A 288,358-nucleotide genomic window follows, 5' to 3' on the forward strand; every position below is an offset into this window, starting at 1 on the left:
TTTTGTATGAGTGTATTGGTCGAGGCTGTATATGTGCATTCATGTTTGTGCATGGATGTGTGTGCGTGTGATTGGCAGTGTGTTTATGTTCATATATGTATGGATGTATTTGTCTGCTTTGGTATGAGTCTGTTGGTCCCTCTTTACGAATGATGGCCGTCAACCCAGGCATAAGGGAGCGACCAATTCTAACACGTGGTCGCTAACCCTGCACAAAATAAGGCGCAATCTGTACAGGATATCAGTCACTGATATGGTGTGTGTCGTGGGATTTATGAAGTGATCTGTCTTGGCATGTTCGGGACATCCAAGGCATTATTATAGCCATGGCAAACGGGGCCCTTGTCATAAAGTGGACATCCTAGGATTTATGGCGAGCATCTGTCCTTGCTCATAGGGTGTACTTTGAGGTATGTGATTTATGTGGCTATATATGCGAACTGCGTGTGACTGCTTGACTGCACTGATTGGACCCCTTGAATGTTACTCAGATAATGTGAAAACTATCTGTCATTTGTACAGAACGTATCTGAAGTCATCACGGCACTCATTGGCCATACAGGAAACTAAGGGCCTCATTTACAAGAAATTAACGCAGCGTGGTGCTGACAGCCATTTATGCTGCGCTGCCCTGCGTCAATTCCGAAGCACAGGGACGCATCACATCAACAACAATATGACGGATCGTTCTGCTCTCCACTGCGCTGGCGCACAATTTGCTGCCATGCACCGACGCAGGCACCCTTGCATCTTAGTGCAAGGGTGCCTGCGTTGAGGGGAATGATTGTTTATGTGCAGGAAGGGACACCTCTTGTGATTGTTTATGTGAAGGAGGGTGTCCCTTCCTGCACATGAACAATCTGAAATGGTGTTTTGGAACTTCTATGACTGCTGTTTAATGCAACACACATAGAAGTAGAAAAACGTAATTTTTTTAATGATTATTTATGGGCAGGAAAGAACACCCTCCTGCACATAAACAATCACAAGAGGTGATTTCCTCTTTCTATGTGTGCTGCAGAATGCAGCACTCATAGAAAGAGGAAAAAACATGAGGAGAAATGAAAACATTTCTCCTCATTGGGCCTCCCTACGTCTCCCGTAGCATTCAGACGCATTCCCAGGTTTTGATTTCTCATAAATCTGGAAAAATGCCAAGTTCCATGGGTGTTGTGTGGGAACACCCACAGCAACACCCATGGAATGCCCCCTTCACGCGAAGTTCTGCGTGTAAAAGGGCCGTATTCACAAGGACAGGAAAAGCCATGCAGGGTGGCTTTTCGAGTCCTTATAAATATGGGGCAACAACATGCGCCACCGGTGCGTCACAAAAAGTGATGTACCAGCGGCTCAAGGGGCTTGTAAATAAGCCCCTCAGGCTTTAGCTCATGGACTAGAAAAAGCAGTGAGAGATGGTCTGCTACATTTTCTAGGGGGATTATAAAACTCCACCCTAATTCAACTTCATTGATTCTCAGCAGACTTCCTACTAGAGGGAGCAGCTTGGAAGGAAACCAGTCCAGTGCAAGAGCCTGGAGCCAGGCTAGAGTAAGAGACTGGAGGTCTCAGACCGCATAAGCAGCACTGGGAGTGTTTCCATTAGATCACAAATGACCAGAGCCCAGACATAATCTGGAACTGAGTAAACACGCTTACTTATCAATGTAAGATACTCTGAAGTTATTCCCCTGATGCAAGGGCAAAGGAATGTCAGGAGCCTGAACTAATAGGGATGAAACCATTCTATGATGAGCCATTAACATTGCAGGAAAGGGGAAGTGGCTGCAGAAGCAGCACATTTTCAGGACAAGGAGCATCAGGAATGCCCAGGCTTACTTGCCATTATTGCTTTAGCTAATACAGAGCACCCTAAGTCAGAAGCCACCATCAGAAAGAGATGAATGTTCTCCAAACACCTTGCCTACAAATTTCATCTGTGATCCTCTCATCAAACAAATACATCAACATCAATGAAATCTGACCTTCTTGCTTTTTCCAAAAACCTCTGTATTTCTAAATAATTCAGAATTAAAATGTTGTCAAAGATCAGCAGTTTTTTCTAATTACCTACAGTTTTTGTACATATATGCTAAAAATATGTTTCAAAATTCATGAGTATACAACCTATTGATAACACAAAATATAAACAAATAACTTCTCAATGTTTGTTCCAGCAGTTGTTTTTTGATCTCAGCTCAATTAATACATTCACACACACGCCTGTGAATCCTTGTGTAAGACACAGCTCATTGTTGCATTTTTACCATACTCGCCGCAGAAACAACGGGTCAATCTGAAAAATGTCAGCAGTGCGTTTCATCTATATTAGATCACTTTCTATGTCTTTCTCAGGACTAAAAGAGCAGTCGTTTCATTTTATATCAATTTTTTATCAAAGTTCATTATTAATGAGGAGGCATAGAACCAATGACAATAGAAGGGAACACAATAATCACTGGAGGTCAAAAATAGAAGAGTCAAGGCATTATTCAGGTTATCTATTTTCTAAAGCAATTTAACATTCAAGAATTTAAAATGACTTTGCACAAGTTTCTTATCTAGCACTATAACTCACAGAAAGTTAAGCCACTGAGGCCATTGGTAAATATTAATATTCTTTTTTAAGGTAATTTTACATGGTAACTTGAGACAGTCCATATTACAATCTGGAAAGTCATTATATTCTTCTACCACCAGCAATTGGAAGGCTGATTACTTACTTGCTTGTTGGGGTCATCAGACTGTTCATAATATATGATTAAGATAGTGACACGGGAAAACAAATGGGCAATGAAAACAAAGAAAATATTTTTCCATATAATTTGCAGCTAGATGGTAGTACCATAATATCTAGTTTTGACCCATGCAAGTCATCATTATCTAATTATGGATGCTGGACTAAAGAAAACATTATGAAGGCCCTATCCCACTGCCTGATCTCTAAAGATGTCCTGTTGTGGATCAACAGTCAGAGGGAGTAAAGTCTGAAGGCACCTTAGTCCAAGGCCTACGAAAGCAAACACAAAGAATGTCAACTTGGAAGCATCTGGGAATTGGCGACGGTATATAGTGCTTTGAAAGTTGCCCACCCATTAAAGGTGGTTCACTCTTGGCATCCTGGGCCCAAATTCACTCAAATTTAGGAAAGCTAGAGAATCCATCTGATGCGAGGCAAGACAGAGGGCCAGCAGATCAGAGATACCTTCCCCTCACTTTACAATGTACAGACCACATATAAAGGCGCCCTCATAGTGAACTCGATGCTGAGACAGATGACCTATGGTAAAAAAAACACAGAAAAACATAGTAATCACTAAGGTTTGCAAATTCTCTTAGAATGGATCTTGAGGAACAAAGGTGCAGCATAGTTCATTTGGCGGTGGGACCGCGAGTGATTTTACATCACGATATTTGTGTGGCAACCAGGATGAAGATAGATCAGTGGTGCATTCAGAGGACTCTTGGTTGCATCATGATTGGTATTGGGACAAGAACATTCCTCTCTTTCTGGCCCTAAATCATTAATCAGTAAGTCAACAATTGGCAATGAAGATCATCATGGACACCACAACTTAGGAACAGAAAAGCTAACAGTGTGTTTACATTGAGGCAAACATCTGGATATGAATTCGCTGTAATGAAACTGTGGCATGAAGTGATGTGCACAATCCACACGAGGCAAATGAGGCGGTCTAGCACTATGAGCATAGCTGAGTTACTCCTGGGGCCGTATTATGGAAAGTGCCTTGTGGGAGCAACGGGCATGTGCACCCACTTTGGGGGCCCTGGGGCACTTTGGATAACAAAGGGCCGCAGACGCTTGTAATACAGATGATGCTGGCGCACATTTAGCACCAGCGCTATCACCAGAGGGTGTGCCCTCATTTGCATGGGGGTATGGCGTGGCCCCATGCAAATGAGGGAATCTCTTTGCCTCTGTGCCTGCTCTGTATTATAGACATGGGTGCACAGACAAAGAAGCTGTCATGAAGCGCACTGACAGTGCGCCCCTTGATGTCAGCCCTCTGGAGTGGAGAAAAGGGTCCTATGGACCCCCCAGACATCCCCTTGCATGCAAGTACAGGCACTTAATGCAGTGACCTGCAAAGAGATCTCTCTCCTCTGAAAAGTGCAAGCGTTTTGCCGCCTACACAGCAAAACACAGAGTGGCTGTTTCAAAGTCGCTCTGTTTTTCACTTGAATGCACTGCCCCCCAGGGCAGCCACAAAGTCATGCTGCATTCATAGTAATAGGGTGCACTTTCCCTGTTTGCGACCCGCCCACCTGTTCTGAGGTGCGCTGTGGCACAAACAGGGAAAGTGCGCACTATGTGCAATAGGCACCCCCGCCCCTTTTTCATTCTGAATTCTCAATCAGTGGTTGTATGTACTGAGTGCCAGTGACGGTAGTTGAGCTCCTATGTTTCCCATCTCACTTGTGTTTTTTCGTTGCTTAAATATTTTTAAGACACAGCCCCATGTTCTGACTCCCTCATGCTTATACCTGAGACACTTCAGCTATCTTAATGAGTGAAGCATTTTCATATGTCACTGACTATTCTACATCTGTTGTGTCCTGTGAACATTGATTTTGATGTGAATTATAATAAAATCTTTGAAAACGTTGATAGTGGTCCAGTGCTCAGGATACACCCCTGCCTTGGAACATTATTCCCTTCCACACAAAAAAACACATGTGTTCACATCGCAATAAGCCAGAAGAGCAAAAGCGGAACTGAGAAGGTGAACTTTGAATGGCATTTGGCTGGGAAGTTAAGGTATTTTCTCTCCAACATAAATCGAAAAACAACATTGCTGGGTAATTATTCGAGAAGAATATAAATTAACTGTTCAGCCTTTTAAGTGGAGATATCCGGCTCATTCCATCAACTAGATTATGATCTAAAAACTACAGATGTTTTGTGAAACTTTGGAAAGTAATTTTAAAAGAAACCAGAATGAAAATCTGGCAGAAATGTGCGCCAGATCGAGAACAAAGACAGTAAGAAGCTAATTTAAACCTACAATTATGTATTCATGGCGCCACCTGCTTCCTGTGGAGTACAAAGTGATCAGTTGGATGCTACATAAAGTAATGCAACTTTTAAATGATTTTTATTTTTTTAAATTTTATTTAGAAAGTTTTATATAGCACGAACAAGACCACAATTTGGTGTCAGAGCGCTGGACAACATAACAATAGCATTGAATATACTTAAAATTTGTAAGATATAAGATGTAAGATATAGAATCACAGGGTGGAGCCCGAACACTAAACAAAGGGAAAAACATATAGCAAGCATAAATGATACAAAGAGTCATAGTGTAATAACACCAACAATGAAAACAAAGTAGTACGGATAGTCGCATCAGATAGGAAGGAGATTATTCAGTAGTCTCATTCTTACTTCTTTTTTTAAAAGAGTGAATGAAGGGATGGTCCTGGTCTCCAAAGGAACAGAATTCCAACTTTTTTGGGCAATTCCAGAGAAAGTTCTATTATAAGTTTTCTTTTTGTAAAATTTTGGGGTTTCAGTAGTAGGGAGCTTGTACTATAAGAACATCGGTTCCTTCTAGATAGAACCAGTTTCTGAGCCAGGTAGCGGGGAGTGTTGTGGTGGATGGGTTTGACGTCATGCAGGCTATTTTTAGGTTGATTTTTGATTCATAAGGTAGCCAGTTCAGAGGGCCGCGATGATGTGATAATTTTTCTTTGTGCCTGTGATGAGCCATTCAGCCGCATTGAGGGTAGTCCTCAACAGTGCTAGTTTTATTTTCGGTAGGCCAACAATGCATTCCCAAAGTCAAGGATGGAAATCACGGGTGCCTGAATTGCCATTCTCAGATCTGCATTGGGCAGGAAGAGCTTACGTTTTCTTAAAGCGTGAAGATGGTAATTGACCCCTCTGGTTGTGGCACTGATGTGATTCAGCATGGAGAGGTTGTTGTCCAGTGTTATTCCTTGGAATTTTGCTGAATCAACAATATGCGGGGTACAGTTCAAAGTGGTGAGCAGTGGCAACCAGTCTTTTATATTTAAGGTGGGGTTGAGTGGAAAGAATATTAGCAATTCGGTTTTGAGAGCATTACGTTTGAGGTGGTTGGGAGTTAGCCAGTGTTGAGTTTTAATCAAGATGGTATTGAGGGTGCCGATATCATCAGGGGAGGCAATCTTCATGTTCAGTTGCATATCATCAGCGTACATATGGTAGGAGATGTTAAAGAGTTTGCGGATTTCGGTCAGGGCTTCCATGTAAAGATTGAACAGGGTGGGGGAAAGTAAAGAACCTTGGGGAATGCCGATAGTGACTGGCATCTGATCAGATAAGTCATGATTGATTAGGACTCATTAAGATCTGTTTTGTAGGAATGAACAGAACCATTTTAAGACAGTACCAGAAAGACCCACCCTATGTTCTGAGAGATTCAGGAAATATTCATGTTTGACTATGTGAAACGTTGCTGACAGGTCAAGAAGCATTAAAAGAAAGGATTCATTATGATTGAGTAAGCGTAAAGCATTGTTGACAATGTGGACCATGGCAGTTTCAGTACTGTGACCTGGCCTGAAACGAGATTGGCAGTGGTCGAGGAGTTGGTGCTGGGCATTGTAATTGCAGAGTTGCTCATGAACACGTTTATCCAGGAGTTTTGCTAAGGTTGGGTAGCTCGAAATAGGGTAGAAACGTTGGGATCATGGGGGCAGGCTTGGAAGCTAACGATGGAGGATGCGTGGGTAGAGAGCTCCGCGCCAGCCGTGCAGCTTATCATGACTACCGAGGTGTTCACCTGGGCCCAGGGGCGCGCTGCTGTGTGTCCGATCGAGTGGGAGTAGCTAGGACCCTGTAGGAGCTGCCGGGAGGGCCGGAAACGGAGAACAGACGAGCACAGGGCTGCGGGTGCAGAGGCCGCGGTCTGAGATGCTACCGATGAGGGGACGGGGGTGCGGAACTGCCATCGGAGGCGGGGGTACTCCTGAGCAGTAGTTCCCAGACAATGGAGCAGCCCTGACGGTTCGTGTCTCTGCCGGGGGCTGCTGATGCGCGGTGGCATGCCCGAAGTGCATCACCTCGAAGAGAACATCAGTGGAGCAGCGAGGCCCTGAACTACTGCTACGGCCACGGCAAACAGAGGTGAGCGGTGTCAACGCCTGAGATGCCCGCTCACTAGAAGGGAGAGACAGAGGCCGGATTTCCCCCCCCCAGGTATTGCGCAGCTAGGGGTGTGGAGCGGGGGCTTCGAGTGAATGGCAGGGGCAGGGAGTGGCCCCTGGACATGAGAGGTGAGCTGAAGTTTTCTCTGTCGGCTGCAGGAGGTGGCATGCCCGGTTGGAATGCAGCCGTGAGTGCACCCTGTTGGCAGCGGAGTGCAGCCTGAGGAGCGGCAGCGGCGGCCTGATGAATGGGGTGCGGCCGTGAGACGTGGCGGCGCTGTGCTGGCTAGGCTGCTGTGTGCTGCACTTCATTTGGGCCTGAGGTCTGGATCTGTGAGTGCCTGGCGGCAGCGGGGACCTCCTGCAGCGGTTGGCAACCCATGGAACTGTGAGGCTACGGCAGCTTGGGCCCGGCTGGACACTTGGTGTGAGCTGAGCAACGTTTTGATGGCCCGGGGCGAGAGAGGCACCTACCTCGGTGCTGGTTAGCGCACACACTGTTGGAGCTGTGGGAGAGGCGCGCTCCGCCCCCTGCAGATTCATAACGGGGCTGGGAGTGCAGCGCTGATCAACCTTTGGACTGGAGTGCAGTGCCTGGCTGTTTCCCCAGTTCATGGAATAGGTGTGGTGTCGCTGTGGGGGTGCTGCAGTGCAGTGTGACCCCTATTGTCCTTGCCCCCTGCTTGTGATGACTTGTTGGGAGACCTGGTCCTGAGGCCTTCTCCTAAGTGCCATGTGGACAGGGTAAGGGACTACACAACGAGAGCGGTGGGCCAAGAGTCCCGGGAGATGCTCTCACCGGTGCTGGGTGCTGGGTGCTGCAGTGCATTGTAGGGTGCCAAGACATGTCAAGCCCGTCACAGGAACTTTGTATCTCTGCACTGGAGTGGTAGTTGGTTCACATCCTGGCGGCTGCCCCCCGACCGCCTAGATAAGGGCACACCAGAGCCTCCATTGGGCAGTTTGCCCCGCTAACGATGGGGAAACCCAGGGGAAAGCAGAAGGGGCCTCCCCCAGACCATAAAGATGCGACAACTGAACTGGCACACAAAGAGCTGGAAGGTGAGCCCTCGAGGTCCCTGTACAACAGCAGCCGGCCAAAATTCTATTGGCCATTGCAGATACCAAGGCAACGCTGCACCGAGACATCAGCACTGTGGCAGTGGGTCTGGGTCTGCTGAGGACTGAGCATGCAAAGTTGACCGACAGGGTTAAACAGACCGAATCCTCCCTGACAGTCTTTACCCCTGCACACCAGTCCTTGTCTAAACAGATGGGGTAATTGTCCAGCCGAGTGGCTGTTCTGGAAAGGAGGGCCGAGGACGCAGAGAGATGGAACCGAAGGAACAATGTGAGAGTCCTTGGTTTGCCGGAAGGAGTGGAGGGTAACGATATGATCCAGTACCTGGAGGGATGGCTCTGTGAGGTGGATGCACCTGAGGGCCTGTCACAGTTCTACACCCTGTAAAGGGCGCACCGCGTCCCGGCCAGGCCGCCGGCCCCGGGGAGACTCCTGCACCCAGTGGTGACCAGACTGCTCCACTTCAAGGACAGAGATGCGCTACTGCAGAAAGCGTGCACGGAGGGCCCATACATGGTTGAAAATAGCAAAGTGCTCTTGTTCCCCGACTACACATTGGAGGTTCTTGAGATCAAAAGAGCCCTGCACGATGAAGGGATCCAATACTTCTTGATGTTCCCGGCCCTACTGCGGATAGTGCTAGACGGAAAGACGCACTTTTATGAGGACCCTGCGGCCGCTTGGGAATGGTTGGAAGCCTATAAAACGGAGGGCCGGCCTGGGGTACTCTCGAAGGTGGCCCAGCCTGCAGCCAGAGAGCCCAGGAAGTGGTTGAGGAGACGTCAGCGGCGGGGGAGCTCGAAGAAACCGAGCCCATCACGGACTGCAAAGCAAAGAGCAGAGGCAGTACAGGCGGTGGTGGTCATGATGCAGGGCCGGAGGTCGTCGTTGGATGGCGGCACAGGTTAAACAAGGGGACGGATGAATCGGACTCTGATGCATCCCGCAGTGACAGTGTTCAGCTACCGGTTGTGACTCCGAGCACAGCTGATGATATTATCTAAACTGTGGGCCGTTATTTCAGGTTTTCATTTGGCTTCTTCTACATCATTCTCCTCCCTTGTGCTGCCGCTCCCCCCCCCCTCCTCAATGGTTTGGGATGTGATGCCTGCTTTCATTGCCAGGGGTCTTGGAGAGGGTGGTGAAAATGGTCAGATGCGCTCCTGGGTATGGGCTGGACAGGCCTCTCAAGGCTGGCGCACCCTGGGTGTTTACTGGTGCGTTTGTTGGATGCCCGTGGCGACAGCCACACTCCCCTTAGGTCCTAGCTCTGCAGCTTTGGGCCTTCTGTTTAGGTCCTTGCGCTAGTGGCTTTGAGCCTAACTAACTACTGCAGTTCAGTATAATGCAGTTCTTCTGCAGGTTTGGGCACCTGACCATTGTCAGTCCGCTCGTGGGTTTGGGAGTTGTTTTGTTGGGTTTGTTGTTACACACCAGGAGGTTCACGACACCTTTAGAGGTTGGTGCTCTGGGGGCGGGGGGTACGGAGAGGGGGGATTGTACTGAGAGATGGCCATTAATATTAGCCCGGCTGAGGAGTTTAAACTCCTGACCTGGAACATTAGGGATGGGATCTCCGGCCAAACGCTACAGTATCCTGAATTACATACGACGTCGGGGAGCCCACGTGGTACTGCTGCAGGAGAGCCATCTCACGGTGGTGGAAGTGACTAGGCTGTGACGTAGATGGTGAGGCAGTTATTTGCAACTACTTATTCAGCTTTTGCAAGGGGGGTGCTGGAGTGGGTCAGGCCTGGGGTTCCCTTCCAGGTCTCCTGGAAAATCATACACACAGAAGGGAGATTTGTTGTGGTCAGAGGCAAGTTGAAAGGCAGGGAAATAACGTTGGGAAGGGTTACTACGCCGACTCGTGATCAGATTTCCTTCTTTGAGCGTCTCTCTGGCACGTTGGAAGAGTGGCACAGGATGACTCTGGGGGCGATTTTAATTGTGTATGTGACTTCGGATGGGACAGCTCTACTCCCCCATTAAGGGGTACAATAGCCACTGTGGCTAAGGGACTCAAGAACTGGATTAGGGGGTGGGAATTGATAGATGTTTGGAGACTGCACAAAACGCAAAAAAGAGAATATTCTTATTACTCCTCCCTGTATGACTTACATAAGAGACTAGATATGTTCTTCTTTTCCGACAGGCTGGCACTGATATTCTCTAAGGCTGAATACCTAGGCAGATCCCTTTCGGATCACGGTCCCTTGCTAATATGATTCGCCCCTACCACTGAGAGGGCCCCAATCCCTTTATGGCGCCTAGATCCCGCCCTGTTGGAAGATGAAAGCTTTAAACAACGCCTCTTTGAAGCCATGGCCTCCTATTTTGTGGAAAATCATGGTACCGCTAGCTCCCATTTGATAGAATGGGATGCCTTTAAAGTGGTAATCCAAGAACAATTCTTAGGGCAGGTAGTGGGGGCTAGACGGGATATTGTACGGGAATTTGAATCCCTGGAAGCTCAGATTCTGGCCTTAGATTGAGAGATGTGGGGTGGGTCTGTAGTGCAGGGTCGACTGGCAGAAGTGAGGAGCATCTGTAACTCCACATGGGACAGGCTACGGACACTAGACTTCCGAACATACCAAGAGCAGCCACATGTAGAAGGGAGCAGAGCTGGGAGGTTACTGGCCTGGTTGATCAGACCAGAAAGCAGGGGAGCTCCAATTCCCAGTATCCGTGATATGGATGGGCATGTACCATGCTCCTCACGGGACATCAATTATTCAAGAGTACTACGAGAAACTCTATGGGACGACGGGAGAATTAGTGGGAGAAGTCATACTGGACTATTTAGAAGAGTTAGGTTTGCGGGGATTAGACCGAGACTCTCGAGACTCACTGGCACTGCCGGTAAAGGCTGGGGAAATTAGAGCAGCCATCAAGGAAATGGCGCGGGGGAAAACGCCTGGGCCTGATGGCCTCCCGGACGAATTTGACTCCTTTGTGGATATATTGGCCCCGAGGTTAGAACAGGTCTATGTGACTGCACTAACAGAGAAGCGACTACCAGAATAGATTAGGGAAGCAATGGTGATTCCCTTGCCTAAGACAAAGAAGGATTTAGCATAGGTAACGGAATTTCGGGCACCCTGTCTATGTTAAACATTGATTTTAAAATCCTAAAGTAAGGCATTAGCAACTAGGCTTCTGCCACTGATGCAGAGACTGGTCCATACAGACCAAAGCGGTTTTATCCCCTCACGCTTCACATCCAATAATTTGAGACGGTTATATCATGTTCTGTTTCATAATGACCTGGGAGACTCTCCCGAAGCTGTGGTAGTAGCGGTAGACCTGGAAAAGGCCTTTGATTCCCTGAGATGGGACTTTTTACTAGCGTCATGGGGAAAATGCAGATGGGGGATGGCTGGTCACAATGGGTCCGCCTCCTGTATGCGAGTCCTAGAGCTCGGGTGCGCACGGGCACTGCGGTCTCTATCCCATATTCTATATACAGAGGAACCCGTCAGGGGTGTCCTCTGTCACCATTGCTCTTTGCTCTTGCTATGGAGCCACTAGCGGAGCGATTTAGGCAGGATAGTGAGAGACTAGGGGTGGTTCTTGATGGGACTCACCATATAATATCTTTATACGCAGACGACATACTGATCTATCTGCGGAATGGATCTCACGGGATCCCGATTGTGTTGCGGATTTTGAAGGAATTTGCTACGCTCTTGGGACTACGTATAAACAAAGCGAAAACTTATGTGTTCCCATTGAGCCCTGCCCTTGACAGACCGCTGGATTTCCCACTAGACCTAGAGTGAATATCGACCTCCTTCAGGTACCTAGGAATACAGATTTACCATCGTCAGGTGGACCTACTTGAGGGGAACCTTGGAGGTGCCCTGAGAGCATTGCGGGCAAATGTTTTCTTTTTGCGTTCTCTCTAATTGCCGGTAATGGCTTGGGTGGCACTGTCCAAGATGGTGGTGCTACCGTGACTGTTATACTTTTTCGTCAGTTTGCCTGTAGTGATCCCTAAGAGTTGGTTTAAAATCCTGGACACTTTATTGAGGGATTTGGTGTGGGATGGTGGACGTAATAGAGTATGCCTGCAAACACTGCAACTTCCACTTACGGGGGGAGGATTGGGTGCTCCTGATTTTGAAGCCTACTACGTGGCAGCACAGCTCCAGTGGCTGGCCAGGTGGCTTACTGGGAGAGGGCTTGACACATTATCGCTGCTGGCTAGTACTGTACAAGTGGCTTGTCTCCCTAGAATGGTTAACCATCACCAGAAGCTCAAACACATGGGGACTTTACTCTCAGTGGCAGGAACGTGCTGGGATAGATGCACGGCAAGATCCAAAGACAGGCCGTTTTATGTGCCAAATATTCCTCTTATGGGACTCCCGCAGGTAGGGATGGGTCCCCCTCTTACGCAACGGCAGTTGCAGTAAGAGAGCTGTTAAAAACTGTTTTAGAAATGATACACTTGCTATGGATATGAAACTGTATTGAATGTGTTAATGTTAATCTTTTTCCAAATGCCAATAAACCAGATATTTAAAAAAAAAAAAAGAATTGGGATCAGAGAGGTCTAAATTAGGCTTTTTAAAATAGTTGCGACTTGACCACTTTTTAGACAGTCAGGCATGAAGGCTTGCGTAAGAGATGGCATTGATAATTCTGGGCCACAAGGATATCAGGAGGTGTGAAGTTTCCTTGAGGAATTTGGAGGGAAGAGGGTCGTTGGAGTGGTTGGAGAGTTTAGTGGAAGTCAATAGTTTTGAGATGTTAGAGTCATCAAATGTCTGAAAGATGGACCACAAGGCATTGTTTTTAGGTTTAAAGAAAAGGTTGCAAGGACAAACTTTCTGCAAGATGGAGGTGCACTGTGGCGGGGTTTCAGTCGGTAAGCAATTCACAGCAATGCGGATATCATTGTCAATTGACTTGATATGTTGCTTTTATTTCCACTTGGAAGCCAAAAACCCTCACTGCGTTTAATTTTTCAAAAGCATAGTAAAAAGTGACTATGCCAGTCGATGATCCTATGTACAGTATACTGACCTTTCTGGCTCACCTGGTGGTTCTGTGAACTCTCAATTGTCTAAGTAAAAGTTATGTATCACTCTCTGCCCTTCCTATGCTCAGAAAGTAAGCACATATTGTGCCACAACCATCGCAACGGGATGCATTTGAAATAATCGGATGGAAACCTTCAATCATTGCTGAGTGTGTCTGAATCCTGAGAAAAGGTCATCAGTTCATGTGCACGGAAGGCCTTGAATACTTGAATGTAAGCTCACAAAGAGAAGTTACCAATATGCACTGATCATTTGAGTATCTCCTTGTGTTGATTAGCAAAAATTCCCACCCTCCCCCATTGGTGATACCATCATAGTATCTATGCGTTAAATGCAAAAATTCTCCCTTCCTCTCGCTCCCATCTTAGTAGCTCACTGCATTGATTGGCGAGCATTCTCCTGCTCCCCAGATAGGAATGTCATCATAGGGTGGATTGGCACAGAGGGACATGCGTCACAAACTGCTTCCCAATAAACAAGAGTCCTTGGAAATGTAATCCCAGTTGGGGTGAGAGCCCAGTGAGTTATTCTGGGAGTTAACTGTAAAGTACTTGTCTGTTGACTTAGCATTTGCTTTGTTAACATAGGTTATAATTTTTGAAATCATAGAAGTACAGTATCAGTCATTGTTAGACCTGCTACCATGGGCGTGAGTCTCCCTTCCATTTTTTCTGATTTGCCTCCCCTGTTTTTGATATGTTTTGCTGGTTTAGATGCTTTGGGCACTGTGCCACTGCTATTCAGGGCACAGTGAAAGTGCTCCCTATGTTAAATTGATGTATTCATTAGTGACTCCATGATTAGGTTATTTGATTTACTTGTCAGACCCTAGTACAGTGCACCATGTGTGACCAGGGCTTGTAAATCAAATGCTGCTGGTGGGCTTGCAGCACTGGTTGTGCCACCCACAGAAGCAGCTTGTAAAGTGTGTCTCAAGTCTGCCATTGCAGAGCCTATGTGCAGTCTGGTACTGCCATGCTGACTGACCAAGTGCACCCACTTGCCAGTCCCTAAACCTTCCCTTATCTTCATATCAGACACCCCTATGGTAGGCCCTAGGGCAGGGTGCATTGTAAATAGCCATTTTCGTTTTTCATTATTGCAAGGCTACCTGTTCCACATAGGCCAGAATGGGCAGTTTGATTATTACATCTTATAATCCTAACTGACTCAGGGAACATGGTAGAAATCCGAATTTAGTATGCCTGAACTCAGAATGATAAAATACATCTTTTAGTGAAGTTGGTTTTAACATTATGGTGCCGATTCCGATCCTGGAGAAACCGGGTACGAACCGTCGGACGGAGCATTTTCTCCGTCCGACTCGTACCCGGCCAAAAAACATTACAAAAATGTAAGTACGATTCGCTTGGAAACACTATTTCCGTACGAATCGTACAAAACACCGACTGACGAAAATATACATACAAATGTGATCCGGGAAAGCGCCGACGTGACGTCGGGGCGCATTCAGGCTGCGTTTCACGAACCAGGAAGTACGATCCGCACCGACGTCACCCCGCACGGATTATATTCTCCGGCTGCCAAAAACTGCTGGGAAATCAGGACTAATATTAGATAAGGGTCAAACCCAATATACCCTTGAGGCCTTGGGCAAATAAATGCGAGAAGGTAAATGTGCCAACAAGGGATTTTGTTTTAGAGTGATCTATTATTTATAAATTTCAAAGATTTGAATCAATAAACATGTTAAGATGAAATAACACCACTGTGAAATCAATCCAATGATCTGAACATCATAAACATATAATGACAACAGCGCACACGGGGGTTCTTTTTTGTGATTTAAACACAATAATTTTTATAGTTTTATCTAAAGTAAAAAGAGTACAAAAGAGACATAAATTAGAGCAATATATCATGAAAACAGGGGACGGGATTAAGTCCTCATTTCATCTGAATAAACACATCTATTCCTGATTAGTTTGAGCAGAGATAAAACTCTTTTTGAGCATATAATCTACTGTACATAACAGATAAACTGGAATTAGATGGTAAAGTCGACGTTTCGGTCTTGGGTGGTGTCAATCCGTCAGACCATCTTCAGGACAATAATTGCATAAAAGAAGACTCCTAAACAAACATAATGCAAATAGTTACATAAATGTAAACATTATTGCGCTAACAAATTAATGTACAAAGTCTAAAACTCAAACTTCAACCCGTGTGCGAGAGATAAAGTTGTCGAAATTGTTTATCAAAAAAGAATCTAAGCTATATCAATCATCTAATGTTGAAAAAAAGCTATTTACCAGTCAATCATTTCGAAGAATTGCTTTCTATAGAAACACATAATTTTTTGTAAATGACCATGCTTACTTAGAGGTCTCAATAGCGTTCTCACGTAACTTTGATTAAAATCGTGAAGATATTTACACTGCAAATGAAAAACCAAAGTTCAGTATTCAATCAAAAAGTTGTAATGTTGTGTCAAAGAGATAGTGAATCATTTCATACCATGAAGAACTTGGCATCAGCAACTGCCAATTCGTACTAATGCGGGAGTCAATCCTGCCATAGTTTTATTGCTGTGTAATAGAAATAAGTCGTAGTATATTATGTAGTCATTCACCTGTATGTCTTCTGTATCATTTTGACTTCGTTTATAAATTACAATTGCAGTAATAGTGATATGAGTCTTTTTAGGAACCAAATTATCTGCTGAGCCATTGATAATATATGTAGTTATTGAAAATAAATTAAATTAGTTGTAAAGCATAAATGAATTTTGATCGTCATATATGCAGCCCAAAGAGGTAGATGCTGCAGTTTGAGAGTGAATGCATAACTAGTCTGCATCCCAACAGAACATTGGTAAACGTATCACAAATTAATAGACAATCACAGAGAGAGTTTTACCGCGTTGATCATTATTTGAAAAACCCTAGATTTAGATAAACATGACATGACTACACTAAAGGGTCATACAGATACAATGGTTTGAGCGCGTAGTACTAACAGAGCGCGTCGCTGACTAGTCTATGGACAGTGAATAGATTATATACGACTTACTTTTCTGACGTTAGTCTTCAGAATACAGATGTGGTCCGCCTGAATCGAGACAGCCTAGTTTTGCACTACGCTGTCATGTGCTTTTAAAGAGTGACTGTGGTTGCAATTCAACACAGCTGAGAGCTAAAGAGATAGACAAAGTATCAGCGTTAAACTGGGGCGGCCATCTTAAGCAATCCTGTATAAACTCGACAACTATATTGTCGCTACAGTGTGCCGTTTGTTCTAACAATAAGTTTTGATCGTCACACATGCAGCGCAAACAAGTAAATGCTGTAATTTGATAATGGATGCATAACTGATTTGTATCCCAATAAAACATTGATAAAGGTGTCTGAAAAAATACACAATCGCAGAGAGAGTTTTCCGCGTTGATTGTTGTTTAAAAGACCCAAAATTTAGATGGATATGACGTGACTTGTTATATAAAATAAATTGAAGGGTCATACAAATACACCGTTTTGAGTGTGCAATATTAACAAAACGCGTCGCTGATTAGCCTGTGGGCAGTGCATAGGTTATGGACGACTTACTATTCTGACGTTAGTCTTCAGAAAACAGATGGGGGTCCGCCTGAATCGAGACAGCCTAATTTTGCACTACGCTGTCATGTGCTTTTAAAGGCTGGCTGTGGCAGCAATTCGACACAGCATAGAGCTAAAGAAATAGACAAGGTATCAGTGTCAAACAGCGGCGGCCATCTTAAAGGATCCTGTGTACATATGGTAACTGTATTGTCACTATGGTGTGCCGTTTGTTATAACAATTCCGGCTATCCAAGTGAGTTAGCTAATAATCGTACATTAGCTACAGAATAAAATTGTCAGAAGCTGACCAATGTTATAATCCGGTACAGCTCAGACCCAAGACGCAGTAAGAGTCTCAGTGTTAGACTACGGCAGCCATTTTGAAGTGTCAAAAAACACCAGAAAATTGTATTATTACTGCATGGTTATTTGTAATGCGTCCCAACTATTGAGACAATTCCTGAGATTGTGACTGGATGGACAATGGTTGTGTGCCACTGTGAGAAACAGTAGGTTGTGTTGTTGTATCATCTTCCCTGTCTCCAACACCAAATCTCATTTGGATTCATGTCTGAAGCAGAGACATTGTCTTACTCAGATGAATATGTCCTAAAGATAGCTGCAGGCCCCTCTCTGTTAGGAGCAAAAGGTTCGGTAGTGTCCCTACCCTATGAATCTGATTTAAATCATCTAGAGAGACTTAAAAAGAAGTTGGTTCGAACTGAACTGCATGCTAAATTTCTAACTGACTACCTGAATGCTAACATCATACCAGGCGGACTACAAATTAGAAACATCCCAATCATCTTCGTCGATGACGAAGACTTTAAGATCGGGTTCAGTTTCGCATCCAACAAATGCTCCCGTACATGGATGGTACTCAGCATAGAGACAGCCATCAAACACATTAAACAACTAACAAAGGAGATTGAAAATCTAGAGAGCAAAATTAATGCTGATTCCAATATAGTCAATGCAAAAGCATTGTTGGATAAAATTGCATTGACAATAAAAGATTTTGAGGAATTTAACTCTCACAAAAAAACAGATAATTTGCATAAAGATATTCGAAGATACAGTAAAGAGAGAACCTATCCCTATCTACAGAAAGATTTTTACCAACAACAAAATCACAATTCAAGACCTGATTTCCCTAAAAAAGTGACATTTTCAGACACAAATTCAGATACTGACAGTGATCAGGCATCTGAAAAGAATTATCGCCAAGTTTTTGATCAACAGCCTTCAACATCGCGGCAGTCTTTTTTAGGACAGGATCGGAGAGGATCCGGCCAAACGCGGAGGCAACGAGGCGCAAGGAGGGGTTGGTCTCGCAACCACTACACACCGGGTTATCGACAAACCCGGAACCAGTATTACGAATGGTAAAATCTAATGAGACCATTCCCATTTTCAATCTATCAAAACACAACCTTTCTGAAGCCGAGACATCGGTGCTCTCTGCAGGGTTGTCTTTTGTGCCGACCAATAGAAACGACTTGTTCCAAACGAAATTGGAATTATACAAGTTCTTTCGTTCGGTTAGACTTAAAAAAAATTTTTTTGCAAATAAAATCACTGCATATGATTCCGATATTACAGGTTTACATCAGCCTTCGACCTTTTTTCCGGCTAATACAATGATAGCTAAAGAAGTTATCACTTTTGAGAATGCTATCCTCACAGAGATAGACAACCTCTTCCAAAAATCTACACACATAAGATTCAATCTCACACATGAGGAACAACAGGCTCTAAGAAATCTTCAATCTCTATCAGAAACAATCATTAAACCAGCCGATAAAGGCGGTGGTATTGTACTTTGGGATTTGACATCTTACAATGCTGAAATGAATAGACAGCTCTCTGTATCGACACACTACAAGAAGTTAAATCAGAATCCTACTCCACGTATAGAGAAATCCATCAGTGAGCTCAGCAAGCAGGGTTTTGATGGCGGTTGGCTCAGCGCTAAAGAAGCATCTTTTCTAATCAACAAATCTCCCACAGTACCGGTGATATATATTTTACCCAAGGTACATAAGAATGCTGAGACACCCCCCGGGAGACCAATAGTCTCCGGTTGTAATTCCATCTTGAAACCACTGGCTCAATATGCAGATTTTTTCATTCGGCCCTTTGCCACAGAAACATCTACCTATATTAGAGACACAACAGCGGTCATCAATGTGGTTGATAACTATGCATTCGATCCATTGACACAACTTCTAGTCTCTATGGATATAGAGAGTTTATACACTAACATCCCACAAATAGAAGTTTTGGAGATCATTGAGCACTTACTTGAAGATAGACCCAGACCACATGTGGTACCAACGGATTTCATTGTGGAATGCATAAGGATATCCTTATGCGAAAACTTTTTCCTTTTTGAGAAAACTTTTTTTCAACAACTTAAGGGAGTTGCAATGGGTGCTGTTTACGCACCGGATATAGCTAACATCTATGTATCCAACTTTGAGAAAAAACATGTCCAAAACTCCACTAATCCGTACAAAACGAACATCTCATGTTGGCTACGGTATATAGATGACGTGTTTTTTATTTGGAGAGGCACCGTAGAACTATTGCTTGAGTTCCATACCTGGATTAATTCCCAAAACCCTAATTTGCAATTCACCATTGATTACAATAATCAACAGATGAATTTCCTCGACATCTCGATCAGAGTAGACACAGATAATACACTCTATACCACACTTTTCACGAAACCAACAGCCCGTAACACTCTTTTGAAATATGAAAGCCACCACCCTCAGTCACTCAAGGATGGCTTACCTTTTGGTCAATTTCTCCGTCTTCGGAGAAATTGTTCCAGGAGAGAGGATTATTTTCTGGAGGCCAAAAAGCTCAAAGAGAAATTACATCAACGTGGCTATCCGAACAAACTACTGAAAAAATCACTAAAGAGGGCATGGTACAACGACCGAAACGCTTTGCTTGAAGTGAAAGCCAAAAATAACGAACCTGAACTCGTTTGTGTCACCACATTTGGCACGGCTACTAACAGAATTAAGAAAATTGTAAAGAAACATTGGTCACTTCTGTCCGCACTACCTGAGTTCATTAAGGAACCATTGTTTGCATTTAAGAGAGGCACGAACCTCAAAGATCGACTTGTACATGCTTACAATATGGCAGACCAAAATGTGGTTAATGACATGCGTCAACTAGCACCAGTAATTGGGCACTATAAATGTGGCAAGTGTGCAGCATGCCCCACTACAAGAACCACTAAATCTTTTGAATTCCTTGGTGAGAATTATACGGCCAAATCCTTCTCAAATTGCAATACCAGTAATGTGGTCTATTGTATACAATGTCCCTGCAATCTAAAGTATATAGGGAAGACCACACAAATGGTAAAAAAACGGATCCTGCAACACCAATCCAGAATCAGATGTAAAGTAGAGACTGCACCACTAGTGGAGCACTATATAAAATCGAAACATACTGAGAAAGAAATGCTCTGGTGGGTCATCGAAGTTGTCAAGCCCACGATACGACAGACCAACGTTGAGCATATACTGACACTGAGGGAGAACCGTTGGATTTGTCGTACCGACAACATTAAAAAAGGTCTGAACTCAGCCACTGAGTGGCATTCTCTGGCTTGTATCAGCCGTTGATATCCGATTATCACTTGAACTACATGGTGGATACTTTAATTAACAGTAGTAATCCATTTTTGTTTCTCTAGCAGTAAGGTCTCTGGTCCAGGTTCGTACGGACCTATTTAGTTTCGAACACGGCTGTTTAATTTCGCATTCTATAGACTCGTGTTACTGTAATGCATATTAAGTTAGCTATATTCAGTGTATCACGTGTTTGAAGTAGATACTATTAATGTAGCTTTCCCTTCTCATATACATTGTCTATGATTTAACATCTAAATGTTAGCGCTATATAACCACCATTGGCCTGATTTTTGATTAACGAAGAATTTCTGTGAAATGTTGACATCAATGTAGAATGGATATTATATCAAACAACTACGCGTTTGTTAAATATGCCGCGAGAAATAGAATGGATATAGGCAGGATACTTTTGTCTATGTTTAAGAAACTTCGTGCAGTACCTACTGTTATAAATACACGGTTGATTTGTCTGATATGTATTTTTGATAAATGTTAAACACATATTCAAATTTTTTGTACACACTTATTACCTTTTTGACACTTTTTGGTCATGTAAATATATCTCATATGGACAGTCAGTACTTAGCCATATAACGATTTTAAATATCATCAACAGCCCTTTTCTCACAGTGGCACACAACCATTGTCCATCCAGTCACAATCTCAGGAATTGTCTCAATAGTTGGGACGCATTACAAATAACCATGCAGTAATAATACAATTTTCTGGTGTTTTTTGACACTTCAAAATGGCTGCCGTAGTCTAACACTGAGACTCTTACTGCGTCTTGGGTCTGAGCTGTACCGGATTATAACATTGGTCAGCTTCTGACAATTTTATTCTGTAGCTAATGTACGATTATTAGCTAACTCACTTGGATAGCCGGAATTGTTATAACAAACGGCACACCATAGTGACAATACAGTTACCATATGTACACAGGATCCTTTAAGATGGCCGCCGCTGTTTGACACTGATACCTTGTCTATTTCTTTAGCTCTCAGCTGTGTCGAATTGCTGCCACAGCCAGCCTTTAAAAGCACATGACAGCGTAGTGCAAAATTAGGCTGTCTCGATTCAGGCGGACCCCCATCTGTTTTCTGAAGACTAACGTCAGAATAGTAAGTCGTCCATAACCTATGCACTGCCCACAGGCTAATCAGCGACGCGTTTTGTTAATATTGCACACTCAAAACGGTGTATTTGTATGACCCTTCAATTTATTTTATATAACAAGTCACGTCATATCCATCTAAATTTTGGGTCTTTTAAACAACAATCAACGCGGAAAACTCTCTCTGCGATTGTGTATTTTTTCAGACACCTTTATCAATGTTTTATTGGGATACAAATCAGTTATGCATCCATTATCAAATTACAGCATTTACTTGTTTGCGCTGCATGTGTGACGATCAAAACTTATTGTTAGAACAAACGGCACACTGTAGCGACAATATAGTTGTCGAGTTTATACAGGATTGCTTAAGATGGCCGCCCCAGTTTAACGCTGATACTTTGTCTATCTCTTTAGCTCTCAGCTGTGTTGAATTGCAACCACAGTCACTCTTTAAAAGCACATGACAGCGTAGTGCAAAACTAGGCTGTCTCGATTCAGGCGGACCACATCTGTATTCTGAAGACTAACGTCAGAAAAGTAAGTCGTATATAATCTATTCACTGTCCATAGACTAGTCAGCGACGCGCTCTGTTAGTACTACGCGCTCAAACCATTGTATCTGTATGACCCTTTAGTGTAGTCATGTCATGTTTATCTAAATCTAGGGTTTTTCAAATAATGATCAACGCGGTAAAACTCTCTCTGTGATTGTCTATTAATTTGTGATACGTTTACCAATGTTCTGTTGGGATGCAGACTAGTTATGCATTCACTCTCAAACTGCAGCATCTACCTCTTTGGGCTGCATATATGACGATCAAAATTCATTTATGCTTTACAACTAATTTAATTTATTTTCAATAACTACATATATTATCAATGGCTCAGCAGATAATTTGGTTCCTAAAAAGACTCATATCACTATTACTGCGATTGTAATTTATAAACGAAGTCAAAATGATACAGAAGACATACAGGTGAATGACTACATAATATACTACGACTTATTTCTATTACACAGCAATAAAACTACGGCAGGATTGACTCCCGCATTAGTACGAATTGGCAGTTGCTGATGCCAAGTTCTTCATGGTATGAAATGATTCACTATCTCTTTGACACAACATTACAACTTTTTGATTGAATACTGAACTTTGGTTTTTCATTTGCAGTGTAAATATCTTCACGATTTTAATCAAAGTTACGTGAGAACGCTATTGAGACCTCTAAGTAAGCATGGTCATTTACAAAAAATTATGTGTTTCTATAGAAAGCAATTCTTCGAAATGATTGACTGGTAAATAGCTTTTTGTAACGCCCTGAACGTCTCAGGATCGTTTAACAGACACGACAATGAGGACGCAACCACTAGTGAAGGGTTAGTTGTTTTAATGAAGGCAAATATAATACAAAGAATAAACAAGTTATAGTCACTGGAATCCTCCAGGCTAAGTACGTTACCAGCCCACAGCACGGATGGTCCTAACCGTCCTCTGCATATACGCCGGTCCCGGCGTATGCCAACAGAGGGCAGAAATGAAATGGCCGACAATGCCAATCGGTAGGCTGTGAGGGGCACGAAGAGTGTTGGGGAGAATCGAGGAGTCAGGGAAACACCCAGCCGGGGTCTCTACCTGAAGGGAGCAGCCGCTCAACCTCTTCCTCAGACTGCACCGGGACGCGGAGTCACCTCCTGGTGATGCGTCACCGATACCCCAATCACAAGCACGAAGACTGAACCGAGAGCAGCCGCTCGATCGATCCTGTGGACTTCCGAGTCTGTAACGCGGCAAACACCTCCTGGTGTGCGTTACAGCTGGCAGTCCCTGTGTCTCTGGTCGGGCTGGGAGTTACGACTCCAACCAGCAAAAGCGCCACTGCGCTTGGACTCAGCCGAGTCAAAAAGCGAAGCTCAATGGTTGACCGGTAGAGCTTCCGGGTCCTTCACAGGTGACGATGGGGCAAGACACGGCCCAGGGAGTAACGACTCGACCTACCTCCGTTCTTGCCTTACTGGAGCACCACTCCGGAACACTGCTCTTCACGAAGCAGGTACGTCGGTGTGAACACAATATCCGACAGCGTTGTACCTCCCGGTTCCTCCCTTTATAGGGCGTGTTTTCCTTGAGTTATGTAACAGCTCTCCTGTTTACATAAGGGCGTGTTTCCTTGAGTTATGTAACAGCTCTCCTGTTTACATAAGGGCGTGTTTCCCTTGAGTTATGTAACAGCTCTCCTGTTTACATAAGGGCGTGTTTCCCTTGAGTTATGTAACAGCTCTCCTGTTTACATAAGGGCGTGTTTTCCTTGAGTTATGTAACAGCTCTCCTGTTTACATAAGGGCGTGTTTCCCTTGTATGACAGGAATTCTTGACACTTTTTTTCAACATTAGATGATTGATATAGCTTAGATTCTTTTTTGATAAACAATTTCGACAACTTTATCTCTCGCACACGGGTTGAAGTTTGAGTTTTAGACTTTGTACATTAATTTGTTAGCGCAATAATGTTTACATTTATGTAACTATTTGCATTATGTTTGTTTAGGAGTCTTCTTTTATGCAATTATTGTCCTGAAGATGGTCTGACGGATTGACACCACCCAACACCGAAACGTCGACTTTACCATCTAATTCCAGTTTATCTGTTATGTACAGTAGATTATATGCTCAAAAAGAGTTTTATCTCTGCTCAAACTAATCAGGAATAGATGTGTTTATTCAGATGAAATGAGGACTTAATCCCGTCCCCTGTTTTCATGATATATTGCTCTAATTTATGTCTCTTTTGTACTCTTTTTACTTTGGATAAAACTATAAAAATTATTGTGTTTAAATCACAGAAAAGAACCCCCGTGTGCGTTGTTGTCATTATATGTTTATGATGTTCAGATCATTGGATTGATTTCACAGTGGTGTTATTTCATCTTAACATGTTTATTGATTCAAATCTTTGAAATTTATAAATAATAGATCACTCTAAAACAAAATCCCTTGTCGGGAAATCAGGACGACGCGCACAAGGAGCACCTGTACGCGACGGACAGCCATGGACCCGAACCTATGTGTCATCCCAGCCCTCATAGCAGTCCACCTGCTCTATAGGAACCGACGCAGACGCCGCAGAAGGTCAGAACAACACCTAGGGGCAAAGGGGGGGGGGGGGCAGGGGCAGGACACATAGCCCCCACCCAAGTCCCAAATCAGACATGCCCTGGACATACCTGACCTGCAGGACCTGGTCACCTCGAGGGGGCGTGTCCAGCAACGCAAGCGTCCGCCACAACGGAAGTGGATGTTGACGCGAACCGGCAACACAACAATTCCGGTACGTACCGTACCCACGCCTTAAGAGCGTGGGTACGGGTCGTATCACGCCCACCCCTACGTCACCCCAACAATGGCGGTACGGCCCGTACCCACGTTCTCAAGGCCTGGGTACGGGCCGTACCAGCATTGTTGGGGTGATGTAGGGGTACGAGTGGTACGACCCGTACCCACGCTCTGAAGGCCTGGGTACGGTGCGTACCCCTACGGCACCCCATTGGGGGTCCGCACCGTACCCAGGCCTTAAGAGTGTGGGTACGGGTCGTACCACGCGTACCCCTACCTCACTCCAACAATTGCGGTACGGCCCGTACCCACGCTCTTCCGGCCTGGGTACGGTGCGGACCCCCAATGGGGTGCCGTAGGGGTACGCACCGTACCCAGGCCTGAAGAGCGTGGGTATGGGCCGTACCGTCATTGTTGGAGTGATGTAGGGGTACGCGTGGTACGACCCGTACACACGCTCTTAAGGCCTGGGTACGATGCGGACCCCTACGGCACCCCAATAATGGTGGTACGCACCGTACCCACGTTCCAAAGGCATGGGTACGGGCCGTACCCAGGCCTGCAGAGCGTGGGTACGGGAATGTACGGAGCGTACCCCCACCCGTGTATGAATGGAGCGTACCCACACCCCACCAGTGTATGTACGGAGCGTACCCCCACCCGTGTATGAATGGAGCGTACCCACACCCCACCAATGTATGTACGGAGCGTACCCCCACCGTGTATGAATGGAGCGTACCCACACCCCACCAATGTATGTACGGAGCGTACCCCCACCCGTGTATGAATGGAGCATACCCACACCCCACCCGTGCATGTACGGAGCGTACCCCCACCCGTGTATGTCCCGAGCGTACATGGCCAGACATAGGAGGGGTGGGTGCAGAGACCTCCCAGCAGTGCCCAGACACAGGAGGGGTGGGTGCAGAGTCCTCCCAGCAGTGCCCAGACACAGGAGGGGTGGGTGCCTATCACTCCCAGCAGTGCCCAGACATAGGAGGGGTGGGCGCAGAGTCCTCCCAGCAGTGCCCAGACACAGAAGAGGTGGGTGCAGAGTCCTCCCAGCAGTGCCCATACATAGGAGGGGTGGGCGCAGAGTCCTCCCAGCAGTGGCCAGACACAGGAGGGGTGGGTGCAGAGTCCTCCCAGCAGTGCCCAGACATAGGAGGGGTGGGCGCAGAGTCCTCCCACCAGTGCCCAGACATAGGAGGGGTGGGCGCAGAGTCCTCCCAGCAGTGCCCAGACATAGGAGGGGTGGGCGCAGAGTCCTCCCAGCAGTGCCCAGACACAGGAGGGGTGGGTGCAGAGTCCTCCCAGCAGTGCCCAGACATAGGAGGGGTGGGCGCAGAGTCCTCCCAGCAGTGCCCAGACATAGGAGGGGTGGGTGCAGAGTCCTCCCAGCAGTGCCCAGACACAGGAGGGGTGGGTGCAGAGTCCTCCCAGCAGTGCCCAGACATAGGAGGGGTGGGCGCAGAGTCCTTCCAGCAGTGCCCAGACACAGGAGGGGTGGGTGCAGAGTCCTCCCAGCAGTGCCCAGACATAGGAGGGGTGGGCGCAGAGTCCTCCCAGCAGTGCCCAGACACAGGAGGGGTGGGTGCAAAGTCCTCCCAGCAGTGCCCAGACACAGGAGGGGTGGGTGCAGAGTCCTCCCAGCAGTGCCCAGACATAGGAGGGGTGGGCGCAGAGTCCTCCCAGCAGTGCCCAGACACAGGAGGGGTGGGTGCAGAGTCCTCCCAGCAGTGCCCAGACACAGGAGGGGTGGGTGCAGAGTCCTCCCAGCAGTGCCCAGACATAGGAGGGGTGGGTGCCTATCACCCCCAGCAGTGCCCAGACATATGAGGGGTCGGTGCCTATCACTCCCAGTAGTGCCCAGACACAGGAGGGGTGGGTGCCTATCACTCCCAGCAGTGCCCAGACACAGGATGGGTGGGTGCAGAGTCCTCCCAGCAGTGCCCAGACATAGGAGGGGTGGGTGCCTATCACTGCCAGCAGTGCCCAGACACAGGAGGGGTGGGTGCAGAGTCCTCCCAGCAGTGCCCAGACATAGGGGTGGTGGGTGCCTATCACTCCCAGCAGTGCCCAGACACAGGAGGGGTGGGTGCAGAGTCCTCCCAGCAGTTCCCAGACATAGGAGGGGTGGGCGCAGAGTCCTCCCAGCAGTGCCCAGACACAGGAGGGGTGGGTGCAGAGTCCTCCCAGCAGTGCCCAGACATAGGAGGGGTGGGTGCCGAGTCCTCCCAGCAGTGCCCATGGAAAGAAAAGGGTGGAGTACCCACAGATACAATGGCCACAAATGTCAGTCGGGTGCCCAAAGACCCTGCAGAACACGTAACACATGTGTGCGAGTACACACATGCATAGTGTGTAAAAGGGAACATGTCCACATGAAGTAATGTCAATAAACTCCATACACAAGTACAGTGACCACCAAGGATGCCACTAATGATGCAGGTGGAGACATTGCCCAGCATGCATGGCCAAAGTTGAACGGATCCGTCACACACCAAGGAAATGTAGACACAGCTCAGCACAACATTATGGAAACACCCTGCAGGGAAGATGTCAGGGTCCACAGAGGGAGGAACACACCTTGGGACAATGTCACCATACAGTAAGAACACACATGAGCAAAGATTATTTGCAGAGCCCTTGTGATGGCACACAGATACCAGGGTCCACCCCATGAGCAGCACACCACAACATTTCCCAGACACCTAACACATTATCACCACCCTAAATCATGGAGCAGCACCACCAACAGCAATACCAGAGAAGCAGTAGTGTACAAAGGAAAAAAAAACATTGCTTTTTTCCGCATGAAAAAAATAAAATTGTCAATAAAAGTGCAATATGTACAAGGCCCATAGGGCAGTCCATAGTCCAATTCCTGGTGGGGGACACATAGGGACGCGTGTCCCCTAGCTTGCCTGCACAGTTCATACCTCCTTTGCTTCCACAGGAGGGGGGGCATCATGTGGGGGGGAAGGACCAGGCACCGAAGGGACAGGAGGGGCAAGGGCAGGTATTGTGGGTGCAGAGACGGAGGACTCCACCACAGGGGGTGGGGCAGCGCCAAAGGTGGTGGTGAGAATGGCGCTGCAAACGGTTGCAAGGTCCCCCAGCGTCTCCCCTGCACCCGAAGGAACCACAGGCCCCAAGGAGGGGGGGGGTCGGAGGGATGGGTCGCAGCGCTACTGGGGGAGGGTGTGGACAGGGGGGGGACTCAACTACCCTGACCGGGGACTCCTTTGACCGCTTGCGGGGTGGTGTCACTTTGGGGCTCAGGGACAGAGCGGCCATGAAGGAATCTTTGTTGGAATCATGGCAAGGAGAGCTGAGGGGAGTGGATTCGGAGGGAGTGGGTTGTGAGGAATGTGGACTCCCACTGTGGCTGCGTGTCTTCCGTTTGCCCCCCGACCCAGTGGGTGTGCCTACTTCACCCTGTGTGTGCGTGAGAGGTGTGCGCTTGGCCTTCCCTGATGGTGTGGTGCCTGTGTCTGGTGGGGTGCGTGCATGGGGACGTCTGGGTGTGCGTGGGACAGGCATGGGAGTGGGAAGTGTGGATGGTGCAGGGGTGGGGGGGGGACGCAGCGCTGCAGGAGATCCACTGCTGCAGTCAGTGTCGAGTCTATGGACCTCAGCAACTGGCGTTGGTCAGACTGCGCAGCTGAGATGCCCTCCATGTATGCCTCCATCTGGGTGAGCAATCGGGTGTGGCCATGGAGGACATTAAGCATCGCAGTCTGACCAACCTGCAACTGGCGCAGGATGTCCACAGACTCGGCATTCACGGCAGCAGTGGAGACAGGGGCAGGGGGTGCGGTGCCTGGCAAGAAGGAGACACGTGGTGACCTAGCACGGCGGGAAGGGACCCGAGCAAGTGGGAGGCCGGTGATGGTAACGGAGGGGGCGGGTTGAGATGGAGTGCTGCTTTCAGCTGTGGGAGCTGCCTCCGCCCCCTCTGGGAGCTCAGCCTCGGACCCGTCAGCGTCATAGTCAGTGGTGGGACTGGACAGGTCCTCCGCCTCACTCCGCTCGGCCTCCGTGCCACTCGATGCGCCAGACAAGACAGCACTGCTGGCACTGGTGCTCGCTCCCTCCTCACGGTCCGTGCCCGTGTCTCCCTCGGAGTCCCCCGACGATGCTGTGGGCAAGGTGAAGAGACAGGAAATAATCAGACACCTGTATACATATGTCACATGAGTCAAATCTACATAGGTCACAGTGCATAGCCTGAAAAGCAACATGAGTAACATCTACAATACAAGGTACATATGTAGGCCCTGCACTACACAGTTGGTTGACCCACCATGCCACTTTGAAACAATGGAGAGCATGACACAACAGCAAATTACTTGATATTAAATTGGACAGAGGAGCCAGGCTCTGGGGACAATCATGCACAGCATCTGCACCACACAGCGTTGCCAAAAAAGGGATGAGCAGGAACCATGTATATTGACTTTTTGCACATGCTGCAAAGCTAATATATTAAACCATGCCCAACATGACTGGGTCACTGCACCTTGAGTGTATGTGCAGACAAACATCACACACAGGCCAGACCTAGCAAGGAGACTCCATATTTTGACATGTAGGCCATGCCCGCACAAACCACCCCCTACCTGAGACAATGTGATTGAGACAGAGGAAGTACTCTATTGGCGTCTTTTCTGGCAGAGAGATCCCAGTCTGTCATACTGGGCCAGTTTGAATCCGCAGAGCTATCACTGCCATGTGGGGTACCTCAAGGTTCATCCCTCAGTCCGACGCTATTTAACATATATGTGTCGGACCTCGCAAACACCATCAAAGCGCATGGGATGAACCTTACCTCATATGCAGATGATACACAGCTGATACTGGCTATCAGAAATGATGGGGAAGCAGTGGCGCAGCGTTTCAGAACAGGTATGCTGGCCATAGGTAACTGGATGTCAGCAAACAGTTTGAAACTTAATTCTGATAAAACCGAGGTGGTCACCTTTGGCCACCTCAATCCTAGCTGGTCCCCAACCTGGTGGCCTTCTTCCTTCGGAGCGGTACCTAAGCCGGTCACGAAGGTGAGAAATTTAGGAGTCATCTTCGATGACAATCTAAATTTCATGGCCCATGCCAATCAAACGGCCTCTACGGCATTCCATAAATTACGGCTGGTTAGGAAGATTCTCCCTTTCCTTCCAAAAAACGTGGGAAAAACATTGATCAGCGCCTTGGTTTTGTCAGCATTGGATTACTGCAATGGCTTGTTTGGGAATGCGCAAGTCAGGATTATCAAGAAAATGCAGACAATCCAAAATGCAGCAGCCAGACTCCTTCTTGATATTCCTAAATTCGCGCCAGTGGCTGAGACCTTGAGGACTCTCCACTGGCTTCCTGTTAGGAACAGAATAAAATTCAAAACTTTATGCATTGTCTACAAGGCACTGCACCTTCAAGCGCCTCAATTCCTGTGTGAACATCTGGTTCCATATGTCCCCACTCGAACACTACGATCAGCAAAACTACATGACCTTGTAGTGCCACGGACCAGGCTAGTCAACTGGGGAGACAGGCGCTTCCTAGTAGTCGCCCCAAGACTATGGAATACACTCCCGCAAACCATAAGATCTTGCTCAAACTTAATGTCCTTTAGGAAAAAATTGAAGACCTGGTTATTTAACCTCTAACTACTTATAAGATCACCGGGAGAGTAATAACAGTACAGCGCCGAGACGCCTGTGGGCATTTGTTCGCGCTTAATAAATGATAAAAATAAATAAATAAATAAATACTTACACCTCTTACTCTGGGATGAAAACACATGGCCTGCACTAAATCCTGATTGTACACAAACTACCCCTGGTGCGCCTGTCCACATATATCATTGACAATCAACCATCATCAGATTGTCGTACCAATACACACAGGCACTGCCCACTGTGAGTATGCACAAGCAAAATTGGGTCACACTGTACAGTGGACACATGTAGCACAGTTTATGTAAATACAGATGAGGCCAGGGTACAATGCCACAGAGCCCAACCTATGCCGAAGACACAGAGAATGTCCACATAGTTGGATGACACACATGATACCTAGGGAAAGGTTTCCCAGGGCACGGTAGTGGCCACACTCCTCCATGGTCCTGGATGGATATGACTGCAACTGAAGCAACCGTCCCTGCACTATGCATTACTCCCACTCATGCACATCATGTCAGAGGGCACAACATTGGACATGCATGCTGTAAGGCAGTACATTTTTAAGACACACTGCTATGTCGGGACTCACCATCAGTGCCAACTGACATGGACCCCACAATGACTGAACTGGCCAGGGCACAGGCAAGGTCCCAAAACCTGTTACACACCACCCCCACACATGATGCTGCAAGCATTGGGCACTTGGATTAACTTCCAGCCTAGATAACCTTGTGCAAGAGTGACTACACACAGACCAAGGAACACATGGCAAGGAGGGGAAGGGAGGGAGAACAGCACCGGTTTACTTAGGGGAACAGGTTATGCACTGCACATTTAAACCTTGGCAGTGCATCCATGCAACAGCGCACTTCCAAAAGCTGGTGAAACACAACAAACACACATGTACCTACCCCCTTCCTGCTGCTGCTTCTCCCGTAAGCGCCTATCCAAGTCGGGGAAGACCACCGCCAGCACACGCTTATGGATGTGGGTCAGACGCCGGCGCCCACGGTTCTTGTGGCTCTCAGGTGAGTCCCCCAGCAGGACCCGTGCGATCCTCCTCGTCCAGCACCGGATATCCTGCCAGCGTTTCCTCACCTGGGCTAGGCGCCGCTTCCGACCCTCCGTCTTCCTCACGGCACTGACGGCTTGCTTCAATATCTCCCCCTTGGCATGGACGCCTACCTGTGAGGATGCAAAAGTGAGAATACTTTAATACACCTGAGCAATGACACAGAGACACACATATTAATAATTTGTCTTGTATGAACAGGCCATGGTATGCAGGCAACTCATTGCACCTTTGTCATAGGGACATTATCCTCTGGGGAAGGCCAAATGCACTACGTGGCATTGAAAGTACACAGGTGGCATGAGGGGTGCCACACAATCAATGATCCTGGATCACACTGTGCATCACAAGCTACACCAGGATTATGTACAGCACCTCAAAGCAGTCACATGCCCCAGCCCACTGACGCAACCTCAGCAGAGTACACAGACACACACAGGCACAGGACAATCACCTGCCATTGCCAACTGCGGGTACACACCTCACTCTGCCCATGTGCCACTAGACTGGGGGGTGTCACAGGTGTGGGGCTGGCTCAGCACGGCAGTCACACAGCACTGCTCCCTGCTCACATCAGATGGGTAGGGTATATCCATCCCTCATGCAGCTGGTGTGCAACACTCCCCATATGCACTCACCCACATGACAGGGGACTTACACACACACACCAATGTCCAGGGGACCAACACATCATTTGGACACTCACAGCACAGGTACACTAAACAAACACACATCTATGGGTACTGTCACCTGTCACACTGGGGGGACCACAGAATCACATCAGGACTGTAGAAACAACATTCCCAGGAGGAGTAGCCAGGCGGAATGTGGCATGCACCATGCATTGATTGTCACAGTAAGCACTATGCAAGTGAGGAGTGCACACAGGAACTACAGCATGCTCTGCATGGGAGACATGAGGCCTTCCCCACCCTGGGACCCACTGTAAACAACATTGCATGTCTGTCACACATGGACACAATGCCAGAAGTCACAGTCACAAAAAAGGGGCACAGTCTAAGCTAGTGGAGTCTGCACTCACCTGCTCCCCTGGTCGTCCATACAGCATGGTGTACTGTGGGAGGATCACATCCACCAACGCCATATTCTCCTCCATGGTGAATGGCTGGGCCCTCTCCACAGACCTGGACATGGTGCCAGAGGAATCACAAGCAGCAGCAGTGTTGTGGAATGAAAGGATGTGCAGGCAAGTGCTCTCTCATGGGACCTGGCTGCCTTATATCTGCCTTGCTGGCCTGTTTCATTTACAGGAGTACAGAGTGAATGGTCAGTCACATTAGCATCCTACGTTTCCTCCAATCCCTTTAAACCTACCCCAGTGAGTGGCTTTGCATGGTTTAAAAATTGAGCATGATGTCAAGTCAACAACCACTTTGCAACAAAGTATATTGTTTCCAACCGACTTCTGCTGGCCACCTGATGCAAAAATTCAAACTTTAAACTCGGTCTCCATGACAACCAGCATGCATTTAGGCCCTTATACTTGTCCCTCATGTGTCCCCTATGTTATTTCAATATTTACACACAGGTACGGTGCGTTCCATGGCCCTAGGGCACCCCAAATGCAGTGAAACGGACCGTACAGGCGTGTGTACGGTCCCTATCACTATGGGAGTGCTGGCGTATGCGTACGCCATAGTAATACGGACCGTACACACGCGTGTACGGTCCGTCTTACTATGGCGTACGCATACGCCAGCACCCCCATAGTGATGGGGACCGTACACACGCGTGTACGGTCCGTCTTACTATGGCGTACGCATACGCGAGCACTCCCATAGTGATAGGGACCATACACACGCCTGTACGGTCCGTATTACTATGGCGTACGCATATGCGAGCACTCCCATAGTGATAGGGACCGTACACACGCCTGTACGGTCCGTATTACTATGGCGTACGCATACGCCAGCACTCCCATTGTGATAGGGACCCTACACACGCCCTCAGAGCGTATGTACGGTGCGTTTCACACCTGACAGTGGTGACAGGCGGCACACAGACAGGAATAGAGCTGTCATACTTGGCCAAGGCTGGACATCAAGGCATTGTCTGTGCAGTACTACATGTGTCGGGCACAGGTGTGTCAGGCTGTGATGTGGCACATTACTCCTGAGGTGTGAAACAAATAAATGTATGATGAGCTGTGTACACATGTCATGTGTGATGGTGCACTATGTGCCACACATCCCCTTCACTCATTTGACATATGTGCATGTAGTACAGACTTGTTGAGCCATGCGTCACTGGCATGGCACAGTCACCGACACCCGCAACTGTACCCTGATGCCAGGTACACGGAATATTACACCTGAGATGTGAATGCCCGCGTTGCACGCTGTAACTATGTCATGTGTGTATCATGTGTTCCCATAGGTTTGCTGTAGGTGTTTGGTCAAATGCATCGGCAGTTGCTGCAACCAACATGTGTCTGTGTGTAGATGGGCATGGCACACTGTTACGCACACCAGCCCACATGTGTAATCCGACGTAAGGTGTGTATGTATGCATCGACACGGAGTTTCAAAACAAAGACATATCTGCATACTCTCAATGTATGTGTGATCAGTCTAGACATGTACTCCTTCATGGCAAGGTGTGTGGTCTGTCCTTTTTCTATGACATGTGACCTGTGCCTCTAGTGTTCCGCAACCTGTCTGTATGATTAACATACTTATTCTGCATATATGCGGATGTCTGGCACTCCTGTGATGCGTCTGCCTGTTCACTCACATAGGCCCACAGCTAGTTTCATGCCATGTCATGTTGAGCTTGAGAATCCACGTTTGTGGCTGCCTCTTGGTAGGAGTGTCACATGCCTGGCATACGTGTCCAGGATATGTTGCACAGACCTGACTCTGTATGTAGCATATGTGTATTGCCTGTTGACCATGTGTTCAGTACATTGACATTGGTGGTGTACTGTCCTCACTCTTCGTTGTCCCTTCAAATTTACTGCAGGGCTCCGCCTCTCCCCCGACCAATGCCAGACTTGGCTGCCCTGAGGGAACGTGACTGTATACGGCGCTACCGCTTCAGCCAACCGTTGATTGAGGACTTGACCGCCCGGCTGGAAGCACACCTCCAACCGCTACACAGGTTTCCTACTGCACTGACACCCAAGATGAAGGTGATGGCAGCCCTACATTTCTTTGCCACGGGTACCTTTCAATATACCATTGCTCATGTTGGTGGCATGCCCCAAACCATGTTCAGCCGTGTTCTGCATGATATTTTAGAGGCCATGTTGGATCACCTGGATGAGTTCATTAAATTCCCAAATCCTGAGCAGTTGACAGGTGTCAAGCGTGAGTTCTATGCCCTGGGAGGGATGCCCCATGTCATTGGGTCCATAGATGGAACACATGTGGCTTTGGTACCACCACAGGCACAGGAGGTAGCGTATAGGAACCGCAAGCATTACCACTCCATTAATGCCCTTGTGGTGTGTCTTGCCAACATGGTGATATCACATGACTGTGCTCGTTTTCCAGGATCAGCACACGATGCCTACATCATGAGGCGCAGCAGGGTGCCTGAAATGATGCTGCAGCTGCGCAACGAACGAGCATGTATTGTTGGTGGGTATACTCTGGCAGTCCTGTATTTAGCGTCATCTTCCTGTCTTACTGCTTCTCCTGACCCACTTTTGTCCATGATGTTTCCATATAGGGGACGCTGGCTATCCCAACATGCCATGGCTGATCACGCCTCTCCGCAACCCCAGCACGGCTGCCGAGCACTGCTACAACAACGCCCATGGGCAGACCAGGCGAGTGATAGAGAGGACGTTTGGCCTCCTGAAGAGCCGATTCCGTTGCCTCCACAAAACCGGCGGCGCACTCCCATATGCACCGGTGAAGGTCTGCAAGATCTTCCTCGTGTGCTGCATGCTGCACAACATGGCAGTGGAGAAAGGTGGGCCACTCATCCTAGATCCGGATGAGCAGGACCATCCACCCGTGGAGGATGAAGGGCTTGGTGACGAGGCAAGTGATGTGGAGGAGGAGGAGGCGGTGGAGGACATCCGTAGTCGGCTCATACGCGACTTCTTTGCTTAGTGGTGAGTTCCAGTGTCTGAGTGTGCACGCATTGGGCTGTGTGTGGCATGTGTTGCAATGTGTGTGTCCACCTGCATGTCTGCCAAGTGAGTCAGAGGTGTGTTTGGATGTGTCACTCGAGTGATGGTGCAATAGAAGAATGTTTTTCCAGAGTCATCATTGTCACCTAGCATGTTGACAACCTTATACGTGTCGAGTACATGCACATGCATGCGGATGTGCTTCTTTTGGCTGACTCCTTGTGTGTCTCTCATCCACAGGTACTTGCGCATGCTGTCTGCTGGTGGCATTGTTGTGCTCCTGCTATTCCTCATGAACACAGCGACATGTGCTGAATCAGCGTTACATGCACGAACAAGTTTGAAAATCTCCTTAGGGTAAGGGATGCAGCACGGCTTTTTGGGTGTGGTATTTGTTTGGAATGTGTGTGCACTGCTCCTGTTCATGTTTTGTTACTTTGCATACATGTAGAATCACCATGGGGCACATGACATGGAGCTGAATTCACCTGAATTGATGGTCAGACTTGGTGACAGTCATCTGTAATCGGATACTGGATTGTGATGAAGCCATCAATGTGTGTAACACTGCCCTCAGAAACATACGGGTTGCACCGGGTTGACATGGTGTGTGAATTCCCCATTAGAGGCTCAATGGTGTATAGCAGCCTCTCCGTGAGCAGCAGGGGGTGTTGAGCTGTAACCCGTCACTTGTGTGCCAGTTCTATGGATTTCCAGCATCTGTGGTGCAAAGGGGGGTGCCAGTGTCGGTCCCACATGTTCATCCACATGACCTGTGTATGTGTTGACAGAGTTGCATTAGCATTCCGACACACATGACTAATAAAGGTGTCCCTCTGCCTCCAAGGTGCCTCATCTCTGTCAATGGTGGTCTGTTGCCACTGTGCATGCGGCATGTCTGGCATAGTCATCAGAGATAGTGCATATGAGTCTATGTGTAGAGTAGCAAGATGCAAGATGTGTGTCAGGGATTAGAATCTGTATTGTGCATGATGTCCATGGCTGTGTAGGTATTGTGGCATGTCAGTCTCCACGACGGCAACTGTGCTGCATGTGCATCCATTGTGTGTGTGTGTGCCATGTTGAACCAGACATTCCTTCCTTGACATACACCTTTTGCATAGTTCCTTCCTGAGATCCTTGTCTTTGTGTGCAACTTGTGGCATTGTTTTCTTGACATGGCGCATGCTGCTGCAGACCCTGCAGCAAGGGCACCCAGTGTCCACCCAAACAAGCTGGTGTTCATCATGGATTGCTTGCTGACATGTACTATGCTGATCAGCAGCATCTGTGCCTCATGCTGCAGCACACTCTGCATTATGCACAAGATCCCCAGTTCCATCCACCTCAAGGCAAGAGAGACCATCCCCCAGGTCAACTCCAACATCCGTGTCTAATACTACCATGCACTCTACGGACATGTGCGTTACAACTCCCATGATACTTGTCCACATCCAGGGTGCATCTGCACAGCTCTGCTTCTACATCCGGCAACCAAGCCACATCAACGTCCAACAGAGATGGGGGGAATGGATCACTGCCAGCTGCAGGATGACCTTCTCAATCCACGCACACACTCAGGATGCAGCCCACAACCACAACACAACCTTGTGGCACTGTGATCCAACACCCCATTGTGCCATCTCCATGCATCCAACCTTGGCCGGCCCACCATTCTCCACATCCACCTGACTCAAGCATGCAGGACATGGTTCTGCCACATGTCTACACATACCTGGGAGTAGCACCCCAGGACACTCCACATGATTCCTGACCTCTGCGCATGACTGTTGCTCTTCTAAATAGGTCTGTAGGCATAGTTGTGCGGGCACCCCCTCAGCTGGTTGGGCCCATCACGGGTGAGTATGGTGCTCCATGTCTGTATTGGATGATACATTGTGACCCATGTGTGTCCTGTGCCAAAACTCAGACCCCAGGGTATGGATGGTTGGAGTTACTTCTGAAATCAGGCATGGTTTGACTTTACAACACACACATGTAGTGGAATAATGCAAAATGACGGCATCATCTCGTGATTGTGATGATTTTTATTTGTGGTGGGGTACGTGTTTGGGGGGGATGACAAGAGGTGCTTGGCGGGAGTGTAGAATCCAAAGTTCACAGGGGGAGTTGGTATCCTTGCCATTGGAAGTCATCAGAGTCTATGCCACAGTCTTTGTCAACATTGGTCAGAGAGTGACCAGCAAGTCCATGTGCCAGAGAATGTCATGTGATGATGTGCTGCTGTTGGGCCAGAGGGCCAGGTGCCAGGCCAGGTAACCTGGGAGATGGTGATGTTCCGCTGACTCTCACGATCTTTTGCGTGGATGACCCACCTTCCTGCGGGGACCTTCAGAAGCAGGCCGTGACGATGCTTGTGATGCTCCGTCGGATGAATCCTCCTCCTCCTGATCCCTCCCTGTGGGTGGTGATGTTCTTCGCCTGGTGGCACAGGGAGGGTTGCCCATGTTTTCGGCAATCCGACGGAGTACACGGGTCATGTCCGTTTGCACCGCCACGAGCTCAGCCTGTCTTGCCTCCATCCGTCCTTGGTGTCGCTGTTGACAGGCATGTTGCTCGGCCTGCAGGGTCTTCATCTCCTTGAGGGTCCCCTTGATGTCTGTGAGGGTGGACGCAATCTGGACCATGCCCCTGGTGTCACGCCGGTATGTGTCCAGGATGTTGCTGACGTGTGACATTACCGGTTCCTGAGCCAACTGGTCAGGTTCGCGCCTCCGCCGTCCTCCACTCCCACCACCCCTGCCCACTTGCGCCTGGCCTGCCGTTGTGGGCACATCGGGTCTCCGGGACCCCTGAGGGATGGCATTTGCGGTGTCGCCTGCCTCCTCCTGGGTGCCCGGAGAACCTTGTCCCTCCTGGACAGACTGGCTGTGTTATTGTGTGCGGGCAGGGCTCCTGGGTGTCTCCTGGGATGTGGCAGGAATGGGGGTGGTGGTTGGCACAGTTGTACCTGACGCAGGTGCTGCAGGTTGTTGGACACCAGAGGGGCCAGGTTGGTCTGGGTCATCCACGGAGTGGTGAGAGTCGTCGCTGCCGGTGGGGTCATCTTCACGCAGAGCCTGGTCCTGTGAGTCTTCCCCCCCAGTGTTGGGGGGAGATCGACGACGTTGACCTGTGTGTGAGAGAGACAATGTTAATTGTGTTACATGCGACATCCATGTTTCATTCATTTTTGAGTTGGCACAGTTCCTCTGGGTGGTTGGATTTGGCTTGCATTCCTCTCACAGTGCACTTGTGCATGGGTATGTCCCTTGGCCACAGCTTTCGACACTTTACCTATGTGTGACACAATCTCAGTTGATGCATCTTTTTGGAACGCAGTCAGCAGTGTAGTGAGCGGGCGTAGCAAGCCATGCAGAGTCGCCTTACGTGTTGCACTGTACGTGGCCAAATGGTGTTTTTTCCATGCTATTTGAGAATGCAGGTAGGTAACTTAAGCATTTGTGACAGGTTCTGACAAACACAGTGGGTGGGTATACTGGGTGTAAGGTTAGGTTTGTGCCTGCAGCACGGATGTACTCGTGCACAGATTGACACATGGCCCAGTGTTTATCAAAGGTTAAAGGGGGGGGTTCACGCACTGCCAAACCTTGTCTACATGCACACAGTCCACCTGCTGACGAGCGGACATGGCCACACCACCCAAGGGTGATTTGGTCTCCCTCTGTCTCCCTTTCTCCCTCCCTCTGTCAGCCTCCTCCCTCTGTCCATCTCCCACTGTCTCCCTTTCTCCCTTCCTCTGTCAGCCTCCTCTCTCTGTCCGTCTCCCTCTGTCTCCCTCTCTCCCTCCCTCTGTCAGCCTCCTCCTACTTTTAGAAAGTAGGTATTTTCTTGCTTAACTGTCCAAGCCTGCCTCTGCTAGGTTGTGTATCGTGTGTCTGGTTCTGTGAGTGACAGGGGCTGGGGGATTCCAGAGGGTGAGTCAGCACAGGGCTGAATAGAAAGATCTGCATGTAGATGGGTGGGAGGAGTTGCACCTGGGACCTGAATAGGGATGTGCCTTCCCTCCACAATGCTGGCTCCACCTCCTGTGGTGTGTCTGATGTCTCTGCCCTGCACTCTGAAAGTAAAGAAGGAGTCTTGTAAACAAAGTGCTCCAGCACTGACCAGAACTGGTTTGGACTAGGCAAAAGCCTCTCTGCCTTCAGAGAACAAAGAGAAAAGTAGTATAAATATGGGGACCCAGACCCCAAGACTTTAGATCACTTCTGGAACAACAACAAGAAACCTCTGCCAAGGAGAAGAGCCAAAGGAAGCTGTAGGAGTTGGAATGCCCCCCCTGCCAGTGTGCTCTGTGTTGTTGGGTTGGCCTGCAGTGGTTTCTTCATTGCCAAGGAGAGGAGAAGGAACTTTTACAGAACTTTCATCATCTTGCAAAATATTTCTCCAAGGGCTTGAACTTGTGCTTGCCTCCTGCTGAAGTCTCAGGGACAACATACTTCACCACCAGCTCCCCTCTGAATTTCCTTGCTGGGAATTCTATCTGCAGAAGCCTGCGTGTCGCTGGGAGCTGGAAGCGCGACGCAACGAGAAGAAGCGTGTCGCCGCTGCAGCTGTAGTCATCGCATCGCCGGAGAAGCGTGCCGCCGCCGCATCTCCCAGAAGCGTGCCTTTGTCGCAGCTGTCTGCTGTCGCATCACCGGAGAAGCGTGTCGCAACCATGAGGGTCGCCGTCGCTTCATCGGAGAAGCGTGTCGCAGGACCTGTTGCGGCTCCCAAGTACAGAGTCGCCGGAAGGCTGCCAGGGCGTGCCGCATCGTCTCAACATCGTCACATCAAGGGCGCCATCTTATCGCAGCGCACCGGATTGTCGCATCGCATCGAGGCGCCATCTTGCCGCATCGCAACCGGGCTGCAGCGCGAGAATCTACGCATCACCTCCTCTCTGGTAAGGATCAAGACGCATCGCCTACTCTGCGCAAGCATTGAGGCGCGACGCATCGTCTCCCCCGAAGCAAGGAACCGATGCATCTCCAACGCTCCGAGCCTTTTGTTTATTTTGCGTTACTCATCCAACAACTTGAACTAAGCTAATTCTGCCATCTTGAAGTCAATTTTGAGTACAGTATTGTGGATTTTTGTCGTTTGTGGTCTTGTGTTAAGTCTATCTAAAGAATACTTATGTTTATAAAACCTTTGTGGTGTCCATCTGTATTTTTTTGCTGTATTACTGTATGTGTTCACACATGCTTAACACACTACCTCTGAGATAAGCCTGTCTGCCCGTGCCAAGCTACCAAGGGGGTGAGCAGGGGTTATCCAGCAGTGTAATCCTCTTTCCCTGACTTAGAAGCAAGGGTCCCTATTTGGTCAAAGGTACCTACCTCTGCCAACTAGAGACCCCCAGTTCTAACAGTCATTCATAGTTCAAAATGGCCGTAGAAAAGGTTGCAACACAAAATGTATAGTTGCGGAATGGACGTTCTCAGTAAGAGCACAGTTGAAAATATTGAAAACCGTTTGGCAGGCGGCTGGGATGGGAGTGTCCCCTGCATGGTATAAGGGCGTGTCCTCCTGCCCTGAGTGTCTGACTGTAAGTATCTGGTATCCTCACTTTGGATATTTGGTCTTGGTGTTATGTTAATCTAGGGTGTGTACAGAGCCCGAGGCTTGTCCCTTATAAGAGTAGGTACTGGACTTGTCCCATAACCTGCAGCGGCGTATCAGACATGCTCTCTTTTGGTGAGAGTTGGCTACTGTCCCTGTAATGGGTTTAGTACAGAGTGGACAGGTACACAGCTTCTCTAGCAAGAGATCCAGACTTCAGGTTATGACCTGTCACCTTTGGGGACTGGCTGTCAATCAGATTCTAGCCCTGGTTGCACAACAGTACTCCGAGTACTCTGCAGAGACCTCCCCTGTTATACGCAACCGGCAGAAAGGAGATGTGCATCCACTTTCTGAAACAGTAGAACCAGTTTAGGGTGGTTTTCCTTTTAAGTGTCCGTTCCCGACAGTTCTTCAGACATACATTTGTGTAGAGTGATGCAACTTACAGCAGAGTCATCTCCATCCTGGAGCATACACAAAAGAGGCAAAATAAAGTGTGAGGTTTCTACACCTGGCTATTATCAGCTCGACTGAAGGAGGAAGAAGAAAAATACAAAATGACAGTCCTCACCTAAAGGCTACCTCATCTTTCACAACAGAGTCTGGCTGTTCCCATTCCAACCACTCACCTCTACCATCCACTGAATAACAGTGTTCATAAAGGCTCATCAATATCTCCTTGCTTTCAAAAAGGCCTCAAGACCATCCAATAGAACCCTGTCTCTTATCTCCTCACTTCAGTGTCTAGGTCTCCTAATGTGAACAATACACTGCCACTGTCTGGAGGCACAGCCCTCTGTTCCATTTTGTGCAAGGCTAAGCCAGGGGGTCCCATCTGCCTCCATTAGTCGTGCTTGCTCACTCACCATCCATGCGCCAAGCAGGGAACACACATCCATACACTTATCACACACTTAGGATGTTAATGCTAAGCACTGAGTAAGTGCATAGAAGCGGAACTCTATACAAGTGGGCCAATAGGCCTACACTCCAGTGACTCCGATAAAAAGGGCTGGTCATACTATTAGTTCTCCTAAAACACTACCTGCTGCCATCATCTCTCAATGTATTGAAGGCATGGCAGGGGCAGAAGCTCACTGTCGTCAAATTAGGGCATGCTTCATGCACCCCTCCAGGCGGCAGGGAAAGCCCAGGACATATTCATGTCAGGGACAGACCTAGGGCTCTGCGTACACACTAGATTAGTGTAACACGATATGACTCGGGGAAGTTAAACACACTCATATTCCATGCAAGGTACATCCCTCACCCAACACAGAATCTTTTTTTTTAAACACATTTTATTGATTTTATACAATGTGGCACCTTGAGGAAGCGCCGCAGCTTTTGATACAGTGGTACATAACTCTCGTAATTCTTACATTCCAAGTTGCGGCATCATTTTTTAACATTTAGCATGAGAGTACGAATGATAACCCGTTTTGGGTGTTTACATTTCCAGGATCTAGCAGTTGATCCGCTAGGTCAGCCGCAAATTGCCCAATAAAATCAAACATAACGTTCCTTAATTACCCACCCCCCCCTCCCAATAATCTAGCTCACCTCCCAATAATCTAGCTCACCCCAAAAAGGAAGAATTCGGACCTGAGGTTCTATTTTGATCATCTATACATCATATGGGGGTCACTAGGGTAATGACTTCAGTCAGGCAGACCGGCTCAGCGTCGGGTACGGATGGGCGCGGAAGCCTAATAGTGTCACGTGCTGAGGAGATGGAGTGTTGTGTGCTATACATGGTGTGGCGTATGGGAATCGATGGCCTTAAAAATCTCCAGCATCTCGTCCCATTCCATGGAGATAGTTGTTTTGGGCAACCCGCAGTATTCCTCCCATCTAAGGACTGAGCTTTCTGCTCCACCCCATCGGACCATCTCTCCGTGCCAAGTGGGTACACTTGGGGGGAGGCTGATTTCCACTTCATTGTAATGGAGCGTTTTGCTACGAGGAGGGCCATATCAGTTGCACTTTCTGTGACTTAGGGCGCCAAAATATTCCCAACAAGCAGCGCTCTGCTATGTCCCAGTTGGGGGTTCCTGTTATATCCTATGATTTGTGTGACTAGGGACCAGAACCCACTGAGGCGTGGCCATGTCCATAACATATCCAGGAGGTCCTCGTCCTCAGCCTGGCATCTAGGACAACAGACACGTGCATCGGGGTACATGCAATTGAGGCGATTTGGGGTGAGGTAGGCCCTGTGGAGTATCATATATTGTATGCGCTTGAATTTGGCGTTACGGGACACCTTCTTGGGTTACCCTAGGAGAGAGGACCAGTCCTTATCCGTTAAGTTCTTTCCAAGATCTCTAGACCACTTTTCCCTAAGAGTTGTACGGGAGGTCCCTGCAAGGGCCTGGCTACCTCTGTACAGCCAACTAATGAGGTGTCGTCCCTCACCCATCAGGTACACAGCATGTGTTATCTCATGTCATGAGTAGGGGGCTCTTCACCGCTTGGCGACCAGTGCTTCTTTACATATTGGGTTATGGCTGCGTGTAGCATGAAGAGAGAGCGCGGGACACCTTGTTCCCGAGCGAAGTTCTCGTGGTCCATCAGGGCGACATCAGCAAACAGCACCCCCACTGTGGAGACCCTTTCTCGTGACCAACAGAGTCTACTCCGGCTAGTGACCAGCCCCGTTGTGATAGGAATACCAAGTAAGGGAATGTTAGAGGCATAGGGGAGACATTGCCTTGTGTATTGCAGGGCCTTTTTCCAATAAGAAAGTGCTATTCGCAACAACAGGGGAGAGTCAGGGGGTATCCTGCTCTGCGGTAATAGCAGGGTGTGCAGGGTGCCCCGGCGCAGGGATTGCAGCTTGTAGCCAACTTCATGCAAATTACGGGCTGCGAGCCAGTACGATATTCATTGTAGCTGACTTGCAAAGCAGCGGAAATCCGGCACCCCTAGGCCAACTCCATCTGTTAATATATTATTTCTCAGTTGCCAGAAACGTGACTTTAAGGAAACCATTGAAGTCAACAGAGTATTCCTGGATTCTGTTGTGTGCTACAATGATGTCTTACACTTTTTCCGTGAGAAGATCCTTCCAGCAGCTGATTAGAGAGGTTACGCTAAAAGTAACAAGTTTCTGTCACATGCTAGCGCTCGATAGACCTGTATAGAGGGTATGTTATATAAGCTGTTTAAGTTTGCATTCATTTTAGTATTACACGCTCCAACTGGCCGTTTTGGGTATGAGTTTGGGTCGGTTGAAATGACAATTGTTGCTTGATTATTTGCTGCGCTATTTGCTATTTTTACATTAAATGCATGTGATGCCTTTGGCTTCCCAACCTGTTGTGTTTTATTTTCAGAAACATACGAAACATTCCAATAGTTCGTGGTTTGGTTCAATTCCCAGGAGCATTTTTCTCAAATGCAGCAAATCATGGATGTGTCATGTGTCTACAAAAAACTTGTGTACTGTGGAAATCTGAAATAATTTCTGTTAGCATAAGCTGAAGCCATCTTGGTTGTGGCATTCATTTTGTTAGCTATGTCATTCTTCCGTCTTAACTGTTGCTTGCCCTTCTATTCTGCTTGAGTCATCAGCTTTAGTTAACTCCTTCTGTACTGAGCCTAAGCAATGTAAGTGCTCAGAAAAGGCCCGTAGCTGCTGAAATGCACCTGGTTAAAGATGTAACTGTCAACTGTTTTCTACTGTTGTAAGCAGTTCTGATCTCCCTCCCACTTTGCTGACTAAGTGATTACCCATCTGCCAATGTCTGGCTGTAACTATTCCTGTATAGGCTTGTACCTTCTATTTGTAACTACATGCTTACTCTGCAACAAACTCTGGGGCAGATTTATGACATCTGGCGCATCTCTGCTAATCAGCAGAGATGCGCCAGAAGAGTTGCGACGCATCTGCCCACCCGTGCGCCACCATTGATGCGCCGCATTTACAATGCGGTGCACTGTGGCACTCGGATGGGCAGATGCGTGACGCATCTCCTGTCGAAAAGGCGGCGCATTGCTGGAGTTGCGTCGCAAGCGCGATGCAGCTCCAGCAAGGCTCGGGGGTGCCCTATCCCTTACATGCTGCGTCAATCCTTACGCCTGCTTCAAGCAGGCGCAGGGTTTTGACGCAGCATGGCCTTAAAAGTAACTGAGTGAAATCTTGTAGATTTCACTCAGCCACTTTTCGGAGGCGTTCCTGCGCCGGAATGCCCCCCCCTGCTCCAGAACGCCTACATGTGGCGCAGGGCTTTACAACGTGACGCATCTGCCAGATGCCTCACGTTGTAAATACCCCGCAGCATGGCGCAGGATTTGCGCCGTCGCTGCGTCACAAAAGTGACGCAACGGCGGCATAAATGAGGCGCAGGGGGCTCATAAATCTGCCCCTCTGTATGTAAGCACCATGGTCTGTGTATTCAATGTACTACCTCAGGCAGCACTTGAGAGTGCTGTGTGGACATAGTCCCACTGATGAGTGATTAATAAACTTGTTATTTGGATTCCAGGTTCAGTGCCAATCTCTATTTTGATGGTCTACGGACCCGTGGACAGAGATGGGTGACCCCTGCACCGGTGTGCTCACTAAAAGGCACATTTCCACAGTTGGCTCTCGACACGGGGTCCTCATCGGAGACGCGGCTGTCCGAAGGAGTGGTCTTGACGGAAGAGTGGAATATTACTGAGGAGACGTCCTGCATGAGGAGACCCTTGTCTTTACAGCCAAAGTGACTTTTCAGGATTTTTCGATTTGACCCTCCGGGTGATGGCCGGTCCTGACTGATGTATCCTTTGGCGTAATTTTTGCAGTGACCATTAGGTCCACCAAGAGATTGGCAGTTGGAAGTTTGAGACTCTTGTTTGGTAAGGTCGCTGAAGCAGCACTCTTGATATGCTTGGCTAAGATTCTGGTTTTATTTGTTTGATTTATTTTTTGCAAAAGATAAAGGCAGGTAATGTGGAGATTTTTCTCTACTTTTGAATATTTTGGAGCAGTAATATTTTACAAAGATTTGGTAGCATGCCTGTTCCCAGCACACTCCGCAGGCTGTGTTGCTGTCTTGATGGTACCAAAAAGGATTTAGAAAGAAGTCAGACGGCTCCCCCAGAGGGGACACCTAATAGACATATGTATGTCAAATATGGTATTTCTTCCATAATGTATAGTACACTGTGGAACAAATATAGGAAAAAGGATCCTGATCTACGATGGCCAGTGAATGGGTCACTTGACTTTAAAAAGATTCAATATGTAGAGCAGTGTTTGTTTAAAAGAAAAAGTTGACAAGATATGTTTGATTGTGTACGAATGTGGAAGAAAGAAGTGCAAGAGAGAGTGAGGAAAGAAGGAGCTATAGCAGAAAAAGAACAGAGAAAAACGATATATCAAAAAGCGTTGGAATTAAAAAATAAAGAGATGAAGGCAATAAAAGAAAAAGAGGAAAGGGAGCGTCGTTTAGAGGTAACTGGCCAGTACCCTATTAGGCGACCCATTTATCCCATACTTAATAAACCTCAGGATGATTCCGTCTTGTTAGTTCGACCTCCACCCCCGTATAAGTTTCCCTCTGCCCCTGAGGATGATCTTTCTGAAGAAGAACATTTTTCTTCAGATGATAAAGACATAGATAAGCAAGATGGGTGGCAGACTCGCTCTACTGTGACTACTGATGAAAAGGCCACTATCAGATCTACTGCTCGCAAAGAAGCTCATGGGACTACTTCTGCTCCAGACCTTAAAGCGAAGGTTCAGCAGTGGAAGGATTTAGAGCAGTTACATTTTGCAGAGAAGTTCACCTGGGAGGTAATACTTGGTTTTAGAAACGTTTCTAAAAACTTAGAGCCTACTGATATCAATTCTGATTATAAACAATTAAGTGATGGAAATTTCCTTTTTTCAAATATACCTGATTTAATTAGGCGAGTAGTTAAATTAAGACATGATACACTAAGTTTAAAAGCGGAGCAAAAATCAGCTGGTACAGTTAAAACTGCATAAACAGTTCAGACCCCAGTGCAAAAAGAAGAAGTTTTGGGGGCAGACAATGACCCTAGTGATACTGTGGTTTCTGTAAAACCGATGCGTGAAGCTGCGCCCCTGTATGTTCCTCCGAAGGGTGCGGGAACAAGTGCTGATAAAGATTCAGATGATGCAAAGGGATATTTTGTCTATGATTGGGTCTATACTCCCTGGAGTAGAGCAGACGTTATGGCTCTTAAAGCTGCTTTGCCCGATCCGCGGAAAAATCCGTCCGCTTTCTATGAAGAAGTGGAAGGCGCCACTAGCTCCTGCACTATGACCTTGCCAGATATTGATATGTTTTTTGGACTTATTTTGTCCCCTGATATGTGGAGAACAATTTGGAAAATAGATGATAATTCAGCATATGGTGATACTTGGGTACATTTAGAAGCAATAGATGCGGCCAGGGAACCTGCGCAGAAACCACAACAGGAGATATTAGATCTTCCCAAAGATATTGTGACTAAGTTAAAAACTCTCATACCCCTAAGAAAATAGACTGGACAACGTTAGCGTCTTGTAAACAAAAAGCGGATGAGTCAGTTTGTGATTTCTTTACACGATTTGAAGAGACATTCCATGACTTTAATGGGCAGTCATTGACAGATGACACAGGTAAGCATCTGTTCATCGACAAATTTGTCGCTAACATTTTGCCAGAAATAGCTAGTCGCCTAAACGCCAGCGAAAGTTCGTGGACTACGTCTTCCCCGTCTCCCTTTTGACTATGGCCCAGTATTATGAGCGTCAGAAATTGGAAGCAAAAGGTAAAGAGAATAAGAAGGTTAAGGATTTAAATACGAAAGTTATGTTGGCTCAAGTATATGGTCCACCATTCAGAGGTGGTAGTAGAGGCGGATGTGCAGTATATACCCCAGGTGTACCCCCTTTCTCTAGATCAACTTTGTCTTCTGATCAGTGTTCTTATTGTAAAGAGATTGGACATTGGCGTTCTGAGTGCCCCCTTTTGCGAGATCAGCAGTATCAATGGGGCAGAGGAAGTATGAGAGGACACCCAGGGAATTCAGGACAAAGGGGAGGAATAGGAAATCGTACCAGATTTGAGGCAGTTGAACACGGACCAAATTATTCTAATACCTTTGATAGACGAAATCAATATCAAATGTCTGATTATTCGGCTGATGGTCTTGGGGATTCTGATTATGCATAGGAATGCCTAGGATGGGGTAAGGAACCGGTTGAGGTCCCAGTAGATCAGAAAGGTCCTTATGTTGATGCAAATGTCTTGGGCTCTACTGATCGGTTTCTGGTTGGTACAGGAGCTACTCGTAGTGCTCTGTCTAAAAAATTGGTTCCTAGGGCTCCCCTGTCTGGCGCAATGATAACATCGATAGGATTCAATGGGACACCTACATCTAGCCCACTGTCACAGCCACTTGCATTTAGTCTTGATAAATTCACTGCAGCATGTCCATTTTTGCTTTCCTCTAACACGGCAGATAACATTGTGGGTATCGATATGCTCAAATATTTCCACGCTACAATACGTTGTTCACCAGAAAGTGTGCGTGTTATCCTAAATAATAACTATCCAACGGTTGAGAGGTCTTGTCTCATTAAAGAAGATATTGCTCTGGCATCGTTACCTAGTACTTTATGGGCTACATCAGATACCGATGTGGGACAAATGGCTATTCCACCAGTGCATATTCAAGTAAAGGAAGGTGCTTCATTGCCTCGATTACCCCAATATAAAATATCTCGGGAAGGCGAAGAAGCACTGACGCACATTGTTCAGGATTTGATCATGGTGTGGGTTGTGGAAGAAGTCCCTTATAACATTTGTAATAGTCCTATCCTTCCTATTTTGAAAAGAGACACTGATACTAAAATTTACAGATTCATTATTGATTTGCGAGAAGTTAACAAAATTGTGGTGCCCCAAAATCCGGTAGTGTCTGACATCACAACACTTCTTACTATGGTTTCTCCTACTTTCACTACATTTAGTGTAATAGATTTGAAAAATGCATTTTTTTCAATACCTATTCACCCTGACAGCCAATATTTGTTCGGCTTCACTTTGAATAATAGATTATACAGGTTCTGTAGAGCTCCACAAGAGTATACAGAGAGTCCTAGCATTTATAGTCAGGCATTGAAAAGGCAGCTTGATTCTTTTCCTGTGCCGAAAGGGGTGTCTCTTATTCAATATGTCAACGACATCTTTCTGGCTGCCGATACCCCTGAACAGTGCAAAGAAGGGACACTGTCATTATTATCATTCCTTGCCTCTCATCATCACAAAGTCTCTCAGAAGAAATTGCAATTTTGTAGACAGCAGGTTACCTATTTAGGTCACCTCCTGTCTAAGGAGGGACGTGCACTCACACCAGACCGCATTCAGACCATTTTAGATACTCCTGTGCCCCGTACTCAGAAGGATGTTCATGCATTGATTGTCCTTACTTCCTTCCGTAGGCAGTGGATCCCTAGCTTTTCATATATTATTAAACCCTTGTCGGCGCTTTTGACTAAAGACACTCTGATGCCTCTGCCATGGACTACTAAATGCCAGAATGCTTTCCAACAGCTACGTCAAGCTCTTTGTTCTGCACCAGTATTAGGCACTCCAGACTACACTAAGACTTTCACACTCTATTTACACGAGAGGGAAAGTTGTGCCCTCTCGGTTTTAACACAGATACACAGTGATAAACTACGTCCTTGTGCATATTTTTCGGCTGTCCTTGATCCAGGTGCTCGCGCGCTGCCTGGTTGTTTCCGAACGGTAGCAGCAGTAGCTGTGTCCTTACGTCAGAGTGAGGGAATAGTCTTGTCACATAGATTGTTTGTGTTAGTACCTCATTCGGTTGGTGCCTTATTAAAACAAACTAAAACACAGCATCTGACTAGTGCCCGCTTGACAGGATATGAATTGACACTTTTGGCCCCTCATATCACGTTGAAAAGATATTTGACTTTGAATCCTGCTACATTTTTGCCACTTCCAGCTACCCAGTCTCAGTCACAAGAGCTACATGACTGTATATCCCTTACTGAAGAACACACAAAGGGTCGTGTTGACCTACAAGGTACACCTCTTTCTAGTATTGATGGGGAATTGTGGGTTGATGGGTCCTGTTTGAAGTTGCCTGATGGCACGACTTCTGCTGCTTATGCAATTACAACACTTCAGACAGTAGTTGAGACAGCTCGTATCCCACAGAAGTCAGCTCAAGCAGCTGAGTTGAGAGCACTGACAAGAGCTTGTGAACTTAGTACAGATTTGCTTGTTAACATTTACACTGATAGCCAATACGTCTTCGGCGTCGCACATAACTTCGGGCAGCTTTGGAAAGAAAGAGGCTTTCTCACTTCACATGGGACACAAAAAGTGCATGGGGAATTAGTACATAATCTCCTTACTGCCTTGACCTATCCTAAGAAAGTGGCAATTGTTAACTGTAGCGCACACAAGAAAGTGACCGATAAAATAGGAGCAGGCAATGCCTTTGCCGATTACACAGCTTGGGAGACCGCAATGCAGCGAAGTACCACATCTATGTATGTAGTTAAATCACAGGCTGAACGTTGACATGATGCCAGGCAAGAGGTGCTGGACATGCAACAATCTGCCTCTGTTGATGGATTAGACCAATGGTCCAAGGAGGGAGCATTGGATGATGAGGGCTGTTGGAGGAATAAAGAAATGACAAAATGGAAGTTACAAACAGCCTATTTACTCCCTATGATTCACATGGCACATGGGCCGGCACTTGTTGGAGCATCCTCAGTAGCAAAGCAACTTATGCAAGTTTGGGATCATCCAGATATTGTTGGTACGGCTAAGAAAATAGTCCAGTCCTGTCTGATCTGTCTCCAGTATAATCCTGGAAAGGGAACACGAACTCCAACAGGAGGGTTTGCAATACCTACTGCACCTTTTGAGGTCTGTCAAATGGTCTACATCCAGTTTGAGTGTTGAAATAACCTAAAGTATGTTCTATTAGTGGTTTGTGCCTTTAGTGAATGGGTGGAGGCATATGCTACAAAAGATAATACAGCTCTTACTACAGCTAAGGTGCTCCTAAAGGAGTTTTTTCCCCGATTTGGCATTTGTCGAGTTTTGTGGAGTGACAACGGACCCCATTTCATTGGGCAAGTTGTTGAGTATCTCATGAAAGGGTTGGGAATTAAGCAGAAGTTTCATTCTGCTTTTCACACACAATCAGCAGGACTAGTAGAATGTTACAACTCAACCCTCCAATTGAGGTTGGTCAAAATACAGGCTTCCACATCTTTGAAATGGCCTGATGCACTGCCACTAGCATTGCTATCTATTAGATCAATACCATATACACGATCTGGACTCACACTGTATGAGGTGGTTTTTGGAAGGCAAATGAATATTTGGGGGATTCCTAAGCGACGCCCTATACATGATGTATACTATGTATTGATGAATGACTATTTGTCTCAGTTGACTGACAGTTTGTCTTCTATTTATCAACAGGTTCGGGAGACTCTTCCAGACAGGTGGCAAGATGAGGGCCACTGCTTGCGCCCTGGTGACTATGTGGTGATTAACCCCTTCCATGCTCATGACGGAACGGTTCCGTCATGAGCCACGGTTGAGCTGTGCTCATGACGGAACCGTTCCGTCATGAGCCCGCCCGCGCTCGAACCCTTCAGCACCGCGGCGGAATTCGCCCAGCGCTGAAGGGGTTAAGTCCTTCCAGAGGACCAGCTCCCTAGCACCGAGGTGGCGAGGCCCCGAACAAGTGCTGCTGGCTACCAGGACTGCAGTTCGAGTGACGAACCGGAAAAACTGGGTCCATGCGAAACACTATTGAAAAGTGTTGCAAGACCTATTGAGCCCAGCTGCGTTGGCAGATCACTGTGATATCCTGTTCACCGAAAAAGGACAAGCTGTGTCGCCTGAAGGATCTGAGGAAGTCTTACCGGACCACACGATTCCTGGTGCATCCCAATATTAGCTGCGACCCAGGAAAAAAGACACTTTGTTGCTGAAAAAGACTGTTTGAGCCACTGTCCTGGATGGTTAAAGACTGACTTCAAAGGAGGGTAGCCTTTTAGTGACTATTCGTCTCAATGTTAGTGAAGAAACCAACGCCTGCCCAGAATCTTAGGGCACCATCTGTTTTGTTGTTTGTCGACGAAATGAATATGCCTGAGGAGAAGAAACCGACTGCTGCAAGAATTTGTAGCAAAAGAACAATGATTGTTACTGGACTCACTTTGACTGTCGTTATTGTTGCTATAATAACATGGATTGTAGAGGAAGTAGCTCCTGTCCGAAATCTACTACTCCTGTCCCTATGGAACAACATTATTTTACTCTTCCTTATCATGAGCAAAAACACAGAATGTCCTACCTTTGTTCCCTTTGTGTTTTTACTTGTACCTCGTGTATACCGACTAAACGAAATGTTAAGAATGTGAATGCCCGACTAGCAAGTGATCAAGAAATTAATGAAATGATGCAGATCGATATAAACGATATTTTTCGTATTCCCTCAAAAGCATAAGAAAATGTCTTCAGCATAAGCTAAAAGGGTCGTGTGTGGAAATCTGAAATAATTTCTGTTAGCATAAGCTGAAGTCATCTTGGTTGTGGCATTCATTTTGTTAGCTATGTAATTCTTCCGTCTTCACTATTGCTTGCCCTTCTATTCTGCTTGAGTCATCAGCTTTAGTTAACTCCTTCTGCACTGAGCCTAAGCAATGTAAGTGCTCAGAAAAGGCCTGTAGCTGCTGAAATGCACCTGGTTAAAGATGTAACTGTCAACTGTTTTCTACTGTTGTAAGCAGTTCTGATCTTCCCACTTTGCTGACTAAGTGATTACCCATCTGCCCATGTCTGGCTGTAACTATTCCTGTGTAGGCGTGTACCTACTATTTGTAACTACATGCTTACTCTGCAACAAACTCTGTATATAAGCACCATGGTCTGTGCATTCAATGTACTACCTCAGGCAGCACTTGAGAGTGCTGTGTGGACGTAGTCCCACTCATGAGTGATTAATGAACTTGTTATTTGAATTCCAGCTTCAGTGCCAATCTCTATTTTGTTGGTCTATGGACCCGTGGACAGAGATGGCTGACCCCTGCGCCGGTGTGCTCATTAAAAGGCACATTTCCACAGTACAGCTTCAGAACTGCTTCAGTGGTTGAATGTGTTGAGGATACCTCATTTCCTAATGCCCTGAAAGCAGTTCATGTGTGTAGGAAAGTACCCCTTTTGTCTTGTCACCCCCCACTTTTTCCTCCAAATGCTCATGGTGATGACTCTGATAGTGCACTGGAATCTGCTGCCCAGAGCCCAGTGCCAGTGCTCTCTCCCAAAACTGATATGTTTGACTTGGTAATCCCAAATTGTTGAGAACTTTTCCCCCTTATAAGTCCCTAGTATATGGTACCAGAGGTACACAGGGAATAGTTGTTAAAGGGGCCCTCAAGGATTCAACTACGTTTTGTGCCACCCTAGGTGGCCCAAACAAACTACTGACAGCAGACCTGCCAATGCAGACTGCAGGAGCAGTGCAAACTACTCGAAGTTGATTGTGCGCTCACCATGTGAAGCACAGTCAAAAACACTATCTTTATGTGCGCTCACCATGTGAAGCACAGTCAAAGACACTATCTTTAATATATGTCAGGCACCTCTAAGGTAGGCCTCCTCAGCTCACGAGGCAGGGTGCAATATATTAAAGCTGAGGACATATAGGTGCAAGCCTATATGTTCCTATAGTGGTGTTCCCCTTTGGAAACTACTATAAGTGTCAGCATTCCATGGGATAACATTGGCCGGCACCCATGGCATTCTCGACGTTGGCAGGCCCATTATGGTACGGCTGAAATATGTAATGTTTGGTATCAAACAGCGTGCTTTCTCACCCCTGACATGAATCCCGTGCCCTGGGTGATGTGGCATGCACCCAGGTTGCTACCTCAGAGGGTGCCCAGCTGGTTGCCCCAGCTTCTCTGTGTTCTGGCTGGCCAGCCAGCGTTTCCCGTGCCTGCTGCCACCAACACAAGATTCTGACCACTTGCCAGGCAGGGTGATCTCTTCCAGGAGTCAGGAACAAAGGTTTGGACAGGAGGGAGGTCACACCTCCCTCCTCCCAAGCGGGCTAGTGAAGTGGCACATCAAGGCGGTGAGCTTCAAAGGCTGAACTGCCTCTGATATGCATCAGGGCTGACTCCCAGTAGAAGAAATATCCCTCTTCCTGTCCCAGGCACGTCTGCACCACGGCAGGCTGGAAATTAGCTTTGCAGGGAGGTATACACCCCCAGAAGGCTAGCCAGTGCTTAATTTGGGCCGGTGCTTTCCGGTGCTTAGCACCGGCACCTATTTAACAGGGCCGGGGCTACAGCATTGTTCTCACTCGTGCGATGGGCCCAGTAATTATTAAAAATAAATGTACCAACCTTTACTGCTTCGGTTAGGATGCATGTCTGCCTGGTATGTCTAAATGATGGCCCACCCAGGTCCAGGCATGATGACTGCATCACGTTATTTATGTCAGTAGTGCACGCCTGCCTGAGTATGTCACTCCCATTGGTTTATTATGGTTGAGGGCGGGGCGGACGGGCTGATAGGTGCCGTGACCTGGGATCGAGGCAGGCTGCGTCCTGGAAAGTTTAGGTCTGTAACATTTATTTATTTATTTAATTGTATTTAATTTATTTAAACATCACATGATTACACTGCACGTTTTATTTATTTATTGTGTACGCTGTACGGCACACGCCACCGTGTTGTCTTCAGAGTGGGCAGGGCGGGTGTGAGACTAGATTGTGTCATGCACCGTCAGTGTAAACTGCATGTGCATCGTGCCACGCGTGGTGAGATAGGCCACCCTGCCAGAGATTGTTTTTATCTGGGTGTTGCCGTCCTTTGTAACGGCCCGGTACACCTAGTTGGCAAGATTGTTCATGCCTGCTGCAGGGTTGAATGCAAGGGAGGGGGAGGATCGCTTGATGACGTCACAGTCACTCTGTGAATCTCGAGTTCACATCGCTTGCAGCACAGCGCCCTTCTCCACTAACGCTGCAATCTATGCTAGAACTGGTCAAGCTTTTATCAGATTTTCTTTTCTGCGGCTAATGCCCTTCAGGTGGCAACAGTGCAGCTTAAAGGCAATGGGTACAAGAATCTAGTTATTGCTATCAATCAACCCAGGCGTACTTGAAAATGAAGATAAATTCTCAAAAATTAAGGTACGACGAGAATGTTACTTCTTCCAACAACATATAATACTCATTGTGAAAATGTTTACCACTTGCATACTTTTGAACAAGGTTCCGAACGTCAGAATTCTTTCCTCTATTTAATCTGTATGTGGCCACGACCTACCACTGATATGTAAAAGACAGCACATATTATTTATTTTCTATGACTGGTGCATTTTAATGCCAAAGTTGTTTTCATTTATGACGTTAAAAGGTGACAAAACTCTGTGTGTATATTATATCCCTAAACATTTCAGTTGTCAATTTAATCTGTTTGACAGACGTGCATTCTAGTGCGGTTCCATGGTTGCAAGGAGCAGCTGTTTTTTGATGTCCAGGTTTCCTAAATGATAAAAGTCAGATAACCTCTTTATTTAAGGTTTTGTGGCGGGTGTTATAAAGACTTGGGGGTAGGTAGCAAGTTGCAGTTTCAGCCAGTACTAGCTTTGCAATCAACATGCCTTTTTATATTGTTATTTTTTTTTAAACACATGTGTATTACACAAAACTACAGGGCCAGGCACAGTGATGTAAAGTGATGTTGTGTACAAAGCCAGGAGTGATTGAATATGTCAGACAAAACATCGAGCCTCCTAGCTGCGTTCAAATTGACATTCCCACTACTTATACAAATGATGGGAGAAGGCTTTGGTTTTAGTAAGGGCAGATCAGAGACATCTTAAGGATTTTGGGGGCCAACGGCCGAACTTATTTTGTGGGCTCCTGTTCGGAACAGGTTTGAAGTTCTGTTCTTTTATGCCCTCCTCGGCCAGGTCACTGACAGGGCACAGGCCTACTCTCCAAATTATAAATGTGTTTTCATCTATTATTCAGGAATAGTGAGGTGTGTTTGCAATATTTTAATTGCCGCAGCTGACTAATATTATTGTAAATAATTTCAGTGACCCTTTCCTGTTTTGAATATGTGAGGTCTTGTTTCGATCATGCATGGTGTGTATGATCAAAGTCCCACAGGGCCGAGGACCGCGTGATTAATCCCTCTGGTAAAGGTCTTGTGGTAAGACACACACGTGGTAAAAGCTGACAAATGCCAGAGTGGTATAGCTCCCAGTGGAAGGATTAAGTTCTGTTTGTGTGGTAAAGTGCCTGACGTGTGGCAAATGTCTGTGTGGTAAAGTAAGTCACTAGGTTAAGATGATCCTGCGTTGTGATTGTGTGTTAAACGGCAGAGTACTGTGTATTAAAACATTTTTGTGTGATGCATGGTTCCTTCCATGTGGTAAATGTTCATGTGGATAAAAGGTCCCCCTTATGTTATAGGGTCCACTTGGTAAAAGTGTGTTTCGAGCGTAGTGTTACTTACTGTCCATCAGACAGACTGGTGTCAAAGCACTACATCTGGCTCCAGGCACTGGGAACCACTCTTTCTGTGCCGTGGTATTTCATCTGGCTTTTAGCAGTCCCAGTTGAGGATGTGAGTGGAGCCGATAAAGTAAGTGGGTGGAGCTAATGGAGATAGTGAGTGGAGCCTGGTGAAGTGGGTGTGGCCTCCTAAAACATTTTAGCACCTGGACTTAATATTTAACAAATTAAGCACTGAGGCTAGCCACACCTCCAGGGTGAACAGCCTGGTCTGTACACCACAATTTAATTTCTGCCATCTGTATGAATGACAGAATAGAGGGCTATGGGTCGAAAAGGTGTCCTACACCCCCGGATGTGGTAACCCCAGGAGCGGATTGGCAGCAGGGACTAACTGCCAATTGGCTACTAGCACCCACGCCCCTATGTCCCCTAAATCTAGGATTTAAGGGACTCCTCTGACACCAGAATCTCAAATCGTAACAACGTGTATAAAGGAAGGAGCTAGAGGATACCTGAGTCACTGACCACAGGATTTTGCTCACAGAACCAAAGCAAAAGAGGGATATTGTGTCCCTGTGGCATCAGACTTGGAACTGAGTGAACGAGCCTCGTCCTTGGCTAAAACTTGACACTCCCTGAAAGAGAGACCCCTGTGGAAGCCAGAAGCACCCTTAGACTCCCGTGGACTAGTGGCACTAGTCCTCTGCAAACAGCAGGTAAAAATACTCACTTGATCCAAAGAATCACTGGCCATAGGGCCCTTCCATGGGAGCACCCAAATTCAATTGATTCAGAGCATTGTGGGAGTTGTAGTCTTGCCTGTCACGATGTTTCAGGCTGCTACCTCACTCCTGGGACCCAGTGAAGTGCTGGTACCTTTTCGCTATGATTACTGCTGCCAAGGCTTGTTGATCGCCAATCCGGCAACTAACCCCCAAACGCGAAGCTGCATCTACCTGGAACACCGTGCAACCTTCATCCGTCATCAGCAGCTGTTTACCTGTTGTCTTTTTGCAATCTGTTTCTTGTAGCATCGTCTAAGTGGTAAAACCAGCATCCCTGCGGCACCTGTTCAGCGCCAGGAACAGCCAGGACAAATCTGCACCCGGACTCTACGAGCTAGGAAAAATGTATCTGACTGTCATGGCCTGGTCATGGGGCCCACATGACTTTTGCCCTTTAGGGATTCCACATAACTCGACCTGCAAGTGACCGATTGTCACAAGTGTTTTTTTTTCCATTGACAGCAATGTTATATTTTCTAAGTATTATTTTGCACTGATATTAATACTGCTTCTAAAATCCATAAATCTGGTTATATGTATGCTATTCTGTTTGTGTTGGGGTCTAAATTAAGTTAAAAATACATTTTATTTTCATATTGTGCAATTACAATAAAAATGGTTTCCTCTTTCTTATGTTACACCATTCTAATGGTAGCTCGCACATACATTTCACTGCTGTTTTTTGTTTTGCTCTCTTCATAGGTTTACGTACCTGGTAATTTAGTGTAAATTGAATGGAAATTTTGGAAAATTCCACTTAACACATTGCAAACACATAATCAATATTTTAGGTCGCAAACCCTGGCAATGTATTCATCACTTACAAGCAGTTAATGGTATAAGCCATTAAGGGGCATTTTTACTAATGTTTCATACAACACAGGGAAGCAAGGAAAGTTGCTGCGGTGCATTGGGTGAAGCTGAGAGGGCAGAAGTGTGCGGTGTATATCTACTAAGATATGGCACTCTTCTTCCTCCTAGCTCCTGCGCACTGTGTGCTGCCTAGCGCCAGCACAGACACCCTTGTGCCATATTGCAAGGGTGTCTGCTTTATGGGCAAAATTGGTATTGTGCAGGAAGGAACAACTTCCTGCACAAAAACAATTTAAAGAGGAAGTAACAAGGAGGACATTCTGGGAGGAATACTGATTTGATGCACTCCCAGGTTTACAAACATTTAAAAAACTGGAATTGCACGGGAACGCCTGCTTGAAATGTAACAACAAGCCACTGTGTTGCATTACATTTCTTTACAAAGTCACACAAGGTAGAGCACGGTAGCACAAATAGCCGCTTGACTGGCTTACTGACAGAAGGACAATGCAAAGGCTTAGTAAATCTGGGCCTGAGCACATATCTACAAAGATCAGAGATCTCAGCAATTTTGGAATGTTTTTATACATTTTGCAGTAAGCCTAATAATTTCCATCCGCGAAGAAGACGAATAAACAGGGACAGATAACAGGAGCGGTTAGAATTAATTAGTGAGGTAATGGTTTACACTAATAACAAGGAAGAGTGCAGCCTTGTTTCTAAACATAATAAGTGTAATCAATGCAGAGTCGTGGACCCTGTTAGCAGCTTCTCGAGACCAGACCAGGAAATGGTTTCTTCATGAAAAGTGCTCTCAGACTGCTGCCAAAAAACATGTCTGGTTCTGGAGGCGCTGGGCCAGAACAGGTTAAACGCTCCAGTTTGGACATTTTTGCAAGGGTCTTGATATGACATTAGTACTGGGTGATTAGCATAAAATGCCGTATTCTAACTGATTATTGTAATGGTAATGTCACAACGAAATTTATTACATGACCTGGAATTGTATAGAACCAGTGCGAAATCATCCAATTACATGATTTGGCCAAGAATCTGCAATGCAGACGGAATGAACTATTCCCCTTTCTTCTCCTAGAAACCGTTGAGCCAGCAAAACTTAAGTTCCTTTTCTATAAACTGAGCTGATCCTCCCTCCAGGTGAATAAAGAAATTGCTACGTTGTTTACTAAAAAGATTGCAAGATAAGTCACCATGTGCCCGATGGATCAATATTGGGAATCTCTCCCAATCACTAGTAGGAAATCGCTATTCCTAATGTATGAAACTTCTAGAGTTTTATTTAGAGATTTCTAGTGGGTTGCAAGCTGACTTAGCTCATGAATATTAATGCGGTAGGTTGCAATTTGCGACTCTATAGGAATCACTAAAATCACAGCCTGCTGGTCTAAGCAGACCACCATGTCTATGTGATTGCTTTTAAATAAAGCTATCATTTTTTTTTATTGCAGCCCTGTTTTCCTTAAAGGAAAATGGATGCATTTAAAAATGAAAAATGACACATTTTCTTTTAATTTTTTAAGAGTAGGCAGGATTCCCTGCGACCACTGGCTTCTCTTAGCAAGCGTTTTTACGAACATTCACAAAGGGGAAGGGGTCCTTTTGCGAATGGGTTACCACCTGTCCATTATCCCAGATATTCTGACGAGCCCATGCAATATACCCTCCTCCACAACTGTATATCACTGTTCCTAAATTGTTATAAAATGTCTTCAGTGTAGAATTCAGTCTTTATTAACCAGCACTGAATGACTAACATGTGATCATATCTGATAATATTGATCTATGTAGCAATTCAAATAAGAGGTCGACAGGTTTCCACACCCCTGCTGTAGACCATACTCTGGGACCTTCTTCGGGGCATGTGAACACATTTTTTAAAATAAGGTTATTCAGTGCAGATTAATAAATTGACAGTCTGCAGGTGCTAACTTGTAGGTGCAGATGAGAATATCCCATGGGGATAGGTTGGATACCTGTCAAAGATCCCAAACAAGAGGATTTGCTTTTTCCCCTGTGTGGCAAAAAGGAACACACCAAGCTGTTACTGGCTGTGCATTATCCAATGACTGCAAAGCAAACGCAGCCTTAGAGTGCAATCAAATGTGACCTGCAATGCAATGTAAATGCTGGACTGCAATACATTGCAAAACCTTATGTCTTACTCTGCCCCCACTCCAGGATCAGTCAGTCGCCCTCTCATTAACAGTCAGTCAGAAGAGGTGCCTGACACTGTGCTATACTGTTGGAAAGGGTCAATCAAAGCAGCAGAATATGCCACACTCTCTCTTAATCTCTCGTATTTCCAGCTCATTCCTCCAATTTATACCCTACAGTTATCTTTCTAAATATGCGGTCTTGTTTCAGAGGTGGCCCGATTTTGTTTTCTCAAATAAAGACTGTGCAGCTTACTTTATCTTTTCCTTATCACTTTTGTTGTTCATAATTGCTGGGCCTGCTCACCTGTCAAGCTGGATCCTCACTGTGAAAGCAGTGGTAGCAGTGGCGGTGATGGCAGGACGTCCACGGGCAGATGTCGACAGTATCTGACCTACGTGCATGTGCACAGCATTCACCAAGGGCCCCCCCCAACAGGTTTCAAAATGTTGCAGTTGTAGTGGGTGAGCCAGCCTGTGACTAGGTGTACAGCACTACTGTAATTGCAGCCATGACATGTTAGTGGTTGTGAGAAATGTGGTTACTGGTTGGGGGTGGTGAAGCCCTTACTCAAGCAGCAACCACCATCATTGTCAGGTGGAGGCACAAGCAAATCTCAATTTAGCCTGTGCACAACCCTCTGGTAGCTTGGCACAGAGCAGTCAGGCTTAACTTAGAAGCAATGTGTAAACTATTTAGTACATAAAACAAGGTGAAAATGACAGAATCCAAACAGTAGAACCAGAGAAATGCAATTTTACAGACTTCAGAGAAAATAGCACCAAATGGGACAAAGCACCATATGTGGATATCTGGTCGCCCCAGACTGGGACAAAATCACAAGTTTAAGCTGACCGCAATGGAGCGTGGAGTACTGAAAGTCCTGGTTGCAGATCGTTGAGATGTCCCCTGTTTTAGGATGCACCGAGCAGCCAGGGTGAGGCGTCAGTTCAGAGGAGCTGTGATGTGCTGTGTCATCATCGAGGATCCTTTTGATGAGGACTTGCAATCCAAAGTTCAGTGTCGAGGATGAGTCATGCAGTTGGGGCAATGTGTCAGTTCAGAAGAGCTGCGAGACTACGATGCAAGAACCTGCTTCACAGTCGAAGCTGCCGTTGAGGAGAGATTTGCGATGTAAGGACCTGCGTTGGTAAAACTTTTCACAGCAGCGGTCTCGGTGCGGGCTGCAACGTGAATGCAGATTCCTTCCGCTGGGAGAAACCTTGCAGCAGAGGCAATGTGTGGGTTCTGCTCGGGTTGCACTGCACAGCAGCGGAGATGTGTTGGTTCTGCTGGATCCACAGATGGGCTGGAAGAGCACCTTCAAGATCACTTTGAAGTATACAGGGCTGGCTTGATACCACATGGCAGGTGCTGGGTTCAAGGTTGTTGAGCCCTCCTGTCCCTGAGGCTGTAGTCAGGAGGCCAGCCAACTAGCCTTTGGAGGCACTCTGGAGTCCTTGGTTCAACAGATGCAGGTCCAGTCCTTCTCACCTAGGCAAGACGGCAGCATGCAACAGGTCGGCACAGTGGAATTTCTTTCAGCAGCCCAGCAGACCTTATACATTGGCAGAGATCCACAGGTCCAGATGTGTACTGAAGAGTTGGTGTCTGAGGTCCAATATTTATACCTGGGCCTTCCATTGAAGTTAGGGAAACTTCTAGTGGTTTTCCTTTGAAGTCCTCAGTCATCCTGCCTTCCCTGTCCTGGCTCCAGACTAACTACATGGGGTATGCAGCCCTTTGTGTGGAGGCAGGGCACTGCCTATTCAAGTGTAAGTAGGGCTGCGCCCTACTCCCCCTCCCACCCTGCCACTGGTGGCCCATCCAGACACACCTAAGCTCTCCATTGTGTGTGTCTGTCTAGAAGGAATACACAAAGCTCAGCTTTAGCTACACCCAGTCATGTGACCCAGAGACAGGCTGCAGGCACTAAATGGCTGTGGCAAGAAATGCCAACTTTCTAAATGGGGCATTTTCAAAATTGTACTCTAAAATCTGCCAATTCCACCATGTTTAGAGTAGAGGGCACAAGCACTCTAGGACTGGTTAGCTGTGGTAAAGTGTGCAGAGTCCTAAAGCTAGCAAAAATAAAGTCAGCAAAACAGGAGGAGGGAAGACAAAAGGTTAGTGGGAAAATCACGCGAAGGATGACAAGTCTAACAGTGTTGCCTTGTCTGGTAATTCTGGTGGCCAATACATGTAGGTATAGGGGCTCACAAGGGAAAAAGGGGAGTTGGGGTGGGCCACCAACATACATCGCACCAACACCCCCCTCCTCACACACGGGCTTCTGCCACTGCAACTGCATTGTATTTGTTCTGTATGAGGGACTCCTGTACTGCCTACGCTGCACTTGACCTTTCCTGTTTCCTGTGTTATTCCATTATTGGGCGATGGGAACAGATGGGAATTCTGACACCAAAACACGTTATAACATCATAGTTTAGAATCGTATAAACAGCACCACTATAATCAAGTGACAAGTAAGAGTCTGATTCCAAATCAGGCAGAACACAATTTGCATATACTATCATGCATTAATTTCTCACCACGTGATTATTATTGGTTAGGTTTTTCCACACCTGGATTAACTGGGTGTGGAAGAACCTGACCTGATTTCTGCAGTCGGAAAGATCACAAGACATTTGCTGAAGCAGCACCCAAGTTTCATGCCACTTATTTTTCTAATACGGTGATTCCCTCTGCTAGAAAAAGTCCCTCTTCCCTCCTCTATGTCCCCTATCTCTGTCCATGCACCAGTGCCCACATACATGTACCAGCTTCTCAAAGCTTTGAGCAGGTGGTAAATGTGTGCAGAATAAATACTACGATACGGGATTCTGTGTGTTTTAACCTGGAAAAATCAGACCCATACAGTACTTCCCCATTCCATGGGGTTCTACTCGTACTTGCACGGTACTGGGGCCATTTTATGTATTTGAATGGCATTTCTATAGCACTATACAGGGTCAAATGCAACCATCAAGTCAACAAATGATAGGAGAGGAAGCTGGTTTACGGGCAGTCAATGTGTTGTGATGTAATGTTCTTTAAAGAGGTGACTCTTCAACTCTTTCGTTAACTGGAGCAGTGTTGGGGTGCTTCTCCTGATGGATATGGGAATGTTCTTCCAGATCTTGAGAGCATAGATGGAGTTGACCTGTTCTCTTGTTTTTTTCTTTTTTACACTTCCTAGTCTGTAGTTGGATGGTGTCGTGACTACGGGTGTGTCGATAACCACCACAGATGGCGAGTTCTTTGAAAGATAAGTGGGGTTGCTTGTGTGATGGAATTGTAAATGATGAAGCTGGTATTGAAGATGGTGTGGGATGCCACGGGGTAGTCAGAGGAGTTCCATCATGGTAGGGGCGATATGACCATATTTCTTCAGGACCTGCTTGCTTTTGTTTCTTTTTTACATTTCTTAGTCTGCAGTTAGATTGTGCTCTGGCTGCAGATGTGCTAAGTACCACCAAAGATATTGCTCTTGTCTGAAAGTTTTAGTCATAATGGCTTCGTAAATGATGCAGCTAGTTTTTAAGATGGGGGGGGGGGGGCTGACAAGAGGTGCCAATAGAGTTCCATTAGGATAGGGGTGATGTGGTCATATTTTTTCAGGTCCTGGATTGGACGTGCTGTGGCACGTGGAGTGTAAAGGGGTGTCATCAGTATGGAGTCCCGAAGGCTATGAAGCGAGGCATTACCACCATCCAAATGCAAGAGTATGAGGGATTGAATAGCAGTTCTGAAGATACTTTCTGGAAGAAGCTGTTCCAAGGCAGCGCAAATAGCTCCTTGATTGGCTTTTTAAATCTACTGAAGCCTTTGCACTGTTCTAGTGCCGTCGTGCCCAAAGCGAGGACAACGCAACGGCTCAGTAAATCTGCCCCTAAGTGCCTAACTAATAAGATCTGAAAACTCAGAAATTTTGTAATGCTTTTACACAAAGTACAGTAAGTTTAAACATTTTCATCAGCGAGGAAAGAGAACAAAAAGGGACTGATAACAGGACTCGTTAGAACTAATTAGCGAGGAAATGGTTTACACTAGTAACAAAGAACAGTGCAGCCAGATTGTGCTCTGAGAACCACCAGAGATACTTATCTTGTCTGAAAGATAAGCAGGGACGCTTGTCATGATGGCTTTGTAAATGATGCCGCTGATTTCAAAGACGGGGGGCTATAAAGAGGAGCCAATGGAGTTCCATTAGGATGGGGGTGATGTGATTGTATTTTTTCAGGGCCTGGATTAAACGTCCTGTGGCATGTGGAGTGGAGTGTAAATGGGTGTCAGTGTGGAGTCTGGAACGCTATGAAGCAAAACATTATTTAACTTCTTTAGAAGAGAGAGCTACAGTCCTTGTATTTTTTTGGCAATGTGTTCCTTGGGGGTGAGTTTGGTGTCCAGGGTGAATCCAAGTGGTATTGCATTTGGGGAAAGTTGGTGTTCAAAGCTTCATTGAAATCATGTCAACAGGTGTACTGTTTATTGTTTATTAATCTTGGATAATAGCATGAATTCTGTCCTGGCTGGGTTAAGCTTCAGAGAGGTGCTGGACATTGAAGTCTGGATGATGTACAGGCAATGTTTGATACGCTGGATCTCTAACGCAGAGAGGCTTTCAAATAGCCTGGTGTATCATCGGGATATTGGTGAACCTTGATGCTGTTCTCAGGGAGTGGAGCACCAAGCAGCTCACTGTAGAGGCTGAAGATGACAGGACATAGTATGGAACCCTGGTGGACTCTGCCGGTGATAGGGAGCTTTGGGGACTGGAGGTGCCCATGTTAACAACTGGATTCAGTTGGACAGGTAGGAGAGGAACCAGTGAAGAACAATGCCGGAGCATCCCATTTGAGACTCCAGGGTGCCTGTAAGGGTGGGATGGTTGACTGTGTCAAAGGCAGCCGAGAGCTCCACCAATATCTGGCAAAAAGGAAGAATCATCTTTGGTCAGGAAGGCATCATCTATGATTTTCCTAAAATTTACATAATTACAGAAATTATACAAATTTCACACACCTCTAATTAAAATGCAAAACAGTGGCAAAAATAATACAAGGCAATTGCTGTTTCAAAGGACCAGAGCTTTCGATGCATTTGAAGCTCAAATCTATATTCTAGATTGTCATGTTCATACACCTTTTCTCTGTAAAAACGAATGAATAAGTGACTGAGAATGAAACTAACTGATATTCACTAATGAGCAGGTGCCGAGATGATCTCATTAGAAAGAATGTGGGAAGGCCTTAGCAAACTGACACCAAGGCACAGACAGGAGCTGAACCATCTGTTTGCTAAAATTCTCACTTTGTTGAGCAAATCCTCAGAACAAGGCTAGGTTTACTACACATTGCAGAAAATGTGCAATTGTACAACATGGGATACAATGGCTATGATGCATTAGAAATGTGTGTAATTTAGCACGAGTGCTAGGGTTTTAGTGGTGTTTAAGCTAGTAGAAAAGCGAGATAGCAATTGAATAATAAATACAACAGTACATGTTAAGTCACACACACGAGGTCAACCAAATAATACCCCAGGAAACTGAGTATATATAAATCACAATATAAAATGATTCCTGAAGGAGTAATTTCAAAACAAAATTACTTAGTTCTGTGATTGGTAATAGATATATCAGATCACTGTTCCAAATGAATGTACACAAATGTCTGTGTAATATGATTGGTGTCAAATCTATCCAATGTCAATTTCCAATAAAAGTACACAATACAAAATATATAATATAGTAGGTGTACTCTGTCATAGACAGGTGCGACAAGAACTCAATTTTATTTAAACAATAAAATTTGTTGGTTCAAATACATAAGCACCCCTCGCTGCCATGTAGTCGCACACGTTCAGGTCAATTAAATGGTGACTAAAGCCAGCAAGGGAGACCTCTCAACAGATCACAGGAGTCCTTTTATACTCTGGGTATCTTCTGGTACAATGTAAATTTGTAGTTTATTTAGAAGAAGTTGTAGTGGCAAGAACATCGACGTTTTGGTCTCCTGGTGTCTAACAAGTATGTGAGACCAATCAGGACAAAGCGTCTAAATAAACACCAATTATAGACCCGTGAGTAAAACCAGGAATTAGTCTACAAACTAAGGGGCATATTAACAACGGCCAGCGATAATTATCGCTGACCGTGCTTAGTGATAATTATATAATCGCAGGCTATCTCTGGTATTTATCGCCCTGGTAGCGCGTTATTAACCGCGTTACTCCAGGGCGATAATTCCAGAGATAGCGAGGTTATCGCCCTTTTGCAGGGAACATCGCTGGTTTTCCAGCGATGTTCCCTGCAGAAGGGTGATAACCTTGCTGATACGACACACAGGGTTGTATCAGCATAATCCACCCCCTATGTTAGGGATGGCTATGTCAGGATTTTAGCCGACGTTAGGTTTTGGCGAAAACTGACGTTTTTGCCAAAATCTAATGTGTGCTAAAATCATATGGGCTGCCTTGTAAATATTGCAATGTAAACATCAGCGATATTTGCAAGCTAGTCCATCAGGGGTATGCCCAGTAACGCCCACTTTGCATCTCATTGGAGATGCAAAGTGAGGCGTTGGGAAAAAGGGTGCTAACATGCGATTATGCATGTTAGCACCCTGTTGTAAATAGGGCTCTGGTTTTATCTCCGCTTTTTTGGCTTTCGGAGATAAAGCCCTTGTAAATATGCCCTTCAATGTACAAAATCTGCTCGAGAAACACTAAATGATTGAATGAAGGTCCCAATCTGATCAGACATATCTGTTAACAATCACAGAACTAAGGGCTTTATTTAGATCTCAGCGGATGGGATACTCTGTCACAAACACTGTATTACGATCCACATAGGATATAACGGGATCGAAATATGGCGGCCCGGATATCCGTCACGTTTGTGACGGAGGATTCCCCTCCGCCAAGATCTAAATCAGGCCCTAAGTAATTTTTGTGAAATGACTTCATGCTTAATACACACTTGAGCTTTGGGATTTTCACAATACATATAAGAGCATTAAAGCACATACATAAGTACATCTACATTTTTCATTACCTTTTGTACTATAGTTGTAGAACTTTGCACGGAGACAGGAGTGCGTGTCTGCATGTGTAATTGTGTGTGTTGTAGTGCATGTGTACTGTTGAATTGTATTGCCACAGTAGAACTTTCTAGGGCAAAATGCCATTAAGGGAGCAGTGGTACGTCTGCTACTTTTCTGTTCGCTGTGCCACCAACAAAAATTTTGAATGCATGGATGATTGAATGGGCTAATGAGTAAATAGATCGATGGTTGCATGAATGGATGTGTACAAGGCCTGTTGAGCTAAGTGCATGGTTTCCTGACTGTGTGAATGAATTGGTAAGTGACTGAGTTATTGATCAATCCAGGAATTTAGTCAGTCACACATTCATCCATCCATTCACTCCCTGATCCATCAGCTAAGCCTTTTTTTTAGTTTCATCCACGCATCCACCACACCAACACGATGATCATTAATGAAGCGCATCACTTATAAAAAAAAAAGGCCAGACCTATCAGCTTTGCCATTGATTGTTTACATACACTTCCTGCAGATGGGTGCTTTGCCCTAGTAGCAACAGTTGCTAGTATGTCTGCCACTTACACATTGACCTATGTGGGTACATAATGGCAGCTTTTTCATTTTTTTATTTGTTTATCCAGCAAAATTAAAACGTCATGTGCTTATCTCTGCACACACGAGTACATGTTTGCTCTGCACCATGGTGAGCCATGTTTAATTGAAAGATCCAGGCGTCCAAGGCGCTTTGATGTTTATTAGTAATAAACATTTCAGACTAAATACAATACAACACTTTTTGGTTGACACATAGAATAATAGCAGGGGTAGGAATTATCACTTTAATTTCCGGTTTTAATTGGTTCATGTGTCTGATTTGCCTGCTGTAGTGGCCATTTGTCAATGTCTCTCTTTATTTCGGACCATTAAACCCCCAACCATTTCACACATTTCTCATTTTTCCCTTCGCTGGGTGTAACAAATGGCATCTTAGGGATATTGCAGTGATCTTCAGCAATTTATGAACCTCTTTTTCTGAAGAAACACCTCATGAAAACCTTTCAATCATTGTACACGCATTTATGAGGGAGATGGGCAGATATAAATCCTGCTTTAATGTGCAATTTGAGTGCATGGCCCTATAGGCTGTGAAATGAGATTGTTGTCATCTTCATATGAATAGTGCAACTGCTCTGGGAAAAGACTTCACAGGTCTGATCTTGCACATTGTGTCTGCTGTCTGGAGTTTGACCCTGTATGGTTTTTGTGACTTGAAATATTTGTTGTCTGTGGGTGCATCTGAGTTGACTCGAAACCTTCAGAACATTTGAGAGGACGCCTTGGCGCAGGGTGAATGTGTCTGAGCACTCTATGCGGTCACTAGGCATTTGGGGCTGTCCTTATGTACATGGTGGGGGGCCTGTGTATTTGACACAATGCCTGGGCATATGATGACTGTGCTTATTTATGCATTTAAGACTATACCCACACATACAGTGACTGCACCATGTATGCCTTCTGTGGATCATAGTAGCATTACTGTGCTCTGAAAGCAGCACCCTAGTTACTACAGTAGTAACCACTAAACTAGTATGTGCTGAATTGTTTGCAAATCCTGTCCTTCTTGCAGTTTTTTTTTTACTTCAGACTGTCCTTTTTTGTGTCGCTATTATTAAATGACAATGCCACTAAAGTCATAAGTCAAGCATGTCACTTCCTGTCATGATGTAATAAGCGAAAGGGCATGTGATGTCACTTCCACTACCCCAGACCATTTGGTGAATTGACAACATTAATTTGTAAATCATTTTCTAAACATTTTGGGGGCAAAGGTGGTTAGTGTAGTTTGTTGGATTTATGGGAAAAGAAATGAAATGACAGCATATAACTTACTAACCACTACCTAAAATAAATAATACAAAAAAGGAAAAATAGTCCATTTATTTTTGGGTGATTTATCATCTTTGCATTGTAGGTGCTGTGCTCATGTTGGTGAGTGGAAGAGATGAGGGGAAGTTTGTTGTTGAAGTTGTCTTTGAAATGGACCCCGATTCTTGCTTTGATGACAAAAATACAGAGCTGCCAAAAACCTTGGAAGAGGACCAGGGAGAGCCCCTGGAAATGTGGCCTGATCCCAACTCTTGAATGAACGTCCATTTGTGGCTGAGTTACAGATATGACAAGATGTGAAATTCATCTCTTGACTGACCTATATATTTACTTGAGATACGTCAATGTGTTCCCTGGCACACATGTGCTAGCATTACACAACCAGGCTTCACAGAGGCACTTGCACAAAACGAGCCAGTCTCTTTTTATTGGAAGGTCCTGGGAGGCCCTGGAGAAAATCCAAGCTCATCAATCTTTTTTACCACTTGTAGAACATATATGCTTTTATGCGAGGAAAGTCTCTGTTATTGCCATTGTCAAAACATAAGTGCGGCAACAATCTCACAGGAGCATATCTGGAAAACAACTTTGTACTCATTATTTAATCGCCCAATAACTACTACTGAGAAAACTGAGAATCCGCCTCTTTTGTAAGGGGTCTATTTATTATTAATATTATTATTAATATATCATTATCTGCAAGGAACACCAGGAGCATTTACCAGACCAGAGTGTCGCCTTTGTTTCATGGTATGATTAGTTCAAATATTTCTCACTGATAGGAATCCTTCTCTGTAAAAGTAGGTGCCTGGTTTGTGTTTTTACTGCACAAGGCTCTGCCACCCATACTCTATATACATCGCCTGTTGTGATTTGGTAAAGCTCCTAAGCATAACATTTCTCAGGTCAGATTTCAGAGTGTATTTGGTATTGAAGCGCTATTTCCAGCTGCAGATAGGTTGAAGTGTGCATGTGTACATGGGTTCCCTCTGCTGGGAATGCATCTCTGCCTTTGAGTCAGCTGGTAACAGTCAGAGGCGTGATCCTTCCCTCTGTGGACCCTGGAACCATTGCAGATGTTGCACTCATGAGTAGGGAGTGATTAAAAGATCTCTTCTATTTGCCAATCTCTTCTCTGCTGGTTTGCCATTGCACTCTTTCCTTCTGTACTTAAGCAGGCCATATCTCTTAAAAAGCCCAAAACAAATCCTTCGGCAATGAAGAACTCTGTTTCTTTGCTTAGCTTGCTATCCACAATTATTGAAAATTATTATAAATCACAAACAGTTCTTTCACTGTTTGGAAAGATTCAATCGTCTTGATTCTCCTGAATGAGACTTCAGACAAGCTCACATGCTGCAGAGACGAGCCCCTGCCCGGCCTAGATGACATTAGGTGGCATTAGATTGGCATTGGGGCATTGGGTGGCAGCATTATCACACGAATCACGCTAGACCTCTGCACAGCTCCTGATGCTGCCAACCCTCCATCAATGGTCAGGAAGCATCACAAAGTGGGAATATGTCTCCTCGGCGTTGCACTTCATCACAATCATTGTGAAAGGACACACTGAAGCTGCCTCTCATCCCCCCCCCCCATTGATCACATTCCACTCCTCTTACACACAGAGTTCCGCAGGTGTCCTCCAGCTGCCCCACACTTTGTAAAGCTTATGTTGTGACTCTTTCTGCTTTGGTCAGGAACTTTGAGCTGTAAGTCTGCCCTTCTGCCCTTCAAATGCTCACTAGAAGGCGTGCGTCCAATGCCTTCAGCGCCATTACATTTGAAAGGAGCCTCCTTGAGGTAGCAGAGGGGATCCCGGCTGCAAACCCTCTCAGACTCTATTCAGACAAACTCAAAGCTCTGGTGTTTGGTGCCCTCCTCCATCATTTAGGACTTCAGCAGCATGCTAGCCTAGTCACGTAGGTTCTTTCGCCGTGTCTGGCTATTCAGCCCATAATCTGGGCATTATATTTGACTCTCCTTTGTCTCTCACCCCATACATCAATCCACTCATCCCTCCTACCTCTTGCAGTAGGAGTGAGCAGCCCACAGGCTCTGGACTTCATGGATGATTTGCTATCTTTCAGAGGCGGCTCCTTCGCTAAGGCGGAGAAGCATCGCCCCACTGCTTTTTAGCAGTGTAAGGAAAAATAAAATGATAACCGAAAGTTATCAATTTGTATTTTACTGTTTGTGGACAAGTCAGTGCAGGGTGAGCGGGGCTGCTCTGTTGACAGAGCATATGGAAGGGAGAAGTGGTTTTCACTCCCTAAGTGGAGTAGTTTTCACTCCCTAAGTTTTCACTCCCTAAGTGCACATGAATGTTTGACCGGCCCTCTCGGGCTGGCCAAACATTCATGCGCACTTTCCCAATTCTCCACACAGGCTGGATTACAGCCTGCGTACAGAACATGCCCAGGCCCCTATTCCCTGGCTACACGCCGAACCTCGGCGCTCAGACCAATCACGACGCTGCATTGCAGCGTTGTGTTTTTTTGGCTCAGGAAAGCCTCAGCCTGGGTGCTTCCTTTTGCTCCCGCCGATGCGATGAGGAGGACCTAGTGAGGATGACACGGCGAACAGGTGATATAAATTTTATTTTTTATTTACCTCCCCCGCCACCCCTGATCCACGCCGGCCACCACTGCTATCTCTACTATGAAGAGGCCAAGCTGGCATTGAAGAGCACACAGACGTGCAATGGAGACCGCCAAATCGTTGAGCCTTTGGAGTAGAAACCTTTCCCTATCGCCTCAAAGAGTCCTGAAACTGACACTGTTTGCAAGGGACCAATATCAAAACTTTGGCTTATGATATGGATTTGAATTGCTACTCATGATAGAGCAGTTCATTTCATGGTCTACAATCTGATTATACTGAGATTTAATTTAGATAGGAGCCTTTGGGCCATTTGCTTTAAATATCTATAGGCTGCCACCTCTTTTTGTGCTGTGGAAGACCAGTTTCCTAGGATGTTGTGGGTCGAAACATAGACTTTAGGCATACTTTAGTTTCTCTTGCTCACACGTGAACTTTATACAACATATCCTGAAATTATATAGAGCCAGGGGGGATAAAAGCAAATAAATGTGACCAATGTATATATTTTTCTGTGCACTTGTCAGTGTCTCACTTATCATTTGCACTGCATCCTCACTTGGAGATCCTCTATACAACTTTCATTGTTGGTTTATACATTTGTTTTGCTCATAATACAACTTTTGGAAATGTTCTCTGTGCTGTTCATTTGTTGTAATAAAAGGGATTTTGTCTGCAATTACATGACTCCACAAACAATGTATGTAACTGAATGAATCTGAGTGAACAGTTTGTGGTATTATACATTCAATTACCCTGGCTCCTACGAAAGCTGTGTTGCCCCTGGTCTATTTACTACAGTGCCAACCATGACATTATGTCCCTCCTGACTCATTTATATTTATGTACAATAATTATTTCATGTTGATGATATAAAGACTTTGTTCTTCTTGACTGTATCGAGTCCAGCCCTAATGCAGCATCACTACATATTTTCACCCACATGGTTGCCTTCCCAAATGAATCAGTGGTCATTGTGAAAAAAAAGTAAACTGTATAAACGTAATCAAATCAATATATTATAGACTTGGGGCATATTCTCAAGGATTTATTGCCGAGTTATCGGCATGTTATCGCAGCCAAAGTGGTGATGAATATATCGCACCACTCACAAGCCGGGGCCACTAACTCTGTGCAGCTCAAGTCATGGATCCTGTCTGACTGAACATGGATGGCCTCTGAGTCGATGGTCTGGGGGTCATCAATGCCATGTGTCTGTGACCCTGCGCCAACCTCTGCCTCCGGCCTCAACTGTGATCCACCACGGCTCACACATCAAATCAAGTCCTGACCTGCCCGGACGTCGCATCACAGCAGGATGCACACGCCACCACCGCCCGGACCAACTCCACACAACAGGTGCCAGAGTCGGAGGTGTGTTACTGCCAGGCTATCAGAGGCTCACACCTGTCGTGGGTGCCATCATCAGCTTGATACTCTGCTCAGCTCTTCAGGTGCCACTAACTCAGTGCACCACAACTCATGGACCATTCTGGTTGCATATTGGGTGCACACTGTACTTTCTCCGGCTACCGCCATGATGCTTCACAGTTGTTTCTGTTATGCTGGTGTTTTCTGTTTCTGCTTTAATTGTGATCACTGTTCAAGTTGTTGCCAGCACTAACGACTCCATGAGGGCTGGCTTACACTCACCCCACACATCCAGCACAGGCGTTACTGTACATGTGACCCTGGCAATAAAGGTGTCAAGTGCACGTGCCCGTAGCCAGTTCCACAAACTATCTGAGTGTGTCCGTGTGCTCATGATGTATGTATTAGGGCCCCGTGCCCTCCACCATTACATTGTGCCATGTACAGCAGACGCAGCCATGCCACCGCAGGCAGCGGGTGAGACCTTGCACATGTAGCTTTGTTGTCCCCCACTCAATACGTAAGAGGAGTGAACTGGGCCGGCGTACACCAGTCCAACGTGGGGGTGTGGATGATTATCCCGTGGCTCTGGGTGTGGTTCAGTACTGTAAATGTACATAGGCATGTGTCACTGTCGCAGTGTGGGTCTCTGTTGTGGTGTGTAGGTGGTCCCTGATGAGACTTTGACACTCACGTATGTGATCTAGTTCGGCTTCCATGAGGTAGAACCCCACCCACACCTGTTCGGCCACCCCCTTCTGGCAGTCTGACACCTGGCCTTGGATTGCGATGTGTGCTTCGGTGGGCTGCTGGGAGCCAGCCGTAGTGGGGTGTGTGTCCAGCTGTGTGGTCTGTGCAGGGGGTGGGGTATATCCTGGATGCAGCTGGGCTGCCCAGCTCCTGGAGGTCGATTGCCTAAGATGTCCGTGTACTGTTGTAGGCCGTCGGTGTCGGAAGTGTGGTGGTCCTCTTCAGCATCACTGTTGAGTTGTCTGGTCTGCTCTGCTGGAGGTGTTATTTGTCCCTCTGCAATGTGATGGGGAGATGCCTGTTGACATTGTGTTGGCATACATGTTGACGCATTGTTCAAGTTTACATACAGACTGCATGACAATGTACATTGTGACTGATTAGGAGGAGCGGACATTTTGACTACATGATGTAGGTGAGGTTGTACACGTACATTGTCATCTCACAGTTTCCTGCTATGTCAGATGTGATTGGCCATTTTCTACGCACAAGCGGACCCAGTTGTGTCCCCTGTTCTGCAGTGTAAGCGTTGCACTGTGTACCACATTGTCGTTCATGTGGATGTGCTGTCACTGGTATGTGTGTGTGCTGCATTGTGGGAGAGTCGCCCCTGCAGCTGTGATTAACTGCCCCTTGTCCCTTGGAGGCGGGGTGCCTTTCACATTTGTGCTTTTAAGGTGCTGTGATGTTGGTAACTTGGGTCATTTGTGCTCTTGGACGGTTTTTGTACTCTTGTGCATTGTTTGTCTGGAGATGTATTGTTGACGTCAGTGGTTGTTTGTGCACATGAATGTGTCAGAGTGTGACCTGCTCCTTTACGGATGTGGTCCACACTCAGCCACCTCAGTCCCATGGTGTGCACAATGTAATGGTGATTGTACTCCAGCCATGCTGCTCATCATGTAGTGTCACTTGCATTGTCAGTGTGGCTCACAGATACGCATCTCGGCTGTTTCCAAGTTGTTGGAGTGGCGCACCACCAAGGTGTAAACAAAGTTGTTTTGAGAATGAGTCGCAAAGTTTTATAGTTGGTAATCAAATAGTGTCTTTAATTGGAAAATGTTTGATTTTTTAGGTGATTGTCAGCCAACGCGTTTCGTTCAAATTACGGACAAATGGTATCCGATCCGTTGAATGACCAACAAGGAATGACGGACGTTAAGCTGAATTCCCTTAGTGTCGTATAAATACCTTTAAAGTGGTCACCTAGTCATTGTCATTTAGGTGCCACCCAGCTTACTACCGCCCAACTGGTTAAACGCACAATTAATTATTATTTTTGGGAGGAGGGAGGGGCCTTAAACACGAAATTGCCAATTAATACCTGAGCCTGCAGACTATCCACCGTACGCTTTACTCACAACATCAACAATTGAAGAGCTGCTTCTTTTTGGAAACGAAATATGAAGATCAAGGATGCCAAGAAACCATACCTACGAGCCCTTATCAAGGAGGCCCGGACTGGCAAGCAACACGCAACATTGCGCACAAGACAACACTCTCGCATGCCCTGAAGAAGTTCATCTTTGAACGAAACGCGTTGGCTGACAATCACCTAAAAAATAAAACATTTTCCAATTAAAGACACTATTTGATTACCAACTATAAAACTTTGCGACTCATTGTCAAAACAACTTTGTTTACACCTTGGTGGTGTGCCACTCCAACAACTTGGATTCAGTATTTCTCTGCTCAGCAGTTAGCACCAAACAACGGCAGGTGCTGGAAGTGGCTAACGCACACCTTCTCCATACGAATTACGGACCTTCACACTAAGGGTACACACCAGGATAGTGCGGTCTCTGTGTCCGCCGTTGTCTGCAACCACACACCAACGCATCTTGACTGTGTTTCGCACGGGTAAATTTGTGTGTTGTGGAATTGGTGATGTGTGAGGTGGGACCCCTTTGGGCACAAGGTGGATGGGGGGCCTACTTGCAGTTTGTCTGTGTGCTGGAGTGCGACATGGGGATCAGGGACATGACCCAGGGTCATTGTGGGTGTGCGTTGTGCTACACGTCGTTGTGCATGTGTGCCAGTGTGCCCGCCACCCCCATCCCCCAGTCCCTGTTCGTGACTCACCTTGTTGATGTTGTGTCAGGTCATGTCGAGAAGTGTCCGGACTCCCGACTCCTTGCACCGTCTCCACACTGATGACTGTGGCCTCCATTTGCTCCAGCTCCTCCTGTGGTGTAGGACTCCCACCTCCATTTTCCGTTGCTGGCGTCCTGTTGGCAGCGGGTTTCTGCTTGGTTTGGCTTTTCACATCCTGCCAGCGCTTCTTTGACTCCTCGACACTCCGACTGCATTCACAATGGAATGGCATTTTTCCGTCTGTGTTGCCAATGACAGGGTGGAGGTAACGGACAGTTGTTGTTAGTGTTCTGTCACCTCCCTGACGGAGATCCGGTTGTCATGCAGACTGAACCACGTCTTCTTCTTCCTCTTCTCCTTGGCCTTGCCGACCCCGAGGTTCCTTGCTGGTTGTCTGTGGGGCTTGTGGGGTGTCGCGTTGACCTGGGCACTCTGTACGGGTGCATCCATGTTGCTACCCAGTTTATTTTTTTTGGTATGTTTTTCTTGTTCTGCTTTTATGGTACATTTTCCCGCATGACGTGTGGGAATTGCAGGCCTTTCGCTGGTTATCTCTGATTTTTGTATCGCAATTGGCCTCTTTGCAAATTTTCTCACGTTCGTGTTTCGCATTTTTGCGGCGTCGTGTCGATTTTAACGCGGTCATTTGACGCGTTATCGTGGGACTATTGCATGGTGCCGCTGGGTTGAGAATACTACGTTAACTCAGCATTGTTTTCCTGCGATAGACTGTGATATGCAAAGTTCCTTTAGGCTAAATTTCCGATGATTATCAAACATTCTTCAGAATATGCCCCTTTCTTGCTTAAATGAGTGCTGTCATTCCTGCCCTTGCCTATAAATAAGAGGTAAAAAAACAGTCTTCTACATTCATGTTTCAGGCAACTTTTCATTGTATGTTTGAGATAGTCCAAAATATAATGTATAGAACTCATTACAAGTGCAAGTTATGAATAAAATCTCACAAGGCTTTTTATCTGCACAGTGATAAAGCATAAAGGGTGTGTTTCACAAAGGTAAGCTCACACTTTTGTGTAAGTTTATGATTGTTTGGTATTCACAAAGAGATTTATGAGTAGTATCTTTATGAGCGCGGAGTTTCAGCACATAAAAAGATAGTTCTATCTTTTTACATAAATATACTACTTGTAAATCCCTTTGTGAATACCAAACAATCATAAACTTATGCAAAAGTGTAAGTTTACCTTTGTAAATCAGGTCCTACGTTTTTTAAATTAATTAGAATCTCTTCCAAATGTATATTTCTTTGGCACTAATTCTCTCCAGCAATTTCAAAATGCAACATTAAAATACACAAATACTCATTCAGAGTGAATTTATTCTGATTTATGATAAGGTTGGACTGGCCATACCAGGGCCTTTCCCCGGGAGGCTGGAAGGGTGGGGACCACTTTTGTTACTAGGGGCCAGTTTTGTATTAGTGCAACAGTTTTAAAAGCACTGCAGAGTTCCTTGTATATCCAACAGTTTTCAGGCACCAATAAAAGTTCCAAGATAACACTGGTGGTTAATGTACCTGCTGATTGGAGTTTTGTGTAAAGGCAGATTTGAGTCATCTAAGGTAGCGTAGAGGGCTAATATGCCTGCCACAAAGAGAGTGTTCTATTCAGATCACATAACAGTATTTTATGTGCATAGCTCAGTGGGTTACTGCTTTTGTCACAGCGACCCCTTTGTTACTGAGTAGTTCATAAGTTACAATCATAATCAAGGTTAGAAATGTATGTTTTTTTAGTCTATCATTATCCTAATTTTACTAAAAATGGTTTGTTTGGGTAGAAATACATTATTCTTAGTAAAGTCAACCCTACCCACTGTGTTATGTTCTGAATCCTGACTTTGTGCTTCCCTGGACCAAGCACTCCTACAATATGCCTACCAGTGTGGATGGCATGTGAGTCCTATAACTTGTAGTCCCCTTTGTCTTATGTAACATTTTCTATACTGTGATTTACACACATATATAATTCATTTAAAATGCTCCAACACTACAGGGGTTTGAGAGGTATTAAAAAACAAATGAAGTACTTGTGATAGAGGGGCTATGGAGAGCTGAGAGGCACTCTTGGTGATAGTGAGGGAATCATTGAAGAGCCCAAACAAAGATTGTCATATTCTGGTGCACTGTAAGGTCATCATTTACTATGCTTTAAAAACTAATACAATTGAATATATAATGAAAAGTGTGTTGTAAAATGCAAAATGTTTGCCATTTTTTAACAAATTGTCTTGGGAGGGAAAACCCCGCTACCCCCGTTGCAGTAGTCAGGCTCGCTCGCTACGCCAGTCGCTATTCTCCTAATGGGGGCTGGTCTGACAGAATTTGCCTGGGCCGCTTTGGGTTACCTGGTTATATATATATATATATATATATATATATATATATATATATATATATATATATATATCCACATCAATGGGGTCAGAACGCCAGATCACACAGCAGCGGGTGCAGGCTACGGGCCGGACCCAGGGCCAAAATTCAATTTTGCACAAAGTTTAGTCGCACACATCAATCCTTCGTTTTAGATGTTTATTCAAAACAGAGCCAGTCTGTCAACCGACGCGTTTCGGCTTTGCAGCCTTTGTCACGGTAGGGAAACATTACTTTCATCATCTGTTTTATAATCATACTCATTAAGAGACAACCCCATTGCCTTCTGGGAATTGTAGTTTTTCAATGTTCCAATGACAGTTACAACCATATTATCGTTATTTTGAACTATCTACATTTTTACTTTATGGCATTTGCTAATATATTCAAACTGATTAGTGTCTATTTTATCACTTGGAGAGTTCAATTCTTTGTATAGTACATTTTTCATACAGTTACGTCATTGTCTCTCACTTGTGACCTCTATTTGTTGGATTAGTATCCCGTCGCTTGCTGCCATATATGGGGATAATTTCTTGTACTGATTTTTAGTTCTTTTTCAGTCTTTCATTATCTCTGTTTCAGCTTTACAAATGAATGTACATCTCTTCGTCATTATTCAATCCTCTCGGAGTCTTTGTACGTAGCCGTATTATGTATTTTGACTCCAACTGGCGCAGTTTCTTTTTTCTATCTCCTGCTCTTAAATTTGATGGTATAGTATCCAGTCCGAAATATTCCATCTTCCTCCAATCACTGTTTTGACATTTATTAAGATGTTTTGCTGTTGCATAGTTGATATCTTTGTTCTTCACTGCTCTAATATGTTCTAATATCCTTTTCTTAAGCATGCATGTGGTGCTTCCAATGTATTTTTTGCCGCATGCACATTGGATTACATATACAACGTATTGTGTTGTGCAGGTAATTCTTTGTTTTATTATTATTTTTCTGCCTTCAGGATCATAGATCTCTTTTTTGTTTTTGGCAATTTTGCATGCTTTGCAATTTGAACATCTTTTGAACCCCATTTGTTGCTGTGTTAACCATGTTTCTTTTGCCGGTGTTGTGAAATGGCTTCGCACAATTTGATCTTTGATTGAACTTGCTTTTCTGTAGGTGACTTTAGGTTTCATCCCGATTAATTTTCCAATATCATTGTCTTGTATCAGTAGATGCCAATATTTTTGAACAATTCTAGTAATTTTCGTACTTTCCTTGCTATATGTCAGGATGAGTCTTGGTGCTTTTCCATTTTGTTCACTCCTTGAATCATTATTTTCTCCTTCGTGTGTCTCCTCTGTTGTTCTCGTTTGTTGGTTTTCATCTGTCTTGGACATCAAAATTTCATCATGTGTTCTTAATTCCACTTTCTCTTTGGCTTTATTTAAAATTCTCGGTCTGTATCCTCGCTTTTTTAGTCTCTCAGCACTTGCTTGTATTTCAGTGGTTGCATCAGATTCTTTTGAGCAATTTCTTTTGATCCTCACAAATTCCCCATAGGGGATGCTGTTGATAAGAGGTTGGGGATGGAAGCTTTTGGCATGTAATATGCTATTTGTAGCCGTTGTTTTCCTGTGTAAGGTAGTTTGTATTTTTCCCTCATCTATATACACAGTGGTATCTAGGAAGTTGATCCTGGTCTTGCTCATTGTACATGTAAAGGATAATCCAATTTGGTTTTCATTCAGTGTATTAAAATACTGTTTAAATTCCTCTTTCTTTCCATCCCAGATAATAAATAAATCATCTATAAATCGTACCCATAGTACTATTTTTTCTAATGATAGCAAACATTACTTGGAACCCAAATTTCATCATGGCCACTATTGATGTTGTATCATTATATACTTCTATCCAGCACAACATAGGATTACAAGCATGTGCCTATTTCTTAAAACAAAGGAAAATCACAGAACTCCAACATTCAGCCATGCTATTAACAATGATTAAAACATGTCTCAGCAATAATATATTTCTATTTGACAACGAACTATATCAACAACTCTGTGGTACTGCTATGGCATTTCCTTTTCCCCAAATTTTGCCAACCTTACGATGGGATGGTGGGAGAAGGAAATAGCCTGGGGCCCTGATAATCATCTATCATTAGAAAAAATAGTCCATCCCCAACCTCTTATCAACAGCATCCCCTATGGGGAATTTGTGAGGATCAAAAGAAATTGCTCAAAAGAATCTGATGCAACCACTGAAATACAAGCAAGTGCTGAGAGACTAAAAAAGCGAGGATACAGACCGAGAATTTTAAATAAAGCCAAAGAGAAAGTGGAATTAAGAACACATGATGAAATTTTGATGTCCAAGACAGATGAAAACCAACAAACGAGAACAACAGAGGAGACACACGAAGGAGAAAATAATGATTCAAGGAGTGAACAAAATGGAAAAGCACCAAGACTCATCCTGACATATAGCAAGGAAAGTACGAAAATTACTAGAATTGTTCAAAAATATTGGCATCTACTGATACAAGACAATGATATTGGAAAATTAATCGGGATGAAACCTAAAGTCACCTACAGAAAAGCAAGTTCAATCAAAGATCAAATTGTGCGAAGCCATTTCACAACACCGGCAAAAGAAACATGGTTAACACAGCAACAAATGGGGTTCAAAAGATGTTCAAATTGCAAAGCATGCAAAATTGCCAAAAACAAAAAAGAGATCTATGATCCTGAAGGCAGAAAAATAATAATAAAACAAAGAATTACCTGCACAACACAATACGTTGTATATGTAATCCAATGTGCATGCGGCAAAAAATACATTGGAAGCACCACATGCATGCTTAAGAAAAGGATATTAGAACATATTAGAGCAGTGAAGAACAAAGATATCAACTATGCAACAGCAAAACATCTTAATAAATGTCAAAACAGTGATTGGAGGAAGATGGAATATTTCGGACTGGATACTATACCATCAAATTTAAGAGCAGGAGATAGAAAAAAGAAACTGCGCCAGTTGGAGTCAAAATACATAATACGGCTACGTACAAAGACTCCGAGAGGATTGAATAATGACGAAGAGATGTACATTCATTTGTAAAGCTGAAACAGAGATAATGAAAGACTGAAAAAGAACTAAAAATCAGTACAAGAAATTATCCCCATATATGGCAGCAAGCGACGGGATACTAATCCAACAAATAGAGGTCACAAGTGAGAGACAATGACGTAACTGTATGAAAAATGTACTATACAAAGAATTGAACTCTCCAAGTGATAAAATAGACACTAGTCAGTTTGAATATATTAGCAAATGCCATAAAGTAAAAATGTAGATAGTTCAAAATAACGATAATATGGTTGTAACTGTCATTGGAACATTGAAAAACTACAATTCCCAGAAGGCAATGGGGTTGTCTCTTAATGAGTATGATTATAAAACAGATGATGAAAGTAATGTTTCCCTACCGTGACAAAGGCTGCAAAGCCGAAACGCGTCGGTTGACAGACTGGCTCTGTTTTGAATAAACATCTAAAACGAAGGATTGATGTGTGCGACTAAACTTTGAAAAAAAAAAAAAAATATATATATATATATATATATATATATATATATATATATATATATATATATATATATATATATATATATATATATATATATATATATATATATATATATATATATATATATATATATATATATATATATATATATATATATATATATATATATAATTCCTCCAGGCTTAGGTAACTGCCACCGCACTCCTGAACAGAGGGTGCATCGTCGAGGCGGACCACCCAGGCTCGGTCCGTAATAAATTTCGAAAGTTCCTCGTACCACAAGGATGACGACGCCGTGTTCTGGTCAAAAAACTTTATTACAATCGGCTGGTAGGACGCGTTTCGCCTGACTAGCAGGCTTGTTCACCAACGACTTGCCCGTTTCTTTAGCCATTTTAAATAAAGTGTTCACATCGTGTCACATGACTAAGACTACTAACAGAGTGTATTGGAGGAAAGACTCGTAGTTTTTCATCATGGCATACATGCACTCAATGTTACGATCGTCACATAAAATTGAATATCAGTTTAGGTAAACAAATAAATGCTTGCTCCTTAATACATTTCAATACATAATTAGGAAAGCATAATATCATTATTTATGAAAAAGTATATCTTCTAAAACTCATTAGAATAGAAGAAGTCTTTTGGAATTAAGCCCCAGTGGGCCGTTAATTCAGTGCATATTTTAAGAACAAATTGCAGGTGAATTTCATCCTCTTTATACACCCCCAGTGGGGCTAATACTACAGTGTAGTCCCAAATACATTCATGGTTCATCTTAAAAATGTGAAATTGTGATTGTGTATCTAATGTGTAACAAATATATAAACAAAAAATAAAAATTCCTTTCTTTAAAAAAGATACAGTTAAAAACCGGGGCAGAGAGATTGCCTGTTAAATGCTTGGTTCTCTTCTCCAGCGCTGACACAAAATTTAGTTATAAGTGTGTGACTAAATCTTCCTCAATATTCAGTCCTCCAGGGGACCGTGTATTGAGCTCTAAGATGTAGCAGGACTCAAGTTTACGCAACTTTTTTTCTCTATTGCCTCCTCGTTGGTTTGGAGGAATACAGTCTAACACAAAGTAAAATAAACCTTGAGTACTCTTGTTGTGATATGCTGCAAAATGTCGCGCAACAGGGTAGGAATTGTCCCCATTCCGAATTGCTCTGAGATGTTGTAGCACTCTTTTGTGGACTGGATGGATCGTGCTGCCAACGTACCTCAAGCCACAAGGGCATTGAAGGACGTAGACAGCAAAATCTGTCTTACACGTAAGATGTCCTTTGATTTTTTTCATCCGTTTTGATAGTCCTAATGTGTAAACCTGTGTATTCTTCCCAAAACTACAAGCTTTACATTTGGTGCATTTAGTAAACCCATCTCTGGGTTTGAGCCAATTCGTGGACTGTTTTTTGGGACGCTTCAAAACATTGCTCACCAGCATTTGTCTGAAGGACCGAGCCCTTCTAAATGTTATTGCTGGTCTCCTCTGAGTTAGTTTACTGAGGATCGGATCGCTTCTAATCAAATGCCAATGTTTGGTGAGAATGCTTCTGATTTGGCCATGCTTGCGATTATAAGTTGTGATCATTCTAGGTTGATTCTTTTCTGAGTTAGATGTTTTACTTTTACTGGGTCTAAAAAGGATATCTTCCCTCGAAGATTCCCTTGCCTTTTTAGTTGCTGTTTGTAGATTAACTTTAGTATATCCTCTGGCTCGAAATCTCGAGCTGAGTTTGGTTAGCTCTTTCTCTAATACTGCTTCTTCACTACAATTACGCATCGTTCTTAGGCATTCTCCGTATGGGATGCTTTTAATCAGATTCTAAGGATGGAAACTTTCTGCATGCAGGAGGGTGTTCCCTGCAGTGGGCTTTCTGTATAGTTTTGTCTGGAGTTTGGAATTGTTAACATAGATGGAGAGGTCTAGAAAATCTACTGATGAATTGCTGATGGTACTGGTGAACTTAAGATTTAAATTGTTCACCTGTAGTTTTTTAATAAAATTTATTGCTGACTCCTCCGTTCCTTTCCAAACTACAAACAGGTCGTCGATAAATCGACTCCAGTGTAGTACATTTTCCTCCCATTCAGTGTGGTGTGCGACCTGGACCACCTGCTCCTCCCACCAGCCCATATGCAAATTAGCATAACTGGGGGCGAAGCAGGTGCCCATCGCTGTCCCGCAGATTTGGTGGAAAAGCTCATCATTGAAAAGAAAATAATTGCTTTTCAAGCAGGTAGACACCATGCTCAATAGCATCTGGGTGTGGGCCCAAAGTTTAATCGGACGGTTACTCAATAAATGTTTTATGGCGTTCAGGCCATCCTCATGTTTAATGCTGGTGTATAATGTAGTTTCATCAATCGTCAACAACAAATAGTCATCTTCCCAAGGCAGATCGTAAATTTTTTCAGAAAATCTCCTGTGTCCTGAATATAGGATGGTAAAGTTTTTACTATAGGGCATAAGAATGAATCTACAAATTTTGATGTGTTCTCAAAAGCTCCCCCTATTGCGGAAATGATGGGGCGCCCTGGGGGATTATCTAGGCTTTTGTGCACCTTAGGAATCAGATAAAAGACGGGGATAATCGGTTTGTCTATTTTCAGAAACATGCGTTCCTCTGAGGTTAATAAACCTTGGTTATGCCAGTCTTGAAGTTGTTCATTAAACTTAGAGAAACTCAATTGCATCAAAGAATCAGCAACTCTTACATAGTTGCTGCAATTATTAAGTTGTTTGTATGCCTCATTCAGATATCTAGTTCTATCCCACAGGACCACATTCCCTCCTTTATCAGCATTTCTCACAATACAGTTACCATCTGAGGTCAAGTTAGTGACTAACGCCGAGTACTCTTTTTCATGCTGTGAATAGACTTTATGTTTCACACTCGTACATTTCTCCAAATTCTTAAGATCGTTAATCACTAGTTCATTGAAAATGTCAATAGAGTCTTTGGCAGTCATGGGTATAAATTTGGATGGTGGTCTGAAGCTGGTAGGTTCATTTGCAGTGATTTCAACCTCTTGTTCTCTGGCAGTTACTAGTGCTTGACTCATAGAGATCCCAGAGGTTTCTTCTTGATCATGAAGGCTGATGGTCTCATCCTCATTAGTCATTGCAGTACAACAATCACCATCATTATCCATGCCCCGTAGACCCAGCATGAGATCCATATCTGCAACAGAAAGACTGCCTGGATGATCTAAGACAACAGGACCACTGCTCTCTTCTCGTGGTTTAAGTGCCTTCTTTTGTGCAAATAGTTTTTTCAATTTTAGAGTCCTAACAAATTTAAATACATCTACTCTAGTTGTTACGTAGTTAAAATCTGCTGGTGGACAATAGGACAGTCCTAGTTTAAGTAATTTGGTCTCCTTCTCAGTTAGTGTGATATCCGTGAGATTTATGATTGTACTTTCCTCTTCTTCAGGTAAAGTTTCAGTTATTGTTTCTTTTTCAAGTTTACGGGATTGATATTTCTTTGTCCCCTTCCGCCTCTGTTGCCTCTGCCTTTTCCTCTTTGTGTGCCTTCGTAGTTGACAAAAGGTCTCGGGCGGAGATTGAATCTCCTTTCTTGTTCTAAAAAACCAAATTCTTCTAGAACTGAAGGTGCATTCGATTCTCCTTGTCTGCTTTGGCCTTCTTCCAAATCGGTGTCAACTTCGGAGCTTTGTAGGCTACTCAATTCTAACTGATCTACTGTCGTACTGGGTCCTTTATAGTTCAATCGCTGTTTTCTAACACTCTCGAATTTCTTAGCAAAAGTGTAGATCTGGCCCCTTTCGTAGTCGTTTTTATCTCTCAAGAATTTTTGAGCCTTTCTTTCTTTTATAGTTGTTTCCAATTTTTTCAGGCGTTCAGACAGCTCAGTCATGAATTTATCGATTGGTTCTCTGTTGGTTTCTTTCTCCAGCATGTCAGAGATTTGAGAGATTTCTTCCATTATCTTTTGTCGATCTATTTCGGCATATTTAATGAGGATCCCCATCATCCTCCGTGAGGCCTCTTGATTATTATCTGCCCACTCTATGAGCATATTGGGATTGGGGTCCTCATACGTGGGGGCCACCAAAATGCGAAGCCCTCTCGGAATCCTTTTTACTTCCAGATATCATTGGAGGGACTTGGCCTCCCACCATTTAGACAGCTCACTACGTTTGAGTTTCTCCAGGCGTCTGAGGCGGGTTGTAACAAGTCCCTCCAACGATATCTGGAAGTAAAAAGGATTCCGAGAGGGCTTCGCATTTTGGTTAGTGCAGGCAACTATAACTCACGCGACCGCAATCCTCTGCTGATGACGTCAGATATTACATCACTGTATTTAGACACCTATTTACCCATGTCTTCTTCCATTAATCTTTAGCTATACATATATTACAAATATTTATTTTTTAGAAAGACACATATGTAATCAGTGATGTACTATCTGACGTCATCAGCAGAGGATTGCGGTCGCGTGAGTTATAGTTGCCTGCACTAACTATAACGGGGGAATTTCATTGGTTTTTCACAAGTGAAATGTCCAGCTAACTATAACATGTGTGATACCTATGGTTTTTTAAGTGAATTTGCAAGGTTTTTTAAATGCTAATTCGTAACTATAACGTGTGTGAAACCTATGGTTTTTTCAGTGAATATATATATATATATATATATATATATATATATATATATATATATGGAACAAACTTCTCTCTCGCTTCACCCTTGATCCTGGGGTTCGTCGCAATAAAGGAAAGCACGGCACCACAGAGAACACTCAATTAGTGTTTATTCAGCAAATGGACATCAGTAACACGCACAAAAGGACGGTCGACGCGTTTCGGCACTCAGCCTTCAACTGGACCATAGAGTCCTAATGTCCAGAGTGTCTTTTTTAAAGAAAACATTTTTTTAAAAAAAAGAAAAAAAGAGTAGAAAGTGAAAACATACTGGACATGAGTTGCATCGTCGATCAAGGTATGTTATTTAAAAGTAAATAAAGTTTTTAGATCACAAAGAACCACAATAGTTCATCCACCATGGTGATTGCTGTGAATTTGAATGGTATTATAAAGTTATTATAATTAAAGAAAAAAGGGATTTTGTAGAAATTGAAACAAATCACAATCACGGTAAAGTACCTTTAGGCTCTAGAGGAGTCAATTGGAATTAGACAATTTTAAATAAAGAAGTCCTGTTGACAATTCACGAAGTAAGTGATCAGAATTTTTGACCACGCACTGATAATTTTCTATAAAGAGTTTGCATAAAGTATGTGATGTCAGTGGACAAGGTTAATTATTTGTCAAAAATTCAAAATGTTACCAACCTAAAATAATTTAAAGACAATTTCAACTATGGCAATGTAAAGTTCATATGTAAATCACAGCAGCAATCAAAGGAGGAATAAATGATGAGAGGTATTGTGAAGACAGGCGACGATTTGCAATATTATTGATCAACAGTGGGAATTATATACAAGTGCAAAAGAAGGAACAGGGAGGAGTCCATCATAAATAATCAATTCAAGGTATTTCGGAGGTGCACATGCAGTTCAGCATCCAAATTATGTCCTAATGGGTTTTCTGTACCCATTAGTAATATCATTCTCGACTCTGCTCTTCTTAGCTCAAGAATGCGGTTTCCACCCCTTTCTTTCTGTTTGACAATTTTGATGCCAGAGTACTTAAGTTGATTACTGTCACTTGAGTGGAAATCAGAGAAATGTTTGGCCATGGGACATGTAAAGTCCTTATTCTTGATTGCACGTAGATGTTGTAGGATGCGGAGTTTAAGTTTATTAATTGTGCTACCAATGTAGTATTTTTGACATGGACATTCCAACCTGTAAATTACATATTTTGATTCACAAGTAATGTGATCTTGAATCTTTTCGTGATGGCCATTCTGTAGTTGGTAAGAAGTAATGTTTTTACCCTGTTCACACGCCTTGCATTTTGAACATTTCCAGAATCCCGGTGTGGTTAACCAAGACGTGGTGGCTTGTGGTTTGATTTCAAAATGGCTGTGAGTGAGAATATCTCCCAGAGAAGCAGTTTTGCGGTAAGTGATTCTTGGTCCGGCAGGGAGAATTTTTTTGAGGGTGTCATCAAGCAGCAGTACATCCCAATATTTGGATATGGTTTTTTGGAATTCTTTACTTTGGTTGTTGAAATCAATTATGAGTCTAGTTATGGAAGCAGTGTCCTCTTTATTTCGGCCTACTTGGAGTAATTCATCTCTGTTTTTGTCTTTAACTCGGTTAATTGCAGTTAGGATTACATCCATAGGATAGCCTCTTTGTAGAAAACGTTGACTCATCTCGACTATTTGTGTGCTGAAATCTGAGACTTCTGAGCAATTTCTTCTGGCTCTTAACATCTCCCCATAGGGGATATATATATATATCCACCACAATCTTCTCACACAAGAAGACGCCGACAACCAAATTGGAGGAAAAGGGTGCTTTAATTCTTGCATGGAGTATGCAGCAGTTGCAATATGCAACTGCTGCATACTCCATGCAAGAATTAAAGCACCCTTTTCCTCCAGTTTGGTTGTCGGCGTCTTCTTGTGTGAGAAGATTGTGCTGGATTTAAAGTGGGTTCTTCGTGCCCCTTACGCCGACCCGCCCTGCCAGGGTCTGGGGCTTCCTGTCACGAAGATTTACGGACTGGATATATATATATATTATTATTATTTTTTTGATTTTTTTTTTTGATTTATTAATAACTTTGGTGCCTTTTGATGAATCTTCACAAAATGTTCCCAAAAATTGTGATCAAAGCTTAAGGAAAAGCTGAAAAGCGTAAGGAGTTATGGCAAGTGACTAAAGCTAAAGATGTTACAACAAACAAATGATGGACGGAATGCTGACAATGCAGACATTCTCCCCCAGTCAAGAGATCTGGGTTAAATCCATCGTTCTTTTGCCCACTACGCCACCCCAGTTTAGACATGGCCATATGCAAATCAGTCTTGACCCTGTGCCTCATGGGAACAGTCCAGCCCGAACTGCCAAGCCATGTCTTCCCTGGACCGGAATCAAGCATCCTAGGACAGGTTTCTGGCTATCAGCTGTCATCAGCCAGGATAGCTTGACTCCAGTGGCGTAGTGAGCACGGGTCCCACGTCTCGGAATACCCATCCCACTTAAGGCGAAAAGCGTTACAACAAACAAATGATGGACGGAATGCTGACAATGCAGACATTCTCCCCCAGTCAAGAGATCTGGGTTAAATCCATCGTTCTTTTGCCCACTACGACACCCCAGTTTAGACATGGCCATATGCAAATCAGTCTTGACCCTGTGCCTCATGGGAACAGTCCAGCCCGAACTGCCAAGCCATGTCTTCCCTGGACCGGAATCAAGCATCCTAGGACCGGTTTCTGGCTATCAGCCGTCATCAGCCAGGATAGCTTGACTCCAGTGGCGTAGTGAGCACGGGTCCCACGTCTGGGAATACCCATCCCACTTAGGGCGAAAAGCGTTACAACAAACAAATGATGGACGGAATGCTGACCATGCAGACATTCTCCCCCAGTCAAGAGATCTGGGTTAAATCCATCGTTCTTTTGCCCACTACGCCATCCCAGTTTAGACATGGCCATATGCAAATCAGTCTTGACCCTGTGCCTCTTGGGAACAGTCCAGCCCGAACTGCCAAGCCATGTCTTCCCTGGACCAGAATCAAGCATCCTAGGACCGGTTTCTGGCTATCAGCCGTCATCAGCCAGGATAGCTTGACTCCAGTGGCGTAGTGAGCACGGGTGCCACGTCTGGGAATATCCATCCCACTTCGTTACAACAAACAAATGATGGACGGAATGCTGACAATGCAGACATTCTCCCCCAGTCAAGAGATCTGGGTTAAATCCATTGTTCTTTTGCCCACTACGCCACCCCAGTTTAGACATGGCCATATGCAAATCAGTCTTGACCCTGTGCCTCATGGGAACAGTCCAGCCCGAACTGCTAAGCCATGTCTTCCCTGGACCGGAATCAAGCATCCTAGGACCGGTTTCTGGCTATCAGCCGTCATCAGCCAGGATAGCTTGACTCCAGTGGCGTAGTGAGCACGGTTCCCACGTCTGGGAATACCCATCCCACTTAGGGCGAAAAGCGTTACAACAAACAAATGATGGACGGAATGCTGACAATGCAGACATTCTCCCCCAGTCAAGAGATCTGGGTTAAATCCATCGTTCTTTTGCCCACTACTCCACCCCAGTTTAGACATGGCCATATGCAAATCAGTCTTGACCCTGTGCCTCATGGGAACAATCCAGCCCGAACTGCCAAGCCATGTCTTCCCTGGACCGGAATCAAGCATCCTAGGACCGGTTTCTGGCTATCAGCCGTCATCAGCCAGGATAGCTTGACTCCAGTGGCGTAGTGAGCACGGGTCCCACGTCTGGGAATACCCATCCCACTTAGGGCGAAAAGCGTTACAACAAACAAATGATGGACGGAATGCTGACAATGCAGACATTCTCCCCCAGTCAAGAGATCTGGGTTAAATCCATCGTTCTTTTGCCCACTACTCCACCCCAGTTTAGACATGGCCATATGCAAATCAGTCTTGACCCTGTGCCTCATGGGAACAGTCCAGCCCGAACTGCCAAGCCATGTCTTCCCTGGACCGGAATCAAGCATCCTAGGACCGGTTTCTGGCTATCAGCCGTCATCAGCCAGGATAGCTTGATTCCAGTGGCGTAGTGAGCACGGGTCCCACATCTGGGAATACCCATCCCACTTAGGGCGAAAAGCGTTACAACAAACAAATGATGGACGGAATGCTGACAATGCAGACATTCTCCCCCAGTCAAGAGATCTGGGTTAAATCCATCGTTCTTTTGCCCACTACGCCACCCCAGTTTAGACATGGCCATATGCAAATCAGTCTTGACCCTGTGCCTCATGGGAACAGTCCAGCCCGAACTGCCAAGCCATGTCTTCCCTGGACCGGAATCGAGCATCCTAGGACCGGTTTCTGGCTATCAGCCGTCATCAGCCAGGATAGCTTGACTCCAGTGGCGTAGTGAGCACGGGTCCCACGTCTGGGAATACCCATCCCACTTAGGGCGAAAAGCGTTACAACAAACAAATGATGGACGGAATGCTGACAATGCAGACATTCTCCCCCAGTCAAGAGATCTGGGTTAAATCCATCGTTCTTTTGCCCACTACTCCACCCCAGTTTAGACATGGCCATATGCAAATCAGTCTTGACCCTGTGCCTCATGGAAACAATCCAGCCCGAACTGCCAAGCCATGTCTTCCCTGGACCGGAATCAAGCATCCTAGGACCGGTTTCTGGCTATCAGCCGTCATCAGCCAGGATAGCTTGACTCCAGTGGCGTAGTGAGCACGGGTCCAACGTCTGGGAATACCCATCCCACTTAGGGCGAAAAGCGTTACAACAAACAAATGATGGACGGAATGCTGACAATGCAGACATTCTCCCCCAGTCAAGAGATCTGGGTTAAATCCATCGTTCTTTTGCCCACTACTCCACCCCAGTTTAGACATGGCCATATGCAAATCAGTCTTGACCCTGTGCCTCATGGGAACAGTCCAGCCCGAACTGCCAAGCCATGTCTTCCCTGGACTGGAATCAAGCATCCTAGGACCGGTTTCTGGCTATCAGCCGTCATCAGCCAGGATAGCTTGACTCCAGTGGCGTAGTGAGCACGGGTCCCACGTCTGGGAATACCCATCCCACTTAGGGCGAAAAGCGTTACAACAAACAAATGATGGACGGAATGCTGACAAAGCAGACATTCTCCCCCAGTCAAGAGATCTGGGTTAAATCCATCGTTCTTTTGCCCACTACGCCATCCCAGTTTAGACATGGCCATATGCAAATCAGTCTTGACCCTGTGCCTCATGGGAACAGTCCAGCCCGAACTGCCAAGCCATGTCTTCCCTGGACCAGAATGAAGCATCCTAGGACCGGTTTCTGGCTATCAGCCGTCATCAGCCAGGATAGCTTGACTCCAGTGGCGTAGTGAGCACGGGTCCCACGTCTGGGAATATCCATCCCACTTCGTTACAACAAACAAATGATGGACGGAATGCTGACAATGCAGACATTCTCCCCCAGTCAAGAGATCTGGGTTAAATCCATTGTTCTTTTGCCCACTACGCCACTCCAGTTTAGACATGGCCATATGCAAATCAGTCTTGACCCTGTGCCTCATGGGAACAGTCCAGCCCGAACTGCTAAGCCATGTCTTCCCTGGACCGGAATCAAGCATCCTAGGACCGGTTTCTGGCTATCAGCCGTCATCAGCCAGGATAGCTTGACTCCAGTGGCGTAGTGAGCACGGGTCCCACGTCTGGGAATACCCATCCCACTTAGGGCGAAAAGCGTTACAACAAACAAATGATGGACGGAATACTGACAATGCAGACATTCTCCCCCAGTCAAGAGATCTGGGTTAAATCCATCGTTCTTTTGCCCACTACTCCACCCCAGTTTAGACATGGCCATATGCAAATCAGTCTTGACCCTGTGCCTCATGGGAACAATGCAGCCCGAACTGCCAAGCCATGTCTTCCCTGGACCGGAATCAAGCATCCTAGGACCGGTTTCTGGCTATCAGCCGTCATCAGCCAGGATAGCTTGACTCCAGTGGCGTAGTGAGCACGGGTCCCACGTCTGGGAATACCCATCCCACTTAGGGCGAAAAGCGTTACAACAAACAAATGATGGACGGAATGCTGACAATGCAGACATTCTCCCCCAGTCAAGAGATCTGGGTTAAATCCATCGTTCTTTTGCCCACTACTCCACCCCAGTTTAGACATGGCCATATGCAAATCAGTCTTGACCCTGTGCCTCATGGGAACAGTCCAGCCCGAACTGCCAAGCCATGTCTTCCCTGGACCGGAATCAAGCATCCTAGGACCGGTTTCTGGCTATCAGCCGTCATCAGCCAGGAAAGCTTGACTCCAGTGGCGTAGTGAGCACGGGCCCCACGTCTGGGAATACCCATCCCACTTAGGGCGAAAAGCGTTACAACAAACAAATGATGGACGGAATGCTGACAATGCAGACATTCTCCCCCAGTCAAGAGATCTGGGTTAAATCCATCGTTCATTTGCCCACTACGCCACCCCAGTTTAGACATGGCCATATGCAAATCAGTCTTGACCCTGTGCCTCATGGGAACAGTCCAGCCCGAACTGCCAAGCCATGTCTTCCCTGGACCGGAATCAAGCATCCTAGGACCGGTTTCTGGCTATCAGCCGTCATCAGCCAGGATAGCTTGACTCCAGTGGCGTAGTGAGCACGGGTCCCACGTCTGGGAATACCCATCCCACTTAGGGCGAAAAGCGTTACAACAAACAAATGATGGACGGAATGCTGACAATGCAGACATTCTCCCCCAGTCAAGAGATCTGGGTTAAATCCATCGTTCTTTTGCCCACTACGCCATCCCAGTTTAGACATGGCCATATGCAAATCAGTCTTGACCCTGTGCCTCATGGGAACAGTCCAGCCCGAACTGCCAAGCCATGTCTTCCCTGGACCAGAATCAAGCATCCTAGGACCGGTTTCTGGCTATCAGCCGTCATCAGCCAGGATAGCTTGACTCCAGTGGCGTAGTGAGCACGGGTCCCATGTCTGGGAATACCCATCCCACTTCGTTACAACAAACATATGATGGACGGAATGCTGACAATGCAGACATTCTCCCCCAGTCAAGAGATCTGGGTTAAATCCATTGTTCTTTTGCCCACTACGCCACCCCAGTTTAGACATGGCCATATGCAAATCAGTCTTGACCCTGTGCCTCATGGGAACAGTCCAGCCCGAACTGCCAAGCCATGTCTTCCCTGGACCGGAATCAAGCATCCTAGGACCGGTTTCTGGCTATCAGCCGTCATCAGCCAGGATAGCTTGACTCCAGTGGCGTAGTGAGCACGGGTCCCACGTCTGGGAATACCCATCACACTTAGGGCGAAAAGCGTTACAACAAACAAATGATGGACGGAATGCTGACAATGCAGACATTCTCCCCCAGTCAAGAGATCTGGGTTAAATCCATCGTTATTTTGCCCACTACTCCACCCCAGTTTAGACATGGCCATATGCAAATCAGTCTTGACCCTGTGCCTCATGGGAACAATCCAGCCCGAACTGCCAAGCCATGTCTTCCCTGGACCGGAATCAAGCATCCTAGGACCGGTTTCTGGCTATCAGCCGTCATCAGCCAGGATAGCTTGACTCCAGTGGCGTAGTGAGCACGGGTCCCACGTCTGGTAATACCCATCCCACTTAGGGCGAAAAGCGTTACAACAAACAAATGATGGACGGAATGCTGACAATGCAGACATTCTCCCCCAGTCAAGAGATCTGGGTTAAATCCATCGTTCATTTGCCCACTACGCCACCCCAGTTTAGACATGGCCATATGCAAATCAGTCTTGACCCTGTGCCTCATGGGAACAGTCCAGCCCGAACTGCCAAGCCATGTCTTCCCTGGACCGGAATCAAGCATCCTAGGACCGGTTTCTGGCTATCAGCCGTCATCAGCCAGGATAGCTTGACTCCAGTGGCGTAGTGAGCACGGGTCCCACGTCTGGGAATACCCATCCCACTTCGTTACAACAAACAAATGATGGACGGAATGCTGACAATGCAGACATTCTCCCCCAGTCAAGAGATCTGGGTTAAATCCATCGTTCTTTTGCCCACTACTCCACCCCAGTTTAGACATGGCCATATGCAAATCAGTCTTGACCCTGTGCCTCATGGGAACAGTCCAGCCCGAACTGCCAAGCCATGTCTTCCCTGGATCGGAATCAAGCATCCAGCTAAAGATGGGCTGTCAGTTTGTTTCCAGAGTTATAGATAAAGTGTTTGAAATCTTTTGTACACTGGAGTCATTGTATTTCTGTGAGGAAATACGTTTGGATAAATAACAGGATTCTTCGTTCCTGTTCGACGGAGCCTCTCTGCATCGGCACGGGGCTCTACAAACGAGGAAATTGTGTCTGGTTTTTTGGAAGGAGCCTGCCCCGCATGCCCCCTTTTACAAAACAAAACGGGAACTGTGCCCAGGAGAAATTGTAACAGGAGGCCGGCAAGGGTTGCCTGTGGAATATATTCTGCTGGTTGGTGTTCAAGGAATTAAAGCACACACTCGGAGTCTGAAAATGCACGAGGCAAGTTCATTGCACGGTTTTATTTTGCATGTTTTCCTACAGCATTAATAACATTAGGAAATGCAGTGCTTCAAACATCTAATAATTTAACAAGTACGCAGTTTATTGAAATCTCTCTTTAAAAGTTCAAAAATGCGCTCATCAAACACGAACACAGTAATTGGTAGGCTGCAACCAATCAGGTAGTCTTACCTATGCTAGAAAAGCATGTGATATTTTGCGTAAGTTTGAAGCTTACCTTCCTGTGATCAAGGCTTAAGGAAAAGCTGAAACGTGTAAGGAGTTATGGCAAGGGACTAAAGATGGACTGCCAGCCTGTCTCCAGAGTTTGAAATAAAGTGTTTGAAATCTTTTGTACACTGGAGTCGCGCACACACACACACACACACACACACACACACACACACACATATATTTGATTTATTAATAACGTTGGTGCCTTTTGATGAATCTTCACAAAATGTTCCCAAAAATTGGCCTACTTAGTTTAGTTCTGCATGGAAAGTTTTGGGGTGATCTATCAAGCAAGGGCCAAGAAAAAGTGTGGGCGGGGCAAAAATGTGTATTTCCCATGCAATTTTCCATAGTGATTTTAGACACGACTACAGCCCGAACTGCTGAACAGATTGACACTAAATTTGGCAGAAAGCGAGCCCAGGGTCCAGAAAGAGCCCTTTTCTAATTTGGTGTATATCTGTTCAGTAGTTTTGCAGTTTTTAAAGAACAAATATTAATGTATTTCAAGGGCCGCAAATCCTCTGAGGAGAACTGATTGGCTGCCAACACTTCAATTAGGAAGTTTTGGCAGCCAACTTGGGACTCAAACTCATCCAAGTCTCAAGAAAAAAAAAAACATAAGGGGGCAGGGTAGGAATACCATGACGCCTTTGGTCTGGTGGTGCGGCCCCAAAGGGACCCCGCCAGGGGCCAAAAGCATTTTCTTGTTCAATTTTTCCACAAATGCAAGGTGCGAATCTGCAGCAAAATAACAAATTAAAATGCAGACTACCGCACTTGTGTTCTATATGCCCCTGGGTGTGCCAGCTCCTGGGGTGGAGTTTATATCATAAAGGGCGTCGGGTGTGGTTGCCCTCCTGGGTCATATTCAGCCCCAGGGGCCACCGTCTTCCCAATGTCAGGCTGATTTATAGAAGGGGGTGGGGCAGAGTGACCCCCTTCCCGGTTCTTTTTCGGCCCCGGGGACCACCACCTTCCCGGGGCAGGCCAACCGGTAAAAGGGCGAGGGGGGACGTGCCCACCTCCTCGAGTCCTTAGTGGCCCTGGGGACCTCATCCACCAGGGCCAGGCTTATCTATGCCCATGGGTGCCCACCACTGGGACATAGAGGTTTCCCTGCCTGCACTATTGCGGGCAGGGAAACCTCTGTTTGCTTGCGCTTGGCAGGAGCAATTTAAAGCTCCCACCAAGCGAGAGCAAACAGTTACTACTCTCCCAGTGGGTGGGAGCAGGCAAAATGCTCCCGCCCAATTGGCACATACTTTTCATCTGTTTCCCTGCCCACTGAAAACATATGAAAAAATTGCTCCCGCACATAGGGAGCTGAATTTTTTTGCTGCTCCCTGCGTTTAGTGGTAATTCTGATTTCTACTGGAGGTGGGGAACTGGCTGGGGCAAGAGGGGCAGCAGGGGCATTTGGGCTCCCCCACGCCCCCCACTATAGAGGCAGTGGTTGCCCTGGGTGGGCTCCAGGGTACCCACCATTGACTGACTGGGCCCTGGGATCCCCAGGGTCAAAATTGGCTGGGGAGGGGGCCGCACACGGCCCCTCCCCTTCACTAATTTCAGCCCAGCCTTGGGGGATGGGTTCCATGGGGGCTAAAATCGGCCTGGGGAGGGGGTCCACATGGCCCCTTCCCATTTAGATGCTGGCCAGGCCCTGGGAGTTCAGGTCCCTAGAGCTCAAATTTGGCCCGGGGTGGGGGTCTGCATGCCCAGTCCCCTTAAGAATAAAGCCGGGCCCCTGGAGATGGGGTCTCCGGGGCCAACATTGGCCTGGGGAAGGGGGCAGTGTGCCCTCTTCTCTCTTTTAAATATAGAATGGGTGCCTGCGTGGGCTTCGGAGATGGGGTACGTGGGGAAAATATTGGCTCGGGGAGGGGGGTTGCATGCCCCGACTTTATAATAAGGCCAGGCCCTGTGAGAAGGGGTCTCCATGGCCAAAATCGTCCAGGGCAGGGGGCTGCATGCCCTCCTCCCTCACAATTTAAGTGATGGGCCCGGCGGATGGGGTCCCTGGGGCCAAATATGGCCTGGGGGGGACAACACATACCCCATTCCCCTGTAAAAAGGTGGCAGGCCATTGGGTCCCCTGAGCCGAACCAGGCCTGGGGATGGGGGCCACGCCGCCCCCCTCCCTTTGAAAACCTTAATGAATGTGAATGCATCACTGATCCATTGGAGCAAATCTAATCTGGGGTGATTTTCTTTTTTGTCATCTCCTGGTGAGAGCAGAGTGCATGTACTCCCTTTTAATTACCCTGAGTATGCAAATGTCCAAAATAATCTGCAGGGTCCGCTCGTATCCCGCCCTGTTTTCCTTAGTAGTATGCAAAGGTCTATGCAAAGGTCTTCCAGCCTTTTCCCACATTGATAGACAGCTTACCAAAGGGCCCACGAGCGTGTTTCCCGTCGATTTTGTTGATGCTTTCTTTATGCAGAGGAATATGAGGACATCACCACTAAACAAACAAACACTTACTTCATATAGATAAGAGGAAGTACGACTGTTTGGTGGAGATTCACCCCTTTGTATTCTCGTTCTCTTCTGCTGATGAGGATTCATGTTATCACAGATTTGTGGATGAAGACGCTACAGGAACAATCACATTGCCTAAATTACATGCACACAAGGTCACTGGAGGCATTACCTCATGGTCCTTTACGCAGCTGTAGTGTAGAATATTCACTAGACATTTACCCAACAAGGTAGCACTAACTAATTAACCAGTAGAAAGTACTCCAGTTGGATAGACATTTTCAGCAAAAATGAGGCTCCATTCTGGCCCTGATGCTCATTTCATAAAATTTGAACCTCAATGGGAAGCACTTACAATATAAGCATAAGCAGGTGCCCCAGTTGTAGCGCCCCTCCAGTAAACCACAAAACGATCCTAACTTCTTGGGCTTTGCAAAGGAAAAGCAAGTGTGTTTTCTCTCGTTTTCCACGTTGAAAAATAATTTGAAATCCTTAATGGAGGTGACTGCATCAATGATCTATTAGAGCGCATTCTGATCTGTAGTGACTGTGATGATTGGTTTCTTTCTTGTTGTCTCCTGGTGAGAGCAGAATACATTGTCCATCCATAGCACCACTCGCACACCCACTCACAGACACACACACAGGCCCTCACAGACCCACACAGGCACTCACACACCCACTCACACAGGCACTCAAAGATCCACTCACAGACCCACACAGGCAGTCACAGGCTCACTCACAGACCCACACAGGCACTCACACACCCACACATGCACTCACACACCCACTCATAGACCCACAGACACAGTCACACACCTACTCACACACTCACTCACAGACCCATGCAGCCACTCACACCCAGTCCCTAACCCAAGCAGATACTCACACACCCACTCAGAGCCCCATACAGCCACACACACATCCACTCAGACACATACAGCTACTTAAAACACCCACTCACCAACCCATACACTCACACACTCACTCACACACCCACAAAAACACTCACAAACTCACTCATAGACCAATACAGCCACTCACACACCCACTCACTGACCTATACAGCCACTCATACACCCACTCTTAAAGGTGACAGGTTACAGTTGTGAAATAAACTTTTTGTGGAAATTCACTGAAAAAAACAAAGATTACAGGGATGTTATAGTTAGGAAATAGAATTAAACAAATACCTTAGAAATACACTGAAACAACCAAAGGTTATAGGGAAGTTATAGTTAGGGAATAATTTTTTTTTAAATGTAGAATTCACTACGAAAACCAAAGGTTACAGAGACATTATAGTTTGGCTCAGATTTCACTCGTACAAAACCATACAAATTCAGCAGTTATAGTTTCCTGAGGTAACTATAACTTACTCCCCTGCAATACACTGCTTATGACCTCACATATTACATCACTCTCTTTTTAACTATAACGTCCCTGTAACCTTTGTTTTTTCAGTGAAAATATATATATCCACACACAAAAGGTTACCCTTAAGGAAGAGCCTCCAAGTAGGTCATAATCGCACTTTCTTTACTTGGGATACTGCTGTGCATTTAAACAGGAACTTGCTTTAAAATACATAACAACCTCTGCCAGATGTGTTTCGAGTGTCCTCTTAATCATTGGCATGCGGTGTAGCAATGAGTTCCGGCAAGTGTGCTACTCATTATATCTCCTGAACCACCCCCAGTGGGCGTGGCCGCCTCTGCAGCCTTCTGGTTCATGTAGTAGCACCGCAGTATTACTCTTGTGAGTTTTGCCCAGAGTCAAGCGTTGAAATGGTGAAATCCCCAGTGGGTAAAAGCAAAAGTTTCTTTCAAACACACTGCCTCGTTCATGTGTCCCAATAGGCGCCTACTTCCCGCATCACGGTAACCGCAAGTCCGAGGTCACCGCAGGTCCGCCACAACAGAGGGGCTCCTTCTGCGACTGGGTCAGCCGCAATTTATCCACACACAAAAGGTTACCCTTAAGGAAGAGCCTCCAAGTAGGTCATAATCGCACTTTCTTTACTTGGGATACTGCCGTGCATTTAAACAGAACTTGCTTTAAAATACATAAAAACCTCTGCCAGACGCGTTTCGAGTGTCCTCTTAATCATTGGCATGCGGTGTAGCAATGAGTTCCGGCAAGTGTGTTACTCATTATATTTCCTGAATATATAATTTGTTTATTTTAATGGCGTGAAGCCAAAACGCATCTGTCTGGTGCAGTGGTCGTGTGGACAATAAAAGTCTGAAGGAGTTATATCCCCAGTGTGCGCCTCAATTTGTGATTGAGACGAGGTCATTGTTTGGGAATATATATATGTGGAGAAATCCCCTTCTCACGCCGCTGCGCTGCAAGGATACCACACACTCCAGGTTAGTCCAAAAGATTCTTAATTTAAATAAACACAGGCAAAAGTCTTCAGCACTTTTACATAATGTGTACTCATCAGTAATAGGAAAAAAGACTTCATTAGTCCAACATACAAAAATGTTTCTTCCCTAAAAATAAATTAACATGGTATCTCCCCAAGAAAAAATAGAATAAATTGAAAAAACAAATTAAAATTAGATAAAAATACAAAATAAGGAACATTACAATACTATGCAAGTGCATATAATCACTGTTGATACAGTCTCTCTCAAGGGTGCCCATACCAGAGTCCAGAAAAAGAGAATGACGGCCAAGTGACCTACGAGAACACACGGGGGCTTTAGCTGGTGATGGGGAAAGGAACTGGATGTGAGATGTCAAGTGACCAGAGTAGACACACCAGTGGTAGAGAAAAAGAGATCTACACAGAGTCCCAATAGAGACAAACAAGACAGGGGGATGATTCAGTGCCAGAGTGGCAGTGGTAGCCTGTGGAAGGTGTAAGGTCATCTACCCCTGTAATAGCTCAGACAAAGTAGGGTTGCATGTGTCATATGGACTCCCGGCTCCTTATATGCAAGTGAAAAACTCCAGTGTCACAGAGCCCCCAACCCCCTGGATATGAGAGAAGTGTGAGGATATGCAGCAGGAAGATCAAGAAAATACTGGGGGAAAAGACTGATATCACCACTGGGTGTGCTACCCCAAATGTACATATAGCTCCTCATCCTGGTTGAGGCCTCCCGGGTGTGTGCTGTTGAGACTGATTATGTATCGGTATTCCAGTCTTCTGAGGGCCCGTTCCCTGTCACCACCTCTGGTCTTGGCCGGAACCCTCTGTCCATTCCAAAAAAGCTAATTTTGAGATTCTGAGCATCAGTAGAGCCATGCAAGATGTTGCAGTGCCTTGCCATGGGATATGTTGTGTCATTATTACGAATGGCCCTGAGATGCTCCAGGACTTGTTTCTTCACTGGAAAGATCGTGCTCCCCACATATCTCATACCACAGACACATGTTAACACATAAACAACAAAACCACTGTTACAGTTAATGAACGGCTTAATCTTGTGTTGTTTGCCATTGGGCAAGGGAACAGACTTGACGTTGGTACTGAGGGTGCACGCCTTACACTTGCCAAATTTATGGTACCCGGGAAGGTCCCTCAACCAAGTATTGCTTTGCAGCTGGCCTGGTTCAATCATGGTATGCACCAGCATGTCTTTCAGTGAGTTGCTTCTGCGGTATGTGATTTGTGGGCTTGGGCTAACCAGTTTGCCTATGGCAGGGTCTAATTTGACCAAATGCCAGTGTTTCCTGACTATTGCTTGAACCTCGGTACAGCTCGAGTTGTATGTAGTTATAAGCCTGATCTCGGGATGGATGTTCATATTTGGTTTGGGTTTAAGCAAAGTCCCTCTCTCCACTCCGCTGACCTTGCGTTTGGCATCCTCCAAAACCTTACGTGTGTAACCCCTCTGCAGGAATTTTCCAACCATCCTCCCTTCCTCTAGTTTGTAGGCTTCTAATGTACTGCAGTTTCTCCTAGCTCTAAGGAGTTCCCCATAGGGAATGCTGCATTTGAGTTTAGGTGGGTGGTGGCTTCTGGCATGCAGGATACTGTTGCTAGCTGTCTCCTTTCTGTGAAGACTAGTCTGTATAGTCCCCCCTTAAGCACTTCAACCCCAACATCCAGGAAACCAATCCTGTTGTTGCTGGTTTTGCTTGTAAATTTGAGGTTCAAGTCATTGACAGATATGATATCCAGGAACTCGTCTAAGATGAGTTGGGGGCCATCCCAAATGAGAAAAATATAATCAATGTATCTGGTCCAAGTCCACTACAGAGGACGAGACACCACGGGTCTCAACGAGAAGCATGACCAATGCAACAAATGCCCAACCGTTTACCAGCAAGAGATGAATCTAGTAGTGAATCTGACTGATCACCAACTAACACCGACGCAGGAACGAGCCCTAGAAAGAGGGTTAGGATTTGTACCCACAAACCGGATAGATAAATTCAGAACATGTGCTGAGATGAAGGAATTCATCCGTAAACTGAAACTGAAAGCCTTCTTTAAAGACAAAGCGAGACCCGAGAGAGATAACCAGGATATCGGTCTCTGGTTAAAATCAACCTTTGTCCCCCCAGATTCCGCTCTACCTGTGGAACAACTAGCATTTGAAAAGGCTGTAATGAGGGAAATGCAAGATCTTTCTGTGTCAGAAAACACTACCTTCCAGAACACCTCAAACGAAGAGAGAGAAGCGATACGCCAACTATCCCTAAACAGACACATCATCATCAAACTGGCTGACAAAGGCGGAGCCATCGTGATACAGACGACTACCGCCTATGACGATGAATGCAGAAAAGTTCTTGATGACTCCAGGAATTGCGAGATTATCCGAGACGACCCCACTGAATCCATCCGGGTCCTTATAGCTACCATGGTTGAAGAGGCTTCGGCCCACAACTGGATATCAAAGAAGGAGGCGGAATTCCTTACAAAGAAATCTCCAAGAGTCCCATACTTCTACACAATACTCAAGATTCATAAAAATCTAGGACAACCACCAGGGCGCCCTATTGTGTCAGGGATAGATTCCACTTTGGAACCTTTGTCCAAATTTGCGGATGCATTTTTCCGCCCAATGGTCCAATCGACAGAAACCTATTTAAAGGACACCAAGGCAGTGCTCCAATTACTCCAAAACATAGAGTTTGACCCTGAAAAGCACATCTTAATAGGACTCGATGCAGAGAGCCTATATACGAGCCTCCCTCACGACGAAACATTAACTATAATTGAGGAGGTTCTGTTCTCCACCGAATGGGAATACCAGACACCACGAAATGTGGTGATGGAGTGCGTTTCTTTGGCACTCACCAAGAACTACTTCATGTATGAAGACACATACTACCTACAGAAACACGGGACCTGCATGGGGAGCACTTTTGCCCCCAGTCTAGCTGGTCTCTACGTGCACCACCTTGAGTCCAAAATAATCCTGAATCCCACGAACCCATTCCACCACATCGTGGAAACGGTATATAGACGGCATACTAGTGATTTGGGAAGGGGACACCCCCTCCACTGAAGCCTTCATGACATGGCTGAACGGTCGGAACAATTTTCTGAAATTTACGAGTACCATTTCCTGCACCAATCTGGTCTTTCTAGATCTAAACATTTGTCCTGATGAAAGTACTCTAAAAACTACGACACACTTCAAGCCAACAGCTAAGAACGGTCTGCTTATGTAAAATTGCTTTCATCCACGCCATCTGAGGGAGAATCTTCCTTACGGACAATTCCTTCGCCTTCGGAGGAACTGTACCGAGTTACATCACTACAGAAGCCAAGCAGCAGATTTAAAAACCAAACTCCTGCAACAGAACTATCCCAAAGGCGTCATTGACAAGGCCATGAAAAGAGCACGGAATAACAACCGAGAATTATTGCTGGAGGATAAAGTGACGATCGAACAACATGAGCGACCCATCTGTGTAACCACTTTCAACACACACTCAAACCAGATCACCAAGGTGGTGAACAAACACTGGAGACTCCTCAACAGTTGCCAATTAAATGTTCCCAAACCAATTTCGCCCATAAGAGAGGTAGAAATTTAAAAGACATGCTGGTTAACACCAGACCAAAGAAACTGCCACCCACCATACCTAGGGACCAACTTTTACCCCCGGTTCAGGGCCACCATCCTTGTGGCAGTTGCAGCACGTGCCACTTAACCTGCAAAAGCAGATTTTTGAAATTCGGAAATGGCAATGAATGGGAACAAAGAGGATTCACTAACTGCAATAGCAAGAATACCATCTACATGATCACTTGCCCGTGCAACCTTGAATACATTGGAATGACCTCAAGACCTGTCAAGATCCGTATCGGGGAGCATAAGAGCAACATTCACTGCAAAATAAAGAACAACAAAGATGGCTACCCACTACCTAACCAACAATCATGGAACTAATGACCTAAAGTGGACTGTCATTGAGCAACTGAATAGTGAAGCTGGCCTTTTTGAGATAGAACAAAGATGGGTATTCCGTTTAGGTACACACGTCGAAGGGCTCAACGACGATATACCTTGGAACCAGTTCTCTTGAACCACCTGTATCAGGGAGCAATGTACACTATGGAATCTGGTACTCCAATGTTTTTGGTGGCACACCATGTACCGGATATTCTTAAAACATTTTTTAAGTATTTCTGGCTCTCCATGCATATTTTCCATTCCAACACCTCTCACATACCCTGGCATTTTTACCAGGTTTCCAACCCTACCGCGCAGAGCCAACTGCCAGAACTATTAATACCTTGATATTAGCTACAACCTCCCCCTTTTTTTCTTTTATACCTTACTACTGTACCCGCACTGTGTTATGGCACGCCGATAAACTACTCCCATACACTGGCGATAACACCAGGTTACGCTGCCAAGCATTACCATCATCTTGAACCGACAATCTTGGTACTAGCAAGTATACTCTGATATTTACCCCTACCGTTCGATTATTTTTAAGAGTCCTTTAACACGATGTGGCTCTCAACATATAACCCTCTCACCTAATCAATCAGCTCGATGTGGTCTCACTACCCTCTTCAATATCATGCCAATCCAGCATTACCCCCCCTTTTTTTGCCAAATGATTTTTGGGCCATTCCCCATATTTAATGCCTTTATTTCCCTTTATCGTTAGTTTGATATTTACATTCGATAAAGATTAGCGCTCCAGCCTTTTACCTGGTGCACACGTCATTACGTGTGCTCCCCTTCCGGGCACACAGCGCTCAACGCGTCAGCCCTTCACCTGCCTCACGCGTATTGACGCGTACTCTACTTCCGGTAGATCCAGCAACCGGAACCTCTTTGAAACACTCTACGGGTTAGCATTCCAGCTTCCTAACCCAGTCACTGACACAGGTGCTTTCAATTTGAGTCTCCCGCCAGAGCAGGAATACCAATTAGCTACTATATTTAAACCCCCCGCCCACCGAGCTCCATTGTCCAGCGGAGCCGCGGGAAGGCTAGACACAGCGGGGCAGTGACCCAGGAGCAGTGAGTACGGCATAGCCGGGGACCCTCTTTGGCATGTAGTTAGTTAAGTAGAACGCCAAAGTGTCCCTTTCTGGTAGTAATACCTCTGCATATAACCTTTTTTCTCTTGGTTGCGAAGACAGGCACCCCGTTACAGGCTCATGGGGCAGTTTAACTCTCAAATCGAGTAGGTCGTTTTTCTCCACCACAATGCGTTTTCCATTCAGGAACCACCCCCCCATTTTTTAAGGCATTACAGAACCCTACTATTTGGATCGCTAGAACTGATCCCTTGATATAGTGTGTGTGCTTTATGTTTTATGTGCGTAAGTCCTTGTCTGTCTCTTTTTCTTCCTACTATTTCAGCGGGACACGCCACCATCCAACTGCACTATGATTAATAATAAGGAAATACATGGCCACTCATCCCACTTCCTTGTTGCAGGTATATTATACATTCACCATGGCTGGCTATTCTGTATGTCGCGCATTATGATACATGTACCTCCTTTCTTTATTTCAGATGAACTGATTCACGATACCTAATCAGGTATCTTACACGTGCATTGGGAATCGACATGCACTGAAATTCTTGTGACTATTAGTGTAATTCTGCAATCCACATAATCTCGTGAGTGTAGATAGGGATCACACTAGTACTGACGAAGAAGCTTGGGGAGCTTCGAAACATGTTGACACACCTAGGAGGCACAGCTCATTGAGGCATATTTACCTCCGCCCCCCATTTTTATTAATACCAGCTCACAGGTATGTTAAAGATTTTTTAAAACCGACGAGCCAGGTATTTTTTAACCTCACCCACCCATCCACTCCTGACCCTCGCACTCACTCCCCTACAAAACACATAGTCGTTTTCAAAACCAAAAGGTGCTCCCACGTAATCGTAGGTTGTAGCACGCCCCGTCCCGTAGAGGGGCGGGAGGACCCCTATGATGAAGCATGACACCAAGGGCCCTTTTGGTGTGTGAGGGGTATTTTAACAACACTGTGTTTTTTTTTCCCACCATTGTAGGAAACACACATTACCCGGGAGGACGTGAAGATATTCTTTTTGAACCTGTTCTGAGGGTGGATCTTTATGGTTTGTAAAGTACTTGTCCAAGTCCTCAGACCAGACACATTCGATTCCCACCGCCCCATGAACATGCAGGTGTAGCTTGGTGCGAAGCAACTGCCCATGGCAGTCCCAGCGAGTTGCATATACCATTGCTTACCAAACAGAAAATAGTTATTTTCCAGGCAAAAATGGAGCATCTCGAACAGAATGTTAGTGTGGTCATATGTGGCTATGGGTCTGTCCCTAAAGAAATGTTTGCAAGAGTGAATTCCCAGATCATGCTGGATGCAAGTATATAGTGAGACCACAGCCAGAGTACAAAAGATGTAGTCAGATTGCCATGGTATGCCAGAGACCTTGGATATACAGTCCATACTGTCCCAGCAATAGAAGGGTAAGCTGCAGACATAAGCGAATAGGAAATGGTCTAGATAAATTGAGGCATTCTCCAAGAGACTATCATTGGCTGAGATGATTGGCCTACCTGGTGGATTGGTACTATGCTTATGGACTTTGGGCAGCATCTAAAAACAGGGACTAACAGGTTTCTTTACTGTTAAAACAAATGTTCCTCTTGATTTAAAAGCCCCATGGTTGGAGATCGGTGGGGGCTTGAGTCGCCCCATGGCTACGTTCCACACGAGTTACGAGAGTTGTGGTACTGTGGGCAAGCGGAGGAGTCTGGTGGGCCTTTCTATGACATTAGTGGGAGGGGGGTGAGACGGAGGAGAGTATACCCCCACTTTTCTTCATTTAGTCTAAAGTTAGTGGGCGACAGGCACTCTGCATAGTTGTATCTTGGGCAGTTCAGAGCCCAGAGTGCAGGGGAGCAGGGAGGGGGGTAGTTGGGAGGGAGTTAAGTGTTGTTTTAGGGTGGTTTTCTTTGGGAATCAGCAAGGCATCACAATCCGGAGACTCAGATACATATGTGCTACGTGAATGTCTATCAAGCTGCAATGTGACAAAGGGTTCAAGCTTATGAGCTGGAATGTTAATGGGCTGGGGGACAAAGTCAAGAGGACCGTGGTGCTGCAATATATTAAGAGCCACTCCCCTGACGTTATACTCCTACAGGAGACGCCTCAGGTGGGGAATTCCTGTAAAGCTCTTAACAGGTGAGGATATTACCTGGCGGCACACTCTGGCTTCACCTCGGGGTCGAGAGGGACAGGAATTCTACTGAAAAACTCCTTTCCCCTCTCAATCAATGCTACGTGGGTAGATGCCGGGGGGAGGTACGTTGGAGTGTCGGGCCGATGGGAGGGGAGACTGCTGACCCTCATGTCAGTCTATGTACCGCCAGCCCTCCAGGACTTAGCTTTTAAGGACTTGGGCTCCATTCTGGTGACAATCCCGGAGGGACTCTTGATAGTGGGTGGTGATTTGAATGCGGTAGTTGATGGGACACGCGATAGAAACCCACCACGACAGCTTCGCCCTTCCAACAGTTGGTTGCCAGACTTTTTGGGGGCCTTGGGGTTGCGGGATGCACGGCGTTCACACCACCCAGATACCTCATAATACACCTTCCACTCGGGGGCCCACAATACCCAATCCAGAATAGACTACATATTGCTTCCCCCGGACCAAGTGCAACACGTGAAAGACGTCAAACACATGGCGAGGGGCATATCAGACCACTCCCCGTTATGGATGCGGGTGGCGGTGGGTCATCATAGGGTTGGGAGGGTGGCCCCCATCAGTCCCTGGCACCTTCGTAATCCGGTGGTGCACAAAGCAGTCCATGCTTCCATGGAACACTACTTTTTGGAAATGAGGGATCGGTGCGCTCACATCAAACTTTATGGGAAGCCTTTAAGACGGTGGTGAGGGGCCAGGCCCTCTCGCAGATAGCGGGGGTTAAAAAAGAAAAGGTCAAGGAGGAAGAGGCGTTAGAGCACGATATCCTCCGTCTCGAAAGGGAGATGGCAGAACAGCCCCACCCTGATACCCTACATAACTTACACCTGAAGCAAGACAACTACAAGGCCCTTGTGACGGACAGGGCCAAGGAACTTGGTAGGGAGACACTGGGTAGAATCTACGACCAAGGGGATAAGGCGGGGAAGCTAATCGCATGGCTGGACAAGCAACAGCTAGCAAGTAGATTGGTGCCGGAACTGTTAGACGAAGGCGAGAACACAATCACAGACCCCCAAGACATCGCGAACACATTTTCCCGGCACTTCCAGCAGGTCTATGCCTCCCGCAACCCCTATACGACGCAAGAGTCTACCGACCTTCTCAGGGATATAACGCTGCCCAAGCTTTCAGACTCGGAATTTGCGTATCTGGAGGGGGCCCTTACGCCAGACGAGGTGGCTTTGGCTATCAGGGGTCTCAGCCCTGGGAAGGCGTCGGGACCCAACCGCCTACCGATAGAACTATATAAACTAGGGACCGACATCCTCGCCCCTCACATGTGCAATATGTTCAAGGAGAGTCGGGAGATCGGGGAACTACCCCGTGATCAAAGAATCGCGACTTTAGTGGTGATTCACAAAGAGGGGAAAAGTCGTACCAAATGCACCTCATACAGACCGATCTCCCTACTGAATGCCGAACCCAAAATCCTGGCCAAAGTACTTGCTAATAGGCTAATTAAGGTCATTAATAACCTCGTACACCCGGATCAATCCGGCTTTATGCCCCAGCGGAATACGGCGCTAAACCTGCGTAGACTGCACGGAGTGATAGGGAGGTCCCACACAATCCAGGAAGAGGCGGTCCTGGTGTCCCTTGACGCTTCCATGGCATTTGACCGTCTGGAATGGCAATACCTATTCGCGGTCTTAGGAAAAATGGGTTTTGGGCCCCAGTTCATCCGATGGGTGCGCCTCCTCTACTCAAAGCCGCTAGCCCAGATAGTAGTTAATAACAAAAAGTCAGAGGTGTTTGAGTTGGGCAGGGGTACGAGGCAGGGGTGTCCGCTCTCCCCTCTCCTGTTCGTCTTGGCCCTGGAGCCTCTGGCATCATGGATAAGGAGGGACCCCATGATCCGTGGTCTTAAGTGGGCCTGGGCGGCAAATTCCGTTCCGCTCGCGGAATTTGCGGAATTTCGGTAATTTCGCGTTCCGCGGAGAACGCGAAATTGCCCAAAACTCTGCTTTCCGCGACTTCGCGAAATTTTTTCTTGTTCGCGTTCTCAAAATGCGTGTTCGCGAGATATTTCTCCCCGAGCACGCAAACAGCAACTGTGAACAGGAAAAAAGCATCGCGAACAAGCAATTCCACGTGTTCGCGGAATTTCTGCATGTTCGCGGAGATTTTTTACCGTTTCGCGGAGATTTGCGTAACGCGGTTACGCAAATTCCGCCCACCCCTAGTCTTAAGTGTGCCGAGTCGTGGGAGGACCGCATCTCTTTATATGCGGACGACATACTGCTGTTCCTGGCCGCTCCAAAGACCTCGCTAACAGCAGTGTTGGATATCTTCGCCATCTTTGGTAGATACTCGGGATACACCATAAATTGGCCCAAGTCAGTGTTATATGTCCTTCGAGGCCCCCTCAGAGGCCTCCCTGTGGGCTGCCCGATACAGACCACCACACAGGGCTTCAGATACCTTGGCATCTATATAACCACTAACCAGGCGGACCGGTTCGCCCGTAATCTACTGCCCCCTTTGCAGCGACTGAAAAGAGATTCGGAGCGCTGGATGGGTCTCCCACTTTCGCTACTGGGTAGGGCCTCCGTGTTCACAATGATGTCCCTGCCCAGGTTCCTCTACGTCCTGCACAACTCGTTGGACCCAGTCCCCGCTAGCTATTTCAGAGAGATTGAAACCCTACAACGCCGCCTCCTATGGAACGGTAAACCGCGGATTGCCCTGCCCAAACTGAACCTCTCCTGGTATGACGGGGGGATAGCCCTCCCGGACCTTAAAAAATATTACTGGGCAGCACACTTGGCCGCCATCAACCACGGTATCTATAGACAAGCTGGGGATCCGGGATATGCTATGGACCGGTGGCTCCTGCCAGGCGGGAACTACGACCGAGCGCTCTACTCAACCGCTGGGGACCGCCACTTAACCGGGCCAACCAAACTATCGGTACAGGTCTGGAGGGCGGCCACCAGGAGTACGGGATGGGATCGCAAGATAACCCGGGCGACGCCAATATGGGCCTCAGAGCAACTCGGATGTCTCTGGTCCACTAAGGGCTTTGATAAATGGGATCTTATAGGCATCTCAAAAGTGGGCGATCTTTGGGTGAAGGGAGAGGTTAAGTCATTTCCCACCTTACAGCAAGAGTACGAGCTTGCCTCTACGGAACTCTTTCGATACCTGCAGGTCCGTCATGCCCTATACACCTGTCTCCCAAAGGGGGAGACACCCCCGGAGGCAGCCCCCCTCGAAGACAGACTCCTGGATGGCTATCTTCCGTCTAAGACCATCTCGCTCACATATAAAAAATTAGTTAATCATTCCGTAGACCCCGTCATGAAGCTGTGAGAGAAGTGGGAAGGGGATGGTATAATCCTAGACGAGGAAGATTGGGTGGCAGCCGTGTCTTCACCGCGGGTGGTGACCATGGCAGCGAAATTGAGACTGGTGCAACTTAAAATTCTGCATCGGGTCTATATCACGGGGCCCGGGATGGTGCGAATGGGCAGAGCGACAGATGGAGGGTGTAGGAGGGGCTGTGGCCACGTCGGCACCTTTCTACACATACTGTGGGAGTGCCCCTTGATCCAGAAGTACTGGAAGAAAATCCACGCGGTTATGGGAGAGGTGCTGCATCGGGTTCTCCCGTTGGAAGCAAAGAGATGTTTATTGAATGTGTGGGAACCCACTGATCTTCACAACACCCAGATGACCTGGGTTACACTGGGGCTGATGATCGCAAAACGTAACATAGCCCAGAAATGGGGGGCGACACTGACCCCTGCGGTGAGTGCCTGGAAGAAAGACATGGACTGGTGCATGTTTCGGGAAAAGTATGTTTATGTGGCCAGGGGGTGCCCCAAGAAATGGATCCATATGTGGAATGAATGGAATGAATACAGAGGGACTATATGCAGCCCACCACTTTTGCCGGCTCAATTGGACCCTACATTGTAACTGCGTTAATCACTTGTGACCTATTGTGCATGCGTGGTACTGATAATTGTTTCATGCTCATACAAGACACCTGATTGAATCGTCTTCTTGCCTTGTAATTGTGATTCCTACCCTCAATAAAAAGAATTAAAAAAAAAAAAAAAAGCCCCATGGTGTGCCATTTGGACAGCATGTCATGAAAACAATCAGTAGTGGCAACATATTGCCCAACATTAGTCTTAGTGTAGCTGGTGGAAGTGTCAGGCTGTCTCTTGGCTTCAGACATGTACTTCTTGATGTCCCACAGCACAACATTACCCCCTTTGTCTGAAGACTTAATCACAAAGGAACTTGCTTGTTTCAGGGATGTCAGTGCTGCTTGTTGGCCTTTAGGTAAATTCATGGCAGCACGATTCGTGCTACTCACTCCCAATTTGCAAATGTCATGTACCACAGCCTCGTGCAAGGAGTTAATGTTGTCATGTGTGGTGTTGGGATTAAATCTTGATTTCAGTTTAAAATCACTACGACTTCTCTTGTCAGTCTCCAGATCCAGGAGTTTCAACAGTTCCCTCTCAGAGGTCCAATCCCTGTTGCCTAATTCCAACTCCCTAAGGGAAGCTAAACCCGCAATATCTCCTATGGACAGGAGATTGGACGGCATGTTGGGTATGGTAAGGTTATACCCCGTCATGGAAACCTCTAGTACACCCCTGGACCCTTTCAAAGTATGGACGTTGAGTAGTTTTTGTTTCCTGGCAAACAAAAACATGTCTATGCGGGTGCCGGAGTAGTCAAAGTCATTGGTAGGGCAAAAGGAGAGAATTGATTCCAATAGTTATTGTTCATCATAAGTAAGGGTATCGGAAGATAGATTGATAACCATAAAAATTGCCTCACCCATCATTTGTTTCTCTTGCTCTGCCCGACTCCTTTCCAACACGGCTTCTCTGCTTCCTTTTCCTCCTCTGCCCCTCCTTGCTTTCCTTTTACGCTGTTTCCTTTTTCTTCTTTGTCTTTTGGTGGTTTTCGTCTTGGCCCGTGGTTCTGTAGTAAAAAACGTTGGGGCATATCAACAACAACCGGCGATAATTATCTCTGAGCGCACTCAGCGCTAGGATAATTATCGCCGGCTAGCGTGAATTTTTATCGCTGAGATAGCGTGCTATTAGCAACGCTTACCTCAATAGCGATAAAAATCCTCACGCTAACAGGCTAACGTGAGATTATCGCTGGAAACCCAGCGATAATCTCACGTTACCTTGTTGATAGGGACAGGCAAACTTAGCCATGATATCCTCCTTCCATAGGATATCATGGCTAAGTCAGGAAAATACCAGACGTAAAAAAGCAGCGTTAACCGCGGTTAGCGCTGCTTTTTTTGTCTCTAACAGGGTTAGCGACATTCTTGATAATAGGAGAAATGTCGCTTAGCGACATTTCTCCTATTATTTTACTCTGGAACGCCCCCTTTGCATCTCATTAGAGATGCAAGGGGAAGCGTAGTGAAAAAGGGTGCTAACATGCAAATTTGCATGTTAGCACCCTGTTGTTGATAGGGTGCTAGTTTTATCTCTTCTTTTTTGGCTTTTAAAGCCAAAAAAGCAGAGATAAAGCCCTTGTTGATATGCCCCTAGGAGACTTCAAAGTTGAGACTTCCTGAAATCCTGAGCAGTTAAGAGCACATAGTACTCATTGATATTCAGCTCATTATTCTTACTCATGGAGTTTTGGGAGCTAGTGTCAAGGTTTGTTTGGGAGGGTATCACAGGGCAGCAAAGTTGCAACAGAGCACAGAAGCCTAAAACTAGAAACAGTACAAACCTGGCTCAGTGGCATGAACCCTGACTGCTTTGAACCCTAGCTTTCACTGAATGCCTAGTCACTTGGATGCATCTTGGACACGCACCTCATTCTCAAGGAATAAATTGCTAAAAAACACATATAGACAACTTGGTACCAGCTCTATCTTCTACAGAAAGTGATACTGTTTCTTCCAGAAAGCAACCTTAAAACTGCTGTTCAAGCCCTCGTGCTCTCACATCTGAATGGTGGTAGCGCCATGCTCCGTGGAATCCCAGACTCAACAATGGCACCACTTGAGGGCATTTTATCTGCTGCAGCACATTCGATCCAGGACCTGAAGAAATATATGCCTCTGAATATACGGAACACACATGCTTAAATCTAACATGGCAGGGCTATCCTTTAAATTGCAAAGATCCAAACTATCAGATGGGATGACTATGCTATGGGTTACATAGATGTGAGGGAAGAGCTGTTCATCAGATTGCATGGATGAAAGATGCTGAAGCCACAGAAATACACCTGCGGATAAGCAGATATTAGGGCCGGATGTACTAACCTATGTTGCCATCACAAATGCTTTAATTCGCAAAATAGGAGTGTTTACAGCTACAAAATAGTTTTTTCCTTTGCATGAAATCCATTTTAGGCGTCAGTAAACTTTTCTGACTCCTGAAATGAGTTATGAATAGTGACAGATGTGCAATCTGGGTGAGGCATGTTGTGGGCATCTCTTCTAGATTGCAAAATGGGTGCCATATGTATCAATGGGTTTTTACTTGAATTCAAATTTGGGGTAATAACATAATCGCAAAAGGGAAGAAGTAACTGTCCCCCTTGGTGAATTACAGAAGACATTTCATGGGGAGTAGGCAGTGGTCCAGAGGCCAACAGCTACCTCACACAAACCTTTTTCTTTAATTATTTAAAAACTGCCTGGTTTCTTTACAGAAAAGAGGGATGCTTTAAAAAAAATCTATATTAAAAAGCAATCACAGACATGGTAGTCTGCTGACCCTTGAGGTCACAATCTCTGTGATTGCCACCAATTAAAGTGAGTCACAATTTATGACTTACCCTATGAATAATAATGAGGTAGGTCGCACTACAATCCACTCCAATTCGGAATTTTTGGGAGAAACCCCTTAGTACATAGATCAGTTGAAAAAAATCAATATTGGTGGCAGTATAACTGATTTCAGATTGCAACCACTTTTGCAACCAATATTATAATACATCTGACCCTAACAGCCTTAGTAGCTTTCAGACAGCAGAGCTATCCTGAGGTTACACTGGTCTTACAGCCTCAGCTCTAGGACAGGTGAATTATCCCAGATACTAGAAGCTTACATTTCGAATGAGCTATTACTCAGGTTGCACAAATCTTTACAGGCTGAGAAGGAGACACTGCCCCTCAAGATCTACAATTAGACAATTAGAAGGGGTTTCAGCCGGCAGAAGTATTTCTTAGAGTACACAGGGCTTACAGCCCCAGTCTGGTATCAGCCAGCAGAGCTATCCATCAGAATGCACAGGGCTTACAGCCACAGCCAGCTCTTAGACAGCACGGCTGCCCTATGATTTGATTTATGATTTTATATAGCGCTTGAATGCCCTGAGGTGTCTTGGCGCTGCTGCCGTTTTAATCAGAGAGGAGAAGATGAAGCAGAGATCTGATTGATTTATTGATTGAAAAGCTAGGTCTTTATTGATTTCCGAAATGATAGGAAATCTGGGCATTTCCTTAGGTTAGTGGGAATGGTTTTCCATAGCTTAATGGTCCTCAGGACAAAACTCCTTCTCCCCTTCCCCAATGTGGCATGTTTGACCTTTGGTAATACTAAGAGCTTTGCATCTGAGAATCTAAGCGTCCTCTGAGGGGTATACCAGACAAATGTATTGCAAAAGTAGTGAGCTCCAATATTGTGCAGTGCCTTAAATGCAACACAGAGTGCCTTGAAATCCACTCTTCTTGCTTCTGGGAGCCAATGTCATTTGATCATGACCTGTGATGCTGACTGATATTTTTGAATTCCTGCAAGAAGCAAGCTGGAGGCATTCTGCAGCATCTGGGGTTTTAAAAGGGATTTTTTCTGGATGCAGATAAAAAGGGCATTCCATAATCTAGTTTAGATAAGACTAATGTGGTGACTACCGTTTCATGAAGGTTCAGAGGGATTTAGGGACAGGTACACTTTGAATGCTTTGGATACACTTTGGATACACATATCTAACTAGCAGCAGTGTCTCGCCAGCAGTGGTATCCCTCACTGTACATGGCGCTTAAAGCCCAAACCAGCTCTCAAACAGCAGAGTTATCCCTCAGAATATGCAGAGAGAGTCTACTGTTTCATAATGACCTAAAACAGGTGTGTTACCCCAAGGCTAACAACCACAGCCAGATCTCAGACAGCAGTGCTATCCCTCAAGACACAGATCTAACCAACTCCAGTGGGCCTCAGTCGGCAGAACTATCCCCCAAGGCTAACAACCACAGCCAGATCTCAGACAGCAGTGCTATCCCTCAGGATACAGATCTAACCAACTCCAGTGGGTCTCAGTCGGCAGAACTATCCCCCAAGGCTAACATCCACAGCCAGATCTCAGACAGCAGTGCTATCCCTCAAGACACAGATCTAACCAACTCCAGTGGGTCTCAGTCGGTAGAACTATCCCTCAAGGCTAACAACCACAGCCAGATCTCAGACAGCAGTGCTATCCCTCAGGAGACAGAAATCTAACCAGCGCTAGTGGGTCTCAGTCGGCAGAACTATCCCCCAAGGCTAACATCCACAGCCAGATCTCAGACAGCAGTGCTATCCCTCAAGACACAGATCTAACCATCTCCAGTGGGTCTCAGTCGGCAGAACTATCCCCCAAGGCTAACATCCACAGCCAGAGCTCAGACAGCAGTGCTATCCCTCAGGAGACAGAAATCTAACCAGCGCTAGTGAGTCTCCCCCATCACAAGTGTTGTTCAATACACAGGACTTCCAGCCGGAGGCACTTTTCACACAGCAGGGCTATCCCACAGATACACAGCTTTGAACAGCACTAGTCGGTCTCTGCTGTCCCTCAGAGTTCACAGAAATCACAACCTCAGCCAGGACTCAATCAACAATCTGAGAAAGTAGCGATGCCTGTCAGCATGTATTGTTGGAACCTTGTTGCAACACTTTTGCATTAACTATCTAAGCTCTGGTTGTAAAACTAAAACACATTTAGATCTTACTTTTTGGGGCCCAGTTATTGCTTTCTGCAAATATAGATAAATATATATTTTTAGATGATGGAGTTTAAAAAAAAAAGAAAAGTACGTTTGTCCTATAGAAATGGCACATAAAATAGCCCAGTATCGTTTCTAAAATGCATCTTATATGGCACGTCAGGAATGAAAACGGAAAAGAAAAACAAAGAAAAAAACTTGACAAGACTCTGAAAGACAAAACAGCTTAGAGTCTGCACATGTTATGAGATGAGGCAAAGGATTTCCTGTCACAAACAATGGGCCGGATTCACCAAAAGCAGGAAAGTACAACTGGAGATCTCCGCTTCCACATGAATGTGTTTTTCCTGCCTTTTGAATTCACCAGCATTGCCAGGATTATGGGGCACACTTACCAACAAATCACGCAGCACAGCACAGCACAGCAAGCCACCTTGCTGCACTGCATGAGAGAGAAGGGACAGGAATGCGCCCTACTTAACAATATAGGACTGATTCCTGCCTTTTGAATTCACCAGCATTGCCAGGATTATGGGGCACACTTACCGACAAATCACGCAGCACAGCACAGCACAGCAAGACACCTTGAAGCACTGCATGAGAGAGATGGGACAGGAATGCGCCGTACTTAACAATATATGACTGATTCCTGCCTTTTGAATTCACCAGCATTGCCAGGATTAAGGGGCACACTTACCAACAAATCATGCAGCACAGCACAGCACGGCAAGCCAACTTGCTGCACTGCATGAGAGAGAAGGGACGGGAATGCGCCGTACTTAACAATATAGGACTGATTCCTGCCTTTTGAATTCGCCAGCATTGCCAGGATTATGGGGCACACTTACCAACAAATCACGCAGCACAGCACAGCAAGCCACCTTGCTGCACTGCATGAGAGAGAAGGGACAGGAATGCGCCATACTTAACAATATAGGACTGATTCCTGCCTTTTGAATTCACCAGCATTGCCAGGATTATGGGGCACACTTACCGACAAATCACGCAGCACAGCACAGCACAGCAAGACACCTTGAAGCACTGCATGAGAGAGATGGGACAGGAATGCGCCGTACTTAACAATATATGACTGATTCCTGCCTTTTGAATTCACCAGCATTGCCAGGATTATGGGGCACACTTACCGACAAATCACGCAGCACAGCACAGCACAGCAAGACACCTTGAAGCACTGCATGAGAGAGAAGGGACAAGAATGCGCCGTACTTAACAATATATGACTGATTCCTGCCTTTTGAATTCACCAGCATTGCCAGGATTTTGGGGCACACTTACCAACAAATCATGCAGCACAGCACAGCACGGCAAGCCAACTTGCTGCACTGCATGAGAGAGAAGGGACGGGAATGCGCCGTACTTAACAATATATGACTGATTCCTGCCTCTTCCTTGCACTAGCGCATAATGTGCTGCCTTGCGCTAACGCAGGCACCCGTGCACCATGGTGCAAGGGTGCCTGCTTTTTAATCCGGGTTGTTTTTGCGCGGGAGAGGCACATTCTGGCACAAAAACAATCCTCTGGGGGCATTTTCCTCTTCTTTGTGTGCTGTAGACTGCAGCACACACAGAAAGAGGAAATAACAATGAGAAATAAAGATATTTCTCCTTGGTACGCCTCACCTGCGGAGACGTAGCATTTTGACGCATTCCCAGGTCTACCAGTGAAAGTAAATCTGGGAATTCGCCACAATCCATGGGTGGATGGAACACGCACGCTCCACCCATGGAACGCCTCCTTGGGGCAGAGTTACTCAAAGCAGCGATTTGCGCTGCGTTGTGTTATTCTAGATTCATCAGGTAATGCAGGGCCACTCAAGGGGGCCTTGGTGGCCTGATAAATCTGACTTAGTTGTTGCGTCGCCCTTGCGCCCTCTTGCGTGGCGCAAGGGTGGTGCAACAGCAATGATAAGTATGCCCCTATGTCTGGAAAGCTGCACCGGGAGCAGGTTTCCATGTCTAATGCTGGGAAGGTCATGCGACCAATGCAGCAGGATTCTGTTCCGACGCTTCAGAGTTCTCCATAGTGGAGAAGTCCACTCTGGGGGGCGAGGAGACCTTGTGCAAATGCACTTTTGTGTTTTTACTCTGTCGGGAAAGCCAATCTCCTGTGTGCCCAGCACACCTGGATGGGGATCCATTCCCTGTCTCAGCATGCAAGGGGATTCACACCAATGTCTGCTGGAGCATATTTCTGATCCTTTTCAGAATTATGGAAGTATGGTTACATAAGATCTTTCAAATGTTCAAGTCCTATAAAGCTACAAGTGCTCTATCCTCATTAAAAATTCCAGTCTTTTTATGCTCCTAGACGTGCTCTCCAGGAAGGTAAACAATATACCTGCCTAGTTTTATGTCCACGCTTTCATTTAATGTGAATTATATGTTTTCCAATCGACCCATAGTTCATTTTGCAGGTTCATTATTGCTACCTACACACATGCCCAAGGTCACATTTACAAGCCTGGGGGTAATATTACTTGCAAGATGAGTACACTTAATATATAGAAAAATATTTTTGTTCTACAATATGTTACTCATTTAGTGTTTGTTCTCATGGCTATTTAAACAGTGTATTTTATAAGTTAATAGACTATGTTGTTTACTCAAGATAACGCATGAGAAAAGAGCACCTAAGATATAACTGCTATCCTTCATTCAATATTTACTATTCGTCATAATAGTAAAGGTCTCGTCACTTGTAAATCTGAATATGGCATATTGTAATGGATGTCTCATTTTTTATTTGTGAAACTACTAGAAATCATTTATTTGCAAAGTAACATATGCTGTAGGGCTCAATCTTTGAATCAATTATTTTTTGTACGCAATAGTTGTACTGTGACCCCTAGAATAACATCAGTATTTTGATTTTTCTCTAGATTTCTTCTTACACAAGAGAACATCTCCTTGAGTGAGCTTCTACTGGGGTTTTAGCAAAGCTAACTTAACCTATGAGAGTCTGGTTCACTGTGACCCTTCTGGACAGCATGCAGTATTCATCAGAACAATTCAAAAGTTTACACTACCCCCCAATCAAGGAGGACAGAGTCACATTGAAGATCCTCACCCTTACTTACAATTGACTTACTTTACTCTGAACAAATGTATGTCTCCAAATGAGATGCAAAAATAAGGGCACCGGGACAAATCTCTGTGCTGGCTCCCCACATTTTAAGCAGTCTGCCCATCCACATATGTCATGCCCAATCTCTGATCACTGTTTAAGATACACCTCTTCTAACCTTGTATCTTGCTTCCCCCACACCCCTTCCATATCTATATTATTCCCTACACTCCTACATTACACGTGTGTTATTCCTGTCTGTAATTAGTAATATTCTAGTTGCTATGTATCATGTTAAACATTTTACCAACAACATGAATGCTGTTACTCTGTCCACAGGTAGTCTAAACCTGGTGGCCTACACATGTAGGGCAACTGTGCAATTGTGGCAGAAAAGGATAGATTCATAGAGTAGTGGGCTAGGGTGTAGATAGACCAATATGAAAACCATTGGACAGTCTTCCCTATCACAGACACTGTTAGAAATGGGGGTCTCAAGTTGGCAATGGTTTGCACCTTGTCCAAGTAGGGGCCCTGCCTCCTAGTCAGGGTAAGGGAGTTACACTCCTAAAATAACCCCTGCTCACCCCCTTGGTAGCTTGGCACGAGCAGTCAGGCTTATCTTAGAGGCAGTGTGTAAAGCATTTGCACATAACCAACAGTAATACAGTGTAAGCACTACAAAAAGACACCATAACAGTTCAGAAAAATATCCAATATTTTGATATACTTAAGACAAGACCAAAAAAGATAAAACTCCACATTACTGTCCTTAGAAATCTTCAGTTATCAAAATAAACTTGAAAAATAGTTCCTTGAAGGCGATAGCTCAGTCTGAGGCTATCATGTGAACAACAAATCCAAACAGTTCTGGCTGATTGCGGCATCACTGGCGAGCTACGGTGTCGGGAAGACCCGCAAAACAGTACCTTTAGAAATGTAGGGCGTCAGCGACCTCTCGTTGAGCTCTGAAAGCACGGTTCTACCGGCATCAGTTCTGGAGGTCGTACATCACTTTTGAGTTTCTTCACCTCAAAAGGCCCAGTCCACTTTTTGTATTTTTTACGAAGTTTTATATAGCGAGAACTTGACCCAAAGGTATCGGGTAACAGAGCACTCTACATAGCACCAGTTGCGTTACATGAGGACACATTCATTTTTTTTTGTTTGTTAGGCACTTATCCTGCAAGGCACAAGGTTCCACTGGGGCAATGACCCACACTGTTTGCCCAGGTTGAAATTCGACCAGAGTAGCATTCTGGTCATACCACTTTTTAATTTCTTCCTGACTTGCTTACAGGTTCGCCTGAGCGAGTTTCCTGAAGTGGGCAGTTTGATTTCTGAAGGCCAGCATGTAACACATCCTGGGGAGTTTTCTTGGGAGCTGCCTCCCAGCCTTCCTTCACCAAACTCAGAGGTCTTCTCACAGGGTGACCATACAGGAGCTCAAAGGGACTGAACCCAGGAGACTTCTGAGGCTCCTCCCTGTATGCAAAGAGAAGGCATGGCAAGAGGACGTCCCACTTACGCCTCATGGGTTTGGTTAGACCCTTAATCATGCCCTTTTAGGTTTGGTTGAATCTCTCCACCAAACCGTTACCTTGTGGGTGGTAAGGAGTGGTGAACTTATAGGTTACACCACAGTCCTTCCATAGGGATGTCATATACTTCAATATGAAATTGGTCTCACAGTCAGAAACCACCTCTCTGGGGAAAACCCACGCGGTAAAAGATCCCATTAACGCCCGGCCCACTACTGATGCCGTTTCCTGAGAGGGATTGCTTCTGGGTGCAGGGTGGCGCGGTCCACCAAGACCAGGATTTACCTGTTGCCCATGGCTGTCTTGAGATCCAGTGCCCCATCATGTCCATCCCTACCCTTTCAAAAGGGGTTCCAACAACTGGAAAAAAGGTTGGAGAGGAGCTTTAACCTTCCTCCCACTCTTACCACTTGCCTGGCAAGTTTGCCAAGTCCTGCAATGTCCATCTGACTGCCTTCGCATTTGGGGCCAGAAGAAGTGGGTGACAAGCCTGTCAAAGGTCTTGTCCCGCCCCAAATGTCCTGCCGAAGGCACGTCGTGAGCCAGACCTAGGAGGAAGGTCCTGAAGTGCTGGGGTACCACCAGGACACGGGCTGACCCAGGCTCAGGGACCTTCGGCTCACTATGTAGACCATTCTCCCAGCAAATCCAATGTGATCCAGACTGATCACCAGCTCCCTGCAGAAGTCTTCCCTGGTGGGACCACCTTCGTGCTGCCAATGGGTCAGCTCGGAGATGTTCCCCAGTTCAGCTTCCTGCTCCCCTGTAGGTACTGGGGTGTCCCCCTCAAGATCAGCCGCCTCCCGGTCCATGGGAACTTTAGGGGCCGATTTCCCAAGCCCCATGCCCTTTCTCTTGGCAGGGATCTGGGCCACTGTTTCAGGCTCCAGGTCCTTATGATCACCCTTTCTGGCCACCACTGACCGAGTGGACATGCATGCCCACTCTGGCAACCCAAGCATCTCCAAGTGAGACCTGAGCTCAACATCCTTCCACAAGGACTTCTCCAGGTCGTTACCTAGCAGATAATCTACAGGCATGGTAGGGCTCACAACCACCCTCAAGGGACCTGAGACCCCCCCCATTCAACGGGAATCTGCGCCACCATACACTGGCGCTCCGAGTTGTCTACAGTAACTACTTGGTGGAATGCCCCGGGTACCACCTGCTCCTCAGAGACCTGGTGACACTAGACTGAGGTCACACTGGCTCCAGTATCTCTGAGAGCCTCTACCCTTTTCCCATTGATGGTCACCCAGGTGCTGTATTTCTTTGTGTTAGGGGGCACCTGGTTTCCTGGGACCATCTCACTGTCCCCTAGTAAGATAAGGGTAATTTCTGAGGGATCCCCACCCTCCTGTGGGCACCCCTCCTCCCCAAGTGTTACACTAGCCAACGCCTTGGTCTGCCCACCGGTGGGTTGCTGTGCCCTCTTGGGACACTTGGGGTCCCCCTTCAAGTGACCCACCTGGTCACATGAAAAACACTTGCGGGGACCGGTCTCAGCAGGCTTTCTTGAAGAGACCCCTTTTTTCTTATCTCCTGGGGGATGGGAACCTTTACCCTGGGTGTTAGTTTGGGACCCTTTAGACAACGCCTGTGCTTTATCCTTGTCCCCCTCACTTTTCTGCTGTGGACTGCCCACCTTTGGCTGAGTCTCCCCCATACACTTTCTTGTGGACCCTGGTACTCACCCAGCGGTCCGCCTCCATAGCAAGCTTCCTGGGGTCAGTCAGCCTACTATCAACCAAGTGCTGGTGCAACTCTGCAAAGCATAGACTAGACAAGTGCTCCCATGCAATCAAATTGTAGAGCCCCTGAAAATCTATTACATTACTGCCCTTCACCCAGCCATCCAGTGACCTGCAGAAAGAATCTACATATCCCAACCAAGTGTTGGCATCAGTTTTCTTACTGGACCTAAACTGACCCCTGGACTTATCAGGAGTGAGTCCATACCTAGTGAGGAGAGCGTCCCTCATGTCAGTGTAGGTGAGGGTCTGCCCCTTACCCAAAACTATCAGGGTATCCCTTGCTTCCTCTGGAAAGAGAGGCCACAACCCTGCCCCCCAATTCCTTTCAGGGACCCCATTCATGTGACTAGACGACTCGTACCCTTAAAACCACCTTTGTATGTCACCCCCCTTCTTGAATTCTTTACCTACATTCTTGGGGATGTGCAAAAGCCTATCTGACTGCACTGAAGAGTTGCTGCCAACATCTGTGCTAGACTTGCTCCTCAATTCCAGCTCCTTGAGCCCACGCTCATGGTCTAATACAATCCTTTGTAACTCCATCTTAGGCCTCTCAAGCTCTATCTCATGTCTCCTAGCTTCCCTTCCGTCCTCCAGCTCCTCTGGGGATAATCCACTGCTACCTGGCTTGGGGGGACCCCCCTCCCAACAGCACATCTACCATAGGAGTAAGCTCCTCCGCCTCCCCACTAAGATCTCCCGACTGCTCGCTGGCGTGTCTGGCTGCTACTCAGGCCCTCAGTGCCTTTTGTAGGTCCTCGTTCCTGGCGAGGCCTCTGACTTGGACCTTTAGGTTTTTACAAATAGCCTTCAACTCCTTGGAGTTATAGGCTTCCAATCTTTCCTCCTCAAAGACCACCACTAGGTATGCAAGTGATGATGCTGCTGTGTCAGGCATGATGCAGTAGGAAGTTAAAGTTCCAAAACGATAGGATCACAAAAATAGACCAGCAAAAACTGTATGTGGCACATTATGGTCTGCGATATGGTAGTAGTGCATACCAATTACTGTAAGTCAAGTGCAAACGCAAGTCCTATCCTCACCGCTGACAACCAATGTTAGAAATAGGGGACTCCAGTTGGAAATGGTTTGCACCTTGCCCAAGTAGGGACCCTTCCTTCTAGTCAGGATAAGGGAGTTACACTCCTAAAATAACCCCCTTGGTAGTTTGGCACGAGCAGTCAGGCTTATCTTAGAGGCAGTGTGTGACACATTTGCACATAACTAACAGTAATACAGTGTAAGCACTACAAAAGGACACCACAACAGTTTAGAAAAATATCCAACATTTTATATACTTAAGACAAGACCAAAAATGATAAAAATCCACAATACAGTACTTAGAAATCTTCAGTTATCAAAATAAACTTGAAAACCAGTTCCTTGAAGGCGATAGCTCCATCTGGGGCTATCATGGCGTTGTGAACAACAAATCTAAACAGTTCTGGTTGACCGCTGTGTCGCGGGCTAGCTACGGTGTTGGGAAAACCCGCGAAACAGTACCTTTAGAAATGCAGGGCGTCGGCAACCTCTTGTTGCGCTCCGAAAGCATGGCGTCCGCAGGCGTCGGTTCTGGAGGTCGGTACAGGAGTCGTCGGGCCCTTGAAGTCACACGCATTGCAGATTGAACTCCTCGTGGTTGAAGTTTGGAGCGCTGGCGTTGGCAGGTGTCAGGGCTGCTGTGCAAAGTGCAGCGGTGCAGTGTGCGGTGCCCTTAGGTCGGGGGGTCAAGCAGCGGCTCGGTGCGGTGCAAAGTGATGCTTTGCTCGTCGCGGTGCTGGCCGGTCACGGTGCAAGCAGCGGCATCATTGTTGTTGAAGCGCTGTCGTCGGCTGACGAACTGGAGCCGATGGCGCCGGCGTCAGAAGGCCAAGGCTGCGGTGCGGGATGAGGGTGGTGCATCGTGTAACTTACAAGCAGTGCCCTCGAACCATGGTGCAAGCAGTGGCGTCGATGTCGGCGTGAAGTGGCGTCATCAGGGATACCAGGGTGACAATGTGAAGCGAGGCGGTGCGGAGTGAGGTTCCCACAGGTCACAGTGCAAGCAGCGGCTCAGTGGCGGCATCAGCAGGCATCGTCGGTGAGACCAGGGTTGCGGTGCGGTGTTTCGGCGGTGACCTCTGCGTTGCCTTCAGGACACTGAGTCAGTAGCGGCGTCATAGACAACGCAGGTTGGTTTTTCTTCTGTTGCAGCACAAAACACACAGTCCCCAGTGCTGAGGGCAGAAGAACTTGAAGTCTTTGCTGGTACTGACACTTCTTGAACAGGGGGCAAGCTATACCTCAAGCGCTTGGAGAAACTCAATAAAGAAGTTATAAAAGTTCAAGTCTAGTCCTTTCACTGCCCAAGACAGAAGCAGCCACTGTAGGCCAACACAGCAAAGCACACAGCAAAGTGGTAGTTCCTCCTCACAGCTTCTCCAGCTCTTCTTCTTGGCAGTCTTCTTGGTCCAAAATAGTTCCCTAAGTTCTGAGGTCTGGGCCCCAATATTTTTACCACCAAATCCTTTGTTCTCTGAAGGCAGAGAGTGTCTGTACCCAGCCCAAACCAGTTCTGTCCTCACTGGTACAGCTTACTGGCAGGGGGTGGAGACAGCATTGTGCAAGGCAGACCAGGCCCATTCAGGTGCAAGGAAATCTCCTGACACATCTCTAAATGCAGCCCAGATCTATTCAGCACAGTCTTGACCAGTCAGGCTCTCTGGAGCCACTGCTCCTCTCCAGCCCCTGTCATCCCAAAGCCGGACACTCAATCCACAATCCCAGCAGAGGCACACAGGATGGCTAAGCAAGAAAATACCTACTTTCAAAAAGTGGTATTTTCAAACACAGAATGTAAAAATCATCTTCACTAAAAGATGCATTTTAACATTCTGAGTCCAGACATACTAAACTTTATTTTTCTACCTTGTTCCCAGGGGTAGTTGTGTTTATAAGATGGTATAAAAAAACTCCCAATTCTGTCCTATGGGAACAGGCAGCCTTGCAATGGAGAAAAACGAAATACACTGTAATTTACCACCAGGATACATCACACACATCAGTACATGGTTCTACCTTTCACATACACAGCACCCTGCCCACAGGGGTACCTTGGGCCTACATTAGGGGTGACTGATATGTAGAAAAAGGGAAGGTTGGGGGCCTGGCAAGTGGGTGCACTTGCCAGGTCGACATGGCAGGTACAAACTGAGCACAGACTCTGCGGTGGTAGGTCTGAGTTACCTTTTCAGGGCTACTTCTGTGGGTGGCACAACCAGTGCTGCAAGCCAACTAGTAGCATTTGATTTACCAGCCCTTGCACTCTTGGGGGGATATTCTCAAGAACGTGTGATAACTACTGCAAAATTAGGTTAACGCATCTCTTCACATCGCAGTCTATCGTAGGAAATAACGCTGTGTTAATGTGGTATTCCCAACACGGTGGTACCATACAATAGTCTCACGATAACGCATCAAATGAACGTGTTAAAATCAATGCGACGCCGCAAAAACGCGAAACACAAACGCGAAAATAGTAGCGATGACGCCAATCGTGATACCAAAATCTGCGAAAAACAGCCACAGGCCTGCAATTCCCACGCGTCATGCGGGAAAATGCATTATAAAAGTAGAAAAAACATACAAAATAAGCCAAACAACAGCAAAGCACAATGGAGGCATCTGGAGCAAGTACAGAGGACAACCAGAACCCCACAAGACCCCAGAGGACCAACCTGGGACCTCGGGGTCAGGGAAGGGCAAGGACAAGAAGAGTAGGAAGAAGCGGTTCAGTCGACAGGAAAACAGGATCCTGATAACGGAGGTAATAGAACACCATCAACTACTGTTCATCACCTCCACTGTGTCACTGGGAACTAAAAATGGAATATGGCAGACCATCGTGGACAAGGTGAATGCAGTTGGAGTGTTGAAGAGGACAATGAAAGAGGTCAAGAGGTGCTGGAATGATGTGAAGCGCAAAACCAAGCAGAAACTCGCAAACAACTGGAAGGCAGTAATACAGACTGGAGGTGGCAGTCCAGTGCCACAGGAGGAGCTGGACGAGATGGAGGAAATGATTTCCACAGTCATCAGTGGGGAGACGGTGGCGAGTTGGGGGCCCGGACACTGCTCAACATGACCGGACACAACAGCAACAGGGTGAGTAACGAGGGGGACGGGGGAGATGGGCACAATGGCACACATGCACAATTAAGCATAGCACATCTGCGGACAAACCATGCCCCAGACCCCCAAATCCCACCAAGAGACCAATGCACCCAATTATGCAACATCCCAGCACTGCATAAGCACAGAAGCCAGATGCACACCTCATGTAAGGGCCAAGGGGCAGTCAACTCAGAGCTGCAGGGCGACTCCCCCAAAATGCAGAACACACACATTACATGCAGAGCACTTCAACATTGACAGCAATGTGGTACAAACCGCAACACGTCCACAACAGAACAGAGGACACAACTGGTGCCGCATGTGCATTGAAACTGGCCAATCACATTTGGCTTTGCAGGGAAATGTGAGTTGCCAATGTACAAGTACAAACACACATCCGTGCTGTAGTCGGAATGTCCACTGTCCTGCATCTAATAGGCAGCTCCCCCCAAACAGTCACAATGTACACTGTCATGCAGTCTGAATATAAACATGTACAATGCGTCAACACACATGTGAACACAATGTCAAACTGCATCTCCCCTTCACATTGCAGGGGGAAATCCAACACCTCCTGCAGAGCAGTCCGCACCTCTCATCTCTGATGACGAAGAGGACCACCACGCCTTCGACTCTGATGCCCTCCAACAGCTCGTGGACAGCCTCCACAGCCCACTTCCAGGAGCAGGGCAGCCCAGCTGCTACAAGGAGAACCCACCCCCTGCACAGAACACACAGCAGACAGCACCCACCACCAAGGCTACCTCCCAGGACCCCCACAACGAACACATGGCCTTCCAACTCCGTGTGTTGGGGTGCCAGGAGAAGCTGGCTAAACAGGTGCAGGTGGGGTTCGACCACATGGCAGCCAAACTAGACGCCATACGTGGGTGTCTAAGTCCCATCAGGGGCCACTCACAGTCCCTAACGGACACCCACAGCCCGCTCCATGCTCTCCAATGAACCATGGCTGACATCGCCAGAGTCCTGACTCTGAGACAAGAATGACTGTCTAGTCAGAGTGCCTCCAGCGATCTCACCTGGGAGTTGGGAGACATGCAGAGGATCATGGAGAACATGGAGCGGACGCGGGCAGAAAGAGCGGCTGCCACGGCTGTACACCAGCGAGAGGTAGCAGGGTCCCTCAATGACCTAAAGACCCTCCTCATAGCATTGCTGCCACAAGGCCTTGCGCTGATGCATGCTGCTGCTACCACTCTATCCACATCTCCGCCCCCTGAAGTGTCAGTGCAACACAGTGCGGCAGACATTCCACCTCCAGCCCCTGATGTGTCAGTGCCACACAGTGCGGCAGACATTCCACCTCAGGCCCCTGAGGTATCACGGCCACACAGTGCTGGAGACGGGACACCACCACCCACATGTGAGGCACATGAAACAGCAGAGGACGAAGATACGGATGAATCTGCCATGGCGGTGAGAAGAGAGCGGTAACATTCATCTATGCCATATGGCCTGTTCCTGCTTGGTTCTGCCCTCTGCATCATCACCTTCCACTGTCCCCCGATGCACTCTGTGACACTCACCTTGGACCTCGACATGGACTGCCATATTCTGTTTGGTCACCAATGACACAGCTATCAGACTGTGGACTGAACTCCTCCTCCAGTAAATCACATATGCCAGTGATGGAAACACCAATCCATAACATAATTTAAAACAGGTGTATTTGCACTTTAACACTGAACAGCAGTGAGAAAGTGCACAGAGACACTAAACCACCCAAAACAGAGTCTAAACCGGGAGGTCAGAATGCAAAAAGACAGGGGAAACACGTCAAAAGATGCCAAGTCTCACAGACACATTATTTCATCCTGTGTATGGCATTAAAAATAAATCTCCACAGGGGCGTGGCTTGGCTGCCGAGCGGAATGGCTGCCTGAAACCGCAGCTCCGCCGATCGAGCAAATAAATCCGTCATTTATAGGCTACACTGGTGTCTGGGCTCGGACCTCTCGACCCTAGCAGGGTGCTTAGAGTGTCTGCCCCGTACGTCGGAACTTCTGACCCCGTTGGTGGAGCTGTAGCGGAGAGCGGCCTGCTGGAGGCAGAGAGACGAGGCGGCCTGCGGCACTCGCGAGCGCCGGGGGCTTGCGTGAGGCGTGGCCCGAGAGCGGGACGAGCGGTGAGGCAGCGGACTACGGATCAGCCCGGCCTGGGGGAGCACGGCCTGCCCAACGCATACCCCCCGCAGCTGAAGCAACGGGGCTGGGGCAGCGACAACCGTTGCAGTGGACTGCTGCAGACAGTGTGGAGGTGAGGCGAGGGGGAAGACTTTGGCGAGTCGCCGCGCTCCGAGAGCTGGACGGCCGCCGCGGGATTGAGAGGAGGGCGCCTGTGCCAGCGTTCGGCGGGAACTGCTGGGCCCCGCTCTGGAGGGCCACCTCGCCAGACCTCGTGGGGTGAGAATCCGATCCGCGCCCTCGGATCACTTGGCTTTTGATCGAATGATTGGGAGCTGTGGCAAGCCCAGAGGTGGCGGTGGAGGGGCGGCCATTTTCTTCGGGGGCGGCTACGTGGCGATCGCCTGCCATCGGGGGCCCCAAAGCGGCGACCTGAGGGACGTGGTAGGATGCAGAGTCTGCCCCTAGCCATAAGACGGTGCCGGAGAAGACGCGCTATGACACAGTGACCCCTGAAGGAGTAGTGGGTCTGTACGAGGTGCTGGGGGTCGGCTGGCTCTGGCGCCGGGTCGCGTGGCGCGTGCTCCCCTCCTGGCGGACGACTTGCCGGGTGGGCGCCTGGACAAAGGCCGAGGGCGCTGCTGTGGTTGACTGTGTGAGCTGTGCAGCATTGACCTGGGGGACAGACGAGGAGCTTCTGCACGAGAACTGACCTGGGCCTGGAGATCCGAGCTGCATCTACCCCCGCTTGGATCATTGCATCACGGGTATACCCCGATCCAGAGGAAAAAGCTTCATTGGCTGCTAGAGACGCCTGACCTACCCGCTGCCTGTTGCGAGACCCTGGTGGGTGGTGACCTGCGCCGTGTGAGGAGAGTGCGGTTCGGCTGCCCACGCCAACAGACTGCGCTAGGAGGCAGCCATGGGCAAGCCGGACACGCGGCAGCCGAAACTTAAATTCGACAAGTCCAAACAGAAACCGCCAGACCAGGACCACCGAGATGCTGAGTCTGCTCGAGAAGAACGGAGTGGCTCTCAGGACGCGGACATCAAAACCATGTTTCAAGAACTGAAAGCAAGCTTACATGGTATAGATGGCAAAATGGACGCGCTGGCGGCACGAATGGACAGTATCACGTCTCGTATGGACAAACAAGAAGGCAGAGTAGAGTCGCTTGAAACACGAGTGGCCGATACGGAAGAAAGTCAAACCGACCTTGGCAAAAAACTGCGGGGCATGGATAAAGTCCTGGCACTCATACAACAAAAAAATGAGGACTTGGAAGCGCGCTCGAGGCGCAACAACGTCCGCATCACGGGAGTGGCGGAAACAACAGACATCACTAACATGGAGCAATATGTCGAACAGATGCTGAAAGAACTGTTTGGGTCGGGTTTATCATCGATATTCCTTGTTGAACGGGCGCATAGATCACTGGGGCCCAGGCCTAAATCGGGGGCACCGCCCCGGCCTATCTTTGCACACGTCTTAAATTATAGGGACCGGGACACGATATTGCGGATGGCAAGAGACACGACCGACGTGCAATATAAAGGCAATCACATCGCACTATACCCAGATTATACTATGCAGGTACATGCCGCTCGGAGGGAATTTTTGCCAGCGAAAAAACTTTTCCAACAGACGGGCACCAAATACTCCCTCATATACCCTGCAAAGCTCCGGGTACAAGGTCCCAGAAAACCATCATTCTTCTTGGACGCGAAAGCGGCTCTGCAATATGCAAAACAACTGGCGAAGGACCAAAAGGCTCAAGCAACTGCAAGAGGACCGGACCAGCGGGACAGGCTAAGTGATGTTGAATGACTGTCACCATTTGGTTTTTGATATGACGCTGGGTTTTGCCTGTCCAGGCCGGGTCGGGTCCTAGTGAATGTTTGGTGCTCTGGAGGGTTAATTTCAGATGCTGGGAGGGAGGTGTGTAGGATTGCGGGACTAGGGGGGGGAGGTCTTTGAGCCGCCACACTGGGTCAGCGCTCGATCTCCCTGTCATGAGTACAGGGTTAGTAGGTGGCCAACCTGCGTACCTCAGGGGATGATTCCCACTCATCGGTTACGACCAATGACTGTAGTTACAGTTTTTATGGTAGGGAGGGGGACCTGGGGGGACATTGCACAACCTAATTGGGGGGTTGGAGCGGGTGGGGATTGGGTTCAATTGAGTTTGGGGGATTCGGTTGGGTTTTGTTTATGTTCTAGAGTTGGGTCAGAGGAAGCGAGATTTGATGCTGCAACGTATATCGTACACTGTTCACTGCTCTGTCGACAGTCACCTAGCATACGGTGCTCTGGCCTCCGCCAGGCATGGTGGCCCGATAGGCCGTTAGGGTATGTGATGCATATCAGAGGGGAGTGGCCGGGCGGAGTGCAACATGGAACAGGTCTGCTGCTTGAACGAGTTTTTTTCATATGCCTGTCGCCGTGCAGAAAATAAAATGTATTACTTGGAATGTGAGAGGTATGAATGACAGACGCAAAGCAAGATTGGTGCAGGCCTTCCTACTCAGAAAAGACGTAGACCTCTGCCTCCTGCAGGAGACGCATTGACAGCCAACGCTGCGCAGCTGCTCAGACATCATAGATGCGGAGAGATAATTCACGCCTCCTATTCTAATTACTCCAGAGGGGTGGCGATACTAATCAGGAAGTGTCTTCACTGGAAGACGCATGAGGAAATCAGGGATACGGGAGGCAGATATATTATACTAGTGGGGACACTGTGCGGTATGAGAGTGACACTGGTGAATGTGTATGGCCCAAATGACGATAACCCAGATTTCTACGGGGACTTATGGCATAAGGTGCAAGCCCGTGGCCCGGCAGCTATTTTGTGGGGAGGGTACTATAATGTCGTAATATCAGACACCATGGATAGACAGGGCACGACTAGAGAACACCACCCCTGGGCGTCAGAAGAGCTCTGCTACATTATGCAGGATGCAGGGCTGGTGGACTCCTGGAGGACGCTGCACCCCGGGGTATGCGCGGGCACGTGCATAACAGCCCATAGGGCGGCCTGGTCCAGGCTGGATTACTGGCTGCTGTCCAGAGACTTGCACTCGACAGTGCTAGAGGTGACACACTTACCGAGGTCTCTATCCGATCATGCCCCGGTGTCCCTTACAATGTCCACACCGCCGCAGTACGTTCAGCCGGAGGTTTCCCTCCCGGGCATTGCGCGACCAGGTTTTTCAGCAGGATCTGCGGGAAAAACTGGAGGAGTACTTTGTAATAAACGAGGGCACTGTGGATTCGCCAGGCACGATATGGGAGGCTTGTAAAGTGGTGACGAGAGGGCACTGCATGTCGCTGAAAACGGGTGTGCTGAGATCCATAAGAGAGACATTGAGTAAATTAGAAACTGAACTTGCGCAACTGGAGACCGCGTTGATAGATGCCCCGATGGATAAGTTGCGGGGAGACTTCAGGTCGAAGCTTACCAGGTATCAAGAGGAAGTGGACAGGGAGGTTGCATTTTTGTCCAAAGATCATCAGGCCAGACGGTATGGGGAGGGTGACCGGGCCGGACGTACACTAGCGAACCTGCTGCGGGCGCCGCGAGGGTCGGATCATGTCCTGGAACTACAGGGGGTGGGGGGTGGCGTGGTACGAGAGCCCCCGGCCATACTGGCAACCATGACAGACTACTACAGGGACTTATACACCTCTAGGGTGACGCCGGAGGACACGGTGCTCAGCGACTACCTGGACACTATTGCCCTAGCATGGTTCAGTGATAGGGCTAGACAATATATGGACTTACCGTTCACGCAAGATGACATACGAACGGTAATAGCCGCTCTGCCACTTAGTAAGGCACCTGGCCCTGACGGGCTGACAACGGCCTTCTATAAAGAATATGCAGACATCCTGGTCCCGAGACTGCACGGGGATTTGAGGAGGCGGTAGAAAAGGGAATCCTCCCCCAGTCGATGCGAGAGGCTCTAATTATTACGCTGCTTAAACCGGGCAAAGATCCAGTATGTCCAGACTCATATCGCCCACTTTCACTAATTAACCTTGATGCAAAAATATACGCGAAGTTGCTCGCCGACCGCTTGAAATATATGCTGCCACAGATTGCGCTGTCTGATCAGTCGGGCTTTGTGATGGGGAGGTCGACTTCCCATAACTTGAGAGTACTGTTCGGGCTCCTGCATTATCTGGATCCCAAGCTGCAGGCCGCAGCTGCACTGTTGGATGCCACTAAGGCATTCGACTCCCTGGAGTGGAAATTCCTACGGACATTATTTACTCGCATGGGATTCAGCCCATCCTTTGCCAGGCGTATTGGCATACTTTATAACGATCCGACGGCCAGGGTGCGGGTGAATGGGCAGATGTCCGCCCCGATCTCCATAACCAGGGGGACTCGACAGGGTTGCCCGCTGTCGCCGTTGCTATTTGCTATTGCAACGGAGCCGCTCGCGGCTCGCTTGAGACAACATCATACTCAACGTAGCATCGGATTCACGTTGCGTGGTCTACTCGTATCTATGTATGCCGACGACATCACCATATACATGTTGAACCCGTCGGAGAATTTTGACCCACTGATGAGAGAGGTGACACGTTACAGTGGCCTCACAGGCATCGATATCAACTGGTCAAAATCGACAATGTTTCCACTGACCGATGGTACGAACAAGTGCCACACGGAGTTTCCGATCGACTGGGTGGCGGACGAGGTCAAATATTTGGGCATTAAGCTGAGCCGTTCGGTTCAGGATATAGTGCTTGCCAACCTTGGTGTGGCTGTGGAGTGGCTGGAGAGCAAAGTTCAGAGATGGAAAAAGCTGCCGCTGTCTTTGACGGGCCGCACAGCTATTGCGAAAATGGTGGTGGTGCCTAAATTTCTCTATTTGTTCGCGAATATCCCCGTGCCACTAACGAAGGCGTTCTTTCGCCGACTTCGCTCAGACATGATAGAATTGGTTTGGGCGGGTAAGCAGCCCAGAGTAGCCTGGAGCCTTCTCACACTTCCCTTCCGACAGGGCGGCCTAGCGGCCCCGGATTTTGATCTATATGCGTACAGTGCGCAGGCTCAATACTTACATTACTGGCATCACCCAATCCCTTACCAGCCCCACGTGGCAATAGAGATGGACGTGGCGGCTCCCTGCCCCCTTCGGACAGCGGTGTACCAGAATTACAAACACCCTCAGGAAGACATTGACACCGTTGAAATGGTACGCTGGGCTTGGACGAACGTTGCTAAGCGTGCGGGCATAGCGGACCTATACGCGCCGAGTATGCCACTTGCGGCTAACCCACTGCTGGGTCCATTGACGGATGCGGCGGTGGCGCGACGGGCGCAGACCTGTGGCCTGAGGGTGGCAGGAGACTTGTATCCGGATGATACTTTCCTGACAGTGCAGGCTATGGTAGCAGCTCCTGAACCGACGGCATCGGAGCTACTTCTGTACTACCAACTGCGGTCGGCTTGTAAACACAGGTACCCTATGTTCCCAGACGCTCCGCCGACGCTGGTGGCTTTGGAGGACATACTTTCGAACTCCTCCTCGCGCAAACTGATTACACGCATCTATAGGACTACCCAAAACGCAATGCCTGTTGCGCACGTGGATTCCAGATCACTGTGGGAGGGCGAAGCGGGCATAAGTATCACAGAGAAACAGTGGGAGTTTTGTTGCACCCAACTCGAAAACCTGTCGCCTAATTATAGACTGCGGCTGATACATTTCAACTACCTGCATAGGACTTACCGTACGCCCATACAGCTGTTTAAGATGGGGCTGCGAGCCGATACGAACTGTTGGAGATGTGGCGAGAGGGAGGCTACGTTCTATCACCTCGTTTGGGTGTGTGTACCAGTGCAGAGGTACTGGGATGCAGTATTCCATACCATTGGAAAGATCGTGGGAACGACTATGGAGCCAGACCCACTCGTGGCCCTCCTGGGATTTGTGATGAATGTGCCTAGTGGGTCGCGCAAACTGGTTGCCCTTTTACTGTTACTTGCCAAGCGCCAAATAGCGATACACTGGAAGAAAAAGGCACCGCCGAAAGCATCGGCCTGGGTAGGATCAGCGGTGTACTGTGGGGAGCAACTCACTTCCTACTGGGACCAGATGGCGCAACGTTCAAAGCCTGTAGACATATGGCAGCCGTTGGTGGATTGGTTGGCAGGAGCGGAAGTGGTGGAAGATGGCTGAGTGGGTGGATTGTACGTCTGGCGCGTTGGGGTAACTGAGATGGGGCTGCGGCGAGGGGCACGCATGTGGGAAGCCTGGTGTAATCGTTCTTGAGGCTGAAATGCGCCTTGCATGGGTGGGTTATCTAATGTCTGCACAGGCATTGCAACACACGGTCCCAGGGTGGTGACAGTTGTGTCCTTTATCATCGACATTGTTCACTTTCCTATGGATCTCGCTTACTGTTGTTGTTGTTGACTCTTGACTAACGTAATATTATTGGTGTGCTGCTCAAATGTACGGCCAGTACTCGCTAAGGCGGTATACCGCTACGTAACCAAAGCTGCCTGCCTCCGGGTTGTTGGCTGAATAGCAGTGTACAATCTGTTGGAATAATAAAGGTTTAAAAAAATAAAATAAAAAATAAAAAAAATAAATCTCCACAAACCTGGTTTGACGTGTTTAAATCCTTTACCTGTTGAAATTGTGGGGAGGCCATAGAGTTGCTAGAGAAGAGAAGGCACATTTTACTGAGATGCGTCCAATATGGGTTTAGCTTTCCCTTAACAAATTTATTTTCAAATCAGTGGGCCTCACCAGCAAACTCAATTCAGCTCAGTTGAAATTGGGTGAGCGTCTTATATCTGAGATGCGCAAGACAATAAGAATTAATTAGAAATGATCTGGTGGACCAGACACGTGTTTGCTAGGAAGTGTGAAGGACTGTTAACTGGGTTTAGGAAGAGGGCAATAGAGGACAGGGATGAATAAAGATGGAAGTCATAAGCCCTCAAAAAATGAGACCTAAGGAGCATATGGGTGTGAGACAGTGTAAAGGTCAGGTCTACTAGACACCCTGTCAAAGATATGGGATACTGCTTTCTCCTAATTAAATCCTACTCCAGAGTGTGAAGGAGGCAGAAATAAAAGTAAGAAGCAGTCCTGAAACTATGATCTTTTAGAGGCAAAAATTTGAAATTAAAAAAATGACAGAGGGATGTTGAAAGGCCAATACGTCAGGGTAACATTTTCTGAAGCAATATAGGAGATTCTGGAGCACTTCTACTCCAGATCAAGATGGCAGCAAAAATTCAGGTACTCCTAGAGGAAGCAACAGGTAACAATCAAAGGTGCCACTCACCACAGATTATCTAGCCTGTTTTATTGTTCCCAAAGATGTGACCTGGAAGGAAAACACAGAAAGTAGACTGAAGCCATGTTGGTTTGTGGAATGTACAGACAAAGATATGCCTTCTACCTTGTTCCCCAGTAATAGAGCCCTGGAGAGGATTCTTGAGTTTTTCTAGAAATGTCTTTATTAAAAACTAATTTTTTCATGCCTAAACACCACTGAAATGTGAGTCTATGAGAAGGGATCATACAGCCATAAGAACCTTTGCTAATCTTAGAAATGGGTGGCTAGCGTAAAGAAATGTGCTGATGCCAAACATTTCCTGCATGAGTTCGGCAAAGGCTACAAAGAATGGGTCATAGTTGAGATTTTTAATATTTGATATTTATTATTTTGCAAAGTGCGACAAATGCCTGAAGGCATCTCGCTGCTAGCATCTGAAATGAAGAAATGCTGCAACTAAATGTCTCTGGCTACAAGGGAAGTGAGAAGAGCCATGTTTTAAGGGGCTTCCTGAACGTCATCAGATTGGGCCGGCTCCTCAGGTGCCAGGGAAGCTGATCTCAGAGTTTGCAGGTGGAATGGGCAGAGCTTCTGCCTCCCCATGAGGCTGTGTAGATGCTGAGTTCTGCACTCTGCAGTTTTTCAAGGGAGCCTAGTTGCATGACCATACATAGGGAATTACAGTAATCTGTTCTCGATAAAACTAGGGCAATGATGATGGTTTTCTGCAAGTCCGGCAGGATGAAGGGTAGGATTCTTCTCAGCGTTTTCAACTGGTAACAGTTGAGATCAGTTTGTTGGTCGGCTCTGTCAAAGCGAACTTGGAGTCGAGATTTACTCCAAGGTTTATCACTTTAGGAACTGGGGTGGGAAGAGGTCCTAGAGTTTGTGGACACCAGATATCCCTCAGAAGAAGGTCTCCCTACCGAAAAGGAGGACCTTGTTTTTCTTGGAGTTCAGTTTAAGGCAGTGGCTCCTCATCGAGCTAACCACTGCTCGCATACAGTTGTTGAACTATTGCACCTCCTCCTAGATATTGCTAGAGATGGATGCAACTATTTGTGTGACATCTTCATAGGAGATGGTTGAGGAGCCGAAGAATCTTGTCAGTTTTGCGTGGGGGGCCACATAAATATTAAATAGGGTTGGGCTAAGTGATGACCCTTGTTGGACACCTCACTGCAAAGAAAAAGGATTGGCGATAAAGTCTACTAAAGAGTCTGACTGCTCTCTTTCCGAGAGGAAGGAGCACAGGAAAGCACGCCAAGCACTCACGACTTCAGGCAATGGACGGTGTCTGATCCCTCCTTTCCGGTACCGAGGTGCTTCTGCTACGTCAGACTACTTGGTGACAAAACAGGAAGAGCGATGAGGGTTTTGGAGGGTCGAGAGCAATGGTGGGGGTAATGGATGATTCTTACATATGATGCGGTCATGTTTGGTTGTTGAGCAATTCTGGGAGGCAATGGTAACCCATTTCGGTACAGGGATGCAGCAAATCTTTCAGGAAACCATAGGACATTGCAAATTGGGCTTAACTATCACTTCCTTCACATGGAGAAAATATCTTGTAAATTTTATGCAATCTGCCTACTGTTGGCAAAGCTTAGAATTGTCATACTTGCTAAATCCAGCTGATCCATCGATAATGTTGTTGCCAAAGAGATGCACTTGTAAAGTACAAAGCATGTCAAGTATTAAGCATGACCAGAAAATACATGGACTTGAGCAAATGGATGCAGATGTTGCGTGCACCATCCTATCCACGCGATACACTGCTACCCTGAGACATTGTGCTCTTTGAAATTATGCATAGGCAGTGTTACATTTCTAGTTATGATTAATCAATTGTTGATACGTTGAGAGGATTGATGGACCATGTCTGTATACCGTCTTTGTTGCCCAACTATGATTTTTGCTTTCCTCCCTTGTCCTGCACTCGTGCTTCTGCACAGTGTATTTCTGTGTTTTTTGCAAATGAATAAAAATCTTGTGGAGTATGCTCTACGGGAATGCAGCTGAACCGACAACATTTTGATGTACTAGGGAAGAGGTTATGCCATTCGCTGTGATATTGTGAGCCAGGGTAGCGTGGAAAGTTCCGATGCTGAGGAGCTTATGATAAGGAATTTAGTTGTCTGAGGATATATTCTGATATTGTAGATACGCGTCAAGTGCTTGATTTTAGTTTCACAGATATTTAGTAGCTGTAAGCCTAAAGTTATCTTGAGATGTATTTTTTAATGGGCTATGCTTTGGTGACTTAGTAGGGGGGGCATCCACTATCAGGGGATTATCACAAATAGGATTGAATATGGCAGAAAAGTTTCAGCATTGAGCTGTGCGGCGTGTCGTAATGAACACCTTGCAGACTTACTGCGGCACAAGGTTTCTCTAGGAATGCGATAAGGCAGGATCTCCTTACCAAATATGGCTAGTAGCAAAGGGGCCAGTTAAATTGGCCCACCTCCTTGCAGTCTTATTGGTGCAGAATGAACGCGGGGAGAATCAACCAATCTGATTAGCCACCCCGTTGAAGAATGATCATGGAAGGCTTTCTGCTATTCCGAATGGGTGCCCTTCAAACGTCCCCTCCTTTCAGGTCAATCTCATTGGTCACAGGTTATCAAATTACATTGCCTGAAACATTCTTTGGCGTTCCTGGCTGATTTTACCCTCCACGAAGCTCTTAGGTTGTCTTCTGTGGCTGCGGGCAACAGCTTTCTTCAATGGGTGGTGTGGCTCCAACTAGCCCTTCCATTTATCCTAGGGTGAGACAAAATCATATCTCGTGACAGTGCCCAACGATGTGGAGCTTTTGTTAATTGCTTTAACATATTCTATTCTATACAAACAAAACTCTGGACTCTTGGGAAAACACATAAGGACGCTGCCATTCAGACTCCTCAGACCGGTCACCATCCCCTGCCAATTAACTTATCAAGTGCCTGGACTCTGTGGGCTCCCCTGAGACCAAAGTTCTTGCATCAATCAATCACTTGAGGTGTACTGGCCAAGCTGGCATACGTGAACACTCTAATAACACAAAAACGGGAGAGGAGGGTCGAAGGGAAAAAGTTTATAGACCTGCAAGGAAGATATCCCCTATCCAAATATATTAGTAACGGGTCTGTGCAAATGCGCAAGATACTAGAAGATAGCGGCTAAATGTCTCACAACAAAAAATACACTGGGGAGAGATCCCTTTAAGGACGAATATCCTCACCCACCATAGGTGGCATGCTTCATCATATGGGTTTCTCCTCCCAGTGGAAAACCTAGTCCCACTGAGGGCTACAACCTCCTCGCTGTGAGGAAGGAGCTCAGGGATGTTTTACGGTGTTTCTACACTCTCAAGGATGCTAAAATCCCATCAATGGATAATAGTATGGTGAGGACGCAGCACAAGTCAAATGTGCATTAAAAAGTGGTGAAATTAAAACTACCTAGTGGGGGCAAAAAATACTTTATTTGCTTGCTCACACTGGTAGGGTTAAAACCAGTGCAGCGAGCAGTATGGATTTGAACTGCTCAGTATCATAAAAAGGTCGACATGTTTCTGCCTAAGTGATCACAACAGGTATCTAGACTTTCATCAGGACCGGAAGGTTTAAAGCTGCTGCTGTGTGAAAGTGAAAAAATAGAGAAAAGAGATAGGGATACTAAACCAGTAATCCTATGTATCCTTCTCAGATTCTACTGGATGTACCTGTATGAGTGAGACAAAACAAAACTAATGCCACAAGTCAAACACTCAGTAAGCTGTGATCTAAAAGAAATTGTGCTACTGGGGAAGGAAAAGCATTCTATCTCCTCAAACCCAATTGGGTATTCATATCTATTTCAATAGATCCACTTACCCAATGTGTTGGATAAGCGGCCACACCTCAACCTGGCAACAGCTCAGGGAAAGGGGCCCCGCTCTACAACAAAGAAAAGGGGTACACATATAATACATAATGTGTCAAGCATTGAAAAGTTAAATGTTGACACTAAAACAGACAAAGTCTGTTGATCACAAATGTACACAGTCTAAATAAAGGAAGACAGAAGACCCATAGCCACTCTGTTTTGAAAAAACTTTATTGCACAGTCCCGCTGAGTGCAACGTTTTTTTTGTTATAAATGATACGTAGATCGACTGCGTTGTATTGTGGTGACATGTATATACCACATTATTAGTAGAATGCAAATTAAGACAGGGCTTTATTGGACACACCAACTGAGTATAGCACTACTCTGTCGTAGCAGAAAGCGTAATGAACCGCCATGTGTTGGTTTAACCAGCTCATAACTCATCATTGATAGACTACCTACTCAAGAACGTGCAGAATGCCACCATTAGCGGGGCAAAAGAGCCTATCCTGTGAAAATCTCGCCATGCCAACCAAGTATTCACAACACAGCGGCAGCATGCGATAGTCACCAGATAACGAGCAAATGTCAGTGTAAAAATCAACGCCACGCCGCAAAAATGAGAAATGGCAAACGCAATAAATCATGCGATGAGGCCAATCGCGGTACAAAAATCAGCAAAAAGCAGACACAGGCCTGCAAATCCCATGCGTCTGGTGGGAAAATGCACTATAAAAGAAAGAAAGAAAAAAACAAAACCAATTCAAACTGCGTAGCACCATGGATGCATCCGGACCGAGTGCAGAGGACAAGCCGAACCCAACAAGCCCCACGGAGGGCCAGCCAGGAACCCCGTGTTCGGGGAAGGGCAAGGAGAAGAGGAAGAGGAAGACTGGGTTCAGTCCGCAGGATGACCAGATCATCGTCACAGAGGTGACAGAACACCATCAACAACTGTTCGGCACCTCCACTGCGGCACTGGCAACGCAAATGGAAATATGGCAGGCCATCGTCACCAACGTCAATGCAGTCGGAATGTCGAGGAGGTCAATGGAGGAGGTCAAGAGGCGCTGGCATGAAGTGCACAGCCAAACCAAACAGAAACTCTCCGCCAACAGGAAGGCAGCAATGGCGACAGGAGGTGGGAGCCCTACAACACAGGAGCTGGATGAGCTGGAGAAAATGGTGGCCACAGTCAGCAGTGTGGAGACGGTGGCAGGATTTTGGGCCATGGACACAGTTCGATAAGACCTGACCCAACAGCAACAGGGTGAGTAACGACCAGGGACTGGGGGGATGGGGGAGATGGGCACAATGGCCCACATGCACAATTATGTGTAGCACACTGCACAACCAAAATGATCATGGAACATGTCCCTGATAGCCTTGGCACACTGCAGCACACATAGAAACACCAAGTAGGCCCCCGTCCACAATGTGCACAAAGGGGCCCCCCTTCCTATCACCAATATCACAAAAGACCCATGCACATGTGCTGAATCCAGCAAAGCAGCGGCTATTTGACCCACACTGACTATGCAAGTGACACTGCATGCCCGATAGCATGGCAGCAGCCAAAATACATGACATGGCCCACGATTCGACATGGAGGTGGCCCAGTGCAGATCACATCCGCAAAGGAGCAGGTCACACTCTGACATATCCACGTGCACCCACAACACATTCCGTACAATACATGCAGCAGACGAACAATGCACCAGGCCACAAAATCTGTCCGAGAGCACATATGACCCAAGTCAAAAACAAATCAGCCCCCCACAATGCAGCACACACACATAGCAATCACAGAACATCAGCAATGATGGAAATGTGGCACAAAGTGCAACACCAACGCCATAGGACAGGGCTCACAACAGGTTCCGCACGTGCGTAGTAACCGTCCACTCACATCTGGCATTGCCTGACACTGTGTGATGACAATGTACGGGTACTATCACACATCTATCATGTAGTCAAAAAACACACTGACTGCAATCAAATAGCCAGCTCCACCAAAACAGTCACAATGTACATTGGCATGCAGTCTAAATGTAAAAATCTGCAAATCTTCAACCTACATGTGTAACTCTGTTAACCTGCATCTCCCCTTTACATTGCAGAGGGACAGACAACACCTCCTGAAGAGAACATCACACTTCCCATCATTGATGATGAAGAGGACAACCTGCACATATGTCAAGACACCCTCCAACGGATAATGGACAGCTTCCGCACCCCATCCCCAGGAGCACATCAGGCCAGCTGCCCCGAGGTGACCCCACCACCTGCAAAGACCACACAGCAGGCAACACACACCACCACGGCTGTCTCCCAGGACTCCGCCGACCAATACATAGAGTTCCAACAGCGTGTGTGGGCTTGCCAGATGGAGTTGGCTGAACAGCTGCGGGTGGGTTTTGAGCTCGTGGCAGCCAAACTCGATGCCATACTTGGGTGTCTGAGTCCCATTAGGGACCACGTACAGTCCCTATCGGACAGCCCCTGTACGCACCATGCTCCACCACAGTCCTTGGATGACCTGGTTGGGGCCATTAATCGAATACAAGTACTGTCTGGTCAGACAGGCACCAGCGATGCCAACACAGAGTTGGCACAGATGCGGAGGTCAATGGAGACCATGGAGCAGATGCTGGCTGGAAGCATGGCTGCCACGGCTGGACACCAGTGAGTAGTAGCTGGGAACTTCAATGCCCTGCAGTTCATCATCTTGCCATTGCTGCCACTGAGCCTGTCCCAGATGACTGAAGCAGGAACATCGACACACACATCTCCGACCCCTGACAAGTCCGTGGCACACAATGATGCTGCCCCATCACCTTCGCAGTCTGATGTGTCAGTGGCACACAGTGATGCAGCCATTACGCCGCCACACACACCGGACACGGAACCTGTATTAGGGGAGGAAGATGGGGATGGTACTTACTGTGTGAGGAAGGAAGCAGTAGCATCCATCACCGTCAAATGGCCTGTCCCTGCCTGGTTGTGCCCTATGCATCATGCCCTGGGACAATACCTCCCACTGACCCCCGGAACACTCTGCGACATTCACCCGGACCCCGACACGGACTTCCATATCTTCACTGCTGGACAACTACACAGCAATCATGCTGCCGACTGCACTCCCCCTCTTCCTAATCACTACTCAATCCCCAAAGGACTCTGGTTGCCTATCACTGGGCTTCCAGGCACTGTGGGCCTGGATGGCCATGTACAGCTCCAGCTCCGTCAATCACCGGAATGTGAATAAAACATTCTACATCACACAGATGTGTCATGACTATGTTCACTCACGTATGGAAGTATGGCTGAATGTAGGGACAACGATTGCACATGAAGGTACACCATGGTAACTAACATCTATGCACATGTGCATCCCTGAGACACTTGGCCAATTGGATGACTGTGAAGGTGAGTACTAGCTGTGTCCCCCTTGCACATCAACAACAATCTCACAACCCCCCAATGTAGGCACACGTCCATGTATTGAATAGGGCTGTGTGTAGTAATGACCGAATCGTCAGCTGGCTCACAGAGGTGGAGCTTGCAAAAGGGAGCCACCCCCATTGCACATGTGTCAGTCAGTTCCTCTCTGCGTATCCATCCATCCATCCGTATTTGTAAAGCGCAAACTACTCATCCTTACGGGTCTCAAGGCGCTGGAACCGTCGTGGAAATTAAGTGAACTATTGCCCAGAGTCACAGGGTGCTGTGCTGAGCTGCCTCCGGAGCCGGGGATCGAACGGTGAACCCTGTGCTCCGAAGTCAGCTGCCCTGGCCGCTGCACCACACCTTTCCACGATGCTCATTGTGGCACACGAGTGGACAGTCTAATCAACACACATCACAGTTAGACACTAGTGGAGTAGCATGGACTTTATTGGCATGTGCATGTCAGTACAGATGAGGCAACGGCCACAACAGGCAGAGACATGCTGAAGACACTTACACGCTACATGGGAACATGTCGAGGTTCAGAAAATGGTGATTCAAAAATGGACAACAACGGTCTCAGCCCACGGATGGCAATGGTCTCAGCCCACCTTGCCTTGCGGGACGAGTCACGTGTTGTTTGGCGTCTGCCCATTACCCCCTGTGAGGGGGCACGACTCACTGCCCATGTGATCTGCATAGTGCTCTGCCACCGGAGTGCGCGGATTGTCTGCTCTGCTGACAGTGATCAGGTGAAAGGGTCTGGCAGGTTCACATGTCGTGCTACAGTGCCATGTGTGTACTCTCCCCCCAGCAGTGTGTCGGAATTGGTAACGTTGCCAGACGACGCTTTGTTGCTCCGACCATGGACCTGCATCACCTTGCCCAGAGGTGTGTACACACGCGTAGTTCCACGCACATGCATCCAGAGTCCTGACGAAGGCAGACATGTCCTCTGTTGTGGTGGGATATGTGAGCATTCCCCATGATGCAACAAATTGTTGGGACCTGTGCTGTGGGTGACAATCCGATGCGGCTGCAGGAACGTAGTTACTCATCCATGAATGCCCGTGCAGCTTCATGTGCAATGTGTTCCAATAGAACGTCGTTGTCGTGTTCAAGGAACACCAGGGTGAGTCAATCCATTAACTGGTCCGGGCAGGTGTGCTCAGCCCAAGCCGTTTCACCGATCCGCAACACAGCCCAATAGTGGAGCGCTTCGATGTGGTCACTGCACACGAGGAATTGTGCAATCTCCCATGCGCAACTGCCAATACATACGCAGTATGTCAAGGCATCCCATGCACGGCTGTCTCGGTTACACTCCTGTTTGTGATCCAACAGGGGGCGCAGACACAAGTCATAATCCAATTCATTGACGGTTGTGTTGGATAGGCAGACATCCATGGGACACTCGAAAGTGCATGTTCGGCAGTGGAACCAGGGCTGGATGCAGGTGACGTAGGCCAGGCGGAAGCTCAGCCGGTAAGTGATCCGCAGCACTGCAAGTGGCAGTGCGCCCAGTAATTGCAGCATACGTGCACGGTACTGTTCCACGTGATGGGGGTTGTGCAAGTGCCCGGGATGGCCTGCCATTGCATTGGTGCATCTCGTGGAACCGGCACTCTTCTGTACTGCGGCAGTTGTGTGGAGGATATGCCACAGCTCTTAGCAATGATCTGCATGTGTGTGCAATGTTGGGGAGAATGGGTTGCTGTTTCCCTGAGTGTCAAGGGCATCCCATGCGATGGTACGTCAGGCAGGGGCATCTGTGTGTGGGGTGTGGATAAGTCGGATAGTTCATTGGCGCAATGCGTGGTGTGGGAGTCGTCTCCATCTGCCAAGGCATCTCTCTGAGGGTGTTCCAGCCTCGTTCTGGACCAAGGTCGGAGGTGCAGGTGTCCTCCCGCCTTCTGCATTGGAACAATGGAGCTTTCATCCCTGATGTTTGTCTGACTGCTACTTGCGTTTTCGGAATGTGATGTGGCTTTGGTGCTGGGATTGGGACAAGGCCTTGGGCTCATGGTGTACGGATGGCGATACACACACACACACATGTTGGCATGTGGAGCCAGGTGCCCGAGAGGCCTTGCGCTGCTTCTGCAATCTCACTCCATCTCTCTCTCTCCCTCTCTTTCCTTTGTTGGGCACATGACACACCTTCTTCTCTTGGATTTTGTCTTCCAGGCTGTGTCCTACAGATTGTCCAGTGAGGAACCGCTAGGACTCATCCGAATGGTTGTTTTGGCTTTTGTTTGAATGTTATTTTGTGTTGGTGATTGGATTGCTGTATGACTGATTCTCCATTTTCTGGCCACACATGTATGTTGATTTTCCTGCTTGTGCGACATCAGGCAAAATATTTGTTTGGGGATTCATGGTGTTGGTGTGCAGTTTCTTTGTCCTGGGTTGGAGGGGCCTGGGGGGGGGGGGGGTGTTGCGGGCCTGGGGGTGGTGTCGGTGGGTGTTGTGGCCCTCTTGGGTGTCCATGCTGCAGGTTCAGTTGCTCGGGTGCATCTGTTGTTCTTCATGTGTGGCTATGGGCTGTGCTCCCTTGTCTGGTGCAAGTTGCAGTGCGACTTTGCACCAGGTCTGAGCAGGTGTTAATTTTCTGGTGCTAGCGCGCCTTATCGCCTGTTTTGTGTTCCTATCGCAGATCTGGCTGGTCATTGAGAATGTTGCGGAGTGATGTTGTCGCTGCTTTTTGCTGGGGAACGCCTACTCTGCATCTCATTAACGATAGTTGCCGGGGTCATCTGTGGCGATGTTTGTTGTGGATGCTCACGCGGGAAAAGTGGTGCTATCGGCTGTTTGCACCGGCTTGTGAATGGGGAGGTACATTTTTCACGACTTTGGCTGTGCTAAAGTGCTGTTAAATCGCAGATAGATCCTTGTGAATATCCCCCAGAGTGTCTTAGGGACTGATTTGTATTTAGGCGGACGGACCACCGTTCCGCCTTGAAGACAGAGTAAAATACTCCATCCCCATTAATTAAAATAAGTCCACCTAATTTATAAGTGTCCTGCAAACAGGCAGCCATTTATAAAAGCATTGGCAGGAACCGCTGCACAGCGCTTTCTGTCAATGCGCCGTATGCTGTGCTGCGGGCTGTGTCATGTGGACCCAGCCCTGTAGCACAAAGTTTTTGCTTTGATTTTACAAAAAGAAAATTCTGAAATGGGATTTTCTTTTTGTAAAGTAAAACATAATGCTCCATACCCTCGCCATGGGTGTCTTCTCCCACGGTGGGGGAAGCATTATTACAATATTACTGTTCCTTACCTCCAGGTTTTTCTTGGAGGTAAGAAAAAGTAAACAATTACTACACGTCCACCCATCTAAATTGGACGGGAGACAGTGTCGGATTGGTAATGCGGGCACTCAGGCAATTCCCCGAGGGGCTGGTGTCCAGTTCCAGCTGTAGGCTGCTTTTTTGCACAGCCTGGGGGGCCGATTTGGGTGGTTTCTGCGTTGTTCGGATGCGCCAGTGGCCCAGTGGGTGCCTGAGTGGCTGTCTGGAGGCAGATGTGCATCCATTACCTCCCTTTTGTCAATGGTCAGATGTGTCACTCCCTTTCTCTCGCTTGGCCGGCCAATTAATGTGTGCATACCCAGCGGGGGCAGGGGGTCTGTGAAGAAGAAGTGGCCTCACTTGTTTTCAGGTGTGTTTCACCAGTGCAACCTAATCCGTGCATCGCTGCCACCCCCCTTTTTTAATAAAATTTCGCCAAAGCTGTGTATTGCGGAAGGGTAATATGCAAATGTGGGCCACTTTTTAGGTCGAGGACTACCGGTCTGCCGAAAGGCAGAACCGGAAGTCGGAGATTTAATGACTTGGAGAAGAGGGGCTTGAACCAGCCCCTCTTCTCCCCTGTTCTCCATTGGCTGGCCTCGTAAATGCTGGCCAGCCACTGGAGAAGAGGTCAGTCACTCTGATTAGGCCCCGTCCTTTTCGGATCGGGGGCGTGTTTTTTGCGAGAAGTCTCAAGGAGGAGACAACAGCAAAACACGCCCCCGAATCCGAAAAGGACGCTGCGTTTCTCCGAGGCATGTCTGGTCTGCCTCGGAGAAAGGCGGTGGTGTTGCGCAGCCCTCCAGGGCCAGGTGTTGAGAGGCTGCAGTCGGCAGAGGTGTGCCACTGATCCTTGCCCCCCAGGGTTTGCGGGTCGAGCTAGACGAGAAACACGAGGAGAATAGTCCGCCTCATAGGTGGTGGCAAGTGAGCACAGTTGACATGCGGATGTGACTTCGTGGTCCGTTGGCAGCACAGAGCTTGGCAGTGACAAAATTCACACCCCTGCGGTGGGCTCAAATGACATTCTCCATTGTCTCTTGAATGACAGGAACACAGACGACTTCACACTATAGCAGGGTGGGGCAATCGCATTGTAATTGTATTTTTATAGTGCTTCCTACCCCTGACGAGGTGTCGAAGCGCTTAATTCTGTGCCTACCCGTGTATACTGTGCTCTATATGTTTATATACACCGCGCAATCTTTACATGTCCGCATGAGTAAAATATTGTTTTCGTCTTATCCGTATTTGGGATGAGCCATCATTTATTTGATCCAAGTTCCGGACCGACCTTCTCAGCTATATGAGTGTGTACTTCTCTTCGGTTGGTACATGGTGCGAAGCAACACGCCTCTTGTGTTTTCTTCTCTGGAAGAAGTGGGTTGTGCATGACTTCGACCCGTGTATAAGTCAAACACTCCGCCGGAAGATATTTCCTTCTTTTGTAGTGTAACATTTACATTTCAACGGCAGTTGAGTCTGGTTGCTAGTTTTTAGACTCGTCTTGTGGTGTACACACACTTTAAAGCGTTAAAGCCAACCGGGAAACAAAATCATACGAATTCTGCTGTTATAAAGAGTAACTTCTGGCAATGTAAAGTGAGTTATCGGACAGAAATAATCTTGGAAAAAACATTGCTTCCAGTGAAAGACCTTTCCCACGTGTCGTGTCACTTGATCGTTTACGGGCACTGCGGCAGCAGGTCCCATCCAGCGCGTATGTTCAGATGAATGAGTCCCGGAGAACGGTGGAGGCGCGTACACACGGGCCGGAGGGCGGTATGCTCGTCTCTTTGCAGGGTTGGGGTGGGTTGGGGTGAGGGACTGGAGGAGTTGGACGTTAGGGTAGCTTCTGATATTATCCTAGTTAATGATTTGGCAGCTGTAGACACAACGCAGGGAGACGAATTCTTCTAAAGGAGCACGCCACTGCCGAAAGAGCACACTGCCATGCCTCGATGCCAGACGAGACCCTTTAAGTAGTCTGGAGGTACAGGGAAGGTGGGTATGGGTTGGGGTGCAGGCAGTTTTGCCCCCCCCCCCTCTCCACTTCCCCCGGGTTGAGGGCATCGGAGTTACTTGACTTACATAGAAGTTGAAAACAGTATTCTTCTAGAATTAAGGTGCAAGTGCAAAAATGGTAACACTTTTGAACCCTTTTTGCGGCTTACTATGGAATCATGCAGATATTTGGCTTCAAAATGTGTGGCCTTGCATAAAGTTTTGTTGCAAGGGAAACGAGCTACGGTTCGATTTTGGACTACTCGTGGAGCAGAGTAGACTGTCTTTGCATTAACCTTACCTCTTCTTTCAGATTAAAAAGGTAAGGTGCTCACACGCCCATACTGTCTCTAAAGCACTTGTTTTCTCTCCTTTTCTTCCCCTGGCACAGTTGCCGCTCCTCATTTTACCATGCTAACAAACTTAGTACATTTTCAGTGGCGTTGGCGCGTGCCACGTGTTCCCTTACGTCTCGGCATATTTTATACCTCGCTGCCTGCTAGACTTCTAGACTCCCCTGCATGGCATCACGTTTATTAAAAAAGGACTCATGGGTAGCGTTCGTCCCTGTGACCAATTCGTGACACGACCAGTGGTTGGTGGCAGTTGGTCCGTGGAGTTGTGAGGTAGAAGTTTTTCTGCGTCCTCCCAAGAGCCTGCTGCCTATCTCTGTTTGAATCTGCGTAGTATTGGCCACGTCATTTCCCACCGAGTGCACGCGGCATGTGGTAGATAGTACTTGAGTACGTGAGGGATGGGGCTTCCCAATCTGGGAGACCCCAGTTTATGTGCTGCTCTCAGGTTGTAAACCTTACAATGTAAGGTGATTAACAAGTTCAGTGGTAGGAATATTTTGCTCCTCGTTCCTAGCATGACATGCCCCGGTGACGCATTAACAGGCCTCCTGACAGTGGCCTCTGTAGCCACCCATTTTGTCACTTCTGTTTGAGGAGTGTTTTCAACACTCAAAGAATGGTTCCCATAGGCATCCCTTCGCCCTCCTCACCACCATTATTCATTCTGGATTTGTCTTTTTTTGTGTACAGCCATCTACTTTCTTGCTCCTTTTAAAACCACGCCTCTCATGCTCATGTGAAATCTTAACAGATAAGGGACGGGTTTTAAAACCACGCCTCTCATGCTCATGTGAAATCTTAACAGATAAGGGACGGTCTGCAAGAGCATACTAAACGTGAGCCCACTCATATTCTAAGCTTCAGAACAGTGGTCAAGACATCCTTGCTTAGCTCCCAAATCCAAGCTTATTCTAATTCATCAGTCTGTGAGTTTCTATTTTCCCATAATCCTGTTAGCGTGTACCCACATGCGTCTTTAGCCACACTTCTATGCTGCACCTGGGGTGTTCTAGGGAGTGTCTGGATGTGTGGCGCTAGCATATCACTAGCATTATTTAATGGAGGGAAGAGTTATTACACCCCTTTGCCCTCCCTATCAGTTTGCATGGCCTTAATACTGGCTACATCTTTTAACAATACTTTAAATAGCATGCCTGGGATGCTAACCAGGCTCCCACAGACAAGTGCACTCACACTTTGCAGCACCCAGTACTGTTTGTATCATTCAACAATCGAAGGTATAATGATGACCTATTCCGTGGCACTGGAATTAAGCGGCAGTGGAGGGCTAAATTATGCGGCAGTGTTGAGTAAATTATGCGGCAAGAAAAGGCAAATTATGCTGCACATATTTTGATAGTATGACTTTATTATTTTGTCAGTTTTAACTTGTTAACATTGTTTGGGCCAGCTAAACAAATATAGCAATAAGCAACAGAAAGGTGACCAGTCCAACTTTGCAAAGCGCCTTCCACTGTGCAGCAATACGTGTTGCTGCGTTTATAGTAACTTTTGATCAATTTGAGCTAGAAACAATAATTTGGGTGTTAAAATCTGCAGAATATGCAACAGGTAATCGATTATGTGGCAAATGTGGCAAATCTATAATTATGCACAAATCACTGCAATTGCATAATTTCAGTTGTCCTGCTTATGCCTCAGCTTCTAGACAGTGCATTATCAAACTTTTCTAGCTGCCATTAGTGAGGCTAGCCCCACAAGCAGAACTCGTGTCGTGAGCGAATAATGTTTTCTTCTTCCCTAACTCTCTTGCTGTCATCTTGAAACAAGCATTTACAATGCAATGGTCTCGGCATTGTTAAAGTTAGAGCTATTGGCATTGCTCATGACATTATTTTTGTTTTTGTTTTTAAAACATCTCTCTCTCTCTCTCTCACGAAAATAAGACTTATTTTTGTGAGAGAGAGAGACGTTTTAAAAACAAAAACAAAAATAATGTCACGAGCAATGCCAATATCTCTAACTTTAACAATGCCGAGACCATTGCATTGTAAATGCTTGTTTTTTAGTGTGTCAGGGCCGAATTGGAATCCCAATCCAACCCTGATGGGAGGGCATGTACCATTCCACCGGCGGCCCTTACTCCCGAGGGTTGTCGGAGACGTTTGGTGATGGCAGAGACAGAGTACTATTCGTGGTGGCCAAACAAAAGGTCTGCCGAATTTAAATTGGCCATGGCGGACCTTCTTGTAGGAAGTGTGTATACTCTGCTGGAGTTTCGTTGGACTATACATACCACCAACATCTAAATCACCCCCTTGGTCGCCGGCATTTTTTGTTTCAGTCCCAGATAAACATGAAAGCGGTGTTATCGAATTCGGAAATGGCTGTTCCCATCAGTCTTTGCGCGGCATGTTATGCTCTTTGCTCTGTGACATAATCTGCAGCTACACTCTGGGATAGCTTTTGAAGAAGAAATGTGGACTTATTTTAATTAATTTTATCTTATGATTTTGGGGGAAAAATCCTAGCACGTCATGATGAACTTTTTACATAAACAACTAAAAGTATACAAGTTAGACACAGTATCTGACAGAGGGACCCTGCCACTCGCACGTGTCCTCCTGAAAAGATACAGAAGTACAAGGCAGTATTTTCTTTGGCTGCACAACAAGGGTAGGAGAGACTGGGTCCGACAGAACAGAGATGTAAGGGGGTCTCTCACTGATGAGCACATTCTGTGTGTCTGAAAGAAGTGCCCGGTCTGTTACACATCAACAGAAGCCCTTCCAAACTAGGACACAAGAGGAACTTGGACATGGAGACCAATGGGTCATTAATGGCGATGGAATACAGAGTAGAGTGGGTATATATGAAAAGGATTTGGCTTTATTTTTGTTATGAGAATGGTGACGTCAAAACTCCTCTGTAATATGAAAGTGACATCATAATTGGTCTTTATAGATTCGAAATAATAACGTTTATATATGTGGCCATTCATCCTATAAGCACACATCTCCTGAACGGCGCGCACTGAAGTTCAGTAGACGCTGAGCAGTTGCAGGGCACTGTAACATTGGGGCACAGTTTGGGCCAATCGCACTCAGCCATGCATCCATCCACCATTCAATGCACCACAGCCTTTCAACCATCTATTCATCCTTGTATACAACCACACAGCCATGAATCCATCCATGTGTCCCACCCACACCCTCCTGTTTTCCGCATGTTTGTGCAAGTGTTGAACATGAATGCATGTGTGACTGTATGTGTGTTGCGTGCGTGTATATGCATGCATGCACGTCAGGATAATGTCAGTGTGCATGGGGTGCTGTGTTTTCTGCTTGTGTATTCTAAGATATCACACGACAGCACGCAGCCATTACAAAAAATGATGCACTCGGCGAAAAGTAAATTGATGACAATACATTTTAGTGCAATTACATGCCAACCGGAGCAATTGCTTACAAAAATTCTGTATTAAGACCTGACCAATTGCATATTTTTTTCGGATATAGTTGAGTAAGACCAGAAGTTAACATGCGTTTAGAGAGCTGATATAAACATTACTCTTTGTTAGTACCAGTAACATTAGAGCACAAAAGCGCTGCGCAAGTACCAGCCAGCAGCATCTCTAGTAATAAACAGGAGTGAGAAGGGAAATCATGGAGTAGAGCCTCATCTACGAGGGCGATAAATGGTGGACACTTTATGACCTAATATATCCCTTCAAAAATGAAAAAAATACTAATAGAGCTCTGTCTGTGCTGTTGAGGTTGTGCGGCAGAACATCAGCTACAAGTAGATTGAGCTACAAAAATATGGTAGGAAAAACGTTGATGACTAAAGTATTGACAAGGTAAGATTCATCAGATAAAAACCGATTTACTATTCGCAACTACACATCTATGTGCCTTAAAGATACAGATTATGTCACGATGCATATACGTGCAGTTATCCTTTACTTACCTATATACAAATTCTTTGTCAAAATCTTACTCATGGCTATTTTTGCTGCAATGTCTTGTTAGCATGATATGTAAGAACAATATTTAATACCTGATATTATGGTGCTACACTTCTGTGATACATTAATCTGCTCGCTGGCTAATGAACCCAAAATGTACTTCTGCTTTAGGATTCCAACTAGAACCAAGGAGCTCAGATGTGCTTTAAGCATCGGCGGAGCTCCTGTACGGCAGGTGCTGCGGTATAGGAAAGATGCCGGAGGCTGTCTGAAGAAAAGGGGTCATGGCCAGTGCCGTGTGCTCTAGGGAAAGTCTTATTTCATCCCACTGTGATGTTAGGAGAGCGCGAACACCTTGGGATGACCCAAGAGGTGACCCGCAGTGAGTGCAATGAGAGCCACCAATGTGACATAGAGCTCTGGAAGCTGATCCCTCCAAGGGTATGGGGAGATACAGGCAACCAGGGCTACTTATCAGAGTCTATATGAAAGAATTATTGAGAAAAGGATCTTGTTTGATTTGAAAAATCATATCGCAAATCATTTGAAAATGCCCATTTGTGGTGAAGTTGAGGCTGGTTAGAATCATTTGGCCGGAAAAAACCTAATTTATTTTTCTGCCGCTTATATTCCATCATTGTATCATGTTTATTTTTCTATTGCCTACCTCACCCTCATCGCTAAGGTTAGCCCTGACTCGAATTGTAACTTTTTTCCTCATTCTTTAAAACGGACTCTACTCTAATCCTAAACCTCTAAAGCGCATTAACTCTAACGCCATCTCTGAAACTAGCCCACACTGTAACTCTACCCTTATCCTTACCCCTCACCCTGAAACTAAATTTCCCGCTTTTCCTAACACTAATTCGGTATTTCAAATTACTGACCCCACTATAGCTCTACCCTGCTTCTTAACCCTAATCCTAACCTAGTTCTATCCCTCTTCTTAACCCTAATCCTAACCCTGACCATAACTTCACCCTAATCCTGAATATGTTTCCCTCTTTTTTTAATGCACACTCTATCTCTATTAATAACCCTCTAATCTTATACCTGGCCCTAACTTTCACTCTAATCCTGAACCTAGGTTTCCGTCTTTTCGTAGCTCTAACTCTATATCTAACAATAACCTTTATCTTTACCCCTAACCCTGGCTGCTACTTTTACCCTAATCCTGAACCTAATTCTCGCTCTTTTCATAACCCTAACTCGGCTCTCACATTAACCCACACAATAACTCTACACTTATCCTTAACCCTAATCCTAACTCTGGCCCTCATTTTCATCATAATCCTAAACCTAAATCCCCCTCTTTCTCTAACTCTACCTCTATCTCTTACATTAACCCACACTATAACTCTACCCTTACCCTTAACCCCGAATCCTAACCCTGGCCCTAACGTTCACCCTAATCCTGAACCAAAATCTCTCTCTTTTCATGACCCTAACTATCTCTAACAATAACCCTTATCCTTACCCTTAATCCTGGCCTAATTTTCACCCTAATCTTGAACCTAGGTCTCCGTCTTTTTCTAACCCTTCCTGTGCTCTCGGATTAAGCCACACAATAACTCTACCCTTATCATTAACCCTAACTCTGGCCCTCATTTTCATCATAAATCTAAACCTAAATCTTCCTTTTTTCCTAACCCTACCTCTATCTTTTACATTAACCCACACTATAATTCTACCCTTACCCTTATCTGTAATCCTAAACCTGAAACTAATTTTCACCCTAAACCTAAATCCCCCTCTTTTCCTAATTCTAGCTCTAACCCTAAACACCACTGTTAACCATAAAATGTTCCCTAAACCTGACTAGAAGTCTAACCCTAACCTCTTCCTTCCCAATATCCAAACTATTTACCATAGAAGTAACCTTCTCTGCTTGCTTCTATCTTAAGCTTCTTCCTCCTCACAGTATGCTTTCTCTCTCATTGCTTTTTCAAACCAAGTAGGGTCAAACTATATATATTACCACTGTTCAGGATCCAATACAAAGGCTTTGTAGACAACATTTTCACGGTCTGATAGGCAATCCAGTCAGCACAATATATAGATCTTATAGCTAAATGTGACATGCAAGCTCACCGCCTTCAATCAGGGTTGTAGGTGAAATGATATAGAGGCCAAATGAACCCCAAAGAGCACCCAAATCAAGATCATATGAATTCTAGGAACTATAGGAAAGGGAACAGTTACATAGGTAGTACAGAACAAAAAACGAATATGAAACACATAAAAACTTAGTGATGGGGGGGAAATGTGATACAATGGCAAGTAAATAGGAGGGAAGTTAAAATAATGCTCAAGAGTGCACCAGTATCTCATGACCAGGTAGTTGAATGTCTGGCCATAGTATGTGCAGCATCACACAGCCAGATCTTTCTGTGAGGGAGGTGTCATATAAAGGGAGAACAATGAGATAGCATTACTTATGATATTGGGGTGACGGCATTCACGCAGACATTCCAGGAGTACCCTGTGATCATACTAAGGGTATTAGATTGAATGTGAGGGACTACACCTAGAGTGAATAGCGATGTGTATAAGTATATACAAGCGCCTGTTGAAAAATGTCTCAGGGAAGAAAGTCAAGAGTCAAGGAAAGAGAAAAGAGATCTGAAGTATTGGCTGTGAGAAATTGGATGGTTGGTTGAAGGGGGTGTGAGCCCTTTTAAAGCAACGGCTACAATCCTTGTCAGAGTGAGCCACAAAAAAGTCACTAAATTAACCTGTGCTTAACCCTCTGGTAGCTTGGCTGAAAAGCAGTCTGCTTAACTTATAGGCAATGTATAAAGGAATTATGCAGCAGTTAAACTTTATCAAAGTGAAAACACATCAAAAGACAAAAGCCCACATCAATTTAGATTTTGAATGAATTATTTGACACCAAAATGAAAAAAATCCAATCAGTAGAACCGCGGTTATAAATTGTTAAAGTTTTTAGTAAAATCTAGCACCCAAAAAATCAATGCGCCAATGCGGACTTCTAGTCGCTCAAGACCAGAGCAATGTTGAAAGTTATGGCCGCCCGCATTAGAGTGTGGTTTGGTTATTTGATGTGGATTGGGCCTGGACTACGGACATAGAAGAAATTTTGAGAAAAATTGTCTTGAGATGGTAAAGTTCAGTAGGGCAAGGCAGCCGACAGCATCCGAGAAGGCTGAACGAAGTTGCATACGTCATCTCTTTTTTGGAAGTCAAAAATCTCCAATGGGACAAGGCTGTAGATGGCGAGGACTCAACGGAGCCGGATACCCTCCCAAAGATGAGCCGCTGAACAGGGTTTGCTGCTGCAGAGAAGAACGTGGAGGGAGCTACCACAAAGTCAGGACGACTGGCCATGAACCTTGGGGGAATCTGTGAGTAGGTAGGTCCCAGTCTCCTCTTAGTTCTCAGAGAAATTTTGACAGAAATGTTTCTAAGTCCCACGTTTTGGATTTGGGCACTATTAGCACCACTTCCAAGGGTCCAGAACTGTAGGCGTACCACTTGGAGGGTCAGGACTCACTCAAGCTGGGTCCAGGTGTGAGTTTAAGATGATTGGAGCCTTTTTGGTTCCTGAGGCTCTCACCAGGAGGCCAGCCAACTAGCCCTTGGAGTCACTGTGGTGGTCCTGGGTCCAAGCTGAAAAGCAGGTCTCAAGCAGCAGGGCAGTCCTCTCAGGGCACAAGACAGGCTTCAGGCAGCAGCGCAGTCCTCTTGGTGCAGAAGGGCAGTCCTCTGATGTATGCAGAAGGTCAGAGGCAGCAGGACAGTCCTCTGAGAGTCCGCATCAGGTCCAGAAGTGAACTGAAAAGTGGGTCTGAGGGTCCTGTTTTCATACCAGGTGCCAGCTTTGAAGGTGTTGGAATTTCCTGCCTACCTGCCCAGGCTCCACTGAGTCTGGGGTTCACAAAAGGCTAGTGAGACGTTCTTTGTGTGTGTGCTGAGGCAGCTGCTTTGAAGTGTAAGTGGAGCTGTGCACAGCTCTGCCCCATCCAGCCGGGATGGCCTATCCTGCCAATACCCAATCCCCCTATTGTGTGGCTGTCTGGGAGGAATACACAAAGGCCAACTACACCTAGTTATGTAACCCAGGAAACATGCTGCAAGCACCAAGCGATTAGGACAAGAAAAAGCCAACTTTCTAAAAAAAAAAGGCATTTTTGAGAATTGTGACTTAAAATCCCACTGTACCATTGAAGAGGATTTTAAATTGCAATTACTTAGACACCAAACATGATATTTCCACCTGATCTCAAACAAAAGTTATCACTTATCAAATGTAATAAGGAAACCCAATGTTATCCTACGGGAGGGGTAGGTCTTATGGTAGTGAAAAACGAATTTGTGATTTTTTTTTAGCAGTACATATAAAACTTAAAAGTCCAACTTAATAAATGCAATGCACCCTGCCCTATGGGCTGTTTTGGGCCTGGTTAGGGGTGAGTTATATGTTATATGTTATGCTTGGCAAGGAGTCTATTCTGCCAGGTTGAATTGGCAATCTAAAATTGCACCGAGGCTGCAATGATAGGTCTGAGACAGGTTTTAGGGGGCTACCTAAGTGGAGGGCACCAATAGCATTTAATTTACTGGCCCTGGACACATGTTATACCACTTTACTAGGGGCTTATAAGTAAACTAAATATGCCAATCAAGTGTAAGCCAACTTTACCATGTGTTTGGAAGTAAGCACAAGCATTTTAGCACTGGTTAGTAGTGGTAAAGTACACAAAGTCCAAATGCTAGCAAAATGAAATCTGAAAAACAGAAGGGGAGAAAGCAAAATGTTTGGGGACGACCATGCAGAGATGGCCAAGTCCAACATGAGCAGAGTCAGAAAGGGGCAGACTCATAGCAGTGCTGAAGTTTGAAGGGGAATCTCCTGTAGCAATGACTCCTATGGTTCAAATATAAATGATCCAAGGTCACAAACTATGCAACAACAATGGTGGCTGATGCATGTCGACCAATGTGTGGACATTGTGGCCATATAAAATCACACTATGGAGGAACAATAGATCTAATTTCAGTTCCCCCCCCTTTCTGCTGAATGATGGCACAATGGATCTCAAAACCGCAGCTGACAGCATCAAACAAACTTTCTAAAATACCTGTCATTGATGATTGTAAGAGATACAGGGCTGGGAAGAGATTACTGTTTTTTCCCTCTACAATGGATGGATCCTTTAAGGCATTACCTTTCCACCTCCATGCTCCACAAACAGTGCCACATCACATTGTATCTGTCCGTGGGCACCACTCTGATAGCAGTTGACCCCAGATGTCTTCAAACTTCTGCAGCAGTCTTTTCAGTCCAAATCTATAGATTAGTCTGTCATATGAGGAAATCTCCATTATTCCAGCATGGGAAAGACTTGGACCCCGCACTTCCGTAGGATGCAGACCTTGGTAGCAGCCAGCGATGTGTCTACCCATCTCCCGTGGTGGCTATTTACACCTGTTGTGTCAGATATTTGATGAAGTAAAGTGTCTAAGGAAATGATTATCTTGCATATTTCACACTCTAGCCCTACTTGTATCTGCAACTTTAACTTTAATTCTAACCATTACTGAAATTCTCACCCTTTAACACTAACCCTGAACCTAAGTCTTACCCTTAACCTAACCCTAATACTATCTTTTATACTAAGAAAACATTTTACCCCAACATTTTCTCAAACTGTAATTCTCATCCAAGCCCTAACTCTAATTTTCACCCTAAAACCAAAGCTATCTGCCTCCCATGACCTTATATATTTACCCTAAAAATCCTAGGCCTTTTTGAAAAGTGATCTACTTTCTCACTGCTTGCTTCCTCTCTAATCACTATTTCCAACTGTTTGGCTTGAAGGACATATAATTTGAGCCAAATAATTCAAACAAGTCACTGATCACCATGAGTTACAGTAACCGCAACCACCTCACCGGAACAGAGGGAGGGCCAAACCTTGCTTGCTGTCCAGCTGTAGAGATTGGGCAGAAGGTTTGTGGGAGAAACTGGACTCAGAAAGTGGTAAGAAAGAGACAAATGCAGGGAAGGGGTAAAGAACGGAGCAGCAGAAAGATAGCGCAAGGGTCAGGCCAGAAGAAGGAGTTCAAGAACTTGAGCCTGGCTATGGAGCAGAAAGTGAGGAAAAGCAAACGACAGATTGGAAGAGAGAAGTAGAGATCTAAAGAGCAGTGGTTATGGACAGACGCAGGGGCACACGGAGTGGATGATGAAACAGAAAGCAAGGAGCAATAAGTGGTTCGGAGATGCAAGAAATCAGGAGGAAGAGGGAAAGGACAAAGCTTTACTTCTCCTATCACATAAGGCACATATTGTGTCTCTGGCTGCCATTGAAATTGGAGTTGTGGCTTCAGTTACCTTTCCAAAATTCCCACTACTTTGGTTCTGGCTGGATTCACATATGAGATAATCCATCTGTCATGCTAAGAGCAATAGACAAAACAATAGAAAAAAATAATGCTTAGTACATGAGAAAAGACTAGGGGTTGGTGAAATATTCCCCTTCACCTGTGGAACTTGCAGAATTTCAGCCACTGTGCGTTACTCGACCAATCGCCACGTGGTGGAATTCTTCTCCCACGAGGCTCCAGAATATGCGAGCTGGTGTGCGCGAGCAAGATTTGGCATCCTCGGTGCAATTTTCTTATGAGGTCAGTCACTGGCGTTCACGAGCGAAAATCTGCCTGAGCGGCAGCAAAGAGGCAGCGCCCTCTGGCACATCGCGTGGTGCTGCTCACACTGATTGTGCAGCGTGGAAACAAGCTCAAAGGTGCTAAAAATCAGCACGAGCAGTGCGAAGTGGCGATTTCAGCCCATTACTGGAATTTCGTGGAGTCTCGCAGTGTTTTCATGTAACTCCGCGGAATTCCGCAGAGTGAAACTCTGTGAGTTCCGCCCACTCCTGACCTGTTGGGCAACAGAGCTCATAGGAGTGTGACAGATTTTGACAGGCGAACAGCAAGTCAGTTTGGGGTGAGGCTGCTTATTAAATCCTATTTTGTCCCCCGCAGCAAAAACATGTTTTTGTAAGTAAAAAAGCTTTTTCTCTAAACTTCAGTGAAACATGGGAATATTTCTTTTACCACTCCCACTTTGACATACACTTACTCCCTCGTTTGCAGGAGTACGTTTCCCTCTGTTTACAGAGTGTTATATGACAGACAAAAGAATTGCAAATACCCACAAGTTATGATTTTGTGGATGTTTAAACGATATTTCCCTTACATTAATAAGAAAAAACTCTATTAAACAGGTAATTTAAGAAGAACGAGCTGAAGAGGAGGTTGGCTCCATCCTGATGGTGATGTCACAAATTTTACATCTACATGGTACTTGCACTGCAATGCCTTGAAAAGTTCTGACTAGTGAAAGCTGATGCACCTTTCCAGAGTTTCCGGGCAAATATCTAATCTATATCCCAGGCTTAAGGGCACCTCAGGATTGCAATGCTCTAGTAGAAATTTCCATTGCCAGAAACCCACAGCAATGTTACACTCCCTGCAGCATAGTTCGAATGCCATAAGTTCACAAGAATCCAACAATAAGACTTTTTCCTTCTTTTGGCTTGGATGTTTTTTCACTTGAACTCGTGAAGTAACTTCAAAACTCCATCACTGAGCGTGTTGGCTCCAGTCAACTCTTGTTTTGCTGCATGTTTATGTTTATGTTTCTGTTTAATCAATTTATAGAGCGCGCAAATACCCGTGGGTGTTGATTTGTCGTTTCCCTTTTATCTGTGGTGCTTATTTTAAAGGCAGAAAGTTAAGTTTGCTAGTCATGTGACAGAGCGAATATGGCTAATGTGTATATTTGTAATGGCTACTAGAACACTGAAACACTGGGAGGTCTGTTGAAGACAATGGAATAGCTCTGGGGCAATAAAGGAGGGTATCGTCCATCTAGTTTCTCCATTCTGCCCTCTGTTGGTGGAATGTTTTAATATCATTTTAGCCCTCCTGCCTTTGGCTATATTGATATTATAGCCCTACGGGCATGGGCTATACCAATGCTAAAGGCCCTCTTCCCCAATATAGGTTGTTGTAGTCCTCTCCTGTGGGCTTTAAAGCATTTAGAACATTCCACCCACTGAGGGAAGCATGTTCTAAATGAAAAAAGAAGAAAATGAAAGACAATCATTAGACTGTTGGAGCAGAAGGTCTACACTATAGCCTTAAAGCCCGCCCCAGCAGGCTCTACTGGCCATTAAAGTCCCAATCCAGTATTATAGACCCAAGCCAAAGGCGAAGGCCTTTAACAAGGGAGCGGGCCTTTAATGGCCGGTAGAGCTCGCTAAGGAGGGCTCTAAAACTATTAGAACATTCCGCCCCTAGAGGGCAGAATGTTCTAAATAGTAAAACAAAGGCCTCACGGAGCCCATGGGGATTGAAATCCCCTCGTGCTCCATGAGGCCTTTTATTCACAGCAACAGCTGTGAACAGAGATTGGAATGTTGGCGCTCCAGGCTTCTACCAGTGGTGGCTGGAAAACTCTGAAAGTGGGGAGTCATAAATGCCTGCCTCGAGTTTAACAGAGCGAGGAAAGCAAGCAAACCTAAGCTCCTCTATGAGGGTTAGGGAGGAGAGTGTTCTATCCCCCCTTCAAAACCTACAAAATGCAAAAAAAATGGCGCCAAATGGCACATTGATAGCACAATTTCCACACGAATCGGTTTAAAATCCAAAGATTCTAAAGGGACATTAAGGAAATATTACAATACTTTCATGGTGTGACAGTGAAGCCTACCCTCCTTAGGACTGTTTGCAGTTCACCATCTCTAAGGAAACTTTCTAAAAATGGTGACAGGGCCTTGTGTTTCCAGCACAGCTCTCCAAGTATTAGATTTCTGAAGATTATCCATGTGCCACTATCATCTTTGATCACAACTTACCTTGTTTTGCAGAAAATGTGATCAAATGAGAACATGTGCTTCTCCGTGCTATTAAGTAGAAGCAGAGCTGAGCCAATGTCCCGGCTTGGCTCGGAGAGCCTGTGCACAGCCATGGCATGTAAATCGTGCAAGAAACATCATGTAGCAATATGAGAAAGTCTCTTCAAAGTTCAAGCAAGTGTATTTCTTCAACAAAGGGAAGCGTTCCACCTTAGTATTTTAGATTATCTCAGTACATTGAGGGGCCTTTATTAGGAGTGATCGTGTTTCAGAAATATATTCATGCCCCTTCCTCCCCACTACCGACAATGCCAGTAGTGAACCATTGGCAAGCCTAAATGTGGCGTAAGTTGTTAATACACATGGTGTAACATTGTGTGGTAGAGACGAGGGGGCTTATTTATGAGCCCTTGCGTCACTTTTGCGCCGCCGGTGTGTCACTTTTTGTGATGCACGAGCGGCGTAAAAAATGTGCCTTGTTGCACCATATTTACAAAGTGACACATCTAGATAGATGCGTCACTTTGTAAACCCATGCGTCACATTATACCTGCGCCAGGTATAATGTATGCAGGGGGGCGTTCTGAAGCAAGAAACGGTCATAGAAGTGACGCAGTGAAATCTATAAGATTTCACTGCGCCACTTCTAGGACGTAAATGCGTCAATATCTACGCCTGCCTCATGACAGGCGTAAGACTGACGCAGGCACATTTCACATGGGACTTGCCCATGTGTAATGACCCATTGCTGGAGTTGCGTCACTTTTGTGACACACTCCAGCAATGCGTCATTTTTGCGCCTACAGATACGTCAGAAATACTGACGTCTCTGTAACCCCTCGCGACATGATGCGTCATACTGTAAATATGACGCATCATTGGTGTCGCAAGGAGGGCGCAATGAAAAGTGACGCATCGCTGTTTTCTCGCAGCGATGCGTCACTTTTCATAAATGAGGCCCAAGAGGTTTTTGTACAGTACACATCCAGAACTCATGTATTTGAAGATGCTCTAATACGTGATAATGAAGTAAAAAGGAGGCATGGCGAAATAAAATAATTGCCTGAGATCGCACCATTTGGTCAAGCGGAGAAGCCAGGATTGAGAACAGTGGTTCAGGTTTTACAATGTGCAATTCAGTCACTTGATAAATAGCTTTTTCTCCCACCTATTTTACATCAATGGTTAATGATCCATCTTTAATTTGGGAGATGGGTGAAAGCATGGGTGGGAAGCATAAGCCAGACACTGTTTTCAACCTTAACCCACTTGAACCTAAGCAGCAGTAGGCCAGAGATTACATGCACATCCACATAACACGTTTTCTATTTTATCATTCACATCAGTTATAGGAAGGCTTTTTCGCCTGATAATCCTATAGTGCTCTCAAACCAAGGTTCCCCCTCTGCTTTTAGGAGGAACAATAGACCCGTCGAAGAAACCGAAGGGTATTCAAGCAAGGTCACCACACTAGTTACTGGTTGTTTAATTGGTAATGTTTGGGCCAAGTATATGGCCATCGATATGGGAAGGAGATTACGTGATTCTTGTAAAGACATCGTGTGCTTTTTGATATACAGGTGTATTATTACCTGCTGGATACGGCGATAATTCGGCCGTGAAAAACCGATTACAACTGAGTGAACTGTCCATTCTACAAGAAAGAGACCCATCATAATGGGATATTGACCTGCCTAGCAATAAGACTCAACTAGTGAGAAAAGGAGTGACTGTACTTCTAATCCAACAAACACGGGGAGAAACACTGTTTTTTCAGCAAGGTTAGTCGTTGATTATAACTGTATGAACACTTAGTGTTTTTTATTAATTTGTGCAATATAACTGTACCCCAATAGGATCAAGATGATTTTTTTGGTGGTGACTCTCTACTCCTCAATGCCAAATCTTTCCACCAGGATTGCAACCTTTTTTCATATTTTGACACTAGCCCCTCATGCTAATTGAGTGTCAAGACAAAATGAATTGATACAATATAAATATATGTAAATCGGTCCTTATGGAAGAGAATTTTATTGTTATTATCGCTTTTTTAATCATTAAATGCTGCACAATATGTGTTTTTATGTGGTTTGTAATTTGTATATCTGTATCCATTTGTTTACAGCCTTGAAAAAGTCCGGATGGACGAAACACGTGTCGGCTGTTATGTTTTGTAATGATACTTGGACAATACAAGAAAGAAAAATAAAATAATGAAAATCGATAAACATCTTGGATCTTTTTGTGGACCTTAAATTTTTATCTACTTTGGTCACATAAAACATGTCTTTCACGAATACCTATAATTTGCCTCAACTGATTGGTAACCACTGTTTTCAACCTGTGCCTTCAAAGAGGTTTTTCAATCTGTCTTTAGTCCTACAGTTAACATGACCGTCATAGTTGTTAAGTTCCACTGTAAATTTAGTTAAAGTAAAATTAATCTATAATTATGTTTTCTCTGAAAGGTTTGCTTGCAAATAGCAGAATGACTCTTTACCCGCACATTTGCCTCCAAGAGCAGCCTTGAAGCCCGCCACATCTACCAAAGCGCATCTTACATGTGATCACGTTCGAGAAAGGCATCAGGAAGGGGAGTCGCGTTTTTTATGTTGGATGGAAATGCCTGACATCATCAGAATGACGCTGGGCTGCTCCGCCCGACGCCCATGAATCTCCTGGCATGCTGTGCTGCTTCCCTTCCCTATGTCCCAACTGAGTTTAACACGTCTCCCTGGGTGATTTAGGGATGGCGAAGAGAGTGCCCTGACGTGCGTACATAAGACAGCTTGTTGGTGGAAGCTGCACATTTATACAAAGAACGGAACACTCTTAAGAAAAGTCTGTAATGTTATGCTTTTTGCTTGAGAAGCCCAGGATTATTTTTTTAAACAAAACAAATGATCCTGCTGCTCCTTACGCAAAAAGCGTACCATTACTGTCTTTTCTTAACAGTGTTACGCTCTTTGCTTAAACGTGCAGTTTTAAGAACTCTCAGCTGCTTTCTTCATTAAAGGCGGGGCACAGGCCTTTTGCCCATTATGAACGAGCTGTCACTGGATTCTACCACCATTAGAAGCCTGGAGTACTCCATTGTTTTCAATGGAGCTCTCAACATTCCAATGTTCTATTTGTTATTAAAACAGTAGAATGGTGGGAGCTTTATTGAAGACAATGGAGTGACTCTGGAGTAATAATGTCTATTAGAACATTGGAATGTTGGGAGCTCCATTGAAGACAATGGAGTGTTCCATGCTTTTTACGGCCGGTATTTGTTGGAACATTCTGCCCTCTAGTGGCAGAACGTTCTAATAGCCTTATAGCCTTTCTTAGCTTCGTAGTCCTGCTCACTTGTTAAAGCCTTTAATGCTGGAGCGGGCCTTTAATAGCCGGTACAGCCCACTACAGCAGGCTATAAGGCTATAAAAGCACATTCTCTTTTTATGAGTTAGGTTATCGTACTGACGACACATGTCATGTCTATGCATATTGGTGATACGTATTACTATTTCATCAAAGAGAATGCCACATGCCCCTGCCTACATACACCACATGTAGCTTGGAATTATCAGAGAAACCATACATCAGTAGCGACAATTATACTGGAGGACGGTGGAAGGCTGCATCATGGACTCCTTTTGGATAGGATATTGGTCACTTGCTCTCTTACAAATGAATTTCTCTTTAAAGCACTATCATTTTGTTCTCGTGTAGCAGGAATGCAGACTTATGTTAGCTCTGTATCTGTCATCTTCCCTCCCTTCAGTTAGAAGGGGTTTCATTCATATGTACAGGCTTGTCAGACATTAGTGTGAGGCTTAGGGCCATACCTTTAGTGGGATCCTGGCATAATCTAGTGTTCATGCCACGTGAGCTGTCTCGTGATTAATGAAAATGTCAGGTGTGCTTGCAATTAAAGCTCTATAAATAAATGCTTCTGAAGTAGTGTGGGACCCTTGAATGCACGGGACAGGGGCATAATTCCCCATTGTCCCACCCCAACACCTTGTGATGGGCCTGCATATGCAGAAACTAGATGCACCAGTATTAACAATTGATTAAAAAGCATACTTTGACATCACAAAGGCTTCTTTATTGAACCAAGTTAGTCAAACCTTTGTCCACAAGGGCCTATGCTATGGATGTCCAGTATGTTTATTCATGCTTTCATCTCACATATTTAGGCCATAATTCTTTTTATTGAAAGATAAGAACAGAAATTAGGGCCCAGTTTTATGTAGAATTCACACAACATTGCATGAAAGGGACATAGCAGAACAGCATCATATCTACTAAGATGTGGCGCTGGTCTGCTCTCTCCCTGCACTGATGCACCTTTGGCAGACCTGCGCCCTCGCAGACACCCTTGTGCCATAGTGCAAGGGTTCCTGCATTGTCTGAAGCATAGGTTTCCCACTTTGTATGTGTGCTGTACAATACAGGGCACAACGGAAGTGGGAAAAACTAGGAGGGATGAAAACATTCCTTTGTAGTTAGAGATTGGCGTCAAAAGCCTTGGGTGGTTGAATGCATGGGAATGCCCATGCACCATCCATAAAACGCCCCCTTGATGCAAAGTAAGGCAAGGCAGTGATTGTTCAGCTGTGAATTATTTGGGGTTACAAATCAACACAGATTATGATATAGGTTGGATTGTAAATCCCACCACAACACTTTGCGTCAGGTTTGCGTTAATAGAAACACAAACCCAACACAAAGGGGCATATTCACAAGGATTTATCGTCGAGTCATCGTCACTTTATCGCAGCCAAAGTGGCGATAAATTTACCTCCCCATTCACAAGCTGGTGCTAACAGCCCACAGCACCAGTTTACCCGCAATAGCAGCCGCAAAAAACATCGCCACAGAGGATCACCTAATGAGATGCAGAGTGGGCGTTCCCGTGCCAAAATCTGCGACAACATAACACCACAACATTCTCAACGACCAGCCACATCAGCGTTAAAAACACAAAAACAGCGATAAGGTGCGTTAGCACCAGGAAATCTACACCTGCTCTGACCTGGTGTAAAGTCGGACAGCAGCAAGCACCACAAAAGGGAGACCAGCCCAGGGCCACATCGGAAGTGCAACAGATGTCAAGGAGCCACTCATCATGCGGCCTGGACACCCAAGAGGGCCACAACACCCACCCACACCACCCCAGGATCCCAACTCACACCCGGAACACCCCCCCCCCTCCGGACCACCACAGACGCAGCGCAGACAAAGACAATGGACCCCCAGGAAGCGTGCCAGCTGCACAGACCCAACATCTGACAATGTCACTGTCCACCACAGGCTGAAATGGACAACCATCCTACGCATCCTGACCATCATCGCCTAGCAGGCCTACGGCACCAACACAGTGGACAACCAACATCCCATCCCACACCAAGCTGCTGGCTAGGCTGCACCTGTTGGCCCCTGGTACACCCCAAACAACACCCGCCAGATTCAGAGGAGTCTCACAGCCAGCTACATCCAAGTCCCCCACACCTGTCCTGGACATCACCATCACCCTGGTACCCCATTCCCCATACGTCCAACACAATGCGCTGGATCCGCTGGAGACCAAGCAAGGACCATACGCCATAGCAGGATGCATGCACGTGTTGGGGCAATCTACAGCACTTATGTCCTACCAGTGCACCCTGGTGACACAGCACACAACCACCACAACAGGAAGCACACGTCTCACATCAATGTGCAGGCAACATGAGCACACCGTGGAACCTCCAACAATGTCATGCTGGACCACGAACCCATCAGGCCCGCCCCTGCGCAGCCAGGCCACACTGATCACCTGCCGACACCCGCGTGTGTCAAGGAGGGCCCACCACGTGCCGGCGCAAGCTCCAAGTTCGAGGGCCAGCGGCCACAGCACCAGACACCCCCGATCAGTGAGGCATAGTTCCATATGGACATCTTGGCACCACTGGACCTGAACTATGCAGGCCGGTGGGGCCATCCAACGCAATTAACCCTGTTCAACGCCAGCCGGCGACACATGGTGCCACTAACCCTGTTCAACACAAGCCGGCGACACATGGCGCCACTGAACCTGAACTACGCAGGCCGGTGGGGCCATCCAACCTATGCCAGCGACACTTGGTGAATGGCCCGTGCTGACCGCTGCCTCAGGCCTACTCCACGGTCAAGTAGGTCACAGATTTGGAACTGTACATCGATTATTCAAAGGCAGAATACATTTCATCGCAAGCACGGAGAGTCGTAAGAGGATGACGTGTTGCAGTCCAGAGGGAATAGGATCATTGTTATGGAGGTGAGCGAACACTAGCCACAACTTACCTTGTGTCACTAACTCTGTGCCTCGTGAGCCAATGGCACATGGCTGTGGCCCACTGCTGACCGCTGCCTCCGGCCTACACTGCGGTCCAGTAGGTCACAGAGTCTAGATTTAGCAATGGTGGAGTTCATATCAGTGTGCCGGCATTATCGCAGACTGCATCCCCTCTCAGCACCTATGCCACTAAGTCTGTTCCCCGACAATCATGGACACTCTCTGGTCGAACTTTGGTGGCGTATGAGTCTACGGACTAATGGACTAGGGGGCAGTTTTCATCCTCATGTAGCTGATACCGAATTGGTGGTGGCAACGAGGCTGTTGCATTCCACTCCTCCATTTGCTGTTTTTTGATAAAATAAAAATTTTCGGCGTCATGCCCTGGAGAACACCTTCCACTGTCCCCTGAAATCCTCCGCAACAGACACCTTGGACATTGATGGTGACCCGCCCAGGTCGCATGGCCCATCTGACTGCACCGCAAGTCATCGTCCCGTGGCTAGGTGCCTGTGCTGGCAGCAGTGCATCCGGGTCCACTAACTCTGTGCTGGTCCGGTCTGGGACCCCTTCTTCTGAGATATTGGATGGCCACTGAAGCGGTGGTCCTGCGCTGTACGCAGCCTCCGACCCGCCTGCGTCCTACCAGGGCGCACACATCAAATTGAGTCTGGACCAGCCCGGACGTTACATCACCGCAGGAGGCACACGCCACCACCTCAAGGACCACCTCCAACCACCATCTGCCAGAGTCGAAACGGTGGTCCTGACAGAGTTGCTCAGACCTGTCGTGAATGCCATCATCAGCATGATACCCTGCTCAGCACTCCAGGTGACAGTGACTCAGTGCACCGCCAGCCATTGTCCGTTACTGATTGAGTTTTGTGCTGTGGAGAGGTTGCGCAGCAATGTCACCTCAAACAGTGTGGGAGCCCTGGGACGTTAATGGGGAAGATGATGCAGGTCTGATCCACACCACTGCATCTGCATCAGGAGTATATATCGAAGGGACACAATCCGAGGCCTTTTCGTTTCATGAGCGCGCTCATCTCTTGTGCCCAACCCCAGTGCATAGCAACTCACGGGCATGTTGGCTGAACTCTGGACTTTCTCCGGCTCCCTCCATGTTGCACAGTAGCTGACTCTTTTATGCATGTATTTTCTGTTTCCGTTGCACTGGTGTCTCATGTTCAAGTGGGTGCCAGCACCAGACATTCCATGCGGAATGGCTTACACTCACCCCACACACATCCAGCACAGGTGTACATGTGGCCCTGCCAATAAAAGGTCCGGGCGCATGTGCCCGTAGCCAGTTCAACATGGTATCTGCTTGTGTCCCTTTGGTCTTGTTGTATGTATGAGGGCCCTGTGCCCGACGCCATTACATTGTGCTGTGTACATCGGATGCAGACGTGTCACTGCAGGCAGTGGGTTGGAGCTTTGATATGTAGCTTTGTCGTCACCCACTCAATTCGTAATGGGAGTGGCCAGGTCTGTCGTACGTAGAGCCAACATGGGTGTGTGACTGGAATTTGGGCGCCCCTGCCCGTGGTTCTGTACTGTGAATGTGCAATTGCTTGTGTCTCTATGGCAGTGTGGGTCTCCTTAGTGAGGTGTTGGTGTCCCCTGAAGGGTGATACCTACCTATGTATCCTGGTTTGAATTCCATGGTTTCGGCCCCCACCCACACATGTTGGGCCACCTCCTTTTGGCGTGCAGGAACATGGCATTGGGGTGCGATGTGTGGGTGGGTGAAGTGTCGTGGCCCAGCTGTGCTTGCGGGTGCTTCCTGCTGTGTGGTCTGTTGCAGGTTGGGTGTTTTCCTCTGGGTAGCTTGGCTTTACGGGTCCTGGTGGGGGGTTGCGTGGGATATCCATGTCCTGTTGTAGGGCGTCGGTGTGGTGGTCCTCTCCCGTATCACTGATGTGTTGTATTCTGTGCTCTGCTGAAGGTGTTGTATACCCCTCTGCGATGTGAAGGGGAGGTGCGTATTGACTTTGCGTTGACATATATATATTGTGCAGGTTGCATGCAGACTGTATGGCAATGTACATTGTGACTGTTTGTGGAGGGTTGGATTCTTCTGCGGGACAGTCTAGATTTGGTCTACATGACGTATGTGATGTCGTACGTGTACATTTCCATTTCACAGTTTCCTGCTTCGTCAGATGTAGTAGGCATGTTTCTGTGCATGTTAGGAGCCAGTTGTGTCCTCTGTTCTGCAGTGTGGGCTATGCGCGTTGTTCCTCGGTGTCGTCAATTTGGGTGTGCTGTTCGTGCTATGTGTGTGTGCTGCAGGATGCCAAGGGGATCGGGCCCATGGACCTGGGTGATTGTGGGTGTGCAGTGTGCTACACCTCGTTGTGCATGTGTGTCATTGTGCCCACTCCCCCTGTCCCCCCAGTCCCTGTTGATGTTGTGTCAGGTCCTCTTGAGCTGTGTCCGTACTCCCTACTCCTTGCAGCTTCTCCACATTGATGACTATGGCCTGGGTTTCCTTCAGCTCCTCCGGTGGCACTGGACTGCCACCTCCTGTCGCCGTTGCTGCCTTCCTGTTGGCAGCGGATTTGTGCCTGGTTTATGTAGTCGCGTCATGCCAGCGCCTATTGGCCTCCTGGATTGGCCTCCTCGGTACTCCGACTGCATTCCAGGTGGTCTGCTAGTGGGTCAGTTGCTGGTAGTGTTCTGTCGCCTCCATGATGCTGGTCTTGTTTTCCTGCGGTCTGCATCCTTCCCCAACCCCATTGTTCCTTGCTGGTGGTCTGTGGGGATTGTGGGGTTTGAGTTGGCCCCTGCGCTGTGCCAGCGTGCATCCATGTTGCTACACACTTTGGATTGTCTTTGGTGTATTTTTTCTGTGTGTTTTTTAGTGCATTGTTCCGTCAGACACGTGAGATTTGCAGGCCCGTGGCTGGTTTTCGCTACTTTTTGTTCCCCGGTTGGCCTCATCGCATGTTTTTTTGCGTTCGCGTATCGCATTTATGCGGCGTGGCGTTGATTTTCACGCAGACAGTTTGCGCGTTATCTGCTGACTATCGCGTGGTACCGCCTTGTTCTTAACGTTGTCACAGGCTTATTTTCATGCGATGGGCCGCGATATTGAAAGTTGCGTTACGCTACTCTTGCGGTAGTTATCACACGTTCTTGTGAATATACCCCAAAGTGTTTATAAATCTGGGCCTATGTATGCAAAGTTGCAGATTCACGAAGTTGCACAGTGTGTTTTTCGTCAAAATAGATTATGCTGGGGAAAATCAAGCTAATTCACTACTTCATAGAGATTTTCCCACCGCAACAGCAGCCTCTTAGTTCAAAAACTTCATATCTTCAAGAAGTTAAAAAAATATGAACTTCGTATCAGAATCAAACCTTCAAAAATCCTACTAATTTTAGTAATGAAACATATGTTGTTCACAAAAAAGACAACGTAACCACAGTTTTCCTGTCCTTTCATCAAACTTATTTTGGCACAGAACTTAAGAACACAATCCTGCCAATTTTTGATACAAACATAAATATAGTAATGTGGATAAGCATTTTTAGGTCCAGCATGAGCCAAGACCTTTTCATCCATTGATCTGTTGCTGTGTCAGTCACATGTTTCTTTCACCGACTACAGCAAACAGCATTGGGCATTGGGTCATCCCACTTCAGCCACTGGCTAATTTCACTCTGATTGACAGCATTCTACTCTTATACAAGGAGCACATCTGCACACAAAGGAGCTCCCATCAGTTCCAGGGACTACTATGGCAATGTGTGGTTTTTGAGTCCCAACGTATGTTTGCTTTTAGTCAATTTTTCTATTGTCTAGAGCCCAGCGATTCCCTCAACAATGAAGTTTTGCAAAACAAACATTGACAAAACCAAAAAGCTGACCTTTGACACAATTTTTTTGTTTTACCAATGCTTGTTTGACGTGGAAGGTAGAATAAGAAGATGCCCACTGCTTTATCTGCGACCCTCAAATGCTTTTAAGAGGCATTGATCCACCCCAAGGTATCCTCTGATTTCTTCTTTACGGAGTACATAAGGGCAGCCCTGGTATGTCATCAATTCCCAGTTTCTAGGACATGACCTCTCAGTTGGGAGGACTGAAAAGAAGAAAGTGCACCGGGGTTACCGGAGTGTCCAGGATATGATGACAACAGCAGACATGTGGGAAGTTGTCTCCAATGCACCGCATAATGCTGCCAGAGGCTGCTTGCCAAAGTGCAATTTAGTAAGTATGACGTTAAGAAACAATATCCAAACATGCAAAGAAAAGCAGGGAGTCACCTGGGACCAGAAAGTTGCTCTTTGTTCCTAAGTAATAGATAAGTGGGAAAGAGCAAGAGAGAGCAGAGGAGAAATGAAGCTGAGTTTTCATGCAAGAGTTTAGGGCAGGGTGCAGGGATGAATGTACCTAGAGGACAGGAACTCTGACTTTGGGTGTGGGAGGAGAAGAGGGGTTCTGAAAAGAGCGCACACAGTTGGGAAGGAGTACCTGAGGTTACTGTCTATTGACTCGTCAGTAGGCCCTGGTGACTTTATTGGGGATGGACACTGTCTCATGAATCTGCAAGTAACTTTCCAAAAAAAGTTCATCCACTTTGGCTCCTTAATGGAACATTTTGCGCTGATCCATCAAGTGGGGTGGGAGGGACAAGAAAAGAGGGTCGAGAGGTCCCTAAAGTGTGAATTCCCATTTTAATAGCAATAGGAAAGTTTGTTCTCGGAAACAGAAAAAACGACTGAACAGGACTTACAAAAAATTTGGCACAAAGTTTTAACTTTACTCAGGGAGCATGCTTTATTATTAGGTGGAAATCCGTTTTGTGGTTTTCGAGAAATTAACATTTAACAAGCATTTGCAATGCAACAGGTCTCGCATTTACGTGAGTTTGAGCTGTTGGCATTGTAAATGACAATGCCTTTTATTTATGTTTTGGTTTTGAAACATAAATAAAACACATTGTCATTTATAATGCCAATAGCTTAAACTCGAGTAAATGCGAGACCTATTTTGCATTGCAAATGCTTGTTTTTTGGTAGGCACGAAGAGCCACCCTCCCCCGTGTAATGCCAGCTGCTGCAACAGGGGGAGGGACGGAGTCTGAGGAGAGAGAGCAGAGGAGGAAAGAGCAACAGAGAACCAGTCTGCCAAGTAGGTGCGAACGTTAGATTGTAAGGATGAAAGGGTTGGTTAGGTGTGGCCCAAAGAAGAATTAGAGGGTATGTTTCCTGAAGTGAAAGTAATCATTTCGCGGGCGCTTTGATGTTTGCAGTGGCCGCGCGGCTCACTGAGAACATCAAAGCGCCCGCGAAATGTACACGCAGGCTGCCAAATGGTGCGCGGGCCCGGCGCACATGCACTGTATTTGGGGGCCTGAAAAGCACTCATTTGCACTTCCAAATACCCGTTTTCTATAGCTCTCGCCAGAGCAGCGCTAAAGCGCTGGCTCAGGCGAGACCTAAAAAGGTACTGAAGGTAGACATGAAGGGGTTAAAAGTGAGAAATATCTGTTGCGACAGTAGCTCAGTGGAACCAAAATTCAAAATGCATGTTTTGTATTTGGACAGCCCTGCAAATCTGGAGAGGGATCCATGGTATTAGAGCAATCTGATTGGCTTGCCGCAACATGAGAGAAAACGTTGTATCTGTCAACAAAGGGCTTGAGGGCTTGATTCCCATGTTTGGAAAAAAGAAAAGAAAGGACACATGATGGGGCACGGTGAGCAGACACTGACCCCGATGCTCAGTTGGGGGTCTCAAAGGGAGCCACCTTGTCAACAATTTATTTTTTTAATTACTGTTTGGCCTTTACCCGTGCACATCGAGGGTTGGCTGCCCATGGAGGTTTGGTCACAAGACCGGCAGGAACCTAGGCCATGTGACCAATTCTTCGGGTGTGTGTAGCGGGATTGGCTGCCCACAGCCGGTTGGGCGCAAGATATAGCACAAGGAGGCAACCGTGTTTATAGGACAACAAATGCAAAATTATATGCATTATATAGGTTGTATTACATGGCCAATTGATGTTTTCAGTTTTATTATAAAGAGATATGTTCTCAATAGCCTGCCAGGAGTGCCAGTTTTTTCTGGTGAAAACCTCATTCCCCTTTCAACCAACATTTCAAAGATGGCTTTTGTCATAATGTAGTTTGCACGTTGGTTTCCTTTTTTGTGTTATACCACAATATTGAGGTCGAAATATTGATTTAGAAATATTTTAGGACCTTGATAGTGACTCCTGAAACACCGTCATTGAGGAGTGAATATTAGAAAGTGCTCACTTACATTGATGATATTTCAGTAGCGGATGTTATGGCCATGATATTTCCAAGGGTCAGTATTTCGGGAGTCGATATTGTGACATATAGTGCCTTCTTTCTGTTCTTTGACTGGTGGGATTTGATGCATCTGTATGTACCAATGAGTCTCCATCCTAGTTCTTTCACTATGATTGGAAATACAACATAGCTTTGGTCATGCCATGTAAAATCTTTTTGTATTTTCAGTGGTGTGTGAAGGCATTATACAATTATACATTAATGTATATCTTTTTTTTAAAATGATTTTTGTTGAATAAAAGAAGAAAGTACCGAGAGTTTCATAAGGAAGAGAGACAACAAATTTTTTAAGACAAACTTTATTGAGAAATGCGAATATTTTGAGTATAATCACATATTCTTGTGTACATTTTAAGATATTTTCGGTGTATACATCTTCATGTGAGTTCATACACTTGCTTTACATTTGTAATGATGTACATTATTTGCATTTATGTTAGCAATACTACTTTGGTCCAATTATAGTTTAATAACCTATAGCAGTGGGTTAAATGTCATACTTACAATTATCTAAAACCCCCCTCCCACCATATACCCACCCCATAAACAAACCCTTCAACAAAAGAAACTGTTGCCGCTGCGGTTGAATTACATCCTTTCAGGTGCATTGTACCATGTGGTAGTCATGTCCAATATCGTAGAGAAGGACAAGGGGAGAGGGAGAGGGAAGGCAGAGGAGCGAGGAAAAAGGAGGAGGGGGTGGGAACGGGGACAATCTTAATGAGCCGGGTTACTGTAAGATTAGGAATCAAATATCATCTCCACAGTCTTCCCGTGTATCCCCGGTGCCCTCCGACATCTCCTCTGTTTCTGCCTTGAAATGCTCTACCAGTTGTGCCCAGTCCAGGGAGATTGGTCGTTTTCTCAGCCCCCTATACTCCTCCCGTTGAAGCGCTTCCCTCTCCTGAAGGAAGAGAGACACCATATTGAGAAATATAACAGGTAAAATACAACCTTATGTACAAGATCAAAATGAGAAAGAGAAAAGATTAGGGTACCTATAAATTACTAGTTATTTATATAATTTTAAAGCACGAAAAAGTGAGAAAGAAGATAGAAAGCAGAAAAAGAAAAGAGGAAGGAAGGGGGGAGAAAGGGAAAGGAGATACTTAGATGATTTTAGTATAAGGTTGAGTGTGTAGATAGAAAAGTAGTAAAAGGTAGCCAGAGTAAATCATATTTGATTTTTTTGAGATATTGATGAAGATGAAACAGTAGAAATTCTATGCTCATTACAAATAACATTCCACCATGTTAACATACATATTTTGGAATTGTCTTTCCAACAAGTAAGAATATCTTTAAATGCAAGAGCAATAAATAGGTCAAATAATTTTAACTTTAACGAGCCGTCATGGAAATCGGCATACATGGATCCACGAAAAACATTTTGAATTGATAATGGAATATTAAAAAGAAATATCTTAGAGCATTTAGACAAAATTAATTTCAAGAACTTAAAAACATTGAGGCAATGGTATAACAAATGAAGTAATGCGTCATTAGAGGAAAGACATGACCAACAAAGATGAGAAGGAGAGGGGTTGATTTTGTGTATAAATATGGGTGCTCGAACTGCTCTATTATATAGAAAAAATAACGATTGAGTGATGTTGGCAGCTCTAGAGTTAGTAAAGACTTTGCGCCATAATTTGTCCTATTTTTTAATTGAGAGGGTCATTGAGCGGTCTAGTTCCCAAGCTAGTTCAATTGGTGATTTTGATCTTACAGGAGTAGGAGTGGATAAGAATTTATATATAAGGGAAGCTTTTGGGCTAGAGTCAGGATTGGCATTATACAAAGGAGTCAAGGGAGTAAATAGAGTAATGTTGGGAGGAAAATATTTGGCTGATAAAAATGATTGAAGTTTCTGTGATAGTTGAGAATACTGGGGTAAGCAATAATAGGGTAGATCATAATATTATTGTAGTGTGTTGAAGGATATAACAGAATTATGAGATCCAAGTTGATGGGCATATATAATATTCTTCTCTATCCAGTGTTTGAAGTAGAAAGATTTATGGAGAAATTTAATAAATGTATTGTACCAAATAGAGGAGGCAAGAAAAGCTTGATAAAAGTTAGAGCCTTCTGTATATAGTGAATGTATCAAGTGTTGGGAGTATTTTAAAATGGGATGCCTGGAAATAAAACTACAGTTGAACATAAAACAAGTGTTTGTAGAAAGAGAATTTGTGTAGTAAGTAGCGTTCAAAATTGATCCAGCTAGGTATCGCTTTATCATGATATTGTCTGTTCAATGCGTAGACTTGTCTAATTAAAAAAGCGGTATGATATAATTTAAAATTAGGGAATCGTACACCCCCTTCGTCTTTTGGTTTGATTAATTTAGATAACGCAATGCGAGTAGGTTTGTTATTCCAGAGGAATTTAGTGCAGAGGGAGTTGATTTGATTAAAGTAATAATTAGGAATTTGAAAGGGTAGCATAGAAAGTAAGAATAGAATAAGCGGAGCAATCATCATTTTAATGGTATCTAGTCTACCCCACCAGGACAAATAGAGCGGGGACCAGGAAGAAAATATGTTTTGAGTCTTGGTTTTTAAAGTAGTAGAATTGTGGGTGTGAGTTTTAGAAATAGTAGAAGTGAACCAGACACCAAGTATTTAATTTTAGATGGACAACCCTTAAAATTAGTATCAGAAAACATGTATTGATAGCATAAGGAATTTAAGGGTACAATCTCAGTTTTAGAGAAATTCAATATATAGTCAGATATTGTGGAATATAAGTCATTTTCTTGTAGAAAGGGAGATAGGGAGTTTAAGGGTTTTGACAGATAGATCAAAATATAATCTACGTAAGCAGATAATTTATTTTCATGAGAGTTGTGTTGGAAGCCAGTTATCAAAGAATTACAACAAATACGTTCAAGAAAAGGTTCGAGACATAAAAGAAATAAAAGAGGAGAGAGGGGACAGCCTTGCGAAGTACCCCTAGGCGAGGTAAAATAAATGGATAAAAAACCATTAGCAAAGACACATGCAGAAGGTTCAAAATACAATAGCTGATGAATGAAGTGAACTTGGGGCCAAAATCGAACCAATGAAGAGTTTTGAACATAAATTGCCAATTTATACGATCAAAAGCTTTTTCAGCGTCAAGGGATAATCCAGCTAAAGGATCAAGGAATTGTTTCGCCAAGGCAAGGATATTAGAGAACATGCTAGCATTGTCTGAGGTAAGTCTACCTTTAACAAAACCAGATTGATCAGATTTTATCAGTAGGGGTATAACATCTTCTAGTCTAGAGGCGAGGATTTTAGCAAAACTTTTGCAGTCATAATTAATTAATGAGATTGGGTGATAATTTTGACAGAGGGAATGATCTGTATCAGGTTTGGGGATTATTACAACAAGAGAATCAAGGAAGGAACCTTCAGCTTTGGAGTGAGAAAGAAAAGAGGTGAAGAGGTCATGTAAGTGTGGAGCAAAAATAAACGAAAGAAAATAGATAAGCTCAATAGAAAAACCGTCAGGGCCAGGAGCCTTAGCTCTCTTTAAAGATTTAATTGCATCCAAAATCTCCCGAAGTGAGATATCTTTTTCCAATAGGGCCATAGCACCTGGTATAGAGCGAGGGGAAGGGAGACCATCAAAGAATGTCTGAGAGTCGTTTTCGGAGGGATGGGTGTGTTCCATGTATAATGAATGATAGTATGTCTGGAATGCATTGACAATCTCTAGGTCAGATTGCAGTAAAGTATTATTGAGGGTATTACGAATAGGTCCAATGGTTTTCCTTTCTGAATTAACTTTTACATAATTGGCCAACATTCTACCAGCTTTGTTCTGACCCTCATGGTATTTAGATTTTATTTTGAGTTGAATATTACAGGCATCAGTTGTAGCTAATTAGCCTTAATGAGGTCCCGAAGGTGAAAGGGGGATTTGGAGGTATAATAAGCGTGTTCAAGGGTTTTGATATGATTGAGAGTGGAGAGATATTAGGAATTTAAGAACCTTTTCTTTTTGGCAGTATAGGCAATGGTAAAGGCTCTGAAGGAGGCTTTAAAAGCGTCCCAATTATTGTGAACAGAGGTGTCATTTGGTTTATTAAATTGGAAAAATTATTTTATAAAGGAGGTAGCAAAGTATATGTTTGATCAGATAATAAGGAGTTATTGAATCTCCATGGAGCATGTTTTGGTGTAACAAGGGATAAATCAAAAGAAACTGAGACAGGGGCATGATCAGAAATAAAAATGGAGCCAATCTCAGAAGTTTGGAGTTTAGGGAGTAAAGGTTTTGAAATCAAAATGTAATCAATGCAAGACATGGTGTGATGAACATTTGAGAAGAACGTAAACTCCTGTTTATCAGAATTACTGGTTTTCAATCATAGAGCGGACAAGAGGCAATAGCAGCTTGTGATTTATCTGGTTTAAATTTACAATCTGATTTCCTATCAGAAAAGGGATCCATCCAATAATTAAAATCTCCAGCAACAATAATATTGGGGTTAGTGATTGAGGATAATTTTAATTTAATAGCATGCCAAAAATCCAGTTCAGACTTAACCGGTCCATGAATATTGAAAAAAGGGACCTGTTTATTATGGACCATAGCATTGAGTATTACCCATCGTCCACTCGCATCATTTAACCCTCATGCGTAATTTTGCAAAGACGGGGATGTAGAATACCGTAGCGGATGTTCATGGATCTCAACTGTGGACGAAGAGCTAGAAATTCTTTACATCTGGCATTGGTTGCGTTGGAAAGGTCTTGTGAGATAAAGATATTGTGACCAGACCATATGAGACGGCGTTTCTCTCTAGCAACTTTTAGGACATGCATCAGGTTGGTGACTTCTAGGAAAAGCATTATTATGCCACTAGGCTTGTTAGATTGAGGTTGAGAACAATCAAGACGATATGCCCGTTGGATATTGAGAGGAGTAGAAGACTAAAGGTTGAGAAGGTCAGGCAAAAATCTCTTCAGGAAAGAAAAAAGATCAGGACCTTCAACATTTTCAGGTAATCCGCACAGTCCGAGATTTTTCCTTCGATTGCGGGTTTTGAGATCCTCAGTATGTAGTTTGAGTTTATGAATTTCTTGTTCTAGTAAAGGTACTTTAGTAGCTACATCCTGTAGATTGCTTATGCGTTGTCCCATCTCACACATTTTGCCTTCAATGCTGATCCAACGGTCTTCAATCAATTGTAATTTTTCATTGGTGGTATTCATTACCGGTTTTAGTGCATGTAACTCGTCCAGAATTGAGTCCAAGACCGGGTCAGGAGATGACTGGACCGGAGATGGAGGTTCATTTTTTACTCTTTTCAGTTTAGTGCCAGACAAAGATATTTTCATAAAACTAAGAGAATCACTAGCCATCATGATAATGTGTACCTGTCGATGAGGGAGTTTTTTAGCAGTAGAAAGTCTGCCCATAAAATTGGTGATCAGTGATAGAGAATTATAAGGTGATACAGTCACTGCGGATGATAGCTAACACAGAAAAATCTCAGATGGCAGGAAAGTACAACATAGCGGGTTGTGTAGCAGATAGTAATAAAGGTACCTACATTATTTATAAATATGCAAGAATCACACAAGCATGTGTATTCATTTATTCACATCCCTTTTAACGTCAATTAAAAAAAAAATGCTGTTATGTCCCATGTATAAGTCTTATACGTATGCAGTATGAAAAAGAGTGTTGTTAGGCATGATTATTGAGAAGAGCTGGGAGTGATGTTTCAATTATAAGCGATCCAAGTGTTGAATATCATGCTGGATGACAGATGAAAAGATAACTTGAGAAGAGCGAGAAGCGTTAACAAAATGGCGTCACGATCTGACAGGATTCAAAGTATCTTGGACAACACATTAGTAGATGAGGAGAACAAAAAATTAGAACAGTGACACTCCCTGTTTACTTTAATAAATTGCTTCTTCCATCCATCATAGTTTCACAGAGAACTTCTGTTGTTGAGTGCATATAATGCTCGGCATTGCCTCTCGATGATACGTAGGTACAGACTGAAATAATCTGCCAGTATGCGCATGAGAGGACATCAAAGACTATTTGCATTAATCCCCTTTGGCTGCATGTAGGTTTCTCTCACACATATTCCAAATGAGTATAAATGAAGGAAAGCTCACCCAAGCGAAGAATGCCGCATTAAGAAACCATGAAGAGGTGTATTTGCAAGCGCCGTGTAGACACAATGGTGGGAATTCCCACCTCATAAAACAGCGTTGTCTCGGCAAAAACCATTAAAAAGCAAGATAAAAACTCACCCAGTGGCACACATGAGTGCCAGACACATCAAAAGACGAGGCCAGCGTTGGGGAGCCCGAAACAAGGGCTCAATATGGTCGAAATTCACCTCATTAGCTCCATGAGGGAACGGAGCTCAGCCGACCACCGCCATCTTGTTCAAACGCGCAAGCCACGCCCTACAATAATGTATATCTGACCTAGGAAAGTCTTTACAGAAACTGAGCATTTGTAATTCTCAGTAAGTTTATGCTAGATGTAAGTAGGTCACAGGTAGGTTACAGGTGGAACACACATTAGACACTTCATGCACTCTGGTCAGATTTCAACAAAACTCAGTCAAGTCACTCCAAGATAGAGGTTAGCCATGGATATTCTGAAATCTTCTTTAGCCTTCTTGCTAGATTGACCAATCTCAAAGCTCAACAATCCTCCAAAACGTGTGGCAGATGTAAGAAACAACACACACAAGGCAAACAGTGAAAAGACCATGATTGTAAGGCTGAGACAATGGTAGAGATAGGGAACATATTAACAAGAAAACACTAAAATTCCGCTTATAGGAGCAATCTGAATAAAGAATAATATAGCTAGTTTAGGTTTAGAATCCTACGCTGAAATCTTACTTTGGGGGTCTGTAGTAATTAAACATACTTCACAACTATTTCAAGTTTCTTTATGACTATTTGTAGTTGAACTGGGTTCAAGCACCTGGAAGGACTGCAAATATACTTGGTTAACTTGAGATAGAGGATTTCCTCACTGAGAAAATGTACCTTTGCAATAAAGACTTAAGACTGTGTGATGTGCTCTCTAAGGGGCATGCCTCATTGATGCCCTGTGCATGCGGTCTTCGAGCTATCTGGAAGCCATTCCGATTATACCTGGCCAGCCGAAGTGACACATGGATGTAATGCACTGGACGTGGTTATTTATTGATGTTGTATAACAAGCTTAGATAATAACTGTGTGGCGAGACTGGCTGTTAAACATATGCAATATAATAAGATCTCACGTCTTGTACCACTTCACACTATTTATTCACATTCATTTGTCAATGTAAAAATGTATGATTATTGCTATTTGTTTTACATTACATTTACTGTCATTAACTAAAAATTATAAATAACATTTTATAACTAGTTCTATTCTATTCTATTCTATTCTATTCTATGGGGTCTCCTAGTCACCTATCTTTCCCTAGCTTGCTCAGTTAAAGCCTTTAACCTTCAGATCACTCACTGCATTATGCAATAAACATCCAAAGCTTACATTACTCTTGTCAGAGGAGCAACACTTACCAGGGCTTCGATCAAGCCCTCAGTGCATACCTTGGGTTTCTAATGGGAAACTTTTGGCACACAGGCCATAGGGCTGTAGAAAACCTTAAAAGAGTTTTGGTTTTCCAAAACACCAATAGCGCTGTAGAGTTGAGCAGCGGGCTATGTCTTCTGCACAGTGATCTCTTGGGGATCACCCAAGCCTTGGGAGGCAATGGAAGTCTCAACTTAAAAGGTTCAAGATATCAGAGTGTAACCCCACACAGCCCCTTCCGCATAGATGTCATCAGTATACTGAATGGGCGATTTCAAACAAAAACACCCATTAAGACCAAAGGTTCAATTGCTGTTGAGGTGGCGACACACATTGATCACCTTTTATCATTTCTCTGCAGTAAGAATAAATCAGAATATATGCAACAGATGCAGACATTCTCTACCCTACTGGGCTAAAGTTAAATTCACATTAATGTCCCCTGTCACAATCATTACAACCTTTGTATGTACAATGTCAAGAAAGAACAGATGGACTCCATCAAGTATTTACATTCGGGGTGTGCATGATTGTGCCACTGGGAGATCTGGGTATTTATTAATATCCAGTTTCAGAAATATCTTTTGAATTGTTACTAGTAATTTTCAGAATTTACACGTTGTTAGAAAGTGAGGGCACTCGAGTCACTTGCACCATCAAAATCACATCTTATATGTGAGTTGCCAGGAGAACATATCCTGAAAACCTCACGAAGGAGATGAGCTTATCCACCCATGCCCCTTGGACACAAATAAGGCTGAAGGTCTTTAGAAACACCAAGACATCTGTGAGGGCACCAAGCCTCCTCCAAGTGGTTACTTGCCATGAAATAAAAGTAAGGGTGATTTCAAAGCCTTCCACTCTCCATGCCAAAGCGGGGTCTAGTATTTAGTTCTTAGGGAAACCTCTAGGGCAATTGTGCCAATACACTTGCAACCCTGTATCAATCATAAACTGCCTTAGAAGTCTTACCCAGTGGAGATGTTGTTTGATGGAAGCATAACCACCCTTATCTGTCCAAAACTCCACCCGGTTCCTTTCACCCTGGGACGCTACAACTGCTCAGCATAGATTTGACTTTATTGTTGTTAGACTAAAAGGCTGAGGCTTACCCCTCAGAGAACATTAAGATATTTGTCTGTCCTAGGAAGAAAAAAAACACCCTGCAAAAACCTTCTTGGCTAGCCCAAATATTTGACCAGTTTCCATTATAGACCTGGTGATCTTTGAAGATTCAAGCTCAAATGGAGCAGGTGGTGTTAAACATCCCACAGAAACTGATTGCAAGAGATAAGCAAAATTCTCACAATTTAAGATTTAAGAGATTTTTTATTAGCTTAAGATATCAATACATTTTCTTTAAACAAAAAACGATGTTTAAGAAATGTGGGAGTGAAGATGGTGGCCACTTGCAAAGAATTTGCCAACAGATCGGTAAACCAGGACCTTCCCCTTTTAAATCCTCCTTTCAAAATACATAGGCACTATCTACGAAGGACTTAACCAGTTCAAATGAGTCAACCCTTGCTTAGTCAATAACTATGTTTGATGAGAAATTTGTATACCTACATTTTAACATTGAGGCAAATCAGAAGTGCTACTTATTTACATGTCTCATACACACCGACCCTCTTCTTGCTGCAAGCAGAGGCTTCAAGACTTAACTTTAGCTCTATCCCAACAATTTCAATGCCCCCAAAAGGGAGTGAGGGGCATATGTATCAAATTCCATTATTGCGATTCTCAAATAGCGATTTTTAGGGAATCGCTATTTGAGAATCGCAAAACGGGATGTAATAAAAAATTTACAAATGTTTTGCGATTCCTTGGCATTCCTTAATTGCAATTAGCAAATTGCTAATCGCAATTAAGGAATACCTTCCCATTCATTCCTATGGGCTAAGAGGCCCATGGGAATGAATGGAAAGACAGTCTCAATTTGCGATTCGCAATTTGAGAATTGCAAAACAAGAATGCAATTTCAAGGGTGCCAGGTTGTCAAAAGGACACCCTGTTGCACCCCTGAAATATGTATGTGTGCACATGTGGCGCACATACATGCCCTAAGGGCATGTATGTGCATCACATGGCATTTTAAAAAATGCAAAAAAGTGCATTTTTCAAAGAAATTGCAAATTACCACCAACTTGAAGTTGGTGGTAATTTGCGATTCCTTACGGCCAATTCACACGTTTTCTGTGCTTCATACATTGCATTTAAGGAGTCGCAATTTGAGATTCCTTAAATGCAATCGCAAAATAGAGAATCGCAAATTTTGGGATTCTCTAATTTGCGATGCCCTTTTGGGATGATACATCCCAAACGCCGATTCTGAGAATCGGCCCGTTTGCGAATAGGAAAAGGGCTTGATACATATGCCCCTGAGTCCCCAGTGTTTCTCCCCTTCCACCCTTGTTATTTCTTGAGACTGCAAAAGAAAGCGGGAGCTAACAGGTCCAAGGACCCTTAGAGACCCGAGTGATGGTGTTGGAATTGCTCCACTCTCTTTCCAAAAGAGTTCTGGAAAGGAGGTTGCAGTTTATTATCTGACCTCTACTCCTCTTCCACCACTTACTATTAGCTACTTATTTCCCTCCCTTAAGTACATAAGGGGCATATTATCAAGAAATGGCCAAGAAACGGATAAGAAAATTATCGCCACTTTAGCGGCAGAAAACTGCAGCTAAAGCGGCGATAATGGGCTTGATAATATGCCCTTGAGAATTCCCATAGAAGCCCAGGTTCTGGTGTCAACCTGGGCTTCTATGGGAATTCTCTGCGGCATATTATCAAGCCCATTATCGCCACTTTAGCGGCAGTTTTCTGCCGCTAAAGCGGCGATAATTTTAACGCCGTTTCTTGATAATATGCCACTTAGAGAGCTGTAATTCTTCAGTTACAGTTATTGTGGCACCAGCATCCAGTACTAGATAACCAACATGACACCCCCATGGTACTGCATTACGCTAGGTACCAAAAAGAAAATTACAAAAGGGTCTGACCCTACTGCCAACTGCTATTATGCAGGCCGCAGGCCTTGTGCGGCAGGGGGGTGCAGAGGTGTAACGAAACTTGAGGGAGCCCCACTGCAAGGTACTTGGAGGGCCCCCCCTCTGGACTCAATCAGGAGCTCTCAGGCTAGGGTACTGTGCCGAGGGGTCCCCATGCAGCTCGGGCTGTGGGGGCCTATGATATGCCACTGGGGGGTGTAGGTGTATGGCCCTGTGGCCAATGCCCGCTCTGCATAGCCAAGGGCTGTGAGTTGCAGGTGTTGGCCACTCTGCAGTTGGTTGGGCTCAGGGTCTGGTCGCAGGCAAAATCTTACATCCACTCAGGCCACACAAGGCCTAAAATCATGTGTAATAAACACTGGGTGCCCTGCAGTGGATTAGACCTAGGGTCTGGCCCTGCGGTGCATATCCAAGGGCATGGCGCGGTAAGGGCTGGGTGCTGCTGGAGGAGTTGTGTGCAGTTCAGGCAAGCCCTGCAGCCAAGCCCTGCTGCACCCGGCCAAAGGCTGTGAATGCTCCCAGCTGCAAACCCCCATTGTACATACCAGTGCGTGGCAGGGTTAGCTAATGTGCAGTGGGCATGGCACAGGCCCTGGCAGCACTATTGGTTTAGTATTGTGCAAGTATTGTGGAGTAATACACAATACGGCTTTTGACGACAAGCAGATACATTTGCTGGTAGGATAGACCTAAAAACTGGACCCGGGTGAAATGACATTTACGCTGGCGTAATTCGTGCAATTTTGTGAGTTTCACATTACACGTGCTATTCGTAATTCAGTAAATTATGCCATTATACCGTTCGCCTAATTGTGCAACAGTTTGTGTTAAAATTACAGCGTGGGAGTGTGCAAAAATGGGAAGAACCAGATTACGAGTGGCTGCTCTTTGCAGCACTTCGGGTTTTCACACCTCTTTTTTTAATCGCTAAATACGTCACCCATCAAAAATTGTCGCAGAGAGTATTTTGCACTAAAAAATAGTGTTAAATGACGGATGTGTGTTTTGGACGATAATGAGTTATGTTACATAATTCTCCCGGGTTTTTTGGCAAATTACGCGAATTCCGCGCACTCGTAGTAAAAACTAGGCCTGGGCTAAATTTCCGTTCCGCTCGCGGAAATTGCGATAATTTGACATTTTCGCGTTCCGCGGAGAGTGCGAAAATGTCAAAATTTCCGCATTCCGCAGCTTAGCGATAATTTGTTTCTTGCTCGCGCTGTAAAATAATACATTCTCGCGCGCGTGATCGCCTTACCTGAATCCCCGCGTTCGCCGACAAGTTTTCCCGATCCGGTCGCGTTCTCCACAAGATGTTGGATTGTTGGTAGCCATCTGCGCTGTCTCGCGACAGTTCGCGCCCGCAGTAACATCATGCGTCGCGCGATCACATCTTTCTTCTCGCGATCATGCACCGTGAGAAGAGTGAAAACAAGATGGCCGCACCCGCGAGCAACCGCATGGGTAAGTTGGCGAGCCGCGACCACGCAGAAAATACCGCGAACGGGCGGGAAAAAAACTTCCGCATCCTCGCGATATTTCCGCGTGTTTGCGGAGATTTGTAACATTTTCGCGATAATTTGCGAAAGTCGCTTTCGCAAATTCCGCCCACCCCTAGTAAAAACTCAGGGGGGCACGGTCTCCTGAATGCTGGTTGAAACAAATGATAGTTCGGATGTCTGTCTTGATGAATAGCATTACTACATGAGGGTATTACGCCTGCATTTACCGCCTACCCCCTTCGAGCACTTGAGTGTGTATGCGTACAGCAGTGAAGGGGAGGGTGTTGTGAGTTTCAGCCGTTCGACCTTGAGTGACAGGATTGCTTTTATCAAACTAGCTTCCTCCATCTGTGGCTTACTGGAGTTTTCTTTTACTTCAGTAGGACACGTGCGGCTGCAGCTGACCGTCACAGTGCTTGTTTTGTTATTCTAATATGTCTCTTTATATAATTTATGATAAAACCTTTCCTGGTACGGCTTTTTAATTGTTTATGCTATTTTGTCTTAAAATAAAGCCTGACCTTGCTCGGCCTTCTGTGGATTGATGATGTTTTGACGTGGTTTGTGTATAGCAAACACACTTTTCGGTAATTGTTTATCAAGCAGCATCAATAAATACTGAGAGAGGCTGTTTATACAGAGCGCGCCAGAGGCAAGCCTTTTGTCATATATACTCTCAAGCTGTTTACAGGCCAATCTGTAGCCTCAGATCACTCATGGTAATACACGGTGTGCTTGTGAGCCGTGATTCACTGCAGGCTGGGCCCTCGCCTCGTTAGCACCTGGCCCTGCCGGATTGTACTGTGCTGTCACACAGCAACGCCTCTCAGCGCTTATCAGAGGATTTACCAGACTTTCTGACTTCTGGAAGAATTTCCATTAAAAGTAAACTTTGGAAACAAAAGCACACCTTTATGAAATGCTCCGCAAAAAAACGGCTTTATTTTCTGTTCTCGAGATAGGTTGTTGGTGTCAGTGACAGTAGTGGATTGCGCTTCCAGCAATTTCAAAATGGAAGGAACTTAAGCATTAAGCAATACAAGATATGTTCAGATAGCGTTCAAGATCTAAGTAACACACAGTGCGTTATTGCTCTGAGTGATCGGGCTTTCGATTTGCTGCAAGAAGGCAGAAGTTCCTTTGGTGCAGAAAAATAGGTCCTGGCCAGGCCAAATATTTCCCATCGTGGGCATAATACGACCCTTACTCGCTTAAGAAATGTTCCCAGGATGACAGAGCCTCCAGGAATAAATACGTCGTGAACAATATCCATTTGCGATATAGTGGGGTGTCTTTCATGGGAAAGGTCACTCTTGGGGTCCCGAAGAAAATCCAACCCACACCCCCTTAACTGGCACTGGAGGAAACACTCACCAAGTGGCCTCGTGGCCTCGCCCAGCAATGGAAATGTTATGCTAAGGAGAGCCCTAACTGCTCTCAACTATACCTGGATTCCAAGTCAGCACGGGCTATAGCCTACCTTCTGTCCCAGGATCCAATGATATATTGCAAAGTGCTTGATTGGCATGATAAGCTTCACTAGTACTGTTCACGAAGGTGCAAAGGGTGCATAAAATATTTAAATATAAAAACGTAGTTTTATTTTGTACTCCCTGTTTCTCGTAGCTTATTGGGTCACTCTACTTCTCGTCTGAAGACACGCCCACCCCCTCCATGGAAGCCAACTTAAACATTGCAGCTGCGCGTCACCTGTGGCCCTGCTCCCTACTGGTCCTTACTTCTGGGACCCCCAGGCCTTTGCTCATAATGCACCCGACTTTACTTTTCTTGTATCACTTGACTTAGGGTTCCTGGCTCCATATTATGGGCGTTGCTCTAGTTCTTCTGGGATGGGAAGATGGTTTTATTTATTTTATATAGTCACAACTAGCAAGATAGCTTGGCGGTTGGGACGTCAGCTGCTGGGCTCCAGTTTAGTTTTATCATCACTTCCCATTTTCTGAAAGCTAATTGGGCCACAATCCTGCTCGTTGATGGAGACCGCCCACCCCCAATGAATGCCTACTTAAACAAAGCAGCTTCAGTTCATGTTAGGTGCGTGTGCGGTGGGCGTTTCTTTGGCACTCCGAAGACTTGCCAAAAGCAAACCCATCTGCTCTTGACCAGGCCGAGTGCTCTGGACTCTGGAGCTTGCTCTAGCCCCCCCTGATCTACTCTTCCAAGAAAATCACCTCCCGGAAACCCTAAGACGAGGCTTCTTTGAACGGCCATCTTTCAACCAGTAAATTTGTACTATTGCCCACCTCATCACTAGTCACCAAACAGCTGTCTCTTTGCGGCATAGTAGATGTTCTGCTCTTAATTTTGACCACATCAGTTTCAGGCCCCTTCCTAAAATCCAGTTTGAAATCCATGCGACAGCAATGGTGATCATCATATAGCGCAAATGATAAATTGGCCTATAAAGCTGAAATCAAAAAGTACCAACGTTTGATTCGCGCTGCTTCCTCCATGTATTACTCCAGGACCTACTTAATGGAGGCCGCTGCGTGACCATGCTTCTGGCACGCCTAAGGTGCACCAAGGGCAAGCCCGTCTTCGTCCGCCCGCGCCTGGATCATGCCCAGCACCATGGACCCTGGTCCGACTGAACGCTGCTGCTTCACAGCTTCCAGCCTGCATGCACTAAACACCAGAAGCCACCACATCAGTTGCATTTGTGCCTCACTTACTCCAAGGTAGGACCTTTTAATGCGTTCACTGCCATTTCATGAGCACTAACTCGCATTCTCCAAGCGCCACACATGCCTCACCCCGCCTGGCATACATACTCCTCAACACCAGATGTTTCAACAAACACGCTATCGAGATCTGGGGCACCAATGAGACACATACCCCGGATGCCCTCTTCCTGAAAGATACCTGGCTAAACCCCACATTGGCACCCACCATCGACACAGCCAACCCACTGGGCTACAAGATCTCCCACCAGGACAGACTGAACAGACCAGGAGCAGGTCTTTGCCGCTATCTAAAAAGACTCCATAACCTGCACCACCTCACCTGATGAGGACACAACCATCATGGAACACATGCTCTTCTGACTTCAGACCTGCAACCACGCATCCATCATTGGCACTCTAGCCTACCTCCCACCCGGACCACGCGTCACCTTCAGCAATCTTCACACAGACTTTATCGCCCCCGTTGCCATCATCTTGAACTATTTCATCTTATTGGCACCTCAACTTCCATCTCAACAACCGAAAAGATCCCCACTCCACAGACCTACTTGAGAGCCTCAAGATCATAGGACAAGCGGGACACACCCTCGACCTTATCTTCACAACCAGCAGCAAGGTCAAGTTCAGCCACCTCACTACGCTCAACCGAACTAACCACTCCATCATCCACTTCTCTATCGACGCACCCCAATAACCTCCGCCAATACTACCTACAACCTCAGACATAGCTGGAACAAGATAAATGGCACAGACTGGACCAACACCCTCACTGCCCACCAACCAAACCTCATCGGCAACCTGCATACTGACATCAAAGTTTTCAACAACTGGGTCACTACCAGCACAGGCAACCTAGCCCCCTAAAGAACTTCAAACACTCAAGAACAAACACACCAGCCAGCTGGTACACCAAAGACCTTAGAAACTCCAAACAACACTGCAAACAGATGGAGATAAAATGGAGAACCAGTCTTGACCCCACCGTAAGAAACACTTACAAAACCGCAGTCAGACAATAGCACACCCAGCTCAATGAGGCAAGGAAAACAGCACTAGCTCTCAGACTAGACAACAGCTCCAACAACTGCAAAGAGCTATTCAACATCGTCAAAGAATTCTCCAACCCCCCCCCCCCCCCCCACCCCTAGGCACCACCAACCTCATCACCGCTTCACAAGACCTCTGCAACAACTTCTCCGGTTTCTCCCACAACAAAATTCTCAAGATCTACAGCAACTTTAATCCCCAATGCAAGAAACAAGAACTCATCATCCAGCTGCCCACCACCACCATATCGGACCACAAGATCACAAACTGCAAACCTCTCACCCTGGAGGACACAGCTGAAATCATTAGAACAGTCCACTGCGGGGACCACACCGACCCCTGCCCTCACCATATCGTCAACTTTGTAGTTACTCTGATCAGCTCCCACCTAACCACCATCATCGACACTTGCATCTAAAGTGGAACCTTCCAAGACAACTGGAAACATGCAGAAATCACAGCTGTCCTGAAAACACCCACAGCAGACACAAAGGTTCTCGGCAACTACAGATCCATCTAACTCCTGCCCTTCCTATTCAAAGTTGTGGAGAAAGCTATCAAGAAACCACTCTCCAACCATCTCGAGTGACACCACCTACTGGACATTTCACAGTCTGGATTCTGAAACAACGCAGCACTGAAAACATTCTCATTGCACCACCGGATGACATCTGGACGATTATGTACAAAGGAGAAACTGCCTCACTCCTACTACTAAACATCTCTGTAGCCTTCAATACTGTCTCCCACCGCTCCCTTATCACAAGACTCCACAGCTCTGGAATACATGGTTCGGTCCTGAACTGGCCAGCCTCCTCCCTCTCCAACCAGACCCAGCGAATCAGGCTAAAATATAAAGCAAAGAATGAAATGAAATGAAATGGAGAGAAATAAGTTGGAAAACTGAAATGAAATGAATACATTCAAATAATTAATCCAATAAACGCATCAGCACCAATAATTAGTTGACATTGGAATTAATAAGTACCATTCAAGATGCACATCATGATTTTTATGAATTCATTGGTATGACATAATTAGGCTCAAAGTGAGCAAACATGATCAGCTCACATTGGAATAAATAGGTACTGTGCAAGATGCATATCTAAAAGAGGCTACTATCATTATGGAAACATCATGCGTCCCCTATTGATTTAAAAATACTTGCACATTGTATTGCGAATAGTTGAGTAAATGATCAGAACATTGCTGTCATGAATTCATTGGTATGACATAACTGAGCTAAAAGTGAGCAAAAATAATCAATTACCCATTCACATGAATATTCACTCATTATATTGATGGGTTGATACATCCATGGCCACCACTTAGGTAATACTTTGAATTATACATGAAATAATTGCAAAATAGCTTCAGTATGTCCTAATTGAGCCCTAGTGGGCAGAACTAATACTTCTAATGTAATTCTAGGGATCACTATACAATCAGTTCTCTCCTAGTGGTCCTTGGACTGCATTATATCAATCTCATATCTGGTTTGCACGTTTAATAAAGATCACATCACCTGTGCGGCACACCAAATTATATTCCTGTGTCATCCTGACTCATTAATATCAACACAAGAAAAACTACAAAAAAATGGAAAACTAAAAAAGTTATACCCCGCTTCCATCTCAATCTCACTAGTGAGTGTCCACTCCAACAGGAGCACTAAAAACTTCCCTAACTGAAAGGGTTTAGGCAGCTATGTGCCTTTTTATCAAAAATAAATGCAATTCTTCTTTGGCATTTAAACCATTTGGGGATTTAGTATCTAAATTGACAATGTACCTGCTCTGAATTTGCCTTAACTTCCGCTCCTGATTGCCACCCCTGGGATGTCTCGTACTGCATTAATCACATATTATGAAAGGGACTTTAGTGTAATTATTGTGAAAATCATTCATATGTCGGGCAACGGGATAGGACCAATCGTTATTCTTCACTGCCCTGAGATGTGGGAGAATTCGCGTGTGTACCTGCAGAGTCATGCTGCCCACATACTGCAGTACACAGTTACAGAATAATACATAAATAGTGAACTCCGTCTTGCAGTTTAAAGAACCCCTGATCCTAATGGGTTTGTCTGTCAAGGGTGTGCTGTACTCAATTGTGTTGGCCACATGTGCAAGCACCTTACATTTGTGACATTTATTGAAACCACTGGCTTGTTGAAGCCAGTTACCTTGTTTGATGACTTCAGGGCTACTTCTTACCAGAGCGTCTTTCATGGCGAACACTCTCCGAAATGTGATGAGGGGGATTTCCTAGATCGGGTCCCCCACACCAAATACCAGTACTTTCTGAAAATACTTCTTTGCTGGCTTTCCTGTTTACTGTATATTGTGATCGGTCGGATTACAGATTTGTCATTTTTCTGTTGCCTTTTAGGGAAAAGCAGAGATTCCCTGATTCTCAAATCCTCTTTTACTGACATTTTTGGAAGTGATTCCTTGGGGTAGCGCTACTACATAAATCTGCCCACCATTTCATCTTTGCCAACAATCCAATCTTCTATACAGCTGTAATTCCTCCCCAATCTCAGCATCTCGCCATGAGGGATGCTGGATTTCAGATGGCGTGGGTGAAAGCTGTGTGCATGAAGGGTGGAATTACCAGTAGTCTTATTTCTGTCTTTCTGAACAACCTAGTTTCCAATCTATAGTTTCTCACAAACACCTGAGCATCAAGAAACTCAATCTCAATCACACTTATATGGCCCGTAAAATGTATGTTTAGATGGTTCAAGTTGATTGTCTCTATAAATCTAATGGCAGTCTGTTGCAATCCCTTCCATATAACAAATAAACCATCCATAAAGCGGAGCCAGCACACAATGTGCTCATTTTATGCATCACCATGGTCATTAATGAGCACAGGCTACTCCCTCAAGCCTATATGCAAACAAGCATAACCGAGGGAGAAGCAGGTGCCCATCGCCGTACCACGTAATTGCTTGAAAATGTGGTTGTTAAAAAGAAAGTAATTATTTCCGTCACACTATTGACAGTAACATCATGGTATGTCTGTACAGTTTTATGGGTCTGCTTTTCAAGGAAATGTTCCGCTGCATGAATTAAATCATTTTGATTGATGTTCGTATATATTGAGGTCACATCCAAAGTTATTCAAAAGTAGTCTTGGGAATGTTTTAAATTCTTTGTAAGAAATCACCAGTTTCTTTGATGAAAGAAGGTAAATTGCGTACACATGTCTGCAGAAAATGATCAATGTAGTGTTACATGTAGTGTTTCTCTCAATATCCACTCCTCCCGCACTGCTGGCACATCTTGGCCTCTCACGCTGTCTCGGTTGATCTGTACAGGCGAGTCTCTAATTCTAATCTGAGGTTATGCAGCAAGTTTGTGGTGAGGATTTACCTCAGTTTTTTATGGTCAGTGATTCTGAAAGACTGAAGTAATATGTAAGTGTCCTATAGCGGTGTAGTGTTTTAATCATCTCCGCTTTGACTAACAGCAGGTGGTCAATGACTATCTAGAAATTTCTAACGCCTGTTTTAGGTAATAGAGGCTGCTAAAGGGAGGAGGGTCTGTTATTTGTTTTGTTGATTCAATTCAGGGGACGCTAGGTTTCACAGCTGTGTCTCAGGATTAGTTCGTGGTTGCCAGGCATTCCGCGTAAAGTTGAACAGGAGGGCCACATTTATGTTTCAATCGCATTTCAATCACCTAAGCAGTCCACACTCGGATCTCATTGAGGAGAGTGCCTGGAAATCTCCACATATATGCGTTAATAAAACATTCATCCAATACCAGGGCTGCATATCAGCATTTGATATTACTGAGCTCCGATTTTTAGCTAACATCACTCCATGAAAAAAGTCTGCCTTGCATTATGTTTGTTGGTGTCTTGTGATCTCTAGGGCTCCTTATCCCTACTTAAGATGGCCGACAGTGGCGTTGCACATCAGTGTTCATTGCGTGTTTAGCAACGTTTTTGCGCCTTCCTATATATAGACGACATTTGGACAGCTCGAAGTCTATTGTTTCCCAACAATAACACCTGAACTGCCTTGCAACTGGCATCAAAGATTAAACCTTTGACACTTCCGAAAGCCAACTTCTGTATCCCCAGGCTTCCATCATGTCCCATGGTCCCTTCTAGTGGACTTTTCACCATTCCAGCTCCCACTTCCCTGAAGAGCTGTCTGGTAAAGGTTGTGAATCGTTTGCCTCCGGTGAAGAGAGAATTTTTTTTATAAAGTATTATTATAGTCGGAAGCCTGATTTGAAAACAGAAACTGGATAGAGTAGAAATTATTGTTTTTCCAAGTTAAATTCTGTACTCTTCTCCTTTGGTCAGTGTGCTGTGTCTCTTTCTTGATATGAAATGTAGGGGTATATTACCAAGGAGTTTCGATAAATATCGCAAAGCGCGCTTAGCGCTGTTATTTTTATCGCTGGATAAAATCGCGAGATAGCGTTGTATTATCAACGCTTATCTCAAAGGCGATAAAAAATCCAGCGATAGCAGGGTTTTCCATGGCACATCCAGGAGCATAACACAGGCCCCGGCAGCCACCGGGCTGCAGGGGGGCCCCTCAGCACAGTACTCGGGCCCAAAAGCTCCGGATTAAATCTCGAGCGGGGGCCCCTCCGTGTATGTGGCAGGGGGGGCCCTCTCAACTTTCGTTACACCACTGGGAACATCGCTGGTTTTCCAGCGATGTTCCATGGAAAACGGCGATAGGCTTGATAATAAGGCCCTGTGTCCTTAGCCACACAATCCACCCCCCATGTTAGGTATGCCTTAGTCAGGAATTTAACAGATGTTAAATTCCTATGTTAAGGCAGAGTTTGCGCGATTAAAATTATCGCTGCAACTCGTTGGTAATATTGTGAAGCTGCCTTTGCGATCTTTACCTGTGTTGTTTCGAAAGCCACGCCTACTTTGCATCTCATTAGCGATGCGATGGTAGGCGTGCTGGAAACGGGCGCTAAGTAAGGAAAACACGCGCTAGCGTGTCCTTGATGATATTGCGTTATAATTATCGCCACTTTTCGCCTGAAAACGGACGCTAAAGCGGCGATAATTATGTCGCCAGCCCTTGATAATATGCCCCGTAGCCCTTCCAGCTAATCCCCTTGTTGATGCGTCCAGCTCAGGATTGCTTCTCTTCTTTAAGAAACACAATCCCATTGTGTGTGTGTGTGTGTGTGTGTTTTAATTTGATTGCTGTTGCCATTTTTTCTGGCTAGAGTTGTTTCCAATAGGCTACTGTGTCAGTCTCATATTGACAAATTTAGATTTACTTGCTGATACATCCATTACGTATTTGTGTTCAACCACTTTATTTGTATGTATTAATGCCGCTCGTTGGTATCAACACTCCAAATGTTTTCGAAGAAGAAACCAAGACAGTGGAACTGTGTCCACTTTGAAATTATTCACATTCAATTATAAGGGAAATTTAGAGGATTTGGGGGGGGGGGGCCCTGGGCCAAATGTATTTTGGGGGCCCCTGTTCGGGAACAGCTTTGAATTTATGATTCAATGACTGCTCTTTCAAGCCCTCTTTGGCCAGGTCACTGACAGTGCACAGGCTTCAAATTCTAAATGTGTTAACATCTAATATTCAGGGATGGTGACCTGTTTCCAATATTGTAACACAGCAGCAGGTCACTAATTTTACTGTAAATAATCTCTGGGACACCCTCCCATTTCTCATATGTGAGGTCCCGTTGTCATCTAAAAGAAACTTTTTTTAATAGATGTTGCATGAAACATAAACACATTTCTCTGCAAAATGTCTATAATAGACTCTCACAGATCACCCACATTAAAATAAATTAAAGGAAAACGATATGTATAGCAGTCTGTTTAAGAATTATTCGAGGTCATCAGGGCAAGATGCTCAGCAGAACAGAGCTGGCTCTATCAGGGGGGCCCCCCTGAAAGGCTGGGGCCCTGGGACAGAGCCCACTTTGCCCATGCCTAAACACGTCTTAGCATGTATAGGCTTTTTTGCAAAAATTTTGTATAGGAACCGGTTGGCAATTTCCGTAAACTTTTACTGCAGAAGAGGGGGATGGAGGGGCAGGGTTGAGGACTTGCCTCTCTCCCAGGCTCCTCTAGAGAATGGCCAGTTTCCTTGATAAACACCCTTGCTAGGCGCTCGGTGCAACGTGGGGCTTGTCTCTGAACATTTTCCTAGGCTTCAATCTTTCCAAAATGAGCCCCTCCCCATCACCTCCTGCCCGCCCCCTTCTCTGCTCCCCAACAATACCATATGTGATCAGGCTGTGGTTATCATTAATGTAGTCACGTAACACAGAGTGACCAGAATTTTAAAGCCAAAAACTGGGATATTTCACAAAAATAGATGAAGGACTACAATTTTACTTCAAGGGAGTGCACCGAATGACAGCGCTCCTCAGCAGGGAATTACAGAACAAGCGGTTAGAACATACATAAAATTCTTTTTTTAAACCCAGTAGCTAGCCTGTTAATTGAATTGCTTTCTTGAAACAGCTGCTAACTATCCATGCTTTGGAAAACATAAAAAAGCACCTCCCACCGTTTTCAGTGGACCTTATCTAAAAACCAGGACATGAGCTAAATTTCCTGAATTTTGCCAGAAGAGCTGGTGAAAAAACGGGACCGTCCTGGCAAATTGGGGATGCCTGGTCACCCTAACTTAACAACAACATGTTTTCATCAATACTGAGGCGATGGAGCATGTTTCTATCCATAATGAAGGTTTGGTACCCATTCCAGATGCTGAATATACAGAAGATGCTGATTAATGACCTATTGACAGTGCACATCCCAGAAGTTGACAGACTTTAGATCACGGTTGCCTCAGTCACAATCAACGTAGTTTAGTGCTTGTAAGGCACCGGCTGCTATTTCAGGCACACAGCTTTTATCATGAATAATTTGTTATGCTAACATCCCAGAATCATTAATTAATGCATTATGCTCATGAGAGCTGGGTCTAGACTCTTATACTTTAGCTCCCGGTGGATCGATTCCATTAATTTGTGATTCTATCCTCTGTTTTATGAATATGACCACAAATCACAGTTTAGAACCCACAGGGATATTTCCCTCTCTGTACATCCTACGTTCGTACATAATGTACAAATCCTTTCAGTGCACCCTCAGAGCCTCCTCTCTCCCAACCCCCTTCACACACACACACATAAGGGAAGCATTTCTTATTGCTTTTGTAGCTGCATGATGCAACAGGGCACAAATCGGGCAAGCTTTTTTACAACGCCCCCATTACCAGTTCGGTGCACATCTTGTTAAATAAAATTAGGACACGTGTTAAACATTTAAAAATCTATTGTTTTCCATATGAAAATGATGCATAACTTGCAGAATAATTTTTCCTCACACTAAATCCTGCATGTCTCCATTTTCCCAGGCCTTTTTCCCTGAAAAATGCGGTAGGGTATGACCTGACAGAATCTAACAAGTCAAAAGTGTGAGGGTGTGATAGTTATTGTTGTATGTAGGGAGAGCCGGTGGAGCTGTCTGGGATGTGGTGTGATGTGGATGCATCATGGGGGTCAAGGATGAGTCTTGCTGAGGTTTTCTGGCTGGTCTGGATCTAGTGGGGGAGGCGGTTGGAGATTCAGGAGTAGAGCGCATTGCCGTAGTCTGGTCTGCTTGTGATGAAGGCTTATGTGATGGTAACTCTGGTTTTCCTGGGTATCCATTTGAAGATCTAGTAAAGTATACGGAAGCAGGAGGAGCTGACTGCGTTGACCTGTGCTGTAGTGTTGAGCTTGTCGTTGAGGATGATTCCCAGGTTTCTTGCATGGCTGGCTGATGTGGGTGTGGGTACATGCTCTGAAGGCCACCAGGTGGCCTGAAGGAGAGTTCTGTTCCCGAAGATCAACCCTTCCATCTTGTCAGAGTTGAGTATCAGGCAATTGGCTGTCATACACCCTGCTACATTGATCATGCAGTTGGCGAAGTTTGTTCTGGTGGTGGTGAACTTGTCGTACATTTATAGACTAAGTTGGGTTTCATCGGTGTAGGAAAGGATGGAGATGCCATGTGCTCTGATGATGTTGGCGAGCCGATTCTTGTAAATGGTAAATAGGGTTGGTCTGAGTGATGAACCCTGGGGGACTCCACAGATCAGGTTCTTGGGTTATGATATGTAGGGTGATATTCTGACTCTCTGTGCTCTTCCTGTGAGCAAAGAGCATTTCTAGTTGAGTGCCGGTCCTTGTATGCACTTGTCATGCAGTCTTCTGATGAGGGTGGAATACGATACTGCATCATAAGTTGCAGAGAGGTCAGGTAGGATGAGGAAAGCAGTTTCTCCTCAGTCCATTATTGTGCGGATTTCATCCTGAGATGAGTGCTGTTTCCATGCTGTGGTTGCTTGGAAAACCTGATTGGGTGTGGTTGAGTTGGTTGTGGAGTTTGAGGTGGCTGGCAAGTTGTTTGTTGATTGCCTTCTCTATCATGTTGTCTGGGTATGGGAGCAGGGAGATGGGCCAGTAGTTGCTCAACTCGCCAATTTTCTTTTTGAGGAGGGCTTTGACTGCTGTATGTTTCCAGTCTTCAGGGAAGGTGGTTGATTTGATGGAAGAGTTCATGATGTGGTTAGTAACTTACTGATCCGTGGCCCTCCCAGTTGTAGATTTGATGGGGAAAGGGTCCGTGGTGGACCCTGAGTGGACTGTTTCCATGATAACTGTGGTGTCTTCCTTGGTGAGCGTTTTTCAGTTGGTTAGGTGAGTGTCTTGTTTGGCAGTGGACAGGTTGGCGATGAGATAGTTAGGGTAGGGCTGTTGCTCGAAGTTGCTGCTGGTTTTGCTGTGAAAGAAGTTGGAAAGGTTGTCACAGAGTTCCTGTGATAGAGTTGGCTGTGGCTTCTGGGGTAGTGAACTCCTTAACAATAGTGAAGCTCTCTTTGCAGCTGCTGGAGCTTGTCTCAATACGTTCAGTTAGCGTTCTTCTCTTTGTGTCTCTCATAAAATGGTGGTAGTGCCTGAGTGCAGCCTTTTAGGTGGATTTGGCATCGGTTTCATGGTTGGATCTCCATTTTCTTTCCAGCTGTTTGTAGTGCTATTTTGATTCCCCAAGATTGTCTGTGTACTAGTTAGTCTGTTGGTTTGTTGTGCATTGTCTGCAAAGTTTGATGGGTATGAGTAAGTCTGTGCAGGTCTTGATCCATAAGTTATAGGTGGTGGTATCATTGTCTGTGTTGTCAGTGGTGTTGGGTTGGTCTGTTTTAAGGGTATTGAACCAGTTAGCTTCTGCTATTTTTTTAATAACAATTATATTGAGACTTTTAACAACACGTCAGTGCACACATACTTTCCCAAACCGCATTCTACCCACCTCCCCCACCTCAACCTAACAAGAGCCGGGAAAGGACCCATATCAGTTCTCCAGTGCTGGATGTCTTCCACTCCATAGCAGACCCACCAATGGCCCCAGATCTGGGCATGCTTCCTTGGAGATCCTTGTGCTCTGTACACCTTCTCCTACATTTTGGAGCACCAATCAAACACCCTCCACCATTCCACAATCAAAGGCAGCGCCGGGGAGGTCCATCAGGGGCGGCCTTAGGCATGTGCAAGTTGTGCACCTGCACAGGGCCGCCAAACCCCAGGGGCCGCCACGAGGAATCGGATACAAATTGTGACTCAAGAAATGGTTCTCACCCTCTCTTTCTTCCTGTCGTTCATTTGTTCCCCTGTGAAATGGATGCAAAAAAGAAAAACACTTTTGCTGGAAATGCCGTTTTGAAATTTTTCTATCCCAAAGTGAAGCCACGGAAATAAAAGGTTCAAAATATGAAAAATCAATAAATATAGCAAGACGGAATGTTCTTAAAGTGCCCATATCGGTTTTATTCAAACCCCAAAAACATTAGCGTCACTTTACTCAGTTTGCCAGTGAAGCGCTGTTTTCCCCCGGTGGGGAAGTGCGCCAAACCTGGAGGTACTGCGGTACCTGGTTGATGGGTGGATTGGGAAACAAAATGTGTACGGCGGCTTTGTGTTCACGAATGTGGTCTTTTTAAACCATACTGCTTACGTTTTGTAAGCATATAAGCAGTGGACATTGAAATGGGTCCTTTCTGGGCCCTGTAGTTTTCAGGCAGAAGCACTCACTGATTTCTGAATAGTGAGTGTAAAAGCGTTAAGTTCACCATGTTGTTCCTGCTTACATTTCACAAGCTTTATTTAATCTTTCATTCCCAATGAGTGTTTGCTTTTTCCAGGATGTTGTTACTTTTTCCTTTAGGGAGCATATTGCTCTTGCCAGTGCTTAATTTGAATTGAGTCGCATTCAGTTGTTTATAGCAGGTCACATTGGATTGTAGTTGAAGGCAGTGTGAATTTCTCTCAGTGGGGCAGTATGGTGTTCAGTGAGGGAGCGGATGTAGCACTGGGGGTAGAGCTGCCAAATTTAGAACTGAGGAACCAGGTTCAGCCTTCATGAGCAGTCCCCCAGACCACTCTCCTGAGGGAGCACATTCCCACGCTAGACCTTAGAAGACCCTGCAAATCCGGAAAAGCCCTGGTGTCTTAACACCAGCAGGTGGACCCTAGCAGTGGCGTGTGGGTTCACCTTGAAGGCTTGCCCACCACAATCCTGGACTGGAGGTGAAGTTCACCTCCAGTCTTGCTGGCAGGCCTAAGAAGTAGCAGACCCTAGAGCAACAGTGAGGTTACAGGACCCCTGAGAAGAGCTGGCACTAGGGTGATGCGACCGGTGTGACCGCAACGGGTGCTGACTTTGAGTGGGGGCATTGTATATTATGGTTTTAAAAGCACTTGCTGCCTCCTTCCTGGCCTACAGCAGTTTTCGGCAATAATCAAAATGTCATGATAACTCTGGTGAATAAACGTCTTACTAGAGCGAGATCGGAGTTTTGTCTAGTGGAAGTTTTGACTCATGGAACGATAGCGCAGAGGGTTAATGTGCCTGCTGCTAAGAACATGTACCATGCCCATCACAAAGTGCACATATTGTAAATAGGTTAGTGGGTTACTGCTTTTGACAGTAAGATCCTTTTGCTACTTGCAGTTTATAAGTTAAATTCCTAACAAAGAACAGTGAGCTATTAGCTTTCATCTTAGGGCTGCATACAAACTGCAAGGTATAAACTAGAGCTTTATGTTTTTTGTTCCCTAAGCCTATGATTATCCTAATGTTGCAAAAAGTGTTCATTTGGATAGAAATCAATAATGATTATTAAAGGGAACCTCCAATCATGGTATTAAGTTTTAAATTCTGAGTTTGTGTTTCTCCAGATCAATCACTATTAAACTATACTGCCTACTAATATGGTTGTCATGTGACTCCTACACCTTGTAGTCCTTTGTCTGATGTAACATTTCCAATACAGTGATTTACACACGTAAAATTGATTGTCTCTGTGTATATTGCTGACAACAGAAAATCCATGGCTCAGAAACAAATGGCTTGTTCTTCCACTTTTAAGCATATTTGGGACATTCTGTGATTAGAAACATATCCCACTTTGTGAATTTATTTTAATGTCAATAACTCATATTAATCGTTAAATAATCATGTGTATCCATTGGTTGAATTACATAACATAATAAGCTGTAAATGGTCAGTGAAATGCCAAACAAATACTAAAGATTGGGATGTTTTGCCAATCCTGGCCACACCTCTAACTCCGCCCACTGATCCAATCCTCAGGTTATTCCCGCCCTCTGATTCTCCGCCCACAGCTCCCCTACTTTTTTTTCCCCACTTCGACCACTTGATAGAATACATATTCGTGACGGCCCCTGGCAGGGATTTGGCGGCCTCCGGCTTCCACTAACTTGCAAACACCCTGACCGTCACCCCCCCCTTCCCGCACCTGTGTTCCTCGTTCCTGATTAGCGCCTCCCCTGCAACGGTCGCGCAGCGCGCTGGTGGACGCCACCATCTTGCTCTGTCTGTCTGTCTGGTCTTCTATTGTCCGTCCGCGGCTCGGGACGAAGCCTTTTACTGCTGAGCTGGTGGCGTCCGCGAGATCTGAGAGCCTCCGCGTCCGGCCGAGCCCTGTCACTAGCTCTTATCGGCCTGAGGGCCGCATACCGGACCACGTCCGTCTGTCTGTCCACTCGGGACAGCGGTGACTGGATGCAGGTGAGACATCTGCCTTCCAGGCGGATAAAGCGGGCAACAGGCATGTGTGTCTCTGAATGCAGGGTTCCTTTACTCCCTGTATTTTTCTGGATGTGTCAGTGCTGTCTGTCATTTTGTCTTTCTTTTTGGGTCAGTAACGCTGCCTATTAGTGTTTCTGTCTCTGTGGGGATCGGAATGGCACTGGATTCAAGCAAGCCTGGCTGAAGAAGGCTGAAATGCCAGAAACCGGTCCTAGGAAGCTTGTTTCCGGTCCAGGGAAGACATGGCTTGGCAGTTCGGGCTGGACTGTTCCCATGAGGCACAGGGTCAGACTGATTTGCATATGGCCATGTCTAAACTGGGGTGGCAGAGTCGGCTAAAGAACAGTGATGGATTAAACCCAGATCAGTTGACTGGGGGTGAGTGCTTGCAATGTTCAACACTCCGTCCATCATTTCCTTTGGTTTTTGCTTTGTTCGCCATAAGTTGGCAGGATATGCTCAGACGTGAGTCCCTTGCTCACTTTGCCACTGGATTCAAGCAAGCCTGGCTGAAGACGGCTGAAATGTCAGAAACCGGTCCTAGGAAGCTTGTTTATGGTCCAGGGAAGACATGGCTTGGCAGTTCGGGCTGGACTGTTCCCATGAGGCACAGGGTCAGACTGATTTGCATATGGCCATGTCTAAACTGGGGTGGCAGAGTGGGCTAAAGAACAGTGATGGATTAAACCCAGATCAGTTGACTGGGGGTGAGTGCATGCAATGTTCAACAGTCCGTCCATCATTTCCTTTGGTTTTTGCTTTGTTCGCCATAAGTTGGCAGGGTATGCTCAGACGTGAGTCCCTTGCTCACTTTGCCACTGGATTCAAGCAAGCCTGGCTGAAGACGGCTGAAATGCCAGAAACCGGTCCTAGGAAGCTTGTTTCCGGTCCAGGGAAGACATGGCTTGGCAGTTCGGGCTGGACTGTTCCCATGAGGCACAGGGTCAGACTGATTTGCATATGGCCATGTCTAAACTGGGGTGGCAGAGTGGGCTAAAGAACAGTGATGGATTAAACCCAGATCAGTTGACTGGGGGTGAGTGCTTGCAATGTTCAACACTCCGTCCATCATTTCCTTTGGTACTCACTATTCCTGGCAGTGAACAGGGAAATCAGCTCTCTTTAAATATATTTAGAACCATAAATATAAAGAATATCCTTCAGTTTTTTTTTACAGCCTTGGGGGCTACAACAAAATGCAGAGTCCGGCTGATTATCCGGGGGAAGATTCCGGGGAGTATATGGAAGAGGAGGAATGAACTCATCTCCCCACTGACGATGATTCTGCCAAATTATTGATGTTTCCATCTTTAAGGCAGTTTCTCACATTGTGGCACCCTTGGAGAAGAAAATATTACTACGCCAAACCCAGTGCCTACATCCCCTCAGACAGAGGGAGGAACCTTCGGGGCCCTCAAGCCGCCCTACCTCCAGGGCATCCTCAGGCACATCTTGAGTCCAAGCGCAAGTGTGCTACCGGCCCAGGGGTCTATCTAGATGCTCAAGAATGCTTTTATGGAGTCTCAAACCCACATTCCTGAAAACCCTGCTCCCTGTACCTCGGGGTCCCTCTCCTTTTCTTCTCCCCCTAGGACCCATTGGATGGGGATGACTCCCCAGATGCCACATATGCTGAGTGCGAAGGAGAACCAGACAGTGTATGGCGGCTGTCTAATGAGCCTCCTTTCTTGCCTGGGAAGTTAAAAACAGACCAGACCTCCACAGCCCCAGATTCTGATATGCTGGACCCAGATGACCTACTACATCCCTGCTCCACGGAATGGGTCCCAGCGCCAAAGGTTGCCGCCTATGTAGCAGGTCGCCTGCGGAAGTCTTTGGATAAGGAGGTGCAACGTTGCTTTCGGGCAGAATGCTCAAGTCCTTATTTAACCAGCAAAGTCGCTTTTACAACAGATATAGATGCGTGGAGGGCCAATTTTATGACCAAATTAATGAGAGATCCTAAGAAAGGGATTGACCGGCCCTGGCGGTCCTACAAGGATAAACTTTTAGATGTGGCAGGGCCATTGTCAAAGATCTTAGACATGGCCGAGGACACGAAAGCATCTGGTACCCTTATTTCTCCTAAGAACTTATCAAGGTGGGTGGAACGTGTGAGGATCTTTTTAGGAGATGCAAACTGTGCAATATCCACCAAGAGGTGCAGATCCTGATGGAGCAGGTAAAGCAAAATGTTGTATACCTCCTCTATTTTGCATGGAAATACTAATCACTTAACTGACTTATATTATAAATTGAATTAACTGTTTGCAGTGTTATATTAATCAACCATTTGCACCTTTAGTAAATACCAATTACATGTGGGACTCATTGCTATTTGCATGGCAGAATAACCCAAATAACTAACTGTGGTACGCCTATTAATAATAGTACGTGTGATAATAGGATATTGAATGATTTATGTTGCTTTTTTGACGTTTGCATTCCCGTTTGGACCGAATGGTGAGTTTTTATTGCTTCAAATGTCGCTAAAAGCTAGGAAAATACTAAGACATAAAGGGATTAGTGATGGTTTAACATTAGAATCTTCATTTCGGTGTATTAATTATTCTTTTGTGTTTGTTTTGCTTAAGTTGACATTTGGGCCTACCAAAACATGACATCCAAAATGGAGTTCAGATGTGACCACAGTCTCGTGAGCGTGATGTCTACTGCGCAGACTCGGATGGCTCCGAAGACCTCCAGGCAACCTCAAGTCAGAGCACAGTGTTCCTGGTCAAGGATAGGAACATGGAGGATTGCCAAACTTCAGTCAGTAAAAACTGGTCTAGATGAACAATAGTCACACACAAGCAAGCATCTACAATGTTGCATGAGGATGACATATACAGAGGAAGTGAACCAGCAAAATCTATGAGAACCCAAGCTAATGGGAAAATTGGACGATATTGCAAAACTCATCCTTAGTCTAAGAATTTTTCATGTTATCCCGAATGTTATTATAAAAAGGGTAGTAGAATAGGGAGGAGCTAGCTGCACTCTTTCTCTCGATGACCGCACACCCCTATCGACCCCACAGGCGATAGCAGATGCTTGCACGATTCCTGGTCCTTTGGAGATCTTTGGGACTGGATTGTGCTGAGCAAAGAACTTCCCGGACTTTGAGCCTTGGCCTGCTTTATTTGGACAATTTAACAGCTAAATTCGGTTATGCAGAGCCAATTGAATTAGAAAAGCCCCGCTAGCAAGAATAGGTAAATATAAAATGTCATGCGATTTGTGCTGATTGATTAAAATTATAAACTTTGATTGACCAAATGTTAATATTAATTACAAACAATATTTAGATAAACAAATAATTGATTAACAGCATTTATGAGTTTGTGGGTATTTCTTCAATGAAGTGATTAGAGGATTCTGAAGCTTAAATGTGTTTTAGCTGGTTCTAAATCACCATCAACCAGTCCAACTAATTGGTCCGTCAACCAAGTGGTGGAGTGCCTTGATGTTAAGGTTAGGATCCTATAGGAGGTGATGCAAATGTATATTCTGTAAATAACTTTTCTTCCCTATAGGTAATAAGGTACCCCCCCACATGTCCAGCAGATTCATCATCCTCCTGTGTGCAGATACAAGTGCGTTAGCGTGAATGTTGGTGTTATGGGCCCCACCAATGAATGCGTGTGTGTATGAATAAGTGTGGTAACAGATCTGTGACGCAGGGAGGATCTGTAAATTTGCCCCTTTCCGCTGGATCAATCCTTACTGATTAAAATTGACCCGAGGTTAGGGGAACTGGCAACATCTGAAGCAGGCCCCATAGCACAAGGCAACCTTTTTGGGGAACCTTTTATTCGAGAGCTATGAAAGTTTGTCAATACATTCAACTCCCTTGATAAGGGTCAAACATTGATTAAGAGGATTTTTACCCCTGGTGTTTTTGCCAAAGCTGGTCAAGGTAGGAGGTGCTCGACTGGCCATGTCATCCACCAAGCCGCCAAAGGAGCAGGCAGCCAATGAGGCCAATATCAGGACTGTTCCTGTTTCAGGAACTTCTACGCTATGCGAAGCTACCCCCGCAACAGAGGTTCAAGAGGAAATTCGAAGAATAATGCCTCCTACAACACCTCTCAAGGTGAGTGCTCAAACCCTCTCAGGGATCAAACTTGGGGGCAGGCTTTCACTGCTTTTCCACAATTGGAAACTTCTTACATCAGATACCTGGGTACTTCAGACTGTGAGCGTTTTCCAGATAGAATTTTATGGGTCCCTTGTGCAACTCCAGACACTACAGCCCCTAGTATTCTCACAGCTCCAGTCCAGCCTGGTGGACGGGGAAGTCTCACAATTCCTGGAAAAAGGGGCAATTATTCCACCCCAACTGCATCTCAGAGGTTTCCTCAACAATCTTGTTTTAGTGGAGCAAAAGGATAGCGGTCAGCGCCCGGTGCTAAATTTGAAGGAGTTCAACAAGTGGCTGGTGTTTCGCCACTTCAAGATGGAAGGGATACTCCTTCTAAGGGATGTGTTACAGGCCAGCGATTGGATGGTCGTTTAGACCCCCGAGATACCTACCTTACAATTCCGATCTTGCCTCCACACAGGCGTTTCCTCAAGGTCCAATGGAGGACCCAAATATTCAAATTCACTGCCCTCCCTTTCCTTCAGTCATCCGCTCCATGGTGCTTCACCAACGTCCTGAGACCAGTGCTGGAGCATCTAAGGGCCAAAGGAATAAGATTACTTGTTTACTTAGATGACATCTCCTGTTAAATCAGCGCTGCTACAGGTTACGGAACAACCATCAAGAGACCATCAATATTCTAGAGTCCCTCGGTTTCATGTTCAAGGAACTGAAATCTTCTCTGATACCATCTCAGAACCTACAATTTCTGGGATTCATGGTGGATACTGTCCAAGCAACACTGAGCCTTCCTTTAAACATGAGCTCAAGAGAAGCCCGGCCAAACCCAACACTTCCTTATGGCAGATTGCCCGCAGAGTGGGTCTTCTTTCATCCTCTATACAAGAGATTATTCCAGGTCCCCTGCATTATCAGGCCTTCCAGCGCCTAAACATCTCCCACCTGCAGAGGGGGCTCATGTACTCTTAGTCGGTACCCCTCTCAGAAGATGAGTAACGTGGTGGATTTCTCACATGGGAGCATGGAATGGGCATGCCATTTTCGGCTCCCAACTGGACTTAATCATTGAATCAGATGCCAGTGGTTCAGGTTGGGGAGGCAGGTGTGGAGACTTATCCACAGGAGGAAAATGGTCTTCCACAGAGCAACATCTCCACATAAATTGCCTGGAACATCTGTCGGGTCCTTTTCAGTGAAATGCTGGACCAGGGAGAAGGCTCAGTCTTGTGTCTTGCTGAAGATGGACTATGTAGCAGCAGTATGCTATAGCAATCAAGTAGAAGGAAAAAGATCGAAAGCATTGGCAGATCTAGCTAGGGATTTCTGGAGTTACTGTCTGGACAATCAGATTTCTTTCAAGATGGAACACCTGCTGGGGACAGCCAACCAGATATCAGACTGACATTCATGCCTCTGGCTGGACGTCAGTCTTTGTCATTTCCCACACACAAGTGTTCCAGGAGATTCTGACCAAATAGGGCCCGTTTACAATGGATCTCTTTGCCTCTTGTCTGGATCACCAACTGAAGAGGTATTGTAGTTGTAGACCAGATCCCAACGCAGTGGCGACAGATGCCTTTCTGCATGATTGGAGGAAGGAGACAAGATATGCGTTTCCGCCCTTTGCCATGATCATGAGAGAGTCTACCCAAATTAGGAGACAGCAGGTTGATCTGGTGCTGATGACACCAGTATGGAGGTCTCAAGTTCGGTTTCTGGTTCTGATGGAACTTTCTTGGGATTTTTCAATCCTTCTGCCACCATTTCTGGATCTCCTTTGAGATCCCCAGGGAAACCACCATCATCTGTTTCAGGAGGGCTTGCTCCATTTCATGGCATGGAGAATTACCAGGAACGTTGGCAGGTTCCAGACATTCCACGAAAGGTTGCCTTGTTTCTCACTAAATCTCGGGCAGCTAGCACAACCAAACGTTATCTCTCGCCCTAGTCAAGATAGTTGGGTTGGTGTCATCAACAGCAATTCGATCCATAGGGGCAGAAGTTGTGCATATCTTAAATTTTCTATCCTCCCTGGTGTCAGAGAGCTTGGTGTATAGGTCCATTAATACTTTTAGATCTGCCCTATCGGCAGGCCACGTGCCAATAGAAGGACTGCCTGTGGGAGAACATCCTTAACATGTAAACTTATGAGGGGCGCTCAATTGTGTCTTCCTCCAGGCCCCAGATATTCCACGCTTTGGAGATGTCAACAAGGTTTTACTCCTTTTCAAATTATGGTCAGCTAACAGATATTTGTAGCGTAAGCAGAGGTAGGCAAAACTAGCTACACTTTTGTGTTTGATCTCATGCATGCGAATGTCAGAAATACGGGCACTGGACATAACAGATAGAGTATTCACTCCGGATGGGATGACACTCAATGTTTTCGGATGTACAAAATGTAATTCAAAATGTGTTTCCTATCCCACGTTTCCGAATGTACCTGAACTATGTGTGGCCATAAAGAAGTTTCTTTCCCTCTGATTGCCAGGTGGGTCCGATGGGCCATGCAAGAGGCTGGTATTGATACCTCACTGTTTGGTGCGCATTCAGGTAGAGGGGCTATGGCCTCAAAGGCTTTTGTTGTGGGTGCCTGCTTGGAAGATATTGTCAAAGCGGCAGATTGGTCCTCGGACTCAACCTTTACAGTGCTTAATTTGTAAAATATCAAGTGCCAGGGCTCTGACCAGGAGGCCACTGCAGCCTGCACCACCCATCGCCCTTGTCATTGCTGCCAAAACAACTACTAACCATCTCTCTTGCATGTAAATGAGACAGTTCAGATTATTCCAGGTCCCCAAAGCTAAAGGAATGGCTCGAGAGGCAGGTATTAGTAATTTTTAAATGTATATTGTTTTCCTAAACAACTGTTAATCTGCTGATCTCTAAATTACATGAGCAGCGCCACCTTGTGGCAGACTGCCCTAAGTGTGGTGTTGACAATTAGGTCCTAGTGCCAAGCACCGGAAACCAATTAAGTGCCGGTGCTCAGCACCGGAAAGCTCCGGCTCAAATTAAGCACTGAACCCTTAAGAGGTTTTACTTTAAACTAGTGTAAAACCTGACATATTTAGTGGTGGAAAAGCTTTAAACCAGCCTAATCCTCTCCTCCGGGTCCTGATATAAAATGAAAAATGACCTAGCTATCGTAATGGAAAGTTTCAATTCTATTAAGGACACTGAGGAGAGGATTAGCCCACCGTGGCTTTCTATGGAGTTCCTACTCTCCCATTTCGAAGTTTTATGAGTTCTGTCTATAAAATACATGGGGCAATTTGTAAGAAGAAATAATTGTTATCTAACTGAGTAGTATGATCATACAATTGCATTACACTTCTAATCTATTATATTTTTTTCCCGGCAGTAAAATCTTTGTGTATGTGTTTGACAGCTCACTGATACCATGATATATATTTTTCTCAGGCACAGAGTCTAGTAAACAAGAATGAATCCCTAAACGTCTGGCTGTGGTTGCAGGAAAAAAGGGAGAAGGAGCGTCGGCAGGGCATTGTAAAGGAGGACGCTGAACATGGATTGTACCCTGTGTTTCATGGGAAATGTAGATTCCTTTTTAGAATGTCTTGACTGAATCTTTACCAATGTTAAATGGCTGCTGGTCGATAAAAGTGAAGAGAGAACAGCCTGATCCATCCTTGCATGTCCTTAATAGAATTTAAACTTTCTGTTACGAAAGCTAGAACATTTTTCATTGTGTGTGGCTAATCAGGAAGAGGGCCTGCAGCTCAGCAATGGAACTCATGTGGGTGCTGCTCCACACATCCCCAAGGGATGTAATATCGATCGTATCCCACTGACTATTATGTAATCAGCACCCTCTCCGCAGGAAAGTCAGCTGCATGAGTTTACGATCCCAGTTCACGAAGTAGGGCGCTGCGTGCTAGCAGAAAAGCACCACTATAGTGGGTTCCAGCTTTGTGGTGCCAATAAGGCAGCCAAACAAGTATCCCAGGAACCTGTCCAGATCCTGTCCAGATCCAGTGGGGCCAGCTCTGCTTTATAGGCGGGGTCACTACAGTCCCCCCATCATCCAGTCATTAATGGCCAAAACATGAGCTGCCCAATAGGAGAGCTTAATATCAGCCAGTCCCAAGCCCCTGTCAAACGTTGAGTGGCAGCACTTAGCATTGTGTGGGAGCCTCTCAGTCCAAATAAAGGAGCAGATGAGAGCATTACGTTGTGTGAACCAGGAAGTGTGGATGGGGAATGGGAAATTCTGTAGAGCATAGAGGTACTTGCGAAGCAACAAACCTTTGAACACCCTACCCAGTGTGTTTAGCGGGAAACCGGACCAAGACTGCAGGGCTTGGTGTCGGCGAGCAGAGGAGGCAAGATTGAGGGTCATAGGCAGGTGCAGTAGGAGTGATATTTAGACCCCTAGGCACTTGAAGCTCAGACAATAAACCAGTATAGTGCTCAGCTAACTCACTATAGCAGAGTCACCCTTCAGCTGGACCGGAAGATACTTTTGCCAGTTTATCCAGAGGCTGGAAGCTTGCTCAAACACGCCTAGGATATGGAGGGCTCGAGGGCCCAACAGCTGTGGTCGAGTCAGGAAGAGGAGCACTTCGTCCGTGTATAAGGCTATATTATGCTCTCCCCCCCATTGCCACTCCCATACCTTAGAGTCACGTTGACTACTCCGTTATTTTGTTACAGTTACAGCTGGGCAGGTTCATGCAGGTGGGTACTTTGATCTACTGTGTGGAGGTTTGGAAGTGAATGATGGAGTGGTCAAACCCAGTGAGCGGGGAGGCAGAGATGTATTTATTTTGTTCCCAGTAGGGAAGATTGGATCTATGGTGTGTCCTGCAATGTGTGTTCAGTCTGTGACGCACCCGAAGAGTGTGATTTTGTTCAGGATCTGTAAGTGGTCTGTGTAGCAGGGATTGGTGGGAACCTCCAGGGGCAAATTGAGGCCACAGAGTAGTATGCAGTCCTTGAAACTGATAGTGAGGGGAGCAATGAAGACTGTTATGAAGTTGCTGAAGTTGGTTCGTGGTCCAAGTTGCCTGTATGTTAGGGTTCCTTTCAGGGTGAAGCTGTTGTTTGTTTCTCGGCTGAAAGTGCTAGTGTTCCATGAAGGGGGTGTCTGAGTCTGTGGATGTGGCACATTTGATGGTGTCTTTGTGGATAATCGAGAGTACTCTTCCTAATTATAAAGAACTCTTGGAGTGTGGTTTTGTAGAATGCAGGGGTGGCCACGGCAATGTTGGGAACCAACTTTTGTTTTAGCCAGCTTTCTGTGAGGAAGAGGAGGTCTGGCGCGCTGCTGTCGAGGAGATCCCAGATTTTGATTGTGTGTTTGCTGAGCGAATGGTTGTTGAGGAGCCTGCATGCAAGTGTTTGCTGAGATCCTGGTACAGCATGTTTTGTGGGGATAGTATGGGTGGGTGGTGGGGGAGTGTGGGGGATGTGTGCAGGTGTGCTGTTGCAAGTGAAGCAGCAGTGGAAGCAGGAGAAAGGTCCTACCATGCTGTGTGGCGCAGTGTGGCAGCAGTGGTTTGCTTGGTGTCCTGGGTCGAATGACAGGAGGGTAGATGCTGTGTAGCGGAGTTGGCTCATTGGACTAGGGGTTGTGGTGCTGGATGCAGTCCGGGTGTGCGGTTGTACTGGGACCGCCAATAAGGAGGACCAGGGGGGGGTGCCTGGGGATGGTGGATGGGGCTAGAATAGGTGTGAAGAAACAAGAATACATAAGAAGCAGTGTGGGAGAACAAGTGTGGGAGGGGGTTGGGGGAGCTGCGGCGGCCTGAAGGGGTAAGCAGTGTGAGAGAAGAGGAGAGAAGTGGCAAACAAAGAAACAGATACTGAGAGCAGAAAAATGGAAGGAAGGCGCACAAAAGGCCCAAAGAAAGGCCCAAGACTGGAGGAGGGAGAACAAAAGAGCAGAAGGCTGAAAGGCACTTGGGAGGTGAGAAGAGAAAGGCAATACAATGAAAAAGAGTTGAGAAAAGGGGGAGAGACACTACAGTATGTGACCTCGAGAAAAAGAGAGCAGAGAGTGAGAAAAAGCATGAGCAAGAAGACCGAAGGCATAGAAAGAGGCAACAAAGGAGGCGAAAGAGGTCCTGAAAAGAGGGAGAACATGGTACCTGTAGTGAACAGGCATGAGAGAGAGGGAGAGTAATAGAGGAGAGAGGGGCCTGCAGGAATAGAGCAAGAAAACACATGAACTCACATATGCTGCAAGCAAAGAAAAAAGTGGTTCCCTCAATCCAAGCAGGGGAAAAATACAAATCATATAGTCAAAAGAATTTTAAAGAAGATATGCTCCATGGGAGGGACAAATACAAGACAAATAGGGATAGCCATTGAATAAGTAGCAAGCAAATGACACTGACAACAAAGCCAACCTGTCGTAAGCAGTAGACTCATCTTAAGCCCATTGTCAGTATCAGTGTTGGTGCCCCGTGGCCCAAGACTCAAAGATTATTTTTGCATGGGAGGTACCGCCTGCGCCCATGCTTTACTATGGCTTTTTGCCACACTTTGCTTTTTTCCACAGTGACAATTTTCTTTAAATTCCCTACTGCCGCCTGCTGTGCTGTAAGTTCCTTTAGTGTTGCCTGGCAGTGAAATTACTGATGGGGAGAGTGCAGCTGCGTATTAGCCACATTCAATGCAAACACTTTTTAGTTGAAATTGTATATGGGTCATATCAACCTCTATTCGATAAAAGCTAATAATTCTATAAAAATGTTGTTCGTTTGCAATTTTAATGGTTTCTGCAGCATCATTTGGAAAACCTTCCTGGCTGAGCAGTTGCTTCTTTGAGCTGCAAAGGTTCAATCATGACAATTGCATCAGTGCTGGGCAAATTTGCCCTGTTTTTAGGCAATTTTGCACCTGTGCTGGCCAATTTCTCAGTGGCATGTGGAACAACAACAGTGCAAAGATGAAGTAGATGAAGTACAGCATACCTGCTGTCCTCAGGACTCACGTGCAAATAGCTGTAGCTGTACCAATTCTTACTGTGTGCAGTGGGTCAGTCACTGCTTACCATTGATTGGTTTTCTTGTCAATCTTATTTGCTTGCTACTTATTTAATGGCCCAGCTTCCTCTTCTTGTAATTTACTTATGCATTAAACCAATTTAGTGAATCAGAGAACTTTTTCTGAATTGCACAATGGGTTTAGAAACCCATACATAATCACAATTTGGAAGTGGCCTTTAACGGCGATCCTGCATAATTTCAAGTCTGCAAAATATAGAATAATGGTTGTGACCATAATTCTTGTCTCAACACATTGATCTGTTCCCGCTGTAGGAGAGTAGGATCTGCTTCTTATAGTTACCCCCACTTTTTGCTGATGTGTCACTGTTTCGACATAGTCTGGCTGGGATCCTGCTTTCCAGGACCCCAGCCTAGCTGCTTTCTCCTTTAAATTGATTGCATGTACTTTAGGTACACCTCAGATTGGATTCTGGGGTACCCTTATAAGTCCCTAGTATATGGTATACTATGTACCCAGGGCATAGGTACCCCAGAGGCCTCTCAGGGGCTGCAGCATGTATTATGCCACCCCTGGGAGACCATTCAAAATGACACAACGGGTCTGCTACAGCAGCCTGTGTAAGGTGGTGTATGCACCCTTTACTTAGATATAGGTTCACTATATCTACTCCATATCACTGCACATATAAACGTATCAGTCACCCCTATGGCAGACCTTATCCATCCTGAAGTAAGGGTGCTGGGTTTTATGTGAGAGGGTGCACTTGCATGAGCAGAGCCCCTCTGCAGCCTTTGGAACCTCTATTCCAGGGTTGTTTGTGATGCAGCCAACCATATACTCTTAAGTGCATTATAACCTCACGGTAAATGCTAACTTTTTAAACACCTTGGAATCATACCTCCACACCAGTAACTGGTGTGGGAGGTATGATTCCACCCTACTAGAGGGAGAAATATGACAACACCGGTACACCCGGCACCAGCTTTACAAACCCTGGCATCACAAAAGGGATGCTGCCAGCCATAGACACGAGTCTGCCCTCCTGCTGCTTGACGAAACTCCAGCAGGGGATGGCTGGACAATAGGTTTCCTGTCACAGGGAGGTGTGACCACCTCCCAGACAGGCTTTAGCGTATTGGGGTTGGGTGGGTGCACTCCAAGAGTGCATTGATGTCTGCACTGGGGGCACATTTGGTGTCCCTGTGCATAGTCCAGCTCAAACCGGTTGCCGGGGCTATCAGCCCCTGCTCTGGTGCAAAACTGGACAAAGGACATGGGTGTAGCCACCCCTCGGTCCTGACCCTCCCATAGGTGGGTCCCCAGAGTTTGTCCCACCTCTTCCTTGCATATAAAGTAGGAACCCCTAGCTACATTACTTTAGATTCACCAGGACGAAACTCTGCTACAGAAACCAAGTACTTCAACTATCTACACTACGTTGGATGATGGAAGAATCTCCCATGGAGTAAAGGAGTAACTCCCCTGCAAGCCAGGCACTAAAGACGCATCTAACCGGTTTGCATCTACGCAGCTCCTGAAGGACTCCGAAGATTTTGCAACACAGGAGGTGGGTTCCTAAGCTTCCCCAAGACCGACCAGTGCTCTCAGCAAACCTGAGACCTGCAGCACTTGTGGGGACCGTGCAACCTGAACCCCTGGACACCGTGCACATTTGTGGCAGCATATGCTTTTTGGCAATCCCTGAGGCTGTGCTTTGGGCTACTTGTAGTCCAGACCACGAGCAGTGATATCACCAAAGATTACTGGCCTCCAGTCCACGAGTGTTCCGTGGGCTAGTATTTTGTGATTCCTCTCAAGGTCCCTTCGTGTTCCCTGGTCCGTCGACCTGTGGGTCCCTGAGAAGGGTACTTTAGCTTTCAGTGGGATTTCCTGGGTGCTCCAGATGTGCCCTGACTCTCCATCACTTGGGGAGTCCACAGGTCCTTGCTGGTCCACACCGAAGCATATTTTCTCTGACCGCGTTGGTTGCAGTTGCCAAGGCTTGTTGGTCAAGCTTCACCTCATCTCACCTTAAACACCCGGCATCTGTGGGCATTCGTCTACCGAGCCCCTGGTAACTGGCAAGTGACCCAGACTCTGTCCTCTCCGCTTTCAGGTTCTTCTCAGCTCAGATCCAGGCTTGGACCACACCATTTGACACCTATGCACCCGGCTTCCCTGGGTTAGGTAACACGACTACTCCGGTGATCACATGGGTGCTGCCCTTAGAACCTTCTAAATTTGAAAGGGTTTGCTCAAAGTCCTCTCCTAAGTGTCCTTAAGTTTTAAAATTCCAACCGCCACTTTCCCATAGGATTGTACGGTTCTCACACTGCACGCGTCCCCCGTGGGTCGCCTGTGTCACTACCTTGGGTGTTTCCTTGAGGTCCCAACGATTCTACGTGCTCTAGGGACTGTGTCTAGTCAAGTCGTGGTTGTTATACCACTTTCTTAATATATGCTTTGGTCTCCCCCTGGGGCCCACTGTGTATTGTGCAATTTACTGCCATTCTAGGGCTTTAATATTGTGTATCATGTACTCTAATCTCATAAAGAGGTTAGTAGAGAGTGTTTAGTAATAAATACATATATTTTATATATATCTTGTGGGGTTCTCCTTTAATTTAGTCATTCAGGAGGTTATAATCTGGTAGACTTAGCCTGAAGGTTGCTCTCCATAGCTACCACTAGGATAGCTTTCAATAAAGGTTTTCTTTAACCTAATCATCAATACGGGTCGTTTGGACTGGTGCAAGGTGCCCACTATAACTAGTGGACAGCATATACCAGGCCAACTTCTCACACCTGCCTGCCAAGTTAGGGTGATAACTGATTCAAAAAGTTGAAGGGGCCCCCATTGGACCCCTTGTCATTTTGGAATCCGTGTGACAACTTCAGGGGGGAGTAGGCAGGGATCCTGGGGACGACTTGCCTGCTCTCACTGAAGTTTTCCAAAATGAAAAGGTGTTTCTTTCTAAAGCAGTCTAGGTTCCTTTGAGAAACTCAGACTGTTTTAAAAAATGTTTTCCAGTTTGGAAAGCAACAGCAGATAATGGTCTGCTGTTACTTGCAGGTCGCTATCCCTTTGATTGTAGTCAATCACAGTGTTTCACAAATTGTGACCTGCCTATTTGAAAGTCACCCCCTGCAATTTGGTACATTTTTAAAGGATCCATTTGTACATAAGTTGGTTCACAAAATCAGATAGCATTTTCAAAAAGTGCACAATTTGAGACCACTTTTGCACATGTAATCTTTGTACATCAGGGACCGTTTTATAAATACGGTGCATTTTCCTTGATTGCACCGGGCACACCTTTTTCTCCCTGCGCACCGTATTAGGGTGAATGTGCTGCTGCCAGGGCAACCACGAACTCGAACTGCCCTCAGGGCAGAGCATTCATGAGAAAAACGGAGCGGCTAGTTTGAAGCTGCTCTGTGTTTTCACAGTGCAGACAGCACCCGCCTCCATTTTTAAAGGGGGTTAGAGATCTCCTTGCAGACGGATGCAGTGAGTGACTGCACCAGCCGGGAATGGGATGTCTGGGGGGGTCAATGGGACCCCCTTTCCTCCCTCCAAAGGGCTGCAATCAGGGGGTACACTGACAGTGTGCCACCTTTTAGTTGGCGCACTGTCAGTGCGCCTCCTGAGAGCTTCTTTGCCTCTGTGCCCGCATCTGTACTACAGCGCGGGCGCAAAGGCAAAGGGATTCCCTCATTTGCATGGGGCCAAAACCAGTGAAGTGTATAGCACCGACCTATATTATAAACATGTTAGTAAGTGGAAGACTGCCAAATCTCACATGGAAGACCTTAAAATGATCTAATATTTGGTGTATACTTTCAGTAAAGGTGGTATACAACTTTTAGATGATTTTGTTTTAGAAGAAATTTAAAATGTTAAATGATTTTTAGATGTAATTGCAGTGACAGCCATAGTCTACCAGATTCAACAATAGCAAGGATAGGCAATTGCCCTGGGAAGAATGGCCTGTTACCATTCAAAGATGGCTCCGTTATTGATAAGATGTTTTATTTAACAGACAAACATAAGCTTTAATACATTTCTTACAGACATTTGATCAAACACCATTTTGCAGCCTTATAATATTTCTGAAAGCCTTAGAACAAAAGATACTCTGGCTTGGTAAATGATGTATCCATTACGCAGTCGGTCTATTAAGGTGAGTCAGCCTTGTTGCAGAAAAGCAGATAAACACTTCGAAGGTTTCAAGTGCAGAGTAAATGAGGTCCCCTGATAGAACTATGTAAACCATTTATGTTTTGGATAGATGCCCAGTGAGCATTACTATATAATTAGCGATAAAGTGTCGATAATGTAGCACACTTCAGTAATCGCTTACAAAATACCTGGAGAATTACGTTACAGACATTAGCCTCTTCATTCTTTGACTAACAAAACATTCATTGGGTCACCCCAATATGAACGTCACTTCACCAAATGGCCAGGGGTAGCAGAAGTGACACCATACGCCATTTGAGCTTAATGTTCACTTACACACACATGCTTCCTCATACACAAGCAATCACACATACATACACTCTTTCACATAAACATGCTCTCACCTGCATGCATGCACGCAACATGCATTTAAAAGCATATTGTACTATCCTCTGCTGCCAGGGAAGGACATATTCCAACTAAGTGTACTCCTTTTTTTTTATTCCACTAGTAGTGAATTGTTAATTGAATTGAGTTGTGAATTGAATTGTTAGTAAATTGTTATTCTCTATTAGTGTAATGAACAAATTAACAAAAAGTAAAACAAGGAAATTGGAGACCGGGCAGATTTCTATGAGGACAAGCTGACCCTGATTTTGGTATCTCTGAGGCCAGGGGTCACAAATGCCGTGCCAGGGGGGTCGCAAGGGGCAAGCTGGGGGTTGCAGGTGGACCTCAGGTGAGGTTAGGGGTCATAGATGCAGTGCCAGGGGTGGCAAGGGTTAAGCCCGGGTTTCAAGGTGCAACTCCTAAATGGAGTCCATGCACCCCAAAACATTTGCTGTCATATATAGTTTGCTAGGCAGTAGTACAAAATTCACACATTTATCCCAAAATGCTGAACCCTTTGTGTGCCTATGCTAAACTTGAGTTGCCTGTTTTCTGAGTGTACATTGACATATTGTTGGTTTCTCCATTAGGGCTCAGGGGCTGTGCCCCTCTGAAATTCCTTAACATTTATGTAAAAACGTATTAAATAGATCAATTTATTTAGACATATGATTGAAGCTACCTGCCCAGCCTTGCTCTAAAGCAGGAAACCAGGCAGTAAATAAACTGTCGGAACTGAGACGCACGACACATGGCTTTCTGTATTAAAGCCCTTCATTGCCATTGTGGTCCATGGTGGTATGCACTCTGTAGCCCTGTGACACAATAAGCGTTATGGTTTCGGGCATCCAAGACTTCATCCCTGCATTATTTAGGACGCCCGTCATTCACAGGCAAAATATCCCACCCTATTGTCATACACGGAAGCGGATGCAAGCATGTCTGATTTGGTGCATGCTAATGTTGTGTGATGTATATTGTGCTGAGACCCCTCATCACGCTACCTCCTTCACTGTGACACCTCAGGCCCTGACTGCACGTCACTGGCCCCGTTAGAAGTGGAGCTGCAGCATTTGTTCCCCCTGCAAAATGTATCCACATAATGAGCACGGTTCTTGTTCTCTTGCGAAGTTGATCCAAATATCCGAGTCAAGCACAAAGCGAGAGATATGTGCTTACAGTGGACAGTTCTCTTATGTCTAACATTAAAATTGGCTGTTTCTTCATGCCCCTAGGTTACAACTGATGCCAAAAACATGGGTTGATTTACAAACAATGGTAAAAACGTTAAGGCAATACATTTCAGTGATTTAGTTCCTCTCTTATTTCTCATACTTTACTTGATCTTGCATTCCCCAAGAGTTAGCTATTTTACAATGCTGTTGTTTATCTGTATTTTTTTCTGTGCATACTTTGAAGCTTGAGCCATGCCAGGTGTTTATGAGGAGCTTTGATTTAGCACGCAGGCACTAAGGCTCAAGTCAAACAAAGTGCATGTCAGTGGGCAGTAAAAGACAAACAATTGATGGACGGAATGCAGAACAAATCAAAACATTCTCCCCCAGTCAAGAGATCTGGGTTAAATCCATCATTCTTTTGCTCACCATGCCACCCCAGTTTAGACCTGCCCATATGCAAATCAGTCTTGACCCTGTGCCTCATGGGAACAGTCCAGCCAGAACTGCCAAGCCAGGTCCTCCCAAGACAGGAAACAAGCATCCTAGGACCGGTTTCGGGGTTTCACCCCTCTTCAGCCAGGATAGCTTGATTCCAGTGGCACAGTGAGCCCAGGACCCACGTCTGGGCATACCCGGCGTACTTAGGGCGAGAAAGCAAAAGACAATCAATCGATGGATGGAATGCAGAACAAATCAAAACATTCTCCCCCGTCAAGAGATCTGGGTTAAATCCATCATTCTTTTGCTCACCATGCCACCCCAGTTTAGACCTGGCCATATGCAAATCAGTCTTGACCCTGTGCCCCATGGGAACGGTCCAGCTCAAACTGCCAAGCCAGGTCCTCCCTGGACCGGAAACAAGCATCCTAGGACCGGTTTCAGGGTTTCACCCCTCTTCAGCCAGGAAAGCTTGATTCCAGTGGCACAGTGAGCCCAGGACCCACGTCTGGGCATACCTGGCGCACTTAGGGCGAGAAAGCTAAAGACAAACAATCGATGGACGGAATGCAGAACAAATGAAAACATTATCCCCAAGTCAAGAGATCTGGGTTAAATCCATCATTCTTTTGCTCACCATGCCACCCCAGTTTAGACCTGGCCATATGCAAATCAGTCTTGACCCTGTGCCTCATAGGAACAGTCCAGCCCGAACTGCCAAGCCAGGCCCTCCCTGGACCGGAAACAAGCATCCTAGGACCGGTTTCGGGGTGTCACCCCTCTTCAGCCAGGATAGCTTGAGTCCAGTGGCACAGTGAGCCCAGGACCCACGTCTGGGAATACCTGGCGCATTTAGGGCGAGAAAGCAAAAGACAAACAATCAATGGACGGAATGCAGAACAAATCAAAACATTCTCTCCCAGTCAAGAGTCCCGCGCTCTCCATGCCACTGGAATCAAGCTATCCTGGCTGAAGAGGGGTGAAACCCCGAAACCGGTCCTAGGATGCTTGGTTCCAGTCCAGGGAGGACCTGGCTTGGCAGTTCGGGCTGGACTGTTCCCATGAGGCACAGGGTCAAGACTGATTTGCATATGGCTGGGTTCAAACTGGAATGGCATGGTGAGCAAAAAAACGATGGATTTAGGCTCAGATCTCTGTACTGGGGTGAATGTATGACATTGTTCTGCATTCTGTTCATCAACTGTTGTTTTTGCATTTGTCAGTGGAAAGTGGCGGCTGGTGACATTTGAAAGTGGTGTGGCGTAACTTTAATAGTCGTACTGCACTACGGTGAGCAAGCGTAGCGAGTGAGCTTGAACAACCTAAGGGGGTTTCGGGAAAATTTTGAAAAAAAGAGTGGACAAATGGTGCATTTTGAAGCAAACTTGAGGAAGCAGGAAGGTTAATAAAGCAATACGATTTAATTATTTATCATTTAAGAAATTGCCACTTTTTATGAGCTATAGAGGACAATCTTTGCGTATGCTGATGTGGGTGGGGCATATTGGGCTTGTGCGTGACTGCCCCATGTGTGGTTTGTGTGACAGAGTCACTCGGAGGATTGCTTGCTAGGTGGCTAAACGGCTACCCTGTTAGCTACTTTTTGAAATGCTAGGCGGCTTATCTTAAGGCTGGGAAATAAACAACACATTTACACTCAAAGGATTGTTGTGGTGATATTTGCAGTCTGCCTCTCTCTTCATTTCTTCCTCATTCTTCTTCTCTGTAGTTTGTCTCTATCTCTTCACTGCTATAATCTTTTCTGATGTCTGTCTATTCTATGCTTTCTCAGTCTACCTATGTAGTGTATCTTTCCTCTCAGCAGTTTGTCTTTCTGCTAAACTTTCTCTTTTGCCTGTCTCCTAATCTTAACTCTGCCATCCCTCTTCTCTGCAGAACCTTCATTTCTTTCTTGTGTCTTTCCTCCAATACTGTTCCTCCTTCACTGCAGTGTTTTACTGTTTTGTCTCTGTTATCCTTCCTCTCTGCTGTCTGTCTCTATGTAATTGGTCATTTATGCTGTTTCTTAATATTGCTCCGCTATCCTCAGTCTTTCGTATTCGGACCTTCATCTTTGCCGTCTCCCCCATCGTCTGCTCCTGACTCCACTCAATCCATTCTCAATGTAATCTAACTCTGTGCTGCTCACTAACCTGGGGAACTGCTCGGCTTCCTTTAGCAAAATAATTTGTGTGTGCTAAGATACAAGTCCAGTCTCTATGACCTGTAAGGGCGCCACGGGGAGCCCTTAGATCTACTGTCACGTGGGACTGGCCCTTGAATCATAAACCCTGAAAGGCACTGTCCAGTAAAGAGCTGATACTGTAATACCCACAAACGGAGGAGGAGATTCACATGAACAGCCTTCAGGTGCTCCATGCACTGAGCACATTTAAACCAGTGGCTATTTCAGTCCACTTCAAGGTGCTCCATGCCGGGTGTGAGATGCTGTAGCCTTTTACACGTGTTACTGGGTGTCAGGGACATCCTAGCACTAACAGAGAGAGATTGTAGGTGTCCCTCGCTAAGCAAGACTATGTCAGTAATGGACAGCTGGAATCCAAACTACCTGGATGGCTTTGTCGAGCATTCAAGGACCGGCTCAAAGAAGGTGGTGTGAAGGGAGACTCTAAGGGGCAGATTTATGTTTGACTTGCGCCTCATTTACGCCGCCGTTGCGTCACTTTTGTGACGCAGCAGCGGCGCAAATCCTGCGCCATGGTGCGGGGTATTTACAACGTGACGCATCTGGGAGATGCGTCACGTTGTAAAGCCCTGCGCCACATGTAGGCGTTCCAGGGCAGGTGGGGGCGTTCCGGCGCAGGAACGCCTCCTAAAAGTGGCTGAGTGAAATCTACAAGATTTCACTCAGTCACTTTTGAGCCCATGCTGCGTCAAAACCGTGCGCCTGCTTGAAGCAGGCGTAATGATTGACGCAGCATTGTGCATATAGGGCCCCCCAGAGCATTGCTGGAGCTGCGTCGCGCTTGCGACGCAACTCCAGCAATGCGCCACTTTTACGGCACAGATGCGTGACGCATCTGTGCCGTTTTTGCCCCATGGTGCGCCGCATTATAAATGCGGCGCATCCATGGTGGCGGAGCAGGGCCGCAAAATAACTGGCGCATCCCTGCTGATATGCAGGGATGCGTCAGTTATTATAAATATGCCCCTAAGAATATTGCAGCACACTTATTACACTTGCCATAAAAATAGCAATGGTCAGCCCGTATTTTATTGTATAGAAAAGAACACAACTTCACTAATACCTCAAATATAAATAAGTACAGAAAAGAAATAGTAACCAATTCAATTCAATGTAATTAAATGTGTTTCAATTTCCTGTCACCAAGCATTCCATTAAGGCGGGATCATCAGAGACATTTTGTGCTAAGCATTAAACTACACAGGAGGCATTAACAGCCTATTGCTTTAGCTGATTAAACGCGTAGAAAACAAAAAACTGACAGTGGCGGAATTGGTAGCCTTTGTATATGAGGTCTTCTCAAGAAACATTAACAGAATAAAGTTCCCCACACACTCCTCAGGTTCAGCAAGGTAGCAGTAGTAGAGGAAGGTAAGGGGCAGGCAGGGAGAAACTGCAGGGAGTGGAGAGGGCATGGGGGAGGTAAAGGTACAGTACGGCTGGGTGTACGGGCAAAAGGGAGAAGGGGTAGAAAGAGAACGGGAGCCAGTGCAAGACGCATGAAGAGGTCGGTAGTAGGGGGCCAGTAGGATGAAGGGCCATATTTGTAAAAGGCACATGCAAGGAGAAATGACATGGAGAGGGCGACAGGTGGGGCCAAGGGCACACATCGGGGAACGGGGCAGACAGGGTGGACAATTTAGCATTACCAGTGCAGTACAAATATTTCGGAATGCCAAGTTTACGTCAGATGAGTTCAACGCAATATTTTATTTAAATATACATTTGCTATGTACATAATAACAAACACCATTCCACTGCCTTGCAAAGTTTCTCTTTCACGCCTGAAAGCTGTCGTTGTGAAAACCCCGTTCCGCCATCGCTCCAGTTTCTTTGTATTCTACCTCTTTGTGTTGTGGCATGCTATGACTTCACCTGTGTGGTTTCCTTACCAGCGCTGACTGGCTTTTCACCTGCAGCTTTATTATTTCAAGTCCTTTCCCACTTTGGCTTTCGACTGATTCCCTTGTTCCATGCCCTTTTCCCAAGTGGCGCTCCAACCAGGAAAGCCAAGATTAACCATGGGCATGTTTCCACATGCTTGCCGATCACCACAAATATTAATGCGCTCCTCGCGTAAGATGCCCAATACAACACGATTCCACTACGTGCTGTTTGAAATGAAAACCAAATTGATCCATGAGCATGCTTCCAAGTGCGTGCTGATTTTGCCAGGGGTAGTGCGCCGTGCATGGATTAACAATTGTAAATGCTGTTTAATAACACGCCCCCACTGCACGATAAAAAAGGAAAACAAACGTTCAGCCACCAGCACGCTTTCAAACACGTTCAGTTTTCTCAAAGGTAAAGTGCTCAGTGCGTGGAAAAATCACCTTGAAGTACCGCTCATCAGAACACGCTTCCACTGCATGGTACAACAGGGGCTGGAAGGCAAGTGAATAAAGTATGAAAGGCAGATGCGCCGCCATGCTCGCGGGAGGGAGGGGAGGCGCTGGGGGGGGGGGGGGGGAATGAAAAACAAGTAAAAAGTTACCTACCTTACCGCTGTGTCATTTATCTGGATACAATTACACCTCAGAGAAAAAAAACGAAATACTGGTCGATTGGCACACTATGGGAATCACAGAAATGTATTTGACATGTTCCTTTATAAAGAGCCCCTACTTTTTTCATCCCACTTAAAGACATGTCTGCGCATACTTCTGTGTGACTGGTTGCAGCCAGCGGCTGTGGGTGCTTCCCGCAGCATGGTGGTTAGAGCATTTTTTCCAAAGTTAATGCTGCATGCAGTGCAAGGCAGTGGGCAAGCATACATTTTAAAGGGCTAAAGTTGTCACGCTGTACAATTTACACATTACATTAACTGCTGAACATATTAAGGCAGTAAGATATGGGGCAGTATTGAATGTGTTTAATATTTCAAAACTATATTTTCACACTGCTTTATAAGCCGTGCTTTATCGCTACATTAATTTGCTTTGAAATGTACAATTTGGCATTCTTTTCTTTGTTTCTTTCTGTGGCGAGGGATCCACCCTGGACCCCAGTTTTATCCATTAAATTTGTTCACGTCACTCGCTATATAAAAGCCATGACCAACGTTTACACCCCACCACTCACTTTCAAATGTCACCAGCCGCCACTGCCTGATTATGCGTACAGGTGCTATTTTTCACACCTGATATATAGTGATATCACAGAAGATGTTATTCATCAGGTCCAATAAATAACACCTATTAGGAGCTTGTGGAGAATAACATGGATTTTGGTGTTTAACGCACCAAAATCCACATGATATGGTAAATACAGTATGCTTTTCCCTTGTTAAATTTGGCAGGTTTAAAGTTGCAAAGACGCTTTTCCTAATCATTTATTGTAGTATAAACATACTTCTACTACACTTAAACATGTGTAAATCCCTAAGCACTCATGGAAAGTTTGAACTGTTTCAGCTTCCTAGAAATTGTCTTGAATTTTGGGGAATTTCGAAAAAGCCATACATTTAGCTCATGTGTGAGAGTAATCCTATGGGTGTACTTTTACATTTTGTAAATAATATTTTCCCAGAGGTCACACCAGACAGCCCTACTTTGTTAATTACTTTCATCACTTTCACTGGGGCAGATCTTCTAAGCACCTTACCTTTTCGAGCCGGTGTCTCCCATACAACTCTCACTCATCTATACCTTTACTACAGTTGAACACGCTTCCTCAATCACACTCTTACTAACACCACAGGAAGCCAGTACTGTAATTGAGGCACATTTCCTGTTCTGCTTTGAAAATGTAGATGACATGGGTGGAAGGTAACAAGGGAGTGTTTAGGGGAGCAAGAAAACAGTGGGCAACTGCAGGGAGGTATTGAACTGAGAAGCAAACAAGTCCAGTTTGGCAGATAATGGGTAAGGGGGTGTGGGCATTGAGGAACATAGAGGGAAAATCCTCTATGTTCCTCAATGCAGGAGGCAGGAGTTCCATTGCACTCTTTCCAATAGTAGATTATTGCAGTATTCATTTAGAGATCCCATCAACCAGCCTTTCCCTAATATCACATCCTGTCATTATTGGCCAACCTCCTTTTACTCTGCCACACTCGTCAACTCTGTTGCCAAACTCTTCAAGCATTACTATTGACCAGTCTTCTCATACTACTAACTCATTTAGCAGGACTAAGGTCCAGATCTAGGTACGTTTCACCTAGTGATTTCCAAATAGTGATTCCATCCAATTCGATATTAGGTATTTGCTAATGGAAATGCGTGGAAATTTTCTTTCCACAATTTGTGATTCGGTAAGAGTCACATTCGCGATTTCCTAATAGGGAATCGCAAAATCTTCGAATCGGTATTAGGAAATCGCAAATAGGAAATTCGCATCTTGGGAATACAATGATGATATCACTATGAGGAAGTGTTAAAATGCGTGCCCCTCCTAGTGTTCTGTAACACAGAGGAAGTGAGTGCTTTTGCAGAAGTACATCTGTGGACCCTTGTGGGAATATTGGCTGCGAACAATTAGAAATATGTCCAGGGATGAGGCAGACAAAGACCTTGTAGCTAGAAAGTGCAAGTTTAAGTTTTCAGAGAAGGATCTGAAGGTCTTCAACAAGGAGCTGTTTGGTAAGAGCTCTTTCACTGTGCCAGAGACACAAAAAAAGTAAAATCTGGGACAACATCCTGGTGAAAATCCATTTCCTTGGAGTGACGCAACGTACTATCCCAGAAATCAGAAAAAGATGACACTGCTTCAGATAAAGTACGAAAAAGAAGGGAGCAAGTCGCTTGGCTGAGGCACTTGGGACAGGCGAAGGGCCATCTCAGCAGCCACTACTAACAGCAATGGAAACCATGACTGAGGCAACAAATCCGCCAGAAAGTGTTGTTGGGAAGTTCAACATAGATACCTTTAATCCACCATCTACATTGGAAGGTAAGATTTCATTATATCATGGAAGTACAAGAAATACAGATATTTCATTAATGTGTATCAGAAAAGTCACTCGATTTTAATGGTTGTATTAACTTTCAGATGCATTAGGGGAGTTGTAATAACAATGACCACCAATTTATCATATTTGGAGAAACACATGTAAATTATTTTTCTCTCAAAACTTGTCATTAAATGTATCCAATAATGAGAGAAATTAAGTTATAGTTCCATAAAATCTTCAGTTTGCAAAACAGTATACCAAAGTACAACTATATATTTTTGTCAGATGTATCACAACAGATAGAGCGCGACACAGAGCACTGATGAAAGTCCTTGTGAAATTGAGCAATCCAGAGACGTACTTGCCACACAGACAGAGCAAGTAACAACCACCAGAAGAAGTGCTACAGTCTGACCACTTCCTGATTTCCTATATATAGGAGATGAACCAACCCCAGCCAGGGAAAGCACATCAACACCTCCGAGAGACAGACAGATGCGTCACAGGGTTTTGCAGAGGTGTCGTCATGCCACAACTTCTCATAATGCTGGTCTGTTTGATTTGGAAAATGCTTTCAAGACATCTCAATTTTATGGAGGGTTAGAGGCTTCTATGTTCTCTGTGCAGCAGCTGCTGTTCAAAAATATTAAAAATGTAAATCAACTTAACTGTATCAATTGCACAATGTCACAATTGCTCGATGGGCAAGAAAGTTTTAAGAAACAATTGAGAATGGTCAGATATTTGATGAATAACCACTTTGCAAGACTCACTGAATCAATAGATAAACTTGCTACAACAATGCAACAGGATCATTCAACAGAAGGGCACAGGCATCACCAGCACATGGTGAGGTTTAATACTTTAAGCCGATCCATCAATCATCACACAAGGGCTACTAGCAGTTTATCTAGGCTCACTGTCAGCATTCAAACTCAGATTGGCCACTACTGTAGCCTGTGGCTTAGTTCAGGTTACATTTGCCTTAGAAAACATTCAAACCAGTGTAATATCAGGGCCTGCAGAAGTATGTATAGGGGACAGTGAAGAGGCATCAAGCTTGAGTAGCCTCTCTGTGCCCGATGTATCAAACCTCAGGCGCACACACCAACATACACCCAGTACAGGCGTTGGTGATACTCCATCTGCAGACACTGATGAGAAAAGAAGTGCAGGCAGAGGTCGAAGAAGCACTAATCTGTTTGTTGTCATTTCATATGCATTTGACTTCTTATGTTTGCTTGAAAAAAAACCCACTAAACAATTGTGAAAAAAGGTGTTTGTGATGTATACAAAAAATTATAATGAACCCCTGCATAAAAGGAACATTTTGATTTAAAACCAACATCAAACATGTGGTATTGTATTAATTTCCAATATTTCCCTTTTACTTACCTTGAAAATAATTCATAGTGATGCCAACACGAAGTGCTTTGCCCTCAGCTGCATGTGAGGCAGCGTGTTGGTGTTGTGTTTGTGGTATTCCATCCTCAGGACCAGAATCTGATTCAATCTCCACATTATGTAGACCCCTCCTAATAGCAAGGCTGTGCAACATTGCACAGTTAACTATGATGTTGCAACATGTTTGGGGACGGTACTGGAGGGCACTGCCACTTTTGTGTAGTCACCTAAAGTGTCCTTTTAGGATTCCAAATGTCCTCTCTATGACAGAACATGTAATTTTTTGAGCATGGTTGTATCTCCACTCACTCCTTGTACTTGGATTTAAATAAGGTGTCAAAATTCAATGCTGTAATGCATATGTACTGTCTTCAAAATGATTACAAATTAGTATTTTTTTTAGTTTGCATGCTGAACCTGAACTGGGAGTAAAATATTTAATATGGGCTTACCAAGAAGAAAACTGTTTCAAAATCACCTAGAGAAAGGATATTGTATATCCCACTGTGGTGGAAAATGTATGACTCATGAGTGCTGCCTGGAAATTGGGCCACAAGGTCTGTTGTTATACAGGATGCATCACAAACAACATGCATATTGAGGGAGTGACTATTTTTGCAGTTTCGAAAAACAAATTAATTAGCAGATGGTGGAAAGATAACAATATGTGTACCATCAACACACCCTGTGACATTAGAAAAATGTGCCAGGCGATAAAATTATATTTTTACATGCTGTAAGTACTGTTGAGGTGAAGGAAAACTTACTCATTAATTGTAGACAACGTAACATCAAGAAACCTATGAAAAAAATGTGACAGTGCACTTTGGGACACTCCCCCCGCTCTTTTTATTACTCCTTAGTAACTTCCTGATGCTAAAAGGTATAGGCAGCACAGTATCTGCACATGCTGTAGAATAGAATTGCTTCTATCTGTGGGGGTCTGTAGGTGTGGATGTAAACCAGCAATCAATTCTAAAATGACCTGACTACTGAGCATGAATTTCTCAAATATCTCCTACTCACTTTCATTGAACGGGGTTACCCTATCCCTAAAAATCCCCTCCTGTCTCCTCCTCTGAATACCAGCCAAATCCTCATTGTCCTCGCCAAAACATGCAATGCTGCCATTGTGAAAAGGTCTGATGCATTTTGGACAAGTTTACATAGGTTGTACATGTTTAGCACCAGATTGAAATTGGCGGTATTACATTTCCATTCTTTATTCTTTCTAGATAAATCCAGCTTACACTACACAAACTTTAGAAACAATTGTAGTTATAACTTACAATTATAACTTGTGCTCTGTCCAAAACGTCCTATAACTCGTGCAACTCCATACACAGTGTTGTAAACTCGCTAGCCACACTACATTAACTATAACTCGGCCTGCTACCATGCAAAGTGCTATAATAAATGATTTCATGAGACTTGTCATGAGGCTTGTAAGGAATGCTAATATTTTACATACTATAACTGATGTAATATAAAAAAAGGTATAAGTAGTGCATTGAGAAGGCATGAGTTATAGTTAATGTACAGTATAGTGTCGTACATGGCGTGTCATAGAGTGGCGTACTGTAGAGGCTATACAATGGAGTAGAGTGTTCTAGAGTATAGTGTTGTAGATGGAGTGGCGTGTCGCAGAGTACAGTGTAGTGGCATGGAGTGGAGTGTCATAGAGTGGAGTATTGTATAGTGGAGTGTCATACAGTAGAGTGTTGTGGAGTGTCTTTGACTACAGTGTCGTAGAGTGGCTCAGAGTGGAATAGGGTGTTGTGGAGAGGCATAGAGTGGAGTACTACAGTAGGGTCTCTGAAGGTGTTGTCGAGTGGAGTGTTATACAGTAGAGTGTAGGAGAGTGTCAGAGTAGTGTTGTAGAGTGTAGTGTAATAGACTGGTGTGTCATACAGTAGAGTGTGGTAGAGTGAAGTAGATTGGCGTAGAGTGGCATAGAGTGGAGGGGTATACAGTTGAGTAGAGTGTTCTAGAGTGTCATAGAGTAGAGTACAGTAGAGTGGAGGAGAGTGTCACAGAGTGAAATGGTGTGTCATACAGTAGAGGGGTGTGTTCTGGAGAGGAGTGGGCATAGAGTGAAGTGGCGTGTCGTAGATTACAGTGGTGTGCTATTCAGTAGAGTGTCGTTCAGAGGAATGTAATCGATATTGGTAGAGTGGAGAGACATAGAGTGCCATAGAGTTGAGTGGCATAGAGTAGGTTACAGTTGAGTAGCGTAAAGTGGAGTAGTGGAGTACACTGGAGTAGAGTGAGGGCATAGTGTGTCAAAGCGTAAAATGGAGTAAAATGGGGTGGATTGGCATAGAGGGAGTTGTGTAGACTGCTGTAGAGTGGAATGGCATAGAGTAGAGTGGAGTAGAGTGGAGTGGCATAAAGTGTAATAGCGTGGATTGGAGTGGTGTAGAGTGGAGTGGAGTATAGTGGAATGGAGTGGATTGGTGTAGCGTGTTGTAGAGTAGCGTGAGGTAGAGTAGAGTGCCATGTCGGAGAGTAGAGTGGCGTGGGGTGACATAGTGTGGCGTATTGTACAGTTTAGGAATGCAGAGTAGACTGGCATAGAGTGGACTGGCATAGAGTGGAGTGGAGTGGCATACAGTGGAGTGTCGTGAAGTGGAGTTTCGTAGGGTGGAGTATCACAGTGAGGAATAGGGTAGAGTGGAGTGGCGGAGAGTGGAATGCCATTGAGGGAAGTGGAGTACAGTGGAATAGCGTAGAGTGGGGTGGCATAGAGTGGAATAGGTTAGAGTGGAGTGGAGTAGGAAACATTCTTTACAAAAATGTTTTTACCATGCAGTGCCTTTACCATGCAGCATTTACCACACAAGTAATATTTGGTGCTTTTACCAAACATACCTTAACCACACATTGTAAGTACAGTTAAGGTAAGTATATATGTGTGTGTGTGTGGGTGAATAGATTGATGGGTTTAGGTATGAGTTGGAGTATAGGGTGGTAAAGGTTTTTTCAGGTTTAGTGGTGGGTTTGGACATAGGGTGGTAGGGGTATTGTTAGAGTTTAGAGGTGAGTAAGTATATTGGCTTGTAAGGGAGCTTTTAGGGTTTAGGGTTGGGTCAGAGTATTAGGGACCACATGTACAACCGTCAGATTTTGCGACTTGCAATTTGAGATTCTTAGCGACAGAGTCACAAAACCCAATGTACAACACTGTCTCAGACACTGTTGGCGATTCCCAAATGGGTCGCAAGGGACCTACCTCATTAATATTTACGAGGCAGGCCGCAATTTTCTACCCATTGGTAATGGGCGGCACTCACAGGGATGGTGCCCTGCTGTAGTCCGCAGACCACCATGTCTGTGACTGCTTTTTAAACAAAGTAGTTTTGCTTTTTGAATACAGCCTATTTTCCTTAAAGGAAAACGGAATGCATTTCAAAAATCCAAATGAAATGTTTTCTCTTCATTTTTTTAGAGTGGCCAGTGGTTCGTGGGACGACTGCTTGCTCTGAAAAAAACGTAGTTGTCCCCATTCACAAAGAGGAAGGGGTCTTTTTTGTGACCCCTTTCCGTTTGCTAATGGCTTACCACCAATTTGAAATTGGTGGAAATCTGCTAATGCTTTGGAACCGCATTCCCGGTCGCAAAATAGTCATACATGCCAGTGTGACTTGCTATTAGGAAGGGACACCCTTTACACACCCCTTACTAATAGAGACTTGCAAACCCTATTTTGCGAGTCGGTAATAGGTTAACGACTCGCAAAATAGGGTTGGTACTAGGAAATGCATTTTGCTGGTCACAAACGGCCTAATAGGCTGTTTATGACCTGTAAAATGAGTCATACACCTTGCCCCATGTGATAAGTCTAATTTTAGGGTTTATGGGTGGGTAAGGTTATTGGGCTGTAATGGTGTTTTTAGTGTCAGTGGCATAGATTGGTCAGTAAGATTAGAGAGTGGGGGTAGCTTCAGATTTCCCAGCAATCACACTGGCTTAAAATGTTACGACAAACAGGGTGCATAACAGGGGCTTAAGCTGTAGTGGAATTGTGGAAACTGAAAGGAATGAGAATTGGTTGGTGCACTAAGTGAGAGAAAACAATATTTCGTAAAATAACCACAATTTTTGAAGATTTTCAAAACAGAGAGAGGAGAAGGGAGTGTGCCCTTTTTTGTCTGTGTGTATGTAAAATATTCCTGGTGAAATCTGGCAGACAGCTCACCATACCTGACTAAAAATGCCTGTACCCAAATATTTATCAGAAAAATACATTTATTAGGGAGGCATAACACCCCAAAAGAAACTACACCCTTTTTAGGGTTTAGTGGTGTGTAGGGGTATAGGGAGGTAAGGGTATTTTTAGGGTTTAGGAGTAGGTAGGGACATAGGGTGGTAAGAGTATTTTTAGGGTTTGGGGTGGGTAGGAATATAGGGTGGTAAGGGTGTTTTTAAGGGTTAGAGATGGGTAGGGGTATAATGTGGTAAGGGTATTTTAGAGTTAAGGGTGATTAGGGGCATAAGATGTTAAGGGTATTTTTAGAGTTTATGGGTAGGTAGGAGTATAGGATGGTAAGGGTATTGTTAGGGTTTAGAGCTGTGTATGGGCATTGAGCGGTAAGGGTATTTTTTAGGGTTATGGCATGGGTAGAGGTAAAGGGGGTAAGGGCATTTTTAATGTCTAAGGGTGGGTAGGGACATAGGGTGTTAAGGGATAATTTGTTAAGTGGGTTTTGGGTTCCCCCAATTAAAAACAAATATATTTATGAAAAAAGGGGTGATGGTTGAGGGTCTCCACCCCGTTAAAAGCAAACAAAAAATACAAAATGTGTGTGTGTGTGTGTGTGTGTGTGTGTCTATATATATATATATATATATATATATATATATGTATCACCAAACAAAGTTTGCCTGTTGTAGAAGACGCCATCACCACAGAAAAGAGTATGCCAACTTGGTTTATTCAAGGAAACAGCAGCAGCAGAACTAACTCGTAGTCCACAAAATTAAAGTCCCAACCCGACGCGTTTCGTTGATACTTCATCAGGGGCATTGGGTTCGAATACTGCAGCAAAGCAATTTTGGCGGCACTTGTTTAACCCCTTCGGTGCTCATGACGGAACGGTTCCGTCATGAGCCACGGTTGAGCTGTGCTCATGACGGAACCGTTCCGTCATGACCACGCCCGCGCAAGATTCCGTCAGCACAGCGGCGGAATCTGCGCAGCATGGAAGGGGTTAAGTTCCAAAAACCCCGCCTCAGTGGGTGTGGCCAAAACAACGGCCTCCTGGGTTTTGTAGTGCACGTCTTTCTTCTCAGATGAGTAGCTTGCTGAAGAATCAAAAATTAAAATTTGTATTATCCAAGTGGATCGTGGCACACAAATATAGAACACAGTCACTGCTTTAAACTCATGAATAAACGGCTCCTGTGCCATAAGCAAATCCGCCGGTTGACGGATTCGCTGGAGTGCTGCACCAGCACCGGAGCGTCTTCAGCGACTCAGGCCAGCCGCATAATACCACCAAACAAAGTTTGCCTGTTGTAGAAGACGCCATCACCACAGAAAAGAGTATGCCAACTTGGTTTATTCAAGGAAACAGCAGCAGCAGAACTAACTCGTAGTCCACAAAATTAAAGTCCCAACCCGACGCGTTTCATTGATACTTCATCAGGGGCATTGGGTTCGAATACTGCAGCAAAGCAATTTTGGCGGCACTTGTTTAAGTTCCAAAAACCCCGCCTCAGTGGGTGTGGCCAAAACAACGGCCTCCTGGGTTTTGTAGTGCATGTCTTTCTTTTCAGGTGAGTAGCTTGCTGAAGAATCAAAAATTAAAATTTGTATTATCCAAGTGGATCGTGGCACACAAATATAGAACACAGTCACTGCTTTAAACTCATGAATAAACGGCTCCTGTGCCATAAGCAAATCCGCCGGTTGACGGATTCGCTGGAGTGCTGCACCAGCACCGGAGCGTCTTCAGCGACTCAGGCCAGCCGCATAATACCACCAAACAAAGTTTGCCTGTTGTAGAAGACGCCATCCCCACACCACAGAAAAGAGTATGCCAACTTGGTTTATTCAAGGAAACAGCAGCAGCAGAACTAACTCGTAGTCCGCAAAATTAAAGTCCCAACCCGACGCGTTTCGTTGATACTTCATCAGGGGCATTGGGTTCGAATACTGCAGCAAAGCAATTTTGGCGGCACTTGTTTAAGTTCCAAAAACCCCGCCTCAGTGGGTGTGGCCAAAACAACGGCCTCCTGGGTTTTGTAGTGCACGTCTTTTCTCAGGTGAGTAGCTTGCTGAAGAATCAAAAATTAAAATTTGTATTATCCAAGTGGATCGTGGCACACAAATATAGAACACAGTCACTGCTTTAAACTCATGAATAAACGGCTCCGTAATGTTGTACTACCGAATGGAGTGACATGGAGGAGAGTGGTGAGTCATAGAGTAGAGTAGATTGGCTTATAGAGAAGACTGGAGTGACATGGCATAGAGTGGAGTGGTGTTACATGGAGTTGAGTGGAGTGTCATGTCATAGAGTGACGTGTTGTACAATGGAGTGGCGTTAAGTGCAGTGGCAAAGAGTGGAATAGTGTAGGGCTGAAGGGCATAGAGCAGAATGGAATGGTATGTCGTAAAGTAGAGTGGAGTGATCTAAACCCTGTGGGAGGTCGTATTTTGTACATAACACGATACGTTTGAACTGTGGGTGTCTTAAAGATCAGCTAAGTGGAGTCTTAAAAGATCCGCTAAGTGGAGACATCCATGACTGAAAATGGTTGTTCATACATGGCATTGTGTAGGGTGTTACTGACATACTCAAAGAAGTTAGATTTAAGTACAAGAGTGAGGTTGTTGTGAACTTGTAAGAACAAGCATTTGCAATGCAATGGGTCTCGCAGTTACGCAAGTTTGAGCTATTGGCATTGTAAATGGCTATGCCTTTTATTTTTATATTGGTTTTTAAAACATAAATAAAAGACATTGGGCCATATGTAGGAAGCCAAATACCGGTCGGTAACGGCCGATTTTCGGTAAATATCCCGTTACCGACCGGTATTTAGGCTTTTGCTATGTAGGGGGCATATTTCAGGATTCGGTAATTTACCGAATCGGTAAAATTACCGAATCGGTAATTTTACCGAATCGGTAAATACCGAATCCTGAAATGATATGTAGGGGGAGTGTCTCGTTGGTGTAGGGATTCGTTATTTACCACCAACTAATAGTTGATGGTAAATGACGAATACCTGTAAAAAAGCATTTTTGTGCAATTTGAAGTGTGCAATGTGGCAGACATACATGCCCTTAGGGCATGTATGTGCGCCACATGTGCACACATGGACGAATCAGGGGTGCAACAGGGTGTCAACGTGACACCCTACCACCCATGATAATTCCTCCCCCATTACCGATTCGGTATTTACCTCCAGGCCCATAGGAATGAATGGGAAGCCAGTTGCCATTACCGATTCGGTAAATACCGATTCTAAAATACCGACATTTACCGAATCGGTAATAATTTACCTACATTACATTTACCGATTCATAAATACTGAATCGGTAAAATTCGGTATTTAAGAATCGGTAAATGTAATTTACCTACATATGGCCCATTGTCATTTACAATGGCAATACCTTAAACTCGCGTAAATGCGAGACCTATTGCATTGCAAATGCTTGTTAAACCAGTGATGAGCTGCATTTCGGGAGTTGCAGTTTCACTTTTGACATTTCTGATATATGCTCATAAATCCTAGCGTGCAAACTGCTGTTGCTAAGAAGGAAGCCATCATTCAAGGCGCCACACACGACATGAGATCTCTTGTCGGCGATGGAAAAACAGGAACTCTGCAGTTGTAAAGGGCCCCACGTACAGGAACTCCTCGGTTGTAACGGGCCCCGCGTCTGTAGGAGTTCCTGCCACTTCTATCGAGCCGCGCGCTGCACAGAGGTGCTGACAGTCACTCACTTATAATGAGAAGCATCGAAATACGAGTCTCAAAAGCCAGGGTCGCCGGCTACCTAAAAGGACTGCCAGAAGGTGCTCCAAGTAATAATATTGGAAGAAGGCGCCAGGAATGTGGTATAAAGAGCATTGTCGTGAGTAGATCCTGCATTAGATGGAAGCAGAGAACTGACCCATTCTTATCTGAAGTGCAAAGAAAGTCGTCATTCTTTTTTTGGGAGATTTTGGTGAAATATCTGGCATCTGTCAGATCACTGGATCACCAGAGAAGCTCCTGAAGATATTACATGAGCTGGGCGAGTAAATGTGCTTTTTGCAGATATATCTGCACACCTTGGAGGCCAAAGGCTACACTTCCAGCAAACTGCAAAGATTGTGGATGCGCCTTCTGCAGAAATCTGAGATGCACATGCAGCCTGAATCCTCAAGCGGCTATAGTATGGAGGTGATGTGGCTTAACGGCTGCACTGCTGACCTTGGAACTGGGGGACCAGGTCCGAGTCCGTTTAGTCTCTTAGGCTCAATATCCTATGATTCTGGGCAAATCGCTTATTCTGCCCGGGCCTAAAACAAATTCTGACCTCATGTAATGTAATCTGGGGCTGAGGCAAAGCGCTCTGGTGCCTTTAGGACACGTGAAAATGTGCCAGTCACAGGAATTCACATGCAATAAGACATCCGACTGGTTTATTTTGCTAGGTGCAGACCGCAGTTCACATATTGCAGTGCCTGTTCCTAGGCGCGAGCCCTAAAAAGGAAGGGATGCAGTTGGGTGGAGTTTGTGCTTATTTACTGGAGAACACATTTTGAGGGGTGATGCTGGAGGTGGTACTTGAACAATCAAGTGGTAAGTGCATAGCAGGAGGAGAACAGGTCAGAGGTAATTTAAGAGTGGTTGAGTACGTTGGAGACAAGTAGAATGTCAAGGAGCTTGACGTGTAAGTGTGTGGGAGATGTATAGGTGCTAGAGAGAGAGTGCTAAGAGAAGATTTGCTAAATATCTACATAAACAAAGAGACGAGATCTTAAAGCTAAGATCTTGCAATAAAGTGTGGCGCATTTGCAGATCAAAGGGATTTTTGAGGAAAGTACGCATTTAAGAATTGATCACTGTACTCATGCTGTGCATATAGCACTTTAAAGATAGTTGACTAATGCCTGGATTGGGCCTGCATTACATGACTTGTATTACAATTTTACTTTACTTGTTTTTCTAACTGCATAAACTCTTACAATATTATAAACATAATATGTTATCACATATTCACAGTCTGTTGATACCTGTTCATACCACACAACAGAACACTACGCTTTGCCAGCCTCCACACACATCCAGCTGGTATCCTGCCCTGCCTTTGTCTACTGATTATCAGGGCAAAAACTGCAACCATGCCTAAAATGCCATGGGTGGATACTCAAACGTGACAGGCAACCCATCCAGCCAATGCCAATGAGGTCACAACCAATCAAGCCAATGGCTTAGGAAGTCAAGTCCAAAGCACGGTATCTATACACAATATGCTGTGTGTTGTGCTACAATGAGATCTGGCTACAGCAAGCTGTCAAGAGAGATCTAACTATCACTGGGAAAAATAATGTTTTAGCCAACAATTTAGCCAAGACCAAATAGAGTTTTAAGCTTATGCCTACAAGTAGCAACTCTGCTAAAGAATAACAACCCCCAATGTAAACAATCTCCAAGGGTTAGGTCTACGGTAGAAGTTACGAAAGGCGACGCAGTTGAGTTGCGAGTGGCACCACCAACCGCTCTGAAGGCAGCGGCACCAAAGGAGCCAAACAGGTTTGAGGCTAGTGTAGACTGCAATCAGATGGTATTGTGGCTTTCAAAGCTTTCACGATCCCAAAGGGCAAACGTGATATTTCACAATGCTCTTAATAAACATTACGCACAATTTGCTGATGCAGATTAAAATCTTCCTTTGTGTTTGCTCTTTTTTTTTTAAAGCAATTAACGTTTTGTAAAATGCTGTGTAAATAATAACTTCTAACCATTGGGAAAGAACCAGGGTAAATACAAATGAGAAAACCACAAATGGCCTCTGGTTCCTGGTGCTGAAAGCAAAAGAAGAAACCCCAGGTTTGAAATGCCTTGACTACAGTGATCAACACAACACAGAGTGCATTCTTTGTCACTATAACAAACTAGGAACAGGTCCTAGGAGTCTTGGAAGGCTTAGGAGGGGTTGAGAGCTAAAATGAACAGAGCTTGGTACCCAATGTCATTATCATGTGAACAATGCAAACAAATATATTCATGCAATTTGGGGGTAGGAATTGGGCAACCTCGGATGTATAAAGTCAAAGGATAGACTTCAAAAGAAGAAAAGAAAACATTAAGTTCAGCTAATTTCAATTTACGTTAGTTGAATTTAGCTAATTTTAGTTAGCTTAGCTAACTTTAGTTTCCTTTAGGTGAATGGATTGTATTTTGCTTGGATAAATTTAATTTAGTTAAATGTAGTTTCTTTTATTTCTGTTGGCTATGCTTTGTTCAGTTTTAGTTAAGATTAGCTCTTTATTTTAGCTAATCTTAGTAAAACTTAGCTTAGTCTATTTCAATGTATTATTTTGCTTTCAATTTAGTTATGCTTACTTCAATATAGATTGTTTTAGTTTAGTTAAGATTTCACTAAATTCCGATTAGCAAATTTAATACAGCTTAATCAGCTTAGTGTAGCTTAGGTCAGTTTAATTTTTTTTAAATGAATTTCATTTTTCTACGTTTTCTTTAGCATAAATCGGCATTGTCTAGTTTAATTTAATTTAGTTTCGTGTTGTGTGTGTGGTTTATGAAGTTGTAAAACCGAAGAATCACAGTCAAATGCAATAAAATCATCTTAAATTGGTGATCGAGAGGCTTCTACATTTTTCAGATGACACAGCTACCAAAGCCACATATGCTTAAAGGAACTCCTAAAAACTGAGATATGCAGACTCACATTCTCAACGAATCACCTGGACTCTCAGGGGGTGTGATTGCAGAATATCATTTAAGGGCACCAAACCTACCAGAATGGGTGGATTTTACCCGTGTTTCCCTTCTTCTATCTGCGCTCAGAAGAAACCGAAAGCTTACGCGTAGTGCACTATGAAAACACTGAGGGCCTCATTACGAGTTTGGCGGTCTTCCTATGGGCCACTATGCCATCGGTTGTAGCGGTCCTGTGGCGGTCCAACCACCCAAGTCGAAATCGAGCTGGTAGACCTCCAGTGTGGCGGCTCACCGATAGCCACCTCGGATTCGGTGGTCCTATAGTTCACCAAACTCGTTATCAGGCCCTAAATTAATAATGATGCACATTATTAAGAAAGGAAATATGAAAAGCTTTTTGGTATAAATGCACCATTCAGATTCTGATATCATGGCTCACCAAGGAGAAACTTTGCACGCACAGGAAGCTGCGAGCCATGGTTAATGTCAATGTAGAGAACCTTGATCTGAGTTTCAAGGAAATGCATCTCTGCTTCCCATTCATACCAGTGAGACACCTAAAGAGGAGACCGCAAAGGGAAATGAGGCTCTGAAACAGCACAAACTCAAAGACTAAACTGGCCGGGAATCCATTTAGAGGTTCAGACACAACAAGGACACCATCAATGTTATCCAACACATCACACTCTACAGACTCCAGAAAATAATTCCTCAGGCTACAGTGGGTCAAAGCTGCTATGTGCACAGGGTGTTGATGCGATGGACCTGGCATCAGCACGCATCGAGGCACGGTTGGCTCCTTACAGTTATATTTCTAAAAAGCTGTACGGCAAATCACTCGTGCTCAAATGACCTTCCCCCAGACTCCACAGCGTATGCAACAAGCACAGACTTCTACAACTTCACTGGCTTTTAAAGGCACATTCGTGTCTGTGAAGAAGCCTCATAGTTTCTCTTTTGGGTACTTTAAGGGTACTCCAGCCTTAACAGCATACCCTAAATGTTTCCCAGATTCGACTTAAACAGTCTCTGTAAGAGAGCAAATACTGTGACTGTGCCCCCTAGGTAAGTAGACCACACAAGCATACACCACACTGAATCTTCAAATGATACCCCAAACATTTATAACTCCCACTTCCACCTGCAGGTGACAGGAAATACTCAATGAAGGTATATCATATGACACCATTAAAAACCCCAGTAAACAGAGAACAGAAAGGGAACATGTCACTTCCCAGGACAAAGTACACCATTAGGCTGTACAAAGGGATATAGTGAATGGCACAACTATCGGATCCTAAGTATATTGTAACAAGGATATCTTATGAAAAATATTGCCACAAATATTTTGTAGTGGGATATCAAATGCACACATTTTATTTTTTTGTTTATAATACTGTGTAATATAATATTGTTGTATTTAATATATTTCACTCTAATATGGTATTAATAAATATAGTTTTTAAAATTAAATTAATTTACCATATGTTGGTTATTATAAGGTGCTAGTATAGTAAGTTTAATTGTTATAATTTGTTAACAATATGTAATTTTACATGTGTAAATTCATTGTTTTTAAAGGTAATTTATAATTTATAAAGTAGTAGCGGGTTGTTGGTTTTGTAGACGTATTGTGTGTGAAATTATTTTAATAATTATTTATTTCTTATTGCTAACTAATTTGTTAGTGTAGTTCAAATATTTAACTGGTTCTTACTTATTGAAATGTAGTAATTTAGTACTTATTTTATTTATTTAAATGTAAGTTGTGAGCTTTATAATGCATTTTTAATGGTTATTAGTAATTCTGGTATTAGTAGCTGGTTGTTGCATTTGTCGGAAAGTAGGGTTAATTAAATTTTATATTTTTTAAATGTTAATTAAAGTGTGTATGCAATTTAAATTAAATTCAGATGTTAATAATAATGGAACATTATGATTGTTAAATGGTTATTTATTTGAATATAAATTAATTGTGATTATTAATATATTGTTTTAATGTTTATTTAGTAATTTAGATTTTATTCACAGGTTGATGGTTTTGTTCGGGAATAGGGTGAATAGTTATTTAATTGAAATTTTATAAATTATGTTTTTATGTTAATTGAATATTAATATTACAATTGTGTTAATATTGAAACTGATAAATATTTTGGGATAATGTATTTTAAAATTGTTTTTGTTTCAAATTGTATTTGCTTTATTTAGGAAGTAATTTAATATTTATTTTTTTATTTCTGGGTAAATGTTTTCAAGATTAAGAATATTTTGGGTATTATGGAGGAAGTAATTTGACATTCTTTAATAATATTTAATTGTTTTAACGTGTTTGACTTTTTAAAAATACATTTGTTATTTTTGAATTTCTATAATATTAATGTTTAATGTAAATACGTGTTAATACTTTTTTGTTAGGTATTTAAATTTGGTATAAAACGAGATTAGGTATATATATATTTTTTTTTTTTCCTCATCTCACCGATAAGCTTCTGCAGATTTAAAAAAGCAGTCTTTTTTCAACTGGGCGCCCTACGGCTTACTGTACTTGCTTAGGTCGACCCCACCAGCCCCATTTGATGAAAGCTTGGTGTAATCATAGGACCAAGGGGAAAGCCAACTCGAATTATATTAATCTCAAGTCTCGGCCCCAACTCATAAGGGGCTGCCAGATGTTCATGAGATTAGGTATTGGAATGATGTATTTAACCTGTCTTAGAATCACCACTTTCCCTACTGTTGCTTAGATTGGTGTGGGAATAGTACCCTCCAAAGTCCAACCCTTTACTTATTGCTGTTTGCACTGGAGTGGGAATAGTACATCTAAACCCACTGAAGTCCAACAATTGCTTAAAATTGTTTTTATTGTTTAAATATGTTTTTAAATGTTATATTGTATTGAAAACAAATCTGTGTTTATTTAAATATATTTAATATTAGTTTTATGTAATTATTGGTTACAAATGTTTTTGTTGATATATGTATTATTAATTCTATTTTTCAGTTATTTTTATATGAATGCAATGTTTTTGTTTGTTTGACATAGGATCACGGGGGTGAGGCAAAACAAAATTTAAAAAAAAAACATACCTGCAGCTGGCCGCGTTGTGCTCGTCTGCCCCTTGTCTTCTCCAGGCGAAGTTTAGCTGTTCCTGTAATAAAACTTCTTCCGCCCCAGAATACCAGGACAAACGATCTTTCAGAGAATCCTGGCCTATGTTCTGCAGCGTCTTAAAGGTTAAATAAGAGAATTACCTTTGATCCTTTTGTCGGCTGGGAGCCAATGGAATTTAGTCAGACCATGGGACACAGATTGATACTTGGGGATGTCCAGAAGCATGCGTGCTGAAGCATTTTGTAATTGCAAATATTTTTGGGCAATATCTATATAGGGCATTTCTGTAGTCCAATTTGGACAAAGCGAATGCAGCCACAAGTGTCTTTTGGAGGTCTAGCGGTATGAAGGGACGGATCTTCCTGATCATCTTTAAAATAACGCAGACTGCAGTGGCCAGGGAGTTTATCTGATCTTTGAAAGTTAGTCAGTGGTCAAAGATGATGCCTAAGTTCTCACCTTTCTCACTGGAGATGGGAGGTCGCCCAAAACCGTCGATGACCAAAAGGAGGTGCCTGTGCCTAGGAGGAGAACCTCTGTGTTCCCAAAATGTAGTCTTAGGCAATTGGTCCACATCCATTTATTTACCTGGATCATGCACGAGTTGAAGCGATCTGCCGTTACTTGTAGATTGGTAGATACTGAAACAACTAGCTAAGTATCATCAGAGTAAGAGACGACTGAAAAGCTGAAGGACCTGATAAGTCCAGCCAGGGGAGTAATTTAAAGATTAAAGAGGATAGGGCACAACGAGGAGCCTTGCGGTACCCCACATGGCAGTCTAAATTGATCTGAAGAGTGTGCTCCCATCTCCACATGCTGTGCTCCATAGTATAGGAATGAATCGAGCAGCTTGAGAGCCATGCCCTTTATCTCTAGCACAGATAGATGGTTGACCTAAATATTATTGTTCACCATAGTAAAAGCTGCCGCAGGTCCAATAGGATCAGGGCGGCCTTCCCTCCTGTGTCCAGGACGGATCTTGATTCTTCAGAGGCCATAACCAGGGCGGTCTCTGTACTGTGTGCGTCTCGAAAACCAGATTGGGTTGAAACGAGAATTTGTTTGCCATTTACAAAAGTCGTGAGTTCTACATTTAGAGTCTTTTCTAATACCTTTGCTGGAAATGGCAGTCTAGAAATGGGACTTTAACCGCTAGGTTCCATCGGATCTAGATTGGATATTTTTATTAATGGCAGAATAGAGGCCATTTTCCGAACATCTGGGAATTTACCTGTTATGATGATTTAATTAAATATGTTAATCAGTTGGTCACTAATAATTTCAAATGCAAGGTGGGTTATTCTATGAGGACAAGGGTCTGAAAAGTGAGCCTGACTTAGTTATTATCCTCACTGGTTTTAGAACCTGCTCTATATTCAAGGAAGAGGAGGACTCAAATGTTTTAGGAGGGGAATATATTTCAAAATCCGTTTCGACTGCTGCTGTTTTTCGATACTTATTGGTGAAAATATTAAATACTTCCTCCACTTTACTCTGAAAGAAATTGGCTAAGGAGTTACAGAAATCCTTACTGCCATTGATATTACAAGGCTCAGCTACTTTAGCTAAGCTTTTTACTGTCTGGAAAAGTTATTTATTAAAGCCCCTAGACTGTAGGATTTTTGTAAAGAAATATTTGCTTTTCTCTTCCATAATTAAGTTTTTATAATCTATTATGGATTGTCAATAACTCTTCTGCTCCTGTGAGTCATAATTAGCTCTCCACTGTCCTTTCCTTCTGTAGAGCTGATTTGTAATCTCAGTTTTTCAGTGAACCAGGGTTCAGAAGGCGTTTTCTGCCTATTAGATGTGGTTTTTATTGGGGCCGGTGGTTCTACTGCTACTTTGACACATGAGGAACAATTAGGGACTGCAGAGTTAATCTCTGATTTAATGTTAGGCTTAGAGCTGAGTAGAAGTGATTGTAATTCGAGAGGAGAAATATTTTACCAAACACGACCTTTGATTTCTGAGAGAGCATTGTTATGTCTCAATAGGAGCTGTGGGACACTAATCTTAAACATTACAGCTATGGGGTCTGTCCACAAAATTGGCAAAGCTCCTGTAACCTTAAAAGCAGGATTGGTCGTGAAAATGCCTGCTAATGTGGGCCTGCTATGTGGGTGGGGTGCTCAACCAATTGCCTCAAGTCCAAATTGGCTTTGCTATCTACCAGAGAGGCTGTGTTGCAATCTTCTAGTTCTACTAAATAAAAATTAAAATCTCCCAGTACTGAAAAATCGAACAAATAAATGCTGAATTCAACAAAAGGACTTATGGTGTTAACTACGGTGTTTCTTGAACCCGGAGGTCAAAATACCAAAAGACCTCTAAAAGTATAGTTTTTGATCAATTCAATTTCAAAATGAGAGGACTTCACAGTCAGAGCCACTGTCGGCCCGATACCATGAAATTATCTCTGAACACAATGGGCAGCCCTCACCCCCCCCCCCCCCCTCTTCGTCTACTTACCCTATCAGCCCTAAGAATTGAATGAATACACAGCTAGAGTTACTTGGACCAAGTCCAGATCGGAGGTGTGACCTGCCCACGTCTCAGTAATAAATGCAATGTCCAGCTCTTATGTGTGCTTACCATCTCTGCAAAATCTAATATGTGTTGTAGTAAGGAGCGAGCGTTGATCAGCATACAATTAAACCAATTAGCTGGTACTGTTTGCAGAGAGCCCACAGCTTTTGCAGGGAAACCTAGCGTTGAATGTAAGGGAAAGCTTGCAGAAAGCACCTTTCACTGGCACAAAGAACGGTTCAAAAACAGCCCAGTTGTTCTTGCCTGCTGTGTTGGCTGCCATTAATACCTCCGTTGAGTATTTTATGAAGGGCAGTGGTAGTGAGTTAGTCAACTCTTCACTCTACTAGGACAACACCCTCTATATTGGACTACCTACATATCAAGTGCTAATAAGAGAGCTGAGCTCAAAATGATACTGCCTGGGTCATTTAGGCTAAAAGCAAAAAAGTTCATCACTGTCCCTTGAGCAGATACTAAGGGCTTTATCCCATGCTGCGGCACTTGCTTACCCTCTCACTTGTTGTCCATCTGCTGTTGCGGGGCAACGGTTATCAGGGAAGATACCTGCGGATGTGCTATACATGGGCAGGTAGATATACAGACATAGTGGCATATTTACATAGAATTAACGCCACCAGAACGTCACTTTTTCTGACGTTCTGGTGGCATTAAGTCCTTCACCTTATTTGCAGTGGTATTAAGCCACTTAACGTGGCTTAAAGTTGCCTTGTAAATAATTCCCCTATTTTGACGATGCCTCATATCTATAAGGCATGGGGCAGCGCCAAAACTACAGCCAGGGAATACCTAGTCTTAAGCAGGCGATGCAGGGAGAATGTTTCATTTTCTCCGCATGTTTTGCTCTTTCCATGTGTGTTGCATTCTGCAGCACACATAGAAACTGCAAATCACCTGTAAAGATTGTTTATGTGCAGGAAGGTGTGCACAGGCACCCTTGCAACATGGCACTAGGCAGCTTCTTTAACGCTAGGGGAAACGCAGGGGTGCGCCGCATTGTTGTAAATTAAGCACATCCCTGCGTTTTGAAACTGACGGAGTGCGGCGTTACCAATTTTAGTGTAACACCGTGCTCCGCCAGTCTTTAATACATATGCCCTGTAATTGGAAAGGTTTGCCAATGGATTCACTATTGGGTTGCAGAGTTATTTCCAAATAAGTGACCTTTATTTATTTATTAAGCTTGTGGTTTTCTATAGGGTGCATAAAGCCCAGGGAGGGTTAGCGCACTTCACTTAGTTAACAGATGTACAAATACAGACTTGATTGTCCATATAAACATGTTTTTAATCAAAGATCGGAATGCAGTAGTATGTACATTCTCAAAATTTTGCTATGAAAATCGCAATGGCGAAATGATGAATGTCGATTATCGGTAGAATACAGAGAAAGCAAATGTGGATGTGAAGATGTTGAGAAACAGCCAATTATGGTAGATGACCAAAGTGTTATGGTAAAGATGCAAGAACATGTAGGTTGAAGAGGAAGAGTTGCCATCCTTTTGAAGGCAGGATGGTTGGGTAGGGTGGATAAAGGGAGATGAAGAATGAGATTGTTGGTGCAGAGCCAAAGAAGGATTTATTCATGATGCTTTGTGACAACCAGTGACATCTAGAGAAGTGCATCATTGCTTCTTAGATAGTTTACCCCCAGAACCCCAAATAATGTCAGTGACTGAATCAGATATGGAGAATGTTCAAGTATAGAGTTTTAAGAACCAGTCAAGCCCTTCTTGAGATATCCCTAACTTCAGTGCGTAACTAGTACTACAGTACAGTAGGCACTAGTGTGATGTAGATACAACCTTTGCTCCCAGAGAGTAGTCCAGCAGCAGCGTGTGTTCAAAGAGGCAGTTTTAATTTACGATCTATCCGAGTTTGGAGTCACTGTCATTTTATCCGGAAAGGACATGTCATTCCATCACTACTTTGACATCTTGTTTAGACATGAAGGGCCATATTATCAAGGAACGGCGATAACATTATTGCTACTTTAGCGGCAGGAAACTGCCGCTAAAGCGGCGATAATGGGCTTGGTAATATGCCCTTGAGAATTCCCATAGAAGCCCATTGTATTGTTGAATTGTTGAATTCCCATAGAAGCCCAGGTTCTGGTGTGAACATGGGTTTCTATTGGAATTCTCTGCGGCATATTATCAAGCCCATTATCGCCGCTTTAAAGCGGCGATAATGTTATCGCCGTTCCTTGATTATATGGCCCGAAGGTCTTTATTGACCTTTGGTGTCTGAGGTAATAGTGGGCATTTTTAGCAAAATAAATTCTGGGTTAAGAATAATTCTAAGCACTATATTGCACTCCCTGATGGCAGGTTTGCAGTCTAGTAAATTGAAGGAATCAAAGCAGGACTGATCTGAAGTGGAAGTTCATGAATCAGAGATAAGTAATAACAATAGATTTGTTTGGAATCCAGGTTAAGGTGATGGTGAAACATCTTGGTCCAGATCTTTTGAAGGGCTTGACTAGATATAGTTGGATGTCTTTGGCATGCTGGTAATGTAATAAGCCAGAATTGTGGCATAAGCACACTAGGCCTCTGAGTTAGAGATATGAACAGTCCCTTAGGTAAGGCAAACAACTTAAGTACCATACACTAAATGTCCATTTTGTCTTTTAGTGGTTCTAGTAAAGATTTGTGTTTAATAGAACCAAAAGCCGTAGACAGGTCAAGGAGCATCAGCAAGAAGGAGTCACCATTGTGAGGAATACAAAAGGTTTCATTAATAATTTGGAGGGTCTCAGTATCAGAACTGTTACTAAAACCTTATTTTAAATCATCAAGGTTATTATTGTAGATGATCTATACAAGTTATATGTCAACTCAACTCTCAAGAACCTTTGTGTGGAATGTAGACATGAACAGGACAAAGTTATTGAGGTCTTCAGGGTCTAGAGAAGGTTTTTTTTTAAAGTAGCAAAACCTCTCTTGATTTAATGCAAACTAGAGTATCTCCCTAAGTAAGCAAGTAGTTAATTTTGAAAGCAAGAGGCGAGATGGGTTCATCCTTAGCCACAGAGATGAGATGTGATCAGAGCAATGATTGCAGGATTGCGGATTGTCTTTAGTGTTCATGAGCTTTGTCTCAGATATGCCCATAAAGTTGGTCCAGCAGTTTGGGCATTTTCTAAGTGAATGACTGTTATTTTTGTGTCAAATTAAAGGCAAGTTAGATTATTTTTTACGTTTATGTCTGGAAATAGACAGTAAATTCCTCATATTAACTGTCACTGTCTATCATCAATGGAGCAAATGAGGATTTGTTACATGTATTACAGCTGAAAAATGTTTTTGTGGTTTTGCTTAGTCAGCCATTTTGCTTTTTAGTGGCGTTAGCTTTGGCTTTCAAAATATTGCTTTTGTATCCTTTCCTGTCAGGGTGAAGATTTCTCAAGTTCAAAATTGTGGTATTTTTACACTAATTGGAGTTGGTGGTTGTTAGTCCTCTCTTTTTTTGTTTAGCTCTTCATGGTACCAAAGAGAACATATCTTGATTTCCTTTTTCAGAGCAAAATAATTTGTGATGGTTGAAGTAATCACATTACAATGCAAGGTGAGGTGATACAGATGGGGGTAAGATATAGTTGAGATGCAAGAGGACAGGCTGTTTAGATTATTGTGTCTGGGGGTGTGGCCATGCTAGCGACCAGCGACCAAGATGGCCACCTAGACGTGAAGCTCCAGCACCGGCTCCCCTTTATGTCCAGAGTCCATCACCATCCGACAGCCCAGGATGGCCAGGGTGGCTAATTAGGGGCCCGTGGGACACAGCGACCACGGAGGTGCAGTTTTGACTGGCGAGGCATGATTCCTGTTGAAGGCAGCGAATAAGGCCGGGTTGGCATGGCCTTGTACAGGTCTCAGAAGTCCCATGGTAACAGGCGAGCCTGAAGCTGATGCTACCAAGCCATGCTGGGCCCCGGCCAGCGGGTTTAAGGAGCAGGGCCTAAATCAACTGCTGCCTGCTGGGCAGCCCTGTAACTTGGTTGAGTGGTGCTTCGAGGGCCCTAAAGAGTTTGCGAGGTTTGAGCGACTGTGTCCCGCTGGTCCTCCCCCGATGACTCCAGCACTCCCCTTGACATCCTACTTTGGGTCGGGTGGGACCTGCGACTGCTTCCCCTATCTCCTGCTTGAACACAAGTGGCCGGAGTGCTCTTTCCCTGCACCATTGGCCTGCTTGTGAACCTCCTGCCTCCCTCTGAGTCCTCTTTCAGAATTTAGACCTACCTTGCCTGGCCTTTGGCTGGGCGCCTCATCACGCTGATGGACATTTCCCGCACCTACTAGACCACCGACATACTGACCGGGGTGGAAAATGCAGAGACTGGCGCTGGGCGACATGAGGGTGCAGTGATGGCATAACTTTCCACATGGATCACTACCAGCATATTTCCTCAGAGCTATTTTTGGACACAGCTCACAGTCATACACACTAGGTTCGGATCTACATACCTTTACCTATACCACACGAGGGAGGAACATGATGCCTAGAGGAGCATGGGCAAAAGCTGACCTTCACTGCTACAATCTTTTCTACATTATCCCAATTGTTGGACCGCTTCCCCCCCCTCCTCCCCACACTTTGCCTCAAAATGGGATGGGGAGATCCCAAGCAGCGGAAGCTCCTGTTTGAGCAGAGTAAACCTATGCTGAGGCAACCTTCCCTGTCCAACACTGAAAAGGGGCTGGTGGAGGGTACAGCTAGAGGACTGACAGATGGCACTGCTGTAATCATGGTGGAACTAGGAGCAGCTTCAAATCCATCAATGCACGTTTTGACACTTTTACTCATAGATTGGACCGCATGGGTGAACGGCTCCACCGACAAACCACGAGACGCGATGGCACTGAGAAGCACATCTCTGCAATAGAAGAAGACACTTCATTGGTCATGAAGTGCCTAGACAAAGTTGAAAAACTGCTAAAGGTTGCTGTGGCCAAGAATGAAGACCTTGAGGCTCGGTCCTGCTACAATAACATTGGAATGCTGGGAATTGCAGAGTCCACAGATATTGGCTGCCCCAACCTCTTCGTTGAACGTCTCTTGACTGCGCCCTTTGGCAGGCAAAGTTTGATAGACACCTTAGTGGTGGAGAGGGCCAACAGATCACATTGGCTCGCTCCTTGCCCGCCTAACCAATTTTAAGGACAGAGACTCAGTTCTGTGTCAGGCCCAAGAATGTAGCCTCCTGTCATTCCAGGGCTCCCCCATCACTGTTTGCCCCTATTTCATTCTGACAGACCAGGAAATGAGGTGTAAGTTTCTGGACATTAAGAACCCCTGTTCTCAAGCAGTGCCTTACATACAGTATGCTGTATCTGCCATGCCTGAAGGTCGAAGTTGATGGCAAGGCTCTGATCTTCTCCACACCAGATGAAGCTGTAGATATTTGGATGGTGTAATACCCCTGATCGTTCCCCACCTGCTACATCCCCCGACAAACCACCACTGCCCACTGAATGATCCTTGAGTGCTCCTCAATGCTATGTCTCCCTACTCCTGTTCATATATGCATAATGACGGGAACTGTCAGATACCTTGAGTATCCCTGGCCATCTGAGAGAGATAATTGTTGTTACGCTACATATAACCTGTCCTAATGCTATACTTCAGTACCCTTACCTAGGCGGGCACCAGTTGCCGGGGAGTTGACACCTTCAAGATGTACACTGTGCTGCCTACTGTTGGGTTTCTTTTTGTGGTGTTTTTGGATTTGCTGGATGTTCTGCAATCGAGTGTGGGGAGGAAGGTTATATTGATATTTTATTGTACGATACTTGATTGCTGGCTATCAGGCTGTCACAGTACATCTCAGCCACACCTCTCAGATATGGCAATTACACAATGCTGGGTGATGGGGACCCATGTTAGAGATGCACAGACAGCAGAATTGGTATGCATGACTTGGAACATCAGGGGCTTTTTGTCAGACAATACGAAAAATTATCTGTTTAGCGGCCTGTCTGTCTGATCCTTCAATCTAGCCAAATCAGATCTCTTTCCCCTTACAGATGCCATGATGAGATGCGCGCTGGAATACCCTCAGGTGGGTGTGACGAGACCACTAAATATGGAGGGCCTCATTTATGAGGCCCCTTGTACCACCGGAACATCACTTTTTGTGACGGTCCGTGGCGCAGGAGGCTGCTCCATATTTACGAGGCAGCACTAAACCACATTTTTTGGCTTAATGCTGCCTCATAAATATTGTTCCCTTTAACGCAGTTTTATGCATTAAAGGGGCATGCAATGGGTGTTGCTGGGGGTGTTCCCAGCAACATCCATGGCTTTTTGACACTGCCCCAGATTGACGTTAAATCGGAAATCTGAGGCAGCGTCAAAAAACGTATGCCTCCCCAGGGGAGGTGTAAGGGAGGCACAATGAGGAGAAACATCTTTAATACTCCTCATTTTTCCTTTTTCTATATGTGCTGCATTCTGCAGCACACATAGAAAAAGAAAAAGCCTCTTGTGATTGATTGTCTTTGTGCAGGAAGGTTTCCCTTCCTGCACAAAAATGAACAACCCCACAACGCAGGCACCCTTTCACCATGGTGCAAAGGAGCCTGCGTTGGCTCACGGCAGCCCATTGTGTGACGGCACACAGGAAAAGGACAGAAATGTGCCGTATCTGATAGATACGGCGCATTCCTGCCCATTCCTTTTGCCGTAGGGCAGAGCGGCAGGAAGGCCTGCAGCGCTGCCCTTTGTCAAAACCTCATAAATTTGGCCCTTTGGCACAATATTTCATAGACAGAAGGAGGGGGTTATACGCTTGAATTATGGCACAACTGTTGACAAGCTGACCACTCAAATCGAACAATAGATTACGCTGCCACTCTACAAGGCATGCAGAATAGCCATTATTAAGATGAACGCGCTCCCCCATTTTTTATATCTCTTCATGAACATTCCTATTCCACTGACGAAAAGCTTCTTTGCCACTACGAAGAGCCTCCTGACATGACTAATATGGGCGGGCTGCCGGCCCCGGATCAAATGGGACACCTTACACCTTGCTTGTGACAGGGGGGTTTTGGCACGCCAGATCTATAGCTATACTTTCTTGCGACACAGTGCAAGTTTGCAGACCACTGGCACCATGCCTTATGTGAAACCAAAGAAAGACCAAGTGGTAGATACCCCACTTTCGTCTCTTCTCTCCCTGGACATACTGAGGGACCCCGCTGACATTCAGATGCTGTCGACTACCTGCTGGGCATTGGGTAATCTCCCTCATTGCTTGGGGGGGGAGTTACTTTATTTCTCAGCCGCCCCTTTACTCCATAACCCATGCCTTCCCCCTATAGGGGAAAAAATAATATAGTGCACATTAAACACCTTGCTGCTACACACGTCAGTAGATTTATTCTCAGAGTGTCATGTCATTACTCATGCGGATAATACCCGACTTAGCAACACCACATGCATGGACCAATTCATACTGAGAAGGCTTCAGAATACTGTACATGACAGAATTCTATTTGATCCATTAGAGCCCGATGACTTCCACCACTGACTCTAGTCATTACCCCCACTGAGGGGGCTGGGCTTACCTCCAAGCTTTACTAAGCGAGTACTGCACTGCATCCAGATTGCACTAGTAGGATCAAAGTTGCATGGGAAAAAGACCAGGGACATCCCATCCCTAGTAAGCCCTGGCGCCACTGCTGTGCCCAAACTAAGCTTGTTTCCCCCAACCATCGGCATAAGCTTCTCCACTTCAGATTTCTTCATTGTGCATACATCTCACTGCAAGACCTGGATACAATAAACCGTACACGCCCACGCCACTGTCCCAAATACAGGGCTGATAATGCAGATTTCATACACCTAGCCTGGACCTGCCCAACCATTCGACAGTACTGGAGGAAGGTTTTTACACCTGTGTCCACCATGACTGCCATTGCACGCGTTCCAAACCCCGAACAGACCCTTTTGGGGTACATCAAGGAGATACCATGCCGCACCCATAGATTTACAGCCGTGGCACTGCTCCTTGCTAAGCGGAGGGTGGCGACTGTTTAAAGATATGATTTACTGAGAAACTACCAGCAAAGTGTTTTCCGCCTTGCAGCCCCCGCCTCAAGGCCCAAGGACATATAGAACCCCTAAGGCGGTTATCTCTTAATGCTGGACCTTTCTGACCAACCCGCCCCAAATCCATGGCTGCTCTATGTAATATGTGCCACAGTTTAGTTTTGTGTACCACTCTATTAAGATGGTGGACAGTATTCTGAATTCCGCCCAGCTGGGTCTGGGGCAACCTATGTCACCTTCTATCTATGTTCAATCGCATGCTCCACCTGTACATGAAATGTAACTCATGTCTGTACACACCTGCCAAGCAACTTGGGGCTTTTCATGATTCCTTGTATGCTTGTAGGATCTATGTTTATTATATGTGAAAATGAAAATGAAGATTTAAAAAAAAGATTTCTGGGTTTCGGATGGCAGACCCACGGCAAAAAATCTTTTTAGATTGACCCTTGCCATGCTTAATTTGAGCTGGTGGCTTCCGGTGAGCACCGGCACTTAATCATCAACAGCTGAGCTTTTCAGGAGCACCAGTTAAGGACACATTCATTCACGGGGAGTTTAAGTGATTTGCCCAGAATCACAGGAAGTTGAGTCCACTCCGTGACTCAAACCTGGTTCCCCAGCTCCAAAGTCGGCAGCTCTGGTTGTTACACCACATCCTCTCCCCACTTTAATGGTTAGTAGTTGGTTCTGTTTCAGGCGGTGCCGACAGGAGAAATGGGCTGGTGCAAGCTGCCTCCTGATGAGAGCGCTGACACTTATTTTTTTACAAAGTAACCACTGGACCCTTGTTAGAGGGTTTGGTAAAAGAAATGGCAAATGGGATTTAGTGATGATTTAATCATTCAATTCGAAGTGATTCATCCGCAAACATATTGCTATCTTTGCAGATAATGGGATCAAGGTTGGCACCGTTCACACTAATGAAATGTATTCATGGTGAATCAGGATATTATTGTGAAGGGGCTAGAGGAGAAGGGTGATGATTGGAGGTAGTAAGCCATTGAGTGATGTGATATGAGAAGCTGGCAGTAAATCAACAAATTTAGAGGCTGACTTCACTACTGTGGATCGGTCAAGAGAACAAGTACATTTCTGCAGTGAGGCATTGGCACTGCTGAGGGTGTGACCCTACAATCAACTTTGAAAGTTTGAGAAAAGTGCAGGACACTTGTCTAGATGACCCCCCCCCATTCAAGTAACACTGATGATAAAAGTCCTTCCTCTTCCGCCCTCTCCCTTCGAGGGACAACTCAGGGCCGGTGGAAAAGTTGTGGTCCATGTTCCCTGGACTCCCTCTAACCTAATTAACATAAATAAATTATTCCCCAGCATTCAGGAAAACCCAACTCAGTTTTAGGAAGAATTGAAAAGTGTGCGTGAAGTTTGCGGCGCAACTGAGCAAATGTGAATCAATTGCTGCAAATGAAAGTGAGGTGAGAGAGAGATTGGAAGAGAAACTGCAGTGGATGAGAGTGGTCCCTGGGAATAATGGTGAATTTAATCTGGGAAGGATGTGCTGTTGAATATGATCCCAGAGATATGCCTGACTGGAATAAAATTTCCAATTGTAATTAGTATAAGGGTGAGGCTCTGGTGAATTATTTGAAAAGACTTAAGGTGGTGTTTGAAAGTACTCGCGTATATACCGTCCAATGGAATGGGCTCTGGGAGCTGTTAGTGTTGCTTTTGTACAGGATTTGTTACCAAATGTTAAGAAGCAATTGACTGCTATATGAATTGGATAGCAGACTAAAAGTTAACAGATTTAATATCCATTGTGATCCACCATGTAGTGACACAGGAGTAAACAAACAAGAATGATGATTCAAAGTTGATGTAATTACAATTGCAGAACATGCAGGGAGTGATTAAAGGGCAGTAAGGAGGTCCGCAATGAGGGGATGGCCAAGAAGGTCAAGGCGGTAGAAGAATTGGAAGAGGAAAAGGAAGAGACTGAGAAGAGACCCTGTGACCAGGACTTTCAGTTATGAATGCAGACAGATGGGGCATTGGAAGCGAGATTGTCCTAACACTTGCCATATTGATACCGCGCAAGTTGCAGGGCCCTTAAAACTTCTGAATTCCCTTCTTTGGCTCTCTCAGGCTTGTCCATAGATGCAGTTAGTATTTCCTACCAAGTTACCAACCCATTATTGATAAACATTCTTGCCTATTTCCACTTCTTCGACAAACCTGCTGGGCAGAGACATTCTCAAAAGTTAAAATAAGTAAACTGCCGATCTAGGTGATTAGGGTTGCAGGGTAAGAGTGATGACCGTAAAAATGATACCAGGGTGAATGTATTTTTATAAAAATATTTTGATGTGCTGGTGATTGGTTCTATAAAATCAGCATGATGGAGAATTGAGGCATGCGTCATTATGAATGAGCTTTGATGTAAATGAAGTTAGAGCCAAATTTTGGGTAATTTCCTCTTTTGCTAAATTCTCATACATGTAATGTTCTTTTCCCTTTAGCATCAACAACATTGCTTTTAATTAATAATTCTGTCCTGAAGAAGGTGGCGTCAACCAATTCGTCCACCGAAACACCGCGTCGACTATTGTTTTTTAGTATAATATTGGGTTTCAATACTGTTTTTCGATGTGTATTCTCTACATGTATGGTTTTACAGAAATGAATTTAAGATAATGTGTTACTGTTTTTAAGATATGTGTATTTTTCTATGAAATTGCTATATGTAATGCACTAATTGAATTGTTTTTATTAAAAAATGTTTTAATCATATCGAAAATAAAGGAGGAGATATATTCTACCAAAATTAAGGCTTATAGTCTGTATGGACCGTGTGAATGAGTGGTTAGAATTAATTTGATGGGCAGTCAAATCAAACAAGCTTTATTCGGTCAATAAAATACAACCATAAAAGCATTCTAATCATAAAGATAATATCACTATTAGTCACTAAAATCATTCTAGGTAATTCATTACATATTGACGCTCCATCTTTAAATTTCTATACAGGTTACTTCTCCAATATCAATCACAGTTAATAAATAAACAATCATAAAGTGCACTTGTTAAGGACAAGACCTGTAACTACTCCAATATTAATCACAATTAATATGTAAACATTAATAAAATATACTTATAAAAAAAATTCAGTCCATACTAATACTCAGATTCAAAATGTTAACACATCATTACCCTAAACAGCAGAAATTGTAACAACTTAGACTCACAGTCCGGGAACAAGTGCCTAATAGTTCATTTAACTAGATTCATGTTCATGAAGCTTAAGGAAACAAAGTACTAAGGTGATAAAGTGCATAAGTGCGGGGCAGTGGCTAATTTCAGTCTGGAGTTTATGAAGCCTTATAGTATGTTAAGGCTTCCAAATATGAGTTATCCTTTCTTCTCCTGATTGCCATTTGTATAAAAACAATACCAGTGTTACAAATTGTGTCATTTTCCAAACTACAAATATAATTAAAAGCATATTTATAAGAATACAGTTTGTTGGCTAAAAATAAAGGTTTTAAAACAGATTTCCTAATATTCCGATAAAAACTACAAAGAAGAATAAAGTGCAATGTCCTTTCCGTCACAGGGACAGTTTGGGAGGTTATGACTCCACTTTCCCATTTTGGGGAATGCTATTTGGTAATGTAAGGAGCCCATCCTTAACCTCGTCAGATAGAATCTATGCTGTATATTTCTTACCAAAATGAGGTACGGTTGATGCCCATTAAAAGAGGGCCTTCACAGTAAGATCTGAAACTCTGTTTTAAACCAGCTTCCGCATCTCTTGCAGATTCCCTTGAAGTAGCTAACCTTATCTTTAGATCCTTTTTGCTATAGTCCTCGATGATCATTGGGTCATAAAAATCAAAGTCCACCTTACACTCTTTTAACAGTTTAGAAATATACTCCAACTAGTGAATTTTTTCAACTTAGTCTCATCTTTCGTCCAGATTCCATGCCAAAAAGTAAGGGCTGCCATACTAATGAAATCACTAATGTAAGGTACGCACAACTCCTTATGGACTATGTATGAGGCGGTAGAGTTTGGGACAGCTAAGACCCTTTGTAAAAATGTATTTTCCTGAATTTGCAACAGGGATGTATTAGCCCTCCCCATACAGCTGCTCCATAGCATGAACCTGTAATACACTTACTCCTATACAGTGTAAGGATTTCTCGTACCGGTTTATTGCCTATTTTTGTAGACTCACTTGATCGCAGAAATTTCAGCTTGCATAGATCAATATGTGCACCCCAAGTACCACTCTTATTAAAGAGAATACCCAGATAAGTAAAGGATGATATTTTTGATTTGCACATCCCCTACATGATGTTGCCTGTTCTTTAATCTACTTTTCCCGCAAGTCATGACAAAAGTTTTACTAAAGTTCAACTGTAGGTCTTTTTCAGTCATGAATTGCGTGAATTTTCTATTAAACATTGTAAACCATTTGCAGTCCTTGACAATGGGACTGCATCATCTGCATATAGGAGTACTGGTGTTACGTGTATACCAACTCTGGGGGCGTCAGCACTTAGAATTTGTAAAAATAGGTCAACATTATTAATGTATGGGAGAATAAAAGGGGCGCTAAAACACATCCTTGTCTTATCCCCCGTGTGACTCTAAAGTTGGGAGTGCATTCAGCTTTTGTGCCAAACCTTACTCTTGAGGTTAAAAAAGTGTATATTTGTGATAAATAAATAATAATATAATTCAGAGCGTCCATCCCTTTCAGTGTTTGCCATAATTTAACGTGGTTGACCAAGTCAAAACCACTGGCCAGATCGACAAAACAAAGGTGTAACTGACCTTCCTTAGCTAGGGTATTATTCCCTATTAATAGATCCAGGTTTACACATTGTTCTACCATCCTGATACCCCTTCTAAATCCATACTGGGCCTCGGTTAGAATATGATTCTCACTTGCCCATGTTTCCAGTCTTCCCAGCATAATTCTGCCCATTAGTTTAGATGTGGAATCAAGAAGGGATATGGGGCGGTAGCATTTTGCGTTCCCTTTGTCACCTTTTTTAAAAATAGGTACTATTTTGCTTTCTACCCACGTTGCAGGTAGCACTCCGCCTATAGTAGCATTAAAAAACACTTAATACAATCGGTAACCAAAAATCTATATTAGATTTAACAACATCAATAGGTACCTCATAATGTCCTGCAGCTTTACCATTTGCACTTTTGTTTAGGGCTATTTTAATTTCATCTAGGGTAAAAGGTGTTATCCTAATGGTGTCCACTAAAATAAAATGACTATTTCCTTCTCTCGTAGTGATCTCATCATCCGAATTAAAAATATGCTCATAGTGCATTATCCATTCATTAGATGTTACCAAGGTTTCTATTTTCGTTGCTGATGTATCCTTAAAAAAGGGGTGGTCTATAGTTTTCCAAAACAAAATAGTGTCACGTGTCTCAGCAGCTTGGATCAATTTTTCCTATGCCCTCTCCCGGATTTCTATTTTTCTTTAAATTTAGGGTATGTCTACATTTTTTCTGTAATATACGGATCCTTTCATTTTCACTTAGTCTTACTTTTAGGGCTACTTTTAGTTCCTTATTTATTTTTTAACACAGCTGATCGAACCATCTGGGATTATGGTCACTATTTTTCTTGTTTTTCATTCTTAAGTCACCAGAGATTTCAGCCGTGATATTATAAAAGGCACGTACCATATCTTTTTTTAGGTATGAGCTATTCAGGCAAGTGTTAATATCTTTTTGATTTTTCCCTACTAAATTTTCCATAAATGTTGTGGAATTTACACTCGACCATTTAATAGAAACTCCATTTCCTCCTTGTGTTCTAATATCTACATCAGCTATCTTCACCCTTTCTTGTTGGGGCAGACTTAGCTTCAGGATCAGAATTAACGGGTGGTGATCGTTGAACAGGCTAGCCTGAATAAAAAATGTATCCACTAAGCCCTTACAGTTCCAGGATACTATGACATGATCAATATTCTAAGCAGATCTCGCTCCTTCATATGTATGGATGATAGTCTCTACATCATCTTCACCCAGCTCCATAATTTTTAGATTATATTTGTATATTGCGAAGTTACTCGCTTCGCCATATGTGTTATGTGGAAAATGGAGAATTGGGTCGCCATATTGATCAATATGGCCGCTTTGTTCTCGGGTTAAGATTTTGCACTTTTCACAATTAAAATCACCAGCCAATATAAGAGAGGAATCTCCCCCCACCCTCTTTAATATATCATCTAACTCTTCTTCTAGTGTCACAATTACCATGTGTCTTGTGCTATCGAAGACGTTGTTGTAAAAATGTATTACTATTATACACTGTTTCCCCTTAGAATGGAAACATAAAAACTGATAAAACTGTGGTGTGGTATGGACTTTCCCTAAGATTAGTGGTGAGGTTACTGAAATTAAATCCGCTAAGCCTTCTTTAGCTCTCCCCACCTTTGAAAGGATTGCTTGTGTAGAGATCATTTTGAACCCATTAATAAAAAAGGGTTCTGTGTGCCAAGTTTCTTGTAACAAAATTAAGGCACAATTCTTTATCGTTTTTAGCCAATCTCCATCATTTAGCTTGATTTTTACCCCTGCGACATTCCATGACATAATAGTTACAGGCCCATGTGATGGGAGACTACAAGCAATATTTTTTGTGGTGTTGGTGGTGCTAGTGGGGGTATGATCATCATTGCCATCTAGTGGTCGCACTACATACTTCCTCTGTCAATCAGTTTCGCTTAGGCCTCTTAGTGGGGCAAACCTGTTATGCGTGGGGAATTACAAAAGCGGGTCAGAATAATGAGGTAAATTTGCTTTGCTGTATATAGGTTCAATTTCTAGGCCTATAAAAATATCCAAGTGGGACAGCGGCTATGATCTCGTCCAGATAATTGGGAGGCTCAACATATTTATTTAAAAGTTTTTCAGTCAAGGACCCCCCCATTTCCCTGCTTTGGAAATTCACGACCACACAGTCTACCTGCCATGTTTTCCTAGTACTCCCCACCCAACTAACTCTTCTTAACATTTTAATGTTCTGATAAAGTTCATTAATGCCAAAAGTAGTTTTTGAATCAAACCAGTGGACAACCTTGTTTTTTTAGAGTGCCCTAGATCTCTATGTCAGTGTCAATGAGTTTCGGGACATTTTTCAAGACAATGACATAGGGAGTTGCCTGGGGTGGTAGATGGAATAAAACCTCACCAAGCTTCATAGGATGTGAATTTCCATTTGTTTTATTCTCTTTATTAGTACCAACAGTCCTTAGGAAATTAGTATTACTAGCCTTATAATCCCTGCATTCTGCCATGGATTGTATATTTAGGCGATCCTTGTAGTGTCAACTTCGGATAGATGTTACCAGTTGTGCTACCCGTTATGACTGGGGAACTTACCCCTGTTTTTGGCCTCAAATCTGTTTCTCCTACAGATGTTACCTTAGAAGCAGTTTTTGGAGGTACTAGTTCAGTAACCAAAACAGTTAAATTGGTGACATCTTTCTGCAGTGATTTATTATACGACATCTAACGGCGCTCGATATTATCAATTTTACCATGCAGTTTTTTTAAAAAGCGTTAAAAAATGTTGTACATTTGCACTTGATTCTCTATATCACAAGCCACTGATCCTTTTGCCTCTCCTGTTTTTTTCCCTTTCTTTGGTTTAGCTTTCATATTAACTAACTGTTTTGAAGGTGGTGCAATAGTGTTCAGTGGTTGTTGTTTCATCTTTTTAGCTGGTGGGGAGACAAAGTCAGAGTTGTTGGATAAGACTGATATCTCCAGTGGGGAAGTTGATATACAAGGGTAAGCCGTTTTCGGGATGTTGCCCTCCTTGTTTGTACAGGTACCATATACCTCTAAAGCAGTTTCTGTTTCTGTTTCGAGCCCTGTCTCTACTGATACTGGTAAATCGAACCCAGGCTCTGACCCAGACTCTTTTAAGGCAGCGTCCAGTGCAGTTTTAGTGGCCGCCAGTCGCTCCTCTACTTGGATGATTTCATTGTTAATCAGCCCCTAGCACTTTTCAGATAGTTAGTAATGGGTACATTTTCCTCGATCTGCTTCCCAGTAATAGGCGGTAATTTCCTTTTACCCATTATCCCACGTTAGACTTGTTTGAAGAAGGGTAAGGGTAGATTATATTCTTACCGGTTCCTTACTGCTCCAGTGGGAACAAGCCGGGCCGGACTGGGAACCAAAACCGGCCCTGGCAAAGTGCTCGGCCGTCCCACCCCCCCAGGGGTTGGGGGTGCCGCCGAGCTCTTTACCAGGGCCGGTTTCCGGCCGATTTTGTTACAGGGCCGATTTTGCAGCTATGCTGCAAAAACGGCCCTGCAACAAAAACGGCCCCCAGGAGCCCAGAACCGGCCCCCACCCGTGCGTCGCACCGGGGGATTGCCCGGTGCCCGCTACGGCCAGTCCAGCCCTGGGAACAAGGGGTGTGGGCCCAGCCCAGCCTTATCCTGCAACAGACAGGCGTAGACCCCTTGGCCCGGGTATTCCCACGTGCGTCCCCCGCTGCTGGAGCCCAGGGCCGGTTTTAAAGCACCTCCTGGAGCAATGCAATAACGTGAGCGGCCGCCGGCTGCAAAACATGCTGATGCTTGTGTTGTTGCCCCGGTCTGGTCCAGCAAAGAAGAGGGCAGTCAGGCAAAAAGAAAGCGGGTCCAACGCTGCGGGAGCCAGCAGACGGTTTTAAAGTGCCTCCTGGCGTAATGTTATGATGTGAGCGGCCGCCGGCCGCGAAGAATGCTGGTGCTTGTGTTGTTGCCCCGGTCTGGTCCAGCAAAGAAGAGGGCAGTCAGGCAAAAAGAAAGCGGGTCCAACGCTGCGGGAGCCGGCAGACGGTTTTAAAGTGCCTCCTGGCGTAATGTTATGATGTGAGCGGCCGCCGGCCGCGAAGAATGCTGGTGCTTGTGTTGTTGCCCCGGTCTGGTCCAGCAAAGAATAGGGCAGTCAGGCAAAAAGAAAGCGGCTCCAACGCTGCGGGAGCCGGCAGACGGTTTTAAAGTGCCTCCTGGCATAATGTTATGATGTGAGTGGCCGCCGGCCGCGAAGAATGCTGGTGCTTGTGTTGTTGCCCCGGTCTGGTCCAGCAAAGAAGAGGGCAGTCAGGCAAAAAGAAAGCGGGTCCAACGCTGCGGGAGCCGGCAGACGGTTTTAAAGTGCCTCCTGGCGTAATGTTATGATGTGAGCGGCCGCCGGCCGCGAAGAATGCTGGTGCTTGTGTTGTTGCCCCGGTCTGGTCCAGCAAAGAAGAGGGCAGTCAGGCAAAAAGAAAGCGGGTCCAACGCTGCGGGAGCCGGCAGACGGTTTTAAAGTGCCTCCTGGCGTAATGTTATGATGTGAGCGGCCGCCGGCCGCGAAGAATGCTGGTGCTTGTGGTGTTGCCCCGGTCTGGTCCAGCAAAGAAGAGGACAGTCAGGCAGAAAGGAAGCGGGTCCAACGCTGCGGGAGCCGGCAGACGGTTTTAAAGTGCCTCCTGGCGTAATGTTATGATGTGAGCGGCCGCCGGCCGCGAAGAATGCTGGTGCTTGTGGTGTTGCCCCGGTCTGGTCCAGCAAAGAAGAGGACAGTCAGGCAGAAAGGAAGCAGGTCAATCCAGGTAGAATAACATAGGGAACAATCTCTTTGTTGGTTACTTGAAACCCAGTTACCTTTGTGTTTGTAGGGTTCTTCTCTTATTTGTTTTTCAGAGACATTCTCTGCAAGCTGAACTACATTGTGTTTTAGGACCCAGATGAAGTGCTTTTTTGTGTTTACATAGAGACAAGAGAGCAAGGTACTTGCAATATCATGTGATAGTTTAAATTGCTCAGAGGAAGCGGCTCTGCTGTCATGTTCGATGATTTAACAGAATTGCTTTCACTGATAGTATTCACATTGTGGTCCAAAGGGGCCAATGTGATGTGATACATCTCTTCAATGGACAAGTAAAGTTGAAGGTTGACCCTCTGAAGTAGTTACCCAGAATACCAAATTACCCCATTTCTCCTAACACATACAGCGAGGAAAGTTCACATGTACAGGCTTGTGCAGGACATTAGGTCTATAAATAATATGGTTAACCTAAACTTCACCATGGTCCCCAATTCTGCTACCATTCTTTCCTGAATCCCTACTGGTACCTACTGGGTCACTGTGGTTGACCTCTGGACTCCTTTCTTCTCTATCCATATACATGAAGAGAATGAAAATTTTCCTAGCTACCGTAACGGAAAGTTTCAATTCTATTAAGGACTCGGAGGCGAGGATTATGCCTTCTTTCTCCACTTTAATCAATAGCAGCGAAGTACAACAAACTACATTTCCCATGAACCAAAGGGAAAGATGTAGTCAAAACAAACACGTAACAATGACCAATCAGAGGGCTAGCACAGTGTCCAATCCGGGGCTAGATGCCCAATATAGTCCATCAACTGTGTCTCCTCCTCCTCTTTCTGAGCGCGGAACCGGCAAGCCTCAGCCCCTCAGGAATCTTGCTTGTGAGAATCCGAGCCTGAGGACAAAAATAAAACATTACTGCAGGAAGTGTACATGCCCAACTGTACAGAAGCCATAATACAAGACCTGCTAAGGAGCAACATGTCCAAAAGAGAAAATGACAATTGCATTATGCATAACCGTAACCGAACAATTTATTCAATTGAAACAAGGTTACTTACATAAGTACGGGGAGGGATCTCCTCTAGGAAGTGAGGGCGGGATAATCCTCGCCTCCGAGTCCTTAATAGAATTGAAACTTTCCCTTACGGTAGCTAGGAAAATTTTCATTCTATGTCAGGACTGGAGGCGAGGATTATGCTTGTTTAAAGCTTGCCCACAACCACCTGAGCCATATTCAAAACCGGTTTGAAATAAAACCGCTTGAAAGTAGAGTCCGAAGACCAATCTGCCGCGTTGAGGATATCCTCCAAACGCGCCCCCAGACTGAAGGCTTTCAAAGCCATCGCACCTCTTGCGGAGTGTGCACCAAACCTGCTAAGGTTGATGCCTGCTTCTTGCATCACCCAGCGGACCCATCGAGCGATGGTAGGGGAAGAAACCGCCTTAAAAGGCTTCCGAAGCGAAATGAGGAGTTGTCTCTCCCCCGGAGGGCGAAACTCCTCAGTCATTTCCTCGTATGCCTTGAGGCATCTAACCACACACAGCTTCGGAGAGTCAGGAAACTGAGGATACATAATCGTCCTAGAGTGGCACTTCGTGCGCCTCAACAGAGTAAAAGTCACCCCCTCCGGGGAAAAAATCCGACCTGTAATGTCCAAGGCCCGAACGTCTGATACTCGCCTGCAAGAAATCAGGCATAAAAGCATGGCAAGTTTACCCGAAAGTTCCTTCCGCGAAAGGAACCTATTGGGCTGCCAAGATAAAAAGAGGTTAAGCACTTGATTCACATCCCAAAGCTCGGAATAACGAGGTTCCGGAGGCAACGATAAGCGGATACCTCGCAACAGGCGACATACCAGAGGGTGTTCGCCCACCGGTGAACCGTCTACCGGGACGTGGCCCGAGGAGATCGCTGACCTGAAGGTATTCACTGATCTGTACGCCAGGCCTTGAGATGCCAATTGAGCCAGAAAATTCACTACGGGAATGATATCCGAGACCAAGGGATCGAAACCCCGTCGCAAACACCAACGGGACCATCTACCCCACGCTGACCTGTATCTTTTGATCGTGCTGTCCGCCCATGCTTTAGCAAGGAGAGCCTCAGCTTCTCCCGAAAGGCCAGGGGCTTCCCAGCGACCCCGGAAATCCGCCACGCACTGAGCCACAGCGATTCCGCGGACACTAGAGGGTGTGGATTCCCGTCCGGATTCAGAAGAAGAGCTGGAAATTGGGGGAGGAGGGTTGGAAAATCCCAGGAAAGTTCCAGAAGAACTGGAAACCACACTTGAGACTTCCACAACGGCGTGACCATGACCAGGTCTGCCTGCTGCCGATGGACCTGAGCCGTCGCCCTCGTGATCATCGCAAAGGGAGGGAACGCATAACCCAGTTCCCCACTCCAATCCTGGAGAAAGGCATCCGTGGCAGCCGCCAGGGGGTCCGGACGCCAACTGAAAAATCGCTGAATCTGGTGATCCAGGCGTGAAGCAAACAGGTCCACTGAGAAGGGACCCCAAAGGTCTCTCAATGTCGCAAAGACGGAGTGGTGCAACCGCCAAAGACTGGAATCCCGAAAGTGGCGGGACTGAAAGTCCGCCTCCACATTGGCCCGACCCGGAAGGTATTCCGCCGTGACCGACACCTGCGCGTCCAGGCAGTACTGCCAGAAACTGGCCGCCAGATCCGAGAGGGCTTTCGAACGGGTACCCCCCAGGTGATTCACATAACGGACTGCTGAGACATTGTCCATTTTTAGCAGAACACAAGACTGCTCTGAATCCTTCGTCCAGCACCGAACGGCGAAGGATCCCGCCAGAAGCTCCAAGCAGTTGATATGTAACCGCTGTTCTTCGGGCTACCACAAACCTCCTGTGGAGAGGTCTCCGCACCGTGCACCCCAACCGAGCCTGCTGGCGTCTGACTCTATAATCATGTCTGGCGTGGAGCCGAAAATTGCTCTCCCATTCCATGCCTCCATATGGTCTAACCACCAATGAAGTTCGGCGTGAGCTTCGGTGGATAAAGCGACCTTGTGAGAGTAGGGATAACCCCTGCGAAGGAAGAAACCCTTGAGACGTTGAAGGGCCCTGTAATGTAGAGGACCTGGGAAGATGGCTTGGATCGAAGTTGACAGAAGACCCACTACCCGCGCCAACTGGCGGAGGGAGATCCGTTGCTTCGCTAACACGCGCCGCAACTCGTGTCTGATCTTGGAAACTTTCCTGGCCGGGAGGCTGAGAGTGGATGTAGTGGAGTCTATGACGAACCCCAAGAATGTAAGATTCTGCGTTGGGCAAAGCAGGGATTTTGTCTCGTTTATGACAAAACCGAGCTCCTGTAGAAGCGAGACCGCCATCTGGAGCTGCTGCGTCAACTGACGTGGGCAGGAGGCCATGAGGAGCAAATCGTCGAGGTAGACAATCATTCTGACCCCCCTGGATCGTAGATACTCCACCACTGGCTTGAGAACCTTGGTGAAGCACCAGGGAGCTGAGGAGAGACCGAACGGGAGGGATGTGAACTCGTACGTGTGATGACCCCAGAAAAACTGTAGGAACCGACGGTGGGGTCGAAAAATCGGGACCACCAGATAGGCGTCTTTGAGGTCCAAACGGACCATCCAGTCGAGAGGCCTCAACACGTCCCGAAGAAGATGGATTCCCTCCATCTTGAAATGTCGATACACCAACCACTGGTTGAAGTCGCTTAAATTGATCACAGGCCTCTTGCCTCCGTCGGTCTTGTCGACCAGAAAAATATTGCTCAAAAACCCTTGAGGGTGGGGAGACGAAACAACGATAGCGCCTTTCGCCAGGAGTGACGAAACCTCTGCGTCTACTAAGAGTGCGTCTTGCACTGAAAAATGAATGGGCCGGGGCAAAGTCGACTGAACCGGGGACCCTTGGAATTCTAGGCGAAAACCCCTCACAGTTTGCAGAACCCAAGCGTCGCGCGTGATGGTTTCCCAAACCTGGACTCGACCCGCCAACCGTCCCCCTATGTCTAGAGGGGAAGAAGGGAGAATTCTCACCTGGACTAGAGGTTGTAGCTCCTCCACGGAATCCTCTGCCTTTACCCCGTCGTCCACGCGTGGGGTAAAAATTGCCGAACCGGGACTGGTCCTGGTATTGTCCGGAGCCTCTTTGCGCCTGCTGGCGTTGCTGTCGACCGGCCGAGCGACCCCTGCCTCGGCCGGCCCCGCGAAAAACACGAGGGAACACCTTCTTGATAGTAGACTGTGCCCGGTCTAAAGAAGTGAACGTGTTCACCAATTTCCCAAGCTCCTTGACAAAGGGTTCACCAAACAATCCACCCTGGGCCACTGCACCAGCTTCAGAGTCTGCCAGGTCGCCTAACTTCGGATCAATCTTAATAAGAAGGGACCGGCGACGCTCGGTGGAAAGGGCACAGTTTGCATTTCCCATGAAAATCACCACACGCTGTGCCCAACCGGACAGAGTCTCTGGGGAAATAATGGAGCCTGACTCCTTAGCCTCCTCTGCCATGTCTAAAATCTTTGTGATGGGCCCCAAAGCGTCCAGGAGCTTATCCTGGCAAGCTCTCCAGGATCTATCAATCCCCTTTTTCGGGTCCCTAATGAACTTTTGAAGAAAGGTACCCATTCGCGGGTCAATCTCAGGGGTGAGGGACACCTTACCCTCCAAAGTTGGGCGAGGGCATTCCGCCCGAAGGCAGTTACGGGCCTCTTTTTCTAGAGGGCGTCTAATGTGGGCGGCCACATAGGCTGCTACTTTGTCTGCAAGGGTCCAGTCCGAAGACCGCGGGTGGACAATATCATTGGGATCTAGCATATCCGACGTACCTGGGGGAGTGGTAGACGGACCCGGGAGAGAGGGGGTGGAAGTATCACCGGAAGGAGGAACCGGGCCCGTAGGGAGGGAAAGACCAGCCGGAACTGACCTGTGGCTGTCTAGAAACGCCTGTCGAAGGCGATCAAAGGCATCTCCGTCCACCCCTGCTTCGCGGACACGCTTAGCAGGAGGGGACCCCAGGGGATCTGGTGAAATACCCGAAGGGATAGAGGGTTGGGAGGACAACTGCTGGGAGAGTTGAGCAAAAGCAGATTGAATCTGGGAAGACAGTCTAGACTCCAAGGGGGAAATTGCCTGGTCCACTGCCCGGTAAATGGACGTGTCCATAGCCTCATAAAAGGCATCACCCCAGGGCATATCAGCGAGGGGATCCTCTTCCTCCTCGGGAAACTCATCATAAAACTCCATAATGAAGGAGTACAGACCCCACAAGAGAGGGAAAAACAGAGGCGGCCTGAAAAGGCAGGAAGGGATAGACCTTCTCTTTACAGGGCTGGGTATCAGCCGGTTACTATTTGTAAAATGTGGTATTTTCACCACTAGATACCGGGTTCAGGCCCGAGGGACTACTTGCTGGCCAACTATACGTCCAAACAAACACACCCTGCCCCGGGTGAACTGATCTGGGCAAAGTCCCTTGATTGAGAGTTACAGACCTCTTCAGAGGCGTTCAAAGTAAAATATACAGCCTGCGCCCCACAGAACTGGACATGGGCAACAAGCGTAACTGAGTACTGGCAGCGCAGCCCTTGTAAACGCGCCACTGCTGCCTACACCGAAACCGGCGTTCTCCTCAGATCAGTGCTCCGGAGCACCGCACGCGCGTCGTTTGAAAAAATCCCCTTTGAAGTGAGATCAAACGAACGCGACGCGGTGCACAGCCTCTCTCGCCCTCTGGCGGTGGGAGGACCAGGAGCGCAGCCAGCTGACACCGCGTAGGCACGGGAAACCCGTACCCGCGGTTAAACACTTCCAGCGCTGTCCCTACGCTGGTGAAACTGAACGCGTCACAAGCGCGTACGAACCGAAGAGAAATAAATCGGACCGCTATCTCCGGAGAGAACCAAATTGGATCGCTGTCTAGTCAAGCCGCGCTTGACGAACACCAGACCCAACAAATATTACAAATGTAGCGCGAAGCGCTAGAAACCAAACATAAGCATAAACCATCCAAAGCACAACATCAGTGAAATATACACAAGTTATCATCATTACAGCAATAACTGTCACAGAAAAGAAAATGTGTACTTAACTTGCTGCGTAGCAGCGAAGAAAGAGGAGGAGGAGACACAGTTGATGGACTATATTGGGCATCCAGCCCCGGATTGGACACTGTGCTAGCCCTCTGATTGGTCATTGTTACGTGTTTGTTTTGACTACATTTTTCCCTTTGGTTCATGGGAAATGTAGTTTGTTGTACTTCGCTGCTATTGATTAAAGTGGAGAAAGAAGGCATAATCCTCGCCTCCAGTCCTGACATAGAATCAGTATGTCTTCTTGTTTAGACTCAGAGGGTCCTAACTTTCATAGACTCACCTCCACAAGAATGTGCATATTCTACCTCAATCTTTTCACAAGCCCTAAAGAATGATTTGAATATGTTGGTTTTTCCTCAAGGCTCTACTTTTATTCAATATGTTGACAATGTACTGTTGACATCTGTTACTGTAGATCAGTGCAAGGATGACTGACTCTATTTCCTAACTGAATTGACTAAGAAAGGGCATACGTCTTCAAAAGACAAATTGCATTTTTGCCTTCTGGATTGACATATCTTGGCCATGAGATTACAACTGGTTAGCTGCGTTGAAGTATATACGAATATGATGGGTGGAATGCTTGAATGAATCTCAGTCAGTGGTAATTACTCAAACCGCATCTCTGTACATCCTTATTCTGCACATCATCCCACCTCAGTTTGGACCCAACCATATGTAAATCAGTCTTGACCTTGCTCCAATAGGAATAGTCCAGCCCAAACTGCAAGGCCAGCTCCTCCCTGAACAAGGAACACAAGCAGCCTAAGACCGGTTTCCTCTGACTGGGGCTCTTGAGGTGGGTGTAGCTTGGTTCTAGTGGTACAGTGAGAATGGGATCCTTGCCTGGGCATATCTGTTGCACTTAGGGTGTCACACTGAAGTATACAAAAACCAGAAAATAAGCTACCCAAGATTGGTTTCACCCTGATAGGGACTCTTCAGTATGGTAGCTTGGTTTCAGAGGCACAGTGTGTATGGGGCCCCTGCCTGGGCATAACGGTCACACTTAAGGTGCATACAAAAGCTGATGGGTGGACTGCTTAAACTAATCACAGTCACTCGTATTTACTACGAGCTGCATCCCATTCCATCGTCATTTTGCACACCGTGCCATCTCGGTTTGCAGCCAGGCATGTGGAAATCACTCTTCATCCTGCTCCAATGGGAACAATCTAGTCCGAAGCAGCACCCATCCCTCTAAAAGGTTTGAAGCCATTCAAGTAGTTTCACAGGTATGTACCTTTCTGGGAATGGCAGAGTATTGTAGGCATCTCTGAATACTTACAGTGGTGTAAAATGCATTTGTAAAGATAAAGCAAGCACTGACGTCTGCACCTGCCTTAAGGCTTTCTGACTATACTAAATGTTTTTCTGTGTACTGTCACAAACAAAATGGATTTGCACTTGGTGTGTTAGTAAAAAGCCACAGGGATCAGAAATAACCCATAGCCTATTACGCCTCAACGATAGGCCCATTCACGCCTCAGGTCCTACCATGCGCAGTCTGTGGTGGCTGCCTCAATTCTTGTTAAAGCCTTTGAAACTATTGTGACAAGTTATTCACTAGCTGCCGTGCCCCGCTCTATGGTTACCTTCTCCTTACTACTAGAATTCTGCATCTCTCCACTGCACGGTGGTCCCAATAGGAAAGAGTATTGTAGTCTGTCACTCATGTTACTTTACCAAGCTGCCCTACTTTGAACCCTGCTTCTCTCATGCCTACAAGTAAATATTTGCATGATTGTATCCTATCCACTGCCCAGGTTACAAAGCCATGTATTGTTTCAACAAATGCGCCTCTCAATGATTGTGAACTCATTGATTTTGTGGAGGGTTTCTGTCTCAGAAACGAAGAAGGTACTTTAGTTGCTGATTACTTGCTTTGCGCTGTGCGGGAGGCAGTGGAACGCTATAATCTACCCACAGTGAACTCAGCGGAGACTGTTACTGTGAACTGTGAACATAGACTCAAAGTAGGCATTTGGATTAATGGATGATATTGGAGGCAAATTGGTTTCTTGACCTCAGCAGGTACTCTAATAAAGAATGGGCAGTATGTCCTAAATCTGTTAAATGCTGTGCAGTTACCAGAAAATGTGGCAGTGGTAAAACGTGCTGCCCCCCAAAAAAGTCATGATGATGTCTCAAGAGGCAATGCCATAACCAATTCTCCTGCTAAGAATTCCACCTTGTCTGAAACTCATGATGTTTCCATGTATGTTGTAAAAACTTATCTATTTCCTGTACCAGTAAATGATTTGTCTCAATTACAGAAACAAGCCTCTGAGAATTAAAAGCAATCCTTCATCAAGCAGTAATGTAATAGAGATGCTGAGGGTGTGAAGAGACAGCACTGGCATGTGGTTGTTCTGAAATTTCTACTCTCGAACCTCTCCAGGTTGTGCAATGAAGCCTCTTATGTTGGTAGGGATGACATGATATGTACCACTGCACCCCATTGGTTTGCACCCTTCCTTTTCCAGTAGCCACAGTTATTCCAATCCTGTGCCACATGTCTGCCATTCAAAGCTTTAAAAGGGGTTATGGCCATCCTGCTGATCACCTTCCCAGTTGGGGCTCCTTCGTTCACATCTAGGTTGACTTTGCACAACTACCTAAATGGGCAAATGACTCCTACATTCTTGTTGTGGTATGTATCTTTTCAGGAGGGGTGGAACCATGTCCCTGTACCTGCACAGATGCCATAACACTTCATCCCTAGGTTCGGAAAACCAAGCTCAATTTGTAGTGATCAAGGGACACATTGTGTGTTTGCAATAGTATAGAGAGTTTGTAGGGTGCTAGGAATAGACCATTCCTTCCACAGTGTCTATCGCTTAGAGTCTGTGAGTAAAGTGGAAAGGAATAATGGTACTTTGAAAAATAAGATAGCTAAGATATGTTTGGAGACACAGGTAAAACTAAACTAAGTCTCCATGGTGGTCCCCTCAACCCTGCCTGTTACCTCAAACCTAGATATGCAGTTAAGTAAGGATGCTGGGTTGCAAAATTGCAGAAATCCTATATAATTTCTCTACAGTTTCCATTCTTAGGTGCGAAATGTTCGACTAATGTCTGTCATTCCATCTGGGGTAATGATTGGGTATATGTTCACACATACAGAGAAAGACTGCTCTAACACCCAATGGCATGGACTTTACCAGATCTTTATTATCATGAATACTACAGTTGAATATCAAGGCCTAGTGATTTGGATCCATTCTTCCCATTCCAAACAAATCAGCCTTCCTAAAGATGGTGGTGATCCTGCAACTGCTCCGAGGCCAAGACCCTTCCTGGAGTATTTACTGGAACTGTTTCTGCCTTACTCTCTTCACCTTTGAGCACCTGACTGGAGGTGGGATAACTCTCTGTTGCGGAATGAGGAATTATTGCAAGTGTGCTGAAACTCCCCTGGTACAAAACAGGATCCCGGCCTACCAGGTTAACTCCTATCTGTTAATGCTGGAAAAGAACAGGCAGACCATTCCTTCTTTCTCCTGTTGGGGTTGCACGCACATGCCTGTGGACGTGGTAGACAATATTCCTTTGATAGGAGTGCCAAGCAGTTTTAACTACTCATGCCAGCAACTTATCTACCTCGAACATAGACTGCCAGAATGTACCCACATCTCCTCCTCTTCATTCCCTTGCCATGACAAGGTCAACAGTCCATTTAACCGCAACACGCTAGATGTGACTCATCATGTAATGACTGAGCAGGGATTTATTTGCAAGCACTAGTGAGCAAATGTTTCTTTATCGGACACAGTAGGTGTGAGTTAATTGTAGAGAGCATTCCTTTCAAGTCACCTCCCTTGGAGTACCACCTCCCTCATGGACTGATGCTTCTCAAGAGCCACCCCCAAGTAGGTCATGCATACTTCATTTGTGGATCACAAGTCTACCCTTGGCTTTCTTTCGATTGGACTAGGACTTGCTACGCAGGGTGTATTGTTCCTGCCATAAGACATTTTAATGATCCTGCCAAATGTTTAATCACCAGGTGCTGGAAGTCACCTAAGTCTCCTCCTCTGATAGCCTGGAGACAATCACTCCTGGTATGGGCCCAGGCTGAAAGTAATGCGTTACATAAGGACGATAACCTAGGACTACGTAAGATCCCTATAGATGCTAACTGGGACAGTATAGTGCATGACTTTCAAAGTGAGCAGCAGTCAGACTCCTACTACTCAGTTACCGTAGCGGGAGCAGAAGAGGCAGATGTAGCACCCTAGCCTAACACATCGCAGATGCAAAGGGAGGCGACAAGCCATGCTCACCCCTCACACAATTCAGGATTTAATGGGCTCGCCTATGGGTAGTGTGTATGCTGTTGCTTCCTTTGGGGGATTGGGATATATGAGGTGGGCTGGGGAGACCGAAGCTATACATAGTTGTCCCTTTGTTTTTTTCCTTCCCCCTCCTCCTTCTTTTTTCTTCCTGATGTCTACTTTTGTTGATGACTTTATTGTGGATTTCCGCCAACGCCAAATGTCGTAGTCCTTGCAGTAGGAACTACATGAGCGCCTAGTAGCGACTCCCATACATTCTGAAGTCTATGCCTACATCCTCTTAATGTGATTCTATGCATGGTCATTGTGGCATGTGCACTTTTACGTATGACACACTTTGTACTGATAGAGAAGAGATATCCCCTAACAAATTGCATGAAAAAAACAAATAATTATGACAACTTTAACGTAAATGATGACAAACGTATACTCAGATTTCCATGTTTTCAAAACTGACATGCACGCGGATTCATACACTGCATCGTAAAAGCATACAGATGGGAGAATAGTTTATGTTATATTATATGTCCAATCTCAATAGATGTGATTATTAACATGTAATAATAGTTTGATTCAGTGATTTTGAACGTGATATTAATGAAATAAAGAAATCGTATGTGTAATAGATACATTTGCATGTGAAAAAAGTTAGAACCCATTGTCTCATGTTATAACGTGTGAACCGAAACAAAAGAAAAGTAGGTGTTACAACTGGTTGTTAAAGGTGTTCATGAAACGTCCTCTTTCATATTTTTATATATGTGTGTTTTGGGTTTAATTTACATAGAAGTGAAGAAGTTTCATATACATGTAGCGTTGACATTTACAAAAATGTATGAGTACCTTATACTGTCATGAATTAATTATGATTTGATTGAAACGTTTATTAATGAATTCATCTAATAAATCAATAATGTCAGTTAGTAATGCAAGATTTATAAATCAACATAACTTTTCGATGTATTAGCTATATTTCTTGTAGGCCTAATTTCTTGCTATTCTTTTTTTCTTTTCAAACGTGAACTTGTGAACTGAATATTCTGAAACCTGAGGGAATATTCAGCAAAGTTACCAGTTGTATTCCAACTCATAAATGTTTCCTTTGACATCCTGTGTACAGCCCAAATACAGCTGCCTGGGAAAGGAGTGTTGATAAATTATAATGTCATCTCTCTTTTTTAAATATCTCATTGTTCATACGACTAAGCTTACATGATTTAAGGAAGCTACATGATTAATTTACTTAATTTTTCTGTATCGGATACTTTTTCCCTGCTACTTCACCCTCATCCCATAGAGACTGACGAATAGGACAATGTGGTCTGACATTTCTGGTGATGCCAAGGGGTGTCACCCCGGAAACATATGTAGTATAATTGCTCAGATTTTGGGGACAGATGCAGCAGCACCCATTCTGATGATTGGAGATGGCTCGTTTTGGACTTTCAAGGAGTTTGGCTACTTATGACATAACTCAGCAAATTGCTACCTACCGGTGGGCTAGTGCAGAATGTAACCTTTCCGTTAAGGGTTTCATGATATTCTGCTGTGACTTGTTGTTGCAGTCTTGACGAGCCAGAACTGGTTACTCAGAACTTTGCTAAACTTCCTAAAGGGTCTGTATTCGGCTAATTAATTTCCTTATTTCTTGTCGACTCATACATTGGGTTGACCCCTGATCTGTCTCGGATAAGGTGGATATTTTTCTTGATTATCCTCAGAAGCTTGGTGTCATTATTATTAAACTATATTTAACTTGATAATTAGAGCTGAATGTTATTATTAATTCAAATGCCAATGTCACTTAACCCAAATTTGAATAACTCAACGTAGATCTTACCAGATTCTGTCTCATCATTTCATTTGAGTGTAAATCTTTGTGTTTGAATTATTTACAGAGATATTTGACAGATACTTGATTTGTAGGAAAGTGTACATTGATAATAGCAATTATTCCATTCCTGGTCCTCATTGTATAATTGCCCATCATTCGAATATTCCAGTCCCTTTCACCACTGAACAAGATCCATCAGAGGACCAAGTAAGAGCATATGGTAGCAAGTGGGTTAAATAAAACCATTACAATATTAATATTTAAGTTGATAAAAATGTGGTCCCAGAGCAACGCTACAACAGTACTATTCTGCTACCTCTAAAATTGTTTTCATGTAATGTGTATGTATATTTGGCAATATTGTTAGTCCTGAAATGTCAACCGCTCATGATCTTTTCTGAAATACAATAAAACAGATGACTCTTTGAAGATCCTCCCTTGGAATGAAAGAGGGGTAACCGGGATGGTTCAACTCTAATTCCCATATAAGGGATGACTGTGGCCCTAGACAATATACAAAAAATCTGAAAGAAATAGCAGGTTCCACTGCAATAGCTTTGGATTAGTAAGAGAACAGTGAGGGTCATTCCAGACACACACTGACAGGGGGCTTGAAAGCTGCAATCACATGGCTCTCAGAGAGCCTGCCGGAGACCTGCTCGGGTTGCTTAATGCTGAATGGATAGGTGTGGGGTTAGAGGAGGCACAGCCACTGGTAACGGTGGGTGGCAGGAGTCCAGGTATTTGTATTATATATTTGGGAGCGGATTGAAGATAAGGTGGTGTAGGTAAGTGACAGGTAGGAAACCGGGTGGGTTATTTCACTTAGAGTGAGAGGAGAAAGATAAATGCAGAGGGTGGTGGAGGTAAATGGAGAAGGCCAGGTATTATTTTTACATGTTTTGGAAGATAGGGGAGAATAATTGAGAGTGGGTGATGTACCTATGTCCTGAACTTGTTTAATAAAATATATAAGGGGACAGGCTATGGACACCCTGACCACCTGAAACTCCGGGGATGGGGGGGGGGGGGGGTGATCCAGAGGGACCGCCCGTTCAGGGGCCAAAAACTATAAAATCATTTTGTATCACTTATACTTCAGTAAACCCGCAGGACCCAGGGTTGCCCTCTCTGCAGTCCTGCAGGACCCTGTGCGGCCCTCAAGTGATGTTTCGCAGAAATTTTGCTAGACACATACCACGGGAACTTGCAAACTGCACTGCGTGAAGGTTGCATAATCCCACGATAGCAGGGTGTTGACGACCATGGGGGAGAAAGGGGGTTGGTCCCTATGAGGGGTTGGGTGCAGGGGCTGTCTGCAGGCCAGGCCTTGCAGCCAAGCCCTGTCACACCCAGTCTTTGGTTGGGCAATTGCAATGGTTTGGACATGAGGCCTGGCCATAGGCCAGACTCTGTAGGGCTAAAGACTGTGTGCAGCGGGGAGTTGAACACATATCAACCCTCTGCTGTGCACAGCCAAAACTGTGCTCATCTGGGCAGAAGGGTGAATATGATTAAAAAAAAACTAAAATTCAATGACAAACACAAAGTTTAAAGAGACCTTATACAGATTTTCCATGGTCTTAATTTTGGCGCTGCCTCCTATTTATGTCACCCTTGTAAATAGGGAACAACGTAAAAAAGCAATGGGTATTTTGTGGCAGAACGCCAACTGCAACACCCATTGGCCACCCCTTTCATGCTATGTGTAGAATGAAAGGGGGTCTTATTTACAAGGCGGTTTTTACCCACGTTAAGTGGCTTAATACTGCGGTGTAAATAAGGCAAAGCCCCTATCACCACAGTGACACTGTTAAAAGTGACGTTCCTGTGGCGAGGTGCTTGTAAGTATGCCCCACAGTCTCAAGAGGCTCTTTCATCAGTACTTCTGTATTGGACATCACCCAGTGCTCCCATGGGAGTATCACTGACTGCTCCCCTGAGGTCATCATATTGTGCTTCTGCATTGGACGTCACCCTGTGCTTCCTGGGGTGTATCACTGACTGCTCCCCTGAGCTCATCATCCGGTGCTGCCCTGCAGTGCATCCCCCAGTGCTTCCTGGGGTGCATCACTGACTGCTCCCCAGAGCTCATCATCCGGTGCTGCCCTGCAGTGCATCCCCCAGTGCTTCCTGGGGTGCATCACTGACTGCTCCCCAGAGCTCATCATCCGGTGCTGCCCTGCAGTGCATACCCCCAGTACTTCCTGGGGTGCATCACTGACTGCTCCCCAGAGCTCATCATCCGGTGCTGCCCTGCAGTGCATACCCCCAGTGCTTCCTGGGGTGCATCGCTGACTGTCCACCTGAGCTCATTATCCAGTGCTGCCCTGTAGAGCATCACCCCGTGCTTCCTGGGGTGCATCATTGACTGCTCCCCTGAGTCATCATCCATTGCTGCCCTGCAGTGCATTCCCCAGTGCTTCCTGGGGTGCATCACTGACTGCTCCCCAGAGCTCATCATCCGGTGCTGCCCTGCAGTGCATCCCCCAGTGCTTCCTCGGGTGCATCGCTGACTGTCCACCTGAGCTCATCATCCAGTGCTGCCCTGTAGAGCATCACCCCGTGCTCCTTGAGGTGCATCACTGACTGCTCCCCTGAGCTCATCATCCTGTGGGGCCCTGTAGTGCATCCCCCAGTGCTTCCTGGGGTGCATCACTGACTGCTCCCCTGAGCTCATCATCCGATTCTGCCCTGCAGTGCATCCCCCTGTGCTTCCTGGAGTACATCACTGTCTGCTCCCCTGAGGTCATCATCCGGTGCTGCCCTGTAGTGCATCACCCAGCAGTGGCAGCACCTCCACAGGGGCGTGGAGGCATCACCCCACTGCTTTCTCGCAGTGCTAGAAGCAGAAACATAAATTGGTAAAACTACCATTTTGTGTTTCTGCTTCTTGCACTGCGAGAAAGCAGAAGTGCCTGGTTGGGGGCGTGCGGGTGGGGAGTCCTATTCGAGGGCAGGGGGTAGTGGCTTGCCCACTGTTGTGGGTACTGACTGTTTGGTCGGCTCCAGGGCTGACAAACCCAGTCATGCACACTCTCCCCTTTTTCTTTATGTGGGCTGCATGCAGCCTACATAAAGAACATGTCTCGGCTTGGGCGCTCTCCGCTGCGCCTCACCAATCACAGCACTGCCATTGCAGCGTTGTGATTGGCTTAGGGTAGGGGAGGGAGGCTGCCTGCTGGCTGCTTCCTGTAAGAACACTCGGGACCCGGCTGCACCATTACACCCCAGGAGCAGAGGCGGCGCGGTACGCAGCGTTAAGGTAGGTAACTTTTTATTTGTTTGTTTTTATTGTCCACCTGCGCCCCCCCTCCCTCCCACGAGCATGCCAGCCATGGCTGCACTACCCTATCGTATCCCGCGTTTCACTTGTATTAGGGAGGATCGTCCTGCACACTTCCCTTCCAGTCTAACACGTCCATGTGGAACCGCTGCCAGCAGAAGGCGCGGAGCCAGCACGAGCGACGGGACAGCTAACTATGCCGGGACTTGTTCAATTATGGCACGGACCACAGCGTGCACTCCCACAGTGTGCCGTGCCTTCCATGAATCCGTGCTCTTCTGTGCCCCGTATCCAACTGCCCTCGTGCCCCCCGAAATTGGTGCACTGCATGTACCCATGCATCCCAAGGGCACTGACACCCCAACAATCTCCTGAAGCTTCGATATCCTTGCATCTCATGCAAGTACACACCACATGGACTCCACACATCCCAAATATTGCCGGACACCCTTCATTTCTATATTGCCTCGTATTCCACATACATCAATGCACCCAACTATCCGCCAGTACTCCAAAAGTCTCAGTTCTAACTATATGCGGTGCACCAGATACATTCACAGCCATGTACCCTTGTGATCCTGCACACCAAAACTCCAGTGCTACTATACCCGAGGTCCCCGATAGCTTTGCATTCCTTGTTCGCCTGTACTGAATCTATCCCTGGCACCCCAACTTCCTCCTGCATCCTGATATCCAAATACTTAATGTTTCCCTACGAGTACGAGGTATGTGCCCATGCAACCCCGCAACTCCACTCCAATACCCCTAAAACCATGCAGCAACCCCCGTAACAGCGGTACCCCATTCAGTACTCCATTTTTCTATATCTCCTGCAACTCCTCCTGCATGTCTCGTAGCCTCATACCGCCGATGTAATTCTTCGATTTCATGCTACACTCCATACATCTATCCCCAGGCCAAGAGTGTCCCCTACACCCCAAAACTTGCGGTACTCTGGAAGTCCCTTCACCCAACCTCCCCTTGAGACCACAGCATCCCCTGTAACCACGCTTCTTGAACTGCTGATCCTAGTCACTTAATATATTCATGCCCCCGAGTCCCCATTACCCCGTGTATCCGCGATGACCCTATGCATCACTGCAACAGTCAAAGTGCATGTACCGTCCTCTCACCCTGTAGAGACTGCATCCACTCTACTCCGGATGCACCCCTGTGGGCCCAACATCCCTTGTACACCTGCATCCTCGCATCACCATCCACTCCCATACCCCTGCACCTAACCTACGCTTGCACGCGTTGCATGTCCCTGGCCGGTCCCATGAATCAGCAGCATTTGCTGTATCCTCAGTGGCCATACCCATGTCCCTCCGGCAGCCATGCACCCTCTATAACCCACAGTGCACTGTACACATGGTGACCCTGGACAGTTCTGTACCTGGTATTATGTGTCGCTGTGTGGATCTCAAGTGTACCATATGTGCCCGTAGTGCAGCATTTGTCACTATTCATCCATACCTCCTCCTCCCCCGCCCCCATTCTATTCGACTCTATGTACAAGTCGCACCGACGTGGCCATTTGATTTCTCTCCACACCATTTGTAAAGTGCATAGCAACCTATTTCTTCAGTTGCGTTGGCCACATATTCCCTTTTTTGTTACTGACTTGATAGAGTGGGTTTTGTAAATGTTTATACCACCATTTTCAAATGCATCTGCCCATAAGCCTTATCCATTATTTAGCATATGGCAGACTGATGTTTATGGTCATCGAACAGAGCTTTCACGACACGGGGCAAGTAAGCCATGAGAAGGATATTTGTTTTATTAAATAACATCAGTCTGTCTGTCTATATATCTGTTAATCTGTCTGTCTTTTTTTAATATATTAAATTTAGTTTTGTCATTTTATTATACTCCGTTTTTAACATAGTATAGCAGTGATTAAATATTTTAATGGCGGCGCATATGTGTATTACGTGCTCTGTATGTAAACAGAGGAATGTAGTATTTTGGAATAACGCTCACCTGGAAGATGGGAACAATTCATATTGGGACAATTTGAACTCTGTGCATGGTTCTTAGCTTTTAAATCTTAAAAAAAGAGCCGGTTCACTAGAAACTGAAAGTACAGCCTTAACGTTACAAGGAATGTTTTTTGGGGGGCGTGTTTACGTGGTCCTAATCATCTTTTTATTTATCAAATGTTGGTCTGTTGTGATCTAGGTGTATCAACGTTGTAAACTTCCTATAGCAAATTTTAATTCCATAGGATAAGTGCATTTCATTTTATTATAATGTAGTTGCACTCATCTAGTGCTTCATACTACTGACAAGGCGCTGAAGCAGTTGAAAAGGGCTAGTACACAAATCCGTGAGAATGGTACTGAGAGAGCGAGAGAGTGCAATCTATGACCTGTATTGTTCTGCATTCAGGTGATATGGCCATGCATACTAACGGGGTCCGTTCTACTGCGCTGCTGCTAAACTTACTCTTCTGTAGGTTGATAAGTTGTTTTGTTGCAGCTAATGTATGGATAAAAAAAGTGTGAGGGGACTGTGAATTTGGGAGAGCTAATATATGACGATTTGCAAAAGCTTCTCTTGGTATTTGCAGTTACACATTCACATTTTAGCCACCTGCAACGATTGTTCGCCAACTGCGCAGCCTCCAGTAGCTTTTTTTATGCAGTGACCGATCTATGTTTATTAGGCCCAGCACTAATTACTTAATTAACCTTCCTGGTTCCTCACATTTGCTTGAAAATGCACTGTTTGTCCACTCTTTTTTCAAACTTTTCATGGGGGGAGAACCCACCTAAACCCCCCGTAGATTGTTCGGGCTAGCTCGCTCGCCGCAGTGCAGTACAACAATAATGTTACTACTCACCACTTTCAAATGTTACCAGCCGCCACTGTCTCCCATTGCTTCCTGGGGTGCATCACTGACTGCTCCTCTGAGGTCATCATCCGGTGCTGACCTGTAGTGGATCCCCCAGTGCTTACTGGGGTGCATCACTGACTGCTCCCCTGAGCTCATTATTGGGTGCTGCCCTGTAGAGCATCACCTTGTGTTCCCCTGAGGCGCATTACTGACTGCTCCCCTGAGCTTATCATCCGGTGCTGCCCTGCAGTGCATCCCCTTATGCTCCACTGGGGTGTATCACTGACTGCTCCCCTGAGCTCATCATCCAGTGCTGCCCTGTAGAGTATCACCCCGTGCTCCCTTGGGGTGCATCGCTGACTGCTCCCCTGAGCTCATCATCCGGTGCTGCCCTGTAGAGTATCACCCCGTGCTCCCTTGGGGTGCATCGCTGACTGCTCCCCTGAGCTCATCATCCGGTGCTGCCCTGCAGTGCATCCACAGTGTGGCAATAATTTTGATCACTAGTGTGCACTTGTGCATCATCTTGTGCTCCGTTGGTGTACACAGCACTCTGCTCACCTCCTGTACCTCACTCTTTGCCCCTCTAATACACATCACAGTATGTCTACGCCTTAATTCATCCTGTACTCCAGTATGCACATCACCCTGTGCCTCCTACTGGGTAGCTGTAGGTGCTTCCTCTGTGTGTGTTGGTCCGTGTGCATGGGTGTATGGACTTTGTGAACATGCATGTCTGCAGGTGTGTTGGTTTCTGTTCCCTCGTACATGATCTTTGAAAGATTCGGTGCCTGTATACACACGCACAAGACCAAACCCAAATGCTCACGTTCCAATGCTAGCTTATGTGTTTGGACCCAAACAAACATTGTTTAAAAATAGAATGTGCTGGTTTTGCAAACCGCATGCACCAGGGTCCCCCCACACCCCACCATATGAACCCTGTGACTCAGTAGAGTTGCTCTTTTGCCCTGCTTTGAGGAACCCTCTCTGGCACAAACACTTGCCTTCGATAATTTGCTCTCACCTGCTCTTTTCCACTGAGCTATCTAACAATGGAGCCATCCAACTAGGAATAATTAAATTGCACATTTCAAGGAGCGAATCTCTTTCTGCCTCTTCTCCAAATCACATGTATTGTGGCAGCTGTTGATCATCACTTAAGTGAGAGTGAAGGCCACAGAGATTACTGTGGAGGGGAGAGTGCAGATGCCAAGCCACATCCAAGTGAGATGTTTATTGTTTTAAACTGTGTGTGGTTTTGTATAAAAGCAGTGTCAGATTAAACAAGAGCTTAACAGCTCACTTGAATGGGCAATTTATGCATTGTTTTGGGTTAAAGCGATCAGAACGCACATCCTAAATGTAATGTTTTCCCCCAGCATCCCAGCTAAATAAACATTCCAGATGGAGCAGCTGTGAGCTGAGCGGTTCCCTTTCCTTCTTTCATTCCTTTGGTTTGTGTTGCCAGTAAACCTTACACTAAGATCAGTTCCAAGGTCATAGATGTTCTGTAGACTGAAAACACATAAAAACAAGCATATTCATGGCACAAATTAGGAGCTCATATAAACAGTTACTGATATATCACTATAGATTGACCATGAACCCTGTGCACATTTTTTTACACATTCATGTATGTAATCATAGAATCATATTGCATACACTCACAGTACCCACAAGTGTTCACACAGTATCCTGTTTATTTCATAAAATAAACTACGGTGATAAGTAGAGGAAGTCCAAACCAACTGAAAAATATGAGAAAACCTGCAGATATATTTTCATATTTCTAAGTGGAAAGGAATCAAAATCAGCAGAAATGACAAAATCATACTAATTTTTTCTAGGCCTGTGGCAGAAATTATGAGAAAGTGAATCCAGCTGCAGCCAGTGTTTTTAGTTTTAACATACTTGAGTGCTTAGCAAACACACAGATTGAAATATGTAGGGTACCTGCATGCACGCGCCTCTCTACAGCTGCAGAGCAGAGAGAAGAAAGACTATTGGGCAACAGGGATAGAACTCCTTTTGAGAACAGGAATGGGGTGGGTGCCAGACCATCCTGGCATGGGGCTGAACCCATCCTCTAAAGCCCTAACAGTCTTACTGTGCCCACTGGTGGGGCTATTGAGGGATTTACCCCCAGTCTGTCCTCCCTGATTAGCAGAAAGCCTACTAGATACCAGGGATAGATTACCAAAGTGAATGGGGTGTGGAGGCCCTTATTTGGTATCTGGCCTTACCATGGGAGTAGCCAGAAACGTAAAGTAGCCCCCACTTGAACCATACCACTATTCATACCAAGGACGCGAAGCAAGCAAACCTGACCATCAGGAAAGTTCCCTTCACTCTGTCATTCTCCTTCCATATATTTTTGCCCCTTCTACCTATTAATCCATGTGTCCATCCTTTACCTTTCCATGCACCAATCCATTCTTTCACCCTTTCATGTGTAGATCCTTCCTTTCATGCAATAACCCATCAATAGCTCCACGTATCCACCCTCTCACTCTTCCCCTGATGTCTATTCTTCATCCTTTGATGCATGCACTCTTTCACCTATGTATCATTTTACTATTCTATCCATCCTTTCACCTATCAACTCTCACGCTTCCTTTCACCCTTCCATGCAACCATTCCTTCTTTATTCCAATCATATTTCCTTAATTTCTCCATCCTTTCTTCCACCCACCCTTTGTGTTTCACCCTTCTTTTGCTTTGATTTCTCTCTTATTCTAATTTTTCTGTAATTTCCCCCATTGTCATCACTTCATAACTTCTCTTCCTGTTTTCATTACTGTGCATGTAAGCCTGCCTCCCATAAAATGCCTATAGATATCTAATTAATGCTTAGTGGGAACTATGGGGCCCGGTGTTGCACCCCAATTAAGCTGCTTAAGTGGGGCTTCCCTACGCCACTGGGCCTTACCCTCACCCCTAAAGCCCCAACAGTCTTTTTGCAGATTGCGAGATATACCACCGATCTGCTCTTCACTAGGAATTGGGTGGGAGTGGCATAAAAGAGGGCATGGGGACAAAAAGCACATTAGAGACCAGTGGCCAGATTATAGAACATGCCCCAGGGGTGCACTCGGCATTTGCACTCATTCCTTGCCACCCCCAGCACTTGGTATTTTGAAAGGAACCTCATTTGCTAATGTGTTACTCCTACATATGGATGATGCTGGCACACATCTTGGGGCGTCGCGATCATGAGGGGATGTTCCCTCATTTGCCTGGAGGCCTGGCTTCATGCAGAAAAGGGAAAAACTTTCGGGCAAATAACTAAGGTTTTGCGTTGGGTTGCGTAACCTACATGGTGCATCCCTGATGGAAAATCCTAGTAAATACAAAGCGACACAAGGAAGTTCATAGTACTCAGGTGTTACTTCATCCCGGGAAGGCGTTCCATGAGTGGAGAATGGATGTCCTCATGCATCCACCCACGGATTTTGACTCAATCCCAGATTTGCTAAGGTGAGTAAACCTGGAATCGCACCAAAAGCTATGGTTCCCTGAAGTAGGCACAACAAGGAGAAATATCTTTAGTTCTCCTTGTTACTTTCTCTTTCTATGCAAGCTGCATTCTGTAGCATATAAAGAAAGAGCAAATTGTTTCTAAGGATTGTTTTTGTGCAGGAAGGTGTTCCTTCATTCATGCAATGCAGGGCAGCAACAAAGTTGTTGTGCTGCGTCTCTTTCAACGCAGCACAACAACTTTGTTGTGCTGCGTCTCTTTCAACGCAGCACAACAACTTTGTTGCTGCCCTGCATTGCATGAAATGTAAGTAATTATGCCCCTTTGCGGTCGCATCATATTATAGATGTGGGCGCAGAAGCAAAAAAACTCCCTGCCAGCCCATATGTCAAAAGTACATCTAAATAAATTCCAATTTCCTCTCACCTGCCAGGCAGAATGACTGCAGTATTTGGGCCCTGGGTCAGCAGATAGCCATGGAACTCTACCAACCCTGGGCATTCCTGAAGCCTAGAGATCTACGGGAACCCAAGGTACTGTGATCTCAGCACACTTCATACCCAGAATTCATTGTAAAGATAAAACGCATGCCTAAACACATAATATCCTTTCTCTTTTCACAAGAAAGCTTTGCATCATTTTGCTCCACAGTCAGGTGACCCAGGGGATCCTACCAATCTTGGGCATTTCTGAAACTATAGACACAGGGGTCTCAAGAGCGGAGTGGCTTGAGTGAATCCCAGTAGATTTTCTCAGTCAGAAACTTCAAAGTATGAGACAAAAATGTATTTATATGTCAAGAATTTCTGGAAATTCCAGCCAATGGTTGAAGGCTTATCAAGATACATTCCCACACTTCTCCAAATACAAATAAAGCTCCCAATGTGTCGGTTGACCTAACACACCCTAGGAATAGACCAAAACTGAAACATGTGAAGACATAATTGACACTACGTTGACTTCACACTGTCCAGGTTTGGACTGGTTCCTGTTGCAGGCAATGGGTATGTCAAAATATTCGAAGACAGAAATATCAGAAAATAAATATTGTGAAGCTCAAATATCATTGACAAGTAATATCGTTTTGATATTGCTTTCAATAATATAGTTTTTTTAAATATTGTTTTATTATTATTTGAATGTGTTTTAGTTGATATAATAATTGTATGTGTTACTATTGTTTCTATAAAGGTACTTTTCTTAAATATAGCCTGTAATTTTAATGATTTCGAATTTTTATTACATTTTATATATTAAATTATTGTGTCAGCGAGTTATTCAGTTTATAGGGGGATGGAGGGAAAGTTAATCAGTTAATAAAATGTATGAATTATTTAATACTTTTTATTTTATCATACGATTGATATTTAATAAGTAAATTATACAGTATTGCTTTGTTTTCATTTGATGTTGTTTGCAGGCTTATAGGTTTGTAGGGGGATAGGGTAGATAGTTAATTAAGAAATAATTCATTAACAATTGATTGATCTAAATTAGACAATTTATTGAATACTTATTGCACTTATATATTAGTTGCAGGCTGCTACGTTTGGAGGGTTCTAGGGTTGGAAGTTAATTAAATAACAAGTTAGTAATAATTTGTAATTAATTATTTAATTAATATTTCTATATGTAAAATATAAAATAATAATTTATTTTGCTGATATTTTAGTTGCAGGATGCTAGGATGGTAAGGATATAGGAAATAGGGTCGGAAAATAATTTAGTAACAAAAATGTAATTAATAATTATTATTTGCAAATTAATTATTGAAGGAAAATAAAAAATGTAAATTATAGGATACTTATTTATTTATTTGATTTATATTTTAGTTGTGGGTTGCTTTGTTTGTGGGGGTCTAGGCTAGGAACTTAATTAAGTAATAATTAATCAAAAATTAATTATTGATTGCCAATTAATTATTTGACTTTAAATATGTACATTATGGAATACCTATTTTTAGTTATATTTTAGGTGTGGGCTGCTAGGCTTGTAGGAGTACAGCGTGGGAAGTTAATTAATAATTGAGTAACAATTATTTATGAATTGATAATTTAATTTAATGTTAATTATGCAAATTGATTATTTTTTATTGTATGCATATATTTATGTTAATTAATAATTTATATATTAGGAGTTAAATATTTTTCCTCCATTCATGGTGCTACCTATAAATGTAATGTGTTTAAAGTGAAGTACATAACCTACTTTTCTTTAGACGCTCTGGTAGGAACAGTAAAATGAATCTATGCTCTTTGCTGTTAAACACTTTCCCTACTGTTGTGCTATTTGGAGCAGAAATAGTACATTTTACCCCTCCAAAATCCAATGCTTTTCCTACTGTTGCACAAACTGGAGTGAGAATATTAAATTTACCCCTTCGAAGTCCAACACTTTCCCTACTGTTGTAAAAACTAGAATGGGAATAGTAATAGTCTTAGACTGTAATAGTTTTCATAATGTAGATTAAATAGAGTTTATAGCATTTATTTATTTTGTAAACAAATTTTATTTGTCAAAACATCACATATAATGCAGAGCTGTGTCCCAGAAGCTTCTGTAGCATCAATATACACCAAATTAATTTGACCATTTTCATGTGTATTCTGGAGAAAATGAAAAGCAATACAAATGAAACATTAACCCTAAAACAGTAACCCCCAACCCACCCCCCATCACACTGTCGTCCATTCCAGAGCAACACATCATATCAATAACCACATTTATGCAGTTGTAACATGTCATCACCTACGGAGCAGCTTTTCTGTTGCACATTGCAAAGGGAGATCATACCGGGCCTTGGTGGCGGTCCACCGGTGCCGGCTCTAGCTCCAGGCCACGATAGTCAGCCCAGCGCTTCCAGATTTTAAAGTGCTTTTGGGGACACCACCTGGCCACAAAGATTGGGGTCTCAAGACCCATACAGAAGTCCAGACCATTTTTCCAGGCAGGGACAGAGGGGGCCACCGCCGCCTTCCAGGCCCTAGCAATATCCATTTTAGCTAGGGTAAATTCCAGAAGCATGAAATGGCACTTGTAGATGTTGCCCCCAATCACCTTCATGACATGCAGGAGAACGAACTTCGGAGAACAGGGGAGGTCCCACCCCCACACTTCAGAGAGACAGGCCATCACTCCCCTCCAGAATCGCGCCAATGCGGAGCAGTGCCAGACAGTATGTAGCAGGGTACCCTCCTCATGTTCACATCGGAGACACACAGGGGAAGCCACCAAGCCCGGCCTCCACAACCTAACCCTGGTATAATATACCCAATGGGGGTATTTGAACTGGATAAGTCATAGGCTCAT

General features: G+C 45.4%; 1 long non-coding RNA gene across 2 annotated transcripts; it reads left to right on the plus strand.

The window, feature by feature from the left end:
* Nucleotides 1-54,961: 54,961 nt before the first annotated feature.
* LOC146805962 (uncharacterized) lies at nt 54,962-164,379 on the plus strand. Of its 2 annotated transcripts, none has more exons than XR_014967531.1 (3): nt 54,962-55,018; nt 88,355-88,446; nt 164,206-164,379. It is a non-coding gene; the product is annotated as an uncharacterized LOC146805962 (long non-coding RNA). The 2 variants fall into 2 exon arrangements; XR_014967530.1 differs by lacking the exon at nt 54,962-55,018 and adding an exon at nt 55,482-55,593.
* Nucleotides 164,380-288,358: the final 123,979 nt, after the last annotated feature.

The sequence above is a fragment of the Triturus cristatus genome, chromosome 8, assembly GCF_964204655.1.
Source record: "Triturus cristatus chromosome 8, aTriCri1.1, whole genome shotgun sequence".
Classification (NCBI taxonomy): Eukaryota; Metazoa; Chordata; class Amphibia; order Caudata; family Salamandridae; genus Triturus; species Triturus cristatus.